The 286,306-nt window shown below is 50.5% G+C and overlaps 2 protein-coding genes across 4 annotated transcripts in view; one reads left to right on the forward strand and one right to left on the reverse strand.

The window, feature by feature from the left end:
* ZCCHC7 (zinc finger CCHC-type containing 7) overlaps nt 1–32,221 on the reverse strand; it is a gene marked incomplete at its 5' end in the record, with an annotated part of 110,860 nt that extends 78,639 nt beyond the window's left edge. The window contains one exon of the mRNA XM_082497928.1: nt 31,534–32,221. Coding sequence (XP_082354054.1) covers nt 31,534–32,221 — 688 coding nt within the window. The remainder of the gene's footprint in view (nt 1–31,533) is intronic.
* A 39,310-nt stretch (nt 32,222–71,531) lies between these two features.
* Nucleotides 71,532–206,801, forward strand: PAX5 (paired box 5). 3 transcript variants are annotated; one of them, XM_082497407.1, is made up of 10 exons: nt 71,532–72,126; nt 78,960–79,125; nt 83,621–83,818; nt 87,705–87,769; nt 89,521–89,649; nt 118,261–118,436; nt 140,120–140,249; nt 174,154–174,255; nt 197,376–197,462; nt 206,669–206,801. In XM_082497407.1, exons 1-10 carry the CDS (start codon nt 72,081–72,083, stop codon nt 206,743–206,745), a joined length of 1,176 nt encoding a protein of 391 aa, XP_082353533.1. In that variant the 5' UTR covers nt 71,532–72,080; the 3' UTR covers nt 206,746–206,801. The 3 variants fall into 3 exon arrangements, with proteins under 3 accessions (XP_082353533.1, XP_082353534.1, XP_082353535.1); XM_082497408.1 differs by lacking the exon at nt 89,521–89,649; XM_082497409.1 differs by lacking the exon at nt 83,621–83,818.
* The last annotated feature ends 79,505 nt before the right edge of the window (nt 206,802–286,306 follow it).

The following is a 286,306-nucleotide window of genomic DNA, read 5'->3' on the forward strand; positions in this document are numbered from 1 at the left end:
AGCTACCTTAATATGACATGAATGTAAATACATCTTGATCTCTCACAGAAATCATTATTTCTTCATAGTTTTAGGACAGGAGGAAGATTGAATTACTGTAGATCTTTCCATAATATCTAATTTCTGCATGGGAAAAAAAAAAACAACCCAAACCTGAAGAAAATGTCTGTTCAGCAGTAGAAACAAAACAACGCGGCACTCACACAGCACACATGCTTTGCAAAGCCGGGCAGCTGCTCTCACATCCCTGTCACGGGTCGGGGAACGGGGAGACGTTTGCCCAGGCTCACAGAGAAATCAGCCTCGCAAGCCAGTGCAAACACAGCTCTCGTGATTCCCCGCACTGTGCCCCTGGTACCGTCTCAGGTAGCTGGGATGGGCGGATGGCGGCCGATACCGGGCGCCGCGGTGCTGCGGCGGGCGGGCAGGACGAGTTGGGCATCCTCGGCCGCCCTCATCAGCACAAGCACACCCAGCACGCGCTCCCGCAGACCAACGGCTCCGTGACAGGCCGCTGGAAACCACCGCCCTCCCAGCCGGCGGGAGCATCCCTGTTTTGTGCTCTGCAGCTTAAACAAGCCGTCACTGCAGGAAAAACAGCCGCAGCATCGCCCCGCTATTTGTCTGACACCCACCTCCCACTACATCCCACCAGGCTCACGCCAAACTCCAGCCTCCCGTCCGCACATCAAAATAAACGCTGGAAGGGAAAAATCCCCCGAAATCTGTTTTCTTCTGCGAGGCACTTATCACTTAGAAGTAAATTTCTCTTCCATGTGCCAAGAAGGAAAACCTTTTTTCTATGTTGCTGGCAAAACTGTCAATCATCTTGATGAGCAGCAAATAAATGAATGCCCAATGATGGGATTCTATATTATCCTTAAAAAAGAAATCCATCAAATAAACATCAACAGGTAAATGTTTATACCCGACAGCCATCAATTTCAGCTATCCATGCAAAGAGACAGGTGAGCTGGACTGGTAAACCTCGAAATTAGAGAGGTATTAATCATCTGCTCCCAGCCAATATAAACAGATGTTATTTTTAAACAGGCAAAATCATCTCTTCCTCTGAAATTTATTTGCAACAGATAATGTTCTGTTACATTTTTAATCAAGCAGATGAAGTTACATTTAAATTGAAAATCTGCTGCACTCAACTAATCAGGCAAGTAAAATTCTGAGATGATTGAATGGCAGTACACAGCACACTGTTACAGCAGGTAAATTGTGAAATTTACCTGTCACACCACACAGCTCATTGTTCAGCCACTGCGCCTGCAAGTTAGGAGCAAAGAACTAAGACAAAAAAAGGAAAGGCGTGTTAAACATATTTATAAATCCATCATATTTTAAGAAAACACCACTACCAGTGACAAGAAAAAAAAAAAAGCTCCACCTCTTTCCTACAAAAAGGCCAATGAAGATTTACATAGATTACTCCTATCTGCTTCATACTAGCCTAAGTTGCATGTCCAGATATGCTGAGATCAAGGCACGACATGAGAAACCTCTTGCATTTCTCCCACAATAAAATAAAAAGAATGACAACCCCCCCAGTCTAAAATATCTTAGGGAAAAAACAGTGTGACTTTCTGTTAATCCATATCCTGGCTCTCCTGCAGACACGTTGGCAAGCTCTGTTCCACCACCTCACTTCTCTGTGCCTCAGCTCACCCAATTTTAAAAATTGATACCAACGTCCTGACTCGGAGGTTCACCAACGATACACGTATTTATGTAAATGCTGCCATGATAGAAGCGGCACTCATCTAAATAGACGAAATACAGAGTTCAGCTACCTACTGTCTACAGAAACACCCTAAAATACCAGAAAAATGCCAGAAACTAGTATCTTTCATCTTAATTTTAAAATGAGATCCATCCAGTCTTATGCATGACATTTATAAATTATGCATAGCTATAATTTTTTTCATGTCAGGATGAATAGAAACTGACAGCAGACATCTGGAAGACTGTCAATTATTCTAGTTTTAAAGCATTCACACCTTTTAGCTGGCTACAGATGCGGAAGTACTGACACTGAAGAGCGGCGCGCAGACCCAAGAGCGCACACGTTGCAAACTCTGCGCCAACCTGTGCAAGTTGCAGGTGACACTTCACCTCCTGCCCGGCACTCAGACCATTCATGCCACATGGTACCCTTCTGCAGATCAGCACTGCTCATGAAAAACAAAACAAACCTTGCCATAAGTCTAATAATCACGTTACTTTGTCCTTGCGAGTATCTGTAATTATTGCACAGTACCAGAGCATGTACACACTGCATCAGTCCTGCAGAACACAGCTCTGCAGCACACTTCCATGTCCTCACTCACACAACGCCAGTACTCCTTCAGACTGCAGCTAAAATTTGCCACTTGCTTTAATATTTTCTTTTAAACCTGAAAATGACACAGAGGTCCTAACAGGCCAGGGTAAACACAGGCTACTTGTAAAAGATTGTCAGAAAGTCAGGTTTAAAAGCAGAACACTTGCAAAGTTGTTTAATTTCTGTTACTATTTACAAAATAGTAGTAAGACTAATTTCTCCCTTTTCTCCTCTAGGAATTTAATAAACTGTTATTTTCATATGTTGTTTTATTTGTTACACAATTGTTCCTACAACAAAAATTTTAACTGTTAGTTTAGCTTAGTGTATTTGGGCAAGGGTTACATCCTCCAGTTTACAGTGTAGATTAGGAAAGCAAAAGTTGTTTTAAAAAAAGAATCAATACAGTAATTTTACATTGGCATATTTAAACACTGCAATAGTTTAGACAATGCAGTAGGTTAAAAACTAAAACCTTACATTAAGAACTTTAAGTTCAAGTTAAAATACTTAATCTTAAATTCTGAAAGTCCTATGGTTAAAACCTGGTTCGCCACCACCCAGTAACACCCTGTAGCACTGCTGCACTTACCCACACCATCTACACGGGGGAGCTCACTGCCCTGCCTGAGAGTTGGGGGGGTTCAGCCTGGAGAAAAGAAGGCTCTGCGGAGACCTTAGAGCCCCTTCCAGTACCTAAAGGGGCTCCAGGAGAGCTGGGGAGGGAGTCTTGATCAGGGAGGGGAGCCACGGGACGAGGGGGAACGGTTTGACACTGGAAGAGGGGAGACTGAGATGAGATATCGGGGAGAAATTCTCTCCTGTGGGGGCGGTGAGCCCCTGGCGCAGGGTGCCCCGAGAAGCTGTGGCTGCCCCATCCCTGGAGGTGTTCAAGGCCGGGTTGGACGGGGCTGGGAGCAACCTGGGCTGGGGGGAGGGGTCCCTGCCCAGGGCAGGGGGGTGGGACTAGATGATCTGTGAAGGTCCCTTCCAACCCAAACCCTTATGTGATTCTGTGATACTCTGGACAGGGCTCGATGGCTCACCTTGATTAGGTCCAGCTACAACTACATGGTGGGACTTGGCTGGAGTTTCTGACAAAGAGGGCTGAGCCAGCGCATATCTGTCTCCTGCACCAGTACCATCACGCTTTCGCATGGGCGCGCGAGATCAGAAAGGCAGCATACGGTGGGGAGCAGCAGAATGAAGGCCCTGCCTTCACCAGTGTGACCAGCTGCATTTACAAAGTAAACGTGTGCGTGCATGTGTTGGATGGGAATTTATACCCTCTTTCCCCAGCTACTGATGTTTTCCACAGCTTCACTCTAAAGTCACAGGATCCCTGACCTGTTCTTCTACCTGCCTCCTGGTGAACTGGCTTATTGATGTTAGAGGAGAGTGTCTTGTAAAGGCTGCGGACGATGCTCACAATCTCTTGTGCACTCTTCACAGCAGTTTGAAATCCGGGACTCACCTCACACGATGTTCAGGCAGCAGTCTAACACAGTCAAAGGAGCAGAGCAGTTAGATTTCCCTCAACTGTTGTTGAAAAGTTGATAAAAATATGATTATTTCTTAAGTGAGGAAGGTATTTCTTCACCTACCAGATGAAAAAGTTGTCCAAATTTTGAAAAGAACCCTGCTTATGTGCCCTAAAAAGATAAGACAATATACATCCACCAGAAGTAGAAATGTTTTGGAAAAAAAGAGAAACATTACACTAGAGTTTCTGATTTCACTAATACCACTCTATACCAAATATATCAAGCAGTGAAAAGAAATATTACCTAGAGTGTACTATGTTCTGGATTTTATTAATATGATTCAGCAAATGTAAAAAAGGAAGTGTACGGCCTTAATGCTGACTGATCAGCTGCACCAGACCGTGGTCCTGTGCTACATGGAACAATTTTTAATAGCCACTGCTAAACAAAACCAGAGCGCATTGCCTTTACCTGTGTGGGGTTTTTTTGCCATTTTATAAAAATAAGTTACTTAGACCCACAAAAAAGCTTTAAATGAACGTTACGGTAGAATTTAAACCAGGACACCAAGGATCAAGGTCCCTGAAAAGCTGAGCCTGCCTGTGTACCCTCCTCGCGCTGCAGTGCACGGAACATGGGGAAATGCCTGTTCCCCGAGGCGGCTGCGCAGGGCAGCGACCGGACCTGGGCAGAACTGCAGGGCTGCAGGGGTTGACAAGTGGAGCAAATAGGCTCTTTCTTAAAAATTGCTGCCCCATGACCATGCCACTCTTTCCCTCCTGTACTGTCACTACGAACCGAGGTATTCCTCGTGGCAGGGACATACCCCCGTCTCGTGCCCTGCAGTCAGACCACAGGAGTGCCAGTTCTGCGCGCCCACAGGCGAGGCTGAAACGCCCTGGTCACCACCTGGAGAACACTCCATCTGTGCTTAGCTTTACATGAGAACGATCCTAAATCTAGAGGACACAGGCACGCATTTGAAGTTAAGCATGTGTTTGAGTGTTTAGCTGAACCAAAGCCTTTGCGTATTTCCGTCTCATTCACTGCATACTGTTCAAATTATTAATTAAATGCCTGGGCAATTTTAACATTGAGGTTTATTGTTCTGAGTACTTCAATTTTTTTCTTCAGTGCTACTTATTTCTGTGATTTTTTCCCAGCATTGAAAAAACATTCTATCACGTTAAAACTGTATAGCAACTATAGAAAGCTACACACTGAGATGGCTCACACAAAAAATTGCCATTTCCTACCTGCCCTTTGATACATCCCATCTTTAAACCAAATTTCAGGTTGAGTTATTATGTGAGACATAAACCCAGACCAAAACAAAGTAGTGTTCAAATTTTAAATATACATAGTAAAGACCAAATCTTTGGATAGCACTGTAGTATCATATTGCAAATTAATATAAAAGTCTGCAACTGTCCAAATTCAGAATTTCATCTGACAAACAGTTAAATTTGATCGTCCTTATTCAGGAAACCGAAATTCTTCCTGAGTTTGAGACCAGAGTTGTCTGTTCCTAAGTGTCCCTGCAGACCTCACCACAGCCAACAAGTAGTTCCAGGCACTGAGGCCCTCGCGGCGTTCAGCTCTTCTCAATTCAGACTAATCTCTAGTCCCTGACTTCAAATTCCAGCATATGCGTTAACCTGTGCAGTATCACAGGTCTCAGCCATTAAAAAAATCTTAAACCACCAAGATCATTTTCTTCACACCAAGATAGCTTTTAGAACTGTGACTTGGAAAGTATCCCAAGTTTGAGACAAGGTATACTATGCAATAACTTTTACTTTTAAGTTTTTTGAGTAACTTGCAACAAAATATTGTGATAAATTATTTAAAACTAATGTAACGTACTACTGAAGATGAGCATTCAACGTTAAAACTGCATGGCTTGACTTCCAAATATTTGATCCTTCAATGTAATATCTACATTGAAGATTATTTTTGCACATAATTTGCCTTTTAAAGCTAGCCAGAATTATTGGCAAAGTCTTTAAATATTATAAAGTTAAAAATTCAGATGACATAAGCCCGCATATTCAAGAAACCTCAAAATTCCTTTCAAATGAGAAGCAATTAATTTCTGATCTTTTGTACATCTGCAGGTGTTGCAATATTACACAAATTAAATTTTGCGTATATATATATAAATTTGCATATATTCTTTGGTATTTAGTGTGTCTTAAAATTGGTTTCTTCCCAAAATCGGGAAATAAATTTTCAAAATAACAGTACAGCATTATAGTGACACATCAACGATGAAATAAAATATAACTTTGATTCACATTAAAGCTAAATGGAAATGGAAGCAACCGACAGCAGATTCTTTTATTTAAAATAAGAACTCTCTTCACAGTGATTCTTCCTCAAATTGGACATTTCACTGAAAGAGACGGCTGCGCAGCAGTTGCTCTGGTTGCTTTGGTTTGTATTTCCAAGCAGCAAACCAGAACCTTGTGCTGCTTTTTAAACTGGGGAGGGGTGGGAAATGTGCCTGTGAGATGTTCAAGCCCAAACTGCAAAAAGCTATAGCTTCAGTTGCCTCAGCTACAGTTCGGAAAATCTCTGCCCGCTCAGACCTACAAAGCTGGTTTGATGTGTTCCTGGAGAACTGGAGAACACCCTGTGCTTGCGGCTTCCACATCTTCAGATTTTCACGTTTTCAGAAATGTAGCACTTGTTTTGAAAACTGCTTTGGACACAAACTAAAAACACCCCACACCCTCTTGTCCTGCGCTTCCCATCAGTCTCAATTACTCAAAAAAGAAGAACGCAAAAAAAAGAGTAAGGTAAGGTACTCGCAGAGAAGCAACGGGCAGACATTTCACTGTTGCTCTGGTTGCGACCTGGAAGTCATATGCTTGGAATAACACCAAGAACAAGAGGCGGCTGTTTCAGTAGTGCAGTTACACTTACTTCTCCGTGCCAAGAACTGGTGTAAATCCAGCAGACCATGTAAGAGTAATTCATGCTACACAGCTTTCTCTTTTTTTTTGCCGTTTTTTTTTAATTAAAGGAAAGCTGACATGCTGAAGACAGGAAACTTTCTGTAATTAAGACTTTTTGCTTCTAGAATCTGTGCTTGATTATCATAATACAGCAGCAAATTATTTTCTAAGATTCTGGAGGACAGTTTTGTATACTATATGGCTACTTTGACTTCACAGTTACAGCCGATGCTCAAAGAGCATCACTTCATGCAAGTGGTTCAGCAAAACCTGTACATTGCCTACTGCAGGGGCCGCTCCTGAGCTCCTCCCACCCTTCACCTGGCAGCATCCTTATTTCTACAGGTGCTTTCTTTCTATAAAGAGCAGCATAGTACTTTTACTTAAATCTAACAGTATTTAGTGGGTTTAAGGAGATCTCTGTGATATAGGATGAAATAATAAGAACTTCACTCACTTCACTGATTTAATAGTCCATGCCCTCATTAAACCCTGCTGTTCCCAGAAGAAACTATTATATTTTTTAATTGTGCATTAGTCACTTACCTATACTGTCACAACAGCCAGGATTTCAGAAATAATAGCAAATATAAGAGAAAAAAGACACTGAAGTTTCTCTCTTGCACTAGATTTTTGTCTTGCAGTAGTAACAGAAGCCAAGAGGAGGCTTCAAATAAACGTTACAGTAAAAACCTGAACCTAACTCTGCTCCTCAGATTACTACCTTTACCCTTACAAGGGCATGTCTGTTTTCAACATTTTTAGTAATGCACTTAAGATTAGAAAGTCAAACCACGCCTTGAGTAAACTGCCTAACTTGAGGAAAGCTCAATTCACCAGGTACTGTAAGTCAACAGTAAAAAAATTACACTTAATATTTACCCTAATAAAAACGGTGAACTTCATAGTTTATGTCCTCTAACTTTCCCCACCCGCCACTTCCATGAGCAGCAGGTGATCGTTTTTTTTAGCCTCGAGCTACAGAATCCTCCATGCCCCGCTGGGATACACTGGGAGGAGGAACACAGATTGTGGAGAGCAGCAGCCCCAGCCTCCAGCACTCCGCTGTTCCCAGACCACCAAGGCTCCGTCCTTGGTCATCAAACACTGAACACGGACATTGTATGAACTCGCTGTAGAGGATATATGAAGCATGAGAAATAAATTTTGGCCTTTGAAATTTCTGCCATTAAAGCCAGTTTATCAAAGAAGACCTACTTACTATTAAAAGCTTTTCAAAGTTTTACTATTATTTTTCTAATTAAAAAAATAATAGCACTAGTGTATTTAGCTCCGTGTGTCACATGTCTTTGCTTGAATTAAGGAAGCCTTCTTATTAAATTAGCAAATTAATTTTTGGAAGCATCAGGTGAGCATGACGAGCAGCAGCCTGAGGAATAACTGAAACTCACCTCAAACTGAGAGGATGAGCTTCTGCCCCACAAATTACAAAGCACACCGAACTACAGACGCCAGCTCCGGCTGGCTTCCAGCGAGGACTTCCCCCCATGCCAGGGCATGAGGCAGGGGTATCGCATGGCCGGACAGACCTGTGCTCCCACAGCACGGGTGCCTGACCCACCTCCGCTGCGGCTCTGCACTGTCACCCTCAGGGCCGGCCTGCGCTGAAAAGACAGTCTGTACTTTATTGCGACTGCCCTGTACTTCCCCGGCAAGGCGATGATGGGATCTGGAATGGAACGGGAGCGGGGAAGGGCTGCCGTGGGATGGGGATGGAAGGGCAGGGGCTGCAGGACCCTTCTCCCACCTGCCCTGAGCCAACGGTGCCCGGGCGGCATGCCACAGCGTGCCTGTGATCCACCACAGTCCAGCACCCACCCTCGGGGCTGGGGGTGACCTGCGCCCGGCGGGACACCCCTCTGGGCTGCCCAGCGCCGAGGCTGGGCCTGGCATGGGCTCTGCCGCCCACGGGGCCAGCTGAGCGCCAGGGAGGAAAGCTGGCAGCCATGCATACTGCTGGTTCCTCTCCCCAGGTGGAGTTCTCATGCCAAAATCCTTTCTTCTGGCTATCGGCTCATGGCTGAAACGCAGCCTGTGTCCTGACGCGCTCCCCTCTCCTGCCATGCTGCCGCTCCGTGGGCTGCAGTTGCTCCATCTCCAGGCTGTGCCCCATTGTCCTCCCTGTGCACCCTTTACACGGTGACCTCTTCCCTCCCGCACAGACAGAGCTGTCCAAACCCTCGGCATTTTGCACCTCCACCAGTCAGACACCTCCTCTCCTGCCCTTGGCACGCACGGCCCATTACCTCCATCGTCCACGGGGCTGCCCAGGTAACTCTCCCAGGCCGTGGCCCTGCACCTCTCCGGCGCCCCTTTGCACCACAGCCAGGGGGTCCCCGAGAAGCCTCTGTGCTCTTTTTCCTACACCTTCCACAGCCTACTCCTGGCAGAGAGCGTGTGGAGTGGGAAGAGGTCGTGCAGAGGATGAGCGAAGTGTGCACAAGTCATGGCAGAGGGTGATGACTCCCCGTGCCATGGGGAGGAAGGCTGGGTGCCACTGCAAAGCCCCTCAGCACCAAGGGGTACGCCAGGGGTTTTGCCGGAGCCACGCAAAACATACCTGTCTTGACTACCGAGCAATTAGAAGTTTCCCAGCTTCGCCCAATGTTGTCAATCTGCGCCTTTTACCACACCATTCACCCCAGTACGCACCGGTTGGCTGCACTGGAGCTGGGACTGCTGCGGTATTTCTTACCAGAAAGGTATGCAGAAGGGTGCAAGTGAGACAGGTACCATCTTAAATAAAGTGACTGCTTATACAGAAGAGAGCTAGAGGGTAAGGCTGCGGCATAACCTTTCTTAAAAATTAAAAAATGGTGGCACGGGTCTCACTAATACCCATGGCGTGCAAACGCTGTGAATACACTGACCTCACCGCGCTAACGGCACAGGTGAGGCTGTTCTATAACGCAGAACAAAACTTAGCAGGTACGCTATGAAAACGCCCCAGCAAATACCCCGAACTCCTATTTGAAATGTAAGATTTGTAGACAGAATGCAATGTCTCAATGTGCACTCGAAGTCCACCCTGTAAAAAAAAAAATCGCGCAAAATAGCACATTCTAACTATCTCCCTCTGAGTTTAGTATAAAATTTGCCTTCTAGGTAGTGCACGTTTTCCTTTCGCAAGTCTTAATGCCACCACAGCTTTTGCGTGAGTCTCCATGCTGCTCCAGTGATGCTCACCACAAATGCACTGAGAAGTTTTGCACTGTAGGATTTTAATTACTGAGGTAATGTAATCCTTGTTTCCTTGAATTACAACCCTGGAGTCTTAAAATCCCACCTGCCCTGCGGGGATTTCCTGCACTGCAGGGTCATCTCCATTTAATAACAAGAGGTCCCAGCCAAATGCTTTTCCTTTTTAAGACGTGAGAGATTACTGATTTGGATTTCTGCTTTTCCAAACATAAACGAATGCAAGAAACTTGATACATTGAAGGCTCCTGGGGTTTAAAATCTGAGTCTGATAACAGGACTTTTGAGCTGCCTTCATTTACTTGATCAAACAATGGAATGGCTGTTGGCAGGAAACTCTGCCATGTATAGTTTTACGAAGGTATTAAATTTAGATGTCTGGATATTTAACCTACTTTTGTTCTTAAGCACAACATATTAGCAACCCATGTATACAATGCACACTAAACACCAAAAAACCCTGGACTAAATTTGCTAATGCTGAAGATAGTCAAGATTCAACTTGAAGTCATAGTGGCTTGTGTCACCCGGGGCTGGGCAAGAGCCCGTCTGTCACCACACGGACACTGACCGTCCGCACAGTGGGACTGACTACACGAGCCTGCAGAAGGCACTGACTGGAGGCGGATAGATATTCCCTGTCCAAGCCCTGCAGGAGGAGAGCCCCATGCAGAGCGAGGCAGCGCAGATGACAACTGCGAGGGTCAGGGCTTGATGACGTTTTGAATCCTGAGCCTAAGTGTGAGTTAGCTGCGGCTTACCACCAAACACCTTCCCTAAGCCAGGAACTAACTCCACCAGAAGCGCGGGTGCACATAGCCGTCAAGCTCAGGATCACCAGGGTGTATTTGGGCTGGGCACAAGATGATGCGAGCACCCCAGCAAGTCCAGCTATTTTGGGCCACGCTGACTGACGCAGAGGTGCTGGGACGCTTCTGCTGCATGCTGGCTGCTGGAGGGCTCCGTCACCACTGGTGCTGAGCTCAGGCACTTCTGCGCGCTTGTTGTCCGTGCCGCAGTGGCCATCCTAAGCCCAGGGCTCAGGGGAGTGCGGTGTGGAGAGACGCAAGCAGCCCAGAGACCAGTTTGGCTCTGGCATGTTTAGCAGACTTCTGCCAGAGCTCCTGAACCCTGCAGGGACTGAGCTACATTTCAGAGGCAGCGGGTCGGCACCCAGTTTCCAAAACATCTTGTGGTGTGTGACCATCAGCCTCTTCTACTGGCTTGGTTACCTCATCTTTCACCTAATGCATCATCGCGCACGCTGGTCCTGTGGTGATATGGGTAAGAAAAGGTACCACTTGTGAAACACCTCCAAACTCTTGGGATTGGTCTGGATTGCCTTGCTTGCCATTCCTGGACATCCTTTGCCTTGGAGCTGCAGCAGGACCTTCTCCTTCCCATGAGGTTATTTCTTCTGCAGCCAGCCGTCGGGCTGCCAAACTGCAGCCGGTCAGCACAGGTTCTCCCCAGAAGATGAAGAAAAGCCTTGCTCGTGGTGTTGGTGCAACTGCCTCCATTCTCCTACCTTTATCCTTGCTTACTTTAATCGCCTGTTGCATGGGGGATTGGAAGAGGCAGAGCAGCAAAGCAAACCCCACTCAGCTGCCACCACGCACAGAAGACCTTAGCCTGAGCTTCTGCCTCCTACCCCAACAACACCTGCAGCTCTGTTCCCACCTCGTCCCCAGAAGGGACCCAGAAGGAGGGTGTCAAAAAATCTGCAGAAAAGGTGACCAGAATTCAGAATTATTTGAACAGCAGTAGCATTTTCTTGGCTGGGGGCCTCTTTAGATCCCGCGTAGTACAGAAGTCACCAGCACTAACACTAAGACAATGGGCTAGACAAAAACACCACTCAGCAAACATCAAGAAACAAGATCAAATGCTGCAGTAGTGTCAACACTAAGACATTTAATACCACCTCATAAATTCACACAATCCAGAAGATTCCTTTTCCCAAGCCACAGAAAATAACCTGTGGCTGCAAAACAGCATTTAGCAGTTTTCCCTTCTTCTTTTCTTGGTGTGATAACTAATATACACTTTAAGGCCACTGAGTCCACTACACAGCTGGTTGCTTTCTAGCCCTCATCATAGTTTTCAAAATGTATGAAAAATTTAAAATGACAACATTGACAGCATTCCAATTAAATAACAATTTGACTGTATCCTTCAAACTATCACATGTGCCATCAAAAATGTTATAATTCCATAGATGAGTTCCTCATTATTTGAAATTATGTCAAGGGATTACTTTGGGTCAGGGAGGTATAGGGCAAAAAGGCCAAGAAAAGTAATCTGAGTGCTTGAAGATGGAAGTGAAGAGCTTTTGGCAAGATAACTAGAGGCCGTTTTCCATACTTCGGATGATATTGTAACTTGCTGGTGGAACTTGGAAGGGGTGAAAAAATTTTTAATCAGAATAAGTAGAGAAAAAAAGAGCACAGTAGAGAAACCAGCAGTAACATTTTGCCTCTTTTAGGATCAAAAATAAGTATTCCACATTTGGGATGGGGCAACAAGACCGATCACATCCTGCTATGTCAGCCAGCAATCCCTACAGCTGTACCGCTCAGTTTCTATTTTGCTGAGCTCTAGCACATGATGGAAGAGGCACCCCTTGTTATAATCAGACAGTTCAATCCAAGACTCGAGTCTAAAGTAATACAACTAAAATAGGACAGCTGTAGGAAGTATTTGTTGGAAAGCCATATTCAGGAAAAATTTTCCTAATGAGCTTTAGCAACCAAAGAGCACGCTGCCTAGAGGGCCTGATACTGGCAGAGGAGCATCCCAAGGAAAGATGCTGTTGGGACAACACTCAGTACAGTGTGCCGATCCTGGCTGGCCCACAGAATACTTCACCAGTGGAAAGCAACTAAACTGAGCAAGCCTGTTACCAACACATTTACTGTAACTGTACAAGGAAGTGCACAAGTCAGATATCAAGGTCGATCCGCGGCCTAGATCACCACTTTGCACCTCTTGCCACACAACAAAATTTACCCCGAGTTCTCTTTAAAGCAGTCTTCGCTTCTCCTTGGGGAGAAGATGATCAGTAATGGAAGTGATAAGAATCCAACCAACTGGTTAAAATGCCATCCTCCCGACACGCATTAAAGCAACAGTAATCTCACCTTAAAGGAAGTCAAAGTTTGTATGCGTGCAGTAAACTGGAAATGAGAACGTGAACTGTGGCAGGAACTCAGTCCAACAGGACGGCGCGTTCACAAACCCACCGCATCCAAGGGACGAGAGCGTACTCGTACAGGACTGCCCCCAAAAGCCTGTCCTTGTTTGTTTGGTGTCAAAAGCAGATTCCTCTCCTCTCCACCACTTAAACATGCCCCTGCCTTACAGCCTCTCATCTGGCAGTGACATTGGGCCTAAAACATTATATTTAGTACATCCTGCTACTGTTAAATGCAAGGTGCAGAAACCTTCAAGAAAAATTAAACCACTTACGGAGCCCAACAACTTTTATTATTCTTTCCTTCCCCTGGATTGTTGATTTATCTTCAAACAAGAGGATAAAACACTGTAGTGTCAAAATGAAGGAAACAGTTATCCTGATACCACACATTAGCACGAAAACATCTTTACAAAGGTAAATCTTGTTACTGCACAAAAAAGACTGAAAAATAAAATTTCCCCCATAGAGAGTAGATATATGAGAAATTTAGTCATTTTTCAGCTTCCAAAATAACTTGTGCCAAAATCTGTGTGAATTATTAATTTATTACTTGTTAAAAGAAAAAAAAAAAAGTCTTCTCTTAAAAGACCGAAGTCACCATTACTGTGGGTTTTTACAACTTCCAGTCAAACAAGGACTTTTTCTGTTTCCTGACAACTTATTTATAGTTTTTAGAAGATCACCATATATTTTAAGGGCTATCTCTCTCTCTTTAAAAAAAAAATAAATAAAAAATTAGTTAAACCAAAGAAGAAATAGAAAATGTTACTTTAAAAGTTATGCTTTAGAAGTTGCCATGCAGTCACACTGCGATTTCTATAAAGCTTTTACAAGGTAACTATCTCATACAGTGTCAAAACAAGCTTTGAAGGAGCAGCTTTCGATAGACAAGTGTTAAAGGTGGAAAAATCCAAAACACGGCTATTCCAGCTGCGAATCACCCCCTAACTGCAGCTGTATTCCCATACACGTCCTGTAACAACATTTCCTACACAAACTCATCTCATCTTTCTGCATCAGAAAATGAGAATGAAACAAAATTAAAATCATATTTCTCCATTTTTGCTGGTTTAAGAAGATTATTTAAATGGAAGCAGCTTATTATTTTGCAAATTCATTTCATCTGGTTTTCTGGCGCATTTCAGCCATTGATATTTGGGTCTAGGTCAGAACGCAGCTGAACTTCCTAGTGCTAATATTTTATTAGCAGTCTCTGGCATCAACAACTTAGCAGAACCATGGGTTGTACAGTTTTATGTAATTGTTATTAGCTATTTTGTGTTTAAATTTCAGAATAACTAATATGTATCTTTTCACAGATACTCTACCCAAAATGTTTTATTTAATGCTTGTCTAATTAGAGACACTACAGATATATAAATGTAAGGGTCTTTGCTGTAAATAAAATACAGGGATGATTTTTGTTAAATAAAATTTGTGTGTACAGAGTTGAAATGCATGCAGTCAGCACAACTGTTTCTGGAAAGACACAATGAAAGTTTATTTTGAAGCTAGATGTTTATACTACATTTTGTATAAATGTTACAGAAATCGCTCTATTAACTATGAACAGGAAAGAAAAAAGAAAGGTCTTCAGAAAATTCAGTGCTAAAACGTGAACGAACAAGTACCACATCTTTCTGGTGGGCTGTAAGATGAGCCGTTCCCCCCTTTTTCCTGATGTCTCTTTCAGACCACTCCCCTCTCAGTTTTACAAGGGGAAAATAACCGCAAGTTCTGAATTAAAAACATATTCTTAAATCACTGATGGTTTCATACTTATTGTCTCCAGACTACCTTGTGCCATTCTGCTCCCCTCTGCGATGCGCGGTGCCTAGGACACAATGCATTCTGCATGAATCACTGAGAGGAGAGCAATGGTAGTGATTTTAATTACTGTGATAACACATAAAATACCACTGGAGACATTGTACTATATGGCTGTACTTGTTCCACTACATATAAAATACACTAGAAAATAGAAGACTAAGTGTACTTTTATCACAAAAATCGTATCCGCTGCTTAGAGCAAAAAGCTGAAAAATCATTGTTTTTTAATCAAGAAGCATATGTGGAGCCAGGACGCCTGTACTATGCAGCTGAATATGGAGGTGCAGCACTGTCACCTGTGTACTAATTTGATTAACCAAGTCATTAGTCAACTGTTTTTAACCCTAAGTATTATTAATATTTACACTCAGATCACTTGTCCTAATTTTTGCTCCCTGAACCACACTGACACTGTTCAATAATTAAAACTTAGAATTTTTAGTGTGGGGACAGGTGAAGACAGTCTGATAATGATTCCTTGATGTCATTTTGATTTTTCTTCCTTTCTCCTCCTGTCCTTTTTCCTTTTCCTTGATGAGAATTGTTTGAGCAGACTCTGATTTTTCATTCATTGCATATAGAATTGTGTCCTATATGGCATTTCATTTTAGTAATAAACGTCAAAATTACAATAATAAAGTTACATTTTGGAAAACAGACTGAAAAGAACTTGCTGTCTAAATTTCACATTCAGACTGGAAGAGCATTTTTTTATTCTTCCCTTCATCCTTGAATTAGCTGACATTAGGAGTCATTTTCCCGTTTTCCTCATTGCTGGTAAGTATACCATTTAAAAATAAAACTAACTAGACACACGAAAACAGCTGTTCACTTCCTCTAAAACAGGACAGCCACTTAGATCTCCATTATCTCCCAGTCTGATTTATCCCGGAAACTTCTGATGAGTCCACTGTGGTCAGTCCCCTCAGAAAGAGATGGCAGAAAGCAGATTCAAATCAGGGTGACCAGAACATTTAATGCTGCCATAGCTAACGCCACAAGTCAGCGATCCCTTCCTGCTGCTCCTTTTAATTTCAAGTGGCACACCCAAAGTTAAAACTGACACAATTATCACAAATAATGGTCGGCTTACTTAAAAACCTAAACCCCCACAATTCTATTCCAGCAAGTTTCCCACTGTTCGCAGCGCGAAAGCACACTGGTTTTGACACCTGCACCATGTTCATGCCTCTGTGTGCAATGAAGTTCTGCACGGGAATACCTACGATGTCCACAGTAAGAACATTTAGGTTTTTGCTGCGTGACTGCAGGGCACCTGCGCAGCTGTACTGTCTGGCAAGGGTGCTGCTGTCACTATCATCCACCTGCGCTGGGAAGCTGTCGTCTTTCCTTCATGCGTTTACATTCTCAGAGAAACTACAGAAAAAGAGCTACATCAGACTTAAAAGTTGTTCTCACAGCTGTACCATTTCTGAACTACGGACAAGGATGTTTTGGTGTATTTTTAATTTATGTCTATTTTATCAGCAGATGTCCTCTCTTTAAGATACAAACTGGAATGGCAACATACAAGCATACTGAGAAATGGTCTCTATTTTACTGATGAAGAAAATCAGGTATTTGCCAAATTAAAAAGAAAGAAAAGCTTAAGTTAAGTTATCCTTAATGACAAATAGATTTACAACATTATAAAGGAAGACTATGAAAAACTTCTTTTGGGAAGAATTCAGTTCCCAAAGAGCCTACTTCCTCCTTCAAAGTCCTACAGGTTCTGAGCTTCACAAAGCAACTCAAGATTAGTTGAGCTTTAAAATAAAATAAAATAAAATAAATAAAATAAAATAAAATAAATGAGTGGGGGGACACAACTTTGAAGGTGCATTCTCTGTGGTGATGAACGTGGGATATTGAACAAACCAACTGACTGGGCTTTAAATTAACTAAATACATTAGATATAAGTAACTTGCAGGCTTAAAAACAGCAGCGTAAGTACCGCTTTCCTAATAATAAAGGCAGTCAATCTAATTTCAAAAGCAGCCCTATCTTTCTACCTGTACAAACACGGTCTCAGGTCCAAGTGACTATTGCTGGGTGCTGGCTGTTTTCCACACTGTGACACGGCATCGGGGGGTCAGCAGAGAGCTGCCAGGCTTTCTCAGACCGTGTTTATTTCCCTTTTCAGTGCTAGGACAAGGGCTGAACAGCAGCTATAGCCACATTTTTTTCCACTTTGATGCAACCATGTTTCATGGCCTCACCCAGTACCGGGAACGTTTTCATGTGCTCCTTCTCATTGTTTGAGCCCCTTGGAGAATGATTTTCAAATGCGTATTTCCATTCAAGGAAAAGTATTTTTCAGCTTTTGTTCTTTAGAGAGTGCACACGTGTGTGCCATCAAAAAATTACATCACTGACATATGTCATAAAACTGTCAGTTGTATTTAAAAACATCCTGCACTTTGAACACGGAGGCTAAGATACATAACTACAGTGCAAACTTCTCACTGAAGACCTCAGGGAAAGAGGCATTAAATAATGCTTGCTAAAAATGATTTTTGCAATTTTACTGTTTTCTGAAGCTGGTAACTCTACGATCATTGTCAACAAAAGGTAGTTTTTAAGGTAAATTGCAAATACTTGGGTTCAGAATTGCCTCTTAGTGACAGTGGTTCTACCCCGGCACTGTAAAAGCAGAAGGAGACACCACCACGCCAGGCCACCGAAGCTGCCCATGACTGCTCCACAGAAGTAGCCAAACGGTGAAAAAATATGACACAGACAGAAAAAAAAATCATAATGAACCCCTCCGACGAGACACTAATTGGCACTAAGCACACAAGGGCTTACACCTGATGCCGTCACTGACCAGGCACATGCCGGCCTCCTCCGGCCGCGGGGCCACCCCGACGCTGACCACTGGCCCGCCGGGCGGCTCGCCAGCCCCGCCCTCGGCCGAGGCCCGGCCCGTCGGGGGGTCGCCCCGGCCACCCCCACCAGCGAGGGGCGCTGCGGGCAGGGCCGGCGGCGAGGGGCCACGGGGGGGAAGGGGGGCTGTGCGGGGCAGGGACGGGCAGGAGAGACGGACGGGGACAGGGGCAGGCAGGGACGGGCAGGGATGGGAACAGGGGCAGGGGTAGAGGCGGGGGCAGGCAGGGGCAGCGCACGGTTCCCCTTCGGGCCGCCCCGGGCAGCGGCGCCGCGGCGCCCCGCCGGGAGCATCGGGCGGAGCGGAGCGGGAGCGGCGCCCCCCCCCGCCGCGCTCGGGCACTCTGCACCCTCCGTAAAAACACACCGAGCAACGCAGGGCCGGCTGCGACTGCGAGCCGCAAGGGAAGCTCTCCGCTTGGAGAGAAACAAGCAAAACGGCACAAGGCTACTGCTCAGAAGGAGGAAAACCCCACAAAATACACAAATGGAATGCCTGCTACCTGGTTTTTAGGCTTCATTTTTGCCAAAAGGATGTCGCGCGAGAACATTTTAAATATTTTTTTCTTCCATCTAGAAAACTAAAAGTTTCCAAAAGATTTTCTAAAAAGAAGAGTAGATCGAAAATTAAATAAGATAAAAACATACAAACTAAATGACTACCACCTTAAAAACAGAGGTCAGCACGGATATATTTCAGAAAAACACAGGGAATAAACTGCCTTCACCATCAACTCACCAAAACCCCACAGAACAACACACAGGGAGGTGTGCAACGTAAGTCATATATATATATATATATGCTACAAATGCCAACTGAATCGTGCCTCTGCTCTGATGGCTGACACTGATTTCTTAAAGGAATCCTCTTTGCTATTTTAAAATTTACGCCAGAACAAAATTATAATTAAAAATCTGATGAGAAAATCCCTCTAGCGCACACCCACTCAGCTTTACTTCTGGAAGTCTCACAAGTACACTTATGGAAACTGTGCATGTCCCAAGGAGCGAGCCTTGGGGAATGGTTTTGTTTTGTGTCAGGTTATGACACACTGAAGCCTATCACACCAACTTCAGCCATCTCAGGAACATACAGAGACTGGAAATGCTGCTGCCCCTCTCAGAGACTACTTCGGAACGTGAGAGAAATCTCTATTCAAAGTTTGCAACTTTTTTCACTTTAGTTTTCTTTGTAAAGCTGCGTGCCACACACCCCACATGAACACAATGCAAACGGAAAAACTGAACCTTCACATACACCTCTCTATAAATACACATACAAATACATACATGTGCGTATGCTTACACGTGCGTGTATGTACGTTCTTATCTGCACTTACAGCCAGTCCCAAAGTGGCCGCCGGAGCCCCCTACGGCTTCGGGGGGCGGGGAAAATCCCCAGACCTCTGTAGCTAAAGTTTTAAAAGTACAAGATGCAGTTACCGACTTGGTGGCTTACCTTCAGGCAGTGTCTAGACTGGGAAGTACGTACAACGTGAATGCAATGACTGCTGCCACAGAGGCAGTACAACACCTCCGCTTGGAAAGGGCAGAGAAAACTCTGGTGTTTCACCATGCACAGAGAGTTTCAAAAAGAGACCGAAAAAAGCATCTGGCAGCCTCCCCCCCGCCCCCGCCCCCTCACTCTCTGGTTGTTGGGGGTTAAAGGAGTTGATGGAGGAAGATGTATCGAGTGCTGCAGATGCCTGGCTGGGACCTCGCTGTTTCTGGCCTTCAGGAGGAAGGGCGAGCGCACCACAACACCCTGCACAACACACTGCAACAGTAAAGCGCAGATAAATCTACCCACTTTGAGCAAATAATGGCTTTGTGGATGTCACCAAAATCTCCTATACCCAAGGGGCCTCCTCAGTGTCTGTGAGCATATCCCCCTCACCTACACCTCAAAAGTAGGCAAATGGAAGAAGAACCACCACCACATACCAAACCTGACACTGTACGAAGAGAGCAAAGGAACTCACAGAATTAGCACCCAATGGGTGACAGAATGCACCTTGGCAGCCAGTGCTGTGTGTACAGTTTTCTGCGGTGCGTGGGTGATGGCTTTGCAGCTCTGTAACACAAGCCATGCGTCACCATGCCCACAGCAAGAAGTCCAGCTGAATAGATGAGCTTTAATTTTCTTATTTTCTCACTTCTAAAGAAGTCATTATCTCCCAAGACATACTCAAGATACTTGGCACTGCTGCATACAGTGCAAAATCAGAGACATTAGCAAGACTATTAGCAAGATATATTAGCAAGACAAACATAACCACCATCACAGAAAGTAGGGAGAGGTTGAGCCTGGCAGACAGGAAACCTTCCTGGTGCTAAAAATTTTCACAGAAAAAGAAACAGCTTAAAGCTAAGTTCCACAACTGCAAAAACTGCCACATTGATGGGAAATGCTGCTGTTAGCTGGAAACCCTCAGCAGAAGTGCTGAGCTGCTCACACAACCTCCTGCGAGGTCCTTGGTGTCACCCTCGCCTCTCCTACCTTCTGGGGGTGATGGGCTCCGGCCGGCTCACCAGCAGTGCGGAGGGGAGCGGTGCTCCGGCGCGGAGAGCCTCCTGGGAGAGCATGGGCGTTGTGAGCACCAGGCAACTGGACAGGTTGTGGTGACAAAAACTTCCCTAATCCAGAGCTCCTCTGGAGATTTGAGGAGTTATTTTGATTTACATGTGAAGACTGGAAACTGTCTCAGCACTTAGAGGGGGAAACAATACAGCCAATTAACAAAGCGGGAACAAGCGCAGGACTGCGCTCAGCCTCGACCACTGGGGTCAGTGGCTGAGGGCTGGGGACAAGGTGAGGTGTGTGCCAACACCAACCTCTCGCCTGCCGATGCCATGGTTCTCACCTGGCAAAGGCCACTGGAGGAGGATCATTACAGGTGAAACACAGTCATGAAAGGCACACAATACTAATCAGTAAGAATACTGGAAATACCAGAGTATAAAGGCAACCGTTATAATCTTCCCAGGACTCATCAGGTTGTGTTACAGATACTGTGTGTATATACCTCATATGCACAGATACTACAATATTAAGGACCTACTTTTCTGTGTCTCCTCCAGATTGGAAAAGAAAAGAGCCAACAGATGACCAACTGTCACAAGATTAACAGTCACTATGATGGTATCACAGCCTAAATTTTCTGTGCTCTTCAGTAAGAAACCTACAAATTACCTAAGGTGCTGCATGTGTGCCTGTTCCGACAACGTAGTACTTGAGCCCACTTGCAGTTCAAACCTTCACAGCGAACCCTGTCTGCACCAGAAGGACACAGAGCCGATTCTCTGCAGCAAAAGGGCCCCGGTTTCTCTAGAAACATGCTAATTGTAGCCGAAGGGCTCACAAAATGAAGTATGTGCCATCCTGCTACGTGCCTCTGTCAGTTTTGCTTACAGCTTCAAAGCCCCAAACCACTTCCACTAGGGGCTACAGTAAACAGGAAAACACATAAAAAAAGATTAACAACAGGCCATTTTATTCCTCCTATCAGTCCATCTCTAGACTTTTATTCTGCTTTAAAATTCATTAATGTAAACTCTTATTTTTCCTGTGCTTACTCCACACACACATCTGCATGACTTATGTCCCTTTGTAGCCCTACTTAAACTTCACTTTTTCCATTTTTAAACCCTTAATTCCTTTGGCTTCAGTATATTCTCTATTGCATTTTTAATTACTTAAAAATCTTGATCTCCTTCAGAAGAATTAAATCAGTTTCCAATCAGTGTTGAAAAATTCAATTGCAATATGACAGTTTTTCCCCACCTGTAAGAAAACCGGAGGAACGGGGACAAGGAAGAAAGATCAAACTGATGACAGAAGTGGAAAAAAAATTCCCCTTATAACAATCAACAGAGCAGCAGAAAAAAGAGAAAAAAAGTGAAAAAGTCACCCAGAATATATGACCATGTAAGCATGGGCACTCTTGCAGAAAACCTAGTCAGCAATCCAAAGCCATGGGAAATTTAAATTAGAGCTAAGGTCCACAATAGCAGATAAATCTGTACAGATAAAAGGGCCTGCTCCGGTTGCAGGTATACTTAGTCTAGATATCTTCAGATTTGCAAAGGAACTTTATTAGTTTTATTATTTTTTTTTTAATAATCAAGAGATTCAAGTGTATCCACATTACACGGTAAAGAAGATTAAGATTTTTTCTTTAATCAAAATATCCATATGCATGTGCTGCATCTTCCAAACGGTAGGTGGATTCCCACTGCTTGTTACTGCTCCGGGGTGCATTCGCTATAGTAACTCATGCACAAAACACTCCTACTACATTTAAGTAACATTAAGGTTCCAGCAAACACAAGCGAGAACAAAACTCCCCAAATCACAGGAAAAGCCCAAGTGTTCAGCAGGGCGCAGTTCTGGGGAAAGCAAGCTGATAAAGGGTTTCAGCAACACATAACACCAACACACAGAAATCGAACTGGGTGACCTCAACCTCCACGTTACAGGCAGCCGGTGTGACCTGGCACCACTCCATCCGTTTGCCCTTCCCAGGGGTAACACACGCGCAGCCCGCAGCCCCCAGCCCTGTGCCGGGCCACGCTCTGGAGGAGGGATGGGACCGGGACCCACAGGCCCGCGGGCTCTGGACAGGGCCCAGCCGGGGCACGGGCACAGCCAAGGCAGGAGAACCATGGACCGCAGGCTCCCACCCTCTTCTGGAAGCTCCACCACCCCTGAGCTTCACAGCCGGTGACGCACAGTGCAGTCCCACGTGCGTGGCATACCAGCCCACGTGAACAGTATGGGCCACTTCTACACAAACGTTCCTTTTACACTGAGACATCTTTCCCACCAGCTTTGGCATGGCAGCTTCACCGGGGCTGAGGTGACCCCTCAGCTGGGGACGCTGAGCCGCCGCTGAGGTGAGATGGCCATTGCCACCAACGTACCGCATCCCACCTGCCGCCCCGGCCCCAAGAAGGGACAGCAGCCGGTGGAGACACAGCAATCCACGTGCCACAGTATGCTGTGAGCCGCTGCGCAGAACTGCCAAGAAATAAACTCTTGCTTCTTTGGATTTTGTTGTTTGTTTTTTTTTTTTTTTCACATTGAAATTTGTACATGGACCACACTAACAAGTCCTGCTGCTTTTAAGAAATGCAGCACTTACCATTAAGTACTACTAATAAAAATATAATTGCTAAACTGATTTTCACCAATAAATCCTTTTTTATATTTGAAAGCAACTTTTGCTGAAATTTAATTCAGTAATTCTACACCTTAGGCATCCAAAAAGTACCAGGAAGTACAGCTCTTTAAATCATTTTTCTATGGCCTAACAAAATGAAAAATTTCTTCTAGACATTTTTGTAGAAAAAGTTAGTTGGTGCTACAACTATCAAGACTGTAGAACAAAAACATACTATATTGTGCAGAGGTCATGTTCAAAACTAGCTGTCAAGGGAAAGAGTAAATTAAAGAGGAAAAGCAAAACTTACTGTACTTTTTTGCCAGTTTAGAAACAAGCTTACACCTTTTCACTGTTTAAAAATACACCGAGGGATTTGAATAACAGCACACAGAGAGAAAAATACAGATGTGGTCAGATTTTTGAATAGTTTCTGTAGTACCACACAGAGTTAAGAGAAAATTAAGTCATACACCTAGAAGAGGCCATTTAAAACACTTGTAGTTAACAAAGCATATTTCCTTTTTAAGCATGGCTGACAGAGATAAAACAGTAAGCTAAATTTATCAGAGACTGATATTTCTATATTGACTCCATAAGCTGTAGTTACTACTGCTGAATAGAAAACTCCTTCCTACATTATTTTTTGCGGAAGGGGCAAAAATAAAATGCCTTCAAATTGATTTTTTTCATTTTAGGCATGTATTTTTTTATAGTTTCATTCACTAAATGTTCACATCCCCCTCCTTTTTCTTTTCGTTTTACAGATGTATTTTTATTATGGTTTCTTTGACTAAATGAGAGGCTTGATTACTAAGGATAAAACTCAGTGCATAGCAAGAACTCTAAACCTGGAAGACAATATGGAAATGGATGCCAAAATGGAAAGCTGAAAAAACTGCCTGGGAAATACTAACTTGCACTTTATTTTATGTTCATTTTTTCTTTTTGTACAGGGCAGTTTTACAGGACAGTAAGAGCAAAAATGGACACAAACCCCCACACCTGAAGTGAAATGATTTCCCCCTTGGACACTGGCTTCCTTTCATAACTACTTTCAACACAGAAGATTAAAAATACTCCTACTTTAACAAATTCCAGAAGTCAATCTGTTAGGAAACAGAAAAATTACTATTCAGACAGCTAGAAGCTCATGTGATAAACAGATTTAAAAATATCTCGTAATACCCCATAAGCCTCAGCTGAGTTTTATGTTTTCTGCTCCAAGTCTTCTGCTCTTCATGTCTCTGAGGTTACCACCAGAGCCAAAGCTACACCAAGTACGGCTTCTATGCAGTCGTGGAACAAGATGCTTAAATAAAAGCACTGTGTCAGCCTTGGTACAGAGCGTCCCCGTGCCCCAGGGCTGGAGCGACCCCAGCGAAACAGGCACTGCGCCCAAACAGAGGCTGCTCCAGGGGCTGCCGCTGCAGACGGATGGACCCCCGGGACCCCCAAGCAGCACACATGGGAATCGCTCCAACTATCGTGTGCTGTGTCACCGTCTGCAAATGTCAAGAAAACACGGCCAGAGCTGCTGAGGAGGCTGCCCCAGGGCTGCTGACGAGGCTCACAGGCTGCGGAGCTGCAACCACGAAGGGCATTTGAACGTGAATGCTCTTTACGAGGGCAGACCGATACCCAGCAGCTGGTACTTTTAAGAGCAACTTCTTGTGCCAGAGTGAATATCTCTGGCGATGTTCTTGTAAAAGCATCGCTACTGTGATAATAAGAAAAAAATCAGAGCAGATAAAAAACCAACCATTCTCTCTCTGGGAACCCAGCAGAGCATGTATGTTGCGGTTTTACAGAAACTTTGGATTAAAAAACAACTGCACACACCGCACTCCACGAACCACTCCACCTGCCAAACCCAGAGCGTGATCATATTAGCCCGTTGTCTCTGAGGACAGTACTGGGTGGGCAAAGGATGAAAGAGGGAGAAGATAAATTGTTTTCTGTACCCCTTAGTGGCCGAACATCAATGCTGCAGCTTTGAGAACTGTCTTTCAAAAGCCGTGAGGGACAAAAAAATGCAGAGATTAGGATTGCAGCTATACATGGAAGAGGAAATATGTTAAAAGGAAGCTTTTAATGAAGAAATGGATGAAAGACTTCCAACTACAGGAGATTAATGTTCTTATCATATATACTCTCGCTGCAAAGTGGAGGAAAGGGGTGGGAGGAAAGAAACCTCCTTTAAAGACCTGGAAACTCTCCGACACTGAAAATGAATTCAGTACATTTAGTAGAATCTGTAACAGTTTTCTTTGCACACTTTCTTCTGGACTCTAAATGTTTAAAAAATCAGGTAAATCACACCAAACACCTAGATTTGCTGAATTACCAATTTTTAAATGCCATGTGAAGCGGGTAAGACCCTCTTTGCAAATTAACAAGCAGCAGCACGCACTTTTCCAAATGCCATGCAAGGAAACCCACAGATGACCAGGTGGGGGCAATTAACACATACAGGTTTGTGGTTGCTGCCTTTCAGCTTGGCCAAACACCTGTAATCCAAACGCTGCCTTCACTTCCAGGCTATGCAGAATCTCACCACAGAAAAACAGAGTAAGGAGGGACAGAGTCAGTACAGACACAGTAAGTGCTTTGCCTGATACTCCTCTGCGTGAAACAAGAAAGTCAGTGGCCATCTTCATATTCCAAATAATGAAAGGTTGCCAATCAGCTGTAGTTGCTGAGAGACCAGCAGACGCACAAAGAAAAGTTGGATTTTACAGAAATAAGGGAACAAACATGGTTTTGCTTAACATGATATTAGACAAGCAAAAATAAAAAGTGAAAGGCATCTAAAGCCATTTGGAAAGAGGGCAGAAAGGGAGGAAAAGTTTTCAGCTGCGTACTGAACAGCAGTGTTTGTGGACCAGCCATAACTTTCAGGATGTCAACTGAAGACAGAAGGGTACAGGTGAATCTTGATTTACCATCAGGAACCAGAGCTCACTTCCCAAGGCAAAGGGACATCTCCTTCCATCACAGCAAACGCTGGTGACTGAAGCTAGAAGGTTGCATGGGGAGAAGACTCTGTGCTGGAGGCATCAAAGAGCATTATTTGTTTACAGAGAATATTAAAAATAATAAGGCCATTAGACAAGAGCAGGGCAGGCAAGGAAGATGTAGAGGAGTTAACAGAATAAGGAGGTATGCCTAAGTCCTTTCCTGTAGGAGTTATTTCTGACTCCAGTGGAACCTCAGCATCCCCATTTCAGGGACTCAGACATAAAAACAGACTCATCAAATGACTGACACAACCAGCTACTCATAGTCAGAGAATTGTTCACGTTTCACTTTCCTTTTTAATGTGAAGCAAACTGGACACTAGACATGCAATGACACTGTCACGGAGTTTCGGGGGATGAGGGAAAGGAAAAGGCTTCACCAATCACTACACTCTATGTCCATTCTTACTGATACTACAAACTCTGAAATAGTAATTTACATATTGTGTAGTCCCCTAAGTACTTATTCTCGTTCTTTAGAAACCCTGAAAACGTAACTGTGCACATCTCAAATTAATTTAAATGATTTAACAGAGAATATCTTTGAGAGAATAATTTGCCAACATGCGTATTTTTTAAATGCATTTCTTCTTTTGGATTTAAAATTTTTATGTTTACATTTCAGCAAAGGAGTCCTTTATAGAACTGAAGTTCTATATGTTGCATAAGCTCAATAAACAAATTATGGTTACTTTACATTAGGAAGATTTATGGCTTTTGTTCCCTAAAACTATTCTGATGCTGTTTTGGCTTTTCATTATATACACATATACCACCAATTTATTTTAAGCCTGTGTCTTTGCATCCCCATCACCATACACATTAGAAACAGAGCAGCTGAACTGAACTTTTGCATGCCGGAACTACCTGAATAACATTAACTGGAATTTGGGATGCAGTTGAGGACCAGGGGTCTGACCAGAGCCCAGCCCTGCGGTACCCCCTCTGCCCCAGGTGCGTGCCTGCATCGGGGCCAGCACCAGGGCATGGCACCCCACTCCGCCTGTTGTGTACAGCAGGGTCAAACAGATCATCATTAACCTGTTTACAGATGGAAAAAATGCACAAAGTTTAAGGCTTTCCACAAAGTCTTGCATACATAGAAAGGCAACAGCTAAACCAGAGATGTGCGTGTACAACTAGCACCTGCTCCCAAACGGCTGCACGTACCTGATGCATGTTCCATACATACCACAGCTCCAGGCACGAGGCCACTGTCAGCAAAACCACTACTGATGTGAGGCAAGGTGCAAGAAGGGGCTTTGAGGAGATTCTGACATAGCTTTGAGAATAAAAATCAGAGTAGGAATCACGGAATCACGGAATTTTCAGAGTTGGAAGGGACCTCTAGAGATCATCTAGTCCAACTCCCCTGCTAAAGCAGGATTGCCCGGAGCACATTACTCAGGACTGCATGCAGGCGGGTCTTGAAAATCTCCAGAGAAGGGGACTCCACCACCTCCCTGGGGCAGCCTGTGCCAGTGCTCTGTCACCCTCACCGTAAAGAAGTTTTTCCGTGTATTTGAACGGAACTTCCTATGTTCTAACTTGTGCCCATTACCCCTCGTCCTGTCACTTGGAACCAATGAAAAGAGCCTGGCTCCATCCTCCTTCAACCCACCCTTTAGAAACTTGTACGCCATAATAAGGTCTCCCCTCAGCCTTCTCTTCTCCAGGCTAAAGAGTCCCAGCTCCCTCAGCCTTTCCTCATAAGGGAGATGCTCCAATCATCTTAGTTGCTCTTCGCTGGACTCACTCCAGCAGTTCCCTGTCTCTCTTGAACTGGGGAGCCCAAAACTGGACACAGTATTCCTGTTGTGGGCTCACCAGTGCAGAGTAGAGGGGGAGAATGACCTCCCTTGACCTACTGGCCACACTCTTCCCTATGCAGCCCAGGATTCCATTGGCCTTTTTGGCAACAAGGGCACATTGCTGGGCCATGGATAATTTACTGTCTACCACGACCCCCAGATCCTTCTCCTCAGAGTTACTTCCCAGCAGGTCCGCCCCTAACCTATACTGGTGCCTAGCATTCTTCCTCCCCAGGTGCAGGACCTTGCACTTGCTTTTGTTGAACCTCATTAGGTTCTTCTCTGCCCAGCTCTCCAGCCTGTCCAGGTCACACTGGATGGCAGCAATGCCCTCTGGGGTGTCAGCCACCGCACCCAGTTTGGTATCATCAGTGAACTTGCTGAGGATACACTCTGTCCCCTCATCCAGGTCATTAATGAATATATTAAACAAGATTGGACCAAGTATTGACCCCTGGGGGACACCACTGGTTACAGGCCTCCAACTAGACTCTGTGCCGCTGATCACAACTCTCTGAGTTCTGTCCCGCAGCCAGCTCTCAATCCACCTCACTGTCACCTCATCTAGCCCATACTTCCTCAGCTTCCTAATGAGGATGTCATGGGAGACAGTGTCAACAGAAAGCCTTGCTAAAGTCAAGGTAGACGACATCTATGACTCTCCCCTCATCCAGCCAACCAGTTATAACATCATAGAAAGCTATCAGATTGGTCAAGCACGATTTACCCTTGGTAAATCCATGTTGACCACTTCCAATAACTTCCTGTTCCTCAACGTGTTTGGAGATGACATCCAGAATGAGTTGCTCCATTACCTTCCCAGGGACAGAGGTGAGACTAACCGGTCTGTTGTTCCCTGGGTCCTCCTTCTTGCCTTTTTTGAAGATCAGAGTGATGTCAGCCTTCCTCCAGTCCTCAGGCACCTCTCCTGTTCTCCATGACCTTTCAAAGACGATGGAGAGTGGTCTAGCAATAACATCCGCCAGCTCTCTCAGCACTCGCGGGTGCATGCCATCAGGGCCCATGGACTTACGAATGTCCAGCTTGGCCAAGTGGTCTCTGACATGGTCCTCCTCAACTGAGGGGAAATCTTCCTCTCTCCAGAGAGGAGAACAGGAGAAGAACAGTTATATTTACGAGCCTCTTGTGTGACTGTCCGTGACGTCTCATTTGAGCATCACAAAAAATGTTTACATTGCCCACATTAAATGAAACACTTGTAGTTCCTAAGAGTATGACAGGTTCATACAGTGCAGGAAAAGTCTGCTCCCGTTACATGCTTTGAATATGGCTTGCTTATTTTCAACATCTATGAATATATCTATATGAATAAGAAACATTACTACACTTGTCACAAAACCATACCATAAGTTAGCAAAACTGTATCCTGATGTTGACCTCCCGTACTGAATTTTAAAAGCCTCTCTCAGTTAGCATTGGCACACCTTCACTAGAATAGCACAAAGAACGAAGACATGAATTTTCACATTACACCTAGTAAGCATAATCACTCCAATAAATTAATTACAGAATGTTTCTCAAAATGTGTATATGTAATTTTGAAACATGCTTAAAATCTCAAGCACTGCTTAAACACTTTTCTATCTGCTGGTTTTTGGGTTACCATCAGCAATTTTGTTACATAAATCCAAGGAAATACACAGAGTAAACCGAACAAAAGAAACCTAATTCCAGGTCATTTGCCTGCCCAGCAGTTATGAGAAAAGTAAACGCTACCCAGAAAATGTATTAACTGTGCTATGGACAAGCTGAATTGCTGTTACAGCAGTCACCACACAGCACCAAACATTTGCTCCCCAACAGGCAGAATAATTTAAGAAAAAGATAAGCTAATTAGCTGTAGTTTCAAAGAAAAGGACAGGATATGAAAATACAAAGAGAAAGATATTAATGAAATTTAGCAACTTCAAGTTATTTCCTAGAAACTGCATTTTAAAAGATTTTTAGGGAGAAAAAAAAAAATCACAGAAATTCCAAATATAATATGGCTCTCTGGGGTTCTGGCATGGCAACGGAATGCTCTGCCACTCTTCTGGTATTATGCTGGAACAGAGAAAGTGTTTCTTAAATCTCCGAGGCTTGGGCAAGCACACCACCTGAGATTGAGCGCACTCTATGGTTTGTTTAGCAATGGACTATGGATAGCTATGCAAAAACATACACAAGAACAACTCTAAGCAAAAAGTTATTGAACATTTATGGGAAAGAAAAAGGTGTTTTACCAGAAAAGAAGGCAAAGACAATTTCTCAGCTTTCCCCTCTCAAACAGCTTAGTAGCAGCATGTGAACAGCTACCTGGCCGCCCTGAGGAAAAACTTTGCTAGAATCAGCCTGCAGATCAGTGCTTGCAGAACATTTAATTTCCCTGCACCCAAACCCACCTCATTTACATGTGTGCCAAGTAAAATTATGGTACACTTCTTTTTTTTTTTTAAATTAAGAAAAAAACCAAAGTCTTGCAAAGGTCACCAGTGCTGCAGCTGACCTGGCTAGCCCTGCCACCAAAGCAGCCTTCTCTCAGACTGGCAGTGGATGCTGTTCCTGGATATGATCTTTGTGCTTCAGGAAACCGGTGGGCAGGAAATAAGCATGGCTGATTGTCTAAGAGAGTTTTTAGATCCTGGTGATATGGGATGTGTTACTATCTAAAAACTATATGTTTTTAGTATGACTATTACAAACACGTATCTAAAATCTGTCGCACTAACCATCATGTTTACTAACTTTCTGCATTGTACCGTGGAAGAATATTTTGCAAAATACCAACATGTTGGATGTTAGTCTTAGTGGTTGGGGATCTTTCTGAATTATTCAGTGAAGAATCCATACAAGAAGTTACAGTAAATTTTAGCCCAACAGCCCAAACTGCTAGACTGCTGAAGGAGTGGTTACAGTACCTGCTTCTGGAAGGAGAACCAGCTCAGAAGGTCTCCCCTCTGTTCCCTGCCCTCTCCTGTCACAGTTCGTCCCTTTCCTGAGCTGTAACTTCTCTGGTCTGGCATACAGCAAAGCCTTAACAAGCACTGGTGTCTGCACCGCTGAGAGGCAATGAGGCAAGGCAGACAGGGCAGGGGGGCAGAAATGTCATCATGCGAGAAGAGGAATGACACTAGTCCCTGCATTATGAGCATTGATTACTTTCCTACCCTGCAGCACTTTACAGAAAACTTTTTATTGTTACACAGTTCCTACCTCTTATTTTCTTTATGGCTTTAGTCCTCAAACTGTTTTTTTCTGCCTGTTTTGTTTACAATAAGAAACCATTGTATTCCCTCTTTATTTTACTGCCCTTCACGCTGCAACTTCTTATATGCTCTTAGGAATACAAAATACACAGAAAGTTATAAAGTTCACAACATGAATCACTCTGATATTACTTCTGAATTTCTACCAGCAAAAATGCTGTCTTTCCATATATGACACTACTGAAATAATGGTATTGAAATGGTATAAATAAACGGCTATTTCCTTCATCAAAGTTTTGCACCCATCATTACACATTCCAATTTACGTTCTGTTTAACTTTCTTTACAAACATTGGCATCAGTATCCTTGCAGACAAATCCTCCCACATACAGAAGAACAAACAAGCAATTAAAATAAGTACTAACCGTCACTGACAGGAGTTGCACAGCCTTCAAGGTTCAACATTATATCTTCATCTCTGTCATCTGCACCGGCTCCCAAAAGCATCCAGCTCTCAACATTATCATTTTCAGATATCAAGCTCTCCTCCTCTGAGCTATCATCTATTACAAACACATCTTGGATGGCATAAGCTCCGGCAGAATTAACTGGGTCACGCTCCCCACTAGTGCTTTTCTTTTGCCCTGAAATGTCAGTGCCTGATCCAGCAGGATACAGAGTATTACATCCAGCAGCTTCAGCACGATTTGGTGTGGAAGATCCTGGATAGATATGTATTTTACGTTGAGCTAAAAAGCTTTTCGACTTCTTTGCTTTGCTTTTGTAAACACTGTCTTCATCTGGTGTATCAGACAAGACGATGATCTCAGGATCATGTGAAAGCTGAGCACCACAATCAATGAATTCAGTGATTTTCTTGTCTTCACACTGTTTCTCAGCTAGAACTGAACTATGACCCGTGCCTCCCGCAACATCATCTTCTTCATCCATTTCCAGTGTGCTCATTTCTCCAAGATTCTGGGAATAGTGGATCTGACTATAGAGATGAAATTCCACCTCGCTATCAACACTCTGCTCACTGGATGACTCCTCATTGTAAAGTTCATCTTCATACACTTCCGTATCCTCATCAACTTCATATCCAACAAACATTCTGGAAAGCGAATAGTCTGTTATCTACAAAAAATACAAAAGGTTATATGAGAATGGTCATGAAAGTATGCCAAAAAGCACCTCTTAGATGATACCTTCAGTCTTTCTGAAATTGCTAAGGTTAGTCATAGAGGTCTGTGTACGGAAGATAAAACTGAGCGGACTTAACAGCTGCAACAATCGATGCTCAAATCCATAATAGCAAAAGCTACTTAAGGGTGCATCTGGTTTAATCTTAATTGCTACTTTAACCTCAACTACTTTGGCTTCTGAAAGTTGCACTTAATGTGCTCTCAGCCTCCACAGCTCCTCTCCATCCTGGGTCCAAAATCAGGGTACCTGCATGGCTCTGGAGGCAAATGAGTGTCTCAATCTGAATTTCAATCATTATGCCAACTAGTACTAATTCTGGGTACTTTGCAACTTGTTTTACTAAGTAACATCTTATATACATACCTGAAAGAGCAAGGAAGGAACATTCAGCAATATTTGACAGAAGTAGCCTGGAGCCTAACTACACCTGGGCTGCAGAGCCACCTGAAGTGGCATTTCAGAATTTAAAGATGATATGCCTGCAGTGTCTGCCCAGCTTAACGTTAGCTACAACATCTCTGTGCTGCTATCAGTTAAACAATAATCATCTACAACCTTTAATGGCCTTTTTGCTGCATCTAGGACTAAAGTCCCAATTTCCCTTGTCATGTACTCAGCAATACAGCTTTTTAAACAAATATGCCATAAGAGCTGGCTGATGGGATAAAGTGCACCCTCAGGAAGTTTGCAGATGATGGAAGACTGGGAGGGGTTGATACACCAGATGGTTATGCTGCCATTCAGAGGTACCTCAAGGGGCTGGAGAAGTGGGCAGAGAGGATCCTCACAGAAGTCAACAAAGGTAAATGACAAGTCCTGCACCTGGGAACGAGACATGCTGGGGGCCCACTGCCTGGATAGCAGTTTTGCAAAAGAGGACCTGGGGATGGGACAAGTTGACCATAAGCCAATACAGTTCTGGGAAAAAAAGCATCCCGGGCTCCTGTGAGGGAGGTTATCCTTCTGCTCTGGTCAGTGCTCACGAGACCTTGTCTGATATAGCTCTGGGCTCTCAAGTGCTAGAAAAGATGGACATACTGGAGTCAGTGCAGCGAAGGGCACTAAAACGATTAAGGGATTGGAGCATCTGTCATACGAGGCCAGGCTGAGACAGCTGGGACTGTTCATCCTTGAGAAGAGGCGGCTCAGGGGGATCTTATGCCTGTACATAAATACCTGATGGAGGGAGGGAGTAAATAAGACAGAGCCAGGCTCTTCCAAGTGGTGTCCAGTAACATGACAAGAGGCAGCAGACACGAAAAATAAAACACAGGAAACGCCACTTAAACATAAGAAAAAAACCTTTTTACTCTGTTGCCCAGAAAGGCTGTGGAGCCTTATCCTTAAAGATGTTCAAAAACCAGATGGACATGGCCCTGAACAAACTGCTCTAGGTCACCCTGCGTTGAGTCAAGGGGGTGGGATGAGACAATTGCCAGAGGTTCCTTCCAACCTCAACTATCCTGTGATCCCAGCCCAAGGGCGAGTGTCTCCAGAGCTCACTGTCTGCTCCCTAGCCAAACAGCAAAACCGGAGACCTTCTCCAGTTACTGTGCCTAATTCATGGGATACATTATTTCATTTACATGGAGGAGGGTAAAGGGAATACTTTCTCTGAAAAGTCTGTCTTTATTTCTGTGTTACAGTTACTCCTAGGGCCAAAAAAAAAAAAAAGCCAACAAGCTTTTTTAGACATGAAAACTGTCAAAGAGAGTTCAGGTTTTTAGGTGTGGAAGGAAGGGGCCCTGTTTTGTTTGAATTCATATACTGACACACAAGTACAAAAATTTAGATTTGGAAGCCTTATACGTAAGTAGTTTCTGCGATTATGATATTTAAAGAACCCAAAGGCTCTTATTATGACATCTTTCTGTGCACACCCTGCAAGAGTCCTTTCCTGATCATGACAGATTTGACCTCATTTGTATTCCTGTTATACCAGAAGTCCAACTAAAGAGGAAAATGTTTTTCCCACAAAAATAAACAAAGCAAAACTACATAAAATATGAGTGCACAAGCAGGAAAATACAATGCTCGGTGACAATCCATGTGCTGTACCCCTTTGTTTTTAGGTTTCCAGTGGATCAGCATACATCATTCAATCTCACCTACACAGCTAAAGACGTCACTTTGGTCATGGCCAGCTGAGATCACGTCCAAAGACCATCACCAGAACCCTACTCACCCACCCATGTGCTCAGCTCCGCTATCTCCTAATGCACTCAAGTCGGTTTCTAACCTACAAATACAGCTCTAAAACTTAACAAGTGGAGGTTATAGAATCCATTTCAAAAGCTCTCCTATCCACACAGTGACTATAACCTCCTGGAAACTTTTATACCTGGCAACACAGAACTCTAGGTAGCAGCACAATGCATGCAGCAATAACCTCAGGATAATGTGGATATATCTGTACCTGCTAGACTCTGCCTCTCTCATCCGGGTGCTTAGGTAAATATAGTATCTATTATGCCAAACAAAATATGAAGGAATGAGGTCAGAATTTGGTGATAATAGACACAATAAACCTATTTTATACCAGTATTTAGGTTTGGATGCCATATACTGGAGAAAAAATGTAAAATGCTCGTCACCTGGACGGTTGTAGGTAGTAAAAAATTAAGACAGAAAAACACCTGACAGACCAAATGAAGCACCCACACTTAAACATTTCTCTGAACTTGATGTGGGGCCATCCTTTCAAACAGGTCTTACTTAGCCTGTTCCCATCCACACGATGAGAATAAAACCAGAGCTGGCTCCAGTCAAGCACATTTTCAGTATTACACTGTGGTTATGGGATGTGTGAAAGAGAGACCTTCAGTAACATTGGAAATGAAAGAATTCCCCTGAAGCATGGTGTAATTTTACTGATACTTACAAAGCCAACTGAATTCAATCACTCTTTCCTACCCGTTCTGCCACCCATAAAGTCACACAAAGTAAGTACATGATCATTGCTGAAAACACGCAGCTAAACAAGACTGCTGGATCTCGAGTGTCAAAAAGCACCCAAGGAGGTGACTCACCGACACTTCATAACAAAGACAAGAGTAAGATGAGGCACAAAACCACACTTACTTTGATGTATCCTCCCCAGAAGCTCAGGTCAAACAACAGCTCCTCCTCTCAGGTCCACACACACGACTGGAATGACAAAGGGCTCTTCCTCTTGCTCAGCATGTGTGGCAGGCCACTGGGAAACAAGAAACATCAAACATCAGCATCACAACACAGTCTGAAGATATCTAGTTCCACTGTTCAGCATCCTCAAGTTCAGGCAACAGCTATGCCCCACGTCTTAACCACAGAGTGAGAAACACCTGTTTCAGGTGTTTGGCATCAAAGCAGACAAAAACATGGCCTCTAGGAAAGGGAAGAGGAGCTCAGCAGACAAAGTTTTCCTGTTTTTCAGATTGTCAGCTCTTCAGGTTGAAGCAGTCTCTTACCATATTGATACTGATAGTCAAACAGAGAAAAACGTATCTGACTGCCAATCTTCAGCAATTCAGGTTTCCTTTCACCAGTGAAAGGGTTTGACTATGGGCAATCATCCTTTTTGCTACTAGCTAGACTATGACAAAGACATCCCTCGTATCTCAGTGTGAAAACTACATTAGAAATAACAGTCCTGCGCAGACTAGCTGATTGGGTAGGTAATACAGGCTGCAAAGAGCATAACACACTAACACATCATACTTTGGAACTGTCCTGCTTTACTTTTAAAAAAAACCCCAAACTTCAAACCCTAGGCCCATCCCTTCATCAAGAGAAATCCTATTCTTACCTGAACCCAGAGCACAACTTTCCTCACAAATACCTGACTGCCTCTCTGGTAGGCCCTAAGTAAGAACAGTTCAGGTAAAGGGCTAATGACGTTACAACAAAATTAAAAAATCACATCTATCTGAATGTCTTTTAACCACTTCCAAACAAAACTCCAGATGGCTATAGTTAGAAATGGCAGGAGATAATTTTCCCAGATCATTTACAAAGTTAGATTGCCAGCATGTTTTGTCCAGTCCATTAAAAAATCCAACATCCCACACTTGATAAAGTAACAGAAGTTGGCAGCAGCACAGCGCAATCAGAAGGGAGGTACTGACGACAACTTGCAGGGAGGAAGAGCACAAACAAGTTAATCAGAACACCCACAGCAACTTTCAAGCTACATGCAGGCAGCTACTTTCTCAGCCAAAATTCCAAAGCCGCTTGGAACACAAGATAAGTGCAGAAGGGGCTTTGCATATGTGGCAGTAAGATGCCCAGGCCATTCCCACTTCATATGCCTTGTTTCTTCCTACCAACTCCTCCTTTCCTCTGCTTAACTCCATTACTTCTGCTGCTTTTACTTTTTCAACCCTTAAAATCTTTCAGAGCTCACACAGTAACCTTTTCCTCTATTCCTCTTGCCATTTGAAATATGCGTTCTGCTTAACTTCAAATATTGAGGTTTCTTAAAAGAAAAAACTATTAAACAACAAATGAATTGCAAAAAAGATTACTTTTTTCATCCTTTGTAAATACGACTTTTCAGATGAGTGTACTATTCCCACCACAAATCAACAGTGAAATCCAAGTATTTCCTTTTTTTTCTTGCTCTCTGCCTGATCTTTGCAGTAACGTCAAATCTAACACTTTATGACGAAGGCTGCATTGAAAATACAGCAACAAATATATTCTTTGCTGTCTTAGGAGATAAAGGCAAGACATAACCCTACCATCAGTCTTTCTGTTACATACAGGAACAACAATAAAAAGGAAAAGAAAGGTCTTTTGAGGAAATTACCAAAAACTTCCTAAAATCACAACTATCTATTAGAACAGAGGTTCAGGCAACAGAGTGGCAGGAGACATCAAGACTTTATAGCTGTGTGCAGATCAGACCTTTTCTCAGTTTTTTATTTACTCACATTTGTGATACACGAACTGCCTGGTACTTTAGACTGTTAAGATACTGCACAGGTACAACCAACATGAAATTGACAAAGAACTTATATGTTCAAATGCAGTTAAATTAAATCTTTCATTTCAGTTGCTGTAACTGCTTTTGTACCCTTCATAGAAGTTGCATTCCTCTTTTGGGGGAAAGATAAGCAATCAAAATTATTAATTGTTATGAAGTGCAGCACCAAAATAAAAATCTTTGTTCTTATTGCAAATGGTATGCAAATGTCAAATCCGTATTTAAAAAAAAAAAAAAAAAAAAAACAAACAACAATATACGGTTATTATCAGAGTGCAATGTCAGGAGACAGTTTTTTTTCTTCACCTGTATTGTGTTTCTGTAACAAACATAATGCAGATCTTATTTTGGCTTAGGGGGATAACCAAGCTGTACTCAAAGCAGATGAGAAAGAAATGATTTTCATTTGCCACCCAAGGTGAGCTGTGCAGCCGTCAGACACCCGGAGTCGCTCCCCACACCAATGCACTCAATCAGCAGTAGAAATGTCCTCACAGTGAAACAGTTAAAAATGTTGTGAGGTAGATTCCAGGGAAACTATCCCCTCAGTTTTCACAAAGCAAAATCTGACAAGTACGTACTGCACCTATCATCTCAGTTTCAAAAAGCCAAGAAAAAGGCCAACAGCACCATAAAGGTGATCTAATGGTGACATTAGTTATTTTTGGCTAAACTTTGCCACTCACTTCTTCCAAGGATAACCCCCGTTGCTCAATGCTGAGATGTAAAACTTGCTGTTATGTTGATCTGCAGTGTTTGAGAAAATGTTTATTTTCTGTACTTTCTTTAAATACAGTGCAAGTAAGTGTAAAGCAGAGAAGAAAAGCTTTAGAGAAGAGGTTAATGTTTTTTCTAGTCACAAGCTATACCTTCAGCAGTTCACAGGAATGTATCTTCCACACCCAAACTCTGGAAAATAACAAAACATTCGAAGTTTACTTCCAGGCTTTTGGAAGTTGGTTTGGTGTTTTTTTCCCCTCAAATGAATAGATTTTGCTTTTCCTTAGATCAAGACTGAACACGGCCGTGCCAGTGCGAAGGAAAAAGAAATGCCGAGTATCTGGAGCAGCAAACGGGAAAACGAGGGGGAAACGGTGCACGGGGTACCGCTCCACACCGCGGCCAGGTGACACCTCAGCGGCACCGGGACGGGCACCCAAGCAGGGCCCGCGGCCGCCCGGCAGCCGGGGCCTTCACGGCGAGGCCGTGGCGGAAGGGCCGGGACAGGCCGGGCCGTCACGGAGGGGGTCGGGGGCGGCGCGGGGGAAGGTGTGCCGGGCGGGGCGGCGGGGACGGCGCGGGGAGAAGGGGGGGGTCGGGCGGCCGGTGCCGGCGCCGCTCCCGTACTCACTGCCGGCCGCGCCGGGACACGCCGAGCAGGAAGTGGAGGCAGACGCGCCCCGCACCACCGGCTGCGTAATTCCGGCCCCGCCCCCCCTCCTCCCCGCGCCAGCCGCGGGGGGAGGCGGGGCCAGCCGCGGGTGGGCGGGGCTGCCGGGAGGTGGCAGCAGGAGACTGAGAGGCTGAATCGGGGTCTCCTCCAGGGCCGGACCGTTTAACCATGTTTGTGCCACAAAAAAAAAAAAAAAATCATCCGAGGGCTGGAGCCCCTCTGCTGTGAGGACAGTTTGGGACAGCTGGGGGTGTTCAGCCTGGAGAAGGGAAGGCTCCGGGGAGACCTCAGAGCCCCTTCCAGTGCCTGAAGGGGCTGCAGGAGAGCTAGGGGGGGGGGGACTCTGGATCAGGGAGGGGAGCCATGGGACGAGGGGAACGGTTTGACACTGAAAAGGGGGAGATTTAGATGAGATACTAGGAAGAAATTCTCTCCTGAGAGGGCGGTGAGCCCCTGGCGCAGGGTGCCCCGAGGAGCTGTGGCTGCCCCATCCCTGGAGGTGTTCAAGGCCGGGTTGGACGGGGCTGGGAGCTACCTGGGCTGGGGGGAGGTGGCCCTGCCCAGGGCAGGGGGGGGGACTGGATGACCTTTAAAGGTCCCTCCCAACTGAAACTATTCTGTGCTTGTATGATTTTTTCAATCCAAAACAGTGGCTGCTTTGGAGAAGGCAGAGGATTTGGCTTGTGACGCTGCAGGGCAGTTCATAGGAGAAAGCATGCTCTGCGTCAGTGATGAATTTGGCAGAGCTGCTGAATCCCCATGGACTAACCTGAGCCAGCCTGCGCCGTACCACGCAGCCCGGCCCTTGTGCTGTGCAGTGCCAGGCACGTCCCTCATCTGCAGGGTGATCTTCCCTGGCTGGCGACAGCCGCGGACGAGCCCACAGGCAGCACCCGCTTGGTCCCAGCAGTTACACCCCATGCCTGGCTCTGCCTTTGTTCAGGAGTGCAGCAAGTTCTCATGCAGAACTCTGTTCTGTCCGATAGTACAAATGATGAGTAGGGCTGTTTTATTGTAAGAAAACCTTGTAACGGCCCAAACGACCGAAGCGGGGTACCCCTTCCATGGATGGGACCTCCCTGGTTGGAAGCTTCTTTGGTGCTGCACAGCTTGCAGTTTACAGCATCTAAAGGGACCCAAAATTACCTATGCTACTCTCTCTTTATGGTGTTAGCTCTAATAATTAGCATTTTCGGTGGTACTTTATGGAGCCTTAGTGCCTTTCTTACTGGGATCGTAATGAACTAGCACCTCCCAGTGCAAAAAACAGCTGCCTCTTCCCTGACTTGCTAATACAGGGGTTTTAGTCATTACTCTGATCTGGCAAGGAGAGCAAGTGATCATGTTTCTTTATTGTGCTGTCTGAATTTTAGAATGAACTTTTTCCACCCTGGAGGGACACAAGCAGCATTGCAGATTTTCAGGAATACGGAATTGTATGAGGATTTGCCTGAAACTGGAATGTTCAGTAAAAGCCCACTTCATATTTTTCATCTATAAATGGGTTTGGATATCATTGTTTCATAGAATCAAACATTCTGTCATTCTGTAAGCTGAATTTCTGCTTTACACTGCTTTACCTCCTGCTGATGGCAGCAGTTCAAAGATTTTCCTATGCAGCTTACTAAAGATGAATAAAAATGAATGTAAATAAGAGACTTTAAGGGAGCTAAAGTCAACATCTGAGGTAAAAGTTCCCTCCATGTAAAAGCATGTTTCAGAAACAAAATCAAAATGATTGATAGAAATTCTCAGTGACACTCTGGTACCCACCTGGAGCGTGTTGGAAACACACTTTCTTTTTATTGTGTTTTGATTTCTAGTTCAAGTACTTACAACCAATAGGAAGAGCAAGCAGTTGTTCACTTAAACAACAGCTAATTCTTTAACACACTGTGGACTCTCAAATAACTATTTGTCCTTTTTCTCTTGAAAGCAAGCCTCTGTGCAAATTTAGTTTTCCAATATTCTGTCATTGTGACAAGAATTCTCAGCGTGCAGCTTTTGGTTGTGTTACTTCCATGGAAATCTCAGTGGTTTTAGCAAGAACTGCTCTTCTTTGCTTGGTGCAACGCTGGAGGAAACGGGCCAAGCAGCCACGTGTCTTGTGGGGCAGCCCCTCTGCAGCAGCCACTGCCCACGGCCTGTGCACGGACGCGGTCCTGCGCTGCTGGGAGCGGGAACACACCGGCTGGGCTCCAGGATCACCTCCAGGATCAGCCTGCTCACCTCTGCTTCTGTGACCGGGCCAGCAAGCAGCGTGGCCAGCAGCGCCAGCCGCCAACACCAGCCCCGCTGCCTCCTGTGCTCATGGCTCAGGCACACAAGACTGCAGAGGACTGTGGTTCAGCACCAGCTGTGGGCATGAAGGAGGCTGTTAATAAGTGACTGCTGCTAATGAAAGTCAGTCTTGTTTTGAAGTTCAAGCTGGCCTGATTTATTCTTCTTCTGAACGCCTCCATCACAGCAATCTCTGATTCCATCATATGCATACCTGTGCATGCGTTTGGTGGCAGCACTGCTCCTCTTGCTTGTGCAAAGGCCATCTGACCCTGCACAGCCCCACGTGGCTGCTCCTTCCTCACACTTGGCACAGACCCCAGCGCAGTCCGATGGTGCGGCAGCACCGCTCCTGTGCCGGCTGTCGGGGATTCCCTGTGGCTGGGGACTGCTGCATCCAGCAGCCAAGCAGAGGAGAGGCTGCTGCTGCACTGTGTCCCCAGGCTGAGCACGTTTCCAATGGGCACACGAGGGGACACACACACACAGAGCACACATAGACGTGGGCATGCAGCTGGCCACGCAGATCAACGGGGACAGACACCACGGCACCCATGCAGACACAAGCAGCACCAGTGGCCTTGTCTTGTTCCCCCCTCTGGCAGCTCAAGATGCAGGTCCATTAGAGGAAAACAGGCATGTATTCACATATGTGTGCATATTTGTTAGGTTAATGATTGGACTAGATGACGGTCTTTTCCAATCTAGGAGATTCTGTGATTTTGTGATTCTGTATGCAGGTCCATACGTACACCACACAGGTCCTGCCAGGAGCTGTGGCTGCCCCGATGTCCCCAGCTGCCACAGAGCAGGTCCAGCCTCGCTGGCTTGCTCTAGTGAGCTCTCAGATGCTCTGGTCTCCCCACTATCTGCCTCTCTGACACTGGGCTACCAAGCCTCCTGCCCTCCTTGCTGGCCAGCACAGCTTTACGTTTGGTAGCAATTGTCCTCACTGGCGTGTGCCCACACGACAGGGACACACCGTGTCTCTCCAGGTGCTGCACCAGCACACATGGCCCCTCCAACCGGTGGTCCAGCTCCTCTGGGTGGCTCTAAGACCTCTGTACAAAGGTGGGCACACAGCCTAGAGAGCCCCTCACTTGTTTTCACAGGAAAACAGTTAGCTGTCCCATTTAATATTGCCAAACAAGGTCATATTAGAGTCTGCATAGTGTGCTTCTGCTTTCACGGGCGCAACAGGCCTGATGGCCTACAGCAGGCAGCAGCGGGGAGTCGTGCAGGGCACCCGAGAAGCGGGGGAGGCGAGCAGGAACGAGTGAGCAGACACAGGGAGCCCTGCGGGAGACTTCAGCTGGATCTGCTGCCTGCTCACCCTGCAGCTCTGGAGCTGCTCCTCGTCCTGCCCTGGGACAGGCGCCTGCCTGGCTGCCGGGAGGAGCAGGGCAGACAGACACGTGTGCGCTGGTGCATCTGCTCAACCCAGAGCTTTCATTTTTCATTTCATTTTTTGTAGGTCTTTCAGACTTCGGGGGTTTCCTTAATGCAGTGCTAGTACTCTATTTTCAACATTACTGGCATGTAATTACAACCTGCGCCTTGCCTCTGGGAACGTTAGCACAGGTGTGTGCATGTTGGCGGCAGAAGTGCCTCTCAAAGGGCAAAATGATCTGATTCTCTGATCCGCTAGGCTTTGGGTCAAGAGAGACGGGAACAAAAAGTGACCCACAAGAATGAGGGTTTTATCTTCTAGCAGAGAGAAAGCAGACCCTGGCAGAAACACAGCCGTGACACCTGGTACTCGCAACAGGTACTCTGATCTAATCATGACACTTTTCAAAACAAAAATGTTTTTACTGCCTCTGGGTATTATGAAACCTTCTCAAATGTACCAGATAATTAATCATTGTAAAACATATGCTGTTAATATGATTAAAGTATGAGCTGGCATTGCAAAACATTGCGCAACTGTGGGGGTCCTGAGGACACCGATGGACTGTGTTGACCCGGGGCTGTGTCTTACCCCCACCAGGCCTGGTCCTATCCCCTACCTGCAGGCTGGCACTCCGGCCAGCCTTGGCCTGTCCCCATCCCCACGGAGGTGCCCAACGCCCGGGGCTGGTGCTGCCCCAGTGCCCCCTGGCTGTCCTGCTCCTGACTGGGGCAGTGGGATGGTCACTGGCCACTGGGCCTTGCCCAGTCAGACCACTCTGGGGCAGCTACTGATGTGGTGTAAAATACAGAGAAAGACCTCATGTCAGGCACCTTTCTTCACAGTATTTCCAGGAAGCAAAATTCCATATTTCTAGAATAAGCAGCAGAAAGATTAGAGGATTTGGGTTTAGCACTGACTACAGTGGTATTTTAAGCTTGCAAGAACTCATTCTTGCCAAATTTGACCGTGAAAGGAAGTTTCTTTTTGGTGGCGTCATTGCGGAAAGTCAGCAGCCGCCTCTGATGCACCCTGCGCACAGTTGCCTGTCCCCACAGCGCCCTGGGGCCACCACTGCTCTGGGGACACAGGGGAGACGACAACAGCCTCTTCAGCTCGCCAGTGACATATTCTCCTCCATGCTGTCAGTTCACCAGCCCAGTCTGGGCCATATGTATATATATATGTGACTACCTTGTGATGGACGCGTGAAGGTCAGTCTTAATATGGTTTGTATTGCTCTGGTTTGCATTGGTGTTGATCATAGAATCAATCATGGAATGGTTTAGTTTGGAAGGGACCTTGGAGATCATCTAGTTCCAACCCTTTTTCAGCTCATTTGATGGGTACAAACAAACCAGCACAAACTGTTCCACCAAATGTGTGCCAGCAGCATTCACTATTAGCCTCACCCAGTGGGACTTAGTGTCTTCTCTGGGTCTTCCAGTGCAGTTTCTCTAGTCCAGCCAGTTCTATCTGCAGATGAGGTAATCAGGAGCCAGGATAACTTTTACTGAGCTCTACTTGAAAGCAGCTACCACTTTGGGAGAGCACTGAAGCACAGTGGTTTAGGTGTGGCGCTGCATTTCTGAATGTCATATGGTGTGGGAAAAGCAAGGCCACATATTTGCCTTATCGTGTTTCCCTCTCCTTGAAGAAACCGCTCTCGTCAGAGCTTTTATGTCACATTGTCCAAGTGCATCCATCCTAGGTGGGGAAGTGCCACAGATCCGTTTTAGATGTGCTGCAGCATACTTTGCTGCTGCAGAGAAGCAGAGGGAGTTGCTTGCGTTCAGTGCAATGGGATTCATGTGTGATCCTCAGGCACTGGCGTTTTCACCCTCGCAACCTTTCACCGTTGGGCAAATTGAGCCCTGCTGCTGCCTTTGCTTCTGAGCATTGTTTCTCAGGAGGAACGATAAACTCCCCCCGAGATGCCCCTGAACCCGTTACAAACTGTTCACCCCCTCCCCTGAACAGCCTGTCTCGTGCCAGTGACTCACTCATGAGAGGAGAGGACATCAGCTCAGAGATTCAGGTTCTGATGCTCATACGCGGCCAGGAGACAAGGAGGTAGCACCTCCTTTCCACCCCATTCCTGGTGCTGTGAGACATATGTGGTTGTGTTCTGCTCGGCTTGTGGAGCTGCAGTCCCTCCCTGGAGAAGGTCCCCTCTTCCTCCACAGCTCACAGCTTTCTAAGCTCTTCAAGGTGGAAGGAGGCATCTTTTTGCAGCCCAGAACTGGGCTTCAAGGCCGCAGGGAGTGGTGGCTGCTCAAGGCATCTCTTGCAAGGGCAGAGCAGCAAGTCCAGGCTGCAGCACAGTGGCATCCTCCACACTGGACTCCAGCCAGTGGATTCCCCTGCAGGCCATCTGGGGAGCAGCCAAACGGCTGCACAACCTCAGCAAGAAGAAACGGGCATGCCAGAGTCTGGCATGGACATCCCTAACAGGGAAATCTGTGTGGGCTGCAGAGAGGGAGACTTTGCAGCATCTCCAACTGCTTGGGAACACTCTAAGTACCCTTGAGTCTTCCAGGTTGCAGGAGTCCAGTGGAGACCATCGTTTTTCGGCCACAACCTTTATGCGATTAAAAGAGACGAGGGAAGAAAGAGGAAGATTTTCCATACATGTAAACTGGCAATTTACAGTCCAAATGCCAGTAGGTGGCACCCAAGAGTGCGCAGCATTGTTGGCAGCCGTTGTGCGAGCCTAGCTCCTCGCTCACTAGAGACATCCTCAGCCTCCACTCCGCTCTCCCCCGAGGACCAGGGAAGCCCTAAGGGCTCTGCCGCTCGGGTGGACAGCTGTCAGAAAGGACCGGCAGGAGAAATTATGATTTTTCCTTCGGTTCTTTTCAAAATCTGTTTGATGCTGTAGGAAACAACATGAAGGAATCCAGAATTAGCCTCAACAGTGTCACTCATCAATAAGGTGCCTGTGACAGGACACTGGTCTCTGTTGCTTGTAACTTTGCTAGATGTCAGCCCTGTGAGGTAAAATGCCTCTGAAAGCTGCTGCTTCACCTGGCACTCCTTTGAGAATATACAGCTGGAAGGACCTGCCCCATCCAGGAGCATCACTGAAGAAAGTCACAGGAGTCCTGGGCATGTTGAAAAGATTGTGTGATGTTTCTTCTGGTCTGGAACACGGTGGGAATGTGGCTGAAGAATGCAGATGTGCAAGGAGGTTGATGAAATGTGCACAGGCAACCATCTTATTTTTAAGGGCTTAATTTTGCAGTCTTGTTGAATGCTGATTTTACCTGAACTTGTTGAATGAGATGGATTGTACTTGTTTCTGAGTACCACAGGCTCTTTCCTGACAATCGCGCTGTTTTCCTCCAGCAGCTGCAACTGGTGGTATGTTTTGTGGTAGGTGCCTGGGCTTGCGAACTCCATTTTTGTCTGTCCTGACCCAGTAAAATGCATAAACTTTGAGGTGATGCACCACTCCTTCTCCTGGAAGTTCAAAGGTGGGTGTGCTGTGCTGTGCCAGGCAGGAGCAGGCAGCACCGCCTGCACTGGCCTCACACAGAACCTTATGGGCTGCAGCTGCAGGGGGGCCAAGATGGTTCAGGAAAGGCTGTGCAAGGAGGCAGGGTAGGTGGGGAAGAGGAGGGAAAATGGAGAGAAGAGGAACAAGTCCGGACAGGCAAGAGGTGACAGATGTCTGCCATTGCGGTTGCCATTTTCCCATCTTTCTGCCCATTTTGGCATCAGAAAGCTGCATTGCCCAGGTCACAGGAACGGCACTTTTACAAGACTTTGCGCAGAAATGGCATGAAAATCACAGGTTCTGAGCCCTGACAGGCCTCAGGGTACTTGGTGGCCTGCCCTGGCAGGGTCCCACTCATGAGACCTTCATTACAGCGTGGACGCTATCCACAGCTCCCAGTGCTGCTAGATCTGGGCGCAGACCAGAGGGACATTTATCTCCACACTGCATTTGGACCCGTGCAACCTCCCGAGCTGCAGCCCATCATCACCCTCTGCCGATGCAGCAGGGACAGGAGCACTCCAGAAGTTAATTAAATTCCCACCCCCGACCCGATCTGCTCCTCCTCTTCCCAACAGTGCATTTTGCTGCTTCAAACGGAGCAGCGGGAGAGGGGAGGGAGTGTAATTATTTAGCTCCTTAGAGCTAGCTCTACGGTGCTTCATAGCTTGTTAATTACAGTTTCAGCTGTGCTAGTCAGTGGAGGACCAGAAGAGCATGTGGGGAGTGGGGGCATGGGCCGAGGGAGGGGAGGGACTCGGTGAAGTTGGGAAGAAGCCACCAGGGCTGACAGTGGGGAGAGGCCAGAGTGCAATGGGGCACTGGCAGCTGGGAACCTGGGCGAGAGCAGCAGGGAAACGGGAAGCAGTGGGGAGGCGGAGGGAGACGGAAAAGAGAGGGGAGAGGACGAGCAGCACAGCAGTAGAAGCGTGGTTTGTCTGTGGAGGGTGACAGAGACACGGGTGAGGCACCAAGGGATGCTGTGCACTGGTGCCACCAAAGCATGTCCTTTGTGCCCACCTGCCTTCTCTGGCAGAGCTGACAAGTGCCCAGGCTCCGAATCCGGGTGCTGCCAGTGACTGTCCTGCAGTGCAGTTGGGTGGGGATTGGTTTCTGGAGAACAGAATGACTTTCACAACCTATTGACCCTTGTCGGATAAAGCATTTCCTTTCCTCAATCATCCTAATTTTCTCCCTAAATTAACAAAATAATCGCAACAGCGTTCTGCCTCTCTCCAAATTCCAACAAGTAAGAAAGAAGCATTTTCAGGGGAAAAAAAAAAAACCAAAATCCTTCATCTGATGAAGAGCTGAAGCCCTCTGAGGGACGCATGAGGAACCCCAGTCTGGTCGGTACATGCACCACCGCAGACCCCTGCCAGCTGCCAAACACCAGAGCTCAGACAGGAACCATGGATAAGCAAGACTGCGGTTTTCCCTCTTGACTGTAGGGTCGGTGTCCAGGTGCCCTCCATGTGGGGTGACCCATGCTGGCTGCGCTGGCAGTGCCCTCGGAGTGGGCAGAGGGGGCTGAGCAGCAGTGGCTGCTCCAGCCTTGGGAAGGCAGGTCCTGCTCCCTCACCCAGCTCTCCCACTTGCTCTGCTGTCTTGGTGGAGGGGACATGGACCAAGCGAGTGAGGAGATAGCTGTCCATGTGCTCCTCTCGCCCCTGGGGCAGCCACCTGCTAGAGAACAGTGTTCCTGTTTCTGCCCCCTGCTCTGTGGGTCCTGGGCTTAAGGGAAGAGGTTGCCCTTCTGGACATCCACAATTTCCAAAAATAGGCTGGTTTTAAAAGAGTGTGGTAGGGGGAAGAATGCACAGGTCCTCTGTGGAAAACCATTTTGGGCTTATCTACAGCTTCTGAAATGAACACGTGCAAATTTCCTCTTTTGACAAAAGTGAAAGGACAATTCAGAGCCAGAAAAGGCTCTGTGCTCACAGACTTGATACTGCACTGCCAGTAGTTTGTAACTCGGACTTCATGATTTCCATTTTCTTTTGGCAGCTCCCAGTCTCTGTTTCTCTCCTTTTTCTGGAAAATTTCCCTTAAGGAACCACCAGTGATGGCCCAGGAGACACTGTGTGAATGCTTTGCATTATGTAATGCTTTGACATTTGGCATTCCCATGGCATTATCCCCCATCAATGCAGAATAAGTTGTCAGAGCATGAAATTGGTATTTTTACATATTCTTAATGTACAGATGTCAGTCTGAAAGCCACGCAGAAGCATTATGATTAAACCCTCTGTTTCTTTCTCTGCCTGTGCACAGATATGTTTGGAAGATTTCTTTCCTTTTGGGGGGTTATAGGGAAAAGACACAAGCTTAAAAACTAATAATTCTACTTAATAGCTCTATCAAAAGGTGAAAACTAAGTTTAAGACATTGTGCACTGAATGCAATATAGACTCATAAATCGAGAGCAATAGTGTTCAATTTCTAGCACCTGTGTTCCTGGCATGGCAGCAGAAAGTGAACAACAAGTACCAGATGCATAGAGGGAATATAATCAGTGACCCAGTTTCTTGTGCCAAATATATCAACATGTTCCAAATCAAATCTGCTCAGAGTTTACAAGTTTGTTATTCTGCGTTAATTACCATGTAAGAATGGCAGACACTTATGGGAGGATTAATATGCCTAAACATAATGTACATGCAGAAAGAAGAGGAAGGCCATGACTAAGGATCCACCCAGGACTCCAAATTGCTCGATTTGATTTGTTTGATCACAAATGCATAAAGGACAGGAGCTCTTGAAAGTGACCTGCTGGGAGGCAAATCAGCTGCTCCACCCTCTGCTGTCGGCCCCTGTCTCCAGGACCTGCACTATAACAGAAGCCAATATTGGTGAAAAATCATAGAATCATAGAATGGTTTAGGTTGGAAGGGACCTTGAAGATCATTGAGTTCCAACCCTCCCGCCGTAGGCAGGGACACCTCCCATTAGACCAGGTTGCCCAGGGCCACGTCCAGCCTGGCCTTGAACACCTCCAGGGATGGGGCCTCCCCAACCTCTCTGGGCAACTTGTTCCAGTGTCTTACCACCCTCAAAGTGAAAAATTTCTTACTAATGTTTAATCTAAACCTGCCCTCTTCCAGTTTAAAGCCATTCCCCCTCATCCTATCACTACGTGCCCCAGTAAAAAGTCCTTCCCCAGCTCTCCTGTAGGCCCCCTTTAGGGACTGGAAGGCCACAATAAGATCTCCTCAGAGCCTTATCTTCTCCAAGCTGAACAGACCCCAACTCTTTCAGCCCCTCCTCATAGGAGTGGAGCTCCAGCCCTTGGATCATCCTCGTGGCTCTTCTCTGGACACGCTCCAGCAGGTCCCTGTCCTTCTTATGTTGGGGACTCCAGAGCTGGCTGCAGTACTCCAGGTGGAGTCTCATGAGAGTGGAGTAGAGGGGCAGAATCACCTCCTTTGACCTGCTGGCCCCACTTCTGATGCAGCCCAGGATACGGTTGGCCTTCTGGGCTGCGATTGCACACTGCTGGCTCATGTTGAGTTTCTCATCAATCAGCACCCCCAGGTCCTTCTCCTCAGGGCTGCCCTCCAGCCATTCCCCGCCCAGCCTGTATTTGTGCTTGGGATTGCCCCGACCCAGATGTAGGACCTTGCACTTGGCCTTGTTGAACTTATACCATCTCCATCATTGGGTGCTTCCAACACCAGGCTGGGTAAAGCCCTGAGCATCCTGCTCTGGTCTCGTAGCTTACCCCGCTGTGAGCAGAGGGTTGGACCAGAGACTTCCCAAGGTGCCTTCCAGCCTGAATTGTGCTGTGACCCTGTAGGCAGAAGGTTACAGCAAGAGGATGTTCAGCTCTTGCAAGACAGGCCTTCTTGCTGGAGTTCTTCTTAGCGTTTGCCCAAAGAGCTCTTAAGGTTGTGCAGATCTGCAGCCTGGAGCTGCTGCTCACCATGCTTCCATGCCTGTCAAGGATCCATGAGTGTCTGCGGGGTTGTAGGAGGAGCCCACCTGCTCAGCCAGGCTTCCAGTTGACAGTGAAATCAGGAGAGAGGGCAAAGGCCTGATTTCTCTCCACATATACCACAAAACAGCCCATGGACTATTTTTAGCTGTGTTTCCCTAAAAAATGAGTTATGCAACTGTTTCATCAGTGATTGCTTGGTCCTCTTCCCTGTCCTGCTCTCCACCCTCCCAGAAGCTTATGCTGTACAGGCCACTAGCTCCAGTCAAACGCACTAGAGTGGTAAGGAACTCGAGAAGAACTGACCTCACAGGTTTTTCATGAAAAACAGAGAGAGGCTGACTAGTGTCCTCACTCATCACAGGGCTCCGGAATGGGGTCATCAAGGGTCTGTGTGGCCTCCTGGCTTGGACATGGCCTAGGAGCAGCCAGACAACAAGCTGCTGGCCGCTCAGTGAGAATGGGTTGGGAGTGCTATTGGAGGATGCTGGGGAAACAGGAGTTGTGAAATGGTAAATGCTGGCGACATGGGAGCAGAGAGGAAGATGAAGTTGCACGGAAAGACAGAGGAGATATGATGAAGGAAATTGGGTTTATTGGGGTGAATGAGGCACATAGAGATACAGGGAAAAAAGTTACAGACTTCATTAGTTCTATTAGTTATTGGAGAAATTGCTAGTTGATGACACTCTTACTAAAAATTCGCTAGCATGAATAAATGATGGCACTTGGGCTTGGTTTTCAGTACAGAATTTAGTCCTGGAGACAGTTCAGGAGCAAATGGATGGACGACTCAATGGATAAAGAATTGGCTGGATGATGCACTCAAAGAGTTGCTGTCAATGGCTTGACATCCAAGTGGTGACCAGTGATGAGTGGCATTCTTCAAGGGTCAGTACTGGGACTGGTGCAGTTTAACATCTTTGTTGGCGACTTGGACAGTAGGATCGAGTGCACCCTCAGCAAGTTTGCTGATGACACCAAGCTGTGTGGAGTGGTCAACACACTGGAGGGGAGGGATGCCATCCAGAGGGACCTGGACAGGCTGGAAAGGTGGGCCTGTGCAAACCTCATGAAGTTCAACAAGGCCAAGTACAAGGTTGTGCACCTGGGCAGGGGCAATCCCAAGCACAAATAGAGGCTGGGCAGAGAATGGATTGAGAACAGCACTGAGGAGAAGGACTTGGGGGTGTTGGTGGATGAGAAGCTCAACATAGCCAATGTGCGCTCACAGCCCAGAAAGCCAACCACATCCCGGGCTGCATCAAAAGAAATGTGGCCAGGAGGGTGAGGGGCATGATTCTGCCCCTCTACTCCACTCTTGTGAGACCCCACCTGCAGCGCTGCCTCCAACTCTGGAGACCCCAACACAAGTGTCTCACGTGCCGGGTCCTGCGCTTGGGTCACACCAACCCCACGCAGCACTACGGGCTTGGGGCAGAGTGGCAGGAGAGCTGCCCGGCAGAGAAGGCCTTGGGAGGGTTGGCTGAGCAATGGCTGAATGCGAGCCAGTGGTGTGCCCCAGTGGCCGAGAAGGCCAACGGCATCCTGGCCTGTATCAGGAATGGTGTGGCCAGCAGGACTGGGGCAGTGATTGTGCCCCTGTGCTGGGCACTGGTGAGGCCCCACCGTGAGTGCTGTGTTCAGTTCTGGGCCCCTCACCACAAGACAGACATGGAGGTGCTGCAGCAAGTTCAGAGAAGGGCAGCAAAGCTGGTGAGGGGTCTGGAGCACAAGTCTCATGAGGAGCGGCTGAGGAAACTAGGGTTGTTCAGCCTGGAGGAAAGGAGGCCAAGGGGAGACCTTCTTGCTCTCTACAGCTCCCTGAATGGAGGGTGTAGTGAGGGGACAGCAGTCTCTTCTCACATGTAACAGGCAATACGACAAGAGGAAGTGCCCTCCAGTTGCACCAGGGGAGGTTTAGGATGGATATTTGGAAAAATTTCTTGCCTGAAAGAGATGTCAAGCATTGGAACAGGCTGTCCAGGGCAGTGGTGGAGTCACCATCCCCGGAGGTATTTAAAAGACAGGTAGATGTGGTGCTGAGGGACAAGGTTTAGCTTGACAGTGTTAGGTTGATGGTTGGACTCGATGATCCTAAAGGTATCTTCCAACCTAAACGATCGTATGATTCTATAAGAAGGACATGGACCTGTTGGAGCATGTCCAGAGGAGGGCCACAAAGATGCTCTGAAGGCTGGAGCACCTCTGCTGAGAGGACAGGCTGAGAGAGTTGGGGGTGTTCAGCCTGGAGAAGAGAAGGCTCCAGGGAGACCTTAGAGCCCCTTCCAGTCCCTAGAGGAGCTACAGGCAAGCTGGAAAGGGACTCAGGGTGTAGTGGTTAGGATGAGGGGTAACAGTTTTAAACTGGGAGAGGGGAGATTTAGATTAGCTATTAGGAAGGAATTTCTTTACTCTGATGGTGGTGAGGCACTGACCCAAGTTGTCCAGAGAAGCTGTGGCTGCCCCATCCCTGGAGGTGTTCAAGGCCAGGTTGGACGGGGCTTTGAGCAGCTTGGGCTGGCGGGACGTGTCCCTGCCCATGGCAGGGGGGGGTGGAACTAGATGATCGTTAAGGTCCCTTCCAACTCTAACCATTCTATGATTCTATTCTATGAATTTTTGAAAGAGTGAATCAAGCCGCAGACACAATACAATGCTAAAAGTTACAAGACTGCTTTACGAAGTGGCCATTTATTATGATGTCAAATTCCCATCTTCACAACCAATAGCTGCTGTGAGGGCCTGCCACGATCAGCACAGAAGCCCTAGTTCATGGGCTCTGAGACTGTCTGCAGCCCCTATCCAAAATCTCTCACAGGCAGCAGAATCTGCTGTTTTCTTTTGTGCAGATGGACACAGACTTTCAGTCTTAGATGTCCACACCTCCCAGGTGTATACCACCTGCTGCAGTTCATCTGTTTATTTTGAAGGTGACAGACCATTTTCCTCTTTCTGTAGGAGATTCTGAAGTTAAGGGTTGAGCAGGGACTTCCAAGGGAAGTACCATGGAAGACTGAAGAGGAGTTGCCCCAGGAAAGCCACTTTTTCCCTCCAGAATGAACTTATTTCTCTGCCTACCTTCTCTGCTCAGCTCCCAGCCGGAACATCAGTCTGACTTGGAAACGCAGCAACTGGGAATTTGGCCAGATAACTACCATCGAGTCATGGAGTGCACCAGGCTGCATCCAGCCACTGAGTCCTTTGAGAAGATGCCGTGGTACCTGCCATCAGAGGTGTCAGGAGCAGAGTAAAATAACCTGTGTGCAGTCCCTCCATGCTATTGCTGAAGCCAGTCTGATATGAAATATCTGAATGAGTCTCTTTTGGGAAATGAACCAAAGCCAAGTAGTTTCGGCAACGCTTAAGCAATGCTCTGTGGCTGCAGCAAGATCACCGTCTTGCATGTTTGGTCCAGGAAGCAATGGGCAAGACAGCCTTTCACTGTAAGCATGAGCTACAGTGACCTACTGTATAACCACAGGTTCCCCTCCAGTGCACTCCACGATGCTGCAGATCTTCAGTTGGCCCAGAAAAAGATGTAAACGTGAGCAAGAATTGTTTTGCCTGAGAAAGAAAGACACACTGGACCTTCTGCATGAAGTGGGCTATCGTTGCAATGACCTCAGCGCCTTGTTACCAATGGGACTGTACATTCAGATATGAATATGTGCCTTATCACCAGGAGCAGGCCAGCAGAGGAGAAAGTAATCCATGCAGTGACTGTAAAAGGCAATCCCGAGCTAGTGCGCAACTTCCATTTACTGAAGAAAATGTTTGTTTTCCCAAACAGAAGTATGAAGTTAATCCTTATCAGGAGAAATCTAAGTCCTGCGCTACTCTCTGCAGGATTTCTCCTACTTCATTAAACTCTGACATCTCAGAGGGCAAATCCGCATTGCCACATGTCACTTGTGCTTGAAAAAAATGTGTGTATCAATGCTCAATACAAGCTTATTTTTCCTTCTTATTTTGCAAGTGTAATTACATAGTAAATTGAACTGTGGGCTTTTATTTACTTGTTAGCATTAAGTGTGTGTCAGGCCATACGTTTAAACAAGGGTTTTAGCACTGATCTGGAGCAGAATTTGTCTGTGCCGGCTGAAGACATCTCTCCCTTTGCCAGGAGGGTTTGAGGGAAAGGCCATCAGGAAGAGCAATGACTTTAGCTCGGGTCAATATGCTGGAAATGCCCTCATTCACAAAGACAGTACTATAATATTCCTGGCTGGTTATTTTACCACTGAGATTTTGGTCTCATCTAATGTGACTTTTCCTGCGAGTGTTTCTGTCTAGGCTGATGAAGTTTTTAATGCTGGTGGGAAAAGAATTTGCAGGCGCTCTGTGAGTGTTCCTCGCTGCTGCGAGACGAGGGGACGCGAGCACAGCAAACCTGGGGAGCACTGGGACCACAGCCTCCAGCAGGGAAGCGGGCTGCTCCTTGGGTCCTGCCCCACAGAACAGGTTTCTGCTCCTGGCTGACTCAGCACTGGCCTGAGATGCCTTCTTCTGTTTCTGGGGGTTCATTATAAGCATTTTTGTATTTAAAAATCTGGGAAGACTCCTCATGAGCAGGAGGTGTGATCCAGACAACACAGACCATGCACCTCCTCCAAATGATTTCCTGGTAGCTCCCATAGCAATTGATGAAAACACCCTCTTTGGAGAAAAATGTAACACAACAAAATCAATCTTCCTTTAAAGTTTTCCAGCACTGAGCAGTAAATCCCCCCGGTGGTGAATTGTCCTCACTGTTCAAAACTGTACAAGTCTGGTTTTATCTGGCATCTGCTCCAGATGTGTCTGCCACACCAAACAGCACCCTCTGTCAAATCTCTTCTTCCCAAGAAGGCACTCACAGGTAGTGCTCACAATCTCCTTGATAACTGAAATAGTCCATGCAGCCTGGGCCCATGAGGCATCTTTGCAATTCTCTCACCTGGTGGGCTCCTCTCTGCACCACTTCCCCCAATCCCTGTCTGGGCTGAGCAAGAGAGGGCAGGACAGGACCCACCGAGGCAGCACAGACCCACTCCGGCACCTCCGCTGCCTCTGGGCTGCCCTTGCTGCCGCCTCCTGCGATGGCAGGTGACATGTCAGTGCGGCGTCACCACAGGACTCCCCTCCACCTGGTTCTCCCCTCTGTCTCTGTGTCATCACTGGCAGGAGCCCATCTGCCTGGAGGGGGGTCCATGCTGCCCGTCCCATGGTGGCTGTGGCTGTGTCACAAGCTTTCTTCCTCGCTATCAGGCAATTCACCCAGCAATCTCTCTGCCTCTCTATCAGAGATTTGTCCTCGTGATTGTTCACCTCATTCCCACTCTGGAAACAGCATCAGCAGAGATTTTACCTGTTCTGTCACAAAACTGGGAGAAATACCATCAATCCGCCTGCATGAATGAGAAGTCATCCTCTTGCGCACACTCCAGGCAGATGCAGGTTTATTTCTTGCAGTGCATCTTACCTTCCTCCTGTGCACGAGGATTTCCAGTTAAACCCAGCAAGTTTTCCATCTTACCCCATAGCTGCTTCTGCAGCAAGGTGAACCCTTCTTCTGTTTTCCGTATCCTGCATCATCCACTGCTTTGGCACTGGTCCCTGGCTAAACCAGGAGGTGCAGCTGTGAAAGGACGGACCATGTCCAGTCCTCCCACCCCTCAGTGGGTATTGAGGCCCCTGCGAGGAGCTGGCAGTAAGAGCAGGGTGGCGATGTAGGGGCCGCAAGTCAGGGGGACCCAGAACAGGCAGACCTCATCAGGCAGCACCTGGGGAGGGAAGCACACTAGCCAGGGGAGTAAGGCACACATCCCACTCCAGAACCTGCTCCCAGCCTCATCTTTACTTCTTGGTGGCCTTCGTGGTGGTTGTTCATGGAAGAAGGATCCCAGCAGAGAACCACTCATCTTGCTCTGAGGATGGGCAGACGAGAAGAGATGATGCTGGGAGTCAGAGAGGGCAGAGCTGGCTCTCAGGTTCTCTTCACTCCTGAGCCCATTCCTGCAGATGTTTAGTATTTAACGCCCCCGGGTGCTCTGTCTCCTCTGCAGCCGAAGATGCCGTAGCAGCCCATGCAGAGTCACATAGGCAAACCAGCTTAACCCCAGTGCATCACAGGACACAGCACGTGAACTGTTGCAGTGTGGATTCAGCAGGACCCTGGTGAAACCCTCGGACTGTGCTGCACTGGTCGCCGAGCTGCAGATCCACGCTGGGAGGTGGTGGGTTATGTGTTTCTCCAGGCGTGTTCCGCAGACTTCCCTGTGTGCAGGGCCTACAGGCAGAGAACGGAGCAGCGCCAGGAGGTGCCCCTGCAACCCGACCCCCTGCAGCACCCTGCAGAGCTCAGCTATCGCTCCCTTGGGCATTTGCGAAGTGACTTTTAATTTGAGTGGCGTCCAGGAGCAGCTGGCTGTTGAGAGAGCCAGACCCCAGGTGTCCCACAGGAGGTGTACAGCAAATAGGGGTAACACAGCCCATGCGACCAGTGGGGAGGCAAAACAAGCCCAAAGTAGTCTGAGTGGTGCTGCATACAAATGTGACAGCCAAGGCACTGCCAGAGCCCACAACTGCTGGTACAGATGCAGCAACTTTAACCGCAAGGTACCTCAGAGCCCACTGCCTCTTCCTTTGTTTTTCATTTCAGGAGGACAAATGGAGCAGGAACCGTGCCGTTAGCAATGTCTAGTCAACATTAGCCCTGCTTCGTTCCTCCTGCCGTGGGCTACAGTGATGACCTTGCCAGAGAGTTCTTGCCCGTCACCACGCAGTCACCAGGAGGGACCCACACCGCCGGAGGGGCAGCCCACACTGGCATTTCCAAACTCCAACACTCAGGTGGAGTCTTTGGCACTCGTGGATGAACATCTCTGGATTCACAGTGTCTGTGCCGGTTATGAACGTGAAGAACTGCTGTGTGATTGTATCTGCATGCATAGAGAAGCTTTCTGTGGTGGTGAAGTGTCCACGTGAGAGCAGCTCAGCGCGGTGCCCTGCTGTGGCTGCCTCGGGGTGTTTGGTCTCTGCTGTAGAGACCATAGAGGCACATCCCCAGGGACACTGCAGGAGCAAAACACCATGTCTCCTGTGAAGGCCAATGGGACATATTAAGCCTAGGCAAAGCAGGCAGTTGCTCAGGGCAGACTGTCTGGGGAGGCACAACGTGCTGCTCTTGGCCGGGGCAGTGGGAACAAGCCAGTGATGGCTGCTGCTCTGGTGGGAGGTGCCAGGAGGCACTGGGCTACAGCCAGCCCTGAGCAGATGGGAAGAGAGGTGGTAACCACATCTGCCAGCACAAGAACATCACGGTCTCAATGATATATGTAGAACTATTTTAAACATTGCAATTTTAGCTAATTCCATTGCTGAAATAAGTAGTACGTACGTAGCTCAACATCCTGTTGAGCATCCTGTTGAGCTCCTACTTATTTCAGCAATGTAATCAACTAAAATTGCTGATCTCTTCAGGGCTGCCAAGCCTGTCCAGATATTGTGTGTCACTGGGAGCAGGATGGTCCAGGATAGCAAACGTAGAAGTGTTTCATGTGTCAGTGCTGGAGTAAGCTGATGGAGAGGAGGTGTCTGTAGGAGCAGCTGGAGGAAGCAAACAGTGGGTCTGTTTAGTCAAATCCTCTGTGTTTAGTAGAGAAGAAGTGTCCCTGAAAACCTCTTTGTCTTGTCTTTCCTGTGCTGGAGAGACAGACTGACTGTTCATCAACGGGCAGAGAGGCCACACTGTGTGTACAGAGCAAGACAGTCCTGATGTCAGGTACCGGCATTTAGGAAAGGACCCAAATTCTGGTGAGCCACTGAACCTCCCTTCTTTCCATTGGAGGACAAAGCCAAGGCAGGAGGGGCACGCTTTCCTGGGATGCCCTGTTCAGACCGGGCTGAAATAGACTACTTATTGACCTTATGAAAGCAACACATGGCTGGGTCAGTGAGAGGAAGGAAGCGGAAGACAGACAAGATGCTGCTCAGCGTAGGTGGAAATTTGTGTGTTTGAGCAGCCAGTTGCCAAATCGCTGCTGACCATACACAAACCAACAATTTGCAGTGTCCTCAAACATGTATGGCTTTCCGCAGGGAAACATAGATGTGCACCCTGCGAAAGTGTCATGTTCTTATGGTAAAAACTGGTCAAAGTAATGCTCCAAAGCAAAATAATTCTGAAAAACAAGTTGTGGTAGGAACACAGCAGTGATTGTTATATTCTTAAGGAACAATTACTTTTTGTCAAAGCTTTTTCAGAAAACAAACACATACGCAAACAAACAAACAAAACAGAAAAATGAAACCATAATCTGAGTCATATATGCGGTTTGGAAAACTTCAGCCCAAACTCTTAAAATCTGGTAAAGGTGTAAGCAACTGAAGGTCTTATGGGAAGTGGTGGCCATGCTCAGTTAAGCAGTGAAGCTTGAATCACCTATAATTAGGCAAGGAAACATGTGTGTATACCGGAAACTATACAAACAAGCTATTAATAGCTGCTTCGTTTTCACCATTCTCCAGCCAGCAGTTAGGGCCAGAGAGGTCTTGAGGCCTTGCTGGCGATGCTTGGGATGGGCTGGCTGCAGTGCCCCCATGGGGAGGCACAGCTGCCCTTGGACCCTGCCCCATGGTACCGGTGCGGGGTCTGGTCCTGCTTCGCCCTTGGCAGGTCCCGCAGCCACGTGGCATTTCTCAGTGCAGCCAACAGCCAGCCACAGTGTTTCCATGGATGACAAAAGAGAAACAGACACAAAGCCTCTGGGCACCACTTCCCATGGTCGAAAGCTGATGTCCGAAGGGGACACACAGGCTATAACCCAGTATATTTCCTAGGTGATACGTCCCTTCCCTCTTGGCCTACCCAGAAGCCCAGGACCATGGCTGGTCTGTGATAATGGATTGAGAGCAGCCCTGAGGAGAAGGACCTGGGGGTGCTGATTGACAAGAAGCTCAACGTGAATCAGCAATGCGCAACCACAGCACAGAAGGCCAACTGTATCCTGGGCCGCATCAGAAGCAGCGTGGCCAGCAGGTCAAAGGAGGCGATTTTGCCCCTCTGCTCAGCTCTTATGAGACCCCACCTGGAGTACTGCAGCCAGCTCTGGACTCCCCAACATAGGACAGACATGGACCTGTTGGAGCAGGTCCAGAGGAGGGCCACAAAGATGATCCAAGGGCTAGAGCACCTCTCCTATGAGGAGAAGCTGAGAGAGTTGGGGTTGTTCAGCCTGGAGAAGAGAAGGCTCTGGGGAGATCTTAGAGCAGCCTTCCAGTACCTAAAAGGGGCCTACAGGAGAGCTGCGGAAGGACTTTTTACAAGGGCATGTAGTGATAGGACTGGGGTAATGGCTTCAAACTGGGTGAAGGTAGGTTTAGAATAGATATTAGGAAGAAGTTTTTCACTTTGAGACTGGTGAGGCACGGGTTGCCCAGAGAGGTTGGGGAGGCCCCATCCCTGGAGGTGTTCAAGGCCAGGCTGGACATGGCCCTGGGCAACCTGGTCTAGTGGGAGGTGTCCCTGCCCATGGCAGGGGGTTGGAACTAGATGATCTTCAAGGTCCCTTCCAACCTAAACCATTCTATGATTCTATGGCCAAGGCAGTACAACGTGCTGTAAAAGGCTTGTTTTGGAAATTTGACCCAGCTGTTCATACCCTGTTACCCTCCTCATCTGTACAGCAAGGCCAGGAGACATTTCTGGTAGCAAATGGCCTTGGTCTGCTTTGCTGTAATGCTCATTGTGGATTCCCCATAGCACCCGTGCAGCTGCTGGCATTCACAAGAGCTGAATGGTGGCAGTTCCTGAGCCATGGAGACTGGAGAGGGAGCTCCCACCTCTTCCTCCCATGTGGTGGACATCAGGCAAGCAGATCATTGACTGGACCTCCTGGCCACCTCCCTGACTAGATCTGATCCATGGGTTAGCATGTGGAGAGCTTTGACAAAAATCTGGTCATCAAATATCAACGCGTCCCCAGGAATAACAGAAGGAAAGGATGCATGTCTGCCATGCTGGAGCTGGAGGGCCACCATCACGCCGTCAGGGCAGGGGACCAACCTGCCTGGGCATGGGGACCAGCACAGCCCCGCAGCAGCAGGGACATTCCCAGGGAGGGGGAAAGTGCGATTGGTGCTGATCGAGCACACGATGGTGGATTCAGTCCCTTGTGTGCAGGGTCTATACCATTGACAGGGTCCAGGGATTCAGGTCATCGTTGCTGGGTGGCATCAGCCCGCTCTGCTCTCTTGCCACTGTCCCAGCCACATCACGCATCCGCAGCTTCTCCAGCAGATCCGTGATCTCCCTCTGGGCAGGGGCTCTCCTGTGCCCGGCTGAGTTGCCCACCTCCAGGATGGCACCACAGCCACGCTCAGGGTGTGGGAAGGAGGAGAGGCTGCAAATGAGGGTGAGAATCAGGAAGGAGAAGGGGGGCATTTGCAGGTCATGCAGGATCTAAAGGATAAGGGACACAACCCCTGCGACTGACAGGGAAAATACCTTCTCCTGCAGTTTGGTGGAGATACCATCAGAGAAACTTCCTGATCAGGACCGCCCAGCTCCCCTTGCTGAGCTGCTCCTGCCCGGGACAATGAGAAGCCTGCAGTTACCTCTTGTAATTCATTTGTGTTCGAGAGATTTACAGGTTATCTCCCGACCTGTATTGCAGCAGGCAGCGCACGGCTTGCCGGGCTATAAAACATGATGGAGACCTGCTGCTCCTTTGGTACCAAACTCCTTCATAGTGGGAAGGCAAATGGATGCCCCGAGTGTTAGTACACAAATGCTCAAGTAAAATTACTCATTCATGTGTTTTGCAGAAATACATTGGTCACCTTGTTACTGCAGCGTCTGAGAGGCACGGGCTTAAGTGGGAGTCCTAGAAAAAGAACTGTCAGGATAAATCCTGGAGGTTTAGGCTCAGACAGTCACTGCAGTGTATCTTAGCACTGGCTCTCCTATGAATATCTATTTCTAGAAAGAACTAGAAATCTCCCTAATCTTTGTCTTGCTTAGTTAGAATTCATTGATTTCTGCTGGCGTTTCAATATTTTCCTTAGAAAAGGCAAATTTTCCAGCCCTATTGACAAAAAGAAGCTTCTTTGATATACGTGTGTTACACGTGTGGATCTTTTAAAATGAAGCATGTAAGAATTATTTGGAAATCAAGCTGTGCCTGATGTCAGCTTTCTCTGTGCAGCGAGTTTGTGCAGTGTCGCCTCATATTTAGTATACTGTATCTGTTGAAGCACCCTATAGTTTCGAGGATGTTTTCTGAGGTATTTAGATTTATTTCAATGTTTACAATGTATTTGTTGTTCATTAAACATATTTACTCAGGCTAACCCAACATGAAAGAAATTATCTTGTTTACAGTGGAATCTTGACAAAAATACATGCCGAAAAGTTAGACAAACACACATAAACCTGGATTGCTGAGTGGAACATTGATTTGCTGCCACTTCCAATTTTTCTCATTAGAACTTATTTTATTTGAACATAACTCAGTACCCCGTGTAAATGTGAAGTTGTTAATCTTATTACTATACAGAAAACAAATTAATTATTATGCATGATATTGGAAATGGGTTGTTAGGTTAGCTTTGGGAAGATTAGGAAAATACACTCATTACTTCAAATGATATCTGATATACATGTACAACTCTGTTTTTAAAATCATTTGCAATATTCAGATAGCAAATACAGCAAGTAGAAAAGCCCTTCTGCTGTGTGGTTTTAAAATTTCAGGCCCATGTTCTGAAGGTTGGATTAAAGACTGTAGTTTGCAGTTAGACTTTTATACTTTAAAAGGCCAGTATTGAAAGGGAGCAAATGAAGTTGTTAGGTTGAACTTCATCCAGCTACAAGGTAGGATTCGCTATGTTGATATAATTAACTAGTATGAGATCCAGGTGGCTTACCTAGACAGGACAACGATCTGCATTTCAGGCCTGCTGTCTCACCATGACTGCTTCCTAAAAACACTTGGATGTAGATGGAGGAAGCCCACTAGTGGTATTTTAAAAAAAAAAAGAATAATAAAATACTAGGAGTAAGAAAAGGAGCGTGTACGTCAGGTGTCTTTAGTGGTGAAGCTTGCATAGCTGCTTGTGTACTGGGGGGCCAAGCTGTGGTCAAGACCTCTAGTTCCTGCGGTAGTAATAATATTTGCTCCTGGTAGCTAGTGGAGGTTTGGGGTGGCGGGAAGCTGTCCTGCTTATACTCTGTCTGTCTGTAGCACGTTGTTTCCTTGCTGGTGAGGCAACGAGTGTGATTGGGGTGGGCGACATCTTCTAATGGTGGTGGGAGTGCCAACCTCTTGGCTGAGGACAGGCATGGATGGGCTGGACTTTCTGTGCCCCTTAGGATGGCTGTGCTCCCTCCTGAAATCTCCAGTCATGGTCGTGACCAAAACATTTGCTGTGTATAAGTGCCACTGCTGTGGATGAGGTGGCACAGACAGCCCCCAGCAGTCAAAGCTGTCAGGTCACCAGCGACAGGATTGTAACACAGCAAATTTTTTTTAATGTGGAGCCTTCTTATTTGCTGGTAGCTTTGTGTGGTCAGGAGATGCCTTATGTAGCTTGTCCTCTGCAGTCTTGCAGATGCTAAATGCCTTTTCCCAGGAGAGCTGACAGACCGATGTTTCATGTTTCACATGGCTCCGAGTGGTGGAGCTTTTAGCAAAAAGTATGTCAAAATTTGAAACAAAAGAGTGAGACAGTTTCCACAGATCTTTGTCTTACTCTATGATTCTATGATTCTATGATTCTATGATTCTACTCATCACCCGGATTCACACTGGGGTCTCTATCCTCTCTGCTGGGCCAGACAGTGACACAAAAAGACAGGGAGATAGCTGCTGATCACCCAGGCCAAGCTGCAAAGCGTAAACCCACCTGGGGTTACCACTCTCCGCCTTTTGCTGTAGGTGCCCGTGCTCTGGCAGGGGAGTTGGACTAGATGATCTCCAGAGGTCCCTTCCAACCCTGACCATTTAGTGATTCTGTGACCAGATCATGACAGCCAGAAAAATAGCTGGTGGCATCTTCCTTCACAGTGGTGACGAGTTCCACCTGCCTTGTGCTACGGGTGAGGTTGGATGAGGGGCCAGGGTGGTGTCTCTGGCTGCTGAAGCTGGGGAGGGGCATGGAGAAAGGCAACTCTGGCAACAAGCAAGACCTTTGTCACACCTCAAGTTTGCAGAGAGGTGTCCCAGCTGGGCAGCTGCCACCCTGCCCTGAGTAAACAAGGGGTTAATGATGTTGTGTGTGCCTCGGTGCAAAACTTCTGAAAAACTCCCCTGAAATAGGTTACTATACTCAAAACAATGCATGTCCTACAGGGCAAGAAATAGAGACAAAACTAAAATAGCAGCATTAATGAGTGAAGTAAATATCAGAGTGGAGCTGTAAAAGCAGTGAGGAAATTCCCCTAAAGAATGTTTTGTTCCACTTTAGTGCCGCTAGATACGAGGGTTCGCCTTCACAGTCATGCCGGAGGCTGCCACCAGCCTTGGTGACAAGACCTCATCCTGCGCCAGCAGGAGGGTCGTCCCCGAAGCCCGAACACACCTGGGCACAGCCGGGCATTCGTCGGACATCGCTTCACCCTCTGAGCCACAGCTCCACCAAAGAACCTGCTACGATCTCCAACCTGAGGAAAGAGAGGGGCTAGATTTTCGTAGAAAATTAGCTTTTTCTTCCCGTTTGAGCTGCTGGGCGGGCCATGATACAGTGGTCCCCAGGGAGCACGGTGGGCAGGCAGGGCTGGTCCTGACTCCCCGGGACACCGGGGGTCCTGCCCACGGCAGAGGCCTCGGTCCCCTCCCGATGGGGAGGGCAGCTCTTCCGCAGCCCTGTCCCCACATGCCGCCGCACTGACGCCAGGCTCTGCTGCACGTGAAGCCCTTTGGCAGGGGGGTTCTTGCTGGCGGGGTGATGGAGAGGCTCTGCCCACCAGCCATGATCGACGGAGTTTTGTCCTCGCATCCTGTATTTCTGCTCACACATGTTGCCCAATCTTGTGCTTAGCTGAAATACTGTATTTTAAAGCAAGCAAGGAAATTCTTCAGTTTTCCTTCCTGCAGAACATATCGCAAGGCGAATGGCTTTTCATGGTGGTTATAGCTATATATTGAGCAAAGGGGGTGTTACCAAACTGCTTTTTTTTTTAATTTTCTTCTTATTGATTTCAAAATTCAACTACAAAAAGGTTTCAGTTACAAGACAACCTTTTTATATTTCACACTTAGTAATTTTCATGCAGCTGTGTAATTGGAGGTAAGCAGTATCTGGAGTTAATGAAATAGATTTCTGTATTGTTCTTAAAGTCTCCAGTTAACTACAATTTGCCGCATGATGATAAAGAGCAGAGCCCTTTGTCATCTGCTCTAAGCACAGCCCCTGCCCTGCAGAATTAAAGTGAATGCAAATAAAGAAAAATTGCACCAAAAATACCTAAGGAGAGGAAAAAACAACCTTGTGTGGTAATTATTCTCAAAGGGATGCAAGGACTGAAAACACCCCCGATGTGTTGCTGTATTTAGTTGCACCAGTGCTAGTTACTGACATCCCGCACGGAGCATCCCTTTGCCACCCACCTGCGGGATGGATGCGCCCAAGCTCACATGTCGCTGTCTGTGGCATTCGGGAGCAGCGACTTTTGGTGCTGCGGGGGAGGTGAAGCGCCCAACTGCAAACAGCAGAGGTGGAAGGATGAGCCATACCTGGGGCCGAGCAGGATTTTGCTCGTGCTGCACAAGACCCACGGCTGGAGGCTGCTTCTGCCTCTTTGAGCGTTATTTGAAGTCTGGTGGTTTGAAATAATGCCCGAGAGGATTTCCAGCGGGAAGAAGTGCTTTGTCTTATTTTATGCCAATGTGTAAATTACTGTGAGGCTAATGGCTTGGGTGCAGGTGAGAGAAACATGGCGACAGCAAAAGGGGATGAGTTGATTCTTGAAATAAGAAGGCAAGAAACCTTCCCGGCCTCTTAAAGTAAAATAACTGATAGTGTACAGACAACAAATGTGGTGAAACTTTCCTTTTTTGTTTTTATTTATTTTTTCCTTGTTTGGCAACAGACTTTTTTTCTTAGCCTGCTGTTTGGCAGAGCAGTACCACACAGTGCAGTGCCGCAGAGCAGTGCAGCCCTGAGGGTGGCAGTGGCACTCTGGATGGGGATAGAGACAGCCGGACACGGACGGGGAGCAGGGGGCTGAGGCAAAACAAAAGAAATGGTCTCCAGGAAAACGTCCATGCTAGGCAGAGGTAGCATTGCAGTGACAGAGAGGATGGCACCTGGGTGACCACACTGTGTGCTGGCCAACCGTCGCGGAGCTGCCTTGATGATGGTGCAATTTGCAGGGTCTGTTCCACTGCCACAGTACGTGTATTTCCAGCTTGTCAGAGACCATTCCAGCTGGATCCCCCGAGGACAAGGTGATGGAAACCCCGAGCAGCAAAACAACAGGAAGAGAGCAGAGCTGGCAAGAGGCATAATTACCTTTTTGAGCATCACAGCCAGCACGTACGACCCTCGCACCAGCCCAGACGATGTCATTGCTCCGACCCGGCGTCAGAGCGAGCCTGGCTGCAGGCTCTGCACAGGAAAGCCCCAGGCTGGCCCTGTGAGCTGCTCTGCTGCAGCCCTACATGACACGTTGCTGCCAACAGGTAAACCTGCACCACCCTCCCCGTGTCCCTTCCCCAGCCACGAGCCCCCACATTTTCCCTTCCAGCAATGTCCATGTTTGTACCATGCAGCATGGGCTGGTTATGGGAGTTACTTCACAGGGTAGCCGCGCCAGGATGGTTATAAATTATTTGTCTTCTGTCAGTTCACCTCCCCAGAGAGAGCCACAGCACGGAGGGGAGGCAGAGAGAAGGGTGCAGGACCTGCCTTTTCGGCTGTGGCTAGTTCCTGGCTGTGACATGCAACTGTCCTGCAGGAACTGCAGAGGCACTGCCAGCAAATCTGCTCTGCCACATAGGGACCTTGGGTTTGGGTGGTAGTGGTTTTGGGTGCACAAGTGAAAAGAGGTAAAAAAACTACTGGAGAGCTTCAGCCTCTCCTGTCAAAAAGATGTCTGCTTGTCCACAGTAATGGGGGGAACTGGTGGTGCTCCGCAGATAATGAAAATCTGGCAAATCGCTGTGGGCAAGTCCTTTGCTCACCCCAGGTGCTGGTCACAGCAGCCCATTGAAGGGGTGAGTCCAGCACCCTGGGACGTGCATCCCACCTTGCTCTGCCCAAACCCTGCCCAGCCCCTGTGTCTAACCAGGGTGTTACCCAGGGCTGCTGTGAATGGAAAAACTTCCCAGCTCGTAACAGCGTGGCTTGGAGCTTCCTAATGTGCAAATGTTTTCATCAGTGCTACTGCACTGCTCCTCCGAGTATCTGCTGTGAATATACAGCCCTTGCTACACAAAGGCTCTGGTGATTACCATGATAAAACACGTATTTAAATGTTCTTGCATGTACCATCATGGTTCCTAAAACTATGGAAGGAAACCTTTCTGCAAGCCATTGAAAGGTGGCAGTTAAAACACCTACCTAAAGCACATGCTGTGATGTATCTAATAAATATTCTAAGCAAAATTAGAAATCTCTTTAGAAGCAAAACATGTTAAGACGAAAAATCCTTTGGCAGATGGGATTTACAGCGGCATCTATTCACATACATGGCCGTGTGTGGACCCAGTGATGTATTTACTTAACAATCAACCAGTCAGCTAAGGAGGAACAGGAGAATGTTGTACCATGTTCTTGTAGGTATTAAACACCTGATCTAGAGAGATTCTGGACAGAGCCGGACCCTGAATGCTGTCCAGTTTCTGATCTTGGCCATTTATTTAATAAGAGTTAATTATGTGTTTGGAAGCTGTAACGCACCACCCTTTTTTTTTCAGTTAATAGGAGAAACTCAGGTTATTAACATGAAACCTAATCTAGGAAAGATAACAGTTAATACCCTGGGTATGTCTCCTTTTGAGCCTGGAGAAAGCTTTAGATTTCTTAACCTCCTGTCTTCTGCTTGCATTTTCTGGACACTTTTATGTCTAGCAAAGGGCTCACTTAATCAACTGTATTTTCCTCTTCGCTGGCAATTGTTGGAAGCAGACTATTCAGTGATTTAACTTCCTATCTTCTAATCTACCTCTTCTCCCAGCAATTCTCAAAGCAAAGGAATCAATTTGACCTTTTTCAGCATTTTAATAGCAGCAAACACAACAGTTACAGCACGGGATGAACTTGGGTTGAAATTTTTGTTCTTGGCTTTTTTGAGAGAGACTGGAAAGGCAAGCATTGTATAGCAGAGTTGATCGCTTTCCAGCTACAGCTCCCATAAAAAAAATCTTCATTCTTGGTTTCTTTACTCTTCAGCAGAGCCAAAACGGGCCCCTCTTTTCAAAATATCCATGGGAGGATGCATTCAGAGAGAGGGAAGCGGGGCTTATAGCCCAGTGAGCTGTTCTTTCAAGCAAAACCGCAGCCCCTCAGCAAACTCCTCCGTTCTGCTTAATGCAGAAGTGAGGTTACAACCTGCCCCTCAGGGCATCTCGTTTGCCAGGTGCCCAGGGGCACCGCTACGGGCCAAGTGCAGTGACAAAGGGTGGACTTTGAGGGCGCTTTTTCATGAGGCCCCTGACCTACAGCTGCAAAGACCTGATTCCTACCCAGACACATGCGCTCCCGGGGAACACCACCGTGCCTCCCTAGGTCTGCAGTGTGGCAAAGGACTCCACTGCCTTTCCCTTCTCCCACCTTCCCCTGGCCCAGCTGTGGCTCCCCTGGCATGGCGGGGGCCACTCTGCACCCCCAGACACTGCAGCATCTGTTCCCTCGACTCTGCACTCTGGTCCCAAAAGCAGTGCTCATCCTGCCACTGCACCCGAAACAAGCACTTTGCCTTTGCCAGGAGCCAGCCAGGACAGCCGGAGTGCTGGGGGACGCCTGCTCTGCTGCTGACGGAGCCGTGTGTCACGCTTTTCTGCTGGGTTCGAATGAGGAGCGATAGTGCAGGGCCGGGGAAGCCCGGGCTCTGCAGTCCAGCCGTGCGGTGCTCCCAGGAGGCCAGGCCCTTGCTCTACCACGTCACTGCAGTAATCTCAGAGGGTACAGTGGGGTTTCTCATACAGCTCTCAGGAAGAGGTAGAAGCCAGCATCTGGTGTGGCTTGGCCTCCCTCGGATGCTGGCTCATTTTCAACTGTGCATGTAAGCGTGTCACCAGGCAGAAAGTTCTGCAAAGCTGACTTTTAAACCCATGTCTTTTTAACTATCAAAATAACCACACTCGAGATCAGTGAAAGTGACTGAGAGAGGGGACCGAAGCATTCACTGTGGCCCTGAACCCTTCCACACCAGACTGATAAGACAGGTTCGAGCAGGGTTTAGGCTATTCATTGCTTTGATAAATTAGGTTGGTCTTCTGCTTTGACACAAACTCATCTCTAAAAATGCAGGCCCTGATGACTGTATGGTTGTGGACTGGAGAAAAGCAGTCCCGGAGACACAAGAAGGGGTGGTGAGGAGCAGCCCTCAGGGTGCGGGACAGCGAAGCTCTTTCAGAGAAGCATTTCACCCCGCCGTGGTGCTCCCTGCTGTGGGACAGCAGCGGCTGTCTCTGTTGAATACAGCCGACGAGGACCGCCGGCGTGCTGCTTGCTGCCCGGTACAACCAGCAGCGCTTCTGAGGCAGCAGTTAGTGGTAGGTGAGGGGAGAGCAAAAGTAATAATGCATATTGACTGAAAAAGAGAAGTCTCTCAGCATTTCCTGCTCTCCTCTCACGCTCTCGAAAATAAAACCCACCGGTTTTGTCAGCTGCACCACCTCGGCTCAGCCCCCTCGCTGGACTGGCCCGACTGGGAAACGGAGGGCTGACCAGACTGCCGACACCTCTCCCGATCAGTCTCAACGGGGGCTGGGGAGGGAGGGGAGGACGACCGCATGGAGCACCGAGCAAACGCCGCCGCTGCTGAGGGGACGCCTCTTCCCCACGCTCCCATCTCTCAGGCCTCATTTCTGAAGGCTTCCCGTGGACAGCCCTCTAAACATCACTAAGGGTATTAGATTATGCTACCAAAGTGCCCTCAACTTTACAGGACTGCCCGTTTAACACCTTTTAAATTACTTCAGTCTAATTAGCATACCCATCTCAGAGTCCGCTTTTATCTCTGGGAGCACACTGGGCCGCGATCACCAATAGATCTCCCGTATTTTCAATTTTAAAAGACAGTCTCAGAGGAAAAAGAAGCCATGGTACCGCAGAGAAGCAGTGGCTATTTCTAAAACAGAGCCGACAGACCCCCCCCACCGCCCCAATCCTGCCTAGACTCGGGGGCAGGTCATCACTTGTAGCAGTGCTCCCCTCTTACACATTCAGTATCGGTGCGTTTTACAGAAACGTGCGAAAACACAAATAACTTCAAAGGTGGTACCGGGCTCTGGATGCTCTCTGCAACCCTCTGCCCCTCCGCTTCCCCAAAATCACGATGAACCACACCTCGGGAACAGGACCGGACCGGTCGGTACCTGGGGAGGCGATGCCAATGCTCTGCTCTGGAGGCTGCAGGTGTTTCGGCTGCGATCGGTTACGCCGAGCCTTGAGCAGTGCCGGGGTTTGCAGCACGCGTGGGGTGGGGGTTATCCTCTCGCTTCCTAACGTTATGCACCAGAGATAAAAGGACAAAAGGTCAGGACGGGTTTACTTCTCGTCACTGGAGAGAGAGCAGGCAAATACAACTGCCCTTTGGAAAACTCCAAAAGCGGGTTTCGGCTGCGCCGCCGTTCTTCCCTCCGCCGCTGCACCACCCGCCTCTTGCGGACACGGAGAGCCCCGCACCGCCGAGCCGCGCTCCGGGACCTGCGGGGCGCCGGGGACCCCCGTGCAGCCGCGGCGTGGCGGAGGGCTCCTCCCGAGCGCCCCTTCCCTGGGGGAGATGTGGGGGTCGGCCACGCTGCGGGGTCGCAGAAATCGCTCCCGGCAGCGCGGGAGGCGTTTTCCAGGGGCCGTTCCCGGCAGCTCCGGTCCGCCCGAGCGGCAGCATCCCGGCTGCGTCCGGCCCCGCCGGCACGCCCGTGCGGGGACAGCGGGGGGCTTTTCCCGGGCGCCCGTGGGGCTCCGGTTTCTCACACCCGGCCCGAAACCCCACCTCGGGGGCACAGGATGGGGCCCGGGCCGCTGGGCGGGGGTCGGCTCCCCGCTGCTGCGGACGCCCCGCGGTGCCGGAGACCCGCTGCTCGGGGGGCACTGAGCGGGTCCCCCCCCCCCGCACGCTGCACCCCGGGGCCGGGGGTGAGGGGAGGGGGCACCGCCGCGCCGCTTTCGTTAACGCGGTGGCGGGGGCTGCCCGAGCAGCGGCGACGCGGACCCCGCACGGCCCCGGGGTGCGGCGGCCCCCGGGGGCGGGCACGGCCCCCGCTCGACAGTACGGCCGCGCATCCTGCGGCGCTGCGGGCCCCGCGGTGCCGACGCGTGTCAGCGCCCCGCGTGTCCCTGCAGCCGCCGATGCGCGGGGGTCGGGCCGGGCCGGGCCCCCGCGGCGGCCCCTCCGCCGCCTCCCAACGCTGCTCCTCAGGCAAGGCCGGGCGGGCGACTCTGCTGCCGGGCCGGGAGAGGAGGCGGGAGCCCCGAGGCCTGTTTTTAGGACAATAAAGTGGTTTTCGTTCGTTTCCCTGAGTGAGGACAGAAAGCGCTACCGGGCTCCTCGCCGCTGCTGCTGTGGCCGGGAGAGGCGAGGAGAGGACAGCATCTGCAGGGGTGGTGGGCGGCGGTGGTGTCTGCTGTTCATTTTGCTGGCTTATTTGGGGCTTATTTCGGGGCTGCCTCCCCCTCTCCCTCTCGCGGGGCAGGGACATCCCGGGGCGGTTGTTCGCATTCGGGGCGAGCCGGCGGAAAGCGGGCTCTGGCCGCCGGTTATTTTTGTGTAAGCAAATGAGAGCGAAGAAACGTTGGTGAAAAGGGAAGCAAAAGGGCGAGGGGCAGGAGCCGGCCTCCCTCCAGCCAGGCGGCCGGGGGTCCCAGTGGGCCCGGCTCCGGCCCAGCGGCGGAGCCGTCCAGGGGCAGCCGGTCCTGGGATGCGACGGCGCCCGAAGGGAAGGGATGGGCGGCAGGGAAAATGCAGGTTTTGGAAACAGAGTCGTGTCCACATCAGCTCCCGGGGGGAGCCGGGGTCGCAGGGGGGGTTGGGGAGCGGGCCTGCGCCAGGAGCCCCTTTTACCGACCTGGCATCCCCAAATCCGGGCAGAACCTACCCTCCTCCCCCCTCCAATGGGCTGTTTATCATCCCTAGGCGGGTTCCGTGGGGTGTGCGCGCGTGGGAGCGGGTCCATGGGGTGCAGGCGCCTGTGGGCCAGGAGGACTCCCTCACCGGGCCCGGTTTTACGGGAGACGCCCCGCGGCTGATGTTTATTGTCCTTTGGGAAGGGGAGCGCCGGCGGAGAGACCCCCAGCGCCCCACATCACCCCCGGCCCTGCCCTTCGGGGCGATGCGGGGTGCAGGGGGGGGGTCTCTCCGCCGGCCCTCAGGCAAATCCCCGTCCCGCCCCCGCGGCGGCCCGTCCCGTCGGGGAGCGCGGCCCCGGGGCTGCGGCGTCACCCCCGGCCCGGGAAGGGGAAGTCGATTCTGCTGAAAAGTTGGTGACGAGGGGAGGCAGAGCGGGTAGGTGCCGCTGCCGGTGCCGGTGCAGGCGCTCTGCATCAGCCAGCGGAGCGCTCGGAGGAGGCGCGGGGAGGGGGGGGGCGGCTGGTTGGGAGCAAAGTTTGATTCCCGCTACAACAGATGTCAGAGTTTTCTTGGGTTTTGGCTGCGTCTGGGGACATCTTGTGATGTTTTAGAGAACAGGACATGATCTCACATGGCGAGGAGCTCTTTAGTTTCTTAATCATTTCACGGTTCCTTCAGAGGCTTTTTTTCCACCTAAAACGTTTAGTTTCAGCTCAGTGATCAGCTGCAAAAGCTCGGCGGGGAGCGGAAGAGTTGAATTATTCCAACCAGCGAGAGTCCTTCAAAAAAAAAAAAAAGAAAAAAAAAAAAGAAAATAAAGAAGAAAAAAAAAAAGAAGAAAACAGAAAAGAAAAAGAAGAAAAGGAAAAAAGGAAAAGAAAGAAAAGAAAGAAGAAAAAAGAAAAAAGAAAAGAGAAAAGAAAATAGAAAGAAAATAGAAGGCAAGACGAAAAGAAGACAAGCAAAGAGAAAACAAAACAAGAAAAGAAGAGAAAAAGAAAAAAATAGAAGGAAAAGGAAGGCGATTACAACGCTACGTGGAAACTTTTCTCCCTGCCCGTTCCCCCAGTCCTGACACGCCGGGATGGAGTTGGAGAAGACCTACGCGACCCCCCGGGCCGGCCGCACAGGTGGGACTCGGGTGGGCGCCGCGGGGGACACCTAGACCCGCCGCCCGTCACGCGTGGGCCGCAGCGCGGGGCAGAGCCGGGTGCGGCGGGGCCGGGCCGGGGGTGGCGGCGGGGGCCCCTCCCCGTGGGGGCTGCCGAGACCCTCGTGCCCCGCCGGGGCCGCCCGGCTGTGCGCCGTCCCAGCGGGCCGGGCCGGCCGGGAGAGGAGACCGGGACCGGGGACCGGCGAGCGGCCGCGGGGAGCCCGGTCCCGGCGTCCCCGCGGGGAGCACGGCGGCGGCGTGGCCGTGGGGCCGGTGGCGGGCGCGGATGTGGGCGCGGAGGCGGCCTCAGGGCCGGGTGGCGGAATGCAATTCCGAAGCGATCGATGGGGCCTTTTATTAGTTAAATCGCCTGAATAATCGTTTAATCGATAAAGCATTTCATGGCGGCGCGCCGCACGCCCCGGGGGCGGGAGGGGCCAGGGCGGCGGGATCGGCAGCACCGGCAGCTCTGCCCGGGCCGGCAGGCGGGCAGCGGCGCGATCCCCGCGGTGTGTCGGGCCGGGGGGGGCTCAGCCGCACTGCCCGCGGGGGAGGAGGGGAGGACCAAGGGACGCCGGCAGTGATGAAGGCCAGCTGGGGGGTGGGGGTGGGGGGGTACCGACTCTGCCCGCCCGCACAGGCCGGCCCCCCTTCCCCCCCCCCCCCGGGTGTCCCCCCGCGCCGAGGTGCCGAACGACGGCGAGGGGCGACCGGCCCGACGGCTGCGGGGCTGCGCGGAAACCGGCCCCCGGCCGGACCCCCCCCGCGTACCGCCTCGGCGGCGCCCCGAGAATTTCGCGTTAACGAAAACTCGCCGCGCGCTCACTCGCCGACGGCGGCGGCGAAACGGGGAGAACGGGGACCGCCCTCCCTTCGGCGGAGCGGCGGCCGGGCGGGAGAGACTCGGCTGGGCTGGGCTCTGCCGCGCCCCCACGCTCACCAGCGGCGGGACGGGCGCGACCCTGGGGGGCCATCCCGGGAGCCCAGGCCCGGGGCCACCCGTGTCTCGGTGGCCGGAGCGGGAACACGTCGGCCCTGGAGCCGCCGAGCTGCGCCGCGACGGCGCCGAGCGCGGGCGGGCGGACACACGGACCCCGGCCCGGGTCCGGCGCGCCCTCATCCACTGCCCGGGCTGCCGGGGCGCGGCGCCGCCGGGGGTCCCACGGCCCCGGACACGGGGTCCGCCGCAGAGGGGCCCACGTCCCAGGGAGGCTCCGTCCGCCCGGCGGGGGGTCCCACGGCCCCGGACGCGGTGTTCGACTTCCCTCCGCGACCCCGGTCTCGCGTGGCTGCGCCCCCGCCCCGCCCGCTGAGGGCGTGCGGCCACGCCCGCCTGTCTCATTGGCCCGCGGCCTGCCAATAGGCGTCGGTACCGCCCGGCGGCCTATGCGGGGCGCCGGGCAAGTTAACTTTTGCGATTGGCCGGGGCGGTGAGTGACGGGCCGGGCCCCGCCTCCGCCGCTGTCCAGCCGCGCGGTGCTGAAGCGCCGCCCGCCGCGCCTCCCCCCCCCCCTCCCTCCTCCACCACGGGCGCGGGATCGGGATCGCTCCCGGGGCGGTGCCCGCTGAGCCCCCGCCCCGCCCCGCCCCGCCCCGCCCCGCCCGCGCGCCCCCGCGCGGCCCGCCCCCGCCCCCGCCCCCGCCGCCCGCCACAACCCCCGCCGCCCGCCGCCGGCCGGCAGCGCGCCGGGCTCACCGCCCGAGCCACCACCCCGCGCCGCCCCGGCACCGGCGGCCGACGGGGAGGGGGCGGCGGCGGCGGCCCCGCGGCCCGGCGGGCGGCGGCGGCGATGGGCGCGCCGCGCCGGCGCCCCATCTCGGACGGCGGCCGCTGACGGGGCGCCCCGGTCCCGCGGGGCCGCGGCGAGGCGAGCCCGGCCCCCCGCCCCGCTCCCCGCCCTCTCGCACACCTTCCCCCGCCGCTCCCGCCGCCGCCGCCCCGCCCGGCTCCGCGAGTTGTTGCCGGCGGCGCGGCGGGGGGCGGCACAGGCGGAGCGCGCCGCTGCCGCCGCCCCGGGACCGAGCCCCGCCGACGGGGCGCCCGCCCCCGCCGCCGCCCGCCCCGGCCGCCGCCGCCGCGCAGCCGCCAGCGCCGCCAGCACAAAGAGCCGTCGGGGCGGGAGCGCCGGGACGCCGGACCGCCACGCCCGCCCCCTCCGCCGCCTCGGAGCCGGGAGGCGGGAGCCGCGGCTCGGCGGCTGCTCGGGGAGCGGCCGGGGGCAGAGGCGCAGCCCCGGGGCGGCCGCTCCTCGCCCCTCACCCCCCCCACTTCCCACGCCCCCCCTCCCCCGACGGAGTCACCGGAGGTTCGAGCGGCGCGGGGAGCCGCGCTCGGCCGGCGCTGTCGGATACCGCCACGCCGTTCGGGGCGGGACTCTTCGGGGTCTTGTGGTTTTTTGCTTTTTCCTTTTTTCTTTTTTTTTTTTTCTTTTGTGGTTTGGGTGTGTTTTTTTGTTGTTGTTGGTTTTTTTTCCTTTTCTTTTTCTTGGTGGGGACTGTTTCCCCGTGCCCCCTGCCCCAGCCCCAAAGCCGAGCGCCGCCGGCGAATCGAGACCTGCTCGGCGAGGCCGCCGCGGCCCGGACCGCTCCGATGGAAATACACTGTAAGCACGACCCGTTTGCAGCAATGCATAGTAAGTAGGCTGCCACTTCAACTTCTCTGACACGGCCGCGACGGGCCCGGCGCGATCGCGGACGGGGACGACTCTCCCCGCCCGCCCCGGGGCTCCGGGGGGTCCGGACGGACGGCGGTCGGGGATGCCGTCTGCTGCCCGCCGTCGCCGTGACTCCCCCCTCCGCCCCGGGAAGGGCGGCCGCGGCGCGGGGATTGTTTTGCCCGTGGACGGACGGCGGCGGGATGCTGAGGGCAGCGGGCTTGTCCGAGGTTTGTTTTCCCATGGAGAAGGCGCCGACGCGAATATGTATTTAAATATACATGTGGATATACACACAACGCCTAACTATATACGTGTGTCTATCTGTATATATGCACGCGCGCTGATGTGCATATATATATCTCCCCCCCCCCCCCCCCCCCTCCCCCCAAATCAAATATCTGGGAAGAAAGCCGCCCGGTATTCCCGACGAACGGAAAAAGTTTGCTGTACGATATTCTTCTATTTCAACATTTTGATATTCGTTAATTAAAAACAACCTAAAAAAAAGAAAACGACAAATAAATACGAAGGGCACGGAGCGGGGCTGGAGGAAGATTTTTCTCTTTTTTAACCATCGGAAGAAAGGCAGCAGCGGTTCCTCGGCGAGCTCGGCGTCGGGCAGCGCGGCAGAGGACGAGCGGGCGGCAGAGCTGGTTAAGTTAACAGGTCGTGCGCGATGGGTTCGGCTGAGATTGTTGTGCTTGAGAGGTCGGGGAAGACTTATCCATTAGCACAGTGTTATGTGAAATGACATCTTCTCTCACGGTGAGTTAAACGCTGCATTAAGGCGAGAGATTGCGAGGAAATTTAAGGTAGAACTAATCTCATTTCCTGGTGTACTGCAGCCCTTTTAGGTAAAAGAAATTTGTTTGCGACATAAACCATCCAGCACCAGGGCTGGAATTCTGCCTCTCTCCGTCGTCCCCTCGTTCGCCGCTCGCCCGCCCGCCCCCTCCCGCTCGGCCCGTGCCGCCGTTTCGGAAGGTGTCCGGAGCGGGGATGGCCGCGGCAACCGTGGAACCGCTGCTGCCGCCCCCGTGAAAACGGGACTTTCCCTCCCGCGACAACACGGCGTTTCAAACCCGTTTTTTTATTCCGCTCCCGTCATTGAACCAAACGGCATTTTTACGAGGAGAACTTTCAGGGCGGAAAGCCGGCGTTGAGGGGGGCGGGGGGACGCGGAGCCCCCCTTCCCCGCCCGCTGCCGGACCCGCAGCCCACGCAGGGCGGACTTCCCGCGGGGCCTGGGACACCGCAGGCGGGAGAAGCCGCGGCGGGTTGCCGCGGCTCCTTCCATCACTCGCAGCCGCGGGAAATCGATACCTTCCGCAGGAATTTTGGGGCAAAACGGAAGGGGAAAAAAAAAAAAAGCCCAACAAAAAACCCAAACAAAACAAAGCGGCGGTGCTTTCGCTCCGGCCCCGGCTGCAGTGTTGGAGCGCTCGGGGTCGTTCGGGGCCAAACGATCCGGGGACCCTGAGGAGGGGCGGGGGGCGGCCCCGGTGAAACGCGGCGGAGGGGGACGGGGCAGTGGCGGGGGGCGGGCGCCGGGGGGGAGCGGGGCCGGAGTGGTCCCGAGCGGGGTTTCGGCCCCTTCTGGGTTCCCCGTCCCGCGTGGGCAGAGCCGGGGCCGCCGCCGTGGCGGGACCTGGGGTGGGCGGGGGGCAGCCGCCCGGAGCGGGGTGGTTTCGGCCCCTTCCCCTGGGTTCCCCGTCCCCGCGTGGGCAGAGCACCGGGGCCGCCGCCGTGGCGGGACCTGGGGTGGGCGGGGGGCAGCCGCGGCGGCCCCGACCCTCGCGGGCGGCTCCCCGGAACCGGCCGCTGTTCGGGCCGGCCCGTTCTCCGCCCGCCCCGGCTTCCCCACCTCCCGCTACCGCGCCGGAGCTTCCCCCAGCCCGAAGGCGCCCCCGAGCCTCGCCCCGGCCCCGCTCCCGGTGGGGGGCTGCGCGCTGCGGAGGCGGGAGCGGAGCAGCGCACCGACCCCGCTCCCCCAGCCCCGCACCGGGCCGGGGTTCGGAGCCGCCTGTCCCTCGCTACCCGCAGTCCCCCGGCCCGACGGGGCCCCCGTCGGCCGTCCGCAGCCGTCCGGGAGCGCGGCAGCCGGCGGAGAGGGACCCCGGGCGGGCAGAGAGCCGGGCTGGGGTCCGGGGCCGCTCCCCGAGGCCGTGGGAGGTTTGGGGAGGGGTCCCTCGGCGCGGCGGGAGGGACGGCGGCCGCCCCAGCCTTTGTTCCCCCGGCGGTTGCAGGGTCGGATGCTCTCGGCCGGGACAGGCCCGCTGCGGGGAAGGGGCTCCGGGGGGAGAATCGGCCTTTCCCTGAAGGAAATGCATGTCTTGATTGCTTTCCTTTCCATTTTTCTCTCATATTTATTTCTCTCATATTTGTTTTCTCTTCATATTTATTTCTGCTTTGCTTTGTGCTTTCCTTTCCTTTGCTCTTTCCTTTCCTTTCCTTTCCTTTCCTTTCCTTTCCTTTCCTTTCCTTTCCTTTCCTTTCCTTTCCTTTCCTTTCCTTTCCTTTCCTTTCCTTTCCTTTCCTTTCCTTTCCTTTCCTCTTCCTTTCCTCTTCCTTTCCTCTTCCTTTCCTCTTCCTTTCCTCTTCCTTTCCTCTTCCTTTCTTCCTTCTCTCCTTCCCTCCTCTTCCCTTCCCTGACCACCACCGCCGCACCTTGCCATTCATACTGCATGTGCTGTGCGGGATTTTGTACAATTAAAGCTGCTAATAGGTGAGAAGCCGGAGGTCTTGCTCGCCGCAGCATTGCGGGATTGCTCCTGTGCATCTCAGCAATCGAGTTTCCCCACTCCGGCCACTGCGTTGTCCCGGTCCCAGCGCGACCCTGGCGCTCCCCGGGCTGGGGCAGCTGAAGGCAGCCCCAACGCCAGGGTCTGCTCCCCGCACCCCGGGGCCACAGGAGGACGGGCCGGCCTGAGGCCAGCTCGGCTGCTGGCAGAGGTCTGGCGAAGGCAGAGCAGACACTTGTCTGCTCGCCACAGGCTTTAGCGATCACATATTTAATGTGGATTCATTATGTGTCCTGACAGTTTTAGAAGGTGTTTGCAAAGTTTGACAGCAGTTTATCAATGGTGAAATGACTGGATTTAAATAAAAATAGCTCTATATAATCTTTTTTTTTTTAAACACTGAAGCTTGTCAGCGTATTCAGTACCTTTCAAGCCTTGTGCAAACAGAGAGATTTTCTGCATTATTTTTGATCCAGAATTGGCATCTGTACTGCCCCTATTGCTTGTTTTCAGTTTCTCCACTCTGTGTAGTCTAAATAGTTCAGATGATTAACAACACAAGGGTTAATTATATTTTCTCACTTGGTACACGGTATTATTACATGTTCATGGGCTTTACATAGTTTTACTACTGTTCACCCAAGTGAGTCCCATTTCCTACCAAATATACAATTCACCTTGCTAAAGGTGAACAGAGCAAATCTGCTGAAAAAGGAATAATATAGTGGGCTTGCCTGAGTGTTCGTGTTTCATTTGTGGGATCATAATACCTGCCAAGACTGCTGTAAATTATAAGAGCAGAAATCATGCTCTGTTGTTTTTTTTTTTTTTTGGTTGGTTGTTTTTTTTTTTTTTCTTGATTAAGTCAAGGCATTTGGGAAAAAAACCCACCCACGACATGTATTTAATTTCAGGTATCCCCTTTGGTGCTTAGACACAAATAGTGGGTCAGCTGAGCGATCACCCTTATTTTCTGTTGACTTCCCTGCCAGAGGCTCAGGAACAGCCTCCTCTCCAGCGGGCAGCACCAGGCCTGCCCCCACAGCTCACGGTTGGGCGAACATGGCCGCTGCTTTTGGCAGGAGGGTGGCCTGTGCCAGGGGAGCCAGGCATCGCTGGGTGGTTTCCCGCGGCTGTTCCCCAGCACGGGGCCCAATCTGCCGTCATGCAGGAGGGTCCTCCCCTCCGGCGAGTGGCATTGCAGCGGCGCAGGCAGCGTGGCCGTGACCACCTCTGTGCTGCAGATCCCGCAGCGCCCAGGGAAAAGCAGCTGGAGGCTGGACCGATGCTGGGGAGGCAATGTGCAGCGCGGGGGACTGCTGGGTTAGGGGGGGTCTGCCCTGCAGAGACGTCCGAAACGCTCACACAGCTCCTCTTCTCCTGCCCCTCTCCCCCTCTCCTGTGTGTTTCAGGACATGGAGGCGTGAATCAGCTGGGGGGTGTTTTCGTGAACGGCCGCCCCCTCCCAGATGTCGTTCGCCAAAGGATCGTGGAGCTCGCCCACCAAGGGGTCCGACCGTGTGACATCTCCCGGCAGCTCCGCGTCAGCCACGGCTGCGTCAGCAAAATACTTGGCAGGTAAAAGGGGGGACGACGAATGCCTCTGTGTCCGTCAAGAGCAAAGCGTCAGTGCCACTATCTTAATTGAAGGCTGCAAACAAATGGGAAATAGTAGAAACCTCAGGAAATGAGTCCAGTGAGGAGAGGGGCTTCCTGACCGCTCATGGTTTTATATGCCTGATGTGGGGGAGCAGTGCCACTGTTCACGTGTCTGGTTTGCCCCTTTCATGGTTTCTTATAGGTGGTTATAACACAAAGTGCAGAATGCCATGTCGGGTGTACTGGCTCTATGTGTGGCATATATCCCACACCTGTCTGTTCTGAACGAGTAGAGCATCTGGGGGTCCTCTTCAGTAAAGTGGAAAGAAAAATAGAAGTTGTGCACGTTACTTGGTTTGCTTAGAAGACTCTCTTTTGGCAGTAATATAATTATATATGGTGTATATACATCAACATCAACATAGCTGTGTGTTCCTTCACAGAGGGTATTTTGCAGTCTTTTCCACTGTTTAGTTCTACATCTTTTTCTGCTCTTGTGCTGGAATACGTTTCTTAATTAGAGCACAGAATAGCATAAGTAACTATTAAGCATCTTAATTTTGGCTATTCTGTGAGTAGCCCTCTGTTCGGGCTGGAGCTGCTTGAACCACTACGGCAGTAAGAAACTTTGACTGCATATAATTTCCTGTTTTCGTTTTAAAGTTTGACGTATATTGAGGTCAAAAATACCATCCTTGCTTCTTTGTATCTTGTGAACAAATCTGAACATAGTTTGTCTAAATTACAGTGTAAAAATAGTTTTGCACTTCAGGTATTCTGAGACAACTCATATTAAGGAAAGCATTTTTTTTTTTGTTAGAATATGTTTTTCTTGATAATCTGGAAGAGTTAATTCCTGAACTATTAACTAAATTTTCACAGTTAACTTAATTGTTTGCAATTTTACTCTTACTATTTTTATTTTTACCATCTTTTTCTTTTCCAATTTTTAACTAGTTTGCTTTCCTGGACCTAGCATAGCTGCAAAGACTGTTAAGGCAATTTTTTTTTTTTTTTTTGTAGTATCACGCAGGGGATCTGCTCAGATTAGCAGCAATTTACACTCTCTCAATGGCTATTTAAGTGCTCAGAGTCAGACTGACTTGGCAAAGTCACAGGCCCCTGGTTTCACAGCTCTTGGCGTTCCTTTTCCCCGTAGACCCCTCGTACCGACCCTCGCCGTAACTGGCGACCATCAGCCCCGCGCGCTGTGGTCTCGGAGAGCCACAGGAGCCAGCGCCCGGGTCACGCTCAGTGTCCCTGCTTTTCCTCTCACACATTCCTTGCAGGGAGATGCATTCCCCTGTGTGCTGCACGCGTTCCTCCTCCTGTAGGTCTGAAGACACCAATGCCTTTACTGCTTTAGAGAGCAAAAGTTTCCATGTGTTCTGTCTGAGACCCACCAGCCCGTCGCGGGCAGTTCTGCTCCGCTGGGGCTCTGCGTCCACCGTGGGCGCAGGCTCCTGCTCCCGGCCCTGCTGGCGCGGTTTGGCCGGCGATGCTCCCGCTGCAGCAGACTTGCCACTGATTCCCATCAGGACCAGCGCACAGATAAGAAAGGGGCCATTTGTTTACCTGCCAGGCACATGTCTGATGGTTTTACTTTTGATAGTTTGAATAGATTTACCATTAGATGTATTTGCACTGAAGAGCTAAGAGCGAGGCTCCAGAGCTTTGTCATTAAAGTTGTCAACAATAAATTGGAATTTCATAGCTCGTTATTTTCATAACTAATAATTACAGTGGGTGAAATGTCACTGTAATTGGAGCTCTGTGCGTGTGCGTTTTTTGTGTGGTGTGTGTGATAAACAGGAATCCTTATGCTAAATCCTTACGTTTGGAATTTTGTGGTCAGAATTTTGCAGTCCCCGGCGCAGCTGTAGGAAGCGCCCAGCGGCAGGGAGCCGGCGGCTGCAGTGCCAGCAAAACACTCACCCCGCGGAGGAGGGTACCGCGGGGGTGCCCACCCTTCACCCGCGGTGGCAGCTTGCTGGGGGCAAAAGGCCCGGACCCTGCGAGCGTGAGGCAATGCTGACTGCAACCCTCCTTCCCTTTGAAATGGAGTCAGAAGCCGAGGGAGCGGGTGCTGCGCAGCGTGCAGGCTCTGCGCTTCACTCAGTGTCCTTCCTGGGGCAAAGAGGAGGGAGGTGGTAGTGGCAGTGCTGTGCGGGAGCAATCCACTGTCACCGGGAGCTCCCCCCGGAAAAGGGTCTGGGCCCAATCCTGCACTTGCCCCAGCCAGGCACGTCGTTCCATGGCAGTGCGCGTGCCTTCGCGGGGTGCGGGGGGTGCGTGCAGGTGGGTAGGCAGCGGTTAGGGGTTTTGGGAGTGGAGGTCTTGCTGTCCAGAGGGCACCAGGGCTTTGTCCCACAGTGAGCTCGAGGCAGCGCCGTGGCGCGAGGGCCTTTGCCGTCACGGCTTACCTACTGTGGCGAGTCAGCTGCGGGAAACACCGTCTTGTCTGCGCCGCGGCGGTTCCCTGAGCTGGTGGCTGACGCTAGGCTCAGCTTGGGCTGTCCTGTGTCGTGGGGTGGTTACCATGGGCACTGTGTCGCGGTGCAGCGAGGCGCTGATGGAGAAAAATGCTAAGGACCGTTTAAAAAACCCATCGCTTTGACTGGAACTAGGAAAATTGCAACTTTTTTGTTTGGTAGCATTTGTGGTATTGTCTGGCTTCCTGCGGCACTCTCCTTGTGGGAGAGGTGCCAGTGGCAAAGGCTTTGAGACTGGGCTGCGAGGTTTTAGTGGGTGTGCGGTCCACGTTTGCCATCGTTTTGTCATGTCCTCAGGAAGCATGGGAGGAGCTGAATGTCACCCCGCTGCCCGAAGGCTCGCTCGTGAGCTGTGTTTAGGGACACCGTGAGGTTAATCCATCTCTGACACTTGACGCTTTCCATTACTAATACTGCTTAAATGTCTCACAGAGACTGGTAGGTCTGAGTCCACATCGGCATCCCGAATGTCTGAAAATGTGTACAAACAACATGGTATCAGGCTCTTTAAAGGAATTTTAGGCCCTGCACACAGAGCTCTCCCAGAAAGATTGAAAACCGGTAGCCTGGCAGGGTTTTGATGAACACGGTTGTGTGTTACAGTGAGATAGACTTCGGCTGTGCAGCCTGTTTGTGTTCTGCTCACGCTGGAAAGATTGGGGAATTAATTTTTTTTCCTATATAATGGGTATGTCAAGTAGCTGCAGAGAAAATATATTAATGAGCAGTCTTATGTTCTTACTTGGGAGTCCTTTCTGAGCTCCCTGCTATAAATACGGGCACCGAGCACCGAGTGGACATGTTTAAGCTGTTTAAGCATGTTTGGCTCGGTGGGCATCTGGTTGAAAGGCTCATGGAGTCGAGGTCTGCTCTGCGTGGCAAGGACATGCCGGGTCGGGGCAGCTGGGGCAGTTGTGGCAGGTCGCCATGGGGTTTATTTTTCATTTGGTGATGAGAAAATTCAGGAGATACATGGAAGCAAGCGGCCGGGAGAGTGCCTCGAGTGTTGTGCGGCACGGAGGAGCACTGTCTCCCTCTGGGTCTCCGTTCCAGCCCTCAGTGGACGGGAGATGACTTCTGCTCTTAGCAGCACAGTCAAGGCTTTGGTTAGTGAAAGGGGGCACTTGTGGGGCCGCGGATCTCAGCTGCGGTGGGTGGTTGCAACGCTACCAAAAGCAGTCGCTCTTGTGTGATGTACACGTGAAGGAATCTCTCAGTTTAGGGATCCAGTCCTCCACCTTTCCTGGTGTGGCACCAGTGGAGCTGCTGGTGTGGGGAAGGATGTTGCGCCTGAGGAGGGGCCACAGGGATGGTCACGGAAACCGACCCCCACATCAGCTGGACCCCTCCAGGGCATGGGCAGCTCCCTTTTTCTTGAAATTTGTGATTGAAATGACTGAAAATGTAACATTTAAAAGAATACATTTTGAAAAATATTAACTGTTAAAAACATAATATGCGTATTAAAATAATAAAATGAGAAAAAAGATGTGCCGGCATATTTATTCTGGAGGTGCAAACAAAATAAAATACCTATCCTTCATTTCACTATGAAATGATAACAAGCCGTAGATATTAATGACTGAGAATTTCTGTGGAAACAGTAATTTACTACAAAAGAGTCCACCGCAAAAAGTGGTCTTTGGTGTGATTTGTTTCTATTATTGCCAGTACCACTGATTAATAACACACATTTTCAGTTAATTTTGGATCCCGGCATGCCCTTTAATCTTGCATTGTTTCTTTTGTCTTGCTATTACAGAAAAATATATATTGTATCCTGAGGCCCGATTCCAATTACTATAAGTTAATCTGTTAGGTGATAAAGCACTACATAGGCAGAAAATGTGTATGTGAAAGTGAAGATGTATCTCAGGATTTGCTGGGGTCTGGTTACCTTGAAATTATGTTCTCTATAAATCTCAAGGCATGTTCTCTGTCCGTTTGTGATAACCAAAGCTTTGTTTTGGATGTTGTCCCAGGTATTACGAAACCGGGAGCATTAAGCCTGGAGTGATTGGAGGATCAAAACCAAAGGTCGCCACACCCAAAGTCGTTGAAAAAATCGCAGAGTACAAACGCCAAAATCCCACCATGTTTGCCTGGGAGATCAGGGATAGACTCCTCGCTGAGCGAGTGTGTGACAACGACACTGTGCCCAGCGTCAGTTCAATTAACAGGTAAAGATCTGCCTGGTCCTGGGGAGGGATGCTCCGTGGAAGCCCTGCCGCTGCATCCTCGTCTGTCAGTAGGACTGGCTGTTGGGGGCTGTTCGTAGGAGACGCAGCTTGCGTGTGTCTCCGTGGTGCCTTCGAGGCGGGGGAGCAGCGGTGGGGTCACGCCGGCGCCCGAAGCATTGCCGGTTGCGAGCAGTTCCGAGGGGCGGGCAGGTTCTGCTGCTGGCCTGTGCTTCCTTGCCGTCCCCTCCCCCGTCCGTGTGTTGCAGTCCTTGCTGGTAACAACCCTCCTCGGTTCCGCTCGGCAGGGTGGGGGCTCAGTGGGATGCGGTTCCCCTGGGGGGAGAAGCTCAGGTGGTTGTCGAGTGGGGCAGCGGTCATCTGGGAAAAGGGGGGCCATGTGCCTGGAGGAGGAGACCCCGGGCGCGGGGCCGAGGTACTACCTCTGTCCTCCTGACTCCTGCTCAGTCTGGCCGAAGTTGGCCCAGAACTGCACTGCCCGCTGCCGACAGTGCAAATGTCACCGGGGGAATTTGGTTGGTGGCTTTCGAGCGCCTCAGCCGTCTGCTTTTACATGGGTGCACTTAAGTGGCCTTGAATTGCTGTTGTACAAATGGAGGAGAATCTCATTTGTAGCCTCAGCCCCACATTTGGGAGTTTTGCCCCGACCCTGCAGGGCAGGACTGGGCTTGCAGCTGGGTCTGGAGTGGTACGAACCTACTGCCATTGCAGTTACGCCTTGTGTACTCGCCCGCTTCCTTCTGCGTTGAAGGATGTCTAAAGCTGGTGTTGAAAAAATCCCGGCGAAATACCCTGTTATGACTCCAGCCCTGCCAGACCTATAATGAGGGATTAATACTTGGAAGGCAGAGTGCCTGGGCAGCCTCACGCACACCCACATCCCTGGCACACAGAGTCCTTTTCCCTTCATTTCGCTCAGGAGCGCGCTCTGTGCTGCGCTTCGGCCTCGCCACACTGGTGAGATGGTTTTCACTTGTGCGATTGCATGCAAATTCTTTGAATGCAGCTCGCTTTAAAGTCCCATCTGTGTCCATGGACGTGAAATAAATTGATGCAATATTCTTTTATTGGCTATCCCAACCTGATTTGCATTCATGGAGTTGCCGCTTGAGTAGCCGGAGTGGCTTCCCTGCGTTAGTGGAGAGAGGTGTCTCTGTCTTGCTGAACTGAACATTGAGTCATATATTGGTGTGTTTAAGAGCAAAAATGGACCGGTTCACGTGCTGCCTTCGCTGCTCCCCACGAGTGCCGGACTAGCTGAGTAAGTAGCCTGACGGACATGGTGTTTTCAGTTTTAAAAAGGATTTGAGAAATGATACAGACACCGGGGAAACTGAAGGAAAATCCCACTCTGGGTGTCCCTGAGTAACTGAGGGCAAACTCAGCTTCCATAAAGTCAGCTCGAGCGCTGCCCTGTGAGCAGCGCTGCTGCTGTGAGCAGCCCGGTGTGTGTCTAGTAGGACTTCAGGCGTCCTCCAAAACCTACCAAAAAGGCACTTATAGCTCCAGAAAAACAAGAGACTAAGTAGCTTCCAGTCATGTTTTGAGCCCATTTCCATATTCTACCTCTTGCTGTGTCCTTGTGCGTTTCCACACTGATGATGTCCGTGCACCCAGTGCCATTGCGTCACAAACCCGTTTCATGATCTGCCACCAAGTTTTTTGGCTGGAAATCTCATTCTTTCCCATCCACTTGTGACTGTGGCTAAGATCTTTCCCTTTCTGTAAAAGTGTAAAATCCCTTTTTTAAAAATGCACGCAATCTTTATTGAGTCAGTCTACTTACCCAGAGACTTGTTTTTGCCAGCCTAGGAGTGCCTCCTGAAAGCCCAGACCAAACTGTCATGACAAGAAACCTGGAATTCACACCAAAACACTTGGCTTTAATGTTAAATCCTCCCAGTTCCACCTGGCAATCCCTGGGATTTATCCTTATATTTAAAATTAGGTGTATACCTGAAGGCTGGGCTGGTTGGGACGTTGCCCGCCGGGGGTGCAGCCCCTGCTCGGGGAGCATGGTGGATGATGTCCTTACGCGCTGCCAAGGGCAGATTGGGGGCTGCCTGGTGGCTGCAGCCCTGAGTCTCCGGGGAACGGCGTGGCACGGTTCCCTCAGTTGGCGTTGCTGCGCAGGGGAGGACGGAGCCACAGCACTGCTTCCGCAGCTGCTGCCTTTGGGGCGGCCATCGCTGCCCTCTGGGATGCACTCAGCACAGCCCCGCTGCCGAGGGCGCCTTTTAGCAGATGAGTTTGAGCTGCTGCCCCCGTATACAAGTGAATAATAACTATTATTATTAATTAATAACATTAATTAATATTAATAATAGGCCACTCTTCCGCAGCAGGAGCAACTCTGTGTGATTAAGGTTTAATTAATCATTGTGATTAGTTTTGCTCAAATAAGCCGAGAGCTGCCCAGCTGCTTCAAAGTGCTCCGTCTCTCCATCCATCCGGAGATGAAGACATTGATGTGTCAGAAGGCGCCGGACACCCTTCCTTCGCTGTGGCAGTGAGGACGCCGTGCGTGGGGGGTTACTCCCACTCTTGCTCACGCAGGGTCCCGGGTCTCTGCCTGCACAGTGCCCCTCCCAAGCTGCTTCCACAGCTCCTTCTGACACCTGCGCCGGGGTGGCTGCTCCGGGGACAGTGCTGCAAGAGCTGTCTGGGCTCTGGGGCAGGCAGCCAAAAGCTGGCTCATGAACGCACCTAGCCCCCGTCAGCCTCCACCAGACAGGACAGGAGGGGACGGGGACAGCAGCGTGTCCTCTTCTGGGATGGGGCGTCACTGGTGATGACTCCTGTACCGGCTCAGGGGGTGACTTTTGGGCAAACAACTGCCGTTTGTTGCCGTGAGTGCATCCCCGTGCCAGCTCTGTATCACGCCTCCCCTCCTCTCCTCTCATCCAAATTCCCATCAGGCAACAAAGGCAGAAGGGTTTGTCAGGTGGAGAAGCGCTTACAGCACCGCTATGGCTGCGTACAGCGGGCATCGGGCATCAGGGAGGTGTGTGGTGGGTGAGCAGCGTGCCTCCTTCCAGCCCTTTCTGATGCCGCGGCAGTCGGCGGCAGAGCTGTGTTACCTCTGGAGGTGTTTCAGACCCCGTCTTTCCTTTTTTTTTCCACAGTGTGCTGGCAGGTGAGGAGTTGGTCGAGCACCTCCCCAGCTCCTCTGAGCAGCCCTCTGTCCTGAGCAGCCCTCTGTCCTGCAACACAACACATGCCTTCCAGTTTTTCTGCGTCTCTGAGTTTTTCCTGATTGACATCGTTATAAATCAGAGCAGAGGCTGTCCCCAGCGGTGACAAAGTAGTTATTCAGCTTTTAAGATTAGCATTTAATCCAACATGTTTTTTGTTTCAGTATTAATTTGCCTAAGCGGTCCTTCTCCGAGGTATCCAAGCTCCTTAGCTGTGTGAGTGCTGTACCCGGGTTGGTCTAGGGACAGCCTTGGGAACATGTCCCGGCACCCAAGGGCGCAGATCACAGCCTGCCAGGACACCTGGCCTCAGAAGTGCCCAGCTCTGCGAGGAGGGGGTGCTGGGCCCAACGGGTGCCCAAATAGCAGGAGATATCTGTGCTGGGTGATGAGGACTGGGTCCTACAAGGGACCGAAGCACCAAACTCTGCAGCATCCCGAGGAGTGTGTAGGGGTCGGTCACCCAAACGTCCCCGACAGCAGGGGCTGGAGGCAAAAGCATGGTCCTGGGACCACCCACCAAACTTGGCTCTTTCGGTGGGTGACGAGGGGGTGATAGGCAGAAAAGCATTTTTGTATTGATATAAGTGTTGTGAACTGAGAAAACAGTCTCTGATGCCCCCTGCAATTGTGTTCTTAATGCTAAGTAGTCATTTCTCTTCAACTATGTACAGGATCATACGGACGAAGGTGCAGCAGCCGCCCAATCAGCAGGTCCCAGCCTCCAGTCACAGCATAGGTAAGGAAAACTTTTTTTTTTTAAATATTTAAAAAAAAATAGCATAATGGATTACAAATATTCTAAAGAACTTTTAATCATTCTTATGGACAGATAATTCTGCATAAAACACTTCGGCACACGTGTTAATGCACCTTCTTTGTCATTCTCCAAGGGCTGAACATAGTAAATGAATTTTATAAATACTGCTAAAAGGTTTTGAATTTTACTGATTATTATGATAAATAGCTTTCACCATGAGACAGAAAATTGAAATCTAAACCAAAAAACCCCCACTAATGGGGGTCTATAGAATGTCAGATAATTAAAGTAATAAATCAAGAAAGGGATACTTATTCATAACATTTTCTGCATCATTAGTCAGTAAGTAGTTTTGAGTGTGTTTTTTTTCATCTATCAACCGTCCCTTCCATAATTCTTTGTGCACTTGCAGTCTTGAGTGAAGAGGTAGTGAAACTTTCTGAAACTTTAATTCAGCTGTGGACCAGCGGTGCTGCGCCCTGAGGCAGGCCGTGTCCCCTGCAGGGGCGTCCCCCTGGTCAGGAAAAACATCCCCTGATTTGTCATGGCGGCTTAAGGGCTGTGTCTCCTTGAGGAAAACAAGAGAGAAGAGAAAAGAGAGAAGAGAAGAGAAGAGAAGAGAAGAGAAGAGAAGAGAAGAGAAGAGAAGAGAAGAGAAGAGAAGAGAAGAGAAGAGAAGAGAAGAGAAGAGAAGAGAAGAGAAGAGAAGAGAAGAGAAGAGAAGAGAAATTTTGTTTCCCAGGGCTTGGGGTTGAAAGAGGCAGCAGGGGTTCCCAATGCCCATTTGCTCCATGTGGGCTGTCTCGGGGGTTCTTTGGTGTGGTCCTGCAGAGGACCCCCGGTGCTGCGGGGCTGCACAGTGCTGTGCGGGCCGCGGGGACCTGCCCACTCTGGCTCAGCCTCTGAGCGGATGAAAGTGATGGTGGTGCTGCCTCCTCTGCCTGCTTCCCTGCGGCCTCGGACTCCCGCAGAATCACGCAGGCGCCGTGTCTGCAGCCCTGGACGGCATCTCTGGGCTTCTCTCAGCTGTCACGAGTGACCCCCCTTTGGCTGGGCACGGCCAGCACCCTTTCCCAAAGCACTCTGTTAAGGCAAAGTGGATGTCATTCATATTTTGGGGAGCCTCAGGGCCTTTCAGCCATGTGGCCTGCAGCTGGCCATCCCTGGGCAACCCCAGCTGTGCGGGGTTCTTCCCTGGCTGGAGGCTGGTGGCTCGGGCCAGCAGACAGAGGCAGCCAGCCAAGCGCAGCGCGTGCTGGCTGCACTGCTGCTGTGAGGTCCCTGTGCCAGTGGGGCGGCAGCCAGCCCCGGTGCCGCGCTGGGGACCCCCTTTGTGGAGGGGGGCTCCTCTTGCTGCATGGCCCCATCCGCCCTGCTGATGACTTGGGCTGGTGTGTCACCCGACAGCGCTGCAGGCCTGAGCTGTGCGCCTTCCCACCACACCTTGCTCAGGACGCGGCGGCCAACCGCTAAAGGATGGGCATCTCCCGTCCCGCAGCGCATGGCTGAGGCCCCTCCTGATGGGGGCGAGGGGTGACTGTGCCTCTGCTCCCGCCCCTGTCCGGGGCTGCCATGTCTGCGCTGGACAGGGATCCTTCCCCAGCCAGAGGGGCCGCGGTGGCTGGCACAGCCCCAGCCCACCTTGGTCATGCTGCGGGGGCCAGTGGCCATTTTGGGTAGGCTGGTGCCTGTGCTGTCCTGCCCGCTGACCGCCTGGCCTTGCCTTGCAGCCTCCACGGGGTCTGTGACACAGGTGTCCTCCGTCAGCACCGACTCTGCTGGCTCGTCCTACTCCATCAGTGGAATCCTGGGAATCGCCTCCCCCGGCACCGAGAGCAACAAGCGCAAGCGGGACGAAGGTAGTGGGATGCGTTTTCTGGTGGGGGGGTGAGCACCAGTGCGCGGCTGGTGAGGGTGGGATGGGGATGGGGCAGATGCTGTGTGCCTGTGACATGATGGAGCTGCGGACATTCCCCCCCATCACCATCTGCTGCGGTGGGGTTTGGTTCAGTTTCGGCAGGTCTTTGCCAAGGTCGCAGCCCAGACGGGGACCCTCGTTGTGACCTGGTGACCAGAGGCAGGACCCCCTCGAGGAGCAGGGGCTTGTCTGGGTGTTTCAGAAAGCACTGGGGCTGTGTCACAGTTTTTAACCAGACCCTCCTCCTGACCGGGGAACGTTTCCCTCCCGCCAGAGGAAAGGGGAAGAGTCGCCATTGTGCTGACTCTATGGCCACCTGAAATAAAAATGTCAGGGAGGTGTCCCTATCCACAAAGAGACAGAAAATTGATGGCAGAACTGTCTGCCGTGCTGCGTCTCTGCAGGTTCCACCCAGCGCCAGGGGCTTTTGTTGGCCCGGGGGGAAACGAGCATGGTCTGGTTTGGGGTTGGACATTGCTGTCACTCCACTGGGTTTGTGGTCCTGTTTCATTCCACATCCGGGCATGCTCCTACTGCAGACACTGCTTTGGAGAGAAGGATGCTGAGGATGGAGTGGAATGGAAAAGGAGAAATTCTGCATTGGTGTCTTATGGAAGTGCCTTTAGTCTGAAGGATCCCTTTTGTGTAGTAAGAGCTTACGGGGAGGAGCTGAGGCCCAGACTGTGGACACACATGAGGTAGCGGATGGGACACCAGAGCCTCAGTGGCAACACTGAGATCCCACTGCAGAGGGCACTTGGAGGAGGGGTGGCCGCCTGGACCCCGTCAACGGGGGTGCTGCCGTCCTGCCTGCCAGGTCAGGCTCCTGCCCCGTGCTGTGGGGTGCCCACGGTCCCTGGCTCCTGTGGCAGTGGTGCGGGTCCAGTGCAGCCAGAATGGGTCCCTGTGCCTCCCGCTGCCCCCCCGGCCCAGACCCACCAGGGTGGAGGCAGGGGTGGGTGGGTGGGTGGGCAGAAGCGTTAACTGAACCTCAGGGGGAACCCAGCTAAAATCAGGCGAGGAGCCTGGCGCCCAAGTGGCACAAACAGGGTTGGGTGTCTGCGGATGTGCTGCTGGAAATGCCTAGTCCACTCGCGGAGCAGCAGTGGGTTCACCACCGTGGGGGGGGAAACTGCAAGAGGGTTATGGGGACAATTTCAGCCACACGGGGATTGGTCCGATGGTGGTAGCATAAAACTCCCCGTGTTCAGGTACTTGCTGACTATGCGTTTGTTAACTCTGTGATTGTCCATCTGATGTTTTTTTTCTAAATCAAGGCCACAACTGCGTGGATAAATATATGCATTAAAGCAAGCATGGTAGAAATTCTGTATTTTGTCAGTCCTGTCAGGAGAGAGGCCGTCTGTGTTGAAACCCCACGGCTCTGTTACAGCCTTGTCCCGCAGCACCGGTTCTTGGGTGCCTGGGATTACAGAAGACTCTCTGGTGTAAGCCGAAGGCTCTTTGGCTGAGAAACAAGAAGCTTCTGAAATCGCAGAGGAAAGAATCAAATATTTCCTTGGAAAGATAATAAGCAGAGCTGAGAAATTCCCCACCTTTTGCCAGTTCATTTTTAGAAGAGAGCACGTGATTTCTAAAACAACCGCTGTTGTTTTGGCAGGATGAGTCATGGTTTTTGAGCCCATGCGCCGGACAGTAATGCTGTCCTCAGCAGAGCGTTTGAACTGCTTTCATAATAGGCTCAGGTCTGTGGATTTGGAGAAGCATAAACGCGTATTTCCATGTCTTTGTTTGAGGGGGACCCTGGGAGCATCCGAACCCTCCCCCTCCCATCCTGCTCAGCACAAGCCCCCTCTGCACGGGTGGTTGCGAGGTGCCCACAGAGACGTCCTAGGGTGCCATGCTGCCGGTGACAGGAAAGTGGACCGTGTATGCTGGCCTCTAATGTGGAGAAGAGAAGCACGTCGTCTTCTAATTATGGCCTGTATCATGATGCAGATGCACAAGGGGGCAGAGTTAACTTTGCCATTTCCCGACTTCGGAGAGCTAGAGAGAGACCACCTCCGTAACCAGCCCCTCGCACCCTGTCCTTTGCCGTGTCACGCCAGAGGTCACTGTGAGGTGCGCGTCTGCTGCTACGCCTGCCTGGGTACGCCTCCGGGAGCCACAGGCTGAGCGGCGCTGGCCCAGCCATGCCGGCTCCCCTTGGCTGGGCAGCGAGGTGCGGGGGACTCGCCCTTCCAGCTGCCGGCTGCATCGAGCACTCGGTGTGATTAATTTCCCGGTTTTGTTCTCCTCACTCTTGACATTTTTTTAGCAGATGTCACCAGTCTTTAACCCAGCGGGGAGCGTGCTGGGTAGCAACAGGGGCAAACCAAATCAGACAGTCTTTATTGGTTTATATAGCTGAAGGTGTCATTTTTTCCTCCTGTTGTAATATGGACTTGGAGCAGATGTGCCTTCGTGGGGGATCGGCTGCTTTCACTTGTGGCTAAAGGACATGCTACTGGAGACTGACACGAGAAGCAGCCTGTTCCGTAAGGAGGCAGACGGAGACCGTCAGTACCGCAGCCCTGAGTGGCGGAGGCTGCTGGGCGGCAGTCTTACTGCTTTGCCTGCAGATCGTCTGCCCTGAGTCCTGCGGCTGCGCGTCCGCCTGGCCTCACGGCTCGGGAAGGGGCTGTGGAGGGCGGGTGGGCAGCAGGGATGTGCGGAATGGTCTCCCTAAGCCGCCTTCTAGTGAACAGGGTGTGTTCTTGGGGAGCCGAGGGTGGGCAGCGAGACCCCGAGTCAGAGGGGGTGGAATACTCCGTCCTGTGCTTGCAGCCCGTGGCAGGGCAGGGACTGGTTTCGCCGTGCTGCTTACCACTGGTTGGGTGGCTGGTGATGGTCCCGTGATGGGGCACCTGACGGGGTTGGCGTTTCTGGGAGGTGCTGAGCATCCCCTGTCTGAAAGTCAAAGGTTTCAATAATCCGTGGTGAGCAGTGAGAGGAGGGCGAAAGGGAGCCGTGTCCCCTGGCAGGCACGTGAGCCCATGCCAGAGGCGGTGCTGTAGGGACAGTCCTGGTGGAAGGGCATCGTTGTACCTCGTGCCCTGTGCTTGCCGTCCTGTGGAGGGCTCGAGCTGCCTGGTCTGAGCCGGCGGTCACTGGTGGGGCTGGGCTGGGGCGGGGGAGAGTCTCGGTTCCTGTTCCCTCCCAGAGGGATGTGGCCAGCTCCCACTGCGCTTGTGAACAGAGGTCGGAAGAATTATGTGAATCTCCATTCTTGTGCCTCTGCCTTGCTTTATGCAAAAGCATTTCCCTGCATGGGAAGGGTGACCTTTGGAGCAGATACTGCAGGTTTTGATGGTGAGCTGCATGCCTGGTCATTAGCCTTCTTCCAGCTGCCTAATTCCACACCCCAAGACATTCACCTGCTTTTAGGAGCTTAGCCCAGTCCCAGACCCACAGCCTGACTGATGCGGAAGTGCTCTGGTGCCCTCACTGCTGATGCCGACACGCACAGAAATCTCTGATACTGGCAGGCGAAGGGGGCAGTTTGCGAAGGCAAGCAGCGGCCACACTGTGCTGAAGTGTGTCTGTGTACAGTAGTTCCTCCATAAGGCCAGAATTGTTGCTGATGCTCCCTCTGTGCTGATAAATTAGGGTCTGTTGCTGCACAGGCACAGGCTTTGGCTGTCCCATCCTGCTATGGTTAGCACCACCCCGGCATGACTTTGACGTGTGCAAGCTGGTGTCCCCTCAGCTAACGCAGGGGTTGGCACAGGGGTCATCGCTCGCCGCTCAGCTCGGGTGCAGTGGGTAAGAGAGTGTCCTCGCAGGCACGCAGGCTGTGCTGGACCGGCCACCCTGTTTTCTTCCCTCCTGTAGATGCAGCCGGTTAGTGCACAATGCTATGTGCCGCAGTGAGTGCAGTGCCGCACGCTGCCGGCCCCGGCCAGGAAACGCCACTGGAAGCAGTGTGGCAGCATCGAGCAGGACACCCTCAGCAAAGCACCGTGCAGGATGGGGGTGTCTGCCTCCCACCCACCCCGTCTTGCTGCAGAAGAGGTTTGGCAGATTTAAATACCTGCACTGAACAGCTGCGTGGACCATATTTCAAATTCACTAGTATAGAGTGTTCTCAGTGGTGGCGGCATTTGGGGAATTGAAACTAGCATAGCAGGAGACCTCCGCTCGTACGAGTTGTTTTGTTTCCATTCCCACCGACCATAACCTTGTGTTGCTGTCAGCATCTGGTGTGAGGATGTAGGTGCCTGTGCTTTGTTTTCTCAACTGAACTCTTTGAAAAATGCCTTTCCTTTAAATTAAGAGTCGATACATTTAAAGACATTTGGGTCACAGCCTTCTGTCTGTGAGGGTAAGCCTCTGAGTGGGGCAGGGCCGCTAACGGGAGTGAGGCGAAATGGGGGTGGGTGCAATCCAGTGCCTTATAAAACCATGCAATGTTGCAATCAGGGCGTTTTCATGCAGGGATGCCCCAGGTTAGGCACGTCTGGGCATCCAAGCAGCGCTGACCCGTGTGGCCGGCTGCAGCTGCTGGGCATGTCTGCGACGGTGGAGTGCGGTGGCGGCAGGAGACACGCGCCTCTCCGAGCGGCTGTCGAGGTGCTTTGCACTGACAAATGCGGACACGAGCTTGCCCAGTCAGTGACACGTCTAGGGGGAGAGAGACCGGGAAAAGCAAAGCAAGCATGACTAAACATGAGCGAGAACTAATAATACAGAGAGTACTTCTGCATTTTGTGTCTTTCCTCTGTACCGGGCCCATGAACTGTGCTTTCCTGGTGAGACAGAAGCACGAAGTTCCACTCCCAGCGAGGCAGAGACCGGCAGGGCTGTGGGTGTGAATGCCTTGGAGGCAGCATGACAGGCGGTCAGTGGCCTTGAAAGGGAGCACAGGGTGGAGGAGGTGCTGCTGGGGTCTTCTGTCATCGCTGCTTATGCCTGAGGGACAGTGTGGCTTCCATGGCATCTACTGTAGGACATTGCTGGGAAGGCTCATAAAGTATTTTTCTCCTTTGGTTTAGCTTCACTTCTGTAAACGCTGAACACCAGAACCATGGCCAGTACCCGTCTCTGCGGCATGCGCTCAGGTGCGATGTCCACAGCTCTGTTCCCATCTGAGCTCTGCCCCACCACCTGCAGCGTATTCATGCGGCACATGAATCGTGTCCAGGGGCATCCCGATGCTTTGTCTTCCTGCGGTGGAGACAGACATCTGCCCGTTCTGCCGTCTGGGTGCCACTGTCCTGCCCATGCCCTCCACCTGTCCTGGCAGCAGGGAGCTCCCACCTTGTCGCTGAGCACCGTGCCACGGGGATGTCCGGGATGGGCATCACTCTGGGAGGTGAGAGCTGCTGCGTCAGCCTGCGGCTCACCTCGGGGGGGTTATAAGGAGAGCGCTGCCAGCCACGGGGTTCATCATGAGCCTGTAAACCCCCCTTTCAGGCCATGGCTTTCCAAGTCTTCATAAACACAAAGTAGATCTCATTGTAGCTTCCTTGGCAATGGAGGATCTTTGTTATTCTGTCATTGAGGGCTGCAATGTGGGGCCACCTTGGCCACCACTGGGCACATCTTCCTGGCAGCCGGTGCTGGCAGAGGACCGGCGTCCTGGCGTTGTGGTGCTCTCAGGGTATGGCTCATCTCGGGACACCTCTGGTGAAATGCTGCTCTGGTGTAAAAGCCTGCTCCTCTCCTGAGCAGGGGTTGGGATCTCCTCCCGCTCCAGACCTACTCCTCAGAGTTCCCTGAATAGGTTTAGGCACTTTTGGCCTGTGGGGTTTGAGCGTCCTTGTCGGGGAGGACTCGCAGAACGAGGGGTCACGGCACCGCCGGGGACCGCAGGGCATTGGACAGTCACTGGCGTGGGAGTGCGGGGGGTGAAGGAGCCCACAGACGTGTTTGTACTCCCTGTCCATGCACCAGGACACGGGCAGGAGGAAAATATGCATTGCAGCCAGCAGGTGATGGAGTTCAGTGCCAAAGATAACCACCACTGAGTTCCTGTGTCGACAGAAATCCCCATAACTCGTCTTGCCCCGGATGAGGACCTGATCTTGACAGTATATGGTGGGGATCAATATTGTCCTCTGCAGCTCTTCCTTTGGGTCTTCTGCACTGTGCAAGCGATGTGCAGAGGAGTGAAGCCTTTGGGGGTCTGAACTGCAGTCAAAAACAGAGACTGTGAGGGGAAAAGAACAAGAGGTTGTGGAGAGAAAAAAATCACCTGCCAATAGAAACTTGAAGTTTGAGATGCCAAAGTGCAGAACTGTAAGTCCGGGCAGTGCTGAGTGGGGAAGGAGTACCCGGAGGGGCTGCAGGGCACATGGGGAGGGGGACTGGCTGTACCTCCGAGCCGTACCGCACCGCGGGGGCGATGCCTGCTGGGAGCACGGGGGGGATGCGGGTGCAGACCTCACTGCCCAGTCAGCGGTGGATGGAAAGAGGCGGTGGAAAAGTGCATAAAATTCTGAACCCAAACTCTCCCTCGTGCAGGCGGTCGGGTGAAGCAGGTGTAGTCACCCAAGTCGGTGCAGAGGTTAAAGAGAAAGAAGCCCTCTCTGGAGTCCCAGGGAAGCGCTGAAGTTTACTTTAGTAATTTCTAGGCCCACTTCAGCAGTGCTTACTCACTGGGGTTGTCTTTTCTCCTGGGGATAACTTCAGTGACTGTAATGAGATGAAGCCTTTGAAGGGAATGAGGTTTCGCAGGGTCAGCAAGTACTGATTTGAATTTCTCCTGCTGATGCAGATTGTCCTCTGCATCCAGGGATCCTTTCCTGGTGTTGCAGAGCGGGGTGAGCTGTTTGTCCCATCGCTTCGTTACCTCCTCAAAAGAGGTAGTTTTCCCTCACGGCACGGACACTGAAATCACCCTTTTAAATAGAGCTTGATCCAGACTGCTAGTTACATTGCAGTGATGGCTTCACCTGTGCTGTACCAATGCAGTCTATGGCTTGGTGGGGTTTTTATTTTTTTTTTAAATTTAATTGAAAGCTTTTTTCCTGAGTCGTTGTGTATAATTTCCCACAACACTGGGGCTTTTGTTTGTTTCACTCTTTGCATTTACCTTTTGTGCATCTTACACAGGGTGTTCTGAATGTGCTGAAGTGGCAGCAGCCTCCGGCCGCACTGGCGGTTTGACACCAGCACTGACGGTGTTACCCATGGGTGGTGATGGTTTGACACACGTAGTGATGGTGTCACCTGTCGATGGTTATGGTTTGACACGAGTAGTGACGGTGTCACCTGTGGATGGTGTTGGGTGTCTGGAGGAGGAGTTTGACTCCCCTGTGGCACGAGCTTAAAACCTCAGATGTTCCCGAGAGCCTCCCTCCATCTGTGTTGGTCATCCTGGACATTACCAAGTGGAGCGCAGCTGACACAGGATCTCTCTTTGAGAGAAAAAGAGAATATTTTGATGTTCTGGATGAAGTTCTAGGGAAAAAAGAATAAATGTGTGTCAGTTCAGGTCTCAGCGTTAAAACAGTATAGTCTTGGCTTCTGACAAAGTTCTGCACGCCTAAATTCATGAAAACAAAACAAAAAGGCCTTTCAGTACCCAGACCAAGATGTTCTGACGTTTGAGGGTGATGCATTCCCATGAGCGCTGTTGAGGCGGGACGGTGTTTCCGGGGTGGGAAGGACCAATCTCTGCCCAGCCAGGTGATGGAGCCTGCGGGCCGAGGTCCTCCACTGCTGGGATGAATCCCTTTGGCTCTGTAGGATAGTGGGAGCACCCCATGCTCTTGCAGGCCTCGGCGCACCTCCCTGTGACACCCTGAGCTGCGAGTGCGTGGAACGCCTGGGGCTGCCCGCATCCCTGTGCTCTGGGGTGCCGCTGCCAGCAGATGAGCTCTTGGGGTCCCTGTGGACATGGGGCACGGCTGGGCGGGTGGCAGCAGCTGGCAGGTAGCCGTCCCCGGGGGCAGACATCCCCGCACCCCCATGCCTGAGGAGTGTGGAGGGACAGGCTGGTTCTGCCCCGGCCGTCGGTGATGCTCGCCCGTGGGTGGTTTTACGCTGTCACAGCTCCATGCAGGAGCACTCCCCGCCGGCACAGCTGCCCTCTCCAAGCGAGCGGGTTACCGGCTGTCTTGTGAGCACGTCAAGCGTGTTTGTCACTTTCCTCCTAATGTGGTCCCCGGGGCCCCTATTTTCAAGAGAGCTCTCCTCCAGCTCTGGGATGAAGCCCTGCCGGTTTGCCACTGGCTTCGGCAGAGCGGGGATTTTCCTGGAGCTGTGTTAATGAAAAGCCCAGACTTCCACCGCTCTGTACAGCCCTGCTGTAGCTCCAGCTGTTCTCATCAGGAGCTGTCGAGTGTGAGATGCTTTTCAACGAATAACCTCTTCATACATGTTTAGCTGAAATCCAGTTTAGGGGTAGATGTCTTGTCAGATTGTCCTGATGGTGCCAGTAGTGGGGCTGGCTAGGATTCTTTTGCGGGAATGCGTTTTCCAAAGAAAAAGCAGCTTTGTGGAAAAGCAGGACTTGTCAAAGTTGATGGATGCTTGTTATAAATGCTAATATAAAATAAAATGGAAAGGTCATGAGCAAGATGAATCATTCTGATTTTATCGAGAAATTGGTAGCATCCAGAGAGGAGGAAATGCTGTGGTGCTGTTAGAGTGCATGTGTGTACGTATGTGTCTGTATAGAACTCCTATGTACATAGCTCTAATGTATGTGTTACCTACAGATACATACAAAGTTTTGTCTTAGGATGGATACATTATATTATTCAAAGAATTTCACAATTAGCTTTCCACATGATGATGACAGTGATCTTTGAGACGACTGAAGAACAAAACCAAGAAGAGAAAAAAATGGTTGTTTGGGTTTTTGTTGGTGTACCCAGTTATTTTTGTGATGTTCTATTCAAACAACGTGCTTGAGCAAGGTGTTTTTGCGAGAGGTGGGTCGCGCGCTTCGTGTTGCCATGTGTGCGTTGGATTTCCCCCTTTTTTCCCCTGTGTGTAGATCCGCGTCACTCAGGTCTGTCAGAATTCTTCCGCACTGTTAAAATAAATGCTTCGGTTTCAAGCAGGTGGGGGGAGCTGTGGGGGGGCTGTGGTGGCTCAGCACGCATTTCCCCTGGGAGAGCGAGATTTGGCCAATTGCAGAGGGTGCATGGAGAGACACGGGGCTGTTCCCACGGGAAAGGTCCAATGCCGAAGCATTAAGTCAATGACTTGGTGCCTCTGTGGCAGCAGGAACTCCCGGAATATGACATATTTCTGTGTCAGGCTTGGAAATGATGATGGGTCTCCCATTACCCTGTGTTCACTCTGCATGAGCAGGGGTGCGGGTCGGCCGGGGTCTCCGTCCCACCTCCCTGGTCTGCTCTTCTTCCTGGGGGAACGGGAACCTGGATTCTCCTGGCAAGTTAGTTGAATTCTCCCTGGCTGCACAAAGCGCGGTGCCGGTACCGGGATTGTCACGTAGGACTGAAATCTGCTTCTGTTGCAGCCGGTGCACGATTTGATTCAAGCTTACTGGGATTTTTAAGTCAGAATTATTTTCTTGGCTGAAGTGACCCACTCCTGAAATCCTGAATGATAGTGGAAAAACCACTTTTTCTGTTGGCCCTTTGGGAAGAGCCAGAGTTGATATTTTGAGCTGTAATTGCTGTTGTTGCCAATGGGGAAGTTCCTGGTAAGCAGACAGCGCAAAATCAGTGAGATGCAGAAAATGGGGGTGTCCTGAGGCTGGAGGTTTTCTCCCGGTTAGGTTTTGTCTGCCGTGGCCTTTGTGTGTACCCCTTGCACCGAGGCTTATTTATTGCTGGAGGTGTTTGCACAGTATTGACTGAATCCTGTCCGATTTGGCCTCTCCTAGCGTTTGCAGAACAGTCCCGTGATTTACAAATCTATGCTGTTACTCAACAAGCGTTGGGTGGAAATGTGACACAGGCTGTGGGATTCTTCGCGCCAGACTCGGTGGCTGCATTGTGCACTGTGTGTGGGTTCTAGCTAATTGCATGAATGGCTGATCACCCTGAGTGTGCAGAAGTGTCTGACTCATACCCGCAGGATGCCTGTGTCGTCTGGATGTGCCTAAGCCAAGAAGAGCGCCTTCACGGATTTGCCCGGAGGCACGGGCAGCCGGTGTGTGCCCAGCGGCCGTCTGCGCTCCCGGGCATCCTGCAGCCCAGGCAAGAGTGGCAGCAGCTGTTGTCCGCGATCAGCAGGAGCTTTGAGCAGATGGCAGGGCTTCCAGATGTGCTGCACAGATAGCCAAATACCTCTTTTTGTTCTTTTTTTTTTTTTGCTTGAGCAGACTTTGCAAATGGAAAAAGAAGACCTACTTGGGAAAATCCAGAGATATACGTCCCTACCTGCCCCAATAATAACACGGATATGTGTCTGATAGATGAAGTATTCCACTGATGATTTTCTGAACTTCTACAAAAAGATAAATTTTGACTTGTTTCCCCATGTTGTATTCAGCTCGGCTTTTTTTCTGTCTGTATCTCTGGACAGTTGCCCCAGGTGGTCTGAGGTTTGATTCCCTGTGCTCCTGTCATGACAGGAGCAAGCACAGCACTTGTGCCGACGCACCCCACCAAGAACTCTGGAGCAACTTTGCAAAAGCTTTTCCTTGGAGTCAGTTTCAGAGCTGTGGCCTTTGCTTTCTCTGTTTTCTTCATGAACCTCAGCTGTGGAGACGGGTGTGTACATGGAGGTGCCAGCACAGCTGCTTCCTCGTTTTTGTATGCTCTCGCTTCTGGGACAGGGACCATACACGTAGATGCCCATGACTTCAGTGATGGGTAGAGCAGTTGAACTGCCTGGAGTTCTGAAAGCACTGACATCTTTTCTTCTGGCGGGTGCCCAGAAAACTTGAGCGTGGAGTTTCTCCATGTTTCATCTCCTCCGAGAGTCTGCTGAGAGGTAGTTGTGGTTAAGGTGTACTTACATTAATTACTTTAAGGTTATGGCTCTAGCACAAGACTGATTTTCTTTTGCTGCTGCAGTTCCACGTTACAGGTGGAGGTTAGAACCCAAGGACCTTTAGCTGAGGTGCCTCCCCAGACCCCGTGGTGGAGGGAAATCCAGTTAAAATCTCCTTCTGGCTGGGCACTGATCTGGCTGATTTGGAGCATGGCAAGAGAGATGTCTACAGCGGAGGTCAGGGTATTGGAAATCTTTTAAAAAATTCAGGTCCTGTGGATGTGGTACTGATTTCTTGATGGTCTGATGTAAGGGCTCAAGGTGTGTGCCTGAACGCAGGCAGCTGGCGCGATATCTAGCCTGTTAACTGGAAACCCCTCAGCGATGCCCACTGGTTTGGGGTTGGACCCCAGTAGTGTGGGGATGGGCACGTTCCTGCTCCCTCTGCTCAGCTGGCAGCGAAGGGAAGCCCCCAAACCAGCAGGTGCATCATCTCCCCGGCTCAGAGACTGTGCTCGCTAGCTCCTGTAGTTGGAGAGAGCTCAGGAGCCTCCCGCCGTGTCAACGGGTCTCCTCTGCATTTCCTCCCATCCGCCTGTAATAGATTTTACACCTGAGCGGTTATTTTTGGTGGTACAATTCCTACCTGTCCCAAATGGGACATTTTGTCTCTTGTTACAACTCACAGAGCTAGACGGGGCTGCTGGTTTCATGCTGTGCGGCATCGACACATGATGCCTTGTAAACATTACTGTCAGCAGTGGCAATTCCATCTCTATTGTCCCAATAAGATTTCATGCTTGACAGTGCCTGACTTTTTTTTCTGTAAGTCGACTAATAAGAAATAGTCATGTAGCGGGTGTTTCCTTCTCTGATTCCTCGGTTTTCCAGTTGTTTCCCCAAGAGCTGGCACACCACCATTCTCGCTCAGGTTTCCTTCCAGGTGGGAGGATGCAGGAGGTGGCATTTCTGGAAGAGTGAGGTTTTGGGACACAGCAGAGCCTGTCTTCTGCCTAGCCCCAGTTGGAGGGACCGAGAACGGTCCCCATCCGTTGTGGCATTGGCTGGCAATGGGGAGAGTAGGCAAGACCTGGCACAGGGGGTCCAGGGTGGGAGGAACATAATTACAGATGTGCCCAAATCCAAGGAAGTGTTTTTTGGAACTGTTTAGGTGTGTGGCTTTGAGTTTTGAATTTGAGTAACTCTTCAGTTTACCCATTTTCCCTCTCTTACACCCACATGGTCCTTGTTGCAGAGGCATTCGGTGACTGATGGTTCGACCACCCCAGCACCTTAGTGTGTCAGTTTACTTTAAAGAGGGAGGTCAAAGCATGGGGTTGCTGAGAAATCTGTCCATGGTTCCCTGGGAAGTTAGTGTCTGGTGAGTGAAATCAGCGTAAACCTCTGGGACCTCTTGGTCTTGCTCCCGTTTGTCAGGTTGCCCTTCCAGAGCCTCCTCTCAGCCAAGGAAAGTTCCTGAGTACGCTCCCTCCCAGGATGCCACGGATGAAAATGGAGCTGTTGAGTTGGTGACTTGGCTCCTGAATATGAAATTGGCACCACTTATCATAGAATCATAGAATAGTTTGGGTTGGAAGGGGCCTTTGAAGGCCATCTAGTCCAACACCCTGCCACAAGCAGGGACATCTTAAATTAGATCAGGTTGCTCAGAGCCCAATCCACCTGACCTGCAATGTTTCTAGGGATGGGGCATCCACCACCTCTCTGGGCACCCTGGGCCAGGGTTTCACCACCCTCATTGTAAAAAAAATCTTCCTCATATCCTGTCTAAGTCTACACATTATGATTGGAAAATTTGTTTGGCAGTGGAGTGTCCATGCATGGTTCCCCTGGTCGCTGCTGGGGTGGGAGCCTGTGGCCCATGGTGGCCACCAAGGACAAGTTCTCTCCATGCATCCCGGGATGCTCATGTCCTCCCTCCTGCCCTCAGGCCCTCTCCTGCAGAGCAGCGCTTCCCCCATCAAAGTGTGGGCTGTGGATGCTGTGGGAGGAGCTGGTGTGGTGGCACTGGTGGGTGGGTGCAGCTGGGCAGACCCGCAGGGGAGTCAGCAGGGGTGGGGGACTGCCCTCCCCACATCGCTGCCATGCAGAGTGGGTCCCTCAGACAGCAGTGGAAGTGGTGGTCACCAGCCAAACCGATTTCACTCCGCTGAATCTCCCAGCACTGTCCTCGCTTCAGGAGAGACACAAATCTTCCTGTGCAAGCAGTGAGCTTCAGCATCGCCTTGCACACCAGCCGTGGCACCATGCCTGCTGTGCACCCCTTCATCACCTTGGAGACGAAAACGACCCCAAATCGTTAATCTCTGTTCTGTCCTGTGGCTCTTCCAGCTGGGAGGCTTTCCTCACCTCTGATATTTAAAAAAAAGTAATGGTGCTGCTTGAATTTGCTTCCTGCCGCCCATGCTGAGTTTGTAAGCTGGTCACATCTAACCAGTTACCACAAAATTGATTCTGGAGCCTTCTGTTTAGAAACCTGCGAGGTACATCCCAGGCAATCACGCTATCTCCATCGGGTGCTGAATGAACCAGTCAATAATCACCATTGCAAAGGGTGCAGAGGTCTTTCTTATTACCCTTGATATTTTTTTATGAGCATCCCTACATAGGGAATAGCTGCAGGGATGGGAAGACGGGATATAGATGGTCACTATGCATGTGTATATGTATGGTATATATGTGTACAGATGTGTATAGATAGATCTAGATACGTATACGTAGACTGGTACGTTCCTCATAGCATGTTCTCTTGCTTTCTGAATGTGTCATTCAAATACACAGGCCCAGATTTTTAAACCAGCCTTAGCTAAACCTGTACAGTTTCTGTCCACAACTGGTGCTGTGGAAGAGCCAAGGCTTGAAGTCAGGTTTGTGGAGATCCAGTTCATGGCCACCCTCACGAGCACGGGGCCGTGCCGGCTCATCCCGGTGTGTCCCAGGAAGCCCGTCCTGCCTTCGGAGGAGACACCGTTGAGGCAGCCATGGTGGGATCACTCGTGCCTGCTCACAGGCAGGGTGTCCTCACCGACAAAAGAGGTGCGGTGTCCTGACAGGCAAAGCTATGTCTGTTTTCAGGTCGACAGGGTCTGTTCTCTTCGGTGGGTATCGTGCTTAGCTGGAGGAATGTGCGTGTGTGGGGATGCGTTTGCTCTCACGTTGTACCTCTTTGCCCCATCCTCCACACCCACTCATGGACCAAGTGTGCGTGCACAGTGCAGGGGGTGATGGAGATACCTGAGTGAGGGCTCCCTCTGCATCCAGAGGGGTTGTAACTGATTTTCTTGGGCTGTTTTGATGGGCTTTTGCTCTCCCCTGCTTTTCTCAGGGTGATCCCACACACTCTGTGGGAAGGCGGCGTGGGCAGCGTGAGGCAGGGGGGTCGGTGCTGTGCCGTGCCCGTGGGCTGGGTGCACTCTGCATCTGAGGGACCTCACCTTGTCATGGCTGATGAGTGCTGCCCTGCTCGTTCTGATCACAGTTCTGCTCTGCTTTACCTTCCCGGTCACCCTCCAGATCCCACCACTGCTGTTGACCTCTGGCTGCTGGGGATACTCGTTTTTATCACTGATGCTCATTTGCCAGCCCTCCAACCTCGATGGTGTGGCTTGCTCCCATTGCGTTTCCCGCTCGCTATGGGCACAGGCAGAGGAGTAGTGAGACTTTGTGATGGGGTGTTGGTTTGCTTGTGAAGTGGGGTAGGTGTTCAGGGGTCTTGTGGCAGTGGTCATCACTGGTTCTGGAAGGCGGAAGCAGCGAGGGGAAGGTGTCTCACACGTTGCTTTGGTACATAAGCACCAGCAGGTGCCATGCCTTGCTTGGACCTTTCTCCGGGTGAGAGGAGACCCGGCGCTGCTGGGGCAGGGAAGGGGAGGTGGGCAGCCCCCATCGTGGTCGTGCAGTGGAGAGAGCTCCCGCTCCCTGTGCCTGCTCGCTGTCTGTCAGAGCCCGCTCATGCAGCTCTGTCACGGGAACCGCTCATAACCTCCAGCAGCTCTGGACACCCCGTCACCTCCTGAAATATGGCTGCTCAGGAGCAGCACCAGCCTAATGAGGGTCTCTGCCCACGGGGCGAGCGGAGATGCTCTCAGCGTCACGGGCGAGGAGGTGGCCATGGCGGGAGGGAATGGGGTGGGTTGGCACACTGTGCGGGAACCGAAACCTGTCTGCCTGGTGGGTACCGGCGGCTATTAAAAACAAATCATAAATGGCAATACCAGGTACAATTGCACTGAGATGGCAGAGGTCCTGAGGAGTCCTGATGGGCTGCCGATAGTCGGTTGAAACAAATTGCCCGGCGCTGTGATACCTCAGCTCCCAATAACAGAGGGCAAATGGCCTTCTAGGGGGAGATATAGATTTTCCTTTGAGATATGGAAAGGGAAATAAATTAAATTATGTTCGAACATAAGGTCCTCTCTGTCTCTCTCTCTCTTTAAGAAAAAGAAAGGGAGAGAGAAGGAGGAAGGGAAATGGGGGGAAGAGAAAGAAAGAGAAAATAAGCTTCAGCAGGCATTTGCAATTTAATTGATATTTGGCGGCAGGAAGCCAATCAGTATAAGTAAATTGACGTTATAAGATAAAAGTAATCGCCTAATGGAATGCCTTCCCCCACGGCTGCGGCAGGCCAAATAAATACGGCGTCGCGTGTCGAAGCAGCGTGGTGGCCGTTCCCGGGCACAGCCTGCTCTGCCATGCCGGCGGGGCTCGGCACGGGCTGCGGATCATTTTTATGGCATCTGTCTCCGCTCCCTGAGAGCAGGCAATGAGGGGTTGCGCATTGATTGCCGCTCCAGCCAACGGCGACTGAGGGAGAGACTGTAATTAATGGCTTTATTTGCTGGAGCACCGCTGAGAACAATCGAGTGTGTTATGGTAACAACCGGTGCCCACGTTTTGGCAGCGCAGGGAGGCGTGGGAGCCTGGTGGGCACCTTCCTGAGGGCCTGGTGGCCAACAGGAGCCGGCAGTGAGCGGGGGGCTCGTCCAGCATGGGCGGGCAGCCGGGGGACGGTGGCAGGTGCAGGGTGTCGGCAGCGTGCTCCTGGTTCATCCCAGTGGCGGTGGTGGAGCAGATCCTGGGTTGTTGGTCCGTCTGTGGCAATGGGCAGAGCTGCTGCGGTGTCTTCGGGGAGAGGGAAATCAGCAGCGGGTGCTGGTGAGCTGGTGGGGACCCCTCATTGCCTACTAGGTGGAGGTAACGGCATCGCTGCTGGACCCCCCCTGCTTTGCACCCACCCGCTGTGCAGTGGTAGTGGAGTGAGCTTCACACTTTACAAGTTTTCTCTCTTTTTTTTTTTTTTTCTAAAAAAAGTCTCTCTGAGGTGTCACCTGGAGGCAGAATGGTGCAAACCAGTCTTTTTTGTGAGTGACGCCTGGTTTCGTGGTGTGGGTGGCAGTGTTGGTGGGGGTGTAGGAAGATGGTCACGGCTCTGCAGAGCGCGCCTAGTGAAGAACCTGTGGCTATGTGTAAATGTTGATGTACATATGTGTGTACGTATGTAAGAAAGAAAAATTTTAGGCAGGACACATCCTGAATGTGCTTCCTTTCTACCTGAAGGTAATAACGTCAAGAGGAGAGTTGGGGAAGTAAAACCGTGAAAAATTATAACGAACCCCTCCTAGAGAACCTGTAAATCTTTGTAAAGGAAAAGTGCTTAACTATTTGTTGTTCATCGCAAAGTTCAAAGTAGAAGATATTTTCAGTTTTCAATTAACTGAAACTAGTTTATCTTAAAAAGCCTTCCAACTCCCCCTAAAAATTTTTAATTTTTCTTTTGCAAAGGATTTTAGACAAAAGCTACAATGAATAATAATCATGCCTCACACAAAGTTGTAGAAAGTAATTTTAAGAGTTTGCTTACACCTAAAACACTGATTGTTTTATATACCTGTTCTGTTGCCCTGGTTGTGCGGAGTGGCAGTTCAGCCTCTGGGATTGGTGCCTTTGTGCTAGAAGCGAGAGGAATGCCTCGGGAAGCATCCTGCGCCCCGTGCGATATGCCGCACCGCCAGCGCGGGCCGCAGTGCACTCAGCTGCAGGAAAGGTGGAGAGCCGGAGGAGAGACCCATCCACGCTGGGGGATGCTCCTGAAATGGCGGGCGAGGAGGGGCTGGCCCCCGGGCTTGGTCCGTCGCAAGGAGCGGAGGTTTATTTACTTTTTAATACTTCTACGTGTATTTACACAGATAAGTATAAGTACATCGGTAGATGATAGGACAAGAGGAAATGGCCTCAAGTTGTGCCAGGGGAGATTTAGGGTGGATATTAGGAAACATTTCTTGCCCAAAAGGGTTGTCAAGCACCGGAACAGGCTGTCCAGGGCAGTGGTGGAGTCACCATCCCTGGAGGTACTTAAAAGTTGTGTAGATGTGGTGCTGAGGGACGTGGGTTAGTGGTGCGATTGGCGGTGTTTGGTTGATGGTTGAACTCGATGATCTTAAAGGTCTTTTCCAACCTCAATGATTCTGTGATTCTGTGATTCTGTAGAAGCTGATTACTTTACATTTAAATGGTTTTGAACTGGAAAGCTAAAATAACTTCCATTTGAAAGTCTCAGGGTGGGGTCTCTTGACATGGTCAGGATTTTCCCTAGTAGGGCTTTGTGTCACCCAGTTCTTCAGAAGCGATCCCTGCTTGCAAACAAGATTCAGTTTCAGTCAATCAACATTTTCCTATAGAAGAAAAAGTCTCAAAAATTTCCCTGTCCCTGCAGGGTCTCAGTGCAGTGTGAGTGTTGTCCCCTGCCCTCGGCTGCTGGGGCACCCCGCAAACCTGCAGAGGCGAGACTGGTGTCTGCCACGCTGCGCGTTCACTCTCAGACCACCGTGACCGGTTCTTAGAAAGTATTGGTTTGCCAACAGCTGGCTGTTGGGGAGAGGGGACATTCACATCCATCAGTCTTCAAAAATTATTTGCCCAGCTCTAGCCATATATATATATATATAAATTTCCTCCCCGGAGGAGTTGTCCCATTAGCTGGGAGGGGAACAAGTGAGCTGAGGCAGACCGGCGCAGAGTCGAGCGGGACGGCTGTCTCAGCTGGTGGGGCAGTTACCGGCATGTTTGTCTCCAGTGAGGCTGCAGGAACAGTCTCACCTGCTTGAGGCATTGTTGGCGGAATTCCCGCAGTGCAGCCCAAAAAGTGACCCGCTCAGCCTCCCTCTGCATGAAAGCGGGTTTTGAAATAATTGAAATACACGCAGTGAGATTGTCCCGTACTTGCTTAATAAGGGCATCCATGTGATAAGCACAGTGTCAAGGGAGTTGTACTGTGGATCGCTGGGTTTACTGCAGGATAAATAATTAATGTTTAGATGACACTAATTAATTACAGTAATTAGCAAAGACCTACACTGTTTTTCCTTAGAAGTAAAATCTTGGCCGATTAATTTTGTTCTGTGTCCAGTGCATCAGAACCTTTACGGCAGAACTAAGATACAGACATATGCAGGGAGATGTTATTTTCTTTGTGTCACCCAACTGCCTTTTTGTCCTCCTCTGTTCTGCAGTTTTAAAAAAGCCAAGAGTGCGGAAGTGTGAATACGTTTAGAAAGCTAAAACAGTGTTAATAAAAACAAACACGACATTCACCTGGTCTGGTGGGAGGTGTCACTGCCCATGGCAGGGGGGTTGGAACTTGATGAACTTCAAGGTCCCTTCCAACCTAAACCATTCTGGGATTCTGGTGGAGGGTGCTGGGGCCAGGGGACACCGAAGGCTTCCCTGCGCAGGGTGAGTTGCCACTGGGAGGACCTCCTGGTGGTGCTGTCCCCCCGGGCACTGATGGGCAATCTCGTGAGCTGTGGGAGCTGCCGGACCACGCCGCGGGCAGCATGGTGCGTCCTGGGCGCTGTGGCAGTGGGTGACCGTGGGGGAACTGCTCACAGGTGCAGATTGGGCATCATCTCACCACCCACGCATGGCACTCCCGTGTCTGGGTAACGGCAGCAGCTGACTTCAGTGGGATGCAGAAACCAGCTCCTTCAGGAGCTGGTCTGATGGACCTTCTCCATCGCCCACCTCTCTGCTCGCAGGAGGACAGAGCGTGGGGAAGCACCGTGCTCTGCTGGTGTTGCTGAGCAGAGTTGATGGATGCTGCGCAGCGGCAGTACCGGCAGTATGCCCAGCAGCACCCGCGCCCTGGCCTCGGTGCCAGGTGCGGTTTAAGTGTGAAAAGGTACGTGGGACCCCGGGCGTGGGGACACCCGTGGCTTGTGGCCGGTGCGGGAGAGCGCACCTACGCTCAGGCAGACAGCAAGTGCGGCCCGAGGGAGATGGATGCACAGGAGCAGCTTACGGGCGTAAGAAGTTAAGGGAAATTTTTGAGGCATAAAAATCAGCGTTACACAGCTATGGAGGATCTTTACAAGTTAATTTTGCCCGAATAATGCACGTGGATAAAATACAGAAACATACTGTTAAATTTGCACTTTGTATGACTTCTAAAAATCTATAGGTGCATATTGCGTTATATTTTATAATGGTGTTATTCCTGTGTTTTGCATGATGTGTGTAAGCCATTCTGCTGAATTCTGTCACAACGTTTCTTTGCTTCATTGTGTGTGAGCGTGCACATTAGCAGGCTTGGGAGCACAGTTCTTTATTTTGTACAAGGAGACTTTATTTCATTTATGCACAAGAAAAGTCCTCAGGTGTTAACAGTTTTTTTGTGAGTGCCCTTTTTGGCCAGGTGGATGGAGAGCGTGGACTGACACCTTCCACTTGTTGGACGGTGCACAGCATCTGTCCGCCACTCGCAGCCACACCGCGGGTGGAGTGAGCTGTGTCCTCTGCAGTCCTTCCCCCTCTCTCCTGTGCGTGTAGTGAACACAGCCTTGTCACAGACTGGTGATGCTGTTTGGGTGTTTTGCTAGGAATTTGCGTTTTAGGAGGAGCAGCATAGATGTTTTGGGAACCTCCGTGTTTCTGAGGAGCTTTGCCACGGTCTGTGGCCGTGCGGAGGAGGAAGGCTTCTCTCTCCTCCCCGGGGAGAGCTTTCTGGGGGTCTGCCGGCCATCCGCCTGCTGGGATGCAGCGCTGCTCTCGGTGTCTCCAAGTTCGGCTCATCGGGTGGGTGGGATGTGGGTGAGCTCTTCACCACTTTCGTTTCCTCCAGGTGAATTTCCCAGGTAGTGCTTTGCTGAAGCATTCAAGATGGAACTTTTGCTTTGTTGTTTTAAGCTTGCATGGAAAGATCAGTTTTTATATATGGTGGTTGAGTAGCCTGCATTTTTGTCATCAAATGTCGGTTCATGGGGAGGGCAGAAGCTCGGTGGTCTTGATCACGTCCCTGCAGGCTGTAGCTGTTGCATGGCATGCAGTACCAGCTGATCTCTGCATGCGGACCTCCCACTGGCTCCCGTGCATCTGTTACCTGCCCCGGTGTCCGCTGCGGTCCGCTGTGCCAGGAGAAGAACTGCCCCAGAGTTGTTGTACTCCATGTCCGCTCCCCTTTGCACAGACCCTGTCGGGCTGTGTTGGCATGTCCCACCACCGCTTTCCCTTCAGCTGTCAGATTTCGGTCTCCCAGAGTTTTTCAAGCTGTAAATCCTCTCCCAGGCGGTCACAACCAGAGGCCAATTTGGCATTTTCCAAAGACACGCAGAGCACAATTTCATCTTCCACCTGCTCTAGTCCATGTCGCCCAAGCATACCTAGAAATTATTTTTTGAAAGAAATGATGAAAGGATGTGTTGTAGCATGGTATGGCAGTAAGTATAAACTATGTTAAAATAGCTTCAAGGATCTTACAACAGCCATTTGAAAATGCACTTTGTGCTGAGAGTACATGAAATAAAGTGCACGTCTCCACAGCCGAATGCAGCTTACAAAGATGGATTAGGAAAAGAATCAGTTTCTTGCAATCATTTGTTAATAAACTTGTCATGACTTATATGTGCAGTTACTGCTGTTATATCTCTCCTTAAATATTACAGAAGTCATAGAAAGGTAAGCCCATTCCTATGTTATGCTGCGGCTGGACGAGGGGTCCTGAGTTCCCCACCGAGGGGGAGGGAGGTCTCACTGACATAATTTTTGCTGCTTTTTAAACATAAAGCCTCACTAGGAGAGCAATCACAAAACCTGCTGAGCCTGCTGCACTCCCTCCAGCTGCCGTCCTGCGCTGCGCTGCGCTGCGCGCTGCCCCGTGATGGGGCTGGTGGCCGTGGACATGACCGTCACTCCACGGGGTCATGTGTGGGGGCTGAGGGCTTGCAACCTGCGCCGCTCATCAGATTGCTGCTGTCTCTTGTGTGCCGAGGCCCGCACTGGGGTGGTCACCTCTGTGCGAAGAGCTTTGCCGCTGCCCCAGGCCGTGGCAGGGGATGGTCTCGAGAGCTGCCGGGCGCCCCTCCGCATCCCTCACTGGGGTCGCTGGGCAAGGCCAGGGCCGACCAAGGGTGCTGTGAGGGGGCTGGAAGCCCTCCAGCCCACAGAGTCCGAGCAGAGTCTGTCCTGCTGACGGAGTCCCTGCGGGCGCGCAAGCCGTCTGGCTCAGTGCAGTGTTTGCACAGGGGTTTTTTGGGTGCGTGGGCTGTCCGCTGCACCAGCGTGAGGGCTGCCCAGCTGCGAGGTCCCACCGTGCCACCACTGACCACTCCAGTGGGACGTGTGGGACAGGGGTGGCCACAGCAGCACTTCCCTAGCACAAACGAGGAGATTTGCAATAAAACTTCCGTGTGGCTGCTGCGGGATTAAAATCTCTGTGGGAGGAGATGAGCTGTAATCCCACAGGAAATCCCTTCTGTCAAAGAAAGCTCCCATTTTTGGTGATGCCCCTAACCAGCTTGGTGGTGTGGCGTCGCAGCCGTGGCGGCACATGCTGGGCACACGGCATCACCGCAGGGCGGCACCTTGTGGGCATGCAGGCACGGCTCTGCCTCGTACATCTTGTGGCGATGCCGTGTGGCTCCGGCCTGTACATCAGGGCAGACTTCCGGCTGTCCGAGGGAGCAGAGACAGACGTCCTTGCGGCGGAGGGGAGCTCCATTGCTTCCCAGCGGAAGACCAGTGGTGGCTGGTTGATGATAAAAGCGCTAATCACTGTGCTGTAAGTGTCTCGGGAAGGGCAGCACTGACAGGCCAGTGGTGCCGCTCAGATACTGCCATCGTACTTCTCCCCGTGGCCGGAGCCGGTGCCAACGCGGCACTGGGTGCGCAGGCACCGGTGCTGCCGCCTGACTGATGGGTGCTGCCGGGGCAGCACGGTGAGTTTTTGCCGAAGGGGGCCAGGAAGGTGCAGACTGGTTTGCAGGACCGTACATGGGGTGAAGGCACCATGTCCAGAGCTGGGACCCCCTGTGATGCCGGCTGGGGTGAGGGCGGATGGCACCAGGGCGGCAGCAGGGCCCGAGCAGCCACTGGCTCCGGAGACTGTGCGGGACTGAGGCGGGTGGGAGATGTCTGAAGACCCCCCACCACCGTCCAGCACTCGCTGTGGGAGTGGAGAACCCCCTGTGGATGTGCCAGGCAGTGTCTGGCCAGGGCCAATCCCTGGGCAGTGGCACGGGTACCGACAGCAGCCGCAGCAACCAGTGTGCCGCTGGTGCGGGACGCGATGGCTGGAGCGCAGACGTGCCGCAAACCCAGTGTTCTCCCTGCTCGTCCAAGGGGGACGGTGTGGGGTGGCTGTGGCAGGGTCTGACCGGAGGGCTTGGGCCGCTTGGGCTCCGTGTGTCCTCACACCCATCCCGACTGCAAAATTGGTGAAATACCCCTAAAAACACAATGCAAAGGTGGGAGTGATCAGCACCCCCCTCCTGAGCTTTTCCAGGGCCAGAGGCAGGACAATGCGCCGCCATCGGCCGACGCTGGTCTGTGTGTCTCCAGGAGGAGCAGAGCTGGTCCAAGTGTATCTAACAGGTCAAGCCTTGAAATGAAGAAGCAATAAGCCACTGAAATGGTACTATCACCGAAACATGATTGATCAATTGAATTCTATCAGAGACAGTGGGCAGTGAGATTAACTCAGGCCTGATGGGTTCAATGAGTTAAAGCATGATGTTCATTTCAGCTTCATTTCACCAGTCTTTGCTTGTGAAATTGGTCAATCAATAGAGGTTGAAGATCATATATATATATATTGGTGACCATCTTATAGGGAATATAATCTAGCGTAGTCAGCTCCTGACTCCGGCTGCCTTCAGTGGGTAATGGAGACAGAGCAGAGACTCTATCAGTGCCATCGAAATGGCCTGATATCTTCTCCAAATGAAAAGTATTTTTGGATCTCTGATGATTTATCTTTTTTTTCCCCTTTCTCACTTTGATCTATGGCAAAACCCATACCCATCTTCGTGAAATATAGTGATTTCTCTTGAAAATATTTGCGCGATGATCAACTATATACGCTTCAAAATATAAAGCTTCTTTTTAGTGATACTGTCCTTTGAAAAAAAAAATAATGGTGCTTAGAAAACTCAAATAGTGTAAATGCAAGGATCTCTCACTGTGTACATGGTTCTGAAAGTAATGCCTCACTGGGAAGAGCGTGAAGCTGCTGACTGTCAAATACACACAGTCCCGAGAAGAAGGTGGCATGAAAATTCAGTTTATGTTTTAAACAAAGCCTTCCAAATGGTAATTAAACAAAGTCTTTATCTTCTCCGGTCTAATTTACAGGCATGCTACAAGGAAACAAATCACCTTTTTGCCTCCTGGTAATATTTCATTTGCTTCATAATGCTTTAAATGTGGTGAATAACGTCCTTCCTAATTAGCCTGCATTTCCCTATAAGGTGGAGTAATTAGGTATGATACCAGGTAATGAAGTTGGACAGTACAAATTAGAGACAGAAACCATGTCCTTTATGAATATGGGCTGTTCTAGCTAGTAAATACTAGCTATTTACTTCCTTGATTAACCCTGTAAAACCACGTGGTTTAAAAAAAAAACGAAACCAACCTGAAAACCGGAAACCAGAAGATTCTCTTTTTTTCTTCAGCAAAGCACCGCATCAGACAGATGTACCACGGAGGTGTGCACTTCACGGTACATCATTATTATTAATTACACGGGAAATACTATTCCAGTAGGATTTGCGGATGGCGCCTGTTTCTCAGCCTCTGTCACCCGGCAGAGGTCCCTCACTGGAGCCCCGGGCAGGGTCTGTCCTGTGACATTCCACAGCGCCGCTTCGCAACGCAGTAATTGAATTGTGCTGCTGTCCCTCTCCGAATAAAAAGAGACAAGGTGGTTTTGATCCTTTTCTTTATTTCAGTGGGTTTTATTGGTACATTTATATTCTGCCTTTTTTTTTATTAATGCTAAGCTTTAGGGCTTTTAAACATGCTCCGGTGCTTTGTGAAGATAGGGTTAAGGGTCGTGTGCTCTCCTTATTTTGGCCCATAGTCTCAGAAACGTATAAGCAAAACAGTATTTTAAATCAAATGAGTAAGTGGTAAGTATCGCTAAAATCTGTTTTAGGCTAATTTAGCAATTTCAAATATTCTGCTGCTGTTTCAGAAAACACGTCATGGACAACGTCCTGGTTTCATCTGGGATACAGTTAATTTTCTTTCTAGTAGCTGCTGTGTTTTGGATTGAGTATGAGAATAATGTTGATAGCACACGTTGTTTTAGTCATTGCTAAGTAAAATTGACATTAGCTGAAGACTTTTTCAGGTTCCCGTAGAAGCTGAGAGGGAGCACAGGCAGAAGGAGTTGGCCAAAGGAGTATTCAGTGACATAGAGTCATGCTCAGTATATAAATGGGGGTTGGCCGGGGGGCAGAGATCATAGAATCATAGAAACATAGAATCGCTGAGGTTGGAAGGGACCTTTAAGATAATCAAGTCCAACCATTACCCCACCCTGACAAAACCACTTCTAAACCATGTCCCCAAGTACCACCTCTACCCTTTTTTAAACACCTCCAGGGATGGTGAATCCACCCCCTCCCTGGACAGCCTATTCCAATGTTTAAGAACCCTTTCAGTGAAAAAATTTTTCCTAATATCTAATCTAAACCTTGCCTGACATAACTTGAACCCATTTCCTCTTGTCCTAAATCCACGGTTGCTGCTTGGGATGGGCTGAAGAACCCATCGTCAGGTGGTGAGAGTGACTTGTGTTGTATCACTTTATTTTGTATATATTTTTTTTTTTCCTCTTCTGTGACTGTTCTTTTAAACTGTTTCTATCTCAAGCCATGATTCCCCCCATCCCTTTTCTCCCTCTTCTCCCTGCCCTGCCAGGGAGGGGGGTCTGGATGGAGAGAGTGGCTGCGTGGCCCTAGTTGCTGGCTGGGGTTAAACCATGACAGACAAGTATCTCACTGTAAAAGCATGTTAAAAAAAATTAAATCACAATTTATCAAATTCTTTAAACTGACCTTCCCATTTACTTAGGTCCCCAGAAAATGACTTGTTCTTAGTTAATGAAGCCACAGTCTTTGTGGATGATAGCCGCACCGTTTAGGCAGCCTTTGGTCAGCAAGGCGGTGTGTGGTGTCTCTTCTCAGAGGTGGGTCTGTTCTGTGCCTGACGCTTCCCAGACTGTTCAGACTCGGGTCAGCCCTAGGAGGTCTTTGCAGGTGCATAATATTAAGGTTATGTTAGCCTTCAGCTCTGTGTGACCTGCTGGAGATAAGGGATGGAACACTCGTCTGAGAAGAATGTTCTCCTCTGTGTTAAGGGGAGTGTTGTATCTGTGCTCTTCATTAGCATTTCTGGAAAGAAGCCATTGGGCTGGGAACTAATTGTTTTGCAGAGTAGGTAGGTACACACATAGTGCTACTGTCAACAAAACATAACCCTCCTAGGTGGATGCATTGATTATATGAAAAATGTTTTTACCACTCCCTGGAGCCTATTTATAACCCAAAGTGTTTCAAACCTGCCAACAGTATTTTAATTATCGAAGATATTCGAGTGTATTCAAACAACGCATAATGCTAATGGTAATTATCTCACATTCATATAATGTCTAACAGCCAAACGCATCCCAAAGACCTACACGAACTTTCAGGTGTCATGTGCAGCGTGTAAAAAGTCCTTTACTTGTCCAGCGAAATGGGGTGCTTACCTGCAATTAGCCCTAGTTTGGGAAGCATTGTGCAAAAGAATGAGCTGTCCCTTCGTTCATGGGGTGCTGAGAGGGAGCGACAATGAGGGTGAGCGAGGTTTGAGCAGTTCCCGGTCTCCTCTCAGGAAGGTGCTGGGTCCTCTGGGCAGTGACAGCCACCCTGGTGGTCACAGCCCTGTCCCGTCTCTGCCGGGTCCCTCCCCGGCAGCAAACCCCGTGTGTGATGCTCCTTCATCTGGGCACAGCCCGGCTGCCATGGGGCGCGTGCCTCAGAGGCTGCGATGGAGGTGGCCGTGCTGGCACAGCGGTACATGGCAGTGTCTCTGTCCCTGACCATCCCCAGCCGCCTCTCTGGAGGTGGTGCCCCTGGATCGGGGCCGGAGCTGCCCCAGCTGCTGCGCCGTCGGCTGGCTCCTCTTCTCCAGCGTATTCACCCCAAAAACATCCAGAGCTGCCCTCCGTAATGTGAGTGCTGCTGGGGAAACGCGGGTCGGCTGCTTGGTATTTAGATAGATATTGTACACCTGATCTCTGGGTGTATAAACAATGCGCAAACCGTACTGGCGTCGCCAAGAACATTTTCCAGGTCATACCACGTCTTGGATCATTTCACTCCCTTTCATCACCCCCTTCAGACCGAAACTGCATAAAGCTTTAACTTTGATGCCAAATTGTGAATAACATTAGTTTAACCTGAAATTTAAAGCCAGCGTTTCCGTGCTCCAGAGACAGGGTCTCCCCGGCCTTTTGCTACCATGCAGCTAGCAACCAGAATTTTAATTTTATAAGCCATGGTTGACTAAACCCAGCACTAGGTCTATTAGATATTATTTGATTTAGAATAGTAAAAAAAAAAAAGAAAAAAAAAAGATTTAAAGATACACTGCTCTCTTATATCCCTTTGTGTTTTTTCACAGCTCTGTACACAGGCTTAGACTTTCCACTCAGAGTACAGGTTCAGGGTTTTTTTCCTGTGTGGAGTAAGCAGATCTTTGCACTTTACCAAAGCCAACGTTGTCTACTCTTGATTTAAGTGGCATGACTTTGTCTAAACAGGTAAATATAAAGCTAAAAATGCCTAACCTGCCAAACTAAAATTTAGAAGGAAGTGTCCAGCAGTAACTGCTGACACCAAATAACCTGTTCAGTGTACACGGTTTGTTACAGAGTGACTTAGGTTGAAAAAGTATTTCAGTGGGTCGGTCCTCCAGTTTGGGAGATCTGTTTTAAAGCAGCCCGGTTTTGTGGACACACTGCATTTTCTGCAAAATCCAGGTGCGCTGAAGGATGATGTCAAATCAATAGTCCTCTGTGAACAGTCTTGTCCACCGGGCATCGCCCGTGTTACTGATGGCCAGCAGATGCCTGGGGACAAAACCGATGTCTGCAGCAGCAGCAGGGTGTCTTTGCGCAGACCGCCTCTGATCCTTGCCGTCAAAAAACTTGATGCAGAATCCACCAGAGGTAGTCTGAGGGATGATACACTTCTGCGGACTATTTGGATAGTAAGCCACTGCAACACTTATGAAAATCTTCTTGCTAAGGATGCATTTGAATTCTGCTCCTCAAAACTGTCTTGGCAGTGAGAGTCTATTTTTAAAACGTTTCCTCCCTCTGTCTGGTGCGGTGTTGCCATCTGGAGAAGAAATCTGATATTTACTGTTGTTCTTGGAGTTCCACCTCCTGGAGTCCTGGGAATACTGCAGACCTCAGCTTTCAGTGCGTAAAAGATATATTTTGAGCACTGACAGGTGAAGGAAAAGTAGAAAAACCACTGTGAATCTGCAAAAAGCAAATTGAAACAAGCATGTTTTTTGAACTGCCAATCTAAACATTTCTCAAACTTGTCTCGTGGCTTTTCAGCCATGGGCAGTCACTTATGACTTCTGCTAAAAAGCTCCGCCAAAGGGGAGAGAGAGGAAATCGTGCCTTGGAGCCTGGGCTTTCATCGTGCCAATAAGCTGCAGAAATGCCAAGTGAAAGTGCAGTGCCGGGAGGGTGTGTGGCGTTGGGCTCTGCTGAGGTGCTGCAGCCCCAGGGACGTCCCGTCGCAGTATGGCATGGGCAATGCCGGTGCCTTGGAGGTTGCCTGGCCAACTGCTGCCAGCGGGAGGTTGTGCTGGATGGAGTCCCTGCTGCCTGACACCAGCACGGCGTAGCTCAGAGCTCGGCACGGGATGGAGCTGGGCGAGACCTGCAGGTCCTGCGGGATGAGGGTGAAGCATATGGACAGTGACTGGGCAAAGGGGATCTGGTGGTGCTGACCTGGGTGGACTGTGACTGTAGCATCAAGTGGTGTACTTATCCTGTCGTGTCCTCCTGCATCCAGACCATGAACCAGACAGGTTCTCAGCTGGTGGTGTAAAAGTGATGCGAGCAAAGACGTGGCCATTATCCTTTGTCCTACTTTTAAATTAAGTGTGAAACCATGGATGGTAAATTGTGTTGAGGGTTGGCTGTGGTGGAAGACTGGTCACATAATCTTCTGGCAATATGCATCTTGCTTACAACCTCCTCTCAGAGAGTCCTCGTGGTGTCACCAAACTGGTACCTGCATTTATTTAGGGAATAAAATGAGACACCCCTCTGTAGGTCTCATCATTGTGATGCCTACTTATCCTGTGTCTTCTTTCTCTTCTTTGAAAGGTATTCAGGAATCTCCAGTACCAAATGGCCATTCTCTCCCAGGCAGAGATTTTCTTCGGAAACAGATGCGAGGAGACCTTTTCACTCAGCAGCAGCTAGAAGTGTTGGATCGAGTCTTCGAGAGGCAACATTATTCTGACATTTTCACAGCAACTGAGCCCATCAAACCAGAGCAGGTACTATTGCAAACATTCAGTGTTTTCCAGATGTGCTTTCTGCTGGCAGAGGTCTGCTTGGTGGACATCACCAAACACTTCTCAGAGTCTCAGTAGGAAAACATGTAGGAAAGGTGTCATATCAAGCCCTTCAGCCAAGTGCACATTAGCCATAAAAGACCTGAGGATTAAAAAATGAAAGAAAACACTTGTTGTGTAAACATTAGCAAGTGTTTGGGTATGAAATTACACCTGATCTGGGCCAGTTACATCAAATGAGTCCTTAAAGAGCATCACAGCTTCTGATGCTTTTGTTAGATCAAAAGCAGGCTACGCTGGTAACAAGGAGAAGACTTGAAAAACTCAGTGCCTAATTTTGGTTCATGGTTAGCATGATTGTGCACACAAATTAGATTTTTGTATCCAGAAATGGCTTATTAGACATGTAATTGGCCGTTTGCTGAGACAAACACCCAATTAGTATGTGAAGGTAAATTAGTTGCACCTACAGATTAGCAGTGTGTTTGAGAAGGACTTGGCACTAAGTTTTTGACAAAGTTCCATTTTTGCAGGCACAACACAGAAGCACATGCAAAAACTGATGAGCTCTGTCTCTCTTTGTGTTTTCTTCGTCTTGGGTGGCAGCCTTTAATTTAGCTGCTGAGAGGGAGGTGGAAATGATATATCGCTGTCAGCACCAATAGTAGCTTGCTACTTAATGATGTATTTGGCCATTAATCTTCAGTGTTCTTAATATTAGACCTGCTTTTTGGTGAGGTGGATGAACTCTCAAACTGCAGACAAACACTGATTTCCCTTGGAAGATTCTATACATTTGAGGGCCACTGGAGATTATCACATGGCAGACAACTACCACCGTGGCTCTAGTTAGGGAATATGTATTGGTATAAATTTTTTGAAAAATTACTTACTTAGGCCGAAAGTCATACGGTAGAGTAGAAATTCCTCACGCCTTTAAGCTCACCTCTGTCATTTGTTATTTCATTCATACAGCCATTTGTTTTTCACCAGTGTCTGCGGGTTTTGTGCTTTCCCTCGTTTGTATTCACTGAGAAACTCTGCAGATCTGAACTCAAGCTGGAAAAAGACGGGGAAGGTGCTGAGGTCAATTTGTTTTTTTTAAAAAAACTCATTAGGAAAGCCAAAGAAGCGATGTCTCTGGAAGGTGAAGTGGCCTTCACGTACCACTAGATGGTGGTTATCCCATCTGAACACGGGTGATACTGGAGAGGACAGGCACTGCGGCCACTCCTGCAGCCAGACTCCCCAGTGTTGGTCACTTAGGAGTTGTGTGGTGTTATCTGTCCCTCTTTAACTTTTACATGCCAAAAAAAGTCGTTACAAAGAGAGCAGTGATGGAAGAGAATTGTTTCTTCGTTTCTGTGTTCTGAAGTCTCTGAGTCCTGTCAGTGTAGCTCAAGGGAGAGAGTCCAGCGGTGAACGTTTATCCAGAGATAAACTTTTGCTGGTTTAATAGGAAGAATGGGAGAGCTGAATGAGGATGTTGCTGAAGTATTATCCTGATTGTCAAATATGGGATATTTGGCTGTTGGTGGAGCAAAGATCTTCCTGCGTCCACGTAAGCAGCTGTGACTAGAATGGCTGTGCCGCCAGAGAGGTGGGATTGAAGATCTGCCCCTGTTAATCTGGTTAACGGGGTATTCTCTGCGTTCCCTAGGAAGTCAGACAGATGCTGAGACACGTGATACTATGATGTACAAAAGGTGCTCTGCAGAACTGCCTTGCCTAGGTGTTTTCAAGTTTAATCACAGGTGGAGTGTGTAGTTTCTTGCTTTCATATGGGTTGGAGCATTGTTGCTTGCTTTTGGAAGGCTGTGCCATGGTTAAGGGCTTGCGGCTGTTTGGGGTTGGCTTCTGCTTTTAGTGGCATGTAAAGCGTAATTTTCAACATGAATGCATGAGATGTGTATGATCAGCTCTGGTTCACAAGGATGCAGTGTGACCTGCACCCCTTACCCAAGCAGCCGCATTCTACCTCTTTGGCGAGTCAAGCAAAGCTGTCGTGATACTTGACCAAAGCGGAAAAGCTGTCTGGATCAATTAGTAAGGCGAAAGAAATCAATGAGAGAGAAAATTCTGAGAGCATTAATGATGTGATTTGGAAATCCAGAGTTGTCTCTGCAATAGGTCGTTGTAGTAAACCAGCACCTGTCTCTGGCGTCTGGCTGTCGGGAGCGTGCGGAGCTTAGAGGCTGTGTGTTAGGAGCTCAGTCAGCGGTGGGTGTACGGAGTCCTGACCTATTTCTGTAGAGGAAAATAAGGAAAAGATGCTTCTCCCCATAGGGACAAGACATGGAGAGAAGTCTACTACTTCTACAGTCTAGCTACTGACCCAGTGCTTATCTATTTTATTAGAAACTTGGTCCAGTAGCAGCCAGCTGAACATCACTAACTGTACGTGGGCACAGAAATTTGTCCCTGTGCTGTTCACTTGAGGAAGGCTCCAGCTATTTTACTGGAAGAATTATCATTCTCTAGACAAGGAAGTTCCTTTTCCTCCCTGTTTTGAAGCTCCTCTCCCAAGTCTTCCTCCTTCCTTGTGCACTGGGAACAGTCCCCTGGCCACAGTGAGCTGCGGCACAGCAAAGCGTTTGCAGCCACGGCATGCTCGGTCCCTGGCTGAAGGCTGGTTTGTGCTGCCCAAAGTCCTCCTGACGCATTTTCTGGACAAAATTTGGATTTGCCTGTTGGAAGGTGTACATTGCCCCTCACATAGGTAGTGTTGTAGATGGGCTGTGTGGGAGCGCTTGCTCACTGCTGCCACAATGCTTCCAGTCTGTTTCCTTTACTTTTACATCTTTAATGTTTCCCTCATTTCACCTGTATAAAACAGAGACTTGTGAGTTATTTCTCACCTCAAAATATGTTGTGCTCTTGACAAGCATCATCTGAGTTTTCACATCTGCTGTGAACTGTGCTTTCCATGGAGGGACCCACAGGGAATGAATACTTGTCTTTGGGGAAGGGCTCAGGCAACCCTGAGAGAGAAGGCAACCGCTGGACAACGACAGGAAAATAAAACAACAGACAGTCCTTTGTTTAGAAACGGTGCCTGTGGCAGGTGCTGGGTGAGGCAGGGGTCCCACCGTGGGCTCCTGTAATTAAAGGCTGTGTCCAACTGTGAGTGTGTGCATTGGGGGACAGAGTTAAGGCATCTCCTATTTTTTGCCTCATTTTGCCACCTGGAGCCCAGTGGTGTGGCCGTGCATGTGGCACGTGTGTGCTGCAGCACAGGTATGTGACACCAATGGATGCGGAGAGTAAGAGGTGCTCAATGGCAGGTGATGTCCCTCAGCTGGGAGTCCCGTGGCTGAGGGGTGGCTGTGCGCGTCCTCTTGTGTCTACGTGTCATGAGGAGTCACCACAGCAAATTCCACTCTCTGGAAGTGCCCTGTCCCGCCTGTCCCGGACGGAAATCTGCCACAAACATGAATCCATGTATAAAATGAATGCTTTTCCCTCATGTTTCTGCCCTTTTGTGCTCATTTTTTTGCAAACAGCCTATGATCAATTTGCACTGGCTGCAAATGTTTGTGGAAAACTGATTTCACGTATTTCTGGGCATGGATTTTGAAGTGCACGTGACAGTGTGTTTGCAGCACCGCCGTTGCGCTGCCATTCTGCTCATGGCTGTGGCCACCAGCACCGTGCAGCTCCTTCATTGGCCAGGACAAAGTCCATGGCTTGAATGTCGCGCCATCCTCGGGTCCCAGCGAAGGAAAGCCTCCATGGCATCGGCTTCCTGGGCTGCAGTGCCTCCTGTTCTCCTCCCCGCACCGCTCGACATGGGTGAGGACGGGCCTCGCTGCTCCCTGGGGTCGGCTCTCTGGTGCAGTTGCACTCCGCGGGGGAGGTTGGTCACGGTGCTTGTCCCCCTCTGAGCAACGCCGTGCTGATGCAAGGAGCGGCTTTTCCCTGCCTGCCCTGGAGTTGTGCTGTACAGCTACATCTGTGGCGGACCATGGTACTCCCACCTGGCACCTGTCATGGAAAAACCTCACCGTTCATGGTCGCTGCACCGCCAATTCGGGTTTTATCCAGAACTGGGGCTTATCCCATGTCCTTCCTGTGCACAGAGCTGCTACATCGGCTGGTGTAATCTGCCAGTGCTTCGTCCAGTAGGAGCCTCCGGCCGGAGGAGCTGGAGGTGCTGCCTGTTCTCAGCGTGGCCATGAGGCCAATCATCCCCTGGTGGCGTCCCATGATTCCAGCCAGAGGGATGGAGGAGCTCTCCCTGGGAGAGCCGTCCCGGGCTGGCCGAGCCCCTGGTGTCACTTGTGTGAACTGTCGACTCAAACGTGTTCTCCAGTTAAAGCAGGAGATGTTCCTGGAGACCAACCGAGACCTGGGAGACAGCCGCCAGCTGGGGCAGGGGGGGGCGGGACGGCGCAGGGGGATGCCCGGGGCTCACAGACTGGTGTGGTTTTGGTGGCTGAGACAGAAGGAGGAACATCTCTGCCAGGGAAGACGGCGGGATAAAGGATGTACAGCAGGGTGGGCTCACCAGGAGAGGCAGTGTGTTAATTTCCTCAGAATAAAGAAGAGAATTATCTATGCTGGTTTTCTGTCCACAACAGAAATGGATTCTCTTGTATTTTCAGCTTCACACATGGGTCCAATCGAATACTCATTGAAGCCAAGAGGAATATTTCTATTGACTTCAATAGACTTCAGATCAGGGCCATAATGAGGCATAACATGATGTGACCAGATTCAACACTATGTAGGTCACCGACTTTGAAGAGAACTGCATGCTCCTAATAGCAGATAATTCCCAGGCCCTTGCTGATTCTTTCCCATTGCTTTTAGCAAGGACTAAAGTGAATATCTGTTCTCATATTCATTTCTGGATAAAATGTAGATATTCTGGGTTTAGGTAGAAACCAGGCAAACGTACTAATAATATATGTATTCATGACATGCAGTGCAGATGAGACTGGATCTGGAGATAAGCACAGGCAGATGAAATTTGGATAAATAATGAACCTGAAAAAATTAATAATAAATTGAAAAAAGTTGGAAAAATTATCATAGAATCCTAGAACAGTTTGGGTTGGAAGGCACCTTTAAAGGTCATCTAGTCCAACATCCCCTGCAATGAGGGGATTTTTGCAGAAAGGTGAAACCCGATTGCCCTCTGTTTCAGAGAGAGTTGCGATGGAGAAGTTCTCTGAACTGACCGAAGAGGGGTGTAAGTCCTTTTGAAAATCTTCAGGTTTTACTTTTATCTGGCCAAGTGTTTGCCATCTTGGAAAGACAAAAGTTTGTTTTTCACTGTATGGAGCTGTGAGATGAGAGTGTGGAGATGTACAGTCCTCCTTACAGTGTTGGAGTTTGATCTTCAGGAGTCACAGGGAAAAGTCAGAAATATGTCAGATACAAGAAAAGTCAGAAAAAGTCAGAAAAAGTCAGTTAAAGCCAGAAAGGGTGACTCCTTTTTCTCTTTATGTGAATAATATGTTTTTTCCTGAGGGACACGACCTTTGGGTGGACAGTGGCTGCTGAGGATCTTCTTAAAATGCCATGAGCCTTGCGATGAGAAATGCAGAGCTAGTATGTGCTTGTATCTTCCTAAAACTTTGTGTTGTCCAGCAACAGTGAAAATTACGGCACTAACTCATGGCTATTTTGAACGTCCAGAGTCAAATCTTTCCTTGACCTGCAGAAGAGATTTGAGCGTGTAGATGCAAGCTCTTGCCCATGGCTTTTGTGGCAGAGTGTGGTAAATGAAGACCGAGTTAAAAAGGGAAACAAGACAACAAGCGGCTCTGTGGTTTTTACATCCGCGCCCTCCTCTGACCCCGTCTGTGGCTTTATTGGTGGGAGGGGAAAAAAAAACAATGCTAAAATCCAGCCTAAGAGAGCACGTCAGGAGAGGAAAAACCTTCCCATATTTATTCTCGGTAGACTATTAAACAACACCAGGCTATTAATTTGGCTTTTGAGTCTTCACTAAAGCCCATAAAAGCGCACAGTTGTCAAATGGAGTTCATTTTAATTTCCTTTCAATCACAGTAAATTATTCAGGTGATAAATCAGCTGGGGCAGCCTCCTGGCTGTAATAGAAACCCTAATTCCTGGCTAATTATCCAGCCCATTGCTGCCAGCAGATCAATACCCCTACCGAATGGAAAGGGCGCGGGGTCCGGGCGGCAGGGTGGCGGAGGGATGGCAGATGGGAGCGCAGCGGGCGCCCGTGACCGCTGCGGGGGGTCAGGCTGCGCAGAGCTCCCTCCTTCCCACACCGTCCGTAGGGGAACCCGTCTCCTCCCAGGCGGCAACGTGGGCTGTGGCAGTCGTGGCTCGGCTGCTCAGCGCCAGCCCGTCTGCCTTCGCCGTGCTGGTGTGGGAGCGGTGTGCCGTGTCCCCACGTGCGGCTGTAGGAGCTGGAGCTGGAGGGGATTTCGGAGGTCTCCCCCTCTGGGGTGACCCTGCTGTACTCGTGCTGCTTGGTGGGATGCGGCGCTGGCCCTTCGCCGCAGTTGTTCTGCCGATTCTCCAAAAGTGGGACTTTGCTGCCGATGCACGAGATGAGCCATGACAGGGTGCTGCGGGTGCGGGGTGCTGCAGGAGCGGGGTGCTGCGTCCTGAGCAGCACGTGTGTGCCACAGAGATGCGCTCGCTGCTGGTGCCGCCTGGCTCTGCTGGCTGGTGGTGAACGCAGGCAGAGATGGGGAGAACATCCTTTGAGGGGCTACTCAGAAAGAGATCTCAGGCTGGTAATATTTTTTCTTGCTGAGTAGTACCTTTAAATAACAGCAAAATTTAAAGAGATTAAGAAAGAGTGGAGAGGACCACTGGTCAGCTGTAACACAGGGCGCTTCACTGGGAAGGAGCAGCAGCTCTCTGGAGATGACAGTTGCACTTACCCTATCTCCTTGCATGAGAGGCTGTTCAAGGGCTGCTCCATGCACAAAGCCCTTTGAGCCCCGAGACAATGCTCCTAACCACGGCCTCTGTTTCATGGGCAGCCGTCATCCCGGTGAAATAACAGGGTTATTCTGCAGAGGTGCTGGGTAGAGCTGCTCCGTCCGCTGGCATTCCCTGGGTGCTCAGGGGAGCTCAGAGCTCTGCACTGCCCTTGGCTTCTGGAGGATGAGCCTCCAGAACACCCATTCCTGGTCACCCGTCACCGTGGTTGGTTGCTTATTCACATTACGGTGGTGCCGGGGGGCCCAAGAGGCAGCACAGGGCTAAGAGCTCTGTGCACTGGCTGTCTAGGGAAAGGGAGCGTCCCCGGAGGTCTTGCTGTCTGGAAGGGGAAGACGAGTGATGGCTGCGGAGGGGGAAGCAGTTTCACAGAATCAGAGAGTCACAGACTGGTGGGGGTCGGAAGGGCCCTCTGGAGCTCGTCCAGTGCCACCCCCCGCCAGAGCAGGGGCACCTCCAGCAGTGGCACAGGACACGTCCAGGCGGGTTTGGAATGGCTCCAGAGGGGGATACTCCCCCCCTCTCTGGGCAGCTGTGCCAGTGGTCTGCCGCCCGCACAGGAGAGAAGTCCCTCCTCAGGTTGAGATGGAACCGCCTATGGTCCAGTTTGTGCCCGTTCCCTCTTGTCCTGTCACTGGGCACCACTGAAAAAAGCCTGTTCCCATCCCCCCGGCACCCTCCCTTTAAGTATTGATAAGGTCCCCACTCAGTCTTCTTTTCACCTGCAGTGCAGATGGAGAGAGCAGCCCGATGCCTCGACTCGGCTGCGGTGCTGCAGAGAAGCCTCCTTGGGACAGTCTCTCCCCTGAGCCCTCCGTCCTTCCATGGCGCGGCTGGGGTCAGAGGGGTGCACTGCCTTTTCCTGCAGCTCTGCTCTGTTGTAGGGTCAAGAAGGAGAAAAGAAACCTGCCATGGTGTTTCTTCCTGCTGGAAACCAACTTTTATGAGTAGAAAGCCCTTTCTTTTAGAACAGCAGCAGAAAGCGCAGCTCCTTGGGCCAACACCTCCCATTCGCATCCTTGCCGCTCTGCCCTCCCTTACAAGTGGCTTTTTTGTGCACGAGCTTCGGAAGACTGCACAGAATTCCCCATGTGTGCCGCCTTGTTGTGACATGTTGTGTTGGGTGGTGACAGGCTGTGTTGTGTGACAGCGGGTATTTTGTGTGACAGTGGGGCTATGGTGGCGGGGAATTTCCCAGGGACGCAGCATGATGGGAGCTGTGTGCGCTGCGAACACCTCTCTGCATCGGCACCGTCTTTGCCAGGAGCACCCTGCGGCTCTGTGTCTGTGTGAGCCGGGGCTGGAATGGAAACCTCAGGTCTTTGAGTAAGCAAAAGAGGTGGGAAGAAGCCCTGGTGGGGTAACGTGAGGGATGCCTGCTCTCTGGTCCAGGCGGAGAGCCGGAGCACTGGGATTTCAGGGTGTGTTTGAGAGACTAGAGCTCTCCTGGTGCCTGTTAGTTTGTTGGAGGGGCCCCAGCGATGGACGGGGTTTGTGCCGATGTCACGTCCCTCTGAGTCTGCCGTGTTGGGTCGATTCCCGGGGCTTGTCCTCCACTCATGGGGCTTCACCCAGGGACCACGGCTGGCTCCGGCAGGGCAGAGCGTGGGTCTGTCTCCTACCCAGAGGAGTCCTTGTCGCCTCCTCCCCTGGCCCCAGCAGGGATGGGGAATCTCAAAACACCAAGACAGACAATGCCTTCAGGAATTACAGTGCGTTCCTCCTTCTTACCACCCCCTCTTTTCCTCCTGACTGCTCTCAGACATGACCATATATGAAAACAGAGATTCCCGAGTGGAAGGAACAGCCCACCTGGCTGTGTCTGGAGCTCCGACATCTCCTTTGTCCTCGTCTCTTTTCTCTGTGCTCTGTACAAAGGCAGTGGAGGATGTTTTTACCCTGGGCACGCTCTCCGGGTTGTGCGGAGGGGGGTGTCAGTGACGTGCGGTGCGGCTGGCAGCACCGAGGGCACCATGGCCTGTGTGTCTCCAGCTGCTGCCCCCGGAATCCCGGTGATGTGCCCCAGCGCAGATGTGCAGCTGATCCTGGTCCAGCAGCTGCGAGGAGGGACCAGCTCCCCGGAGTCCAGGCATGGCTCCAGGCTCCTCAGGGACTGAAATGCTGTCGAGGAGGAGTGTGGTGTGCTCTGTCCTGAGGGTCTGGGGGAAAGGTGTTTGGAAATTGCAACCGTGGCACCGTTTCTGGTGGTTGACACCGGTGGTGGCTGCTTTGCCAGGCACCAAATTTCATCTCAACACTTTGCACGAGCTTTACACCCAGGGCTCAGTGACAGCAGCGTAACACAAAGTGCTGCAAAGGCAGCTGGTGGTCTCCTCCACGAGACTCAGCACGGCTTCTGTCAGTGTGGTACAGAGCTAGGAAATTTAAGAAAAACTTTCCCCTCCTGTTGTCTTGCCAGAAGTGTCCACATCTCAAAACTTGGTCACAACTTGGGACATGGCTTTGTGTAACTATATCTCTTTGTTCACCGTGTGTTTTGTGATAAATAGCTATGTTTTTTTTTTTTCAGTTTAGAAAGATAAACAAGGTCTATCACATCATCACGTTTTAAATAAAAACTCACACCTTTGTCCTTAGTGGAGTCTTCCTTCCAAGGTGTCATGTCACCAGCAGACAGATAATGGGGAGTCTGTCATTACAGAAGAAGTCACAGACATTCGCCAGTCAAACAGTGGACTCTGCCTGAGAGCTGAAGGAGAGCAGTGATTTACTGACCACACATCAGATTTTCAATATCACATCAAAGCGTAATATATGAGTAAGATGAGTAGAACTGTAATTGCTCATGTAGTCTTTGTCCCTTTGAAAAACAATAGGGGAGTCATCTGTGCGCTTTGTGGAACGTATGTGTGATGCTCCACCTGTATGGGAAAATAAGTGTGGAATTGTCCCGAAGCTGATTTTCTCTGTGGGAAAAGACAACGTCATGTAATGGCAGGAGTTGGCCAAGATTATGTCACAGCAAAATTGACCGACCTCCTTATGTCTGTGTTAGCCCTGCCAGAGAGGGAGAGACAAATCTGAGTAAACACACTTGCCTGTTTATTTATTTAATGGCTGGCCCGCTCTCATTGTTTGAGGGGAAGGGTTTGCACCAGCATTTGAAGAATGGAACGAGACTTCTCTTCTTAGTCCCTGGTAAATATCTGGATTTTGCAGGGTTTGAATAGCTTCACATGCAATTTCCACCCTTTGGTTTGGAAATTGCTGCTGTTTCACACTTGTTCTGTAGGCTTTCTCTAAATCTGTCTATCACTTTAATCAACAAAGTTTCTCAAAGTATGCTCCCTACACAGCGGTTGAACACCTGGAGATCTGGATGTGCTATGGCATTGTAGAAGGAGCCATGGCAGTGGGAGTACAAGAGATGGGGGCGTGAGCTGATGCAGGAGACGCTCTGCAGGGTCCAAGGGAGCGCTTCTTCCCCCTGAGGACAGTCAAGCGGGGCACAGATTGCCCACAAAAGTTGTGCAGTCTCCATCCGTGGTGGTCTTCAAGACATAGCTGGATAAAGCCCTGAGTGACCTGGCCTGTTCCCGTTGCTGGCGCTACTTTGAGGGACATCTGGAGACTCCTTCCAGCCTGGATTATCCCACAACCTCCATGTCCAGCTGCCTGCCCTTCATTCCAGCTGTTATGGTGTGACTTTGTATGGTTGCAAGAGAAAATGTGAAAGGCGTGGTTGGGGTGGGAGAGGAGCAATTGGTTCTGACGGTGTGCAGGGGAGATGGAGATCTCTCTGGGATGAGGCGCCCAGCAGCCTAAGCAGCCTGCTCGGTGTGTTTGCTGGGTTTTCAGGAGAATGCCATCGGTTTGGGTTGCCCTTTGTTTAGGAAGGCGTTGAATGGCACAACCTACAGAAGTGGCCGCATGATGACAAAAAGCAATAGTGGAGCTGAGCCTCTTCCAGAAAATAGGGTTTGTTTCAAAATTCCTCTCTGCTCATATGAATAACGGTTTCTTGAAAATCTGGTGGCAGCAGAATTCGCTGGAATGAAAAAAAAAAAATCTGAAAGGACAGAAACTCTGTCATTAGGAGAGCAGCTTAACGTGTAGGGGGATGGTTCCAGCCCTGCTCCTCTCACCTTGAAAATATAATTGAATAAGGGCAACCCCAGACAGGCGGGGTTTCCTCTGCTCATTCTCCGTCCATCAAAGGTCCCCTCCGGGTTCAGGGCTGACCTCAGGTCTGGGTCGGTCCGGACAAGCCATACCCAGAGTGCTGTGGGGAGCGAGGGGCTGGAGGCAGCAGGTGCCTTTCCAAAACGGGAACTGTAGAGTGGAGCCGGGCAGAAAAACTGCGCTTTTTAAGTGCTGCGTTTGGCTAAGAGCCTTTGACCAGTTATTGAGACCTGACTAAACAATTAAACCACACAATTAAATAATGGACAAAATTAAAGTAGACAAGATATTGTCACCAGATTATGTGGCTGACGAGTGGTTTTCCAAGCCTTACCAAGTTGTGAGGCTTTGCACGAGCAGGAGTTTTTGTTGAAGGCACAGACCCCGCGTCCGTGTTTTCCTTCAGGCAAGTGGTCGCTCTCTGGCTCTTGGGACTGCAGAGGAAAGTTTGAAAATGTGACCCCAGATACACTTTGGGCAGAAAAATCAGGGCGGCTGTCGGGGTGGGAGAGACTGGGGTCATACTGGCAGAGGCTTCCCACCCAGCGGATGCTGTGTCCTCGCTGTGATGTTTTGCTGCACGCGCAGCGCTCGGGATGTCTCAGTGCAGTGGACGTGTGAGCCACAAAATGATGATTATGGCAACAGCAGTGCGTCTGGCTGAACCTGTCTTTCCCACAGAGAATGTTTTGATAAAAACTGAAATGTTTCACCGAAAGCTGTCATCTTTGATGATTTTTCTGCGTAGGAAGTCCCTCACTGGGGCCTTTCAGGGTAGTGAGGAGGTGCAGAGCCTCCAGCAGCGGCAGGCTGTGGGTGTCATCAGACGCTCTTTACCCAGAACCAGCACCCTATAGGTGTCCCATAGGTACCCTATAGGTACCACGCTCTTTGGTCAGCCTGCCTCTGTTTTGCTTTGTTTTCTATACCCATGTGCAGACAATCTCTGATGTTCCTGGGTGTTCTTTCTGAAGCTGAGGAGCCGGTTTCCCCGTCCCGTGAGCAGGCAGGATGGATGGGGTGTTGAAGTGCAGAAGCGGGTGTCTCGGGGATGGGCGACACTGTCCTGTCCCTGAGGGGAGACACTCCTTCTCCGCTAGCACCTTGTCCCAAAGTCTCTGGACCTCCTGCTGGTTGGGTTGGTTGTCAGCAGGTCTCTGCTAAATAGCAAAGGGGACAAACAGCTCAAGGTTTACCCCACGAGATCGGTAGGGTTCGGTGCCCGTCAATCCTCACTGAACGTCTCAGCAGAGCACCGCATCGTCCCCCAGGTTTCCCCCTTCCCAGCGTTTCCGTTCCCATGGACCGTGCCTGCAGCACCCGTGACAGGGATGGAGTGCCTCTGTCCTCTGCGTCCCCCAAAGCCTTCCCTGGCACGTCCCCTTTGCTGCACGTAACGCTCTGGTCCAGGGATCAGCGCTGGGGCCATCGCATCGCCCACTGCACAGGTTGTCCCCCGGGGAGTTCAGTTCCCGCTGCCTCTCTAACCCCCCACCCCCTAGGACTTGTGACAAGAAAGTGCCTCGTAAATCTTCAGAAAACAAATTTTGTCCTTATATTTCTGGCTTTTCCATAAACATGCTGTAATGAAAACTGGCTTGTAATATTGTGGCCCTTCTTAGTCCAGTGTTGGGCACAGGTGAAGAAATGAAAGAAAAACCACAGAAAATGATGTTTGTGGTTTTTTTTTTTATTTGGGATTTTTTTTTTTTTAATGAGGTCAGTTCTGTGTTGGTGATTTGATGGGGAATTCAGGATTGTAGAGAAAGTTGCCACCCCCATAATGGAAAACAGAAGACTCCTGACCCCCGTAGGGTCACCAGGCTCCCGGGGACACCAACAGGAAAAGCGAAAGTCTTTGGAAAACAAAGAAGGTGTGTTTGCATCCAGCTTTGAGAGTGGCCGGAAATTTGGGAGTTCATGGGTTGATAGGGGTTTGTTCAGAATGGACTTTGTAACACACCACAAAACGCAGCAAACTCCATGGCTTTCCCTGTCGGCCTCTGCCTGGGCAGAGGTGGTGTGAAAGGATTCTGAGATGGTGTTTGTGAAGTACCTTCAGATGGTTTATCTGAAAGCGTTACCGAAACGCAAATGGTGTTCTTGCAGATTTGCACAAAGACTTCTCGAGTGTCAGGAGCCGTTGGTTGGATGGATCGAAGATGTGGCAATATTGATTTGAACTTCACGCACATTCCGAGTGCACCATCATACTTCTGCTTTGTATTTCTCTGTAGGGAAATACTCGACTGTGCTGCTGGCTGTGTTCCCTTCCCTGCTCACCCATGCCAGGCGCTATGGTGGAAGCAGTGGAGCCACCATGACAGAGGGTCGTGCATTTTTCCTCCTCCTGTGGCTAAAATTGTTATTGTTGGGGGTGAAAGTGTCAGGTTGAGGTCCTGAGAAGCAGTGGGTTTGAGCAGTATCTCGTGGTCATGAGTGGCCTAAAGGGATGATGTGTTGGGTCTGCAAAAATCAAACTGCTTTTTCCGGCAGGATGGGGTGCGTCACGCTTTATTTTGACTCTGTGTGTTACACTTTATTTCAGTTTTTCAGCACTGTGCGTAGGATGGCGGCGGCTGCTGGCAGAGCACGGGTTGGTCGGTGCTGGGGTGAGGGGACCATGGGGAGGAGGGTCGGGGAGGAACACCCTGCGTGGGTCTGGGGGAGAGGATGGAGAGGAGCTTCCCGGGGAGGAGGAGGGGGAGGAAGAGGAGGGATGGCAGAGGAGAGGTTGGAGGGGGCACGGGGAGATGCGGTGTCGGGGAGGGGACAGGTGCGCAGTGCCGGCGCCGGGAGAAGGCTCCTGCAAAATCTGTTGTGCAGTTTGTGCGTTGCTCGGTGAACCGAACTGGGAGGTTCTGGCATGGAAACGGTGGGGAAGAGCTGGTGTGGGGGCTGTGGGGACGGGAGGCTGGGGGGGGCTGGAGCCAGGGCGGCGCTGGGCAGCAAGTGTGGGAGATGGAGCCCGTCACGGCTTCGTGTGCCATGAGAGAACAACCGTGAGAGAACAGGAGGCCAAGCAGCGTTTGCACTGTGAGGGGAAGGAGCTGCTGAGGAAGAGTGTGTGAAACCGGCAAATCCTGGCAAAAGCAGAGGTCCGTGCGGTGGTGCCGCTGCTCTCCCAGCTCTTGTGCCACCCTGGGGAGGCTGATGCCACTGGGGTGGTCTTCTCCTGGTGGTCTGGGGGGGCTCCTGCTTGTGGACCAGCAGGGTGGTCCACTGGCTGCCCGTGCTGGGCCACCCGGGTTGGGGTTGCCGGAGCCGGGGCCGGGCTTGTCCGGGAGCGCCCACAGGGCTCCGCTTTGTCCCCACCAGACCTCCCAGGGCAGGTTTGGGGATGGCGGGGGCAAGGGGCAGCCGGGATGGGCATTTGGTGGATGTAGGGGTCCGTCATCCCCCTGTACTTGTGCCCGGACACTGCAGGCAGTGTTCGGACCTTGCTTGTATTTAGTCTGCCAGCTCTGCCTGGGAAATAATGATGATAATAATAAAAAAAATAGAAAGGGGGATGCTTTCAGCAGCAAGTGCGGGCTGTTTTCTGCACTGCTGTTCCGTGGGGTTTTGTTGCTCGCTGTGGGCAGCCGTGGTGCACGTGTGAGTGTGTGTGTGTGTGTGCACGCGGGTGTGATTTACTGGCCTGTGCAATGCCACATGTCTTTAAAATTACAGTGCCCATTTCCTGCTGAAATAATTCCTACAAAGAGAGGCTCCTATTACGGCAAGAGGAGCGTGGACGTCATGATTTATTATTATTTATGGTCCCGGGGCCTTGTTTATGCACGATGGGTTAGGTGCTCAGGATAGAAATGCCATTATGCAAATGACATTGAATGTCCTTACTGAGCCTAAATAATTTTTGTGTTGGACGATTAAACCTCATCTGTTATTGATATGGGCTGCAGTCGGGCTATTAAAGAGTCCCAACAGTACTTACTCCCAGTAATGGGAAAATTGAGAGGAAGAGGCTAAACAATTGCCTCAAGTGTGCCGTGATTGTCTGGTAGGAGTGGAACATAACGAACCCCCTGAATGGAAATCGTGTTTACTACTTAGGGATAAATAAAAAGGGAGAACATGCAATAAATTATGCTTTGTGATGTGAATCGGCGCACCAGAGAATTTGCGTACTTTCAATTTATTTATTTGAATTTTATTTTTTTTTATTTCTTTTTTTTTGGTGGTGTGGTGGTGAGGGTGGGATGTGGATGCCGGGAGCAGCCCAGGGAGGATTCCCACAGCGCGTGCCCCCGGCCGGGCGGCTGGGGAGAGCCGTCCTCCTCGGCAGCCGCGCCGCCACCACGCCGTCCGCTTTGACACAGCTGTGCGGTCACATTTTGATCAGTGTTGATAGCTTATGAATTCCAAAATTGACAAAATTTACAGAAAAATGAGGATAATCCATCTTCCTTAGCAGCCTGTCAGGAGCTGGCTATACTTCATAATCTTCAATTACAGATGCTATTTTCAGACATTTACATGCAGATATTAGAACAAAATGAAAATGAGAAACAAAGAGCGAATGGAAATGCAGCTATTTATATGTATAAAAGAAAAACAACAGGTAAATTCTAGGCATTTAGATTGGATTTGGGGGTCCCTTTGGAAAATCTGAGAACGGCCGCGTCCGCTTATGTATTGCACTGTGGAAATGTAAAACGTAGCGTGTTGTTTCCCACATGCCGATAATCTGAAGATTGGGTCAAAAACAGGTCAGTTATTCTGAAGTATGAGGGTAAACGTGTTCATGGCGCGGTGCACCAGCTAATTCCCGTTGTCTTCCGAGGAATCTCTGGGGCTGTACACAATTCTGGTTGGATTTGGGCTAAAACAAAGCGCAGCTGTTAATTTTTTTAAAAACATGTATGTTTTGTGAAAGGGTGATTCAGAAATACTCCATTTAAACCCGAGGAAAAAGATGGTACCACTGAAATCAAACTTTCATGCCCTGTGAGACAGTGAAGAGCCCGATGTTGCTGAAAACAAAGAGAAATGGGGGTTCGGCCCCCATTAGCTGTGTAAATAGCTTTTACCCCAAAGCAGGATGATCTCGGTGGCCGCAGTGGGCAGCGCAGGGAGTGTGATGTGAATTATGGATCAGAGGGGTGGCAGGCGCGCGGCAGTGGCCAGGCTGTGATATATGGGTTTTTGGGTGCCTTCCCCATCCACATCCGAGGCGGCTGAGGAGGAGGGCGGTCGGATGGATTTTCCATTCCCATAAAATTTGAGGCAGAGCAGCACTAGTGCCCGTGCAGCTGCAAGTGGCTCTGGGTCTCTGAAAGCCTGGGGAGATTAATTAGGGCTGCTTTGGATTAAGCTCTCCGAACCATATCTAATGTTACAAATTTTTTCACTTTGTCAGGCTGAGGTGGGGGTTTCCGTGGGCAGCCTGCCTGGTGTCCGCCACTTCTGCCTTTTTTTATTAATTTTAAAGTATTACGATGTGATGACTTGGAGATGCAAGGTATGGATGAGGTCTGGCTTGCTGCTGCTGTGCGGGGCAAGACGGGGGTTTGGCGGTCGCGACCTGGGAGACAGCACTGCGCTTTTTGGAGACCTCAAATTAACGTCTGTCTGGTGTAAAAGAAGAGAAGCGCTGTTTCTGGCAGCGGCGGCCCTCCGTGTGCTGTGCCGGTCCTGCTGCCGAGGGCAGGGCAAGGCGGCACGAGCTGCAGGAGCGCTACCGTGTCCCGGAGCCCCCAAGTCGGTGCAGAGATCCGAGGGTCCAAACCCATCGTGCTGCTGCTGCTGCTGCGTCCTGAGCATCCCCTGCAACGGGAGACGTTGCGTCACACCTGCCGGGTGTTTTGTAGGTGTGATTTGGAAAACTGAGCAGATGCAAAAAGCAACACGTGTGAGTCCCGGCGAGTCCTTCCGATAGCCGCTTGCCCTGTGCAGCAGACACCCTGTTTCTGCCTTTGCTTGGTGTGGTCTCTGGAGGGGGGAGCGTGGTCTGCGCCCCCCAGAAGGGATGGGGCAGGAGGGGTTGCATTTGTCTCATGCAGCCCGGGTCGCAGCAGGGCTCGTCCCAGCCCATGGACCTCCCTGAGTTTCCCACGCCGGCACCCCCAGACCAGGCTGTTTTAGGCAGTCTTGTTCTCCACTGTGCGTTCAGGTTTGCCGGCCACTTTGGGATAACATTCCAGGTACATCTCAGAGAGAAAATTGCTGTACATGTAGGGTGGGTTGACCTTTCGGTGGGCATCCTCTCTAGGAAAAGCACAGGGTGAAGCTGGTGATGGGGTGTATTGCCATGTCACTGTAGTGCAGCAGGCGACGACAGAGCCTGCCTCCGGCACGCTCCGTAAATTGTTTGAAAATGGTACCAAAACACTCCTGCACCCCTCTTTCCTCCGTCTGCCCATCACCTCCCCTGCCCAGGGGGGTCATATTTAGAATTAAAGCTTTGTCAGTGGAGCTGGACGTGAAGCTTCTCCCAGTGCAGAAACCTTCCCGTTGGTGCTCTGCAGCGTGGGGAAGGACCGTGCAGACCCCGCTGCTGTGCTGGGGGGTGAGATGCTGCCCATGGGCGGCCGGAGACCACCCAGCTCCTCCTCACCCTGGCTGGGTGCTGTGCCTGCGGGGGGGGACCAGCCCTAGCCCCCTGCCAGGCACCCCGTCCCCGTGCGGCCGAGCCCAGCACGATAGGGCAGGGGGAGAACACGAGACCCTGTCTTGTCCCGTCTTTTCGGTTTGTCCTTCTTGGTCTCCCCTTTTATATATTCCTCGTTTCACGTGTCTGTGTTTTCTCTCCTCCATGCTATGGCAGTGGTGCTCCATGCTGATGAGACAGTGCGTGGTACAACCGCAGGCAGTCATTTTTCAGGTAATTTCCAGGGTACTGAACACCCGACTCTTGCATTTTCACCTACCGAGCAGCAGGTCGGGCTTCCCGCTGCGCGGGGAAGGACCCTGGCCATGCCCGGGCATCCTGGGCTGTTCCTTGCTGGTGGCGATGCCAGCTCACCTGTGGAGGACCCAAATCTGAGACCCCTTCTGCTGCCCTGCGAGGGACTGGGGAAGGTCTCCATGGGGCGGCAAGGTGAGCGGATGCTCTGCCGGTGCTGCCTCCCTGCAGGGGGTTTCTCCTCTCCGGACGGGGCATCTGGCAGGACAGGCTCTGCCGGGGGGAGCAGGAAGAGGGGACACTGCTGTGCCCCTCACTGGCAGGTGAGCGCCAGGCGCAGCAAACACTCCGTGTGCCAGCCAGGTGTGCAGTGATCGCCCGGCCCCTGCCCGGGGGCGAGGAGGGGCTGTGGGCAGCGTGGTGGGCTTCAGGGTGGAGGCTCTTCTGCTCTGCACCCATGGCTCCCCGCTCCTTGGGGGCCAGGAGCTGCCTTCTTCTGACTCCTGCGGCATCTCGCAGTATGGCTGTGATGGCCACCATTGGTGGTGGTGTCACTTCCTTCTCTGTCCACAGCTCTCGGCTGCGCTGCGCCGGCCCTGGCTGCATCGCTGCTGCTCGGCGATGGGAGCTGTGACCGCAGAGGTGGGAGCAAGACAGGAGCTCACTGCTGCACCAGGACCGTGCAAGGAGTTGGGGGGGTCAGCAGCCTCTGAGGCTGCCCCTTGGCCCGGGCTCGCACTGCTGGGAGCAGCGGTGGTGGTCAGAGTGTGGTCGGTGTGGCTGCTGGCAGCCAATTGCCAGTGGCTCTGAGGAGGGACGTGGGCAGTTTTGCCATGGGAACAGGGAAGCGTCATGAAAATCCCTGAAAATCCCACTATTCTTATCTCTGGGAAAAGTTGCTGGGCCATTGCAGAAGTGGCGCAGGTCCTGCCTGCAGCAAGCTGCTGGGGCTGAAAGCTGGGAGGGACTCCCAGTCCACGTTTCCCACACCTCCGGGGTGCTGCCCGGCCGTGGGCTCTCCCTCCGCGCCGTGACGGGCAGCCGTGACGCATCCAGTCCCACTGGTCTGCCGTGCAGTGGTTTGAGGTTGCGCTGCTGATGGCAGGTGAGACGGGACATCCACCCATCTCCCTGCGGTGGAGTGACGTGGATGAGCACAGGGTACCACCGTCCCGGCCCCTGGCGGCTGTGCTGCACCCAATAGCGGTTTGATTCTGGCACGGAAACTGGTCAATCCCTCTTGGAGGGCCAAGCTCACGGTTCGGTGACGTGGTCCTTCCAGATGATTAGAGTTGAGGGGTGAGATGTGGTCCTGCCTCCCTCAGGCCAGTTCCTCCCACCCCTGGAGGGAAGTGCACTGTGGTGTTTCGGTATCTCCAGCCTGCTCTGGACTCACGTGTCGGGGGCTTGCAGTCAGCAGGGGCCTGGACTGGTCCTGCTTGGGTTTGTGTGAGGAGTGGCGACCCCAAAAGCCACTTTTGGCTCTGGGGTTTGGCCATGCCACCCCTGGCTCCAGCCCTGTATGTCACCCAGTCCGTGGCACAGCCGGATGCTCGCCCTGCCTGCGCTGGTGGCCACGTTCACCTGCTGCCCATGGGGAGCGGAGGGTTGGCGTGCTGCCGGAAGATACAAAGAGGCCGTCTAGTCTGGATGGATGCGGTTATGGCTTTCTTAGAGCAGCAGGGGTGAAATGCAGTGTCCTTACCCAGGGACTGGTGTGTGCTCTTCCCCAGACGTCAGAAACACCACACAGCAGCGCACAGGGACAGCTTTTTCCTCTGCTGCGCTGCCGCCCCGTCCCACGCCTCTGGTGCATCGCCCCCCGCTCAGGTGCCTCTGCAGCGCTCTGGCCCTGCTCCTGTTCCCCCGGTGTCTCGTCGGATCAGGGCTTTGGGGAGACAAAAAACCCAGTGGTGCCGCCACACGTGCACGTACCCAGCGCAGGGGGAAGGTGGGGTTGTGGACATAGGGCAGCGTGGAGTGGTGTGGGAAGGCTGAAGAACGCTCTGTGGTAGGACGTGGAATGAGAAGAAGGTGCTTTGGTGGCACTCGTAGGAAGGAGGAAGGCTGGGAGCATCGCTGGCGTCCTCCACGGAGGAGCGGTGCTCGGGGGCTGTCCTCCCCAAGGCGCAGAAGTGGGGCTGAAGCAGAGCTGTGGGTCTGAGCATCTTTGAGGCGGTGGTGGTAGAAGAAGGGGGCTGGGAGCGCGAAGGCAAGAGAAACGCGAGGGCACGGAGGGTGTTGAAGGAGGAATAAGCTGAGAGGGCTGAGGAGCAGAGTGAGTTTAATGCAAAGGTTGGGGAGGAATACAGGAGACGGGTCCGCGCTGAGAATCCTTTGGTCCAGAGGACCCCGTAGTGCTGATCGGTGGCCAGGGGAAGGGACAAGGTGGCCAGCAGATGGTCACTGGCAGAAAGTGTATGACACACTCATCTGCAAGAGGTTTGTATGGGGGATCCTTCATGCTGACAGGGTGTACTCGTGCCTCATGCAGATTGCGTTCTCAGAAGAAATGTGTTAACGCAGACCTGCTAATATGGAGTTTTCCATGTAAATTAACTCCTCTTTGAGTGAGAACTGAGCAACAGACACAGATATATCTGACCTGAAGTGTTGAGCTCATGGCAAATACCAGATTGTGTGCTGGGTTCTCGGACACTTCACGGGGTCCTGGGTTCCCCTACGTTGCTTCAGCTCCACACAGCTTCTGCATTGACTTAATCAGCAGAAACAGCAGGGATCGGCCTTGGGGTGGTTGTTCTTCAGTTTGTCCGTTCCTATTGCTGTTCTTCACTTGAAGTTGTCATCCTCTAGTTGATACAGGCGTGATTACGATCTCACAAATAAGGGATTAAAACTTGAAGTGCAAATAGCAACGGGGAAGGGAAAACTCTGAAAGTAAACTTCACAGTTTTGGGCGAATGATCCTGCCATAAGAAATCATGGAAAAGGGCAAATGAAGATAAGCTTTCTGCCACATACATGGAGGTCTTTCTGGATGTATGGATTAACCTCGCCTGCTGTAGATTGCCTTAGTTATATGGACTTCTGCACGGTTATAGGACAGAAGAAGTCTGATTTCTGAGGACCTGTGCTCATTTACCATAGCTTCGACTAATCAGATTAAAAAATGCACATGAGATGAGAGAGCATCCTTACACCAGTCAGGTGATTTGTTTTTAAATAATTTGGATTTAGAAACAGTTGGTTACAAATCCATCCATTAAGCAAACACTTTTGTTTATATACACTTTATTTCTGGTGAGACAATGAGGAAATGCAGCATTCCCAAGAAAAGGGGGGAAGTGGGACACCCTGTTCCCACCTGCTTATTAGTGCGTGTCTCTTCAAGCGCCACCATTGAAATAAGGAGAGCTCAGGTTAACTGGCACAAATATTTTTTCTGTAACAAGCAAGTAACTTGCACTCAGCAGTTACAGCCCCCAGTTACTCTAAAAAATCTCCTCTTTAAGGAGAACCTTCTTACACATTGATGAGTTTGGCTTTGGTTTTATAAAGCAAGCCCATTCGGATGTTCTCTGAGAACATCAGTGATAAGCACAGACCCATTTATTGGGCGTTTTGAATGCTTAACAGCCCTGTGTAAGTGGGCATTGCCTTCAAAACTGACTGAACAAAGGATTTTTTGAGTTCTGTATTGTACCTACTTTTTGTCATACAGGCAGAAGCACTTGTATAGTAAATTTATTGTCACTAAAATGCCTTTTGTTTCTTTTTCCAGGCAACTGAATATTCAGCCATGGCATCGTTAGCTGGTGGATTAGATGACATGAAGGCCAATATAACCAGCCCTACTTCTGCAGATTTGGGAGCGAGCGTTCCCGGGCCTCAGTCATATCCTATTGTCACAGGTAAGCAGTGGTCCAACGCCGATAAGTGGTGTGCGCTGTGTGTGTGCGCACATGGCAGAGTGATGCCATTTATGGAGGAGTAGTGTCAGATGTGGAGTCATTTGCTCAAAAAGTCTCTTTTTAAGTGTGATTTCATAGCAGCTCTGTTGAAAGACAGGTGCATGGCTTGCATAAATCAGTAGTGCTCGCTTGGAGCCAACAGATGAAGCATCCGTCCCTCTTGTCCAGGACGGGGTATGGCCCTCCACCCAAACTTGCATCCTGCCCATCAACATGTAACCCAAAAGCAGAATGCTTCCCTCTGCTTTTGGGCTTTGTTGCTCATTTTTCATGAAGGCATTTGGTGTGTTTGACTGGATGGGGATTTTATGACAGTTCAAACTAGCCTGAATTTTGGATGCTTTTGATTCCCACAAATGCACGTGTTTTATACCATTTCTGGATTTGGAGTTGTGCACCGGGGCTGAGCGTTTAAATGAAAAGCAAAGGTTGTTTTTGCAAGGAATGCAGCATCATCTGCGTTTATTTAGCAGGCACAGGGTGAGAGATAAGGAACAGCTGGAAATTGATAAATGCTTTGATCACTTAGTTATTTGGGACTGACCACATTGCATGGAAGGAGATTGCCCAAATGGTAAAAAAAGGATGAAATTGTTTCCCGAAGGAATTATGCGAATCAGAAAAAAGGGATGTTAACATTTAAGGCTCTAAGTTTCATATGCATGTTACCTCTGTGTGTTACTTCTGTCCTTGTGTCTAACCTGTGCAGATTTTGTCATCAATTTTTCTCTGTTTTGCCAAAGATGATCAGATTTTACTTGTTTATTTTGTTGCTAAAGGGGAAAGTGATGATGTTTTTAGTATAGTACTACTGTGTCTTGAAAGCGCTACAATCTCATCTAGCAGGAGAGCAATTTTGAAAATGAGTGTTGTTATAAAATTGTTTTAACCCCATGTGGTGTCAGTCTTTCGTTATTATTGCCAAAAGTTTGGGAGTATTCAAAAGAAATGATGAGGTGCTTAGGGACATGGTTTAGGAGTGGTGGTGTTTTTATCAGGGTAGGTTAATGGTTGGACTTGATGATCTTAAAGGTCCCTTCCAACCTCACTGATTCTATGATTCTATGATTCTATGAAATTGTAGAGTTACATGAAATGTAAGGAAATCCAGAAATCCATGTTTACCTTGAAGTGGGAAGGGAGACACTTCTCGAAATAACTGCCTGGTACTGGGTGGGTGGTTCAAGCCGTAGACTCATAGGTAAGAAAGGTGTCCAGGGTTGGATGGATGGACAGAAAGAGGGACTTCTGGACATGCGTGGCTTATAACATGTAGGGAGATAGAGCATAGATATAGATATATTTGTAGAATCACAGAATCATAGAATAGAAGGGATCTAAAAGGAATATAAAAGAAGGAACATGAACCATGGTGTTTGGGGTTTTAAGCCACCCATACAGCCTATGAAAGTTAAAGAGAAATGCTTCCTGAGGCAAATTATTCTGTAATTGTTTGCTACAGAACTCCTTGCATCTTTCTTTGAAGCCTGAAGTGCTGCTTGTTGCAAAAGACCCCGTCTGCCTTGGCATATCACAGGGCTCCTGTTGCCCTTTGTTCATTTGCTGGTTGTTTGCCTCTTGCTCGTCCGAGCCCGTGCCCCCATGAGAAGCTTGATGCCCTGTTAGAGGCACATGTGCTCTGCTGATGAGCGCAGCCCAGCAGCATGTCGGACCACGCGAGCGGGTGCTGTGGGCATGGCTCTATGGGGCTTTCCCACCACGACCACCTGCAGCTTCCAGCACGGGATGGGACCTGATGGGAGCCATGCCCTATGGGGGAAGCAAACAGCAAGAAATAACTGAGCTGCATTATCAAGGAGTGAAAGTTAGGAAGGCAAGGTGGTAGACAAGCTGAGTCTGTCTTCTAAGGAACTGCCCATCCAGGATCTGCAGCTGGCCAAAATCAGGCTCAGCCAAAAGCTGTTACTTGATTTGATACTTCAGCTGCGCTTCTTCTCCTGCGCTGGTTTAAGCACTTCTCATGCTTCTTGGGTTACTAATTCCTAAGAGTTTAGTGAGCTGATTGGTCACGTTTGTTAGAGCAGAACAGGCTACAGACATGATACGGCAGAGCTTGTTACAGATTTCGTGTGGGATCTCCCTGTGACATTACCTACACCTGAGCAAAAGTTCCAAATGTTAAATTTAGTAGTTCTCATCAAAAACATGGAGCAGGCTTTATGAGTAGCAAGCCTAGAAAAAACCTGCCTTGGTCTTAAATGTGACAGGGTGAGAGCTATAACAGAACATGTTTTACAAGGCAGTAGGTATTTATATCTTTAATTTGATATTGCTGTAGAGTTTCTAACACCTGCATTCATAAAACTTAGATTTACACGAGCATATCAAAACCCTTTAAAAACCTATGCCTTCTGATACATTTTCGGAGAGGACTGTCTGATCATTTTCCTCCCTTTTTCTTTCGTAACAGCCGTAGCAACTGTCTGGTGCTGCTCATGCTCTGGGAGTGCCCAGATGCCCCCGGCACGATCGGGGCCCTGTAGTGATGGGCATGTATCGTATGCCCACGTCATGCTCTCTGCCCTGAGGCTTCCTGCAGGAGCTGAGGGGACCTGCAGACTGTCAGGGGCAGGAGGGTTTAAGCAGCAAGCCATGCTTTGTAATGTGCAAGGCACACTAAGTTATGGCGCACTTGGTGATGTATTTCTTACCATAGCTCTGGACAGACCTCCATTTTCTCCCAAGAATTAAGTCACTTTTTCAGTCACGCCTCTTTTCCCACCCAGTTTCCTTGGTGAGTCAGGGAATTCGGAAGAGGAAATGCATTTATTCACACTTAGTCACTTGTAACCGAAGGCTGCGTATTGCTGCTGGCCTTTCATCTGTAGTAGATATCACTGAAAAGTAGAAGGAACTGGGCAAAGATACACCATGGTGGTTATGAGTGCGAGGTCCAACAAACATTTGCTAACACATCATGTACTCTGCCTTCTGGGAACTTTTTTGTTGTCGGTGATCTGACCAAAGCTATGGTAAAATTCAGTGGTTTCGTGTTCCTAGGTTGGGGCTGGGGTGGGTGGTTGGGTTTACATGGTGGATAAGGCAGGCAACACCTGGAAGAAGGTTGGCTTTATATCAGCCCTGCTTTGGTGGTCAGGAGCTGACTCACAAGAGAAGCCCTGGCAGAGCCAGGTCCTGGACCTCGGCAGGCCAGAGCTGGAGCCTCGCAGATCCTGATGGCATTTCTCCTGCAAACTGCTCCTCATTGGAGGAGGAATGGCCAACCTGAACGCCAGTCTTTTCTTGAGATTCAGAAGGTTGAGTTGCTTTTAGTTTCTTCACCCTTTTTTGTGTGTTTCCATGCTTCCTCATTCCAGACAGGCTGTCCTGTGATGTGTCCAGGCAAACTGAGAGCAGGAGACTGAAAGCCTTGGGGGACAACCTGTTTTGGTCACAAGCGCGTTTTCAGTTAGCTAGTGTGTTTTCAGCTGTAAAAGTGAGGGGTGGATGGATGAAACTCCACAAAATGTCCCAAGTCTGTGTTTGGTGGTGCTAATGGCTTGGGAAGTTGACCTCACTTCTCAGTTGACATTTCAGGTTATAAACACTGTGTTACAGCTTCACTGTCATGAGACCAAGCACTGCTTCAAGGACTGGCAAGTGGGTTGTAATATCCAGAAGAGCCTGTTGGTGGGAAACATTGTTTGTATCAGGAACCCTTCTGGTGTGTGTGAAGCAGAGTGGCGAACGTGTGATTGCATGGTGCTTCAACAGAGAGTGGGCCTATCGGTGGGAGTGGGGCTGAAAAGCCGCATTTCTGGGAGCAAAGAACGTGAAATATGACATACAGGGGTTTTGACTAATAACACTAATGTCCTTTTGATAGCTGCTATCTGCCGTTCAAGCTTAATCAGTTTTTATGAGAAAGTCTGGAGACTTTCTGGGCTGCCATTGTGAAGAGACCTAAGTAGTTCCTTTTGTCAGTCTGAAGTCTGTGAGACAGAGTGTAAAAGAATTTAATGCAAATAAAGCTGATAACGGAGGTCCTAAGTGAATTATGATCACAGTCCTTCATTGTTCTTGTTGCCAGGATGTGGTGTGGGCAGCAAAGCAGTATTGAGGCTGGAGATGCAAAAGATCCTCTGTGATCTGTTGGTAGAATATGTAAGATTTCTGTTTCTTAGCAAGCTGGTAGATCAAAACTTTTGGGACACTTTTTGAAGATGAAAGGGTTGCTTAAACACTGGCAGTCATGCAGCACTTGCTGCTAGAATATGTCTAAGGAAAAATCTAGCGACAGTTCTCAGTACTGCTTCATCTGCCAACTCCATTGTGTTATGGACCACCAGCCAAACCTCTGATTAGAGAACCACTCGATTTCTCTCCGTCGTTTTTATGCCACATTAAATATTAAGTTTAAAAAAACCCCACACCTTCCCTTGCTGCTTGCTGCCACGGTCCGTAAGTGCTCTCTCCATTTACAAGCCAATGACATGTGCCCAGCTCATTACTGCTGTAGTCAGCAGTTTCCAAGCAGCCCGTGATTGTTACTAATTACCTGCAGATGCATTTTCCCTGCTCTGGCTTGCTGATTTCAGCGTGGTTGGTATCACTTTGAGAGGACAAAGTCGTGCTAAGCTGACACCTTCGCGCGTCTCTCCGGCACGGCGTGGAGGGCAGATCGACAGACCCGCGGGCAGCCCGGGCTGCACAGTCAGTTTGCATTAGCGGATCCTGGTGCAGCTGTCGGCCAGTCTCACCCCGGGACAGAGGACCACATTTCCCTGCGGTGGGTTTTGATGCGAACTCTGTATTGCTCCACTGAAAGCAGCAGCGCAGAGCAAAGCGTTGGCAGTGGGCTTTGGTTTTGTTCCTCTGGCAGATGTTGGAGCAGTGGAGCCTAGTCTTAGGGTCATAGAATAATAGAATGGTTTTGGTTGGAAGAGACCCTTAAGATCATCAAGTTCAATCATTAACCCAACACTGCCAATTGCACCACTAAGCCATGTCCCTCAGCACCACATCTACACGTCTTTTAAATACCTCCAGGGATGGCGACTCCACCACTTCCCTGGGCAGCCTGTGCCAGTGCTTGACAACCCTTTCAGGCAAGAAATTTTTCCTAATATCCATCCTAAACCTGCCCTGGTTGAGGCCATTTCCTCTTGTCCTATCGCCTGTTCCTTGGGAGAAGAGTGTGACCCCCCTCACTACACCCTCCTTTCAGGGAGCTGTAGAGAGCGAGAAGGTCTGTCCTGAGCCTTCTCCTGCCCCAGGACATCTCCATCACCTTTTGCTCGCCTGCCCCTCCTGGTTGCTGCCAGGGCCCTCTCCAATGCGCTGGCTCCCATCCTGGTGACTGCATCCTGTGGGAGCTGTGCTGATGCGCAGGCTGCAGTGCATTTCACGGCTTACGCACCCCTGCAGGAGGACCGAGACTCGGCCGCATACGGACAGGGCATTCCTTATCCTCTGCACTCAGCCTTCGAACCACACCACAGAAGGAGCGTTACCTTATGTGCAGCTTCATGGGGTCAGCCTTGGAGGCAGTGGTCCTGTAGAGCCACATGTGTTGGCTTTCCTGCGCACTTTGTATGCACATCAGAGAGAGGCGAGAAGAAACAGAACAAAAGCAGGAGCAGAGTCCATTCGCCTCTTGGAGGGATGGGGAGGGAGAGACATTCTCAAGGGCAGTCAGTTTACAGTATCTGCTCTGGCTTGTGTTGGTGGACTCAGCCACCAGACATGATTGATCCCCAACTTCAGGCTGAGCTGAACATAGAGCAAGTGGGGTAGATGCATCTGGCTGAACGGACTCCTCCACTCATGGGAAGATCAACTTGACTTTTTCGTCAGCATCCAGTGCCTTACTTGTAGTGTATTATGCCAGGTAGTTATTTATTCATAGGTGACACAGGCCTGTGGCTAATGCAGGTGACAGGGATATGTTTAACCGTCCATATTCCTGCATATTTTCTCAAATTTTTGTAGTTAGGAAACAAAAACACTGAAATGGGATAAATGCATGTCAAAAGACAAGTTGTTTCTTGCTACTGTTCCGCTTTAATGTCCAGTCCTCAGCTGGCCTCTCTCAGTGTGTTTTTCCTCAGGAGCACTCAGTCTTGTAGAAGTCCATTGCCTGACTCTTCATCCTGCTTTGTCCATCCCATCATGCTGTGACTGCGATTTATAAGCCACAGTTTTGCCGTGTTTTGTTGAATGTCAGACATTGCTGGTCACTTCTGAAGCTAGGCATGAGACGGGGACAAGGCAGTTGGACTAGAAACCTTGCCAAAAATGGATCGTCCCTGAGCAGTTCAGTGTTTGCAGCCAGTGTGGATTCTGATGCCTTCAACAGTAAGGAGGGAAAGAGCCACTCCTCTACAGTCTCAGGCTGAGTTCTTGCCAGGATTAAACACTGATAATGTTTAGCATTTAGTTCAATGCAATCTGAAAGAATTTATCATAGAATCATAGAAGGATTTAGGTTGGAAGGGATCTTAAAGATCTAGTTCCAATCCCCCTACCATGGGCAGGGACACCTCCCACCAGACCAAACTTCTAGTAGAACCAAACTTGGTTTTTAATAAGAAAACAAATGGCATGTAGGATGCAGATCACCTCCAGAAGAATGGCAACAGATCCTTCTCAGCCTCTGGATGGAGGATTCATCTGAACAACCCTAGACACCAGCCTTTGGGTGAAGGAGTCTGGAGATACCTTTCTGTCTCAGCAGACTAGAGCTTAGGCATTCAGTTATGACTAGACATCTACTTTTTGCATAACCTCAGTTTGGGGGTCTTATAACACACTTGGATGATTGTGATTCTCCTAATTAAAGGGTGCTTGGATCTTCAGTCTCCAGCTGACTCCTGATTAGGGAGGGTCAAGCACTTTTTGAGCTGGTGCCAAGGAGGGCTCCAGCACAAGCGACAGGACCAGCAGATGCAGCGCTTTGTGCAGAAGGATGCAGGGAAGGTGGCCAGAAACTCCGTATGCAAGCTTGGAAGTGGTGATGGCATGCCCTGCTAGAGCAAATGCAAGCAGACTCTTCTCGGTGGTGCGCAGACAGGAGGCCACGGGCACAAACTGAAACACAGGAAACTCCTCTTGCACATGAGAAGAAACCTTTCTGCCATGAGAGTGGTCAAATGCTGGCACAGGTTACTCCGAGGGGCTGTGGAGTGTCTGTCCTTGGAGGTGCTCAAAACACGATTTGACATGGTCCTGGGCAACCTGCTTTGGGTGACCCTGCTCTGAGCAAAAGCTGGACTTGATGGACTCCTGAGTTGCTTTCTAACCTCAGCTACTCTGTGCTTCTGTGGTAGGCACAGTGCTCCCGTGTTGCTGGGTAGGAGCTGTGTGTCATTGTCTCTTTGGAGGGATTGTGCCCATGCAGTTCATGGAGGGTGAAGGTACCACTGGTAGTTCTCAGGGTCTGCCTGTACTGGGATGTGCTGCAAGGTGGAGTAGGTGGGTGCAGAAGCTTTCTCATCTGTTTATTTTGCTCTGTCTGTACATGTGTTTAAAGGAACATTCTTTAGATACAACAAAACATGGAAGAAAATACAGATGTTTTGCTTTTCCTTTTTTTGTTTTGTATGGGTTTGTGGTGTTTTTGGTTTTGTTTTTTTTTTAACTTTTTTTCTGTCCTTCCTCATCCCTGGCTCTCCACCCACCCAACAAAGATACCAACCCTCAGAAGCTTTCCCTGGGATTCTTAACCTGACCTAAGCCCTCCAATGAACACTGTAAGGGCTGTGTCCCTCTGGAGGAGAGGGGACACAGGGGTTGTCTAAGCAACTTGGAATCTGGCCTATTTTTTTTTACGGCTTTGGAAATCAGGTATCTTATGGGTACAGCACAGAAATCAATTCAGTCTTACAAGCTGCAGGAGTGGTGTGTGGTGAGGTGTGTAAGTCTGAGTGGGGTATTTAATCAACGAGGATAGGTAGGATGGGTGACGGTCATGGGCTGAACTCTTTGGTGAAGGTCTGGGTGGACCCCGAAGGAAACGCTGTCTTTCTTCACCATGTCTTGGCTGGACTCTGAGTGCTCGTCCCACATCAGAACTGAGTCACCGCCTTGTTCCAAGGTTTCCTTCACTTTACTATTGCCAATGAAGACAGAAGTTTAACTGATAAACTGCTCTTCTTTCTTCAGCACCGGTGTGCTCTCTGGGACCGGCGCTGAAAAGTGCCAAGAAAGGGCCTATTTGACGTGCCCTTTATTACCCATTTTTGATGATAATCTGAGACAACTAAGTACTTTCTGTGTCAAATGGAAACAATAATGTGAAGCTTAGAAACAAAAATCAAGCTCCCAGTACATGCCTCAGAGGAATAGGTAGTGAAACAGGATTTTTCTCTCTTTCTTGCACTCCTGGTTTTCACAGTGAAGACAACTGTTATTTTAGAGATGCAAGGGTGTACAGGGTCAGTATTTCATTAATGTAAAGTGCAAAAGTCCCTTACTAATGTTGGGAAATGCATTGTAAAATCTGCTGGTGGTGATTCCTGGGAGGGAACGAGGACATTTATTTTAATTTGTATATTGCTGTATAAAAAAAGAAAAAAAATCAACCCAAACCCCTTGTTTGTAGTTGATTCTGCAGCTGTCGTTTTCTTATTGTTGTGAATTTAGGTCTAGCCCCAGGTCTTGCTGACCACAATGGTAGAGCCTGGCTTCGTTAAGAAACGTTGTTTGACCCTTAAATGAATTTGCTATGTTGCATTTTGAGGATGAGCTAGCAGTGGAACGCTCTTACCTCATTTCTCACCATTGAGGATGTGAGAGTCTGCTCATCCCTGTAGCAAGATCTCCAGGTGGAAAGGAGAAAACACCTGGAGAAGGTGACTTACCCCATGAATTTTTGGATGTAAAGTTGGGGAGCATCATCAGAGGGTGCCTGTTTCTTTCCGGTGACTGTTGAGGGAATGAGGAGCGCTTAGCTTAAGCCAGAGCTGCATGAGGGGCATGGACCTGCCCAGGGAGGGGGGAGAAGGACAGTCACATGAAGGTCCTGGGGGGAATTGTTTTCCAGCTGATGTTTGCTGAAATATTGGTAAGCGATGGTTTTACAGCTCTGTTTTCACTAGTTGAATGGCAGGATTTAAATTCTTTTGATTTCAAGTGAAAAAAAAAATGCAGTTTTTTAATGAAAAGTAGTTTCAAAGAGGACAATTGCTACTTCCCGTTCCAATTCTCTGAAATAAGAGTAATGAAACATTTTCACAATTCCTCCTGCCCCCCCCCCCCCCCCCCCGGTCAACACGGTTTTGAAGAAAGCAGAGAAAAAGGCTTAGTTTTGTTGAGATTGCCTTTTCTACTGGAAAAATGTTTTGTTAATTTTTCTGCTGACCCATTGTAACAGCAATAATAAAAAGTTGTCTTCTCAGGCCATTTTATTTTGGTCATATAATCTGTCTCTGTGTAGAAATGTTGATCAGTGTTTAAACATTATCACCAAATTATACTTTAATTTCTGTGGGACTGTTTTGAAGTACAAATCGGTGTGGGTAGATGTTTTCTAGTGCAGCATAATGCTAGATTTACAGCTTAGTCTGTACATTTAATAGATAAAAGTGCAGATGCATTTTCCAATAATCTATTCGTCACTCCCAATAGGGCCTGTCATGTTAAAGACTTGAAAAAAGGCCACATAAACTCCTGTGGAAAGGCAGCCAATCTGAAAAACAAAAGTGTCATTTTTAATGACAGGACAGAGTCTAACTGAAACACTGTTGAATTTTTCCATTTTTATGAATTCTTATCTTGCCATTAAAAAAGAACAAGCGCATTTGAGAAAGCAAACGAGGCCACTTGTACCCCACTAAGACCCAGGCTATTAACTGCCTCTTTTGATGATGTACAGCCTGACTCTGCTGGGAGTTTGGCTGTGGATTTAAATGTTGAATTTAACTATGGTAAACATGTTTTGGTGCAAAGCATGTATAATAACAATTTGCATTTACATAGCATCTTTTACTTAAGGATTTTGCAATCTCTAATTAATTAAATCTGTTTCCCCCCCTGCCCCCAATACCGCTGTGGTGTGGATAATAAATACAATTTTAAATGGAACAGCCATGGCAGGAGGATTAAGACAAGAGGGTTCTGGTGCGCCTGCGCAGGTCCTGATTGTGGTGGGGCTGGGGCTTGTTCTGCGAATGCGCCGGGGAGCCTCATCTCCTGCTTACCTCCGTCCAAAACGCCCTGAAAAAAGCTGGGCATCCAGCCGGGTGGAAAAAGCCCGGCCAGCTCTGGCCGCAGTGTCTCCTGCCGGTGTTGGGGTCCTGGGGACGCTGGCCCATGCCGCGCCACCGCCGTGGCAGCTGGTGCTTGGGACGTGCAGAGCTGGCAGGACGGCTCGCTGCCTCGCTGCTTGAGGGCATCAGCGGCCCATTCGGCCTGCTGCCAGAGAAATGCTGTAAATCTGTCCTAGATCTCCAAATTGGAAATTAAAAAAAAAGGAAAGAAAAACACTCCAGTTAGCATAAATGCTTCTTAAATTGCTTTTTTTGGCCTGCAACACCAGCAAAACATCTGAGAGCCACCAAAATGGTATTTCCAGGTGGGCAGGGGGACACATTGGCATCGGTGTGTGTGCACGGCACAGAAATGAAATCTAGTGATAGTCTGAGCCGGGCTACAGATGTTGTTTCTAGGACAAGGTAATTGTCCTGATGACAGTGGTTGAAGACACCTCCAAAGTTGTTACACCACTGATGGTAGGTGGCCTTAGTTGACCAAATATGAGTTAATTCTCATCTGATACTTGGCCATTCAGGAGCTTCTGCCTATTTACACAGGGGACAATGAGTTATCAGACTGGCAGTTTTGGAAGTGAGTGGAAGGAGTGGTAGAACGGAGACAATTTGAGGGCTGTGTGCACTGCTGGGCGATGGAGAGTGTGCCACCAGGACACTGGTGGTCTGCCGTCAGCTGGCACTGTCATACCATCACCTAGAAATGGCAGTGTGCCTTTGCTTTTTTAAATCCAGCAGAAACGTGGGAGGACTGACGAAAGAAAAGCTGCACAGTGTGAAGCGTTCCACGCTGGATGGGCACAAAGCGTGGTGGGTGATGCTGCCTCCGGGTGCTTCCTGAAAGGCTCCCGAGGAGGCCCGCGCAGCTCAAGGGGACAGTCCCCCAGCTTCATGTCGCGGTCACTGAGCGGCCGGCAGAGACGGCTTCAGCGCAGGGCCGTCAGCGGGTGGGAGCGGGTGCTGGAGGAGCTCCCACAGCTCCATGCTGCCGATGGTGCCTCGCTGTTCCCAGCCAGGATCTGACAAAAGTGCCCATTGCTGCGCCAGGGGGGAGAAAGCCAAAGGACCCAGATGTCTTGGGAGAAGGGGAACATCTTGTCTCCAGAGTAGGAAGGAAAGCTCCTGCTTCTTTTCGCTACTATCTTCTTTGAAAGAACTCTTCCTGTAGTTCTCACCCTGTAAAACACTATGTTATCTATGAATAGAGATTTTTGTAAACCCATTTGGGGCATTTTTTTTTAATGGACCGTTGTTTCTTTTGACTTTGTGTCCCATCAGGCCAAAAATGTGTGAATTTCAGGTTTTGTTGTAATGTCTCATAAAAACCTTGAACTGTAATGAAAAAAAAAAAAGAAAAGAAAATGCAAAAAGCAAAATGCAGTGGAACAAAGAAAATGTTGATGGCAATTCTTCAAAATACAAGTTGACTGGTTTCGAGCTGCTTGATGAAACTGGCACATCTACCGACAGTGAGGAATATCACTTGTGGAAATCCCGTGAGAATCAGCAGGGACAGGGACGGCCGGTGCTGCCATGGATTTGACACCTGACTTGGGATTTTCACATAGATGTGGCTGAAAAGTGAATTCAGTGAGGGCAGGAAAGGAGTATCAGGGTCTCACTGGAGTTTTCCTTCTTTTCGTCGAACATTCTTGGCAACAATCTATACTCTTTGAGCTCAGCCCTGTGATGACGCTGTACCTTTTTTGAGCACTAACTCCTAAAAAAAGGTGTGTGCATCAACCCCTCTAATGAGGGGACATATGTGGGCTGTCCCCTCCCCAGCAGGTTTCGTTCCTGGCAGTTGTGGGTCCAGACTGGAGATGAGCATCCTCTGTGGGAAGGCTGGTGCTGGACCGTTGGGGCTTGAGGATCTGCAGGAGGGGAGAAGGTTTGGAAGAGCGTGGTGGGAAGCAAGGAGAAGCTGCTGGAGTTGCAATAATTGCCAAGTGAATAAGAGGTGTGGGTTATTGGAGGATGTGGATGAGACTCCCTTTGTCAGCAAATCTGTTTTTTGGTGCTAAACAGAGGGCTTGGTTTTGCTCCTTCTGTCCTTGTTAATATTGTGCTAAATGTGGAATATGGACATAAACTGTTCCCAGGCACTGATGTAGCCTTGAACAGGTCTGGTAGGTGTTTGCTGCCGAGTAGAATTGTGTCCCATGCTGCCTACACCAGCCAGTATGGACAGACCCAAACATCTCCTGGTCCGGCTTCGTCCCATGCTGGTGCAGAGACAGCCAGGCTGGCAGGGTAGGTGCTGCATCTGACCAAAATGTGACCTGATGTTGCCAAGTCAGGGCTGGCAGGGTGGCAGCGCTGCGTGGGACCGTGGACTGGCTGGGGAGCGCTTCCCCAGTCGCCCTGCCCATCTCTTCCTGCGGAGCTGTACTGGCTGTCATGCAGACGAGGGGGCACTGGCAATAAACGGTGTGATAGGGGCACACGGGACAAGCGTCACATGTGTTGCACACCGTACATGCACACGCATGTGGTGTGTGGAGCTGCGCCTCTGCTTTGGCTGCAGTGCTTGGGCCACACCAGGAGGGCTCCACCCCCTTCCTGCATCCTGCCCCACAGCATCCCCGCAGCTTCGCCCACCCCGGGGTAACCAGTGTTCCCTCTGCACTCAAACACTGGTGCAGCGACCTTGGCGTCGCTGAGCCCGGCAGCCCTCCCCAGCCCAGGAGGGGTGCAGGCCACTGTGGTGGCCTCACACTGGGAGGATGCGCAGGGCTGCAGGAGGTGCACCAGGGCTTGGGGGGCCGTGCAGATGTGGGAACACCACCTCATGGCCTTGCGCACACTTCTCCCTTGTATAAGGGTTCACCGCTGCTTAACAGTCTTGGGGATGCGCTGCCGCAGGCTGCTTTGGGTGGCTCACAGCTCCGCAGACAATTTTTGTCCCTACTCTGTCCATTCACCACCTGCAAGTCTCGTCAGCCCATGTTTTACTGGGGGAAGCCCTTAAGTTCTAAAGTTTACAGTTGGGCTCGATGATCTTCAAGGTCTTTTCCAACCTAAATGGTTCTGTGATATGAGTGGAATATTGTTGGGCCCTTCTGTGACATGGACAAAGCAGGTCTGTGACTCTCCATGGGTGTATCGCAGAGGGTGCCTTTGGTGGGGAAACAGTGATGAAGTGGTGCCTTTGAGTGTGCTGTGGACTCAGTAAAACCTCAGCTTATTGAGGTGGTGGTGGCTGAGGAGCAGGAGGTGGCCCTGTGCACCCTGGTGGGGACTCCTGCGCTGTGCCCTCCACTACTTGTCACCCTGGGGTGCACCAGCCATGCTGGGCTCATCCCCCGAGTCCTGTCTCCCTTTGCCTGTAGCTCGTGGAAATGGACCCATCAGCCATTCCCCGGTAGAGCTGCCTCCCCAGCCGCTCCCGTCCCCACCCCGTCCCTGTGCTTGGCCCCTTGGAGCGATGCAAAGCCGATGCTCTGCTGCACCGTGTCACCCAGGGGTCCATAAGACAGCAGGGTTACCTCTGTGCTCTTCTGCCTGCAGACCCTCATCGAAGCTCTCCCCTTCTGCAGTGGCCGCTCTGAGGCTCCCCAGCTGCGGCAGACCTCTGGGGGAGGGGCTGTGCACCAACCCCCTCCCTGGGGGGATGCACGATGCTCCTGCAGCCCCTGCAGCAGGGAAGGCGCTGTCATTGCTGCGGAGATGGTGCCACATCCCCCGGGCTCACCCCTGCCCTCCGGCTCTGGACCTGGCGCCTCAGCAGCACCAGGGCGTCGTGGGCAGCGGGGACGCGGCGCTGGCATCTGGCACAGAGGGACGCCAGGCTGGGCAGGGGTGGGGAGGCAGGGTGCGATTCTGTCCCCCCTCCAGGACACGGTCCTGGCCTCTCCTTCCCCCGTGGACCCCTCAGGCTGGCAGGGATGCCCCAAAGCTTTGTGCAGCATCACCCCCCTCCCCGCAGAGAGAGGGGCACCTTTGCCCCTGTCTTCAAAAGCGCTGTCCTGAAGGGACTCCTTCCTCTGACCTTTGTAATTATTCCTGTCCAATCTTTCTTCATGTTTTCTTTTAATTATTTTTCCTTTCTTCTCTCCCTCTCTTTTTTCCCCCTTAAAACTCCACCACTCCTCTCCAGTGTATTAAGGATGTGAGTGAAATTGATGGCTGGAATGTCTCAAGTCTTTATGATGATGAATGACTTTCACTGCCAAAGCTTTTATTGTCTGTGATTTGGGAAGAAGGGGAGCTGATTTATCGTGGCCGACTGTCATGCCATTTAATACAGTTATAAATCCTGACGCCATGATGGGCACCGTGGGCTGGGGACCTCCTCTGGCTACTCTCCTGACCCCTTTTTTTCCTCCCCACTTGCCGCCCTCAGCCGTGCTCCTTGGAGGGCAGCGGGGAGTTTGGACCAGCAGCTCCCAGGCTGAAGGTGACGGCCGAGGCCTGGGTGAGCCGCCTGCCTGAAGGTGTCAAAAGGGGAATCTCCCACCGCGGCTGGGGACCAAAATCCCAACATCTGCTTTTTACGTGCAGAAGCCCTCAAAAAGACATATTGGTTAATGTCTAGACGTCCTAATTGCATTTTTTAGTGTGTTGTAGTGATCCTAGTGTAACAAGACAGGGCACCCATAGTTTTTGCAGGCAGCAGTAATGTGGTGCCGCCTCCTATGGCTGATGCTGCCATTGTTTGGCAAAGCTTTCCTTTCCCTGGGTGTCAGGGAGGGATGACCGGCCAGTACCAGAGTCCAGCCCATGGACCCCAGACAAACCGGCATTGGCACAAGTGGCGTGCATTGGCACTGGGGGGAGGGCGGCCACCCTCTTTGGCCAGAAGAAGCAGCTGAGGTGGTTCCTGCCAGGGCGCTGGGAAGCTATGTTTGGTGCTGGACCTCACCGTGCTGGGGAAGCTGCCAACAGCCAAACCCATGAAACACTGCCAGAACCGTGTGGCTGCTTGACTTGCGTGCGTTGGGCTCCACATGCGCTGGGGCTGAGGCACGGCCACACCGCAGAGGAGGGGAAGGGTGGTGGAGGGGCTGCGCCAGCCCGTGGGGAGGACAGTTTTTTTGGATGGAAAAGTCCCTTTGAAACATTTTTAGTCAACCTGGTATTTTCCTGGGCAGAGATGAAGTATGTTCAGTGCAATATTAAAGCTTTTCTTGTGTTTCGTGCTATATGGGAGTTGTAGTTCCACGTCTCATTCTGTCCTCTGGTCTGAACTCACTGGAGGACACTTTCCACAAGGTAATCCATACCTTTGCTGTTTTCTGTACGACCTAGTGCATGGGTTGAGACATACATCTCACCGCATTGTGGGAGATGCTGTCTGCCTGCCGGGCAGCTGGGAAGGAGACGGGACCTGGAAATGGGAACTTGGTCCTGCTGCTTCACAGGGCAGGTGAAAAATGCAATTTTGTCTTCAGGTGATTTCCAACAAGGTGTTTCAGGTTCTTTCAACCAAAGAGAATAAAACATTTCAGTCTTGACAATTAAAACTATTATGATAGAAAAATACTGAAACCCAAGTATCTCAGCATTTCCAAAGCTTCGCTTTTTCCATCATGCAGAATCCAGGTAAAATACCTGTTTTCAGCTTTTCATCTTATTCTGGGATAAAAAGAGCATTATTGAAATACAGGAAAAATCACACTCGGGTTGTCTATCTGGACTTTGTTGAGCCCTAATTAAGATGTTAAAATCTAGGGTGTAAATATTTTTCCTGTGAGGAGTAGAAAACTGCTGATGACATCAGCAATGATCCTTAGTTTGGAAATGTCTCCATCTCAGATTAATTCCAGATGCAGATCATAAATATTGATTCTTGTGAGATGGAAGATTTCACCATGGACTTAACATCTCCACAAAACAGATAGGTGGAAGCTGTTGGCTTTATTTTTTTCCCTCTCTGTGCTTATCTATCGAGCTGAACATCTGATTGCCAGTATCCTCCCACCTTCCCATTCCTGGATGCGCTGGTGGGACGCAGGGTTGTGCCCACCTGTATCAGTGCTCCTGGGGCTCACCTGTGCTGGGAGGTGTCTGTCTGCATGGGAGCAAGTGGGATGGTGAAGTCCTGGGTCGTTGGGCATCTTACCGAGCTTTGGCAGCCCCCAGTGCACCACCGCCATTAGGTGCTGCCGGCTGCAGCATGCCCTGCACCGTGGCTGGCGATGTGACCCTCCAGTGCATCATCAGCCTTTGGGATGGGACTTGGTGAAGGGTTTTGAGGGTCCGGCTCGGGATTCACACCCAGGCAGGTTTGTATGGCTCACGGGCTTCTCCTGCTCTCACTGCTCCCAAAAGCCCTCTGGATGTCACTGCTGTCCTTTGCAAGGTGACTGGAAACCCATGTCTTCCTCTTTTCCCGCTCCCTCTGGCCGTTGCCAGGCCACCCCCTGGCTCTCGCCCACCCAGCTCCCAGGGGAGCACGGAGCCCCTTTCCCACCAGTGCAGCCCCAGCTCAGCGCATTGCCGCAAGGACCCAGGGCTCGGTGGACCCCCAGCATAAGCTCGCTCAGCTTCTGGGACCCCTCCCAGGCCCCCACATGCAGCCCCTGGACGTGGGGGCAGTGTGGAGGGGAGGAGGAGGTGGGCTGCCCTGGTCACTGCTCCTCGCCCACCACTAGTGAGGCTCCGGAGCGACGCCTGTACCTGCAAGGCCTTTTGGGCAGGCAGCCCATGTCACAGCCTGGCGTCCCCCAGGTAGTTGCAGCCCCACTCCTGGCAGGAGTGGTGCCAGGTGGTGGCAGGCAGCAGTGGCCACCGCCATCCTTGGATGCTCTTCGGGGAGCTCCATGGTGGTGGAGGCTGATGGAGGGACTGTCACCACACCTTTCCTTGAGCCCTGCCGTGGTGCAGGGAAAGGTGCTGGAGGGTCTGCCAGCTGCAATGCCCACCCCGGTGTTGTGACGTCTGAACTGCCCATGGACCGCGGGGTCTTCTCGCCAGGTCTCCAGAGCAGATTTTGCAGGTCTATTGAAGGATGCTCTCTGTTGTTAGCAGCTTCTCCATCCTCAGGGCAGCCCACGGACCCGAGCAAAGACTTTCGACCCTTTTCGAGGAGGTAGTTGGAGAACAGGGATGTGTGGGCCACCCACCCTCCTCAGGCCTGGCTTTGAGATGTACCTTTTATTAACTGCTAAATATTTGCCAAACAGGCGTGAGGCTGCAGCATGGGGTTGAAGAGGTTCTGGATTTTAACTTGAGGAGGGAGAAGTTAGAGGCCTCTCTCCATGCACTTCCATGAGCAGCTTTCAGGAGCACCCATGGCTCCACGGTAAAATGCTGCCAATGCTGTTGTTTTCATCCCATAGCTCACAGCGGTTTTTGTCTTGTCGCTCCAGTGTTTGGGGTCCTGTTGCAGCGAGAGGAGTTTGTAAATCTTCACAAATGAGCTTTCCAGTCCTCTTGCTTGCAAAGAGAGGCTGAAAAGTAGCTTCTGGGTGTATCCAAAAATTCAGACACTGGAAAAGAAACAATAGGAAAAAATATTTTATTTAAACATCTTGTGATAACTCTGTCAATCTCGTGATTTTTGCAGCGCACTGAGCAGCTAGCTCTGTGTGTGCAAGGACAGGGATTCCATCGGACCACAAACTTTCCAGGCTGCCGATCCTCTTGGTCATCTTGCAGCTTTCCGGCAGCATGGTGATTACTGTGGAGAGAGTCTCACAGAGCCTGCTGTGCTGCTTTTATTAGAAGTATTGCTGTGCAGCAGAAAGGAAACAACAATAAAGGGAATATGTTGCTTCTGCATGCGTTAAGAGCACTGATCAAACCACATGAGATCCCATTTCAGACATAATGTGCATTGGAGGGCAAAATTAGATTGAGAAGTAAATGGAGCCTAAAATTTCCATAGCTTTATTCGTCAGAAAGCTGTTTCATTGCGTGGTTTAATTCTCCTAGTTTCTTCATTCATTGCATGTAGCGTGCTGGCTGGAGTACATTTTAGAAATAATGGAATGAAAAAACTCCATCTTTAATTTGGAAGTGGTTGTGAGGTGTGTAAGGGCTGTTCAGACCTGAGATGTGAGGGGATATGAAATGCAGAGGCATGTTACACAGCAGCAGAAAAACAGCCAGACTCACACTTTCTGCATTTTTCCAACAGGAAGAGGTGTTTTGTTTTGGGATTACTGGGGTCTTTTTTTGACTTTTGGTTTTAGTTTGGTTTCTGGTGCATTTATTTAAGTTCTGAACTATTTGAAGTCGTTTTTATTATTTCTGTTTTAAAGTAAAGTTTAATTTCATTACTGCTTGTGAAATACACTGCACAATGAACTGCACTTGTCCGAAAAATAGTATTTCCTAGGCTAAGATCTGCCATGGTGGTATGCCCATTATTTTTATGTGAGATTTCTTTTCTCTCCCCTTTTAACATGTCTATTTGACAGGAGGAGGCTAACTGGTCTCTCAGATAAGTAGACACATGGGGTTTTTTGCCTTTGAAGGCAGCACTTGATGTCATTTCCAAGCTAACGCAGATTGCCGAGCAGAGCACTTGATGTGCGGCGAATCCCTTTTGAAACAGTGAAAACTGCAGATCGGTATAATTGGCAGCAGTGGAAGGAGTCCCAGGAAGGCAGACGTCTGTGCCGTCTCTGTCCCGTCTTCACCTCAGCACGTCCGTCCTTCCAGGCTGCCCTTCCCTGGTCTGGCGGAAGCTGGCTTGGCGTCCCTCACGCTGCTTCATCAGTGCCCACACTCTAATTTCTGCAATTTTGCCTCTTCCCTCTTGCATTACAAGGCGTGGAAATGCAAATAGGGAAACGTGCCCATTTCAGGCTGTTTTCAGCAAAGTCTCTGTCCCCTCCTTGCTGTGATGGGGGGTGGGGGGTGCCAGTTCTCACTTTTACACTTCATCTCTGTCTGAAGAGAAGGTGTAACCAGACCCGAAACTTGTATATCTCCAGGAATTTCAGTGTTCAGTATGTGCTGGTCTCGTTTTTGAGATGGCATTTTGCCCATCAGCAGACCCCATCCTGTTGGGACCAGGACCACCTGCCTTCCCCTGCTCCTGGAGCCAGGGGTCCAGGGAGATGCTTCTGCCCCACTCTGGGCAAGCCCCAGACCAGGGGCCAGCAGGGCCTTAGCCAAACTCAGGCTGTTGGGTCCTTGTAGCCCTTTTTGAGGTCCTCAGGAGGACTTGGGCTGAGCAGCCGTGTGGTCCAGCCTCCCTTGGCTGTGGCAGAGCCCTGCAGACCCTGTGGCTGCCGGCGTATGCTGAGACTCAAAACTAAGACTGGCAGGAAGAGGTTTTCCTCCTCTGAAAATATTCAATGTTTTGACTTTTTTCGGGTCTGTTTCCTAGTAAAAAAACCCAACCCAAATCTGAGGAATGTTTAACTGCTGAAAGTAGTAAAACAAGGTAAAAACAGCCCAGAGCAGTGTGCACCTCTTGTTTTCATTTGGACCACATTCTGTATCTATTCTCAGTAGCTCACATTTTACATAGCAAAGTCATTCCAAACTTGAAAATGAGTTTTGTTTTGTTTTTTGAAGGAAAATGATCTGTTCTAACACCTTCAAAGCTTTTCCCAGAAGCTTTTGGAGTTAAAACGCCCAAATGAACAGCCTTTCTGCTTGCATAAACTCCAGCTTTCCACAGTTCGGGTTTTGTGGGACGTTTCTGTCTCTTAATGAAAAGCTTTCATTAAGAGCTGGCTCTGGCATAAAGGCAAACCTGATGGCCACGGTCTGCCGTGTCCTCCTCACTGTGTGCTGGAGAATGCCCCAGCGCCTGCCTGGTGCACCCCAGTCCTGAGACGGCTCCTCTGCCTGGCTGCACTTGCTTTGCTTTCCCCTTCTTTTTTCTTCCCCTAATTTTATTTAATAAGCCAATGTTGCTGATGCTGAATCAAGAGAGCTGGAAGCACTGGCTAAAGCCCACATTGACTTTCAGCAAGGGGCCACGACACCATCGGTGGTGGGGAAGGGCGAGACACCCCAGTCAGGACGCCGCTTTGGGCAGCACTCGGCTCCTGCAGCGGTCCCACCACGCAGGTGGCAGTCCCTTCAACCTGGAGATCATGCCTTGGCGACCTACGGAAGCCATGTGCTTGCCCAGAGCTGCTGAACCCTGTTTTTCTGCACTGATGCTGTGTCAGAGCATGTTTTTCCTGTGCATCACCATGCTTGAGCAAACACTGGGTGCATCGGTGCTGGCAGCGGGGCAACCCTGGCTGTGGACGGGGTTTGCCAGTGGCTGACGGTTTGTACCCTCCTTTGGGGGTGACTGTGGTCCTCAGGAACAGTGGTTTTCACAGGTTTTGAGCATGCAGGAACCACGTGTGGGACCTGCCAGCTGCACAGGGCACACTGCAGCCTCCCCCGGAGGACCCACTCCTGTGCGGTGCTGCTGTGGCTGCAGCAGGAAGCCCCTCTGCTGCTTCTGCCCTGCTGCTCCTCTGCTTTGTAGGGTGTAGGAGGGGAAAGACCCTTCAGAAGGCATTTAATGGATGTATTGATAAAATACCTCTGGACCACTGTGTGTCCTCCCACAAGGTCTTGTCCTTCTCGTGCTCGCCTCCATCTGCCCTCTGTTCCTTTCAGTGCCCTCTTGATTGATGAAGCACTGATGGTGGAGAGTTGTCCTCTCTGGAGCTGGTGGTGTTGTGTACCTGGAGTGTGGTGGGACCCTCTCCAGGTCTCTCTGCCATGCTTCCCCACATCCTCCCCATGTCCCTCTGTGCACACAACTGGGTACCTGAGACCTTGACCATGCTGTGCCTCGCTGTGCCTGGACCGCTGGTGTGCCTGCTGTCCCCGTGCGTGCAGAGCGCATGCCCCGAGCTGGATGAAGGGAGAGCTTGTGAGGTGTGACGGTTTCACTTACCGGGAGCCATGGAGAGGTTAAATTGTGCCGACACGTTTTAGTACATGGCTACTTGTTGGCCACACAAGAATTGGGGTAGGGATGGGTTCTTGCAGAGCCGTTGTCCACCCAGGGTATGTTTCCCTAGTCTCCCTACAGATGTCCCCTCTCACACTTCATGTGTGTGTGCGTTAAATGCGGGATCAACCTGGGGAATTCTAACTTTGCATGTGTTACGGGAGGGGACAGAGGCCCAGGTAGGCTTTGAATAATCAAGGTGGCTGACAGGGTGCAGCTCAGCTCAAGTCTGCAGACAAAGCCTTCTTGTACTAGCAACCCTAAAAAAATATGTGAAAAGCTGGACTGTTGGCTTGCTCGTAGGGTGCAACAGCTCCATGGCTGTGAGGAAGAAGGGACAGGAGTTTTATGCAGCAGCAGCAAAAAGAGATTGTCCAGAAGAGACGCGGCCGAGGGCGGAGCGCTCTGCAGCTCCAGGACTCTTGCTTAGAAATTGCAGAGGAAACAGACTGGAGTATTGGTCTGTACTTCTCCACTGCGTTTTTGCTCTACCAGAAAGTGCTGTTCTTCCTTCCTTTTTTCTTTTTTTTTTTTCCCCTGCTCTGCCTCTTTTTTAAAAGCGTACTTGTGTCAAGGGGAAGAGTAGGAAAGACACCTGCTACAAAGGGCAGCTCTGGACTCCTTCAAACATTTGCTGCTGCCTTGCAGGTGAGGAGAAAAATAGGCCCACATCAGCAACCCCTGTTTGAGCGCAGTGTGCTTAATCTGAATTTTATGGCTTTGATAGCAGATTACGGTGCCGCTGTCACAAGCCCTTGCAGCCCCAGTCACGGTGGACACTGTGCATTTCAATACCTCTGCCACTAATCTTTCCCCCACTGCTCCCATTCCCGGGCTGCTAATTTCACGCAGGCACTTAAACATGATGGATAATTGTGTTCTGCTTATCAATGTTTAATTTAAGGGCTGTTCCATCTGACCTGGATGCCCTCTGCAAGAGCTATGCCTCATTATTGATTTCATGGTCACACCTGTGACATTACCTGCTTTGTAGGAAGTAGACTTTGACATTCCTGTGAGGCTTTGGCAGCCAGAGCTAATTGTCAGAAGAATAATCGAGTCAGCAAAATCATTACAGGTGATCTGTGTGTTACCACTGTTTTATCTGCCTCTAATTAGGTGCAGGAGAGGTAACTCATCGCGGTAAGCATGCCGCACTAGCTTTGATATCCACAAATAGAGCTAGATGAGCGCAGGAGGGAAGTTATTCATTAACAGCGGCGTTTCGGTGTGTCGGGGTCCTGTGCCAGCAGTGTCTCCTTTCCTGGTGTAACGGGGCGAGACGCGATCCCGTGGGCATCAATGGGATGCGAAGTCTGAGAAGTGTTCAGGCTGGACCTAAAGCGGGGACATGTGCGCAGCAGCTCTGGACTGAGGTGGTGACGATGGAGGTGCCGCGCTGCTGTTGTGCCACGCGCAGAGCAGTGTTTTGTATGTGATAAAAGCAACTCAGGGAAAAAAGGAGAATTTATGGCCTTCGGAAGGAGGGGCAGGCCACTCATGAGAACTACAAAGATGTAGTGAGGCTATGCAGGGAGAAAATTAGAAGGGCTAAACCCAACTAGAACTTAATCTGGCTACTGCTGTTAAGGACAACAAAAAAGTGTTTCTATAAATACTTTGACGACAATAAAAGGAGATCTAAGGATAATCTCTGTCCTTTAGTCAATGAGGGCAGAAACATAGTGACAAAGCATGAGGAAAAGGCTGAGGTACTTAATGCCTTCTTTGCCTCAGTCTTTAACAGTAAGACCAGTTGTTCCCTGAGTACCCAGCCCCCTGTGCTAGTAGACATGGACAGGGAGCAGAATGAAGCCCTCTAATCCACAGGAAAATAGTGTGTGACCTGCTTCAGCACCTAGACATACACAAGTCTATGGGGCCAGATGGGATTCACCCAAGAGTACTGAGGAAGCTGGCAAAGGTGCTCACCAAGCCACTCTCCATCATTTCTGAGCAGTCCTGGCTAACAGGGAGGTCCCAGTTGGCTGAAGGTTAGCAAATGTGACATTCATCCACAAGGAGGGCCAGAAGAAGGACCCGGGGAACTACAGGCCTGTCAGTGTGACCTCGGTGCTGGGGAAGGTTATAGATCAGATCATCTTGAGTGCCATCATGCAGCACATGCAGGACAAGCAGGCGATCAGGCCCAGTCAGCACGGGTTCCTGAAAGGCAGATCCTACTTGACCAACCTGATCTCCTTCTGTCACAAGGTGACTCACTTAGTGGATGAGGGAAAGGCAGTGGATGTTGTCTACCCAGACTTTTTACTATAGTAAAGCCTTTCCCACCGTTTCTCCATTCTCCTGGAGAAACTGGCTGCTCGTGGCTTGGATGGGCATACGCTTGGCTGAGTGAAGAACTGGCTGCATTGTCGGCCCCAAAGAGTGCTGGTGACTGGAGTTAACTCCATTTGGGGGCCGGTCACAAGTGGTGTCCCCCAGGGCTCGGTGCCGGGGCCGGTTGTGTTTAATATCTTTATCAAGGACCCAGACGAGGGCATCGAGCGCACCCTCAGTAAGTTCGCAGACGACACCGAGTTGGGCAGGAGCGTTGTTCTGCGGGAGGGTACGAAGGCTCTACAGAGGGGTCTGGACAGGCTGCATCGATGGGCGGAGGGCAGAGGTGTGCGGTTCAACAAGGCCAAGGGCCGGGTCCTGCGCTTGGGTCACACCAACCCCACGCAGCGCTGTGGGCTTGGGGCGGAGTGGCGGGAGAGCTGCCCGGCGGAGAAGGCCCTGGGGGTGTTGGTCGAGTGCCGGCTGAATGCGAGCCAGCAGTGTGCCCCAGTGGCCAAGAAGGCCAACGGCATCCTGGCCTGTATCAGGAATGGTGTGGCCAGCAGGACTGGGGCATTGATCGTGCCCCTGCGCTGGGCACTGGTGAGGCCCCACCTCAAATTCTGTGTTCGGTTTCGGCCCCTTACGACAAGACAGACAAGAGGTGCTGCAGCGAGTCCAGAGAAGGGCAGCAAAGCTGGTGAGGGGTCTGGAGCACAAGTCTCATGAGAGGTGGCTGAGGGACCTGGGGGTGTTCAACCTGGAGGAAAGGAGGCCAAGGGGAGACCTTCTCGCTCTCTACAGCTCCCTGAAAGGAGGGTGTAATGAGGGGGGTCGCACTCTTCTCCCAAGGAACAGGCGATAGGACAAGAGGAAATGGCCTCCAGTTACACCAGGGGAGGTTTAGGATGAATATTACAAAAATTTTCTTGCCCGAAAGAGTTGTCACGCACCGGCACAGGCTGCCCAGGGAAGTGGTGGAGTCGCCATCCCTGGAGGTATTTAAAAGACGGGCAAACCTGGTGCTGAGGGACACGGTTCAGTGGTGGGTTTGGCAGTGTTAGGTTGATGGTTGGACTTGATGATCTTAAAGGTCCCTTCCAACCTAGACGATTTTATGTTTCTATGATAATTTTCCCAAGACATGCTGGTCTCTGGTTTGGGGTGCTTCACTGCCCTGGGCAGACCATGGGTGTGACAGACGTGTCCCCAGGCCCCAGGGAGAGCAGGAGCTGGTGATGGGGCTTGTCAGGTGCTTTTCCTGCTAACAGGATTGTGCATTTGGCCAAAATGTTTTCTTTAGCATAATGATTGAAACAACAGGGTTAGCATTATCAAAACCTTCACTGGGCTAAGGAAGAGCTGTTCTTAGCGGGAGCTGGATTTTTCAAAATAAAAGTCAGTTCTGGTAACAAGTTTGACTGAAATAGGCTGGAAATTTGGGTTTGCTTCCAGAGCTGAAGCAGCTCCCAAAACACCATCTCTGCCCACCACTTATTTTCATTTTCTCCAGTATTACGCAGATGCATCCCCAGCCGTGAGGCACTGCTCCCTCACTGCTGGGGTGGCCAGTGCTTGGCGTGGTGGGAGGGCTGCCAAAGCCCATTGATAGAAAGAGCGATGCATGCTGGGGGTAGCAGGACAGTCCCCAAGGGTCCTGGCGGCCGAGCAGCACCAGTGCCGGTGGCTTCCTCTGCTGCTGACGTTTGCGGGCACTTGACAAAGCCGGTGCCACATGCCAGGGCCAGGAACCAGACCTTGGTACAGGTCACAGTGAGCTCGTGTGGTGTCATCTCTTCATCTCCACTTAGCTTAGCATAAACCTGCTTTTTTTAACATTGTTTTCTGGAAGGACACGAGGAGTGAGGTGAGGCAGCAGCCTCTGCATGGAGCCGGGGGGAGGTGTCTCTGCTCTGTGCAGGTGGACAGGTCTGGGGGGGACCTGCATTGGGCAGGGGTGGAGAGGGTGCAGACGTGTGAAATGGACGCCGGGGAGATGCTGGTCTGTGCTGGTGGAGCACCCTGGTGCTGTGCGTGATGTGGGCACGCGCTGCCTTGGGTGGCTGTTTTGCCTTGTGGTGGCGCCTGCGGTGAGAGTGAACATGCATGGGGATGTGCCTGCACCGGCACCGGCTGGTTTTCCCAGCACTGCCGACCTGTTGGTGTCCAAGCGTTGTCTCCAGAGAGGTGGGATTACCCCGTTAACCCAATGCACCACCTAATCATTGACCACGCTCCCAAGCTGATGGCAATTTTATGCCGGCAGTAAGCACAGGGCGGTGGGCGAAGGCTTGGAGTCCCTTGGTGCAGCATGCTCGAGCACAGCTTGGAGGGCAAGACCACTGTCCAGGCTATTGCGGAGCATGGTTCTGGGGCAGCGGCAAAGGTGCTCTGTAAGCCCCACCACCACCACCTGAACACCCTGCATTTTCTAATGTATCCTTTGCAGTAATTAATTACCTCTCCAGTGGGTTCATTTCTTTCATACTGTTACTGGCAATCAGTTAGATAAAGGGGAAAAAAACATGTTAGTGCCCTGTGGTATTGAAAGTGAAGGGTTTTCACACTGTCAGGGTAATGAATTCTGCAAGGGTTTGAAGCACCTGAGCTTGGGGAAGTCCTCGTGTCATGTGTCTGGGAGTGACAACCCCCAGTGGTTAATTACTGCCATGGATGAGAGCTGAGCTGATCGCAAAATGAGATAATTTCATTAGTAGTTAAATTTGAAGTTAATTGGATTCACATTTACACACGGTAGTATACAAAGACACACTTGGAAATACTCTTTGCCGCCTTTTGATTTTTTTTTTAAAAAGGTAGATGAATTGAGGAATTTTTCTAAACTGCTCCCTCTTTTTTTTTTTTTCACTGCGGTTTGGAGACAGGAGAGCACTTTGCTGCTCTTTGCCCCATCCAGCCTCGGGCAGCGCGTCCTGAAGCAGGGATGTTTGCTGATGCACGAGCGCTGCTCACCACATCTGCTCAGAGGAGTGTTGCTGACCTCTCCTGCCACTGGCTGCAGAATAATTTCTTTCATGGAAGAAAATTACTTATTTGCACTTTTTTTGAGAAATCATAATTTGCTTTCAGCACGAGCATGCTGCTGGCTCCTGGTGAATGGAGGGATGGACGTTTACCACGTATCTTCTGTGCGCAGAGCCAAGTGCTTTGACACATGGCTGCACCCTCCAGTCCCACAGTGCCAACTGATATTGTTACTCAGCATCATCATATTTTGGGGTTTTCGAGTGATGCAGGATGGATTCTGTCAGGGATATGCTTAAAGCTGGAAATGGTGTGACTCTGTCCCTGTAGCGAGCTTGAGATGGCCATGTATGCACAGGAGCATCTGTGACAGAGGGGTTTGCTCCGCTCCCCTCAGCGCCCCAGTGCTCCCTGTGCCCTGGCTGCCTGCATGGCACAGCCGCGCAGTCCCCAGTCCCTGCCAGACTGAGCGCTTTTCTGGGAGCAGGAGAACTGGGTTGGCCAACCCTTCAGGGTGTCAGCACCCGTGGAGGAACGGGGGTGCAGACAAAGCACTTCAGCTGCTCAGACCCCTTGGGGAGCCCTGACCCCACGGCGTGGCTGGTGGAGAGCCCCCAGGGGGAAGTGTGGTGCCCATCCCCGCATCTGCGCCTGTGCCATCCTCTCCTGCACGGGTCCACGCCGTCACCACGCATTGCTGCCTGCCCTTCTGAGGGGCTGCTTGGACAGTCTGTCCTTGTGTGTAGCACACCTGGGTGGGAAAAGTGTTGGAAATGTTGTCGTGTTCAGCGTACTGCAGCACTTTCAATCCCTCAGACCCACAGCAGCTCACTGAAGAAGTGGGGAACTTCTTTCTCTGGTGGAGAGGTGGAGAGGCTGAGACTTGGAGAGGGACAGCAGCTTGTCAGTAGCACTACTTAAAACTGAAAATGAGTCCCTCGCCTGCATCTCTAGGATGGAGGCTTCTCCAGTCATCTTGAGCTCAAGTCTTTTCTGCTCTGCATGTTTGCTTTTCAAAGAGAGGTTATTTGCCTGTGTCTGTGTGATACTGTGGCAAGGGTTGTGGAGCACAGATAATTCCATACTCACATTTTTGATCCAAGCACCACATCTGGTCTCACTACTGTTTTTATCCTGTCTCCATCAACCTACTTCAAATCCGTCTCTGTCTTAGTTGCAGTCCTGGTGGATGGTGGCACTTTGCTCTCTGGCTTGTAGAATCCCAGAATCCCAGACTGGTCAGGGTCAGAAGGGACCTCTGGGGCTCACCCAGTCCACCCCCTGCCAGAGCAGGGGCACCTCCAGCAGTTGCACAGGAACACGTTCAGGTGGGTTTGGAATGGCTCCAGAGTGGGAGACTCCCCCACCTCTCTGGGCAGCTGTGCCAGTGCTCTGCCACGCTCACAGGAAAGAAGTCCCTCCTCATGTTGAGATGGAACTTCCTATGTTCAAGTTTGTGCCCGTTCCCTCTTGTCCTGTCACTGGGCACCACTGAAGACAGACTGTTCCCATCCCCCGGCACCCTCCCTGTGAGTATTTATAAGCGTTGATAAGATCCTCCCTCAGTCTTCTCTCCTCCAGACTAAAAAGACCCAATTCCCTTACCCTTTCCTCGTAAGAAGGATGTTCCAGTCCCCTAATCCAGTCCCCTGGAAACAGGGTGTTGCAAGACCATATGGCAGCAGCGGCATGCCACGCTCATGTGGTGGCAGCCCAGCTCCTCAGCATCACACCTGGCCGCTGGATGCTCTCCTGAGTCTCCAGAATATGTTGACTCCAGCTGAAGGCTCCAAATCCTGACGTGCTGGCCTTGGCAGCCTGGGCCTTGGGTATCCCAGGTGCTGCTGAAGGTGAAGGGATGCAGCATCACTCCTCTGGTGTGTTGGGAAGCATCTGGGGCAAGGTCACCTATGGAGGAGACAGAGCTTTATTGGGACCTGTCTGTGATGGGGGAAAGAACATGCTTCCCGTCCTGTAAAGGACTCACCACATCCCACTCAAAGAACATGGACCTATTCTGGCTTCAGTAACACAAGCAGGGTGTATTGTGCGCATTGTGAATGCAACCCCACCTTGCACAGGTTGTCTAGATTCCCTCCCCTAAGACATTTCTCTTTTGACTGCTGGCTGAGCGATGGATCCAAGCTGCCTTGCTGGTGGACCCCTTGGAGATGCTCTCCAGTGATGTGGAGGAGGTCAGCAAGGTGGCTGGGAGGAGGCAGTGGGGGGCATGAGAAGGCAAGGTCCTCCAGAGGAGCACGAGAAGGGGCATGAGAGCTGCCATGTGCTCCCTCCATCACGGATGCGTGCCAGCTGCAGACCAGCAGCTACCACTGAAGGTACCAGTGCTGCTGGGGCTGCCGGCCTCTCCATGGGGAGACCACTCCTGGCAAGACTTAGCAAAGTATTTCAGTACCTGCACATTTAGGTGGTGGCCTCACAGTGTTGGCAGAAGTTGTTCTTGGGAAATCCTGCTAGGCTCTGCTCTGGTCATGCTTCTCTGTAGGCTGGAGCTGGCAGCTGAGCTGCTCTGTCCTGCACAACGCCAGCCCAGCAAGGCAGAGGGGGAGGCAGCTCAGCCAACAGCCACCTGTGCCCCGTCTCCAACTTTAGGCATCTACAATACCCTTAAAAAAGCCCAAATGAAAATTACTTAGGAGTAAGTGTGTCTTGAAGGATATTGGTCTCTATGTCTCTGTGGCCCACTGCTAAGCTGCAGATGTTCATTTCCTCTTGGCTGCTTTGCTCATGTAGGGTGGGAACATGCTGGGGTGGAGGCTGCTTCTTGTCCTCTCTTTGTGCCAGGGTTATTAATGTGAATTCTGAAATAAATTGTTCCAATGCAATTGAAACTTGCCGATAGTGGGGAAAGATCTCATGGAAGATAGAGATGCTCCACTCCTTTTTTTGGGGGGGGTGGAGGGGGGAGGCACATCAGATGCCATCAAGAGAATGAGGTGGGGTTGCAGCACTTGCAGCTGTGCCCTTGTTCTTCACCAGCCCCCATTTGCCACCTCCCAGCCCCTGCCCAAGGCCTGGCTGCAGCCACCTTGCCATAAACATTTGTCAGCAGAAGCCAGAACTTTTGATTTGAAAGTGGGATGTGATGGAAACCAGGCCAGACCTGTAGAACAGACCATGAGTGATGTTGTGATATATGGAGGAGCTGAGACGCTGCTTTCCCTGGTGTCTGCAGTGGTGACTCTGTTCCTCAGTGCCCTTGACAATGATCCTCACCGTGGTGAGTGTGATGGTGGCTTTGGAGAAAGTGAAAAATGTTGTAATATTTCAACATAATGAGATAAAATGTAGGGCAATGCTTTTTTTTTTATTATTTTAAATAGCTATTGTAAAGTGAGGTGTGGGGAGTGGTCGGTGTGGGACAGGTGGGGAAGGGGAAATCCCCCCCAGACCTGGGAGATGAGGCATTGGGCCATTCTCCAGTGGCACCACGCAGCCAAGGAAGGGAAGAGCTGTGGTGGTCCTTCATGGGTGGACGGAGGGCTCCTGGGTGGCAGTACCCATGTGGAGGTCAGGCTGTGAGATGCTTTTTCTGTTAGGGACAGCCCTTAGTCAAGGGCTGCCAGCGCTGGGGGCGAAGTTCTCTTCTGTGACCAAATTTAAGTAGATCGCAGATACTTTTGCCTTCCCCAGGCCATAGAGATGACAGAATCAGAGTTTAATTTTGTGTGGGAGAGCAGGAAGCGGGGCAGTGACGAGGGGAGAACATTTAATCTAAAAGAGCCATTTTCTGCCTGCATTGAATAATTAGAATTCATGATGCCCTTCCGTGAGGGACCTGCCTTCTACCTAGAACTGGAGAGCAAATTAATCAATTGTTTTGAATCTTAAATTCTTTCAGGATGTGGATGCACCATAAATATTCTGTAGGAAGGGCCTGAGAGGAACAGCACGCATCCCGATTTGTGGATGCAGAGCGCCGAGGAAAGTGGGGCATGTGCTGAGAGATCGCTGCAGTGATGCCGGGTGCCAGGCACTGCTGGAGGGTTTCGGCATGGACCCCTTCGTCTGCAGGGGGCAGTGGGGGAAGCGGGCTTCGTGGCCGTGACCCAGGGGTGGTGAGCAGCAATTCGCAGTAGTTCGCATTCCTGTCTCTCATCTTATCAGATGAGGTCTCATTTCTCTGATGGCAACAAAAAAAGAAAGATTTAAAAATTTTATTTTTAGATCAGCTTGAAATGAAATCGGGGCTCAAAATCTCTGCCAACCAAAAAAGTTAAGAAATGGTTTTGGCTCATGGGAAAATGTTTAGTTTCAACCTCTCTAAGCTCTGGAGGCTTGAAAAAAATCCCCATGATAAAATCAAATGCCTATGTAAAATAGTTTGAGTCCAAGGATCTCTGCATTCCTCCTGATCAGTGGTGCTAAAATCAACAAAGTCTGCTAACTTTTTCTGGTGATCTGACATGCCATGTTGTGGCAAAGGAGCCTGCGCTCTTGGGGAGTTTTGGCAGCTGATGGGCTGGTTTGGGCCAAAAGCATCTCTCAGAAGGCGGTAGCCCCAGCGGTCCCTGCCCTGCAGGGGTTGGAGGAGGATCTGGAACAAGAGGTAACGGGCATAAACTTGACCAAAAGAAGTTCCATCTTAACATGAAAACTGGAACACTGGAAAAGGGGAAACATAACCTGTATTTTCAAAAAGGGAAACAGGGAAGACCCGGGGAACTACAGGCCAGTCAGTCGCACCTCTGTGCCTGGCAAGATCATGGAGCAGGTCCTCTTGGAAACTCTGCTGAGGCACGTAGAAAACAAGGAGGTAATTGGTGACAGCCAGCATGGCTTCACCAAGGGCAAGTCATGCCTGACAAATTTGGTGGCATTCTATGAAGGGGTTACAGTGGCAGTGGACAAGGGAAGACCAACTGATGTCATCATGGTTTGTACAAAGCATTTGACACTGTCCCACACGATATCCTGGTCTCTAAATTGGAGAGACATGGATTTGACAAATGGACCACTCGGTGGATAAAGAACTGGCTGGACGGTCGCACTCAAAGAGTTGCAGTCAACGGCTCGATGTTCAAGTGGAGAGCAGTGACGAGTGGCATTCCTCAGGGGTCGGTACTGGGACCTGTACTGTTCAACATCTTTGTCAGTGACATGGACAGTGGGGTTGAGTGCACCCTCAGCACATTTGCCGATGATACCAAGCTGTGTGGCGAGGTAGACATGCTGGAGGGGAGGGATGCCATCCAGAGGGACCTGGACAGGCTGGAGAGGTGGGCCCAAGCCAACCTCATGCAGTTCAACAAGGCCAAGCACAAGGTCTTACATCTGGGTTGGGGAAATCCCAAGAACAAATGCAGGCTGGGTGGGGAATGGCTGGAGAGCAGCCCTGAGGAGAAGGACCTGGGGGCGCTGACTGACGAGAAACTCAACGTGAGCCAGCAGTGTGTGATCGCAGCCAAGACGGCCAACTGTATCCTGGGCTGCATCAGAAGTGTGGCCAGCAGGTCAAAGGAGGTGATTCTGCCCCTCTACTCCACTGTTGTGAGACCCCACCTGGAGTACTGCAGCCAGCTCTGGAGTCCCCAACATAAGAAGGACATGGACCTGCTGGAGCATGTCCAGAGGAGAGCCACAAGGATGATCCAAGGGCTGGAGCACCTCTCCTATGAGGAGAGGCTGAAAGAGTTGGGGCTGTTCAGCCTGGAGAAGAGAAGGCTCCAGGGAGATCTTATTGCGGCCTTCCAGTCCCTAAAGGGGGCCTAGAGGAGAGCTGGGGAAGGACTTTTTACTGGGGCATGTAGCGATAGGATGAGGGGGAATGGCTTTAAGCAGGAAGAGGGCAGGTTTAGATTGAACATTAGGAAGAAGTTTTTCACTTTGAAGGTGGTAAGGCACTGGAACAGGTTGCCCAGAGAGGTGGTTGAGGCCCCATCCCTGGAGGTGTTCAAGGCCAGGCTGGACGTGGCCTTGGGCAACCTGGTCTAGTGGGAGGTGTCCCTGCCTGTGGCAGGGGGGTTGGAACTTGATGATCTTCAAGGTCCTTTCCAACCTAAACCATTCTATGATTCTATGAGGAGGACCTTCTCTCCTGTGCGGGCGGCAGAGCACTGGCACAGCTGCCCAGAGAGGTGGGGGAGTCTCCCACTCTGGAGCCATTCCAGAGCACGTGGAGCGCGTGGTCCCTTTCTCTTACCTGAGGTGTGTGCTCAGCCGTTCAGAGCTTGATGCCTGCGCTGTGTTGCTGCCGGCGGGTCGGCCAGGGGGGCTGCGGGGGTCCCCTCGCTCCTGCCCACCTCTGAGGAGCCGCTTGGCAGGAGGGCGGAGGGATGGGGCGGGGGATGGGGCAGGTCCCCTCAGCAGAGCAGTGGCCTGAGCAGCCCGTGATACTCAACGGGACAGGACAGCAGCGCCACGTCCAGCCGCAGACCTGGCCGTGGTGTCCCAGAGTGGACGCTGCCATGCCCCTGCACACTCTTTGAAGGTGACTTGTCCTCAGATAAGCGATCTGCCTGAGGGTGCTGTGGGAGTTCCAGGAGACCACAGGTGGGCTCCAGGGTTCCCTCTGTGGAGAGGGGTGGATCCTCCCCGCTGGGGTCATGGGAGCATCCCTGTCTCCTGAGGCCACAGCAGATAGCAATTTCCCTGAATTCCTGCTGTATACGACAGCCTGCGGGGATGGCGTCCATCGCCATGTGGGAGGCAGTGTCTGGGCAGGTCCGGGACATCTCGCCCGCAGCACTGTGTGAGCTGCACTCTCTGCACATCCCGCCTTCGCTCCCTGTAGTGAGGTGTCCCGGAGGCACTGGGGATGGACAGGTGGGACACCAGACCCCTGCTGCAGGGGCAGAGGGAGGGGACACACACCCCACTGCCGGCTTTCTGCGGGGTTATTTCCATGGAAGACCTGTGGGTATTTGGATAAAAAAACAAACTTGTTTCTGCAGTCTGAGAGTGGTACATCAGGCCATGTCTGCGAATCTGAGCTGCCTTTTGGCACCACGGCAAACTATATTTTAAACTGTCTCCACATCTCAATGTCTTGTGTTTGTTCTTTTTGTTTAACTGGCTTTAATAAGAGATAAAAACAATGTCTGGCTTTGTATTTAGCTCCCTGCAAACTGTCAGCCTGCGCGCTGTGATTTTCTGAAGGGTTTTCTGGGAAAATGTCATTAAGATGAGTGTTATTTCACAATTCACTGTTTCTGACTTTACAAATCTGAAGCTTTGGAGGGACTTGGGAATAGAGGCAAGCAGCCGGAGTTCAGGCGGGTGCTTTCCTCTCCCTGCAGAGCTCTGCTCTTCCCTTTCCCATCTCTCACTTCGCCGGAGCTTTGTGGCAGCTTATAGCGAAAGCAGAGCTGTGCCTGCCCTCCCTGCCCGGCTGGAAATCCCACGCTGGTCCTCGCAGAGCAGCGATGACAAATGCATGGCTGTGTTCGGGGCGCTCGGGGAGATGTAAAAACCGTGTCCGCTCGTCGCGATGCTCACGTGGTGATTTGTTGGTTTGATTCCTCAGGTCGCGAGCTGGCAAGCACAACCCTCCCAGGATACCCTCCGCACGTCCCGCCTGCCGGACAGGGCAGCTACTCCGCTCCGGCGCTGACAGGAATGGTGCCTGGTGAGTCTTCAAATGAGGAGGGAAAAAAAAACAAACACAAGAAAGGAAAAAGACAGCATTTCAGGGGGAAAGCATGGTGCTCCGTGGATGCTCTGTGCCAAGGCGAGCGCGAGGCAGAGGCAGTGGCGCTGGAGGGGAAGGGGAGGTGAGACCGGTCCTGGGCAGTGGGAGAGCGGTTTCCCAGCATGGACCGTTTGCACTGGGGGGGCAGAAAGAGCCCTCTGACTCCTGTCTGTGGATCCTGGGGGTCGCTCTGTTTTGGACCATGCTGGGCTGTTCCAGCTTGACAGAGGCTTTGCTCTAACCTGCCTGTTTTCCCCGAACATGCTGCATCCCCTCTGTGCTGTGTCCCAGAGGTCGCTGGACATGCCCTGACCTCAGCAAAGCTGTGCTCATCCAGCTGACCCTGAGGAACACAGATGTCTTCAGAACGCTGTATTTCTGTAATTTCCTTCCCCTTTTGGGCCCTCGCAGTGAGAAATGGCATGTGGCATGAACCGGCCGGTGGCCAGCCCTTGCTTGTGTGGCTAATGGGAGGGGAAGGTGCGCATGCGCCCGGGGCGGGCAGAGCAGGGTCTACAGGCACGGAATGTCATTGGTGCCACCCTCCGTCACTGCTGGCTGTGGATCTATGTGTGGCGCTTGGCAGGACGGCGATATGGGGGTGCTGGCAGCAAGCAGTGGTGTATGTGCGGCGGTGGGAGTAGCGAGCCTGGCTCGCTCCTGCCCGAGCACCGGAGGTGGGATTAATGCTGGAAATCAGTGCGCTTATTTCAGCTTGGAAGAACTGCTGAGGTTTGTCCCCAGGCTCTGCTGCCGTTGATCTGCATGTGGCAGACACTGCAGGCTACAAGGGAAAGCAGCGTTCTGAGGCCCAAATACATATGTTAAAAGTCATGAATCTGCCCCCTAAGTACCATATGATTTGAAAAGTGGTGATAACTTGGAGATTCTCTTTCTTTCCCCTATTGCTTTTCAAGCCTGCAGGGTCATTTGAGCCAGCTCTTTGGAGTCAGCAGGGTCAGGAAGTTACTGAGGAAAAACCTCCAAAGTGGGATTTCATGTCTAATCACATGGCTCTGGGAGGTGGTGATTTAGAAAAAAATACTTGTAATAGGAGAGTGGGAGTTGGTGACAGTGATTTGATATCCGAATGTTTTTGGAGATAGTCTTTGTTAGCAGCTTTGATTATGTCCTGAAAATTGCGTTCTACCAGATGTCTTAAGGAGTTAAGAAAAAATCAGCCATTTTATGTGCGTATTAGAGTTTGAAACTGGCTACGGAAGTTAGGCCATAGGTTGCATGGAAACCAATTTTTTACGCATAAAATGTAATCTCTGAAAGAGCTGCTGTGAGAGTACCAGGTGTGGTTTGTGAGGAGCGCGGGTAAAAAGTCAACACCTGAGAGCAAGTCTTGTTTGAAAAGTGTGAGCTTTGGTCCTTGTTTCACACCAGTTCTCATGGATACACACACATACGGACACTGTTATCAGTTCATTTCTTGTGATGGCGCAGCCGACTGCTCACATCAGGTGAAGATTTGAACTTGTATCAACTCTTTAGCTCGACCACAAGCTGTAATCACGCCTTAAAGCGTGGGAAGCAGCAGGCTCGGTTGGTGATGTCTGTGCTGGGGGGGGCAGAGGTCCTGCCCCACCGGTCCCGTCCTCTCCTGCCCGGTCCCTCCACGGCCGGCTCTTTACTGATGCCCTGAGCCCCTCTTCACTCCAGGGGCATCCTCCTGCTGAGGGTGGACATCTGAAAGCCTGGTGTGTGTTGGATACATCATTCCTGGTGAATGCAGCAATTTAGAGACTTTCAGAAATCTTGTGGGAGTCTACCACCTTCTTTCAGAGCACCTTTCTCTGAAAACATGACTGTGAGCCCCGGTTCCAAGGGGAACACTTGCTCTCCCGTCTTTTTTGGGGTGCTGGGGAATCAATATGTCAGGCATTACTGGCTGTTTGGGAGGAGCTGACAGGGTGAGATGGCAAAACTGCAGGATGTGGGGCTTGGCGTCGCTCAGCCAGAGGAGGTGCAGGGAGGGTTCAGTGATCTGAGCTGATTTTCCGGGGTAATAGATTTTATTTTTAACTACACATAGGCTTGTGTGACCTATTATATTGAATAACTGCACTGTTCCTCTCACTGGTTCCTTTAATAACAACCTTCTGCTCCAGCTAGTGTGAAGGTCAGCTACAATTCCTGTCGGTTCTCCTTCTCATTTAAGTAAGAATTTGCTAACTAGCATCCAAAATACCTTCTCAGTCCTTCTTTGACTCCTGTCCTTTGCAGGACCAGTTTCAGAGCCTTGCTGGGGAGACACCACAGTCCCCCAGGGCCTGACCCAGAACCGGGTGATGGGTCTGGTCTGGTGCTGTTGGCACATCCCGGCTTCTTCTGAGGTGGCTGACTTGCTGTGACGGAGCATGTTAGTCATACCAGGTCTCAGGGATTCTTTTCACGACCCGCTGCTGTCTCAGCATAGTTTTTGGAGCCTCTGTTAGAAATGTGCTTCCTTGATAAGATTTTTAATCACTAGCCATGAATTTCTGCTTGTAATTAAGTAATTGTGTGAGTTAAGTGCTTAGAGACACAGGAGAAATGTATACATGATGAGACATAGGCGGTGTTTTGTTGCAGGCTTGTTGCTGCTGACATTGCTTGTACTGCTGCCAGTAAACTTGTCCCTTGCCACGCTGCCGGAGTTGGTCCCGTGTCTGCCGGGACCCGTGTCGCGCCAGTGGGGCAGGGGGACCTCCGGCTCCCTGGCATTCCTAAGCTGGAAGCTGGAAATGGGAGCTGTGTGGGTTCAGCTGCTTGCTCCATTCTTATCTCTCCTCCAGGTTCTCATGTTCATCTGAGCAGGAGATGCTTCTTCCCCTGCTGGTCCTGGGTCCTTCCCTGCCTCTCCCACAGGGACCTGTCCCCATGGCGTCTCTGTGTCCAGCACAAAAACCTGTTCCAGCTCTCCTCTCTTTCCTCCCTGCAAAAGCAGGGACTTGCGTGTCATTGGGGAATTCCCTTTTTTATGTGGCTCATGGACATCTGCTGTGGCCCAGAGAATGAATTAATCAAATACTTTTCTCTAAAGGAACAAAACAAACAAAAACATGGCTTCGGTTTCAGTCCAGAGCTTTATGAACTGAGATCTGGCATCGCTTGAGGCTCCCGTGAACGTGGTCCCTCTGCGGGTGATGGGCCCATCATGCTTCTCCTGCTTTGTGGTAGCTGGGCCCATCATGCTTCTCCTGCTTTATGGTGGCTGTCACCCCATTGAGGTGATGGGAGAGGGGCCCTCCAAGAGGCACTGCGGCTCCAGCAGACCACAGTGCTCCGACGGCACAAGGCACAGTGAAATGCTGTGGTGTGGACGGGCGGACAGACAGATGGGACAATTGCTGGGTAGTGAAGCCACCGCTGTTGGGTTAACGCCACGCTCCAGCTGGGTGGTGGCAGCACGCGTGGCACTGCAGGGTACAGCCAGGGGTCTCCTGGTTATCGTCTTTGTCCACAAATGGTAACGAGCACACCCTATCAGGTTTTCAGACAATGCCAAACCGAGGAGCGCCGTCGGTGTGGTCCAGGGTAGGCCTGTGACATGGAGGCACGGGGGCAGGCAGGGAGAGGAATGTTAAATCCAACCAGGGCAAACATAAAATCCCACACCAGGGAAGGGAGCACTTTGCAACAAACAGGCTGTGGACTGGCTGGCTGCTGGAGGGTCTCGGGGGATGCGCTCCGGGGGTAGAAGCGTGCTGGCCAGCAGATGGAGGGAAGGGATGTTGCACCTCTCCTGACACTCAGGGATTCGCAATGGGAATAGTGCAGTTTTGGGGCCCCAGCATAAAGAGGCAATGGGCATAAGTTGAAACAAGAAAGATGCAAACTGGGTACGAGGAAAAACTTTTCCCTCATGAGGAGGGTGCAGCAGTGGAAGAGGTCACTCAGGGAGGCTGTGCAGTCTCTGTTCTTGAGGGGTTTCAAGGCCAGGCTGGATGATGCTCTGAGCATCCTGGTTTGGCCTCGTTGCTGACCCTGCTGTGAGCAGTGTCTAGAGACCTCCTGAAGTCCCTTCCATCCTGAAATGCCCCATCACCCTGGGACTCAATGTTTTGGTTACAGCACCGCTGAAGATACTCTGTGGAATCAGGAATTCATATGCTTCTGCCTGGTACTGTGAGCAGAGGTGGAGTCAATAAGCAGCTTGCCCAAAGTGGATACTTCTCTTCAATCCTCATTGTCTAGTGGTGTATGCCTTGGACCGTGAGAGTTTATATCCCTTGTAAATGTCTATTGAGTCCAGTGTATCTCTGCGTATGTTCTCGTTACCTACTTAGAGGTTTCATCCAGTATTGATTCCTACTAGATTCGTGGTCTCAGCACCACCTCAGGGCACAGGAACCCAAAGGTTAATGAGATGCTATAGGCAGAGATTATCTCCAATAATTTGGTATTATTGCTATTATTTGTTCACACTGTGATTGTGCCCCTAATGTGCTGTCACTTTAGGAGCACGGCGTAGTGTTTTCCCAGCAGCTTTCCCTCTGTCTCCTGGGGAAAGTGGGCAGGAGGAAACTGCATCTTCTCCATCCCATCCAGACCTTAGTGCCACCCGGCCTCACGTACGCCTTTCCCAAGAGGCAGTCCCGGGACTGTTTGGCTTTTCTGATGGAGGTGGTGCTGTCTTCTGCTTGTGACTTCTGCTCTCTTTGCTCCCTTTTCTACCTCGCGTTTGCAGATTTAGGAGTGTGGCAGCAGCTAGTTGGGAGCACATCGCTGGGAAATGCAGTGTTCGCGGGGATTTTACTCCGTGACCTGTGTGGGTGACCCAGAGCCTTTTTCGAGGTGAAGTGTTTGAAAGGGAGCACAGCTGCTAGAGTGATGGTCTGCTGGCCACAGATAGCACATGGTTGCCGTATTTCCCTCACCTATGGGAGTCTGGATCTGCTCTCCAGCACTGCTCCTCCTCCTGCCTGGGCTCTGGTGCACTGCTGGCTGTGGCTGGCGCAGTGACCGGGACTGGCGTGGTGACAGCGATCAGCGCTGCTTGACTGGGGTCTTCTCTTGGTCCTCTGTTGCTCCATCCACCACCAGCTTGTTTCCAGCATCGGGCCAGGTCGTTCTCCACAAATCAGTACTGGTGTCCATGGGACTGCTCGTGGGATGTGTCTGAAGGTCTCTGTCCTCCCATGTTTAGGGAAGACGGTGGCCATCGGCAAGGAGAGAGGGGGGCAGACAGGAGGAGGGATGCCGTTCCTGCAGCTGGCATACCTGCTGTGAGGACCACCATCCCAGGAGCTGTGTCCCATTCGGGTCCCTGCCAGGCCAGGCAGGGGCCTGACGGCGGTTTCCACAGCCGGGACAGCAAGGGCCAGGCAGGGGCTTGGGTGAAGCGTGCCTGTGTCCAGCCTCAGCACGTGCTTGTCCTCACCATCAGCTTTGTGGTGCCACGGCTGAGCTGAAAAAGGTTATGCTCAAGTAGCCATGATGGTTCACTGTGATACTTACTCCAGTGCTTGTGTCAGAAGCGCTGGGACAGCAGCCCTTGCCGCCCACTGGGTTCTCTCTCCCCCCTCTTCCCCTCTCCTCATCTCCAAGGAGGAACCCCCCACCCTGACACCACTTCTCCCCAGGGACGGTCATTCACCCCGCCTCCTCCTCTCCTGGTGGACCCTGTGCACCGGGTGACAGGAAAGGGTAGACTGTCCGGAATAGTGATGCTGAAAATATAGTCATTAATGGGACTCTCGAAACCCAGATGTCCTTTCTGAACACTGGTAATTTGTTTTTAATGAAAAACCATGCGGTGACCCTGAACAAATGAATTTCCTTTATATGGAGTCTATGTGCAATTACCCGACCTGAAAACAGTGACATTCAAAACTGGACTTTGAAAAGAAAAGCATAAAAAATAGCAATGGTGTCATTAACAATCTTTTATCCAGGAGAAGACACTCGTTCTAACGTGCAAAGCAGAAGGAGATGGTGTTGGGAAACAAGGCGCGTGGTTTTCAGACGTGTTTCTTCCTTGTGGTGAGCAGATACTAACACGGCAGTGAAGTGAGATTGCGTGACCTCTCCCTGCAGGGGGTTTCCTCCAGTGGAGCTGCGAGGGATGGTGCCATCCCTCTGCCCGCGGGCACCCAGCCTGCTGCAGGGGGTGCAGGCAGCGGGAACGCGCTGGGGTCGGGACACCGCCGTTGGGATGTGGGGGCTCTGGAAGAAAGCCTGTAGGGATTAGTGGGGTTTGGTGTCCCCACCCCAGCACACTGAAGGCTTTATTCATCGTTATTCTCATGAGTCTGTGTTATTTGTGCTGGTGTTGCCTTCGCCAGAGTTTTGCGATAGCGTTTTGTGATCTGACATGCAGCTGTAAATATTCAAAAGTGAGCTGGCATAAAAACGGGCGCAGAAAAAGTGAATTACAGTGCCTGGGATGACAGAGGGCATCGGTGGCAGAGCCTGGTTCGAGTCCTCCTCTGAGGTACAGCATAAGGCTGGAAGAACTGGGTTACCTGGGCAGTGACAGTGTTGTGGCCTGTGAAAGGAAAATCGGGCTCTTTATCCTAGGAAGACCTAAAGCAAATGAGGAATAAACTTTAACATTTCTTTGGTGAAGGGGAATGTTTGCAGGTTGCCTCCTCGGAGCCTGGAGGTGACTCCTGAGTCCATTTACTGTCTGCTCCACACTGCTGTTACAGCCGGGTTGTGTATCTCTGCTTGCATTATGGGCGCTTATGTTGTTGGGGTTTTTTTGTGCCAGTACCACCACTTTTTGCAGCTCATGTAACTCAAACCAAACCATCACCCAGAGCACCCCAGAAACACCTTCACCCCTCAGTCATGCACAGAAGCACCCACAGCTTCCACCGCCAGAGGCAGAAGACCTGCTGCCAAAGGACAGAAGTGTCCACATTTGGTCTTTTCTGGTTAAGCGAATTCACTGTTTTTCCCCCAGTCTAGGGCTGCTCCACAAAGGTGCCTCCCCACTCTCCTGTAATCCTGGAAGACAAATCCCAGAGAAGTTTCATCACGTATGATGGAGCAAGTGATGTGCCGTCACAAATATCTTGGGGCAATACCAGATTGCAAATCAACTGACAAATGATTCCCTTAATTAATAACAAAGCAGTTAAGTATGCATTTATCCATGGCTCCTGTACATTTTGAATGAGGGGCTGCCAGGATCTTGGAAGCCTGGAGAAACATTTTGGTGTTCATCTCTCGGGGATGTAATTACCTCAGCTTGCAGAAGAATATAGACAAAATTTATATTGTTTTCAATATGATGTTGTCAGATATTATTTCATTAAATTGATTTAGAAATTATGCTGGAGAGGGCACGAAGGTGAAGCACTGGGAAGCCGACAGCTTCTGGATCTGCTCTTCCCAAACCCGCCTTCCTCTTACAGACCTGGTCCTCAACTGGGGTCAATTAGTCCCAACCCGCGACCGCTGCGGCTCTCTGTGGCTCAGTGCCAGCTGAGGATGCAGTCCCAAGTGTCCCACGCGCGGTGGAGCTGGTCCCGTCTGCGCGGCGGGCTCCCTCTGCCCCTGCTGTAATTTCTGCCTCCTCCCGTCGCGCCGAGACGCTGTGCATATCTAAACATAAGTAAGCAAGGCGAAGTGTGTATAAACAAAAGGGTCTGTATTTAGGAGTGAGGAGGAGGAGAGAAAACATATTGTATTGCTCCACTCTTTGGAAATTTCTATGCATTTGTAATAACAAAATTACCATAATTTGCTCGTTAACGCAGCTAGATCAGTCAAGCATTGTTCCAAACATGCAGAGGCTGCTTCTCGCTCTAGGTCTGCCAGTGAGTTAAGCACAGTGGAAATTAGCATGCAAATAGCCCTAATTCGGTGGCCGAGCTGTCAGATCCGCACTCAGCCGCTTGTTCCCTTTGAAATCCCTGACAGGAGCAGCTCAGGCAATCCCACCCTCAAGTAGATCCAGCCAGAAGAGGTACCAAGGGGGCACCTCCTGAGTGACAGTTTGGCTACCTTCAGTCAAATCAATCAGTTGCGTCAGCCGGCAGTGGCGCACGGCGATGCCGGGGGCCATGGGGCGGGGGGGGATGACCGTTTCCAGCCAGATCTTGATTCCGAAACCGCCCCCTCCTCACCTCGGGACAGCGTCGGGGCTTGGGGCTCCAGCAGCCGAGCGATGCTGCCCGTGGGATGGGGGAGTGCTCTGTTCAGATAGTGATTTTCAAGTTAAGCCGCTGTTCGCGGCAAAAAGCGTCACTGCTGGGGGTGTCCAGCGCAGAGGGGTGGACGCCAGGGTGTGGGGTCATTTCTTCTGAAGCCCTTCCCGGGGGTTCTGGCTTGGCTGCAGCTGCGGAGCTCACGGGGTGCCGTGGTGGAGGATGCTGCGCAGGGCAAAGCAGCGAGGGGTTGGCGTCAGCAGGATGCTGCTGCAGCACCGCGGCTGCTCCTGCGAGCCGGGCGGAGAGGGCTGGAGGCACCTGGCGGACAGCGCGGGGGCTCTGTCCAGCATCTCAGGGGGAACTGCGGGACCCCTCCAGCTCCCATCTTTGCAGTGTGTGGGGTGCACACAGGGAGACACTGGCGGGAGCTGAAAGCAGTGGCTGTTCTCTGGTGGTTGTTCTTCTAGTGTTACAGGTCTGACATGCTGCCGCCTTTAAGCAATACCTCTGATAAGAAAAGCAGCAATTTAAAACACCTTTGGTTGCTGTGGTTGGATTTTTATGTTACTAAACATTTTCCATCCCCTGCAAGCCACTTGTTTTTGGGCTCCATCATGCCGGCAGCTACGACAAACACCAGTCTCTGCCCCAAAATAACCAGAGCCAGAAATTTAAAGATGAAGTGCTTGCAGATGAAATGTGTTAGAAGCTTGCCCTCTGCTCATTAATTGCATTAGCCCTGTAGGAACCTGTCACTGAGTCAGAGCCGGCCCTGCACCGGGTCCGTTTACCCCCGGGCACTGGGGACGTCCCCTGCGTGGGGGCTGCACGGTGCACCACCATACTCCTCCACCTCCTTGTCCTCCTCCAGGAAGGCAGGAACAGCTTTAAAAGGGCTTCCTAACAGATCCCCGTTTGCAGGCTCTCAGCACCAGTGGTGACTGCGGCTCCCTGGCTGCTATGCCCCTGACGCGCCGGCGGTGAGAGCTCGGCATCCAGCCGACATGTGGCATGCCGCAGGCGAGGGGTGCTGCTGCTGCACCCTCTGCGCGTCCCCTCCTCTTGGCTCTGCTTTTGTCATTATTGATGGATGGCTGTTGGTGGAAATGCGATAAGAAAAAGCAAACTGTAATTAGGAATCCGTGAGGTCTAAATGAGTTCTGATTTTGGAAAGTTGTGGTCTGGATTGGTGAAGCAGACAGAGCGTGGCAAAGCTGGTTAAGGTGTCCGGTGTGCCGAGCTGTGCACAGGCGTTGCCTCCAAGGAGGGAAAGCGTGGCTGGAGCTGACCCCGAGCGTCTTGTGCTTGCAGGGCTGAACTCAGCCCTCTCGGTTGGGATGAGGTTCCTCGGACCAGAGTAACAGCCACGTGAGAGCACACAAAATACTTTATCCTTTCAGAGAATTCAGCTTTTTTATGGTTGTGACTCCTTGTGTTATGTCAGTACCCATAGTTTAAAAAAAATGGACATTACAAAAGCATCACAGTTCAGAATAGCTTATCGCTGGTGCTTTGGGCACTGTGGTGTGCCCAGCGTCTGTCACGATGGCCAGTGGCCACAGGATGGCCCATGCAGAGGTTTTGAGGAGATTTGCAGCCATTGTCCTGCAGGGCATTACTTCTGAATTCAGCATTTTTACCGCTTGCTGGACTTGTTTTCTGAGGCACTGGCTTTGATTTCTGTGTGACAGTTGATGGAGGGAGTTTTCTTGCAGTTAGGACTGTTTGAACATAGAACATCTGCCCTGTGGCAAACTCTGACACTCAGAACTGATGTCTGTGGCACAAATTGAAATTAAATGTTTTGAGAATTAAATGTTCTCTTTCCAGGAGTTTCAGGATACACTGAGGCTTTATCAAAGCCAGTGAAAATGCAAGACACTACAGTAGATTCCAATGTGGTATGATGGAATGCAATACAATCAGTGCAAAAGAAACAAAATGGGGTAATGGAAAGAAAACCAAACACAGTGAAAAAGGGGAGGAAAGGGACAGCCCCGACAGGGAAGTGAGAAGCCTTCAGAAAGAAGGATGCATTTGCTTATTCCTGGCAGGAAACGTGGCACTGGGGTACTTAGATTGCAAATAATTCCTCTGTCCCCTATGACTGCAGCAGATTTGGGATCGACCTCTGCACTGACTGCAGAGTAAGCTGGGAAATTTAAATGTAACCCCCTTAATTCCTACATAAAAAGACTAAACCCATCACTCTGGTCCAGACTCAATGTCCGTTTAGCAGCAGATGCACCAAATGCTGTCAGTCTTGGGTAGCAGCAGCAAAGGCTGCTTTGCCACGCAGAAGCTTTGCCACAGAGTGAATGACTTCCACGCACGCGCAGATGCTTCACAGACATGGAGAGGCACGCGTGCTGCCGTCCCTGGTGGGAAAAACAGTGCCCGCATGGGAGCAGGGCTGTGTCGCGGGGGGCGCTGAGCGCAGGGTGACGATGCTGCCCCATCTTCTCCTCCTCCCCCTGCCATTCTTCTTCAGCATGAAGGAGCCGCCTCAGCCCGAGCTCTCTGGTCTTCGATCTTGCACATTTGCTGAAGTCAGGAAAGGTAATGCCAGCCCTTGGCGTGGTCCTGTGGAGGTTTGCCCCGGGCTGTCGGGACATGTGGGGAGCTGCAGGTGCTGCCAGGGGGACGTGCCATAGCAGCCATGGTGGCCTCGAGCATCATCCCGCTACGCCTGGGACAAGGTGCCACGTCTGTCCTCCCTTCCCCTCGTCCTCAGCACCATTTCTGTCTGGCTCAGCTGGATCAGGCCGGGTTCGGCGCCCTCAGACATTGCTTGGGAATGGCTTTGGCTACAAAACATTTGCCGGCAGAGCGGCCGGCCGGAGGACCGAGCTGCCGCGCACTCGGAGGTTGACCTGAGGTTGGCTGACATGTTTTTTCTCTGCATTAAAAGGATGACTGTAACGTGGATGTGGTGTAAAACCAAAGCAGTGCCGTGAAAATCAAGTGAGAAATTATCTGTCTTCTGTCACTCAGGTGTTCATTTGCATTGTGTTTGGTGTCAGAAAGAAAAACTGACATCTCTGCTGGGGCTGTGTCTCTGTATTTCAGAGCTTGCACGAGCTCCCAGCGATGACAGAAGGAACCAGAGGGGGAAAGCAGACCCTGCTGATGTGGTAGAGCTGTGGTCCAGGGGTGGCCGAAGCCAGCAGCCCGGCTGAAAACCCTGCAGGCAGAAGGGCTGAGATGCTGAGGGTTTGAGCAGCTCAGCTGGGAGCCCTCATCCACGCGTGGGGGTTTACATGGGGCTTTTCTGTCCGTCAAAGGTGCTGCTGGGGGCAGGAGGCGGCTGTCACCTGGCAGTTGCCGAGGATGGGGATGCCTGAGGAGACGCCGGTGTGGGAAGATGCTCTCTGCGCTGTGCAGACGCTCTCCTGCCCCCATTCACACGTGTGTTTGCAGAGGACTGCTGCCGTCCCAGCAGGAAGGTACCTTCATCAAGCTACCAAAACACCTAATTTCCAGACTTCACAGTTTCCACACTGTAGCTACGTTATTATGGCTCGTAACATTATATCTGCTTCTGCTACTAGCTGAATTACTTGTGTAATTCCTGCAAGTAACTACACATTACATTATCATTATGAAGGCTGAAGTTATAAAACCAAAGCTAAAGTCAGGACGAAGCATGGAGTGGCGTGTTTTCATCTGAACCAAACGCAACATTTCCATTAGGTAGTTTGGAGGATTTTATCCCACAAGATACTTCTTGGCACTTTTTGCCCCAGTTTGGGATGAAACCATATTGTAAAGGTTGACATTTTGTGCGAGATGGAAGTTCCTTTTCATCCCGTCCACGCTACCATCCGGTCAGTCTGGAGCAGAGAAGGTGATGTGGGTCCTGCCCCTGCATGCCGCCATGCTGTGGACCCTGGGTGCAAGGGCAGGGATGCCCTGTGTGGACGGAAGGCGCTTGGTGCCCCTCATCCTCTCCTGCCCCTCGCCTTGGCTGGTGGCGGGATGGGACGGGGCTTTGCGGAGGTCGCAGGCAGCCCCACAGACCAGCCTTGGCCAGAGCCGTGAGCTGGTCCGGGGTGAGTGGCAGCAGCGACCGGCACAGAGCGGCACCACGTTCCCGGTACCGTGTCCAGCAGCACTGGCGCTGAGGCACCGCGCATGGCTCGCATGGCTTGCGTGGCTCGGTACGGTTGGCGGTGCAGCCTGTGGGTGCTGGGTCTACCCGGCATGCCAAGGGGCTGTGCACCGGGGGCTGGTAGACAACTGTGCAGGGAGGGGGGTGCCGGGAGAGGGAAGGGGCAAATTCCTCATCATCATTAATTGCAATGCCATCTTCCATGCAGGTGAGTTGGGCAGTTGTCCTCCTGGTACAGGGAGATAAATCTCTCCTAATGCAGTTCCAATATGGTTGCTCTGTGGCACCACCTACCTTTGTTGTATTAAAGTTAAACACCTTTGTGTACAGAAGTTTAAAGTGCATAGCTAAAACCTGTGTGCTTGCAGTAATTGCAGGTGTAAATCTTTCTGTCATCCTGCAAAGACTTGGTGAGGTATTTCATAAATATGTCAGAAGCGGCATTAAAATTTTATGGCAGGCAGCACGGGTCGAGAATAGTACAGTGACTTCACAGCAAGGTACGTCCACCTTAACCCACAACTCATTAGTCATTGATGGGATTTCTGTGCCTCGTAGCTTCTTGGAAATGAGGTAGTGTTACACAAACCTGTGTGTTACTGTTTTCTTAAAATATGACAACCTACTCAGGACCATTAAAAATAACCTTTGAGCAGGTGCTAGTTAACATGAAGATAAAATAAGGGGGAAATACTGTCCAATCTGTATGATCGTAAAATTATATACAGCCTTCATTAGAAGTTAATTGGCAGTCTTGATAGGACTGGGAACTTTGGAGACATGTTGTCTGGATGTGACGAAGTGCCTCCCAGCCATACCTGCCATGGACTTCTGCCTGGCTGACATGCAGGAAAAATTATCCGGCGTGCAGGACAGTTTCATTTTGAAATCACACGCGTGAAGGTTCGGTTGATGGTTGCAGCTAGACCGTTCATTGAAGGGTTAGTCAATGACTACAGGACACAACAGACAGGAGCGGGATGTGCTTTTGGCGAGTGTAAGTGTAGCATTGGAAGGGGTCATCGGTGATGATGACCAATCTGTTGATCCACTCGATTCTTACAAGGGATTTACTGGTGGATGCACAAGCCTGTTTTTCCCTACATGTGCAAAGAGCATGCACAGTCCTGTGTCTGCGCGCTAGCAGGTCTCTCTGTCGGTGCGTGTCTGTGCACACGGGCTGTCTTTCTTTCTGCACATGCACCCTGGCTGCTGGCGGCACTACAGTCCCCGACATCCCAGGAACACATGTCCCGAGCTCCCCGCTATACTCGCTGCAGGGTCCCTGCGCGCGCCCCCAGCTGCCGAGGGAGCAGACCTCCTGGCCCTGCTCGAGGATGGGTTGTGTCCCCAGCATCACGCTGCCCGTCCCGGCGGGTTGCTGTGGTGGTGGCTGTAGGTCACAGAACACGAAGGGTGCAGTCAGCGTTTTGGGGTTCCAGCCAGCAGACTGTTCCTCACACTTTTAGGAGAGAAACGAGCTTGAACAAGCAAAAGGGGTTTCAGTGTTGGTTCGGGTTTGTTTGAGGAGGGTGTTCTGAGTGCTGCTCACACTGCTGGCCACGGTAATTAATGGTTACCGCCACATTTCCTGGCTGTTCTTTCAACAAGCGGTACAGGTGCTGTCTAATTAATTGTATGGTATTAACAGCGCTACCTGGGATCCTGCGAGTGCCTGTGTGCTCGTGGTCAGGCAGGCTGTTGCAGTACGCCGCAGCTCCAAGGGCTCTGTCTTGGCATGAGCGGGACGGAATTTTTGACATAGTTTTATCGTATTGTGTTTGAGCGACACTGGCAGAGGGCTTAGGGCTCTAAGAACTTGCTGTTTGTCAGGGTTTCTTTTAATTTAAAATCAAGAAGTGGAGATTTTGTTCTGTGTAAGGAAAGTTTTACTTGAAAATCGTTTGTGAGGGCTGCTCTTTTGCTGAAATCTATCGTTGTAATTCCATCCTCAAAAAAAAGGGGGGGGGGGGATATTAATTGTACAGAAAGCATTTTCCCTTTTCCATTTATTAATGCTTTATTCACTTCTTTCCTGTGGGAACAGATAATTTGCTGCTTACAACGGCAGGTAAGCCAGGGTCCGCAGACCAGGAGCAGCTTCCCATTTTGATGCAGAGGATCTCAGGCGTTTTTTTTTTTTTCTTTTTTTCCAAAACTGCTCATTGCAGAGGTTTTCCAAAACGGCATTTTTCAGTCCCCTTGGGAAACATTTCTTTTTCACTAAAGCTCCTTCCAACCACAAACCATGCCTGCGCTGTGCGAGCTCGGGGAGGTGCGTGATGCTGTGCCCCCTCCCGCCCTGCCAGCATCCCCCAGCAGGACACTGGGCTCTATGCTGGAGCGAACTCCCCAGGGACTCCTGCCGGCCTCGGGGGCTTGGCCACTGTCCTGGAGGCTGGCAGCGAGCTCCAGCTGCAGGTAGGTGTTACAGTTTGAGGAACCCACAACAATTTATTGTCATTTAGACAGTTGTTCTATCACCCGATGACCCCTCCCCACCCAGGAAGGGTTATTGGGAAAAAACAAGGAAACACTGGGGTTGAAATATAAACAGATTTAATAGAATAAGACTAAATAATTAACATTAACAACACTAAAGAACCAATATAAAATACACAAGGATTACCCTCAGCCCATTCCATCCGCAGAAGCTGTCCACTCCCAGCAGTGACAGCAGATGTGGGACCCTGCAAGCGCTGTGGCTTCAGGAGGAAGAGAAGGGCTCAGGAGTCCGGCACTGGGGCAAGGAGTTCTCGGGATGGCAGCCGTCATGGGAGAGAACGAACTCCTCAGCAAACTTTCTACTTTATATTGAATGTGAAGTTCATATCACAAAATAACCCTGTTGGCCAGCTTGGGTCAAGTGCCCGGGTCTCGCTCCTTCTCATCCCTGCACCTGGTGAGCTCAGAAACACTTGAGACCTTGAAACCCACACACCATTACTGGCTAGAAAGTAAATATTTTCACAAATTGAGATGCTAGAGTCTTCTAAAAGTGCAGTTTCCCAAGCATTAGAGGAGAAATTAGTCCTGTGTCGCTCAAACCAGGACAGCAGGTCTTGGGGGAGCAGCAAGAGTGTGGTGCCTGCTCCCTGCCTGGTCCCGGCTCTGCTCGCTGCCATTTGTCTCTTTGGGGCAGCGCAGACGTCACTCGCGGGAGCTGGGCACGAGGGCGGCATCGTGTATGGCCCCCACCCCAGCTGCTGGGCCCTTCCGGAGGGGTCTCATTGCGGCAGCCATCACCCTCACATCTTGGACTCATGGCACAGTTTCTGATAGCCCAATCTTGAGAAAATCTGCCACGGCCACCCTTCAAAGACTAGCCAAGGAATCCTGGTTGCTTGTCCTGGGCTTTTTAGCTGGTTATCACACAGGATATTTCCACTGAGATAAATTGGGTAGAACATGATGTATTTTTCCCGCTTGGCTTCTTCCCAGGAGGAACGTTGTTTCTGAAATACATGTTTTTGTTTCAGTAGGGCTGTACTTTGGTAATTTTTCCCTTTTTTGCGGTTCTGTTTTTTGTAGCACCTGGACTGCCCGGTCTAGAGCAGACAGATTAATGGCCAAGTGTGCTTGGTCAGCGCAGCAGAAGGAAGAGTTATCAACGTCCTTCCTCCTGTGGGACTTCTGTTGACAAAGAAGACATGGGGAATCAGGAAAAGGCCTGGCAGATTACTGGTGGTCAACCCACGGCACGCCCTGGGTTCCTAGTCCCCCAGGTTAAATGCTGCTGATATTTAGCGATTAGAGCCATATAAACCATAGAATTGTAGAATCACAGAACGGTTTAGGTTGGAGGGGACCTTAAAGACCATCGAGTTCCAACTCCCCTGTCATGGGCAGGGACACCTCCCACCAGACCAGCTTAATCACTGCTCCTGTTGTTTGCTAATGAATGTTACAATTGGAAGAAAGTCCAAGGCTCAATCACAACAAAAAATGACAACAAAAAATTATTTTGGACTTCACTTCAAAGGTACAGTTTGTTTTCCAGTTGATATTTTTTTAATTATTTTTTTTTAACCTCACTGAACTCACTTCAAAAACTTCAATTCTCTCTGAATTAAAAAAAAAAAAAAAAAGATTTGTTTGGAAAACATCTGATTTAAAAAAAATAAATAAATAAAATCCAGGGCTCTACCTGAAGGGGTTTGTCAAAATTGTCACAAATTTGCAAAAATGTGTTGGTGATGCAAAACTACTTTTTTGTGTGAAAGCACGTTTTAACTGAAAGGTGTTTCTCAGCTCTCCCATACATGAAGAAGAGTTCTAAGAGGGCGAGTTTTGTGAGTCATGGGGGCTGCAGCTTTCCAGGTGGGGCTGTGGATCTCTTGCCCTGAGCCATGACGGCGGCTTGGTGCACAGAGGTGGATTTGCATTACCAAGGGGAAAATACGCCGTTGTTCTCCGCAGAGAGGCCAGACCCTTTTCACTTCTTTTCTAAGGTCTCTTGCACTTGTTTGTCGCGATGGCTTTGTGTGGGATACTGCCCGGTGCTGCTGGGTCATGAAGCAATCTCTCGGGCGGCGTTGGCATGTGGTGGGAAGTGACTTCTCCTGCTGTCCCTTGTTTTATTTCCACCTCCAGCCCAGGTGTTGCCTCGACCTATTGCACGCGTGACTTCTGTGTAATAGATTTCATTTGGATAGCCATCATTTTGCAGTGTCAGCCAGCGATATGCAGCGGTCTGGGTGCATTTGCGTGGCTCCGTGCAGTGTTTAGCCCTGCTCCCCATGCAGTCAAGCATGTCTTAGCTACCAGGATAATGATTGTTATTGGAATTCGCTGCAGAAATTTATGATCCATGTGATTACTTCCACAAAAGACAACAATAGAAAACAAATAAAAGTCATAGAATCATAGAATCATAGAATTAGTGAGGTTGGAAGGGACCTTTAAGATCATCAAGTCCAACCATTAACCTACCGTGATAAAAACACCACCACTTCTGAACTGTGTCCCTAAGCACCTCATCTACCCTTTTCTTAAACACCTCCAGGGATGGTGAATCCACCACCTCTCTGGGCAGCCTATTCCAATGTTTAATAACCCTTTCAGTGAAAAAATGCTTCCTAACATCCAATCTAAACCTGCCCTGACATAACTTGAACCCATTTCCTCTTGTCCTAAAGTCATGAGAATGTTAATTTTTAAAAGTTACAGTAAGGTCTTTTGCCATAAGGGAAAGATAGAGACACCTGTAGCCCCTGTAGGAGGTCGGGCTGGAGGGGGAGAGGGGTTCACCCGCAGAGCCCAACTTAGGGACAAGTAAACAGGTTATATTTCAATTTACCAGGACCACAGTGAGGAATGGTCAAGGTGTTGCTGTGATAGGACGAGGGGTAAGGGCTTCAAACTAGAAGAGGGTAGATTTAGACAGGATATCAGAAAGAAATTCTTCCCCATGAGAGTGGTGAGCCCCTGGCGCAGGTTGCCCCGAGAAGCTGTGGCTGCCCCATCCCTGGAGGTCTTCAAGGCCGGGTTGGACGGGGCTTGGAGCAACCTGGGCTGGTGGGAGGTGTCCCTGCTCAGAGCAGGGAGCTGGAATGAGATGATCTTTAAGGTCTCTTCCAACCCAAACCATTCTATGATTTTATGGTTCTTGGCCAGGATTCTCATTTTTGTCCCACAACATCCTGTGCCTGTCCCTCATGCCATTGCATTTACTGAACACCATGGTTTGTTTTAATTTTCTGCCAAAGGGAGGGGCTAGATGAGACACTGTCCTAAACCTGGAGCTTGGATGACAAAAGGAACCAGCTAAAGGGTACTGGTGGAGAAACCCCGCGGCTGGAATGAGTCTGGCAGGACAGATGGCACAGCCGTGGAGTTGTGGTCACTCTCCCTGTTGGCTCCAGCCAGTATTTGCCAGGCGCTGACACGGGATTGTTGCAGGAAGGAAGGCATGTTCTATCACCTGTGTGTTCTATCACCTGCGTGTTGTATTACCTGCAGCCATCATACGGACACAACTGCTCGTCCCCGTGGTCCTAATGGCTTCTTCCCATCCTAAACACAAGTGCAAAAACCTGGTATCTGAGAAAATGCAGTGAAAAGTGTACAAACATATGTCCACCTACACTTAACTGGCTCTGGTTGAGCTCTGCTGCCTCTGGAGCTTCTGATTCATGGGGTCTTCTGAGACCCTGGAGCACAGAGCAACATGTTGAACTTAGAAGTGACGTATAAAACTTCTCTGTTGAGTATTTGTTCCTATTTTGCATTTCAGTCCAAAGGTGCCAGCAGCTGGGTAACAAGCATGTTCCATTTTTGACTAGGCTGCTGGTTTCTGCTGGTGTTAAGCGCCACACGGTCTTTAGAAAACAAGGCTAAAGGACACGCTCATCACCACTGTGCTGCGTAGTGGGACTGCAGCCGGGTGCTCTGCACGGTGAGCCAGTCACTGAGCAGCAACAGTGGCCAGGCTTTGGAGCAGGGGCCCAAGGATGATGTGAAATCTCCGTCCTGGGAGATTCCCACACCTTCGCTGGACATGGACAATGTCAAAGCTGGCCCTGCTCTGAGCAGGGGTTTGGAGCAGGTAACCTGCAAAGGCCCTATCCAATTTACATTACTCTGCGGTTACAGCATCCATGTTTGAAAAAAAGAAAATAGATGGCGAATAATGTGCATCCCCCTCCCACCTCCCAAGATCCAAAGCTGACTGAGATGGACCCTGGGTCTGTCCCACTGTGCAGCCAGCAGTCTGACAGCGCCTGCTGCCCCTCTGCCCCATCCTTCTGCCTTCTGGCAGGAGAGGAGGGTTTCCAGCACCCTCCTGCCCCGAGTCCATCACCGGCACACAGCGGTGCCTGCATCCTCTCCTGTCCCCTGCAGGGGCAGTTCTCCAAGCTATGGCAAGGTGAAGGACACCATGAAATCCTTTCTTCATCTCTTCGTTCTCGAGATTTTTTTTAAGCTCACACTTTTCAGTTTTTCTGCACATCACAAAGGAAACTTGCAGGGAGCTTACCTTGAAATTGATCAGACTGGTAAACATGAGTTGATAATCCCCAGGGAAAACGCTGCAGAACGGATAACACTGTTGTGGCTGCAGCCATGGGTCCATCCACGACCTCCCGACACCGTTCGTGGCTGCCCCTGGGGCTCACCCCGTGGGAAGGGGGCTGTGCCTCTCCTCCACCATCTCAGGGTGGAGAGCATCTCCCAGGGCTTGCCGCTGCCTTGTAGCAGCAACAGAATCGTTCCACCCTCCTTCCCTCCACCTCTGCCTCTGGTGGCTATGGTGGTCTCACTCCTGTTGGGCTACAGCTGCGCAAAGCACCGTGGGGTCAGGTCTGCGGCGAGCGGTGAGCAGGAGCCCTTGGTGTGGTGTCTTTGTGTCTCGGTGATGCCAGAGTTACCGAGGAAGGGGCTCAGCGCTTCACCCCTTCCTCGTGGGGCACGGGCAGGTGCCCTGCACATGTGTGCGCCGCGCTGCGCGTGTGCACATCCCTGGGTGGCTGATTCGTTGCACTTTCGAGTGAGTTGAGGGCTGGCTGCTGAGCAGCATTGTCAAGAAGTGTAGCTGATGGACTCGGAATACATGGTGGAAATCACGAGGCACTGGTGCAGCGCTCGTTCGTCTGGCTTGGTTTCACCCATGGCCGTGCCATTTGTCTGCCGAGGTGCTGCGATGGTGGTGGCCTCAGGGCTTGAGGCTTTCTCTCCCGCTTCTCCTTTTTCCCTTCCCCTCTCCCGTATGTCTTTTCTCTCATTTTCCTTCCTGCCCCCCCTTTTCTCTCTCTCTTTTTTTTTTTTTCCTTTCCTGCACGGCTGATGGATATGCAGAGTATGTTAAGAAGCAAGCAATACTGTCACTGAGCTGATGGTGCTCAGTGACTCCTCGAGCTCCTGGCTGGTCTGTACTGCAGGAGCTTGACACCCTGACCACTGAGGCATAAAAAACAGAGAATTGGAAGCCTCAGCCTGACAGGCACCAGAGCATCCCCCAGAGAGGGTCCACGATGTGTGTCTGCATGTGAGTGTGGGGAGGAGGGCAGTGGGGGCGGTGGGGGAGGAGAGCACGGCAAGGAGAAGATGGAACAATGAAATGTCAGCCCGTTTCCCCCCGCAGCCCTGCCGCAGCGCTGGTGAGCCGTTAGGAAGCGTGGCCACCGTACCAGTGGCGTACACAGCGTCAAGCATGGGACACACCGGGTCCGTGTGGCCTCGGGTGTGAAGGAGAGGGAGGGAGAGTGGTGGGAGAGCTGAAGTGAGGGGTTGTCCTATTCTCAGATGGGTGTGCGTGCCCTCCCTCGGGCTGCGGCAGCTCGCCAAGGGGAAGGCTGCAGTGCTGCTGCTGCATGCAGGAGCTGGGCAGTCCTCTGCGTGCCCCGTGCAAGCAGCCTGCCTCGGGGATGGGGGTCCGTCCTGCTGTCCTGCCATCCTGCCCGCCCTGTCCCTCTGTCCGTGCACCCCACACCCCCGGAGAGGACACGACAGGCAGCAGGACATGTTCCCACTGGCTTACATGTGTTGTGTTGCTCAGGCAGCGCAGCTGTGTCCTGCCACTAAAACAGGGTTAAATCTCCGCATTTCTGGCTAGCCTGTGAAAAGGAAGAAGCGGAGCCCCAGGGGGAGGTGGTGTCCCAGCCCCTCCCTGTAGAAGAGGCGCCCACGGGGTGCAGGGCTTTTTTGCACAGCGCAGATGGGAAGGAGGACCTGGCCATGAGCCTCCAAGGGCTGGGAAAGGCCATGTCACTCGCTCATGAAGTTATCGGCCAGTTTGCCACCCGCGCGCTTTGCACGTTTGGGCAAACACCAGTCGTGCAGAGCTGGGTCAGAGAGTTGGTGGAAGCTGAGTGGGTTTGGGAACAGGGAGTGAGCGGGGAGGGCTCTGGCTGAACAGAGAGCCTCAGGCGCAGCAGTGGGGAGGCAGAAGAAGGGACCAAAGAGGAGCCACCGTGTCCGGCTGGAGGGAGCTTGCTCCCTGGCTGGTGGAAGGCAATGGGACATGTTTGTCAGTGGCCCTGGTGCCGCAGGTGGCTCCTGACATTGCTTATGGCTTCGCTCTTCTAGAGTGGGCACTTTGACGGAGGTAACCTTCAGGCTCTGAAGTCATCTTGTCGTCCAGGACAGGGAACAGAGAAGTGTAGATAGGATGTACTTCTCCAGGAAGAAAGCTTGGCAAATGGCTCTGGTTACCATGGGGCATGGTGAATTAGTGCCATTCCCTAGAAGGGGTAATGAAAACCTGCCCTGAGCTTGTGTAGAGATGTGGCCAAAGCAGCAATGCATGCTGAGCATGCATGGGCTTGCTGCTGCAGGCTTCAGACCTCATCTTATGGCCTTGTCTATGGGCACTCGGTCAGGGGGGAGAGAGCAGGTCGAGGCTGGTGGGTTCAGTCCTGCGGGTCTGAAGGGCTGTGGGGAACAGAGAGGGGCTGTTAAGGGAGACCGCCTGCAGTGAACCACTGATGGGTGACTCTGGCCATCAGCACAATTTAGCAGGTTTACCATTGTTCTTCAGTGTAGGCTCAGAGGCAGCTCATTTTTACTGAAGCAGCATCATGTGGGGACCAAACTACCCTGGACCTGATGCTATATTTTGATGCCAGCCTGTGTCACTTCTGTATTGGCAGAAAATACTTGTGCAGGCAGCTGCAGTGGCTGCCAGGACTGCACAGCAATCGCAGCCCACTGCGCAGCTGAGCCGAGAGCTCCCCGTGGCGGGCAGCATGACCCCACCGCCCACCAGAGCATCATGCCCTCTCTCATGGGGCCAGCGACTCACCTAAGCCGTGTCCCGAGCAAGGATGCTACTCGTGGGCCCGGGAACCCAGACGTGGTCCCCATGGTGGTTTGTGGGTCGTGCGGGATGGAGAAATGTGGCGAAGCTGGGGACATGGTGGCGGGGGTAAAGGCAGCCCCTGTGTCAGCCCCAGGGACCAGAATGGGCGAAGGTTGCAGTGAACATCTTCTGCTGCAGCCTGGCAGCCCTCTCCCCCTCTTGCCGTAGGAAACCTGCTCTTTCTTCCGCCGTGCTGTGTTGAGTGTGTGCATATTTGTGTAGGACAGAGGGAAAGGAGAGGAGGAAGAAAGAGAGGAGAAGAGCAGGAAACTGTCATTTGTGGAAGATTTCCTCATAAATCATCTGCAGTGTTGGTATTTGCATGGTGGTGGAGTCGGGTGCCCTGCCCAGGGTCAGAGCCCCATGGTGCAAGGCTCTGTCCTGAAGAGCTTGCAGCTGAAGTATGAAACAGGAGGTGACATGTGAAGAGAACAAACAGATGGGGAGAGCAGGAGCTGGTGAGGAGATAAATAGCAAAGACTCTTTGAATCTTTTCTGTGCCTTTGTCTGGAGGGTTTCAAAGCCATCTAAAACTGATGCGAGCATCCCTCTCCTTGGGTTAAAGTGATGGACAGCTGTCTGGGACCAAGACCATGTTCTCCTGGAGAGCCTGGAAGGGTACCCGGTATCTAGAAGACAAGCTGGTTCATCTCCTGCCAGCAGAGACCCTGTCTGAGCAGCCCTCTCCTCGTGTTGTGTTTCTTGCCCTGAGTGCTGTAGGACCATGGAGGCAAGGGCCAGCCCCACCAGTGTGTCCCCAACTCTTCTCCATCTCTCCTCCCCATCTCACTCCTGCAGCGCTGTCTGCCCGAGAAAATCACACCAGCTCAGCAGTCCTTGGCTGCAGCACAAAAAGGGTGCATGGAAGATGGGTGCACCCATTAATTTAATAATTCACCCACTCATATGGCCCTTCCTCAAAGAGGGTGGCCAGCATTGCGTTCACTCAGGCGGTCACTGGAGCACAGCACACACTGAAGAGCTCCTGTGCCCCACAATGGTAACAGTGGTCTCAAACCAAATGATCTTTTGTTTTGTCTTTTTCTCTTTAACTTAGGGAGCGAGTTTTCTGGGAGCCCATACAGCCACCCACAATACTCGACGTACAATGACTCCTGGAGGTTTCCCAACCCTGGACTACTGGGTAAGTTGTCGTCCTCGCCTTGAGGGCTCAGTGCAAGCTGTGTCCCCTTTGCAACCCGATGGTGATTGCCCCCTGCTGGGGTGGTGAGAAGCGTATCCTGGTGCAGTCCTGAGTCCCCATGCTCAGCCCCTGTGCGGGACTGCAGGTCTCCATTGGGGTGCACAAATGTTCTTGGTGCCCTTTGCCAGCAAGAAGCCCAAACCTCTCGTCTTCCTCTTTCTGCCCACTTAAAATCCTTCCAGAGGTACAAAGTGTTGCTGGAAGGCAGGATCCCCTTTTTTTTTTGAGGGTGAGGAATCCATTTCAGACAAAACTTGGGGTGCTTTATGGGGAGTGCCAGCTTCAGGGAGGCACTGGGTTGCTCACAGCCAAGCACCAGCCCCGTTGCTCCCCACACTGTCGTTTCTCACTCATTCAAGCACTTTGTGTTCCTCCCTGACCTCGCGTTGCATTGGCTCCCCAGTTGTGTGTGTGTGCCCAATCCATTCCTCCTCTGCACGGGACTGCTGTGCCCGCGCAGCATTCCTGGTGCTGACACGGTCTCTACGAGCGGTGGGGGGCAGGAGCCCCGTGGCTTATGCAGGATCATGGCCCTCATGTGAAGGATAAACATAATCCATTTTACACCACTGTCAAAAGCTGGCCCACTTTGACCTTATATACATGTAGCATGCAGTAATTAGAATTTTTCCCTGCATAATTTGCATGGATGAGGTAAGTAAAATACCAATTAATTGTCATCTCTCAACACGGGAGTAGCATGCCTTAGAGATTTCCAGATTTATGGATGACAGGGCTGTTATATGTGACCTCCAGCAGCGAAATAATTTTGAATTTTTGTCATACTTTTTTTATCCAGTTTCTTTGTTTTAAGTAATTGAGTCCCCATGTAATTGAGCCACCCAGGCTGTATTCATCATGGTTCTTGTCCTTAAACAAATCCTTGGGGAGCAATAGACAGCCTCTGCCTCCCGTGCCATGGTGCTGGTATAATGCTGCTATTTGCTGTGCCACATTTAAGGGTTTGTTAGCGCTTCCATCATAAATCAGCGGGCAGATCTCCAGCTAATATCGATGGGCATAGCTGCACAAAGCCAGGGGAGCCCCTGCGTGGAGACCCGCAGTTTCCATGGCCACAGCCGGCAGCGCCTGCGGGATTTTGGCTTGGCCACATGGGGAAGATGCTTTAGCCAGGGGGGAGAGCGTGCGCTGCACATTCTTCATTTCTCGTGTTGTAGCTCCTTCGGAGGCAGGAGAGGTGCTTTAGCAAAGCTCTGCTGTGTGGACAGGCCTGGGAAGCCAGGTTTTTGGGTGGCTTTTTAAATTTTACTTGCAAACCAGTAAAGAAACTGGCATGATATGAAAAATAAATGAAAACACATCCCCACTCTTGCCTTTCCTCATGGAGAGAGCTTTTGGCCAGGCCCCCAGACTGTACACGGTGCTCCCACCTGTGAGTTCACTGGAGCCATCCCGGAGCCATCCTGAAGCCCTCCTGGAGCCCCTCGCCGCCCTGCAGCAGGGGGCCACTAGTGGCCGTTCAACTCTGGCAGCAACAGGTTGTGCCCACAACCTGCTCGGCTCCTCATTTGGGATGATGGGCTCGCATAAGCTGTGAGCGTACTGGCCAGGGCACCACACAGGGGACATCCCTTGTGCTGCCCTGAAGCCGGTGGAGATGAGCAGGTCTGGATCAGGAGAAGACTTTGAAGCAGAGGCTGGTCAGGAGCCAGTACACCTTTTGCCTGTGCTATTCCCTTTTTTCCTGGTTCTTCCTCTTTTTCTCACTTCCTTTTCTAATGATACGTTTTGGGGGCAAATTCTACCTTGTCTTCAACTGTGCGGATGCACGCAGATGGAGGGATGGCGTGTTCCCGAGGCAAGGCTGGCATCGCAGTCTGGCAAGGATTTCTACAGCAGTATTTACTCAGCAGCATGCTGTGAAGGTGTATTTAAATGAGGGAAGGGCAAAAAGATTTGGATGCTACCTTTTTCCTTCAGAAACCGCAACTTCATTGAAATTGAAAAGTTTCACAGTATAATGACAACAATACTGGCATTTTTTGCCAGTGGGAGTTGTTAAAATGTTATGATCTTGGCTTTCTTGTTGTCGTGGTTTAGGCCAAAATCCACTACTGGGGACCTGAGGGACCCCAGATGGGACCGACCGATGCTCCCCTCTACCCCTCTTCAAAGAGAGAGGCAGAGGAGGAAGAAGAGACTTAAGAGTTTAGAAGGAACTAAACTACTTTAATGAAATATTAATAATAAAATAAAAAGAAATAATGAAAAATATATACAAAACCGTATCAAGCTCCCGAGATGACAATCACGTCACCGGCTGGCACTGGGGCAGTCCCAGGCTGGACTCAGTGACGGACGGGAACTGGATTCCAGATCTGGATTCAGGATCGGGATCGGGATCACAGGCAGACAAACAGAGTCCTCCTCAGACGTCGGCCATTGAAGGAAGAGCCCGTGACCCTTTGATCCCTCAGCTTTTATACTGAGCGTGAGGCAGATGGGATGGAATACCCTGTTGTTCAGTTTTGGGTCACCTGTCCTGTCCGCTCCTCCCTCCAGGTGGGACCCCACTATGCTTTTCCGCTTCCGACCCTCCAACGTGGCAAATAACAAAGTTGGTTGGCCTTGGCTGTTATGGCAATAAGTATAAGCAAGAGCCTCTCTGCATCCCATGCCTGGGCATCAGCTATAAACAATTGGCCTTATCACTCTGAGAGAGTGAACACTGTTTGCACAATATGCAGTTAATTTCAGTAGTCAGAAGAGGCCCAGCTAAGAAGCGAAGTTACTGAACAAAATTGGTTCTGTTTTACCTCAAACAAGGACACTTGTTTTTACCCTCTTCAAAATACTTTGTTCCAATATTTTTGAAATCTTATGTTTCGGTGAACACAGAGTCAGTCACTGCACAGATGACATTACCTTGCTTTGAGTGTGCAATGGCACGCTGGTTTGAAGTTACAAGACTGGAAATTTTGATGCATCAAAAAGAAAAAGAAATAGGAATGTTTGTTCTGCAGCAAGTCCTAAGGCAGCAAGTACCATTCCAGTTCAGCCTGGTCACACAAACGGGAGTGCTGGAGTCCCCTGGAGGGGGACTCCCCATGTCTGACCACTGGTCGTGTGTCCTGCACCTCCCTGTGCTGCTTGAGCTGGGCAGCGAGGTCTTGGTGAGCTGAGCCTTGGGGTTCCCATCACGTCAAGCCTCTGTCAGAAAAGCACTGGAAGTGAAATGGTGGTCAGTTTGGAAGGGCGTTTATTCAAAGTCAACATTGTACCACACAGAGCACTACAAAGGTCCGTGGCCTAGCTCCTCGGTGGGGAAGCCCACCCTGCTTGCCTGTGGCACACAGCACTGGAGGGGAAAGGCAGCAAGAGCGCTCTGAGGGATGCTGCAAGGCCCGGGTACAGCTGTAGGACCACAGCCAGAGCATCTCCTGGTTCGGCTGTAGGGTTGGACACGTCTATTGTGCCCCACAGCGGTCCGCTTACCCGCAGCTCCATGTCCTCCCTGGGAGCCTGGTCCTGCGCTCCACCTCCCCAGGCGCCCACCAGCCCCACCGGTCATTCAGGGCAGGTAGGAACCTGTGGCAGAGCCTTAAAATCCTGCTCCAAGTCCCCTTGCACACCCAGAAGGCTCCATGTGATAAGCCCGAGCACCCACAGTGGAGAGGAGGTTAATTTAAGCTGTATCCAGGATGCTTCCACTCTTCTCAGGAGTATACGTGAGAGCGTTCAGTAATTCTCTCCGGAGAGCGAGCTCTGGCAGTATCAGCCTCAAAGCAGAAACCTTGACAAAATTAATCAGGACTGGTACATGGACTGACACAGTTTGTTTTACTAAGTCCCGCTCCCTTCACCGAGATGAGAGTGTAATACTGCAGGCACTTAACAGCACCTACATTCAATTAATTCCCTGTGCTGGCGAGGAAGAATTGCACTGCAGCCATCACACCAGGCTGAAAGAGGAGCTAAAAGGAGAGATGCTGTGATTTGCGAGTGGCAGGAAGAAAGGGTACTTGGGTGAAAGATGGTTTTGGGGGGAAAATAAAGAGAACAGGGGCAGAGGGAGATGAGAATAATGAAACAACTTTGGTCGTGAGTCTTCGTCCCGGGGTGTGGAGCAGCAGTGAGAGGCATGAGCCAGTGTCTCCATGAGAAGGCAGCACCATGCTCTCGACGTGCAGGCGGTGGGGAGCATCTGCCTGGCCCTGGTGGAGCACCGGCTGCTCCCCGTTGCCCCATGCCTGCTCTGCCCTTGCTCTGCTGCTCTCCACTCTTGCACACTGGGCAGCCCAAGTTCCACCCTGTACTGGGAACCAACGCAAACGGGTGACCGTGGTCCCTCCCCCCTGAATGTGCCCTGTAGCTCTTGTGGAAGGGGAGATGACCAAGCTGTAGTCCTCCGGGGTGGTCAACAGAAGCATGGGAAGAAGAAGAAGAAATCTGTTCTGCAGCCCTTCCTGCTCCTCCCCCCGATCGCCGGCCCTGGCGGCACCTGCACTCAGCTCTGCGGCACGGCACAGCACGGCACGGCACGGCAGCCTCTGCTGCATGGGGTGGCCACGGCCAGGGGCAGGACAGACCCCGAGTTTCCAGAGGGGTGTGCTGGGAAGAGGATGCAAACCCTGTCCACTTGTGTGGCATCTGGCTCGGTGGCTGCAGCAGGCATCCCCATCTCAGAGCCAGAAGAGGCAGTGGACCGAGGGGCATATTTTTTTTCTTTTTTTTCCCCCCATACTGTGCTGTGGATGAGCTGGATGGGGGATGGTACAGGGATGCACGTGGAGGCGCATACACAAGCGCACAGGAAGCAAGCACATGCATGCCCGGGGCTCAGTCCGGCACTGTCAGCACGTCCTGGTGCACGTGCCGGCATAGGGTCAGCTCAACGCGCAGGCACCAAGAGCGGGTAACAGCAACGCAGTCTAATGAAGAAGAATGATTCAATTTCGTGCTGGCTTGTTGCAGTAACTTCTTTGCCATTTTTGCTCGTTGCATTCGGCTTATGCTGCTCGCAGCCGGGTTCCGTTTGCTGCAACGTCCCTGCTCCCGCCCGGACGTGGTCCCTGTGCTGTTGCGGTGCCGCAGTTGCCAGTGCCGGCATTGTGCAAGGGCTGGGCTTGGAGCCCGTCAATTAGGATTACATTCAGTTCTTCCGTGGGCTTCTGTGAAAAGATTAGAGAACAAGTAGGTGCCAGAAATGACTGTGTCAAGAAATAAATTGATGGCAGTATGAATTAGAAAGGAAAAACGACAGAAGGATGGACAAGTCTGTTCTGGATGGGGGCATGGTGACAGGGAGGAAGAGTGAATGCTTTGTGATGTGATGTTTTAATTTTTCACCTTAAATGCAAGCTTTTTTGATTCCAGTGCTGAATGGCAAACTGGAAAAATCAAACTTGAGAGAAGTGTAAGGCCTTTGGAAAGTGTGAGAGAAATACTGGCTTTGGTAGCCACACTGAGTCAGAACAGCGGAAGAGGACAAGGGAGGGGGAAAGCGAAGGCCCTGACCCCCAGAAAGACCCCCTTTACCCCAAAACCTCGGGAAGCGCTGCATCCTGCTCTGGTGGGACCCACATATCGCTCCGTGGGTCAGGCTGAAAGTTTTTGGTGCTGCTGGATCCCTTCCCTACATTTGCCGCCCTTCTGCCTGAGCTGAGCTGCCATGGCCGGTGCCGGTGCTGGTGCCAGCGGGGACCTGGGGTCTCTCCTGGTGGTCACACCTGGGAGCTGGTCACCACCACCTACTGCTCCCCATCGACCTCCTGGTGCTGCAGTGCGTGAGGACAGCTGTTCCACCCAGCTCTTTGGGGCCCTGTGAGGTGTTTTACCCCAAGGTGCTGCCTGCCCCACAGCAGGAGATGATCCGCAAGGACTCCTGGGCAGCAGGAGTGGACATGAGGGGACACGGAATGACAGACTGGGCACCCCTGAGAGTGCAGCCCACAGTTCACTGGCTGCAGAGGACATCCCCAAAACCCCAGCTAGACAGGACATGGACATTTCAAAGTCCGGTGAGCTGTTCAGTTTGCCTTTGCTCATTCAAGACTACCTGATTTGGCCAAGGAAGGCTTCCATGTTTTCAATTGTCTGAGTTTGGCTGGGATACAAAATTTACAGCAGTTTATTTTAGGCTACCCATGAGAACAGTGTTCATTGTTCTTGTGAAGCTTTCCAGTATTCTCCTTCACAAAATACGTCTCCTGAGGCTGGGGCTTCTTAACTTGATATCATTTATCTGGAAGAGGAGTGTCCACCCAGCTCTGGATAGCAGTTGAGGTGCCCTCAGCAGATAATGCAAGGCTGTCAGCTCTGCTCTTCTGCACGTGTAAATGGCATGATAACCCTGTGAAGGGATCTGCTTTGTCTCTGTTGTTTATGGCTTAAAATATTTACCTTTTAGTTACTACACCTAGGCGAGATGGGCTTCTGCCTAAATGTTCTGCCAACATCTTTGCAAAAGCTTAACCTGGCCAGTGATTTCACGGACTGTTCTGAATTACTCTTGTGTACGGTAAGGCTAACCTTCTAGACAACTAGAACCACGGTCTTGAAGCTTTGTCTACCTTCTTTAAACCCAGCCCTTTGCAGAAGGTTTGCATGATATTTAAGGTGGGAATTTTGGGGCTCTGAGGATGGTGTTGAGGACAACACAAGCTGCACTGTGTACAAGCTCCCGTTCTGCTGCAGCACTGAGTGATGGAGAAGCCGCGTTCCTGTAGCCGAACCCCGTCATGTCTGACCCATCGGGGTTGTGGCAGCTGAGTATCACATGCTGTGGTAGGACTTTGATCACAAGAAAGAAGTTTCTTCTCCACGGCTGTGCCGAGGAGCTCATTGCACGTACTGTGCAATAGCAGATGTTGGCTGAGCTCTGTTTTTTGGATGTGTTGGCTTGTGCTCCTTTGGAAATAAGCAGCAGGAGGCTGGCGGTGAGGCCTGAGAGGATTTCCTGCAGTGGCATTCAGGACGAAAGCAGCCTAGAAGAAACGGGAGGGCTTGCCTGTGAGATGGATCCTGGTGGATCCAGAAGAGTGAGGTAGGGTGGAAAAGTCCATCCTTTCAGGAGGTGTTTCAGTTGGTAGGTCTGTCTCCTCGGGATGTCCTCTAGGGCAGCATGGCTTATTTCACCAGCTGTAGAAACCCCTTCAGGCAGCTCACCGAGGCCAGTCTGGGGAGAAGGTGGGGAAGGCCCTGCCTGTTGCAATTGTACCACCCTCTTGAGGTGACGGTGAACAGTAAATGTCTGTGGGCTTCCTCTGAGAGGCTGGCGACCCGATTCTCACTCTGTACTTGGGCTTTTGAATCAGCAGCCCTCAAGTAATCATTCAGGTCATTTTGGGGTGAACAGCAAAGCCTTCATCTGGAGACTGTGCAAGAGGAGGGGAGGCCACGAGCTACTCCACCCTCCCAGGTGGAGGTTCCTTGGCTCAGCGGAGAGTAGGCAACCAGCAGCACAGGGAATGCCATCTGGGTTCTCCTTCCCTCTCCAGAGGGTGTGCAGGGGCCATGGTGGTGGAACAGCCGGGGCAATGCCAAGCTCAGCCCACGCCCAGGTGCCAGGCAACCATCAGACCTACTGGAGCAGTGTTTGCTAGAGGTTGGGGTGGGGAGCAAACAGCTGAAAATACACCTTTGGCTTCACTGCCACTGATGCTTTGCTGAGGGGTCCAAAGGCCCCATGAAGCTCTGGTGGCGCCACCTTCTCCTGGAGGAGCCCACTCCTCTGCCTCGCTGAAGCTGCAGAAGTTAACCCCTCTGTGACAAGTCACATCCCTGGTTGTGAAGACTCTCGACAATGTGTGCCAGGCTGCTGTCCCAAGTGGGGTAGACACGGGGAGTTTGGGGTTGTCAGTAGCTCTTGGAGGTGTCACTCGTGAGACTAGACCCTACAGCCCAGCCTGCTCCAGAGCTGTTCCTCGCATTTGTTGCTCATCCAGAGCTGCCTGGGGGACTCAGACACATGTGTCTGAGTGCAAGTCCTTGCAAGGGGCTTCTTCCACACTGTAGCATGTCTTGCATCTCAGGAATGTGAAATGGTGGTGACTTGGAGACTGAACTGGTAGCGCCTTAAAAAATTTTTTGCCCAACTCTTTTTGTACACCGAATCTGAGTTGGTTCCCTCTCCGGTGCACTTGGAAGGTATTGAATAGCTGGTGTTGTCTGAAGAGATTGGTACCTCTCCAGATATGTCTGAAGTCAAAGACTCTTCCTCATCCAAGCAAATGATCTAGGTTCCAGGTGATCCTTTGGTGATCCCCAATCTACCAGCACTTACCCCTGCGAGGCAGAAACATCATTGCCCATATTTTTCATGCCTTGTCTTGGTGGACGAGTGCCTCAGCATTCATCAGTCTGCAAAGCTTTAAGCCTTGCCTGCATAGTTCATTCAGGTGTGTAACACATACTCAATCAAAAAATAGAGCATAAATTTGATCAGTTTGAGGCCTAAGTGTTCCTTTCAAAAGCTGTGATATGGAGTATCAGATACTTTGTTGGATGAGGTGTTATTTGCTGGAGGTAGTTGTAAACTACTTTCTCAGTTCAAATTTGTTACCAAGTGAAAGTTGCCAATATTTTCTGAAGACAATTCCTCTGTTCAACAAATGTGTTGGATGCCGAAGGACTTTCCCTGGCCAGGCAGGAGCCAGTGCAGTGTTGTGATTCCAAAGTGCATCTGGTAGCACCAACTTGGTGTTTCCTTCTGGAGCTCCAAGGTCACTGACAGAGCTAAGCAAAATCTGGGAGCTTATTCCCTGACAGAATTAGTTTTAGAAAAGGGGGAACTGTTGTTGAGTGAAATATGTTGAATGCTTTGGGGTTCAACCTCCTCCTCCTCCTCCCAAAAGGAGGGGGGAAAAAAATCAGAGAAGTCAAAGCGTGGTAATGTGTTGGGGCTGGAACGTTTTTGACCTGCCATTCTGAAAAGTAATTCACTTTTTCAGCGAAGTAAATGAAACTAATGTTTTGAGCAGAGGAAGGGAGCCAGGTACCCTACAGCCAGCAGAAATGCCAAGCGACGGTTGCGCTGTTCTCGTGCAGAATGCGTGAATGTGGTTTTTAGTCTAGTACGTGGCCCTCAGGGCGGTGAGTCTGAGCTCTCTGCTGCCCATGTTGGCAGGCTGCATGCTGGCACCTCTCCACCTTTGTCTTTCTCACACCCGTCCCTTCTCTTGCAGGCTCTCCGTACTACTACAGCGCTGCAGCCCGCGGGGCAGCCCCACCGGCCGCCGCTGCCGCCTACGACCGCCACTGACGCCGGGGCGCCGGCACTGACCGCATGCACCGCCTGGGACACCGCCACGAGCCGCCTTGCTGCAACCATGCCAGCCGGGCTGCAAGGGAAGGAGAAAGTACCTAGTAGGAACATGCTAATTGAAATTTTGCTCTTTAAACTTGGTGAACTGATTATTGTTGTATTCCTGAACCTGGTCGTGTTTGATCTGGGTCTCAAATCAGACAAAGAAACAGGAGGAAGCGGTTCTCCTGACGCTCTGTGTGATGGAAAACGCGCGGTAGCTTCATGTCTTTCGCAGCCGGCTGGCTACTGCTTTAACCGCCTGTGGGTGCCACGGCTGTATCTGGGGATAAGGAAGAGGCGTGAGCGGCTCCTCTTGGGGTGGCTTCCTCTTGCTGCACACTGAAACAGGCTGTGAGGCTCAAGGCAATTTTATTTTTTCTTTTTTTTTTTTCTGTTTGTTTTTTTTTTTTTTTGGTGGCAAAGAACAAAATCAGTCTGCTCAATTTTACACAAGCACCACTGTAAATACTTGCTTGTTTGTATTACTATGAGTGGCTTAAGCATAAGCAGCAACATTGTACAAATACAAACTCAAAATGCATCTGAAAATGCGTTTTGAAACTGGTGCACTGATTCAAAGAATTCAGTAAGCTTTAAGCAACTTTGAACCAGGTTAACACTCATTGTGGCTATATTTTGGGCTGATGTTATTTCTGTGTAGAGCATCCTATCTGACAGCCGTGTGTGATCATGCTATATGCTGGTATCAAACACATGGGCCACAAGAAATGGGCAGCTTTGTGACATTTTACTGCTTAATATTCATTTATGTTAATTTGTAATCATAATGAGTACTGAAACAAATTCTCTGGTTTCAATTTAAGCAGCATCCAAGAAGGAATTCCTAAATAATAGTTGACACCTTATGTACATCTCAATAGGCTGTGTGCTAAAACCCAGTTGTGAACACCCTGAGAGGAAGGGGGAGAAATACCACAGTAATGATTTTTGTTAAACGGACATATTGAGCGGGGCATACTGAGCGATTTCCGAGGCAAATTGGAGAGGAAGGCGCTCGTTTTGGGGGTCTGTGCTTTGCAGTGAAGGCGTATCAAATTCGAGCCACCGTAGTCCAGACGTGCACCAGGGAGGATTTTGCCCCGTTAATTCCACGTTTCTTCCCTCCCGCTGGGAGAGGGAGTGCTAATAGTGACATGTCCTTCGATGTGCGGCTTCCTGGGGCTAATGAAGAGAGGAGAGCAGCTACAAACGACCCACCAAGCAGCTACACCAATCACTGCCACTTCATGGAGCCAGAACTGCTGATTTCCCCTGCAGCCTCCCTGCCCCAGGCTGAGGGGCAGCCAACATGTATGGATGACACACATGACCCCCATCCCCTCCTGCTGAGGTCAGTGGAGAAGCTCCCCGGCCCTGGTGAGATGGACATCTGGCCGTAGCCTCCTTATTCCCCACCAGACCATCCTTATCTGCCCAGAGCAGTGCGGGCACTGCAGGGGGGACCTGTTGGTGCTTGGCTGTGTGTGTCCTACAGCTGAAGATGGGTTGTTGGTGTTGAACCTGAAATGCATTCCCGTGGATGAACATTCAACAGCTTACTTCCACCTGAACAATCATTTCTCTGAAATGGCAGCTCCTGAGTTAACACTCTTCTCTCTCCTCCTCCCTCCCCCCCTCATTGCTTGTTCTGCATGTCTGGTGTCCTTAGTGGCCACTAACCCGTTGAGAAGCTCCCTCTCCAACTCCAGTGGCATCTTCTCACACTATGGAAATGCAGCCATCACTTCCAAGTTCCCAGGGCAGATGTGTTTGGGTCCTCAAAAGCCACGGAAGCACCCAGGTCCTACCAGCTTAACGTTTCAGTGAGACATTCACAGATCCCATCAGGGATCTTGGCCGGAGTCCTTCAAACTGTGTCCCTAACCCAGAAGTAAGTTTTGTGACAAACTTAACAGTGAGAAAAGTTCTACTTTTCATCTTTCAGCAATTAATAGCTGATACACACCCGTTTTTAACTGAAGACAAATGACAGCATGGACAGTTTACAGAGAGAACCTTCTGAAGCATTGTTGTGGTGTCATCCCTTTCTGAGCACCCCATGGTCACTGGCACCCTGGTGACAAAGCTGCAAAGGGTGTTTCTGTTCCTGGATGCTGGTGGCATGGGGACTCCCCATGAGCCCCTGGAAAGGGCTGTGCGCTGTTTGCACCCAGAGGACACGCACCTTCTCTACGAGCTTGGGAAAGGACAAGGCTGTCCAGTGCCTTGGCCAAAGAGAAGAGAAACAAGGCTTTGACTGCGGGCTGTGAGGGTGCGGGTGATGGCTTCAGAGTAGAGGTGGGCTGACTTACACCAGCTACAGAGACACCACCTGCTAGGTGACCAGGCTGGTCTAAAATGAGTCTTTTTGTCCGTCCAGCGAGGGAGCAGCAGCTCCTGTTGATGGTGCATGGGTCCTTCACCCACTCTGCAAACAGCCCAGTGAACACGTGTTCTTTGCGTGTTTCCTCAGTGGCATGGCTTGTGTGACATACGCTAATTCAGATGACATTGAGGAGACCAAGCACAAGACTTTGGGAGATGTTGGCAAGCTCAGGATGGAGGCTCTCATAGCTGGGCTGGGGACCTAGGAAAGGCACGGTGGGCGTATTTCCCCTGAAGGATGCATAGATGCTGCTGGTTGAAGTGATCCAAGGTGCTCAGACCTGGCTGGCCCTGTGGTTTCATCAGGACTCCCTGAGGGTGGTCCTTGGCCAGACCATGGTGGTGGGCTCCATCCTGCCGGCAGGGTCTGCAGGCAGGGATGGTGTGGGTGCACGGGCAGCGTACAGGTCCTGGTCAGGGCTGTGGAAGGGAAACCCCAAACTCCCGCTGTTGCACGTGCGAGGCGGGTGCCTGCGCGCCCAGCCCAGCTCCCAAAACACGGCAGCCAGGCTTGCTCATATCTGCTGGGACTGCTTCCCAGCAAGAAAGGCCAGTAAGAGCTGGTCCATTAAGTATGCATGCCGTACTTCTGGAAAAGACACTTCTTGACAGTACTTACTGATTTTGAGAATATTTCGCCTGGGGTTTACACACTGCTTCCCTCAGGAGGCCGGGACTTAGCGTCTGTAGTCTTCATCGCGGGGATGCTCCTCCTGGAGGAGCATGTTTGAAAGGCACCGCTGGCAGAAGGTGGTCTTCCGGGGATGACGGAGAGCCGCCGGCTGCCGCCCCCTCCTCTGCATCCCTCCGTGTCCTGGGAGGTGACAGGGGAGCTGGGGGCAGGAAGCAAATGACCCCTTGGGGCTGCAAGGAGGCGAGAGAGCAGGACCAGCAGCGGGACCTGGGGCGCGCTGCCTGCCCCTCGCTCAGGTGGGTGCCCCGTAGCGCAGCGCATTGTTACTAGACCCCTGCAGACGTCAGCCCCATAAAGTGCCTTCAGGCAGTTTCAGCACCAAACTCTGTAACACGCTCAGTTGCGGGGGGGTCCAGTAGTCTGCGCTCCAGCAATAAATTTATCAAGTACATTGCTGACACAGACGGGCTGAGAGATGAAATCTGAGAGATGGAGAATGCTGCCGTGAGACTAAATCAACAGAGGCCACAAGCCGGAATTGCATGAACTGACTTGTTGAGGAATCCCTCAGTCAAACGCTGTGAGAGTGTGACTGCAAAGATGACATAAAATGCTGTGAGCACTGAGTTTGCTTAGCATTTGTGTGAAGGTTCAGTTACGGAGGCGTTGTCGTTAGGCAGCTCCACTGACTGCAGAGCTCAGGATGTCTCAGGACCAGATCCACAGACCGAAAGCTTTGTTTGTTCGCCGTCAAGTCAGAAAAATGCTCCGGGCTGTGGGAGCACGGGGCCGGAGAGCGCGTGCTGATTCAGAGACACAGAGACGTCCGAGGAGGGCTCTGACCGCCAGCGTCGGGGCACTTGGGAAGGAGACAACAAGGAAAGAAACGGCACCAGGAAAAGAAAAAAAAGGAAAAAAAGAGGAAAAAGAAGGAGGCTGAGAGGTGGTTTTCAGAAGAAAGCCTTCCTGACCAGGGAGTCGCAGCAGCGGAGTGCCCGTCACCCCTCCTCGGCTCCCTGTGGCCGTGTCCTGCCAGCGCTGCATGGGAGGGCGGCGTGGTGGGCTCCCTGTGCTGGGCGATGGCAGCTGCCGGCTGTGGATAAATGCTCTGCCGTGCCTGGTATTCCTTTTCTTATTTTCTTTAATTTACCTATTCTACATGTCCTTCAGCATGGAGGGGAGAGGAAGCCATGTCCCAGTGTCGCTTATTCCAACCACGAGTACCCATAGCTTTGAAGAGCCGTGGCCTGCAGTGGAGTTGACTTGTGTGGCTGCCGCTGGCAGATGTGTGGCTGCAACTGAGTGTCCTCCCTGGTGCTGTGCTCTGTCCTGTACGCGTGTGCCCGTGCATGTGCCACCAGGACACACGAGGCCACAGCCACCATGGGCAGCACGGCACTAAGCTGACCCACCCTGTGACTCTGTCCCAGCAAATGCTGGGAAGAAACTGCTTTTTCTTCTGGATTCACTGAGAAAATGACATTAAAGGGGCAGCGGCTCTTGGGTATCATGCCCTGCCGACTCTCGCCGAGCTCACAGGGACGGTCCTGTACGGGCGTTATCAGGCAGAGCCGGCTTGCACCAACGCGGGTGCTGGGTGCGCGTCCTGAGCCACGGCCACGGCAGCTCCGTGGCAGAGGCAGAGCGCTGGGTGGCAGCGCAAGGCTGGGGGCGCCCCGTTGTGCCCCTCAGACCGAAACCTACTCCTGTCGCAGGTACGCGCTATGGCAGCGTGCAAAACTGAGCGATCCAGCCGGATCTAGACTGATTAGCGCGGCTTTCCTGGTGGAGCTGATGAGATGCGGTGTGCCAACACCGAGCGAAAGGCATGACGAAGAGGCGCCCGGTGCCAGGGCTGCTGGCTGCAGCGTGGCGGGCGCCTGGGGACGACATGCCCACGCCTGTCTGTGCGGGCACGCTTTAGTCTCCCAGAGCCCGGGGGGCGGCGGAGGGGGGCACCCCAGCCCCACAGCAGCCCTGGCCGCCAGCCAGCCGGAGCCCTGTGCCCAGGGTCTCCTGCTCTGCCCCGTCGCATTGGGGGGAAGTGGCCGGCGGGCATTTAGACCTGCCCTTCGCCTCACTCAGCCTCGCGCGGGAAGAAACCTTGTCCTGGTTTTTCACTTTCTAGTGGCCTTTGTACATTCTGAAATTACAGAAACTCATTTCATTACAAATGGAATTCCTTTCCAAGAAAAAAAAAAAAGAACAGGCTTTTTTTTTTTTTCTTAGAGACAAACTACTTTGTACTAGGGACTTCTAGCATCAAAGAAATACATATCTATTGTATCCACCAAAGTCTGCAATGCCTGCATTGAAGCTTACTTCTTAAAAAAAGAGAGGGAAAAGAAAAGAGAGGGAGACAAATAAAAGCCCCCTCCCCTTGAAAAATACATACAAACAACAAAAAAAATAACTTACAAAAAAACTCGTAAAAATAACTGTTGAATTGCCTTTGAAAGTAGGGGATAACATCTGTTGCAAAACAGATGAAAAAATGCTTCTTAAAATGTGTATGTTTTGTATTCTTTTTTTCTAGTAGGAAAAGAACAGACTTGAAATCTTGGTGTTTTTTCCTTAGTGCTGTGTGTTGCTTTTGTGTGTTATAATATTTGAATGTAATTACAGCAGTGCCAATTTGCCAAAGATGTCGAACATTATTTTGGGGTTTTTGTTTTGGGGTTTGTTTTGGGGAACGAAAGGGGAGGTGGGCTGGGGAGCGGGGGTGCTAAGGCATGGGTCAAAAGGGAGGGGACGTTTGGAGGTTTTTCTTTTCATTTATTTGTTTTTTTTTTTCAATTCTTTTTCTCGTCAAAACTGAAATTTGTGATTTTATTCTAAGTTAAATGGTTGACTGCAACACTTTTTATTTTTAGATTAGTTGAAGAAACATGCAATAAGATTGGCGTAGTTCAATATCTGTGTGTCTTTTCATGAGAGTGACTGTTACTTGTGGACATTTGGTTTTATGTAACCTTTATGTGAGATAATTATTTGTAAATATTTACCATAATTTTATTGGTTCCTAAAATAAAAGTAATTTTTTTAAGTTCAAAAAGCCTCCTCTCACTCTTGCTTTCACCGTGTGCCCTGGATCCCTTAGAAGAAATTTCAGGTGGCTGCATTAGAAATGGAATTTTGGGGGCCCCCGTTAAAAGGCATCTGTCATGTGGGGATGGGCGCTGCAGCAGCGTTGGACCCAGCAGAGCCCGAGTCACCACGCGAAGGGTAAGGTTTGTGTTGGTGAGGAAAGTCCAGGTCCTCAGAGTGCCTTGGTGGTGCAGGCGGGTTGGTCTCCTGATGGGGCAGAGAAAACCTCCAAGCCAACCCAAATGCCCCCTGGAACGGGTTCGCTGGGACCAGAGTCAGCAGCCGCTCAGGGGAGCCTGAAGAGCAGCTCTCGGTCTCTGAAGACCACAGTGGTTTCACTGAGTCTTCCCCTACTTTAGAGCAGGTCTCGGCGGTCCTGCCCTGCTGTCCAGCTCTGGCACCGTGGGAGAGGGTCTCCTCCAACCCCACAGGAAGGCGATTCCCAGGAATGGGGATTTTCACCCCAGCTGCCGCCTTCTTCCAAGCAAAAATAACAGGTTCAGTGGGAGACAGATGGGGAGAGCCCAAACTTGTTCCCGTTTCACTGCTGGCCACCAGCAGAGAAAGATCTGCAGCCAGGCAGGACGGCACGAGGCACTGGAGAGCAGGTGAGCTCTCCTTCCCCTGCCCCGGTGTCTGTCCTGCCTGTGCCTTGAGATGCTTGTACCCACGTGTAAGTGACACAAGCGGCAGGATTAGTCATGCTAACTACTGCTACCGTACAAAAACCCCTCTTATTGAAAAGAGCTATAGCTAATGGCTGATGAACTATGTATTCTCAATGAGTTGCCTGTAAATGCATCTACATTTGGATGCGTGGCATACGTGGGGGTTTATTTGTGGCGCGTGTTTCCACAAGCTCACCGTTGTTGGCGTCTGCCATGTCACAGCAGCAGCTCTCTGCTCCTCCAAGTGCCTGCGGGTGCTTGGGACTGCTGTCCAGTCTGCGGGACCAGAGTCACAGCTCTTGTAGCCTCGAGTTACGAGACGTTTACTTGGATCATCATCACATGTGTCACGCTTGCGCTGGCAGTGCTGCCACAGTACCCCAAACACCCAAGCATCAGGTTTGTGAAGCGATGGTAAGGTATGTTCATTTGATTTGACGTGAGCATGTGTTTGGACTGAGCTCCGGTATTCTTTGTCTCAATTTTAGCAGTGCCCTAGCAACTGAGGTACTGAAAATTTTCAGTTTACATTACACAAATAATGGTGAATGTGTCTGGAACTTCTGCCCTCACCCTTTCTGAATTCCTGGTGTTTTACTAGTGATGTTTGTACCAGGTCTGGCTGGGATGGAATTAATTTTCTTCAAGGCAGCTGGTGTGGTGCTGTGCTTTGGGTTTGTGGTGGGAGGAGTGCTGGTAGCACGCCGATGACATTGAGCTCTGGCTGAGCAGGCTCGCATGGTGTCACGGCGTTCCCTGCCTCTCTCCTGACCCCAGCGAGTGGGCTGGGGGTGGGCACGAGGCTGGTGGGGGATGCAGCCGGATGGCTGACCCCAGCTGACCTGAGGGATACCTGTACCCTGTGGTGGTCTTGTGCTCAGCAGTAAAACGGGGGTGGGTGGAGGTTTTCCAAAGCAGTCGTTGCTCAGGGGCTGTTTGGGCACCACCAGTCTACTTCTGGGAGGTGGTGAGTGGTTGCCTTCGCATCACTTAGGTTTGGTTTTGTTTTGCTCTTTCTTTCACTTAGTAAACTGTCTTTATCTCAACCCATGAGTTTTCCTGCTTTTGCTCTTCCTATTCTCTTCCCCGTCCCTTTGAGGGGGAGTGAGTGAGCAGCCGGGTGGATGCTGAGCTGCCGGTCATGTTAAACCCACCACAGCAATGTACTCCTTATAATAAACATTAACGTCAATTCTGACAGTTGAAGTCCCCCAGGGAGCTCAGGAGAATGGGTGCAACGCTGCTTTATTTCTGTGTCCCAGTACCACACACTTAAACTTGAGAAACAAAACTCATGCAACTTTCCACAGCTCACCAAATAATTGTGGCTAAATAAAATCAGGGTCTGATCACAGACAATAGTCAGAGAGAGGCAGAATTTAATCCACCAGCAGCTTGCATCCAGCCTTTACTCGACCCCCCGCAGGCCCTGCTCTGGGGAGACTCCTGTGCACTCTGTGCCGGCAGCACGAAGCGGGGATGTTCTCATGCCGTGGTACTTCAGAGTGGAGCGGGTGCTCTTGCGCTTGAGCGTGTAGTGTCGTGGAGCGGACTTCAGAAGAATATGTGGTCTAAAATCAGGTTTCTGGCATTGCTGGATTCATCCAGCAGCCCTTGTGCAGCCAGGCTGTGTGTCCCCTGTGACGCAGTGTGTCCCCATCGCCCCCACGCTCCGCTCCCACTGTCAGTCACCACCACACTCACCTTGCCGCTCTCAGGAAAGTGCGGCTTCTGGGAACAGCGCTTCGCCTCCTGCGCCCTGTGGGGACGCCAGTGACACCTTCCAGTGCCACTGCCCACCTCATTGCTGTAGGCGGGTGTTTGCCATCAAGAGATGGGTTCCATGCCTGTGCCAGTGTCACTGGAGGGGGCAGGAATCCTCTGTGCTGCCCTCTGAGCTCTGGGAGGCTCAACTTCTCATGGGCAATGTCCGCTGGTGGTAACACCTCCTGGGGAGGAAGGAAATCCCCCCCAGGCCTTCAGACCCCCCTGCATCAAAATGGATGGCTCACCTGCCAGGCAGCAAAAACCCAGGAGGGGTCTTGTGCTGAGACACCACGATCATCGGACATCCTACAGCAGGGTATGGTCACGTGCAGCTCCTAGCACTCTGTGAAGAGGGCAGGGGGTGGATAAGCCCAACCACTTTTCCCTCCCAGAGCCCAGGCGTTGTGCGGGTGGCCTTTCGGGGAGATCCACAGCACTGCAGCCAAGGGACTTTGCGGGTGGACTGTCAGCTGGTGACACCAGGAGCCGCATTGTTTTTCACTTTGAGGGTGGTGAGGCACTGGAACAGGTTGCCCAGAGAGGCTGTTGAGGCCCCATCCATGGAGGTGTTCAAGGTCAGGCTGGATGTGGCCTTGGGCAACCTGGTCTTGTGGGAGGTGTCCCTGCCTATGGCAGGGGGTTTGGAACTCGATCATCTTCAAGGTCCCTTCCAACCTAAACCATTCTATGATTCTATGATTGTGGCTGTTGTCTCCTTGCAATGAGGTGCTGGTGGCAGGGATTGCCATTCCTGGCTCTGTTTTTTGTACTTTTTGTACTTCTGCTGTCTTTCAGCCGCGCTAGGTTAAGAGAGGAGCAAATCGCCTGTCCCGCAGCAGGCAGGCAGTGCCCATTCCTCATTAAGCCCTCCCATGTCTGGATGTGAAATGCCACGTCAGCCCGCTGGCAGCAGAACAGTGGGATTAGACCTGACACAACTGCGGTGAGAGGCGCGGGATCTTCCTGTCTCTCCAGGCGTGAGGCCCCATACTGCTTCCTTCAGTGAGAATGCCCTTCAAGGATGCAAATACGGTTTTAGCTCGAGCCTCCATACAAATGGCCATTGTTTAAGATGCCCGGGAATTGTCATTTAAACTTTTAATGAATAGGAAATGAAGACCCTTGGTTAAGCAAAGGAACGTCTCTGTATTGTAATAGATTTTGCAGACAAGGGCAATATGCAGTCCAGCCAGGAAAGTCAGGTGCAGAGATGGCGGGTACACAGGAGCTGGTGCAAAGAGATCAAAGTGACAGCCCCTTTGCTAGGATTCCTGCCGTGGGCCATGATGGCTATGAGCAGGAACATCTGGAAATAATGTCACAGACAGCTGGTGAGAACTTGCAGCTTCTGTCTCAGAATTTCATGACCTATTTTCATTCTCAAAAAAAAAAAAAACCAACCCCAAAGACTTGAAATGCCCTCGGGGAGGTGGGAAAAAAATTCCTTTCTGTGTGTGCACTCTCTCGGAGCCATTAGGGAGCATCCCTCAGGGCAGCGTTTCCAAAGCGATGGGGCTACTGACTATACCCAAACGGTGAATCGAAAAGCGTGCTCCAGCGGCCATCCAGTTGGATGGACTTCTCTCTGCCTGAAAACACGTGGTGATGCTCACTCATTCACCCCTCCAAAGGCTCTGCTGGACAGGAGGCTTTGGGCACACATGAAACTGGATCCCATGCCCTTGCTTCAAACTGAGCACTAGGCATTGAAAGCGTTGCCAAAACTGCAGAGTCAAAGCTTGTCACCACACGCACAAGAAACTGGCCCACACACAGCAAAAACAGTAAGATTTGTCAGGCAGCAGCAACATCAAACTCAAATAAAGGCTAGAAGCATGAATTAGCAATGGGACATATTTTGCAGAATCATCGAAAGAATTTGAAGAAATGGATTCACCAGAGAACTTCCAAAAGTATCTATGCATCACACAGCATAATCTCATCTCTGTGTGCAAGCAAACTGGCAGAGCTGCTCTGAAAGGGCAAGAGCCTGGTGGAAGGATTTGGAAGAAACCTTCCTTTCAGGGTGATTTTCTTATATGGAAAGGTTTTCAAATCCGAGCCATTTACACAATGCTTCCAGCCACAAAAGTAGAGGCACTCCCAGTGTAGGGCCACAGAGGGTTTGTAGAGTGGACCCTGCCCTCCTCCCAAGGCTGCTCCATCTCAGTCATGCACTGTGGGGCAATGCCAGTGCACAGAGTGAGAACCCACCACGTCCCTTCCCTCCACCACCTGGGTCTGAATCCCCTCAAAGAAAAAGGAGAAATCCCCCACTGAGTGAAACAGGGTTGAGGGGAGATAAAGATCATTTCTCCTGGGACATTTGTAGGGGGTCCACAGGGTCAGAGCATGGTGAGGGAACGAGGTCCTCAAAAGTAAAGCAGTAGAAAATACTTCTGTTTGAATCAACGGGACCTTAGTTTGAGGAAGATACTGGAAAGTTGAGAGGGGCCAAAAGAAGGTTTTGCCAACACTCGGCAGCAGTATAGTGGCTGCTCCAAGAATCACCCCCCAATGGAGCTGAGCTGGGAGCAGGTGGGAGAAGACCACAGGTGGGTACAGACCGCTTGGATTCTGGTACCACCAACGGAGTTCACGTGTGTGAGCCTGCTCTCTGGCCACAGCCCCAGATGTTGTGCCTGGTGTGGTGAGCTGACCCCGCCAACAGCTAAGCGCCCACCCAGCCGCTTGCTCACGACTCCTGCAGCGGGATGGAGGAGGGAATCAGAAGGGGAAAAGTGAGAAAAACTTGTGAGTTGTGGTGATGACAGTCTAATAAGAGAAACAAAGCTGTGCGCACAAACAAAGCAAAACAAGGGGTTCAGGCCCTGTTCGCCATCGGCATGCAGATGTCCGGCAACTTCTGGAAAGCAAAGCCTCTGCACGCATAGCCATGCTTGGGAAGACCAGCACCATAACCCTGAACGTACCCCCTTCCTCCTTCTTTCCCCAAGCTTTCGTTGCTGAGCACATCATATGGTGTGGGATATCCCCTCGGTCAGCTGTCCCCTGCCAGCCCCTTTCCACACCAGTCCCCTCGCTGGTGGGGCAGAGTGGGAGAAGGAGAAGCCGCTGATGCTGCGCAAGTGCTGCTCAGGCACAACTGAACATCAGCAACCCAAAACACAGCCCCACGCAGGCCGTTATGAAGAGAAGTAACCCCGTCCCAGCGAGAGCTGGTGCAGCGGGTAACACACCTGGGTCGGGCTGAGAGGGATGCTCCAGCCACCCCCGCCACGCGGTGTCCCTGGTGAGCCTCTGCCACCTCACAGCCCTGGGGAAGTCACACCTGATAGGAGACTGCTGAATTCCAGCTCCTAACTCTGTTAAACCCATTGTAAACAGTCCCTGATAACACTTTAAAATAATGGTCCATTACGGCAGCAATGCTTAATTAGAGTGGAACTGACAAATGGAGTCATCATGATTAATGTTATTATAATGAATACATCTGCAATTTGGTATAGCACACAGAAATGTCTGGCTTCCCAGGAAACCCTCAGATACAGAGGGTGTCTTTTATATTCATAGGGATGTAATAATTCCTCTGAAGGAATCTCATCGTAATTTAGCATGAATTAATGTCCATTTATCACACTGTGTTACCCAGTGCAGCAATTTATCTAAATCCTATATATGCAATGTAGACTCTTGTCTAAGAACACCCGATAATGGAGAAATCCTTTGAAGAAATACATTTACTGTAGGTCATTAATGCTCAGTGTGCTAAGTGGCCTTTAAATTAAACTAAGTTAAATAAACTCTTCTTTAATATACCAGTGTAACTTTTTCATTAACAAACACATTAAGGCCTTTTTCATTTACATACAGCTGATGCAAGCATATGATACTAAACCGCTCAATTAGCGGAGCAAAATGTAATTCAGAGTGTCTATAAGGTAAGTAGGCAGTGGTTTGTCACGCCAACCTCGTGTCTTTGAATAACTGCACTCTGGTCCTGCAGAACTTGTGGTCGGTTTGTCTGTATAGCCGGGCTGCGGGGTTTGCCATAAAGGCTGTTCCTTGTAGAAGGACAATAGCTGCCAGGAAGGGGCAAAACCCCGCAGAGGAGGTTGCAGGCTGTCCTGGGGACACAGCATTTTCTGCATGGGCAGAGGCTGTCCAAGCCCCTGCGCTCGCCTCCCTCCACATACCTCCTGGGATGGACGTGACCCACTGTGGGTATTTCTCATCAAGGCACCGTCTGTGCCCACATTTGTGCTCCAGTTCATTTTGCAAACTGGTTTTGATGTGGTTCCACTCCCTTCCTGGGGAGGGGAACTGGAGCTGCATGCCCAGCAGGCTCCAGCCCTGGTGGGGATGTGGGCACTGTGGCAGAGCAGGTCTGTGGCCATATGTGGGGCAGTCCCACCACCAGCCGTCTCTGCTCCCAGTGAGGAGTGCTTACGTTGGCATGGGCGTTCCTGCTTGTGTGCCAGCCCTGTTCCTTGCACAAGGACTGTGGGGAACCCTGAGAGCAGAGCCCTGCGGGTCATGGCTGGAGGGGTCTCCTCCACCCAAGTAGCAAATCCCCACAGCAGAGCATTGCTGGTGTCCCTGTAGCAAACCTCTGAGCCTTGGCTTGCAAGATGCTCTTGAAACAGATTGAAAAAACTTCTATGATGGTGTTTGCCTTGATCCTCATGTTCAAAATGTATTTACACAAGACAAGAGTCTGTCTACAAGGTTTCTGATGTGACTGCAGTACTAGGCGTTTTTAAGCAACAATAAGAAAACTTCTCATACAGATGGAGGAGTAATCAGCCTTCATTCCTGCCACATGCTCTCCATTTCCCTGCGTGCAATCGAGAGAGAGAGAAGCTGTGGCTGCTCTTGGCCGGAGGAGAAATCCCGGCTAGTTAGTGATCTTCTACTGAGACTCACTGGCAACTCACTGACTGGCTGGTGCACCAACGCAAAACAGAGTAAGGCATGGAAGGACGGTCAGCACAGTGAGGGGGAAAAAGGGCCACATCCCGACAGTTAGAGCTGTATGGCTATTACGGGTTAGGCTGGAAAAATATCTAGTCTGAAAGAAGCACAGCAGCCTGTTCTGTCTGAATTCTGGTGGGCAAGCTGGAGGGTGGAAGAAGAGCTCCGTGAACGTTTAATTGGCTCCTGTGAAAACGGCACTGCACATATATCCCTGTTTGCCTTGTAAAAGCACAATTTAATACCTTACCTTCTTTATGCAAAATTCTCCTAAAGTTCTTTCATCTTGCTTGTGTCAACATGCTCTGCATGTCCTAATTTGAGAGGCTGTTAAATAAAGCAGAAGGCACAGGCTTGTTTGCCTCAGCAACTGACTTCAGAACCATGAGTTTAGATTCACTGACTAAAAAAATTGCATTGATTACCAGGCTATAAAAGGTGCAAAATGACGTGTGTTTAGTGTGCCTGCTCAGGGGTATGGGGAGGTGCAAAAGCTCATGAATGGCGATCAGAGAAACCAATATACAAATAAGGGGGAGAAAGAAAATGAGGAAAAAGGAGTATGCGGAGCAGAAAAAAAAAAGGAGTAAAACTTCTATACCTGAGTTTCTCTAGAGAAAACAATGACAGTAGTGGGAGCTGTCCTCTGCGAAGACCAATCTGAAATGCCCGTATAAAGAGTGTTCGCCCCTGCTTCTCCCTTGGCTTTTGTATTACAGATACTACAGGGCAAACCTTTGCCAGCCGCATGCCGCTGCTGCTCCCACTGGCAACAGAGGAAAACACCCGGCACCCACGGCAGCCTCCCGCTTCTCAGGGCAGCTTCCCTCCGTCCCTCCAGGCCTCTGGTTTGCCACCAGCCAGAGTGTGGAGCAGAAGGAGGAGGAGAAGGAGGAGAAGGAGGAGGGGGAGGAGGAGGAGGAGGAGGAGGAGGAGGAGGAGGAGGAGGAGGAGGAGGAGGAGGAGGAAAAAGGAGAAGGAGGAAGGGGAAGAGGAGAAGGAGGAGGAGGAGAGTTCCTCGTGGCAGAGCTGCTTTGGTCAGTGACTGTGAAGGGTCTCGCCTGCCAGATCCCGCTCTGCGCTGGGCTCTGAGACAAGGCTACAAAATGAGCTGCTTCTCCTGCAAGAAGTTCAGGATTTGGGTCCCTTGGTATTTTGGGAGGAATTTGGTCCCTTGGTGGTTTTTGGGGGGAATGGCAGGTTGTCTGGCTGGTTAGCTGGTTGGTTGATGGGTTCATATTTTTTGCAACATATTGGCTCTCATAGCTGAGTTTCAGCAGTTAGGGAAGTGAGGTGGCGTATCTTAGTATGTGTGTTAAACACAACCATATAAAGCTTTGTAAGCAATATCAGAGTTACCTAAAACCCACCAGCTCCCAGAAACTGCAAAGATGCATGGCTGAAGGATTGCTCTAAACTACCCCTTTCTCTTTCGGTCCTTCTGAAAGGAACAGGTATAACCCCGTACAGCTCTTTACTCAGTACGGCACTGTTAACCCTGTGCAATCATCCACTTCATACCCCTCGTACGGCATTAACAGCTGTCGGAATTCATGGGTCGTGTTCACCCTCCTCTGGAAAAAAGTGCCTGTATGTACCTAATCCAGAAAAGATCACCCTGGAATTAAACTTCAGGCAGAGGACATGGCATTTCCCAGGGGGATAAAGGGAAACAGCAAGCAGGTTTAAGCTTTCACGCTCACTCCATCACTCCTGCAAGCACATGACAGAAAAAGAGCTGCGCAGTGGAAACAAAACAAGTTGTGTGCAAACTTTGCATTCTGGGAGAGGATCAAGGGATGCAGGGAGACACTGTGATGGATCACCCCCAGATTGTCATCATGCAACAGATTCAGTCCGAAACCGAAGCACCTCTGATGGATGGAGGTAATATTGACCCACAGTCCCAAAGACACTGAAAGCCCAGTGGAGATTTATCATTTTCTTCTAGGCAACATTTGAGTAAGCATAGCCTGGACGGGAAAATACCTCCTCAGTCATCCAATATATTTCATATATCCAATACATATCTCAGATATGAGCAGATGTCTGGTTCGGGTCATTCCTCCTCTTGTTGATGTCAAGAAAGGGCTCCCATGGGGCAGCAGCTGTAGAGTGGAGCAGGGAAGTGGAGTCAGGAGCTTGGCCCTTGGGCATCAGCAAACCAAAGCAACTTGTCTGCAGGTCAATGCCTTCATCTCTAACTGCAGTGATGCTACCGCCATCGACATACAGCAGACAAGAACTTGGTCTATGTTAGCCAGTCCTGGCTGCTGGCTGGAAGATGAAGTTTTGCAAGTGGGAAGAACAAGAGAAGATTAATATAAAAACTAATGTAATGCTGAGGGAAAATTCTAAAGAAGATTTTTTTTCCTTTTTCTTTTTTTTTGTTCTCCTTTTCCTCATCATTAGACAGACACTGTAGGGGTCAGACTGGCAGCCCACTACTAAAGTTCACGAGCCATATAGTATTGGAAACAGGAGAGCACAGGTGGAAAGAAAGGGAAATTCCTTAGGGTTCGCAAAATAGCTACAGCTAGAAGATGTAGAAGGACTTGAGCTTTGGGGTTATATCCTTCTCTTCCTCATCTACCTCCAGAAAGCAGAGGCAACCAGGTCAGATGTGAAGGATGCATGAGAAGCAGGGGAAAGTATGAGTTTGGCATGAGACTGCTCTGTATGGAGAACAACCTGAGAGTTTTGGGGTCCTAGATGAAAGTCTCCAATACAGCTGACCTTTCATTTCCTTCAAGCAGAGGAGATGCTACCATATACCCGGAGCCACGGTCTGAAATGGAGCAGGGGCAGCAATATTTGGTACTAGAAACTCTATTAGGCAAACAACTGCTCGATTTCATTTGGATGCTGGAGACTCCAGGACCTGTGTGACATCTTACAGAGGGGTGGGAAGGAGCAGGAGTCACAGCATCAGCACATCTTCACACCTCCACTTCTGCTTATACTCTGTGTCCAACCTGAAGACTGTCAGCAGGGCATGTGTCTGTTTCTTTTCATCCTACAACAGGGTCTTCACCCTTGCTGAGCTTCCAGAGCTCCTGAAACACAGCAGAGCAGATAGCAGGAAATTCTGGTTTTAGAGCTGGTTTGGCATGGCAGTGTGCCAAAACCATCATGTTACCATCTTGTTTAATTTTCTGTCCTTTGATTTTCTTCATTGCGATTTTGTTTTGGCTAACAAAATCATGAAAACCAGGAGGTATCCATTTTGTTGCTGTGTTAACGAACAGCAGTGATTCAATGGTAGTTAAAGACACACATATGTTAAATACTACGAGGTCTCAGTACAGAGAGGGTACTGCGTTGCTCCAGCGGTGACCATCACAACTTGCATCTCATAGGTTCTGCATGGAGGAACTGGGCTAGCTGACACATGCCAAAACCAAAGTCACCAAGCCAAAGCCATGTTGACAAATACCTGCTCACTTGCCTAGATCCAGACAGGACCAGAGCACCCGAGCAGCTCAGCGATGTGACACATCTTCATTTTATACTGATCCTTTTCTTACTATTAGGAGAACTGAGGTCAAGAAGGACCTACTGAATTCAATGACAGCTATATTCAGTATGGCAGCAAACAGTCCAGACTCCCTGCTGTCCAGGACAGCTGGCTTGTGGCTACTTACATGGCCAAAGACAAAAAGAGAATGACAAAGAAGTAGCCGAGAGGTGCTCCAGCAGATGGTTCCAGGGCTTTGGAAGCACACAGATGATGCTCTGAGACACTCTAACCTACAGATCAGCACCACTACAGCAACATTAAGATAAGAACCTCTCATAGATGGGCTGAACATGGCTCTTGTGTCTGTCCTGTGGCTGTGCAGACCCATGGCATCCACAGACTCAACTAACTCTCTTGAACATCAGTATCAGATGAAGTGCCAGGAGAAGGTCTGAAAATAGCTGAGGGATTCACAGAATCATGGAGTGGTTGAGGTTGGAAGGGAGCCCCGAAGGTCATCTGGTCTAACCTCTCTGCTCAAGGAGGGCCACCTAGATCAGGTTGTCCACGACCACATCCAGACAGCTTTTGAATATCTCCAAGGAGGGAGACTCCACAACCTGTGCCAGTGCTTGGTCACCCTCACAGTGAAAAAGTGTTTAGTGATGTTCAGAGGGAGCCGCCTGTGGTTCAATGTGTGCGCATTGCCTCTGGTCCTGTCACCAGGCACCACTGGAAAGAGCCTGGCTCCCTCATCTTCATTCCCATGAGACATTTGTACCCATTGATGAGATCCCCGTGAGCCCTCTCTGCTCCAGGCTGAGCAGTCACAGCTCTCCCACCCTTTCCTCTTGAGAGAGATGCTCCAGTTCTCTTCAGCATCTTAGTTGCACTTTGTGGACTCTCTCCAGGATGCCTGTGCCTGTCTCATACTCATACTGGGGAGGCCAAACTGGACATGGAGGAAGTCACTACAGAATCCAGATGTCCAGACCCAGCCTGGACACCACCACTCCCTCACATGAAATCTCTGCTGACTGGTTTTGCTGTATTTCTCCCCCTGCAGTTATTTAGCTGTGAGCAGATGCTGATGTGTGGGTGATTTTTCAATATATTATCACCTCTTTGTACAATCAATAAAAATTTAAATGAGCAGACCTTGGATGGTTCTTTAAATTCTATTATACCCAGACACCAATATTTACAACCCTCTACAGAATTAAGCATTTTAGGACACAACCACAGCATAATAGCATTTGCAAGACACTTTCTAATTTTTTGTTGGTGTGATTTGTGTTTAAACACTCTGTTTGCAGTTTTCTGTATCTTGCCATGCATTTCGTAAATAGCATGCATGCTGTACAAGGTTGTACATCCTTCCTTGCTGCATTACAGCCAGTTCTGCCTGGCTCGTACCACTGCTTTGGGCTGTGAGCATTGTAGTTGCAGCTAACAAAATCATTCTTTACTGTATTCACCTATTTCACAATTATAAAAGGAAGTCTCAAACCTGCTGCGTGTGTTGCTTACTAATCAAGAACTAATGCAACCAATACGAAATTCTGACTTTGTATATCCATGTCCTGTCATTGGAAGAGTAGCAATGTGCATGCAGTGGAAGTTTTCACAGTGTATGGGAAAAAATATGTAAATATAACAATCAACTCCAATGTAACAACTAAAATAACTTTTAATTGTTTTCCCTTCACTTATATTTTCTGCTTGGCTGACTCTGCTTATGGCTCCTGGAAAGGCCAGCTCATCAGTTTTTGTTGTTAATCAAGAACAGTAATTGTGTAAGTTATAAAGACACAAGATGATGCTTTGCTGAATAGGATAACAACTTCCAGAAAATGCAAAGTAGTTTTTTTAATGTTTTTTGATTAGTAATTTGTAAGACTGCTATCTAAGTAAACAAGGTCCCCAGGAGATGCTGGGAATCCAGACTCAGGGAAAGGTTTGCCCCCACGTTCCTGGTGCGGCAGATGCTCTTTCAGAAGAAGGGCTCTCATGGGGCACTGTGGCTAGTCTGGTTCTGCCTCTGCTCAGGATCAGGAAAAGCCACACCACCAGGGAAAATGGGGGGAAAATGTCCTCCCTACCCCTGATACCAAGACAATCAACACGACAAACACCATGAGAGTAGCACAGACACCCCTTGGAAGGTTCTGTTGGTCCTCGGACACTGGGGTAGGAAGCGGGGGCCCATCACAAGTCCAGCCAATGTGAAACATTAATTCTTGGCTTGGCCTCCAGCATGTGGCCCACAGCCCACCCGGTCACCCTCCTTGGGCACAGCCCTGCCAGCCCACATCAGTGACAGCACACACTTTGCCTGCCATCACTGTCATCCTCCAGGATCCACCCCTGTGAGCTGCTCCAGCCCCATCTCCCCTAGGCGTTTCCACCTGGTGGGGAAGCATTTGCATGTTTGTGGGTTTTTCTTGTCTAGGTGGAGCAGAAAAGGGCCCTGAAGAGGAGAAGGCTGGGAGCAGCATGAAGAGGGGAGAGAAGCTGGTGATGGAGAGGAGAGGAGGAAGCACCCTACCACGGTGCCAAGAGCTGGGCTGCGGTGCAGTCCAGGAGAGATGACACCAAGGTGGGACATGGGCAAAGTCTGACTGCTGAAACAACTGCTTTCCCTGCCAATTTGCACTTAAAGCCTTCCTATTGTGAGTTCGGTCTGCAGCACCCATCACAGCATACTTTTGCAATACATTTTGTCAAGGAAATGACATTCAAAAAACAGTGGCTGACAGCAAGACAACCAGCATTTGACAAGGAACTTATAACAGAAAACTCTGGAGGACCTTTGGGCAGGGTAACCCCCGCTACACTGCAAAACAAAGCCATTTTCTAACAAGAAGTGGGAATATTCAAAACAAATTGAGGAAAGATTTGGAATGGGATGGTTTACCTCACTCTAAATATAAAGTCTGATTTCAATTTGATTGTTAGCAGTGATTTTATTTCTAACCAGAAAATTTTGAGGGAGAAAATGGCTGGATTTTTTTAATACAGCCAGTTAAGCACCACTGTGTCCTGAAATCCTTTTGTTGTATATCTACTGAGTTATGAAATAGATTTAAGTGGATGAACTCTGGTGCAGCCTGCTCAGCAATGCATGAAGAAAAGAGTTGGAGGTGTAAAAAATGTCAAATAGCTTTCTCATATGCATTAAACTATTAATAAAGATAAAGTGATCTTTATGTTTTCAGTTTATAATGTCTCTTTTATGAAAGTAAGAAGTGGCATTGATTCACGATTCGTTGGTTTCACTGCTTTGTGTCATTACTGGAACACGTCAAGAATCACATGCAGAGCAGGCACTAAGTTGAGAAGAAAAGGAGGCAAGCGGAAGATAGAAGTTTCTGGTTTTTGAAGCCAGAGCATTGCTTCTGTGGGGATGTCCTCTCTGCAACACAGGCGACCCAGCACACAGGACAGGGGTCCAGTGCAAGGAGAGGGGAAAACCACTTGATGGAAATTCCCAGAGCCAAAGTGAAGAGAAGCTCACGGTGTTCCCGGGCTGGGTCACACCCCAGCCCTGATGGCGTTTGTGCACTTTGGAAGCAGTCTTGAAAAAACTCATTAAACACCAAAGAGATTATTACAGTTTCTTCATATCCATTTCTGACTTATAATTAAGGTATCCCGAAGTGTCAGATGAATGGGAACCAGGATGCCAAAACATTGTGCCCCAGGTCTCATGCCATCCACGAGCCCCAGTGAGTGGCCCGATTCCTGTAAATATGAGCACTTGGAATAACTCATGGAGCAAAATTTCATTAGGGCAAACAATAACATCAACCACAAACACTGTGCGTTCTCTGAATCCAAAAAAGAAACCTAAATTTGGGAAAGTCTGAGGACCCAGCCCAGAGTGTCAGGCACAGAAAAAACCCATCCCTGAAGAAAGTGTGCAAGCCCCCTCTTCTGGCTTTGCTCTTGATGCAGTTGCCAGTGCTGGACAGGCAGTAGGAGCTGTGGGCTGGTGCATGGTGCCCATCAGAGGCCCACCTCCACACGCACAGAGTAGCACAGAAGCACAAAAGCAATTGTGAACACAAATTAGGGACTCAGAGGAAGGGACATCCCACCAAGGACCCTCCCAGGGGTGTCCCAGGAAGGGCTCATGGACCCTGGGGCAGCTACTGGGCAGAGAGAGCTTGTGCCCAGCTGCCGGAGGGAGGTATAGATGTTCCTGAAGGAATGTATACAAATTCCCACTGGTGGGTCTCTGTCCCACTCCACAAGATAAGGAGCAGGATGAGCCCACTGGTGCTCTCAATGTTCATGTCCCTGTGTCAATCTGTGCGGCTGGCCGTGCTCACACGTGGTGTTTACGTGTGTGTGGGCGTGCGTGGGCTGGGAGTGCACGCTCAGCCATGCTGCTGGCTGGGACCAGGCCATGGGCCTCTCTTGGGCTGCACCTCACACCACCCTCCTTCGCCACCTGCCAACTTGTGAGCCACGTCCCATATTTCACTGAAATGGTGCTTCATACCCAAAACCATGTGACCCTTCCGCAGCAACACTTGCCTTGAATATGCAAGTGTGCAAAATTTGTCTTCCCTGTGCATCATTTGTCTTGCCTGATGCTAAAGCCACACTATGGACAATTTTTCCATTGCTGGCAGCAACCTGGACCAGCTCAAACATGGGCAGCTCTTGCGGGGGAAATTACTTGGTCTTTTTTTTCCCAGAGGTGTACCTCAGACCACGCAGACACTGTGCCCTTTTCCCGGGCTGATAACAGCTGAGCAAAACTTTCCAATAAGGAGTGGAGGAATGAGGGTCGCCTGCCCGGCGTGGGTGAGCCCCATCCCCTCTCCCGCACCTCTGCGGAGCACAGCACAACATCGCAGAGCATCCTCCCGCCACAGCGCACAGGGCTGCGGCACGGGCACGCCGCTCTGCTCTCCCTCACCACAGAGTTTAATGGATTTCACTTTAAAATATTCATCTGCCCCTCTCTTTTGCAGACCCGGGGTTTCTGTCTGTCATGCAGCGATTTTCAGAGCTTTGTTTGGAAGGCAGTGCTCCTCAGAAATACCTGACCTACAGCTGTGTTAGGTACATTAAATACACTTACATACTTGCATAGGAATTCGTCCCTGCTGCAATGTGAGGTGGTGGTTGTCCTCTCTTCTCCACCAGGAGAGGAGGACCCCAGGATGTGGCCAAGCTTGCGAGGAACACCCTCCGCAGGGTGAGGACTTCACATGACGCTTTCCAAGTCCTACATTAACGCTGCGATTACCACATCCTCAAGTGCTGCGCAGTGCTGGCAGTTCTTTCTCTGCCTGCTGTGCAGAACCACAAATAATTACAAAGTTAAACCTATTCTAGCTTTAACTTATTAACTAAGTTAAATTAGTTACAGAGTTAAAATAACAAATGCTGTGGGTCACAGTTGCTGGGCAGAGATAGAAGTGACCAAGTAAATTTTCTAAGCTGTGCAGAAAAGTTGCGGTAATTCAGTGTTGGTATTTAAAACACTTCCACTGTTCCAATGAATTTTACCCTCCTGTACACGCGTGTCTGGCAAGGGAAAGGGGGCTGGGGGAGAACAAACATCTGCCGCACTCAGAATCAGACTCCTCATAGGGCTGGGAGTCAGGGTCACCAATTCACCCTGCTAATCTCGGGTCTAACCAAGGAGATCTGACATCCCGCTGGACAGAGGGCAGTAGCTGCTCGCTGAAACCTCTCCCACTGCATAACATGAATGGCTTGTTTTCAGGCTATCAAATCCATTTAACAGGGAGGTGAAATATGCAATTAGTATCATAGAAACGAGCTTCAGTTCATGATACATCTTAATTAGCGATGTAATTTTATTTATGTTCCATTTGTAAAGTCCAGTCTTGTAATTACTGCTTGAATGTTGAGTGAAGGGTTTTTTTTCAGCTTTGAAGCATAAAGAAAAGAAAAATGTTTGGCAACCAGTGAGGGATGTTGCCTGAGGTTAAATGAGGTTTCAGCAGACACACACTCCTCCGCTTCTCAAGTGGCTGTGGATTATGCGTTGGCTTTTGGGCCTCAAATCTAACAGTCAAATGAACTGAAAATCACAGCCATTCTGGTGGGATCTACTCACCTTTCGTCATTTCTGGTGGGAGCTATTCACATTTCATCTCAGGGAAAAGGGAGGCGTCAGACACCAGCTTGTTTTGCTCCTGTACCAGTCCTGCTTCCTGGGGTCAGGATTATTGTTTGCAGGAAAATCTGTTTCCCAAGATGGGAAATGACTCTTTTTTATGCGCAGTCCTTGCGGGAAGCACGATGCTTGAAACACTGCTGTTTGGCAAGAAAAAGTCTTCTTTCCAGATGCACGTATTTCTCTAACATTTTCCTGCTTAGAATAAATATCCATTGCTGAACGACTGGTAAATGAACCACTCTTGCTGGAACATCCCCGTGGTTGATCATGGCTTTTTTGGATCAGATTGGACAGCAGCAACATGTTCTCCTCAGCAGACCTCAGACACCCTTAAAATGAGATCCCCAAATACCCCCAATGGGACCTACATGGCAGTGCCGGGTGCTGTAGAGTGTGCGTGGCAAAGGGTGAGCAGAGGCAAACCCGGGGGCAAATACCAAACTCTGGGGAAAATACTGTATTTCAAAGCAGAGGAGGAAGGGTCCTACCTCCAGACAAGGCGGGTCCCAATACCGCTGGCAGATCAAGCAAAATCGCTGTTTCACAAGAAGCACTCAGGAGCAGTGCTCAGCTCACTCCCTACAATCCATCTGTCTCTTAGCTTGGGGAGAAGCAAAGAAGCTTTGTAGGAACTGGGGTATGCAAGTTCGAGGTGTTCTTGGTATTTGACGGGCTAGAAAACTTCCACAGAGTTAGAGAATCATAGAACCGTACAATAGTTTGGGTTGGAAGGGATCTTAAAGACCATCCAGTCCCACCCCCTGGGCAGGGACACCTCCCACCAGCCCAGGTTGCTCAGAGCCCCACCCAACCTGACCTTGAATGCTTCCAGGGATGGGACATCTACCACATCTCTGGGCAACCTGTGCCAGTGCCTCACCACGCTCAGTGTAAAATATTTCTTCCTTATATCTAGTCTAAATCTCCCCTTTCTCATTGTGAAACTGTTCCCCCTCTTCCCATCGCTCCCCTCCCTGATCAGGAGTCCCTCCCCAGCTCTCCTGGAGCCACTTTAGACACTGGAAGGGGCTCTGAGGTCTCCCTGGAGCCTTCTCTTCTCCAGGCTGAAGCCCCCAACTCTCCCAGCCTGTCCTCCCAGCAGAGGGGCTCCAGCCCTCACAGCATCTCGGTGGCCTCCTCTGGCCCCGCTCCACTAGGTCCATGTCTCTCCTGTGCTGAGGCCCCTGAGCTGGTGGCAGCACTGCAGGGGGGTCTACCCAGAGCGGAATCCCCTCCCCAGCAGCCCTGAGCCCTTCTCCTTGGGGCTGCTCTCCATCCCTCCACCCCCAGCCTGTGCTGGGACCGGGGGCTGCCCCCACCTGGGTGCAGGACCCTGCGCTTGGCCTGGCTCAGCCCCATGAGCTTCACATGGGGCCACTTCTCGAGTGTGTCCAGGTCCCCCTGGTTGGCATCCTGGTCATGTCCTTAAACTGGTCCCCCAAAAATATGAAATGCTTCACAAATCTGCACGTCTCGAATTTGGGAACTGTGGACAGGTCATAGAAAACTGGTACATTATAATTCAGTAAGGTGTTTTTAAAGAAAAAAAAGTCGCCAAAGGGAGTCAGCATGTTACCTTGGGACTCATTCCCCGGCTTTGCACGGCATGTGTCACTTTGCTGCTTTTATTCAGAGCGGCATTTCATTAGACTGTAGAAAATGCTTTCATTTGAAAGAACTGCCTGCAAAATCAGTGACCATGTAAGGCCTTCTAAAGCTACTCATGGTTACTTAATAGCTAATTAATAATTAACTAATAGCTTGTAATTAATTACAGCAAGGACAACAATTCCTAGTTCTTCTGTGATGCAGAAGGGCCAGACTCGGCCAGGCGAGTGACTGCAAAACCAGCACCAAATCATGATTCCTCTGATCAAACTCCTCAGTTCTGCACTTGATCTGCAGATACCCCTCTCCTGGAGCACACGCATGTCCTGGAAATGCAGCAGAAAATTGCTGGGGATGGGAGCTCCAAGAGCTTCAGACTTGTCAGATGGGTGGCGGGGAGCCGGATGACTGCCAGAAAAATAACTCCCATGCTGGGGTATCAGCTGGATATCCTTTAGCAAAGCAGACTTTTTTCCAGGAGTGCAGTCACTGTAACCAAGACTCCCTGGGCATGCCTGGGATTTGTCGGAGCCCGGGAGCTTGTTGCTTCCTGACAGACAGGACTGGGAAACAGTCCTCCGCTGAACCTTCCTGAAAAGAAGAGACCACCATGCTGACAACAGCACCAGCACCTTGGGGGGTCTGTTTCACCCCACTCCGGTCACAGGCGTCCCAGCGAAGGTGGGGTCCAGAAGAGTCTGACTATGAAACCACCTCATTAAAACTGTCTTGTGGCCAAAACAGTGCTGCAGAAAGTAGGAGATGGGCGATTCCTCCCCGACACCCCACCAGACGTTCTTGGGTACAGGCTGGGAGGATGGTGGCGTGGTCAGAAACTGTTGGAGCTCAGGTGTGTTCACCAATTGCTTGCTGCAACCATCCCCGTCTCGTGCAATGCTGCTTCAGATCAGTTATTCTTTTCCGTGTGTTTAGCAATGATGGGATGAAGCCACCGGTGATGGCCCAGACTGAGAGCAGAGAGACGCCAGCTGCGCTGCTGGGGGAGCAGCTGAAGGGAGCAACTCTGTACGGGGAGGGAAAAGCAGGATCAGTCTGCCTTGGCCAGAGGGTCTTATAACCACATATCTGCTCCTGCTCTCTGAAGAGCAGAGCCCTGAGCGCTGTGGACAGCGTGGGACTGACCCGTCCCAGTGGGGCAGGAGCCTGCAGCTGGCTGGGGACTCTCTTTGGGCTCCATCTCAGACAGGAAGTGCAGGTGTGTCCCCACTATTGCAGAGTGTGATTTTCCAAGCTCAGATAGGGAGAGGAGCACCCATTAATCACTCCCATTGCCCGCATCCCCCCCCTTCTCATTCCCCCCCCTCGTTTCTCCCCTTCTAGCTTTTTCCCCTGGAATAATTCCCCATCCCACTGACCCCGCATCTCCTGAAGCATCCCATGTGTTGCAGGAAGATCTGGTCTCCTGCTGCTGCATCCCCCGAGCTCTACGGGGGTGGGATAGGACAGAGATGAGGAGAAATCCTTGAGGGGACTTCAGATCCAGCCCCGTACCAGAGTCGAGCCAGGACTTTCCTCTTTGTCCCGGCCGTGGCAGTGGGGGCACGGGAAGGTGTCTGGGTGCTTCGCCAGCTGCTCAGCGCCCCGGCTTGTTGCTGACGGAAGAAAATCAGCTGCCTTTGATCTGATCTGCCACTAGGCTTGACACGGACCTGTGAGCTGTTTTCATTAGGGGAAGACACCAGCTGCTGAGGCCCTCAGGAGAGTCCCAGAGCTGCAGAGGAGGGAGGGATAAATGAATTGTGTCACTTTGCAGCGGCTTGGAAAGGGATAACAACATATCACAAGCCGCACCTTGGAGATCTTACTGTGCAAATAGGGGAAGAGACGGGAGATGAATAGAGTGAACCACGGCGATGCCAGCGATCACATCCAAAACCAGAGCTGCCAGCGCATTTCTTGCAAGAGGGACACCACTGTAATTGCAATTCCAGAGACAAACAGCACACCCATCTCTTGCTCCGGGGAATTTAGGCAACTTTCATTTAGGGAGGTTTGACTATTTTCTCATTACATGTTTCAGTCTCTTCAAATGGGTTAGAACATGGAAAATAATCTGAAGAATTTCCTTGAATTTTAATGCCTCATCAGTGTGGACAGGAGTGCTGAAAGAATGGAATGCCCCAGATTAGAATTTCTAAATTCCACTGAGCTCTGTCAGGGAGCAGAAAGAAAATCCCAAGCCCATACTGGTGAAGTCTGCAGATACCACAGGTTAGTGGAGTGTCTGGCTTGGTAGATCACTTGAATCTCCAACGTGTGCTCGTTTTACTTGAACAACACATTGTCCACATGATGAAATGCAAGGTCTGGGAGGTGCGAGTATGGAATGTTGTCAGATTTGTAGGAAGGAAGCACACATCTCTGGGAAGGAATGACAGAGAAAAGGACATGGCGAGGGTCGAGGTGCAAAACCAACTGACCAAGAGCTCCCTGAGCCTGGCTGTGGCTGACAGATCAGGGAAAGACCAGGGAGTAGAGGCAGCAGGATAGGCAGGAATGCTGTTCCTGAGTATGGCACTAGCGGTACTGCAGCAAAGCATCTCTGAGTCAGAAAAGATGTAGGGAAACTTGATGTGGCTCAAGGGAATTCTCCTCAGGCCTGGAAACCTTACTTATATTGAGAGCCTGAAGAAGGAGCAAATTCTTTGGTTGGTCCAAGGGTCAGTTAAAGAGCAGCTTGACCCACCTGGTCTACTGGCAGGAGCTTTGAGCACAAGGTTGCAATCTGACAGAGGAGAGCTCCTACACTGAGCAGAGAGAGTCAGAACAGGAGTCAAGAACCAGGTTGAATGAACGCAGAATATAGCATGCACATTAAATTTGGGGAGATAACTATGCACTGGACCATGTTCCTTTGCAATAAAATGGGTTTGTCACTGTTGACACCTCCAGATGTAGTTTCAAAAGATAAACTTGGTGCAGCTCTTGGACTTGCTGGGAAAGGCTAACGGTATCAAACCCTCTCATACTGTGAGCCAGGGAAGCTGACGTTGTGCTCCCTTCTGACCTCCCCACATCTGCCTCTACGCATAGGCTTTCAACAAGAGCATAACAAGCTGTGAAGGTTTGGGGGTGGAGGGCATATGCCAACACCTTCAGTTCTGGGTCACAAGTGGCAGAATACACTTTTATCTGAACACTGGAGACATTAGTCTGCTTTGACTCCTACAGTGCAGAACCAACGTAGTGGGTAGGAGCCTTTAAAATGGAGGCTGTGAGACTGATTAAACTTACCACATTGTCCTACCTCAACACCTCAGACATCTTCCATGGTGGGGAATGGACAAGTGCTGGGAAGGTCCAGGTTCAGAGTCCACAGGCGTATCTGGCTGGAAGAGAGTGACCTCCAGCAGCTCCTAGGGAGAGGGCTGGGTGTGCACAGACCTCGGACCCCTGGGCACCTGTGTAATTGCTTTAAACCTCTTCTGTGGGTCAATAAATCCCTACCAACTATTTTCTAGAAAGGGGTGTACACAGGTGACAAACTGCTTACAATAGAAATAATGTGAATATTAAGTTAATCAAAGCGTTCACATTGGAAAGGATTAAAAGAGGGGAGGGAAAAAAAAAAACAGCTCATAACAAGCAATCCATGTCACTTTTTTTCCCTCCTGTGTACTCTTGCTCTGTCCCATTTGTCTAGCAGTAATCTACATTTCAAATGATTACATGGGAAGCTGAAGTGGTAGTGACAGGGATAAACGAAGCTTGTTAAACTAATAGCTGCACTAATGCCCAAATATGTGAACTTCCAGAGTCAGGCAGCATCCAAGGCTGCCGGAGCTGTCAGCCCTGCTCCCCCTGGGCTCGTCCGCCAGCCGCTGCCACATGATGAATGGCCCTGTCGAGTAAATTCATCCGGGGCCCAATTAAATAGGCAGAAATGAACTAGAGCCGTCAACCAGGGAGAGAGAGAGGGAGAGGGAGGAAGAAAGAGAGAAGATTTAGAAAAAAAAAAAAAAAGGGTGGGAGGAGGGGAGAAATATTCCTCACAAAGTCAAGGAAGCTCCGGCGCAGTGAAGTCATTCTGTCAGAAAATGGCCATTTAATGCTTTGCCGAGCCCACGACAGATAAGTCATCTGAGGAAGCTTTAGTGGAGTCCCAGGGCATTTCATTTATTAATTATCAGCTTTGAGCGGGGATTGCAGCCCGCCTCTCCCTCTTTCCCATCCCTTTCTCTCCGCCGAGCGCTGTCAGCGCCTCGCCTCCTCCCTGTCAGGCTGGAGGGCGGCCGTGTGGCAGCGGGCAAGTTGGGCACATGGTGGCAGAGATGGTGGAGAGAAGGAGCTGAGAACTCTTTGTGCATCCTCCTTCCTCATCTTCCTCAAAAAATGCCGGCCATGGCATTTTGCCCCCAGCCATCCCCTCTCCCTCCTCCCGTTGTGCCCCAAAGTCCCCCATCTCCCTGGGAGATAGTGGGCAGACCCCACCATGTCCCCCCTGGACCCCCATTCCCTCGGCTCACAGTGAGCCAGGACACAGAGGAGAGGTCCCCCCTGACGCAGGTAGTGCGGGGACTGGCCCAGGGGGTAAAGCAGTCCTTGGAACCATGTTCTTTTCTGGGGAAGTGAAAAGGCGGGTTGGGCGACTTTGGATGAGCCTCCTATGTGCAGAACCTCGCATCATCCAGGTCCTTAATTTATCCCACCCGTACCTGCTGGCTCTTCGCTGTTCCCAACGCCTGATGAGGTGCATGGCTGTGTGGCCGTGCCCATGGCAGGCAGGGCTGGGGTGGGCAAAGGCAGGCAAGATGGAGATGCTGAGTCGGGTGATCCTGCAGCCTCTTGCCTCTGGCGGGCTTCAGCACAGCCAGGACAGCCAGTGGTGGGTGCAGCCCATGTCTACAAGAACTGGAAGATGCTGTTGGAGGAGGACAGACCCCCTCCTTACCTTGTTTGCGCTGCGCAGGTATGTCTGCTTTCCTTGGTTCAGAAATGTCAGCAAGCAGTAAGTGGTTGCTGATGGGAGGGAGAAGAGGAGGAGAAGAGATGGCAGTTCCAACACTCATGGCAGAAGAGCCCACGGACTCCAACAGAGTGAAGAGGAGGCTGCAAGTGGAACCAGTTACAAAGAAAAGGAGCAGACTGTGTCTTGTGGTTTAACCCCAGCTGGCAGCTAGGACCATGCAGCTGCTTGCTCCCCATCCCCCTTCCCTTCCCTTCCCTTCCCTTCCCTTCCCTTCCCTTCCCTTCCCTTCCCTTCCCTTCCCTTCCCTTCCCTTCCCTTCCCTTCCCTTCCCTTCCCTTCCCTTCCCTTCCCTTCCCTTCCCTTCCCTTCCCTTCCCTTCCCTTCCCTTCCCTTCCCTTCCCTTCCCTTCCCTTCCCTTCCCTTCCCTTCCCTTCCCTTCCCTTCCCTTCCCTTCCCTTCCCTTCCCTTCCCTTCCCTTCCCTTCCCTTCCCTTCCCTTCCCTTCCCTTCCCTTCCCTTCCCTTCCCTTCCCTTCCCTTCCCTTCCCTTCCCTTCCCTTCCCTTCCCTTCCCTTCCCTTCCCTTCCCTTCCCTTCCCTTCCCTTCCCTTCCCCTCCCTTCCCCTCCCTTCCCCTCCCTTCCCTGGCTTTCTGCCTGTAACTAGTAATAGCTCGTCTCCTCTGAACTTCTTGGGCAGTTTTCTGAAGGTTTTGTGAGAGAGGTTGTCAAATAATCCTTGAAAGCCTCAAGAAGTAGTACCAACTCATCATTGTCTCCACTGTTGTGTTAATGAGATTTCTCCATTCTTTAGGGATTCTGCACAGAAATTCCTCCGCGTTTCCTCATCATGTCTCCTATAGTCTACATATGTGACTCTCCAGCTTGAAATGGCCAAAGCTTTCCCTGCAGAAGTTGCCCTGGTGTGTACTTCCCAGTAGTGCCCTTAATTAGAGGTCCCATTTGCTCTGCTCTTCTCTACCAATGCAGCAGCCGTCGTTAACAGGCAGCAGTGCAACAGCATCGGCACAGCACAGCTGCTCTGAGGTCCACGAGAATGCTAGGTGTGTTGTCCATACTGGGAACCCACCCTCTGCCTCGCCGCTGTGAATGGCAGAAGACATATCCCACAGTGTAGTAATATATAAGCGACAATACAACATTTCGGTGTAGCAGCAGCACTTGTTGCCACAGCACCATACTCCCTTGCTGGGGATCATTCAGGACTCACTGCGGCACCCAGTGCCCGGAGGATAGCTAAAGGAATAATTAAAAGAGAAGCTCTGTTTGCACTAAAATGTCAGGATTTTTTTTTTTTTTTCCACAGGGCAAAGATTTTTCTTATCAAAAATCTATTCACTAAAATGCTAATGATAGTCAGTGATTAGAAACTGCTGCTCAAGTTTTGAAAGTTCCCAGTGGGTTTCGTAGACATGGCGTGTAGCTTGTCAGTTCAAGAAATGCTTTCAACAAATCAAACTTCAGGGTATGCATTTTTTAAAAATATTTCATTTCCTTAATGCTTCACTGTGCTAAAGCCAACGGGGACTTTTGAGTTAAGTGACAAAGACCACATTATTAGTTTCAAAGTCAGTTCTGATAGGAGTCTCTCATGGCAAGATGTTCTCAGATAGGCATAGAGGAACTGCTAGCAAATGTGTCTAATACATATCTTAATTAAAAAGAATAATTGTTTTATTAAAATGAATTATGAACTTCTCTTTATTTATTCGTGTGGGAAAAGTTGTCTGCCAACCAGAAGAAGGTTTTCCAACAAGAAACACAGACCTTCAAGAAAGGCAGGGCTCAGCTTCCTCCAACTCTAGTAGGAGTCAAGCAAACAAATTTGGTTGCAGGCAATACCATATTAATCCTTATTAATAAGGGCAGAATCATTAAGGTCTGGCTGTGGAGCCTTTGGAACTTTCCAACGTACTGTTCCTACTGCTGCTATGGGTTTAGAGAATACGCGACATAAGTCTGTGGTTGGGATCCTGTACCCCAGCACACACCTTCTCATGGAGTGTCCTGTTGCCACAAGAGGACGCCTCCTCCAGGCACTGGTTTACCATCCCTCTTCTGGAAGAAAGAGGTTTAAGCTTGTAGCCCAATTTTCATGGAAAATGTGTAGTTAGACAAGGTGGTTCCCCACGTCCCTGGGGAACCTTGGGCTCACAGGTTATTGTTTCCCAGTGGAACTGGGGTCTAGATAAAAACACCACACCATGGCCTCTGTCAGGTAAGCCCTGTGCAAAGTGGATGAACACATTTGTGTCCTATGGCAGGACTATTTGACGTCGCATTGAATGAAGTCTGTTGAGCAATGTCAGCATCTGAACCAAAGCAGCTCTGCGTGTGCACACTTGCTTTTCAGGGTGGCTGTTGTGTAGCACAAAGCTCTGCAAAGGACTGGTCTCTACATGACGCACTCCAGCTCTGTAAGTCCAGCCCTCATGAGAAGACAAGTAAGACCAAGATGGTCTCCTTCATGGCTTGCCAATGGAAGGAGGGAAGCACCATACATACATTTAAATCTGATGACAGGGCAGGAGCGCATAGACCAACAAACGGCTGGGGAAGGTGAGTGGTGGTCAGCTGATGAAGAGCAAGAGAATGTCTCTTTCTGCACAGAGCTTGCAGGTTAGGGGACACTGGCCAACTCTTGGTGGAGCTCAAAGTCTGGAAATGAAGTAAATGAACTGTTTTGATGGCTTTTAGGTTTCTTAAGTCTGCTCCAGCTCCTTCTCTGAAGTAAGCAAGGGGGATGGTTCAAAATCACAGGGAAAAAAGGGCAAGCAGTTACTCTGCAGATTACGGGGGACTAAACCCAACATATTTTGTAAGAAATTGATTATATTGCTTATTAAATGTCCCAGATTTTGTTCAAATCCAAACTATTGTAGAAATAAGACAATTAGTGGGGAGGTGTGAGTAGAAGGCTTTCTCTGCCATTGTAAAGCAGTAACGAGAAGCAGCAGAGAATTTAGGTGATAAGATAGTGTGTCTGGAGGTGTACGTATACCTGCGTACGCACACACCTCCACAGGTGAACCCACCCACAGGATGAAGAGGTCCAACGCTTTCTAGGGTTGCCCCAGAAGATGTGCCCTCACCCCAAAGTCCCAACCTCCACCCTCCTGTTGGCCCCAGCATGGCCAGGTCCTCACCCACCCAGCAGCACCCTGCCCCCCTGGCTTCCGTCCCCTGCTCGCCCCTACAGCGTCCATCTCCCTTGTAGGGCGGACAAGCTTTCCTCCAGTAAGGACTGTACACTGCACTGTAAACATCTCAGCTGATGTCTGAGCGGGAGGACAATCCATCATTTTTAGTGCCTTGCCTGTCCCTGGGGGCGGGGGAGGAGAGGAGGAGCGTCAGCATGAGACCCTTCCCGAACAGGCACTTTGATTGAATGGTCGATGGCCCTCACAGAAAAGGAAAATAAATAAATAAATAAACAGACCGAAAAGCATTTCTCTGCCTTCCTTACCCTGCACGTGTCATTAGGAGATAAGATGCCCTCTGAAATTCATAGTCCTGGTCGGGACCAAAAGAAATGTCCGAAATCAGGAGGAAGGAGCGATGTGTAACCGCGGGGAGGGTGAAGGGGAGCTGTGGCCTCCTCGCGTCCCCACAGAGCCCGCCGGCCGGACCGCCATTTGCATCTGCCCATCACTGCTCAGCAACTGCACGGTCCTACCAGCCCTGCCAGAGCCTCCGCACGCCGTCCCCACAGAAATACAAAAAATGTAGGATGACAACACTTGAAAAGATATCAAAGGAAGAAGAGAGGGACAGACTGGTTACAGCCAGTGTTCCCTCTGACCCAACACCCTCCAGTAACAGTCAGCAAAGGGGCTTCCAACACTGGAACACATTTTCTGGGTTAGTCAAAAAATCTTAGCTCTAAAATGGACTAGCTTTAGCTCAAATTAAAGGTGCAACACTACAGATCAAGTAAAAAATAATCATAATAATGTAAATATTTTTTTGTAAATATTAAAATGCTTAATGAAAAAAATGTTTTTTGCAGGAAGAACTGTAGAATACTTTATCTATAAGGCATAAATGAATCTACTGTTTTGAGGTAACTTTTCTTTTATTATTTGATATGGGGCCAATAAAAGGTCTTCAGAAATTTAAAACTGAAACTGAAACTGAAACAGAAAGGCTAAAATCAGACAGAATTCTTTCTCTTTGCTTAGTTTCTCCCAGATGGTTTTGCAGACCATCCCATATCTTCTGGGAAATCCACTTTAAAATAAAGCCAAAGCCTGACGTTTCACAGGGAGTTGGGATCCAGAGTTTCCCTGCTTTGCTGGGGAAGCCAATCCACACGTAGGGCCATTAGAAGTGCTGCAGAGGAAAGGAAAGACCCGTGTGTGAATCACACCTGGGCTGAACTTCAATGTATCACCTTGATTATTCTGTTTTAAATTTTCAGCAAAAGGAATAACAGAGATCACCCAACCCAGCGACAAGGCAGAAGCACGACAGCACTCTCATTGATCAGAGGAAGGATGGTGAGAATTTGGGCGGACAGACAGGGTCACATCTTGTGTCAGGAGATGGGTAACGTGCCTCAGCTGCGCTGCCTTGGTCCCACTGCAGGTTTGCTGATGAGGAGGGACTTGGAAGCCCCAGACATGCCCGGTGCGAGACATCTTAGAAGGTGGCTACTCCCTCCTGTGCATATGAACTAGAGGATGAAGGGAGGTTTTGCCCTGGCCCTGGCCAGGAGCTGCCCATGACTGGCCAAACCCAGGACAGCCGGAGCAGGTGGAGGATCGGTCCCTGTCTGCCATTTCAACTCGCCAGTCCTCCGCAGCGACCACCCCTGCATCCCATTTTCCTTTGCAACCTCCCCGGCACAGATCTTCTTCCTGTGCTGTTGAAACTGGCAAATTTAAGCAAATGCCAATAATTCCCTCTCGTCCCTAAATTTCTTTTGTCATCGTCATTGAACTTGGCTTACTAATGATTTCTTAGAGTTTCAGCTTGAATGGGCATCCATAGATTTTCCTTCTTTTTGGGTTAAACCTGGAGTTATCATCAGGCGTGTTTCTGTCAGCTCTTAAACGTTCCTTTTGCTTGTCTGTGGCCAAGCCGCTGCATAAATCTGAGGATGCAGAAGGGATCTAGTGGGGAAGGGAAAGGGCTTTATACCAAGGCCACATCGTTGCATGTATTATGCTGTGGCATTGCAGCACTTCATCAAGTTCTAATTACGCCTGGTTGACAAATTCCTAGCCCTTTCAACTGGAGATAGAGCATCTTTGACTGAGTCCATTAGGGCTCGTAATTTTTGATAGTTAAGTTTGCCAGTTGTCTGCTTATACTGATTTTTTTCCCCCTACTAAAATCAACTTTTATATAACTGCGAGTCTGGGTTCATTTACTTTATGTACAGGTCCCCTAAGAGGCAGAGAAGTGAATTATATTCTCCCTCTTGGTCTCGTGCAGTTACTAAATTACATTTTTAGCACCTGAAATTAATGGCTAACTGGAGGTAGGCAAGGGAGAGAGTAAAGTTAATGAATTGACTAAATACGATAGCGGAGGAAAGCAAAGAGCTGTGTTTCTTCTACCTGTTTTTCCAAATTTTACTGAAGCAAGAAACCAGCAATTACACATCGGCCCTGGGGTGTCCGTGAACCAAACAAGCCACAGTGCCCGTGGTGGGTGTCGATGCTCCCGTCACCAAGCAGCTGGCATTATTTTGCGAAGGCAGACCCCTGGGAGCCGGGCAGCCCTCGCCCCGCTGGCAGAGCAGGCACTGCGCACCTCTGGACAGGCAGCAGCATCTCTCCTTGCTCCTGTGCCTTCCCTGACACCGATCGGGAGTAGGACAACAGCACTGGTCTGGGGAGAAGGGAGGTTACACAGCATGAACACAAGGCTGCAGGTCGAGCTCAGACAGGTTTTGCTTCTCCACTCCACGAGCCCGGCAGGTCGGAGTTACCAGCTGCGCTGAAGGCACCCTCTTGGGCTTCGAGCGGAAAGCACAAGAGAGTTGTACTGACACGTTTCGTTTCAGCCTCCTAGAGGGATGCACAACCGTTTGCTCAGCTGACTGAAAGATGTCTCTTTTTTATCTTTTGTCCCCTTCTCTCTGTTTTTTCCTCCACCATGCACAGGCCTCTGCCTCAGTGGGAGCCCCATGGCTGCGCTCTGCAGCTCACTCTCAGCCAGGTCTCATCAACGCTCCTGCCCCGCTCGCCCCCATGCTGCTGCTGCCCCGTGTCCTGCTGCGGCTTGTCTCTCCCCGTGCCCAGACATCCCCGTCCTCGGGGCTGCAGACCCCGGCACTGCCTGTGGGTGCCAGATGCCCCCCAGAGGACGGGGCTACCCACCAGAGAAGGATGGCCACGGAAGAAGGATGCCCACCGGAGAGGGGTGCCCACTGGAGAGGGGTGCTTTCTGCCAGGGCTGCAAGAGCGGCGGACCCAGGGACGGGCAGATTTGCGGGTCCCTGCCTGCAGCCCGGCACAGGAGGACAGAGCTGGGCTTTGGCTGCGAGCATCGGCACCCCAGTGCATCTCACAGCTGTTAACCCAGCTGAAAGCACAACAATTGGCTAACAGGGACAGGGAACTGCTGGAGTGAGTCCAGCGAAGGGCAACTAAGATGATTGAGGGATTGGAGCATCTCCCGTATGAGGAAAGGCTGAGAGCGCTGGGACTCTTTAGCCTGGAGAAGAGAAGGTTGAGGGGAGACCTTATTATGGCATACAAGTATCTAAAGGGTGGGTTGAAGGAGGATGGAGCCAGGCTCTTTTCAATGGTTCCAAGTGACAGGACGAGGGGTAATGGGCACAAGTTAGAACACAGGAAGTTCCGTTCAAATACACGGAAAAACTTCTTTACAGTGAGGGTGACAGAGCACTGGCACAGGCTGCCCAGGGAGGTGGTGGAGTCCCCTTCTCTGGAGGTTTTCAAGACCCGCCTGGATGCAGTCCTGAGTAATGTGCTTTGGGCAATCCTGCTTTGGCAGGGGAGTTGGACTAGATGATCTCTAGAGGTCCCTTCCAACTCTGAAACTCCGTGATTCCATGATTCCGTGATTCCGTGAACAGCCGGAGCAGGAAAACAAAAACATGGTACAGCAAGGGGTTCTCATTAAAGCTAAGAGTTAATCAACGTCCACATTCCTGGACGGAGATCTATCAATTAGCAGCATTGAGAAATAACCCTAAAGCCAGGGGGGGAGGGGTCCCTGACCATTCACATCTATGGAAAGGCTACAGACAATGGATTTTGTTAAAAATATTTACTTGGGTAAAACTGAGAAACTTCTGTTGTGGGAGACACCACAAGTCTTGAGAGCAATTCAAAGCCTCGAGAGCAACGCAGTGCCTCAGACACTGGCAAAGCAAAGCCTTGGACACCGCCTCCCACCTTGGCCAGACTCTTCTGAAGGAGTTACCTGAAGGAGCTGAAAATTGTCCCCATGTCCCTGCACCTACGGCTGGAAACAGATGCACCACATTTCTCTGGGGGTTTTGAGATTTATGTCTGTGTGTGTGCTTTTTCCTCTGCAGGACGAGTGGTGCTGTGGTGGAGCCTGGTCCCCTGCCCAGCCCTGCGGTGCTGACCACCAGGAGCCGTGGGGGTGCTGCCAGAGCCACCAGCTTCCCCCGCGGAGCTCATCCCCATCCCAGGAGGAGACATGGCTACGTCACACAGGATGGTTCCCACTACCCCTCGCTATGGCCGCTGCTCCTGCTCTGGCTACAGCGTGTCCACATCGGTTCCTCACATATGGCATTAACTTGCTTGAGATGCACTGTGGTCCCCGAATTTCCATCCACCCGCCTCCTTTTCATAAAGAAAACCCCAAGCACACATGGACTCCAAACCTCAAAACAGCTTTGGCTGAGCACTCCTGGTCACCCTACGTGTGCCGGGCAGCTTTGACACACAGGTTTGAACGAAATGGGAACTGACAGTGTCGAGGCACTGCAAGCGCTCGGATACAAAGGATCTATGCAATTATCTTTTGTCGGAATTCATCTTGTCAGCCCTGCACAGTGCTAATATCTTTAGAAACTCTGAAGATGAAAAACTGAGAGAAAACCACTCACCAGTCAGAGCGGTCGCTGGTCACAACAGCATTTTTGGGGTAGGAGAAATGACAGCCAGGCAAACCGGCGGTCCCAGGAACAAGCACAGGGCTGGGAAATTGGCCTCTCGAGCCATGGGCTGTGGGTGCAACCATGGGCCTCCAGGAGTTAACGGCTGTCAGCAGCCCACCGCTTCCGAGGTTTGCCAGTGGGTGAAACCTCTCCAGCTGGACAGCTGGCTCAGGTAGGGTGTGTGAAAGGTTTACCAAAAATGGTTCAACCATCACTAGTTGCATGGTAGGGAAAGGGGAATTCGGTTAACTGCGTGCATTCTCGTTTGCTGCTGACCCCTGGGAGACTCGCTGGCTCCATGCCATGCGGCGCTCACAGGGATGTTGCTGCTAGAACGACTCCGGGGCCAAACTCCCTGAAAATCTCTTGAAACCTTGTTATGAGTAGATTCCTCTAAAAACTATTGACCCAGATGTGCACAGACATTGTCAGAGACATGTCCTGCAATTCTGGAGGGAAGTGTGCTTTCACACTTTTGCATAATTTGCTAGATTTCACAGACAGCTTAATTTGGTATTTCTTGCAAACAGTTGTGCTTTGGGGACAAAAAATTACCTTTCGTGTCCATCAATTTTTGGTAAATTAATTCCATTTTTCATGTGCTTTTTCTTTCAAGATTTCAAAACTATTTATTTCAGCAGTTTTCTTTTTTTTTTTTGCAGTAGGGTGCAAAAAGTTTGTTTCCTACTGTATCTCTAAAAATATTGTTTAGCTGGTCCAATCAAACAAAGAAAAATTATTATTTTTCACTTTGGCAATAAAATTCTCACTCTCTGAAAGAGCAGCATTCCCTTATTCAACAGTCCTTTATTAATTCTGTCCCAAATATTCCCTGCTGCAGCGCAGGCGAAGGCAGAGGTGGTGTCTGGCCAGGGGTTAGTGTCGTCTCCACAGTAGAGAGCTGGGCACTTGGTCCGGTCCCCGATGGTCAGCCAGGCTTGGACGCAGCGCCGGGCTCCATGGGAATGAACACACTGACATCTGTTGACTGGACACAATTTCTCCATCCTGCTAACGGAGCTCTTCATGCAGCTGAAGCGATTAAGGCATGGGAATTGAAACACAAAGGATCGCCGCTCTTATTTGTCATCAGGAAGGGCCTTATTAGGGAACACGCGTATCTTTCTCGTGCTCAGGTTGTGCTCACAAAGCCTATTAAAAGGACATTAATGAGCTGCTTGTAACTTGGAGAGATCTCTTGCTTTTGAATATGTAGGGTTACTTTTTTGCTGGCGACAAAATTTATTTCAGAATTGCTCAATTAGATTAAAACCTTACTGTGCAAGGCTTTAAAAAACAATTTAAAATACCTTTTGTTTCAAAACATTTGCGGAATCTGAGATTTTGTTGACTCTCCCAACCCTCGGACAATGCCACAGTCCATGATAGAAGAAAACATTACATTTACCTCCTATGAAGGCAGAGGCAGTTTCCAAAACCAAGAGCAGTAAAACGCCCCATAATTCAGCTTTATTCAGATGCAGGGAAGCTGAAGTGCGGAGCTGGGAGATGGCCCCGGGCCTGCCTGCCCTTGGTGCTTTTCTGGAGGGGTTCCTCTCCTGGCCTTGCTGAGAGAGAAACCCACTGGGCATGGAGAGGTGCTTGAACATCAGGGAGAGAGACAGGCTTGGGGAGAGAGCGCCCTGTGGGGAAACCAGCATCTTCTGCCCTTGGAGCATCAGAGCAGAGAGTTACAGAAAAAACACAGGTGTCCTTCGTGCTGTTTGGCCTGAGCTTCTGCAGGGTCAGGGTCTCACCACGAGTCTCCAAAGTCAATGAGGACGGGCCTGGGACACACAGTGGCCACAGCTCTTTGCTGGAAAAAACACTTCATCTCTCAGGGGGTGGGTGCTGCAAAACCAGCACTGACTTGGGATTTGAGGAAGTGACACTTCAGATCCCAAAAGGAAAAGTAAGATGTTAAAAAAGAAAAAGACATTTGGAGAAAAGCTGGAGCAAGAGGAATTGGGAAAGGGGGCCAAGACGTACTGCTGTTGGCTTGGGATTTCTGACCCCGCACATCTTCCTCGAGTGACAGCTTCTCTGGCATGAGGGCCTGTGCATCTGCAGACGCAGAAGCAATCCTTCAATCTGAAAAAATTGAAGTTCTTTGATCTGGCCTTTGCTTCCAGGGAATTTCTTACAGGCTGACATCCCATCATTTTTTCTGCAGGTAGTAATGAGTGCGGCATGGAAAGCTAGAACATTTGTTGGAAAACAGAGATTTAAAAAAAAAAGCAACAATGACACGACCTTATTGTAATTAGAACTGAACAGTTCAGTTTTCATCACAAAGAGCTTTCACTTGTCTACAATGTTTAAACCCAGAGCTATATTCAAAAAGAAGGACTGACAAATATGTATATGTCTCTACCAGCTCCTGCAAGACCTGACTCATCTGTAGCCCTCGGAGCGTTAGTAAGTCCATCGAGGCACCCAGCTAGCATCAAACTATCACTGTTTAAGTAACATTTTAGAAGCCAAAGGTTGGTATTGTAAAGGAAAGGAAAGATAGAAATTCATCTTACTTACCATGACCTCCCTCAGGGTAGGTTTGAATTACATTCCAGGTGGGCTATGGAAATCTTTCATGTCTCTCGCTCCATTAGTTGGTACACTTAGCGAAGGCTGGGTAATAACCAGACATACTCTTCTCGTCATGAACAAGACATGGCTACACGTTCGCTCTGGTAATTTCTGCAATATCCCCTTCTTTGGGCCACCAGCATCGCCCCGTTTGGTCCTGGCTGGTGCAGCCGAGGCAGCCTGGCTGTAGCCCCGAGGTCCGGCAGTGCTGCACGGGCTTCCAGCTCCCCCATCACTTCCAGTGGCACGAAATAGACCCTCTTCGGGAGAGTGCCCCACCGTCACCTCCGAGGGCAAAGCAGGACGTCCGTAACAGCCAGAAGTAGGAACTGATAGACCTGAGGAGGGCGCTCAGGCAGCAGTTGTAGAGTCACTAGAACACGTTGCTTCCTATGGAGCATTAGCTTGCTCTTGCAATAAAAGGACCAGAAAATGCGCTGCTTAAAGGGCATCAGCAATACTGGTATTGCTTTTAGTGCTTTGCTTAAATGTGTATGTTAGTGCTTTTTTTAAACTTGTATGTCCTAGAATAACAAAGAAAAATGAAAATGTCAGTTTTCACTTAGAGGTTAAGGGAGAAACTCTTCCCCCTGGCAGCAAAGAGCATTTCAAGAACTAAAAGGCAAATCAAGAGAACCCAGTGAGTTTATTGTGTTTCACAAAGCCCCGAGTACAGGGTGCAGTGCCCCAGTGACAGAATGGCGATCAGAAACAGGCACAGGCAGCTGCCGATGGATCTTTGGTTTCTAATCACTGCAGAGCTCGGCAGAAAGAGGGAGAAAAGCAGAAACCTCCCTATGGGACAGTCCCGGTTCAGACACTTCGGAAGAAAACATGAGGCCGGTACCTACAGCAGCAGGGCCCTGGGAGTCCTGTTCAGAGCCCCACCTTTCCTTAACGACTTTGACCTGCGGTCCTACCCCCTCATTACAGAGTCCTCCTCCTTTGGCAATGATAGACATCCACATAGGTCTGGTGGCTCTGCTGGACAAGGACTCCTCTGGTGCACAACCAGCCCTGGCGTCAGGGCTCTGCTCTGCCGTAAGTCATTGCACGCCCAACAAAGGTCCTCTGAAAGTGCCCCTTTGGGCACCTTCTCACAGGGAAACAGAGTGCAGCGGATGGCATCATCAAAACTTGCATTTCAGTTTGCTGCGTTACCATCTCCCCTGAGCAGAGTCAGGTATGGCATCAAAAGGACGGTCCCTTTGCACGGCCTCCTGCCACTCACCACAGAGCAGGATCCCAGTTCAGGAATAACTGGTTTTGCCTGAGCAGCATGTTTTTAGGCAGCTGACCACTGGCGAGGTGCAACCCCTTCCTAGTGTGCATTGCCTCCAGCATTTGATTTATGCATAATTTTTTTTCTTAGAAGTTGTGAAAATGCCTGGAGTAAAGGCCAGCACATGCTTGTAAAGCATCTTCACAGTGAAGCAAGGATGACTTTTCTTAAACTTTGTCATTTCAGCCTAATTGTTGTAACATTTAAACTAAATGAACTCCACAGACCAGAGTGGACCTGCTCTTGTAAGAGCGACCTGCTCACCATGTGCGGGAATGGCAGCATCTGACCCTAAACCAGCAAAAAATTAAAGAAAGGATGAAGAAGATAAGTAAAGCCAAATAATTCAAGGAGAGCAATTTAAACTCATATTGGCAATAATAATGTGCACTGGTCCACATCTGATCTTCAGCTATTTCTAAATTACACAGAGATAATAAAAAAGAAAGGATCTGCTACACATTCATGTGCAGAACAAGACTTCGCAATTAGTAAGCCAAGGTCTATGGTTGATCAATAGTGACCCTCCCTGGTAGCTCTGGGTGTTTTTACAAGAAAAAGGTCATTTCTGCTCTTCCAGCTGTACGGGGAAGAGGGCTTCCCCTAGATGAGAAAGGGTTTACCCTGTCAGTGCTGACCATTTCTGGTCCAGGATTATGCCTACGAGGATTTTTTTCTGAAGTTCCCATTTTGTGGCACTGTCGTCAGCAGGACATAGGGTTCCAGGATTTGGTCTTGTGTCAGCTGTTTCTCAGGCAGATCCCAGGATCACAGCATGGCTAATGTTGGTGGGGTCCTCTGGAGGTCATTGTGTCCAGCCTCCTTGGATCAATCAAGTCACCTACAGCAGGTTGCTCAGGACCATGCCCACTCAGGTTTTGAGTATCTCCAACGACAAAGAATCCATGACCTCTCTGAGCAACCTGTTCCGGTGTTTGACCACACTCATAGTAAAAAGTTTTTTCTTATGTTTAAATGAAATTTCTTTTCATTCAACTTCTTATTGCCTCTCATCTGTTCACTGGGCACCACTGAGAAAAGCCTGGCTCTGGCTGCTTTACTCCTCCCCATCAGATACTTATACATGTTGACAAGATCCCCTCTGAACCTCCCTTTCCCTAGGCTGGACAGTCCCAGCTCTCTCAGCCTTTTCCCATATGCCTATATGGTCCAATGCCTTCATCATCTTACTGGCCCCACACTGGACTTCCTCCAGTAAGTCCATGTCTTTCATACTGGGGAGCCCAGAGCTGTACCTGGCATTCCAGATGTGTCTCACCAGTGCTGGGCAGAGGGCAGGATCACGTCCCTTGACTTGCTGGTGACATGTCTCTTAATGTAGACCAGGACTGTCAGCCTGCTGCTGGGTCATGCTCAACTTCTGCCCAGCTCGTGGTCTGAAAAGCTGCTTTCCAACCCACTGGTACCTAGCCTGTCCTAGTTGGGGTTACTCCTCTCCAGATGGTGGGCTTCATATTTCTTGTTGTTGAACTTCATGAGATACCTCTCTGCCCAGTTCTCCAGCCTGTCCAGATCCCTCTAAAAGGTAGCACACTCACCTGCTCTATCACCCACCTCTCCCACTTTTGTATCACCTGTGAACTTGCTGGGGATGGACTCTGGCCCATGATCCAGGCCATTAACAAAGATGTTAAATGGTATTGGCCCTGTTATTCACCCCTGGGGTACACCACTGGTCACTGAACACCAGCAGGACTTCTTGTCACTCAGCACAACCCCCTGGGCCCGGTTGTTCAGTCAGCTCGCAGTCCACCTCCCTGTCCATTTATCCACTTCATCAGTTTGTCAATGAGTGTTTTGTGGGAGGCAATGTTGAAAGCATTGCTAAAGTCAAGACAAACACCCAGTTCTCTCCCCTTTTCCACTGAGATAGCCTTTTCATCGTAGAAGCTATCAGGTTCGTCAGGCATGACTTTCCCTTTGTAAATCTATGCTGATTACTGCCAGTCACCTTTGTCTTCATGTGTTTGGAAATGGCTTCCTGGATTATTTGCTCCAACACCTTCCCACAGATCACTGTGAGGCTAGCAGGCCTGTAGTTCCCAGATCTTCCTTCTTGCTCTTCTTGAAAATAAGAGTGACAAAAATAAGATTTGCTTTCTTCTAGTCCTCAGAAACCTCCTCCTATGACCCCAGCCTTTCAAAGATAGTCAGGAGGGGTACTGCAATGACACCAGCCAGCTCCCTTAGCTCTCACAGATGCATTCCATCAGGGCCCATGGACCTGAGGTGGTAGATGCCCCATCCCTGGTAACATTCCAGGCCAGGTTGGACGGGACTCTGAGCAACCTGATCTATTTGAAGATGTCCCTGCTTATGGCAGAGGGGTTGGACTAGATGGCCTTTAAAGGTCCCTTCCAACCCAAACCATTCTGAGATTCTATGATTCTATGACTTATGTATGTATCCAGACTGTTTAATTCCCTAACCTGATCCTCCTCTACCAAGGATAAGTGTACTCTGCCCTGGCTTTCCCATTGGTCCCATCACCCATCTCGAGACAGTGCTCTCACATCTCCTCCTCCTTGCCTTCCCACCTTGTCCTTCCTAAAGAGCCTGTACCCACCCTGTGCAGCATGCCAGTCATGTGAGCTATCCCACCACCTTTCTGTGGTCCCAATGACATCGTAATCCTGCAATGGCACACGGACCCCTCATTCCTCCTGCTCATGCCCCATGTGGTATGCGTTTGTGTACGGGTGTTTCAGAGAGGAACCCTGCACACTGCTTTCTCAGAAAGGGTATGAGAGCTTTCCTCATAACTCTGGTAAGGCCTTCCTCCTTTATCTGGATACCCTTGGGGAAGACCCTCTGTAGCCCTGTTTTGTTGATTGCAAGCTCCCTCCTGTTCACTTTATCCCATGTTCTTTGTTTGCCATGCTGGTCTAACACTTCCTCATCTGGCTTTGGTGGTCCTCTCCCCACCCCACGGATCCTAGTTTAAAGCTCCCTGCACCAGGCTGGCCAGCCTGTTGTCAAAGATCCTTTTGCCATACTTGGTCAGGTGGATCCCTTCTCTCCCAAGCAACCCTCAGTCCTCTAACAGTGTCTCATGGTCATAAACACCAAAATCCTGTTGCCAACATCAGGGGTATAAACAATTGTCGACCTGCAAGATCTACTTACTCCTCCTCCAGCCCTTCCCCCTCACTGACAGGATCAAGAAGAAAACCACCTGGGTCTCCATTGGCCATCAAACCAGAGCCTCCCTTGATACTTTCCTGGTCACTCTGGCAGTAACTTTGGTGCCAGTTCCATGTCAGGGCTGGAGCAGGTGGATGGAGGACAAGAGTAGAACTGCTCACAGAGATGAGCTGGGACAGAAGAGCTCCCAAGGGGCTGAGGAGCACTCACACACAGCAGCGTGTCCAGGGGACTTTGTGGCAGTCCGCTCAGCAGCACTAGACCTCCTGCACACCACTGTGGCAACAGACTGCTCTTTCAGAGGACTTTTGCAATCCAAACATTTTCTAAAGGTTCTTAATATATTTTCTTCTACTTAGAAGCACAGGAAAGGGGGTTTTCCAACAGTTTCAGGAGTCTGGATAGGAGGTCTCAACCAGAGAATGTAGTTGTTCCAGTATCAAAATATATTATAGAGCCAATCCATTAAAAAAAAAAAAAAGTTATCAAAAAGCAAGAGAGTTGAATTGACTCAATTGGATTTATGTAATTCAAAAGAGGTAAAAATGATTTGTTTTCACTTCCTCGGTTTTATTCAAGTTGTTCAGGTTTTCTTCTTCTGTTAAGCCCTTGATAATGTTGTACTGCAACTTTCTGATAGAATCACAGAATGGTCTGGGTTGGAAGGGACCACTGGACTTTCCCAGGGTTTGAAATTGATTTTTTTTTCCTGTCAAACTTGTAGCTTGTATTTCGCTCTTTGGAAAGAAAAATAAATAAATTTAAAAAAATTGCAGCAAACCAGAAATCCTCATCCCAGTTTGCTCCACCATGTGCTTCTCCAAGCTTTCAGAATCCCTGCTGGCACAGGAACACATGGACACTGACAGGGAGTTTGTAAGCACAAGTAGTCCATGGGTCTGTCCCAGGTTAGCAGTGGTAGAGCTAAACCTCATTTACACCCCTGGAGCGAGGCTGCTCTTTTGGCTTCATGGCAACAAATGTCAAGCAGTAATGACTTGACTAGATTTGACGTGGCTCAGCTGTCAGCATCCGTGGCGGGAGCATGGGATGGACACACGAAGCGTTTGCAGCAGAGAGGGAGCTTGGAGGTGTGAATCAGCGTAGACCTGCCCGGCTGTAAAACCCGGAGTGCAACGTGTTGCAACGGCAGGAAATGAGAGAAGGTGCTACGGTAAGTATTTAAAGAGACTTGAGCAGTTTTTCAGATTAAAATTGAAAAAAACTTGCCAAATTACCGACAAAATACCCGAGAAAGCAGACTGCAAAGCAGAGCGCTTGTGAGCGGTCAGTAAGGTGCTGGTAAAACCGGCACAAAGCAACCAACCCCGCAGCCTCGCCAGCCGGTTTGAACCGCTGTGGCCGCGAGGTCTGGGCAGCCCACCCAGGGAACCTCAGTCCTCCTGCTCAAAAACCTCAATTTTGGCTTTTGCAGCAGAGAACAGGCGCAGGGTGCCGGCGCAGCCCCTCTGGCCAACACGGGGGCTGGCAGACAGCTGCAGGGACTGGTCAGCAGCGGTGCAGCCCCGACCGCCGAGCTCGGATAGAGTTTGAAGCCAAAGCTTTCAAACCCACAGCGGGAAGCCTTGCCGCTACATGAGGGTAATAAACCGGTGTGAACGTGCGCCGCCTCCGACACAGCCATGTGCACCAGCCGCGTCCGCAGCGAGCCCTCTGCTCCGCGTGACGGTTCCGTCACATTAACTCATCCCACGTAGCCATGGCAACACATGTGAAAAACACACTGCTGGTGGGTTGGGATCCTGCGCCCGCAGACCCCGGCACTGCCGAGCTTGGCCCCGGCGAGCGTGTCGCCCGGGGAGCAAACCGCTAATCTGGCCCCTTAATTTTGTTTATCGAGAACAGCTCTGCTCACAGACTGTCAATCTGAGACATCTTGAAGAAAATTCCCAGAACCAAGGGGAACAGAAGGAAAAAGAAGCCAGTGCATTCAGCTGAATAGCAAGACTTTGGGTGAGCACCAAACTGCTTCGCTATCTGCAAGGAGGGGGCACTGATGCTGTGCGGCTGACGAGTTTGTAGCTCATGAGCATCCCACACTTGTGTTTGTGACCAGCAAAATCCCCCTCCCTGGGCAGGGACCCACGGCCACGGCTCTCCAGCAGCACCCATCCCCTCTGGAGCCTGAGGGTGCCGGAGACTTCATAGGGCTACAGGCGAGGCTCTCCGGGGAGCCAGGGATGGAGGAAGGAGAATGATCTGACAGGAGGCATGACTTAAAATAAAAAAGGCAACGCTGGTTGCAGCAAGAGCGTGGGAATGGGGGGGGGGAGTGGAAGAAAAGCATGAAATCCATCAAACCCGTATTTGTCTCATTAAAAGTATTTTTAATTTGTAATGTCCTGGAATGTAGTTGTCACCCAGCTGCATGGCCATCACCATGTTGCCTCTCACTTCTTTTTTTTCCAGCTCCTCTCTCCCATCTCACTGGGACTGCCATCAATTTCTTCCCATCAGCAGCAGTTACAGTAAATGGATTCATTTGTGGGCAATGGGAGCTGAGAGACAAAGGTGACAATATAATTAAGGTTTTTAATTCTATGCCTGAACAGTTAAGTCCAGAACTCGTGATAATTAGCTGGCTGCAATGAAAGATCTTTAGTCGTTATTTTCCCTTTGTTTCGTATAATTGTTCACTTTGGCCAGCTACATTTGTCCTTTAATCTGAATCCTTGCTCAACGAGGCTCTGCCTTTCCGCCTATTCCCTGGCACTGCAGGAAGCACATTAGTAGTGCCAGCACATACGAATGGTGGACACGGCACCGGCAGCATCCCCGGTCGCACGCCGCGGCTGGTGCTTCTTGCACAGGTCCCGGGGAGGGGAGTGCTGGCAGAGGAATGCGGTCGCATCGCTAGACCAGCTGAGGAGCAAGTGGATGGAGAAACAGATGAAAATGAAGATGAGAAGGCTCCTCACATCACAACACCTGAAACAGAGCAAGTGCTGTTTTCAACATTGTGGACCTGCGTACCCCTAGCACATGACCCTCGGCTGCTGCTGAAACCCATAGAGAAATGGTGATCACAAAGTATCAGAAATGCATCCTCACACCTTTTTTTCCTTTAAAAAAATGAACAGAAGTGGTAATTGCCTGGTTAGACTGCTAACTTTTTTACAGTTTTGCATTCCATAACCTACACAACATCTGTAGCTAAGCCATCACACTACATGAACTGAGCAGCCTCATCAATGGTGATGCCACCAGAAGGCTGTTTTTTCAAGGCAAGGAGGCAAAAACTTCTTCAAGAACATCTCCATTAGAAGGAAAAAAGAGGAAATGTCAAAACATTGGCTTTTATTACTGGGTAATAAAGACACCTCGGGGCCTGCCTCCACCCCACTGGTTACACCACAAAGACCTAGCTCTGCCAGCAGAAAACCTTCTTGTCTGTCTTTGACCTTGCAGTATCAGACCATGAGGGCTGCCAGCACACACCGCCTTGACCTTCCTTCAGGATAAACCAGCCCACAGCTCCCCAGCATGGTCCTCCCAAACACATGGGGCTGTCCAATATTCTTCAACACCACAGTTAGTCTTGGCTTTTTGGTGTACGGGAGCAGGACCTGTGGCACACCTTACCCTATCCCTCCAGTCTAGGCCCAAGCACGTGCCCTCCATCAAGACCTCCACAGAAGGCTCCTTCAGGCTATAGAGTTTTAGGCCTATTCGTTAGGTAACTATTAGTCAACATACCTCACCCTTTTTAGGGGTTTCAGAGTGACTTTTCTGTGATCCAAAGACCTAAAGAGCCAGAAATTCAGTGAGCGTAAACAGGACACCCTTCAATTGAACCTGCATTTAGTCATGACTCGGAAGACTATGATCAAGTGAAAGCAGGCGTGTGTTTGGCACAAAGGCAGGAACAAGAAGTGGGAATCAGTGAACGATGAGCTAACAAGTGCATCTGAAAAGTTTCAGCAGGAATACAACGGCAGCAGCATGGCAGAAAGTGAATCACCCTGTGTACGGCAAAAACGGTTACAAGAAGTACTGGGAGAATGTTATGCAACGCTAACTTTGACTTATCACATAACTTAGCACATAACACCAATAAGACCCTGCAGAGAGACTATTTTGGCAAGTAATTTGCCCTCGCTGACCTGCCTGTAATCCGTGATAGCACTCTCATTGCTTCTATGCTGAGTGGACTGGAAAAGAGACAGAAAAAAATGTCTTTTGAAAAGAATAAGAAGGGAAAAGTCAGTCCTACAAAGGAAAAGCAAACACTGATAAGTCACACAATGAGTAAGTAGAAATGTTTCTGTCTAACTGCTCCTTTGGTATCTCTGGGTCTGGCACTCCCCTCCCCGACCCCCCATGCACCAATTCCTTTGCTTTAGGATAAAATTTCAGCCAGGGCTGTAGGGCCCTGTTTCAGAAGAACCCTGTTTTGGTTACCTCCTCCTCCTCAGGGCCGTGCAAAGGTTTTCCCGGAGCTCAGAAAGCATGCGGCATCCGGCACGAGATGGACAAAACCCGACAAGCACGGGAGGAGGTGGCATTGGGGGGGCTGATTCCACACAGGGAATAAACCGGTTCAGCCCCAGGCTGATGATGGAGAAAGCGAGCTGCCTAGGAATAACAGTGTCATCTTCTGTGAGAAGCATTTAAATCTGGATAACTAGCTACTAATTAGCATAGGCATCAGCACCCATGCCAGCAACTGACCTGGCCACCTCCGCAGCTGTGCCTGGCACCTGGGGGCTGGCTGTGAAGGAGCAGGGGGAAACGTGAGGAACTCCAGCTTTCCACACCAAAATAACCCTTAAAATCTGTGCATGTCAGTCTCAACGTGGCAGAAATGCTATTTTAGTCCTTGGCTCCCTCCTGCCCCTTCCCCAGTAGTATTTTTAGGGATGCGAGCATCTCCTGGGAAAGCATGCACTCTCGTTGAGAGGAATTTGGTTTGATTCAGGGGCTCAGCTCAGCTCTTGTTACAGATCTCACTTCACATCAGTACAACTTATTCTCCTAAGCCGGGACGGCACATCTGCCAGGGGAGCCCTCAGACCTACTGTGCTGCGTTGCTCGGTCCGGCAGTCTCTTTCCCGTTAAGGGTTCATCAGGGGAACCTCACAAGCTGTCCCCGCAGGACCACGGGGCAGCAGAGGCAACCGCCCCGTTAAGGCCACCAGCAGCTGTCCCAGGCGGTGGCTGGGGAATTACGTGGAAGGCACGCGCTGTACCACTAGCTGCAGGGTTCACGGCGTACAACGTCACTTTCACAGCTGAGTGCGGTACCTACATCTGCACCCGCGCACGGTGGGCAAACCCACTGCTGTCTGCACTTCCCAGCGCAAGCAAAGTCTCTGACCGCCCCACCTCTGCCTCCCTTGGTGCTCTATGGGGACAGCGTTCTGCTGAGGCACGGAACCGCGAGCTGAAGGCTTCGATCAATGAAAGGGAGGGTGACGTGAGATGAAGTGCAGAAGGCTTTACCCCCTGCACCTCAAAAACCAGCAAGACCAGCTGCACCAACGAAACCCCCGGCACATGGCTTGGGCTGGCAGCCCACCTCGCTGCTTGCGGAGAGGGTTCTCATTCCCTGTATGGCACTGCATCAGCAAAGGCAAGGTTTCTAATGCACCATGAGTTGGCAATGCCTTGCCCGTGGCTTGGACACCTACCGAGCAATAGCGCAGAAAGCACGCTGCATGCTCTCTTTCTGGAGGAACTCCCTTAGTTTTGTTATTGCCTCTGGCAAAGCCAATCTGCTCGTGTCCTTCCCCCCCGGCCCGGTTTGGGGCCTGCTGAGCATCCCTCTGCACGAACGGCTGCATGTCGGTGCCTGCAGGGCTGGGAGACGTTCCCAGACCAGTATTTGGAAATCCCGTTATTCAGCAGATGTGGGCACTCACACAGTCTCTCCCCAAAGCTTTCACCCTGAATGCTCACTTACGCCTTCGCTTTTTCCCCGGCTCCTGGGCACGTTATTGAAACCTGCAGTAGGAGCTCATGTACGTGTTCCTGTGCCCTTGAATCCATTAACTGTAGCAAAGTGATTAATTATTTTAGCCTCTTTATGGCATCACTGTTAACTTACTGCACATTCATACTTCCAGTCATATAAATGATAGTCTTAAAATAAGGAGGATGTGTGTTATTGAACTATTTATAATCAGCAGTGTCTGGAGCAGAAAAAGATCCAAATGGGCATAAGAAAGCAACAAAAGTTAATGATTCAAAGATAAAATACTATGTTTTAATCTACAGGGTGTGTGACAAATCCGAGAAATTAGACGTTAAAAGGGTACATGACCAAGGCGAGAGCCTCAGGACATGTCTTCAGCTGGTGTAAAATTAGCACCGTCTCAGAGGGAGCAGCGCTGCGGCTAAAACACACAGAAAGCGCAGAGGCTTGCCGTGCCCACGGTGTTTATCCTCACAGCAGCTTCACGGGGGGACCAGGAGGATGAAAAATGTGCCTGCCCCCCCCGGCCAAGAAGGGGGATTCCTGTGCAGGGGTCCTCAGAGCCAGGGGTGTCCCGTGAGGGCGCAACACCACGGAGGAAGCGCTGATGGATCCATGCCCGGGGGTCTGCCTGGTCCAGGTGCTTTCGTCCTGGTCCTGCGGACTGTCAGGTTGACCTGTGGGGGTTTTCTTCCCCCATTCTATCCCCACCTGTCCACGCTGAACTGCCAGTCTGGATGGCAATGGAAATCTCACATCCAAAAGAATTATCCTCTGTGCACATTTCCACTGGCACGTCCTCCTCCCACATGCTGTTACTGAACACTCATACCATGGACGAGGACACAGACCTGGTGGGTCTATTCCTGGAGGTCTCCTGGAAACCCCCACATCCTCTTCTGACCCACAAACACGTCTGCTGCTCTCCACAGGTTACCCAGACCAGGAGCTCCTATGCCACATCGGCAGACAGGCGTGGTGGGACACTGCTGCATGGAGATGCCAGGACCAGGGGCAGTACGTGAGATCCTCCCCTCCTGCTGCCACCACATCCCCTCCCCACATCCTGAGCACCAGAACCATCGGCATCCAGGGCACCATCCGGCTGCTCTGCTCTTTATCGCCCACAGCCAGGTGGGGATCAGCGAGCTTTGTGCTGGGGACCCACAATGGCACAACACAAAAGTCAGGCAAACATGGGTGTGTTTAGAAAAGCTGACCCAGAGGCTTTCACACTATGATTCGTTCAGCCTTATTCAGCTTATTTCCCTTTAGAAATGATAGGAAAACATAAGTGAGGACAAAACCCATTTAGTTTAGAAGCCTGAGCAGCTCTAAAGTGTTACACAAAGAGCAAGATATCTGCTTTTTTCAGTGATGAATTTCTAATGGAATAAAAAATGTCGATACCACTAAAATGAATAGAGTAGAGTAAAGTAGAGCAGAGCAGAACAGAGTAGAGCAGAGTAGGATAGGATAGGATAGGATAGGATAGGATAGGATAGGATAGGATAGGATAGGATAGGATAGGATAGGATAGGATAGGATAGGATAGGATAGTTCATCTGGAAGGAACCTAGAACAACCATCTAGTCCAACTGCCTGACCACTTCAGGGATGAAGCTTCTTCCTCCCCACCATTTTCTTCTTCACTCTCCATCATTCCTGCATGCAGAAATCCAGACAGAAGTCTGAGTGAAATTTTCAGTTTGATTCAGAAGTCCTTTGCACTGGTTGTTGCTGTTTGGTGCGCAGACGTCAGCCTGTTGGAGGCAGAGCCACAGGGTGGGGGTGGCAGGTGCTGAGGGACACAGACATGGATGCACGTGGGGAAGTGTTTCACCAACATTGTCTATGCACATCCAAGATTTACTGCATGAAAGTGACCAACCATGCACCTTTCTGCAAGTAAATATACCTTAGTGAAGCTATTTTCTATTAATTTTCACTATATAGACCACTGCCATGTACTCACCACTGCAGCCTTAGAGGTCATTTGGATGACAATACTGCAAGAGTTTGGGAGTCTTCCCATGTACAAGTTATGGAATCTGATTGGGGATAACTTTGTATTGTGTAGAATAATAAATATAGAAGAAAGGGGAATTCTTTGGCTAAAACAGAGAACAAAGGGAGGGTAATTCAAAAAGAGCATTTCCCCAGGCCAGAGGAAAAATGCGCTGACCACCAGACCGGGACAAGAAAAAGAAAGCTCTCCTTAAGGGCACAGGCAGAAACCCCCGAAGCTGAGCACAGCATCAGGAGCAGGTTGGGTCGGTCCAGGGGAAGAGGCAGCACCCAGAGGGCAAAGCATCAAATCCAGCCCTGGATGGAGCAGGGGCAAAGTCGCAATCCCGGCCAGTGCGCAGTGTGACACATGCAGCAGCCCCCGCTCTGCAAACGGGACTCCAAAAAGAGAAGGTGTTTCTAAATCTGAGCAGAGGCGCCCCAAAACCAGTCACTCTCAAAGTGGGGGACAGTGGTTTTGCACATAGATTTTGCTTAATTTCCATTAATCACCTTTCAGGAGTCATGCCTTCCCTGGGAACACAGCCTCTGCAAACAGATGCCGCAAAGCTTCCAGGTCACATCCTGTCCCTGGGCAAATTTTCAGGAAAGAGGGTCTTAACAACGGAAACTGGGCTGGGTGCACCCCAGTAAGAAACGCTCTCCTTAAAGGAGGGGCTGCCCTCCAGATTCCACCTGGCAGGCGGGATAAACGGTGCCTGGACTCTGATCGGGACAGGGGCATGGGATTCGACAGGCTCTAACGAGGGTTTCCACCTGCGGAGGTCTGCAAGGAGTAATTTTGTAGACCATAAAGCCATGGGGTCCTGGGTTGCCATGTGCTACAGGCTTGTGGAGCACCTCAACATACGAAATCTTGTTCCCCATGGGGTTACTGCAGCACGCGACCGCCCACAACAATATTGACAGCTGCTGATTGAGAGCTCTCCCATTACTGAATTGTTGACAAACAGATCGTTTGCATTGCACAATAATGGGAATGCCAGAAGTCCTGGGTCCTTTTCTGAGATGATCTCACATGCACTGCCCAATAAGAAAAACCATGAGCTAAAAACTTTCGGGAATAGCCTACTGAGGCTTTGTGATGAAAAATGTTTTGAATTTTTGCTCAAAAATTTTTGCTCTGTCAGACTAGGGAGTTTGCAGGGCAAAAAGCAGCACAGCCCCATCTTGGAGCAACTGCTCAGATGTTAGTTTGCCACTGCAGAGTGTCTGGCACCGAGCCCCAGCCTTCCCTCCAGCCAGACTGAATCTGGAATTATCCACAGATCTTCTCGCCCAAATAGATTACAAAATTTGCAGTGAAATTCAAACTGATTTTAAAGTAGGTCATTTGCTCTTTTTGTACCCCTCTAGCACTCCAGTTCTCCTAGTAGTCATTGAAAAGAATCTACAAAAAGTTAAAAAACCCAAAATATTTAACACATCCTCAATTTTCTGTTTGTTTCAATAAACTATCATTAACTTTTCATAAGTAACGAATGTAAAATTGGCTCTGCCTCCTCCTGCAAAATACTCGAACGAAGTGCAACAAGGCACAAATGGGTTCGCGTTAGTGATGGAGACCAGTTTTCCAGATCTCTACATGAGAGATCTGTTGAAAGGAGATTTTAAATCCCCCTGCCATGCCATGACTTTGGGCTACATGCTTCTCTGTGTGGCGCCCACGCCCTGCATGGTCTGGGACCCAAGACCATCTGCCAATGACTGAAGAAAACACAAGGGAAGGGATGCATAGTGCTGCAAGCCTGGTCCCTCAACAGAGATTTCACCTTTTCTTACAGCAAATAACCCGACTTGCATCACATCAATGACCCGATTGCTGAGGAGGGGTCCATGCAAGGGTTGGAAGAGACAGGGATTCATAAGGTAGACTTGTTTTTTTCCTCATTATGCATTTTTTGCTTAGTTTTCTGATGTATCAAAGTCCAGTGCAGTTCCAAATATAAAGAAGTTGTAAAGGGAACTAGGGGTGTTTTCATTTCTTCTTTTTTTCCCCTGAATACCACTTAAACAAAACTGAAGTTCTGTAATACCATCCTCAAATCCAGGTGGGCAATAAGAAATGGGTTGTGCTTTATATGTACTGCATGCTGCAACCAGGGAGAAATTAATTGTTGGAGTAAAACTGTTGAGTGTTCCTTTACAAAAAGCACAAGTCTCAGGCTGCACAGAGAAAGGCGCTGCTGATTAAGGTCCTCCGAGGCCATACGAGGTCTTCAGAGGTGGGGTCCGGCAGCGTGGAGGGGTGGGTTCATCCCAAAGGAGGGTGGTGGGCACTGGGAGCGTGGGCACCGGTGGGGCTCGTACTCATGCCACGCAGTGAGGATGCTTGCCGCCAAGCTCCTGAAACGCCAGCAGTGCCTCCCCACGAGGAGCTGGTGGAAGGAGTAAACGTTCTGCGAGGAAAAAGGAAGGAATGAGGAAGAGGAGGGAAAGGACCACAGAGACTGTCCATGCGCCAAAACCCCTCTGGCACCGGCCAGCGGGGCAGGCTGCTGGGCAAATCTCCCTAGATTTTGTGAGAAGTCTAACGCTGCCTTTTGGTGAGAACCTGGCAGGAAAATCTGGGAAAAGACGCTGTCGGTGGGGCTCTGGAGAGCCTGGCTGTTTGTTTTGGCCATTCTCACATCATACCTGTTTCTCCCATCATCAATTCATGAGGGTGTCAAACCCAACGTCAAATGCAGCAGAATTCGGTCTACGATTACTGGTTATGAATAGAGGCACTGCCTGCCTCAAGCCAGAAGACAGGAATAAAGTGGGCCTATGCCTTGTCAAGCATTACGTTTTGTGAATGTTTTGCTGCACAGTTCACAAAGTTTGGGAGCCACATTCTCTTCTGTGAAGGTTTTTATTTCTTAAAAGCCTACCATCTTTATCTGCTTCATATAAGCCTGAAAGCAGAATTGTACTAATATAATTCTAATTTATTATTATTGTTATTATTATTATTTTCTAATATAATTAAATAAAGTACCCCAAAACAGTAGAATGTACAAACATGTTATTTTCTGTTTGGTTTGCGGCAGGAGGGGATATTAGGGGAAGGGGAGACATTGCTGATTGATTAGGGAGCTGATGGTCTTAATTTGTACAATGGCACAAACCCATAAAATCAAATGGACAATGCTAGGTGAACAGAAGTGATGAGAAGTGTTTCCTGTCCATGGTCTTCCACCTCCACTTGGGAAAGGTTTTGTCAATGCACAAGTGAAAATGAGGAAACTGATAGGATGGTGGAACATGAGATGATGAGCAATTAACACAGAAGACAGAAGACACATCCATATCATAAAAAGTGTGTGTGAGTCTACTGACATCCTCACCTGTGTATAGCAAAGTAATGTTTCCTTAATTGTCTTCAAATGTGAGCTCCTTAATTAGAGCGGAGGAACAACATGGGCAACAGAAAAGTACTAACATGTAGGTGTTCAGGCTTTGATTACAAATGCCCAGCCCAGAGAAACCAGGTCTAGCAACTACCCTGAGGGTTACGCCAGGTCCCGCTGACTCTCCGAGAAGCAGCCCTGTGGTTATTGTTTACGCGGCATTAGCTGCTACACGCTTCCTTGGTGCTACTGCTTTGGCTTATTTTCCTGCCTTTGTGGACGGCAAGAAAGTGATTCCTTTCCAAATTTGGTGAGCAACCCTGCCACCTCCAAGAGCAAGCATGACCCCATCTGCCTGGAAACACCAGGTTCCCATTCTTCAGCATGAAGACTATTTTGGGGCAAGGGGTAGGTTATTTGGTTTCCTTTTGGCCTGTAAATACTGCAACTTTTTGAATGTCAGAGTTTTAGCAGCTTCTTAGATTTATCTCTGCATCATAGTGAACACAATATTTCTCAGCACCGAGTCCTTCACAAAGAGCCCGTGTTCTAAATCCACACCCAGACTTGATCCAGATTAATTTCCAACAGAGGGATGCTGCTTCCAGAAGATGAGCCCTTTCTCCACCCCTGAGCTCTCCTCTCTGCCCTGCCATGAAGATGGTCCCCGTATCCCTGTGACCCTGATGGGCTGTGGCGCTGGCACCACTCCCCTCCTTCCCCTGCTGGTCCCCGGGGGAGCCGCAGCAGGACAAGCTTTGGGAGGGCGCCGTGGCTTGCTAGAGGCATGTGCAGTGGACACAGTAGCATCGTGCCAGTGGGCACGGTTGGAAAAATGATGGGCTTCTGTGCACAAAATCCCTGTTGGAGGTGAGCAATAGACATGGCACACACCTGCTCCAGACACTGCAGACCCACTTACCCTGGCGCTCTCTGCGAGGGGCAAGCACAAATAGACAGAAAATGGGGATATCTTCAGGAGCAGAGGCAGAAGCTGTCCTTTGCGGGTCTATGCTCTCTAAAGCTTCGAATAATGAAAACAGCCCTCCTGCGTTTCTGCTGCAAATTACGGGGTTTATAGTCATCTAGCACCATTCATGATTAAATTTTCACTCAATTTCAGCTGAGCGTCCCATAAAGTCAGTCTGCCTGTACATTGGATTTCACCGCTTGTAGCGCTGGAGAGTTTGTTGTTGTCACTTTATTTAGTCAGAAATACCTCTTAATTCGAGGCATATTATTGTTTTCCCAGATTTATATTGCTACATTGGCCATTACTTGAACCTGTACTTGAACAACCACACAGTGCTAGCGCGAGGCTCACCCTTGGATGAGAATACAGGGGCTCAGAACAGGAACATACCCCAAGAGGGTGATCTCTATTCTTGCAGAGACCATGACAAGGTTCTTTATAACCATCAGATGTAAACTAAAGGCAAACCGTGTTCTTGTCATCAGCATGCTGCGTTGCTTCACAAGCTTTTGAAAAAGCCCAGTGGCATTGATTTCAAGAACAGTTCAAAGAGAAAAGTGGAAATATTAGTCCAGTCATATTAAAAAATGTCTCCTTGATCAAAAGATGGCAGTGGCCGCTAGAAGGAAAAAGAGCAATACCCCTGCATGTTCCTGGCAGGTTCTCTAGCAGATGGAGCAAAGACAGTCATTAATCCTGTTTAAATTTGAAGGAGTCATAAACGCAATTAAAATATAACCACTTGCGTTCGTCTTTAAAGGATCAGGAAGCAAAACATGGGAAATGATCATTCGCAGGTAACAGAGCAACCGCTATTTGCATATATTGGGCTTCTGATGTTTCAGACATAAATTCACACATTCAGTTCATGATTATTGAACAGAAACTATGTAGAATAATGGAGGCTTTGGATTTATTTTGGGAAAAATTTGTTTTTATTCTAAGGAAAATGACTTTATTTCTTCTGAGCCATACAGTATTTTTCTAGGCAGAGGTTATATTCTAAATAATTTGTGCCCCAGAATGATCTGTTGGACCCAGTAAAACTATGTATGTGTTGTTGAGTCTACCGAGACATAGCTAATAAAAGACCCTCTTTAAATATTCAATAGATACAAAGGCCGACAGAGCAAGACTGCTCCCGATTTTCAGGTTACGGCAGAAGAAGCGCTGAGCCCAGGGTCACCCGAGCTTGCGGTGGGGACAGACACCAGGATTCCCACATCCCCTGCTCACAGTCTCTGTGTCCGGCCTCCTCCTCTTGCACGGGCACTGCCAGCTTGTGCGTCTTCGGTCACTGAAAGATGCTGTGAAAACTTAAAAGGGTAAAACAGGTTTACAGTAAAAATGTGGGGAAAATAAGAAATCAGGCGGGTTTTAGTTTGTTTGCTTTAACTGTGCTGTTGCCTCTGCAGCTCTCAGGATGGTCAAGGGTCGCCTCTTCCTGCTCACAGCCCCCAAGTCTCCCCGATGCTGCCTGCCCTGCCCGCACTGCCTGCGCTCCCCAGGCTGCCTGCACTGCCTGTTCTCCATCACACTAACTGCCCTGCCAGACTTGCCTGCTCTGCCTTCCCTGCCTGTGCTGCTTGTCCTCCTTGCTCTGCCCACACTGCCAACCCTGCCAGCCCGGGGGTCTGCGGGACGGCGGGGCGGCGGGTGGTTCTGGGGCATCCAGCAAGGTCAGAGCAGCCGCAGCAGTTGGTGGTGGGGGGACAGGAGGAGGCCCGGGCTGGGTGTCCCCATCTCGGGGCAGAGCTCTTCCATCTCAGGGCTCGCCTGTGCCTGGCGCGCTCCAGCGCCACCAGTAAATTCTCCCAGGAGGGTGCTCGGCTCCTGCCAGCTCCAGAGCGTCCACGCTGCTGTCGGGGTGCTTCCAGCCAGCTGGGCAGGCTGGGCCTGCCCAAGTCACAGAATCACAGAATCACAGAATGGCAGGGGTTGGAAGGGACCTCTGGAGCTCATCTAGTGCAACCCCCCTGCCAGAGCAGGGTCACCTACAGCAAGTAAAGTCCTGCCTACCTGGGCACTGCACACAAAACACAGGGGTCAGCATTCCTGAAAACCCCACCACAAGTGTGATCACCCCTGCCAGCGTGTCTCACCACCAACTTCAAAACTAGCTGAGCAATGAGGACCTTCCAGACCCTCCATCCAGCACCTCGTCTTTGGGTTATTCAAGCATGAGAGAGCGAATTCTTGCCCTTGCAGTGCCCCTTGTCAGCTGTGAGTGCTTTGAGCTTCCAGACCTCACCAGAGGCAGGGCTGAGGTTGTCTGACACCGTGCCCGTGCAGTGCAGAGAGGCTGGACAGTGTGGAGAGCTGCTGGTCCAGCACACCCTGCTTCAGGAATTTGCTGAAGCTGACGACAACTGGCCTGTACTGGTGGGAGGCAAAGCCCATGGAGAGACCGTCATAAAAAGTCGGGGCTGGAGCCACACAGGTAGAGTACATTGTAATAGGAAACATCCTCCGAGCTCAAATTGATGTGCTCCGCCTCCATGGACCTCCTCACGGCCAAAGTGGAAGGATGGAGAAGAGAAGGGGGAGCAGATTTGCAGTCAATACTGTCTCATGCTCTTCACCTGGAAGGCAGAAGAGTGGCCGTGGGACAGAGCCCCTGCATGCCTGAGCAGTGGTCACAAAGGGGCAGGGACCTGTCACCTGCCCGCTCCATGACACAGGCTGCATCCCCAAGTAATTTTCTTGTTTCCCAGAATGAGGTGGATTTAGCAAGCGCAGCTAGCAAAACCCTAAAACACACAAACGAAGCTCAGGCACAAACCACCACCGTCAGTGCTGCTGCTGCATTTCCCCTTCATCTCCCTGGCTCCCGCAAGGCTGACGGCAGGTTTGGTGGTACCTTGCTCCCACTGCTGTCCCTGCATCTCTCCCAGCTCTGAGGAAGCACAGGTTCTCAGCCTTGCATGGCTAGCCATGTTATTTGTGAAGGTTTCCAGGAGACACTTCATTTCTGCACAAAACATTTCCGTAGGTATGTGGAAGAAACCCAACACTTCCCATTACAAACTGCTACTGTGGCTGCTTTAGTGTTTTGGGGTTGGTTTTTGTTGTTGTTTGCTTGTTTTATGGCACAGATAGCTCTATGTCTTGTATCTTTCAGCTTTTCAGTGTTTAGATATGCAAATTAAGTATCTTTCTCTTAATACCTTTTTGCTTTCATTTAACATCGCTATTATTGTATCTGGAAGAAGATAAAAGGGGACCACATAGATCAAGAAGGAAAGCATCCAAGGTAGCAGCCCTTGCAGCTACAAACACTTCAGTATTTCGCGTTTCAACATCTGTTTTGAAAGCCTCATACTAATAAGGGCCTGGAAATACACGTATATATGTGCACACTCACATTTTTACCCTCTAATGACTGTAATTAAGGTTATTCATAGGGCTTGCAAGCCTGAGGAGTTCTTATTTCAATTCAAACTTGTTTGCCATTGGAGTCTTCCCAGCCTTCCTTGGGAAAACCCTCCCAATGCTTGGATGGTTCAACATCTGGACTGTGCAGACAGACTTACTCTGTCCTGGAAAGTCCGAGTGAAGCCGTGTATTCTGCTGGCCCTGGCAGGAGGACCGGTGCGGTGGACTTGGCTCTGCAGCTGTTTCCATCTGTCCCAGCTCTCAGGGCTTTTGGCAGCAGCGGCTGAGCGCGGGGCTGGGCTTCCAGCAGCACTGTGGGATAAGAAGCTTCTACCCCATTCGGGGACAGAAGGATCTTGAACTCCTCATATTTCCCAGTCAGACAGTGGGCTATCAGGCAGCTCTGCTGTTGTGAGAATGCTCTTTGTCCTCCTCAAGCAAAAGTCATAAAACCTCAGCCTTTTCTGTAAAGCAGAACCGTTGATTTCTGGTCAGCATTGATAGTAAGAGCCTGAAGCAGCTGTCACTGAAATTAAAACAATTTTCTACTACGTTTAAGGAATCTGGATGTCTGAGCAGCTCTTCTTGGCAGTGTTGTGCAAAAATGTCAGCAATAAAAAATGTGCTTATAGGATTAATTTATTTGCAAAAAGCTTCAACAGACCCCAGGGGAGGCAATCCAGGTCGTTGGCACTGAATACACTACTGCTATTTTGGACGTATTCATGAGCCCCTCCAGTTCATCGCCTAGGTGAAAAGGTGCAAGAAAAATCACCTAAAAGGGTTAGAGGGTAAGGTCCAGTCCAACCTACACCGTTCTGTGATTCCTGATTTACAAGATCTTCCCAGGTGGGCTATGACCCATACACGAAATCGGTGCCTTTCATGGGAGAAAGGCTCCGAGTGTGGCATCAACCATGCCCCCTCCTCTGCCGGACGGGGACCTCCGGGGACCCCTGCGCAGGGCAGCACTGGGGGCGGCCGTCCTGTGGGGCCCTGGTGCGGTGCTGCCCAGAGGTGCTGGAGTGGGGCTGCAGACCGGTCCCCTCGGTGGGTGACTGATTGGATGGAGAGTCCTGTCTGACAGCATGTCTGCTGGGCCATGCGGGCTCATCAACCTCCCCGTCCTGCCTGCTAATAAATCCGGCACCGGGGACCATTCCGCTTGATGATCTCTCCTTGGGGAGTTTTTAAGGCTTCGCTCTGCGAAAACTCCTTGGAGTCTATTAAAATTGCAGCTCTGCTGTTGTCATGTTGTCCCGGAGAGTCACGGGAGGTGCCTGTCACCCAGGTGGAGGCAGCTATTACATATTCAGTGAAAAAATAGCCCCCGTGTTGGGAAGACAGGCATCCCTGCCAGCAAACGGGATGGGAGGACCCTTGCTCATCTCCCGGCCTGTCATGTTAAGGGATGAGCCCGAGGAAAAGACACGCAACGCCGTATGGCCGGCGCTGTGCCGTGGCTCCGCCACTGAAAACACGTGCGGCGCCTTTGCTGAAAGGATTAAGCAGAAGGGTAATTATCATCCCTGGGCGCTCTCTCGGTCGTCAGCCCAGCTCTGCTGCTTCTGCTCCTCAGAGAGCGTGCTGCCAGCGGCTCTCCGGGCTGCAGGAACCCAGCGGCATCCCCCCCCGCAGCTACGCACGCCGCTTGGGCTGCAGCTCCATCGCTCAGCCGTGCCAGCGCTGGTGCGGCTCTGCTTGCGGGACGGGCTTCTGCTGTAATACATCTCCTTGCAATCAGCCTGTAAAGGACACTGCCTGCATAAATTAGAAGACAGCAGTTGTGGGATCTAAAATATCTGTGCAGAAGATGTATAAATAAATTACAGTTTTAATTGTTTTCTTGGATTCGCCTTTGGAGAGCGAAGGGGGGGCAGCCTGACAAGGGCTGAATGCAGCAAGACAATGAAGAATCTTCCAGGTTCTTCAGCTGCTGTGGCTTTTGACTCCGCCACCACATGAAAAGACCATAAAAACCCAATATCCTTTGTTGTTTAAGGTAAAAAGTTAATGAATGCAAACTCGCAGGCCCAGTTGCTGCAAAATATTACGGTGATGCTTTAGCTTTTGTTTTCACTGGGCAGCCTGCGGAGGCAAAGTCTGAACCCGTGTGAGGCGTGGGAGAACCTTCCAGCATCCCAGTACTGCCAACACACAAGACACATTTAGGAAGTTCAAATGTCTGACACATTCATAACACACTTGTAAATGACTCAGAAGGAAGGACATGCATGTCTGATTAACCAGATTAGATTATATAAATACCAAAAAATTTAAAACGATGGACAAGCAGTCTCAGCGGCTAGAGAGATCTGTTCTTCCCTGAGCAAAGATCCCTCTACTTCTTCCCAGTACTGAGCCACCCTAACAGGGGTTTCCCCAAACGCAGGATGCTCTCTGGAGATTGAGGCTGGTACCTGGATGCTGTCCCCATGTGCGTGCTCTCTCGCACACACCTTGCAGTTTGTCGTCCCCTTGAAGGGAGGCTTCTAAGATGGGGCTCTGGGAGGTGCTAAGCATCGGGCAGTGACCCACCAAGCACGGGAGATTTGGCTTTCTGTACACCTTGACACGCGTGAGTTGTGTCTATAGCTAGGAGGAAGCGAAAAAAGGGAAGCAGTGGAGAGGTTTTCTGTATCTCCAGTGGTTCTCCCCATGCTGTCGGCTTGGGACAGCCAGGTTCCTTCCACGGGTGGGCTTGCTGCAACTCCACTGTAGGTTGTTTCCTACCTGTTTCATTTATGGCGGGTGGGAAGCGCAAGCCCTTTTATTTAGCAAGATGCCAATAACAGCCCTGCACACTGCAATTTGAAATCCTGTGGGTGCCCATGGCAACCATTTGCTCCACAACGGAGGTATCCGCACTGCAGAGTGCTTGGTGTGCTACGTGAAATCCCACTTCCTCTTAGTTTATCACAGCGGCAGAGAGGTAAATCCCAGAAAGTCTGGATGCTGTTGGGTTTTAGCCATTCTGGAATAGCAAGAGAGAACAACAAATCTACCATAAGTTTTCTGATTACCACTTTGCAATCTTCCTCTTCAAATCCTTCAGATACTTAGAGCAGGAATCCAAATGCCCAGCACTGTCTGGCGTTGCATTATTTCAAGTTTTCATCAGTTTGGCTGGGAGGAGCGTGCTGAGCTCAGCCCCCTCGAGGCGCAGGTGAAGGGCTTCTGTGCAGGCTGTGCACAGCTGGCCTGGGTTTAAAATGCAGGTCCCTTTACATGTCAGACCCTCTAGTGGCATTGTCATTGTGGCACTTGTGAATACTAAGAGGAGGTACTCATCACTAAGGTTATTTGAACCTTAAAATTAACACCTATTCATAACCATTGTATAATTTTGTAGGCATCCCTTATACACAGCATTACCAAGGTAAATGCCAAGGGGGGAAAAAACCAATTCTTTCATTAATTCCCATGTGTCTTATTTTTTTACTGATTTCCAGAAATGGAAAACATAATCATTGAAGATATCACACTGATTCAAAACCTTAACTGAGACATAGATAAGCTGGCCACAGCTTGGGTGCTGCCTGTTTTCCCCATTTACTTTATGTTCAATGTGTAAAATACATCAAAAAATGAATATGGATTTCTATATCCTGGGGTATGGAAAATGGTGGGATCCCAGGTCCCTTGGTGGTGATGGAGGCTGCATGTTGTAGTGGTTTGGGAACTTGGGTGAGTGAGCCCTACTTACAAAGCATGAGTTGACTGAGGTGGTAAGTGTGTACTGGTCAGTGGAGCAGAGATGGCCACAGACCCATCAGCAGTATGTTCAAGAGCGAACTGCACCTCCCTCATGTCTCTCACTACGTGTAGGGACAACAGCTTCAGTGTCCATTAAAATGGTGGCATGTGCAAATTAATCACAGTATTTAGAAGACAGCATTCAGCTAATCAATCACAGCCTTTTGGTTTTGCATTCTGTAATTGCCTTCTGAGAAGAGTTAGAGCAACTGCAAAATCAAATTGCTGCATGACTGCAGCATTGGCTGTAGCTGAACTGTCTGGTGTTTTGATAATTCTTTCAAGGGAATTCTGTCTCGGAGATTTTTGTTGTGCTCTTGGATGGGACATTAACATATACCACCCCAGTTATTTGATAGAAGATCAATCCAGCCAGTATTCCACACCCAGATCACCTCTGAACTTTGGTAACAAAGCATAGCAAGTTCCCAATGTCTTTTCTTACTTTCCAGTAAGAGTTTGGTGCTTCGGAAGGGTAACCTGGCGGCAACTAAGCTTGCAACAAAGACTGAGGTTTACTCATGGCCCAAGCCCTGTTTAGGGACCAAAATCTATGTTAGCATAACTGCCATCCTGGCACTGGCAGTGCAAACTCATATAATGTCTAGAAGGTCATTACACAGACAACTGTCTGCTAGCAGTCACTTTTAAGGACACTAATTCCTCTCATAAATTAGTAAATTAGAGACAGTAATAACTTTAAGGGATTAGTGCCTGAGGCTGGACTTAAGCAAGCAATGCAGGGGTTAAAGGGTTTGTTTCCTACTACTGCTCCCCAGGACCACTCAGCCCCAAGTTCTTGAGAATAATTAAACAGGGAGTCAACATCAAGCGTGCCCTGTGAACATAAACTCCAGGTGCCCATCTTCCCTCCCATGACACGTGTGTGAGCTTCTGCCACTGAGCTGTGAGAGCTTCACACATCTGCGGTATTTTTTCTCCCTCTCCTCCCATTGCAGCAGAAGGTGTCTTGGTGTGGCAACCAGAAATGGTCTGTGAAATGCCCAACACTGCATGGAAGGCATGGGGCTTTGCAAGGGGATTTCCAGGATATTCTGGTGCCTTCGGTCCAAGGCAGCTCTTCTGTTACATTGCTTTGCACATGCAAGGATGCTTCTTCTTACAGGTACGTCATAGCATAGCCCCACAAACTGTGGGCTGGAGAGGAGGAAGTGTAATTGGACGGACTGCTGCCAGTCCCATTTCTGCAGGCGGTTAGTCCCAGCAGATCTGCTGTGGGAGTTGATGTGCCAGGCTCTGCGTAAGGGTGAGGTCTGCGAATTGTCGAAGCTCACCTCCAATTACACGAGGCCTTGAGTTTGCTGATGTTGTTCATTATACAGTTAAACCAAATCTCAGCCCTATCAGATCATTAGTTCCATAAGAACTTGTCCTCCTCTCTGTGGTCTCCTGAATGATCAAATGAGTGTCCTCAAGCTCTCCAAAGCTCTCTGCATGCCAGCAGCTAATGGAGGCAGCAGTTGTGCAGCAGTCTCTGGGCTCTGCTCTTGGAGCTCCTGGACCTCCTGGGGACAAGGTCCAGGATCTTTGAGGCATGCTTGGGAACCACCTGTCAGGCAAGGATGAGCTAAGGGGAGCCACAGGGTTGCAAGCCTGAGAAAGGTCTAGCAGCTTCTAAGGAGCTGCCCTTGACCCAGGGTGCCTGGAGCCTGAGTTGCAGCTGCCCCTGATTAGGGAAGGTCCATCACCCTTCTGCTGGTGCTCAGCAGAGCCCTGTGTAAGAGCCAGACCCAGGGCACAGCTCTGAGAGGCAGTGCTTTGTGCAGAGGGCTGTAAAGAAGGGGTCCTCAGCTGAATTCATAGCAGCATAACCAGTTTCAGATATGGTGATGATGCACCACAGGGCAGTTTCCCTGATGTTGGCCCTGTTGCCCCAGCCAGGGCAGGGGTTTTGATGCAGGTGGAACTTTGGGTGCTGGATGCAGCCCTCCAGGTCACAGACTGCAGGGAGCACCTGGGGCTTGCTCTGGGGCTGGGAGCAATGTCCCCCTGTCCTGCAGGAAGTTTGCTGTCTTGGTGGAGCTGTGCTGCCAAGTGGTGGAGCTATGGGAGCTATGAGCAGGTTGCACAGCGTGAGAGGGAGATAAATAACATCTGCTCTAAGAAAAACAGCTTGGAGACCCTTGGTCCCAACCTAGAACAGAAAAGCAGACAGTGTCTACCCCCACTACCAGGGGAAGTGAAACCTCCGGACAAGGGAAGGATGGATGCTGGTGACTTCTGGGACCAAGAGGAAGGTTTGTGCCTCACCTAACAGCATACAGCTGAAAAATAGGTTCACGGCCCTCAAAGTTGAAGAGAAGCCAGGTGTGCTTTTAACCAAAAGATTTGGGCCACCTAACCCTAAACCATGTAAGACCACTAGGAAGAAGCAGTGAGTGACAGTAGTGGGTGAGCCCATGCTGTGTAGGACAGAAACTGAGCTGATCTATCATTTAGAGTTTTTCTGCCTGCCATGGGGCCTGGATCCAACATGTTGTGGAGGGATTGCCAAAGCTTGTCTGACCCTCTGGCTATCACCCCATGAGGTTCTTCCATGTGGCCACCTATGACACAGCCACGAGCAACCTAGACGGTATCAAAAATAACTATGTAGCTCTGGTGGAGCAGTCAGGGGCACGAGGGCTCAGGTGGTGACATCATCAACCCTACCAGTGAGTGGAAAGGGTGTGAGAAGAGCACTAATAGGACAAGTCAATAATTGGCTGTGGAACTGGTGCTGGTGGACCATGGGACCTTATTTACAGGTCAGCATCTATTGGGGAGTGATGAGATCCACCTCACCAAATAAGCAAAGGTACCTTTGCCAGCAGGATGGCTGACCTGGTAAAGAGGGCTTGAAACTAGAAATGATGGGGGAGAGAGAGAGTAACCAGCAGCCCTGTGAGGGAGTGATGGGCTGGGTTGATGAGCCAAGGGCATGGGGTGATGTGACAGGAACAGGTCACAAACCAAATGGGCTTTAAGCAGTGTCATCTCCAGCACTTACATATAAGCAATGTAGTGCCTACAAGGCACAATTATGGAGAAATACCCCAAAACCCCTTCTGGGAAATCGGCATGCTGGGGTCCCTCTCTAAAGTACATGTACACTAATGCATGAGGTGTGGGGAATAAACCTGATAAGCGGGAGATCTGCGTGCAGCTGCAGGGTTATGATCTTTTGGGGATCATGGAGACAGGGTGGGATGGCTCCCATGACCTGGGTGTTTCAATGGAGGAATGCAGGCTCTTCAAAAAGGACAGGCCGGGAAGACAAGGAGGGAGCGTTGCCATTTATGTGAGAGAGCCGCTGGAGCTCTGCCTGGGGATAGGAGCATGCTGAGAGCTTATAGGTTAGGATTAAAGAGAGGACAAGTACAGGAGACATTATAGGGGATGTCTGCTACAGGCCATCTGACCAGGAAGAACAAGCTGATGAGGCCCTCTACAGACAGATAGGAACAGTCCTGCATTTGTTTGAGGGCCCTGGTCCTCGTGGGGACTTCAGCCACTCCAATATGTGTTGGAAGGACACACAGAAGGACATAAGCAATCCAAAAGCTTCCTGGACTGCCTTGACAATAACTTTCTCCTCCAGATGACAGAGGAGCCAACGAGGAGCTCTGCTGGGCCTCATACTAGCCAATAATGAAGGGCTTGTTGGAGGCAAGGGGGAAGGTCTGGAGAGAGGAAGATTTTCCTTCAGTTGAGGAGGACCGGGTCAGAGACCACTTAGCCAAGCTGGACATTCATAAGTCCATGGGCCCTGACGGGATGCAACCGTGAGTGCCGAGAGAGCTGGCAGATGTTATTGCTAGACCACTCTCCATCGTCTTTGAAAGGTCATGGAGAACAGGAGAGGTGCCTGAGGACTGGAGGAAGGCTGACATTATTCCAGTCTTCAAAAAAGGCAAGAAGGAGGACCCAGGGAACTACAGACCGGTTAGTCTCACCTCTGTCCCTGGGAAGGTAATGGAGCAACTCATTCTGGATGTCATCTCCAAACACGTTGAGGAACAGGAAGTTATTGGAAGTGGTCAACATGGATTTACCAAGGGTAAATCGTGCTTGACCAATCTGATAGCTTTCTATGATGTTATAACTGGTTGGCTGGATGAGGGGAGAGTCATAGATGTCACCTACCTTGACTTTAGCAAGGCTTTTGACACTGTCTCCCATAACATCCTCATTAGGAAGCTGAGGAAGTATGGGCTAGATGAGGTGACAGCGAGGTGGACTGAGAGCTGGCTGAGGGACAGAACTCAGAGAGTTGTGATCAGCGGCACAGAGTCTAGTTGGAGGCCTGTAACCAGTGGTGTCCCCCAGGGGTCAATACTTGGTCCAATCTCGTTTAATATATTCATTAATGACCTGGATGAGGGGACAGAGTGCATCCTCAGCAAGTTCACTGATGATACCAAACTGGGTGCGGTGGCTGACACCCCAGAGGGCCGTGCTGCCATCCAGCGTGACCTGGACAGGCTGGAGAGCTGGGCAGAGAAGAACCTAATGAGGTTCAACAAAAGCAAGTGCAAGGTCCTGCACCTGGGGAGGAAGAATGCCAGGCACCAGTACAGGTTAGGGGCAGACCTGTAGGGAAGTAGCTCTGAGGAGAAGGATCTGGGGGTCGTGGTAGACAGTAAATTATCCGTGGCCCAGCAATGTGCCCTTGTTGCCAAAAAGGCCAATGGAATCCTGGGCTGCATAGGGAAGAGTGTGGCGAGTAGGTCCAAGGAGGTCATTCTCCCCCTCTACTCTGCACTGGTGAGGTCACAACAGGAATACTGTGTCCAGTTTTGGGCTCCCCAGTTCCAGAGGGACAGGGAACTGCTGGAGCGAGTCCAGCGAAGGGCAAGTAAGATGATTAAGGGATTGGAGCATCTCCCGTATGAGGAAAGGCTGAGGGAGCTGGGACTCTTTAGCCTGGAGAAGAGAAGGCTGAGGGGAGACCTTATTATGGCGTACAAGTATCTAAAGGGTGGGTTGAAAGAGGATGGAGCCAGGCTCTTTCCAATGGTTCCCAGTGACAGGACGAGGGGCAATGGGCACAAGTTTAAACACAGGAAGTTCCGTTCAAATACACGGAAAAACTTCTTTACGGTGAGGGTGACAGAGCACTGGCACAGGCTGCCCAGGGAGGTTGTGGAGTCCCCTTCTCTGGAGGTTTTCAAGACGCGCCTGGATGCAGTCCTGAGTAATGTGCTCTGGGCAATCCTGCTTTAGCAGGGGAGTTGGACTGGATGATCTCTAGAGGTCCCTTCCAACTCTGAAAATTATGTGATTCCATGAATGTGTAGGTCAAAGGCAGCCTTGGCCGCAGTGACCATAAGATGGTGGACTTTGGGATCCTGAAGGCAGGGAGGAGGTTGAAAGGCAAGCTCTCAACCCTGGGCTTCAAGAGAACAGACTTTGACCTCTTCAAAGATCTGCCTGGAAGATCCCTGTGGGTTAAGGCCCTAGAGGGAAGAAGAACCCAAGAAAACTGCTGCAAGGATCAGCACCTCCAAGGTCAAAAGTGGTCCACCCTAACAAGATAAAAGATGGGCAAAAATGCCAGGAGGCCTGTGTGGCTGAACAAAGAGCTCCTAGCCAAACTCAAACACAAAAAGGAAGCATACAAAGGGTGAGAGCAGGGACAGGTAACATGGGAGGAATATAGACACATTGTCTGAGCATCCAGGGAGAAAGTCAGGAAAGCTAAAGCCTGAATGCTACTGAATCTGGGCAGGGACGTCAAAGACAACAAGAAGGACTTCTATAAGTACATAGGAAACAAAAGGCAGACTAGGGAAAATGTAGGCCCATTGCTCAGTGGGATGAATGACATGGTTACACGGGTCAAGGAAAAGGCTGAGATACGGAATGCCTAATTGCCTCAGTCTTTACTGGCAAGACCAGCCTTCAGGAATCCCAAGTCCCAGAGACCAGGGGAAAGGCTGAAGCAAGGAAGATGCACCCTTGGTGGAAGAGGAATACTTAAACAAACTGAACACAGGTCCAGTGCTGTCTGGAGCTGATGCTGAGGGAGCTGGCAGATGTCATTGGAAGGCCACTTTCAATAATCTTTGATCAATCATGGTGATGGGGAGAAGTGCTACGAAGACTGGAGGAGTGTAAATATATTTCCTATCTTCAAGAAGGAGGACTCAGGGAATCACAGGCTGGTCAGCCTCACCTGAATCCCTGCAAAAGTGATGGACCAGCTAATCTTGGAAACCATTTCCAGTCACATTACAGGCAAAAAAAAAATGCATCAGGAGTAGCCAGTATGGCTTCACCAAGGGGAAGTCATGCTTGACCAACTTATTAAACTTCTGTGAAGAAGTGACTGGCCTGGTCACATGAGGGGAGAACACTAGATATTGTCTACCTGGACTTCAGTAAGGCCTTTGACACTGTTTTCCATAAGATCTTCTTAGACAAGCTTTTCAAGGAATCACATAATTTTCAGAGTTGGAAGGGACCTCTAGAGATCATCTAGTCCAACTCCCCTGCTAAAGCAGGATTGCCCAGAGCACATTACTCAGGACTGCATCCAGGCGAATCTTGAAAATGTCCAGAGAAGGGGACTCCACCACCTCCCTGGACAGCCTGTTCCAGTGCTCTGGCACCCTAATCATAAAGTTTTTCTGTGTATTTGAACAGAACTTCCTATGTTTTGAAGCATGAGCTGGATGAGCAGACAGTGAGTTGGGTTGAAAATTGGCTGAATGGCCAGCCCCTGAGGATGGCAATCAATGGCACAAAGTCTAGTTGGAGACTATTAAGTAGCAGTCTACCCAAGTGTCAATACTGGGCCTAGTCCTGTTTAACAACCTCCTTAATGGTCTGGAAGAGGGAGCAGAGTGTACCCTTAGCAAGTTTGCAGCTGACACCAAACTGTGAGGACTGGCTGATTCGGCAGAGGGTCATGCTGCCATCCAGAGGGACCTCAACAGGGCGGAGAAATGGGCACGCAAAAAGCTCATGAAATTCAACTAGGGGAAGTGCGTCCCAGAAGAATCACCCTGGGCACCAATGTATATTGAGACCCAGCTGGAACGCAGCTTTGTAGAAATATCCCTGGTGGACACCAAGTTGACTATGAGCCAGCAATGTGCAAAGATGATTAGTATCCAGGGCTGCATTAGGCAAAGCATTGCCATCAGGTCGAGGGAGGTGATCCTTCCCCTCTACTCAGCAGTGATGAGGCCACACCTGGAGTACTGTGTCTAGTTCTGGGCTACTCAGCAAGAAACATGGACATGCTGGAGACTGTCCCACCAAAGCCTGTGAAGATGATTAAGGGACTGGAGCACCTTGCAAATGAGGAAAGGCTGACTCCAGGCTGTGACTGTTCAGCCTGGAGAAGAGAAGGCTCAGAGGGATCTTATCAGTGTATATAAATACCTCATGGGAGGAATGAAGGTGAGGGAGCCAGGAAGATGAGATCTGACAGGAGTAAGTTTAAAGAAGAGGTTCCGTCCTCATGTGGACAGGGGAGAGAAAATAAGATGAAAGGTCAAGATAAGGATGAGACGAGATCACTCAACAATTACTGTCTTGGCCAAAACAGACTGGACTTGGGGAAATTAATTAAATTTATTGCCAATCTAAATCAGAGCAGGATAATGGGAAGTAAGAACAACCCTAAAACACATTCCACCTGCCCCTCCCTTCTTCCCAGGCTCAGCTTCACTCCTGACTTCTCCACATCCTTCCCCTGAGTGGCGCAGGGAGACAGGGAATGGAGGTTTTGGTCACTTCATCACACACTGTCTTTGCTGCTCCTTCCTCCTCAAGCTCTTCCTCTGCTCCAGAGTGAGATCCTTCCACGGGAGACAATCCTTCATGAACCTCTCCACCGTGGGTCCTTCACATAGGCTGCAGTTCCTCATGAACTGCTCCAGCCTGTGTCCTTTCCACAAGCTGCAGTCCTTCAGTTGCACAGCAATTTTTAGTCTTTCTTAAATATGTTACCATAGAGGTGCTACCAACATCACTGACAGACTCAGCCAGCAGCAGGTCCATCTTGGAGCTGGCTGGAGTGGGCTCTGTCAGACATGGGGGATGCTTCTGGCATCTTCCAGAAGCCACCCTAGTAGCACCTTCCCTACCGAAGCCTTGACATGTAAACCCAATTCAAGTAGAAACCTTCTGAGGTCCCTTCTGACCTGAACTTGGTGGGAAATAGATCATTTCTGAAGAATCTTCCACAGGAACATGGGCATATTGACAGCCATCATGCTACTTGGCTAAACCCGCAGGCAGGACTAACACTGATGTTACTGAGGGATGCTTCTTACCAGACTAAGTGAAGGACTACCTCCCCACAGGAGCATTAACCTGAAGCCATGCAAAGACCTTGAGTCTCCAGTGGGGTGAGGACACTGGTGCAAGCTACAGCCTGGTCCTCGGCACCGCTCCCGTCTCCCACTGCTTCAGCTGCACTTCTGCAGAAACAGACCACACTGCCACAAGGCAGGCACAGGGACACGCAAGTTTCAAAGCTGACGTGTTCCAGCTGCAGGAAGGAGAGGAGAAGGATTAAACTGCATCCATAGCTTGTCTCCCTTTCAGGAGAAAGCACAGGGAAGCCAGTGCATGGAATTTTCCTTCCTTACCTCTTGGTATCAGAGCAGCACTTCTGTCACCCAGAGGTAGACTCCACTCAGGGTATGGCCGTGGACAGTTTGTGACCTGCCTTCAGCTTTCAAGCAATTATCTTTGCCTCCATGAAGACCTTTCGGAAAGGCATGGTTCTGACACAGCATGAGCCCTGGGAACACTGGGCAAGAGCGTGTCCCACTTCACCCACCGTTCCACAAGGACCCCCTTCCCTCTTGCACAGCCCTTTGGCGACTTTGGCAAGCTGCACATGTAGCAGATGGTTCCAGTGGCCTTGTCCTACGCTGAGCTCCAAGTCCAACTGTGTCCCATGCACTCCTGACTTCTTATTTTATATCAAATGACTTCTTTATATCTCTCCACTATCATGGCAGTTTTACAGCTGGTGTCTGTATTAGCCTCCTATTATATCTCATAATGATTTTTATAAATATTTATGTATGTCCTGTTTATTAATTAATATTAATACAGATGCTATAAAGCATCACCACTGACATTTTGATGTAATCCATTAAGTGCATTCTCCCTCCTGATGGTCTGAGAGTGCATCAAGGCACAGAGGGCATCCGTAAATCTCTCCCACAGCATGGAGGGATGCAGCATTGGGAGTGTGCCAGTGTTGGTTTTTATCTTTCCTCCCCAGGCACCCTCTGTGGTCAGATCATCCTTTGGCCAAGCAGGGACGTTGAAATCCATGGATATCATGGTTTGCCTTTTGTGAGCCAGGCCTTTCAGCAAGAAAGACTCTTCAAGGAGTCAGATGCCCAAATAACAAGAGAAATGGAGCAGCACAGTTATCATTTTCCCCTGTAGGAGAACCGTTTGAGCTGTCCCATGGGTCAATTGAGGCCTGCATAGGCATCTCTCACTCTGTCCTGGAAGAGTCACGTAACACACAAGTCCATGGGGTCCTTCTGTGTCCACTCTCAGATTAACTGTCCCTGTCTGCTGCACTTGCAGCAAAAATGGTGGGCATCTGCCCAGCAGTGATCCAGCAGATGATCCACCGTGTATGCAGATATGTCACTTTTCAAGATTTGCAGACTAAAGTGAAGCTCACATTAGGCTGGAAAAGCCCAGCAACTGCAAGAGGAAAACCATTTTATGAGAGCTGCTGTGTGCAGGTCCCAGGGAAGAAGCCTGTCACTGTGTTGGGTTGCCGGTTTTGCTGAAAATGGACATTAAATTTTGCAAGAGTTTCAACTTCCTTCAAACCCATTGGCACAGCTGGCATTTTAATAGAAGAGCATGTAGTGACCCAAGCCAAGATATGAATGGTAGATGTCATGCTAGATGGAAGCTTCAGAGGAAAACAGAAATACCCCTTCATGCTTGGCCCATCCAAGCCAGCTGAGGAGACAATGCTGGTGTTTGCTGTTGATGGCTGTGCGCCTTTACCGCAGCTCCGTCAGGGGAGGTGATGGAGTTGCTCACACAGAGGATGCACAGATGGACCTCATGAGCCAAGGTGTCGTCCAGCCCCCCTAACTCATGGGAGCAGGAAAGAAAAGGTGTTTCAATTTCATACCATTTCCCTCCCTGGAGTAACGAATTCCATCACTATATGGAAACCTGAGTAGTATCAACTGAACCTGAGACCTGGAACAAGGAAGACCCTGCCTCTGCCTATTGCTTCTCTGGGCTCTGGACCAGAGGCAGGGGAGATCCAGCACCAGCCTAGGACACGCAGCGAAACGGGGAGATGTGTGTCCCAAATACATCGGCACATGATGCTCGTGCTGGCCTGCTTGCGGCCCAGGGTCCCTCTCCTGCGGAACAAAGCATGTCCAGGTGCCGCAGAGGCAGAACAAAGTGAAAAATTTCTACTCTCGGCTATTAGAGATGTCTTTTTCCTCTCTGCAGCCGGCAAGCCTGGGCTGGAGCAGGGTAGAGGAGAGGGGAAGGCTGGGAGGGGAAGGGGGTCTCCTGGATATGCTGGACCCTCCGTCATGCGCTGGAAACAGCTTGGGGTATTTAGCGTCAGGCTGCAGGTCCCAGCCTTTGGCACTGAGGTTACGCAGGCGGCTCAGTGCTCTGCTCACAGTGCTGGGCAAACAGCTTCTGAGATTCGTATCTGAAAAGGAATAAGCATGTGTTTCCTCCCTTGCAATAACATTGATGAGGAACAAACCCTTTTGTTTCCTCACCTATGCTGAAATTTAAACTGTAGCTGGAATAAAGCTAATGGATCTTCTTTGCAAAGTCCCTTGGGAATGAAAGTGGTCTCTCCCATGTCTTTTTCAGTGTGTGTGTCAGTGGGTCGTTCCCTCGAAGAAGACTTTGGAACTCTGTCCTGTCAATGCCACCAGTGATGCAGATGGGTACCCGCAGACCTCATGGCTGCCAGCTTGGCCTCGCATCCTTCCCCTCCATCCTCCCTCTTCTGGTAGGGTGCTCAGGGCTCACCTCCTGCCCCGGGGACTGCTCAGGCACAGGACCCCGCTGGCTCTCCCTCCGTGGGCTGCACTGTGCCGGGATGCTCGGCAGGGTGGCCCCGGCTGTGTGCTTCGCTGCGTCTTGTACAACCTTTCTGCCCCCCTCCCAAATAAACAACTTGTCCCCATCTACTCTTTCCACACTGGACCCTGTTTTGCTGATTTTACAGCCTAATTTGTTCATCCTGGCCCAAATGGCTCTGGCATGCCACAAGTCCCTTTTGGTCTGTTTGCCTGGGGTGGGGGGAGATCAACCCACTGCCTTTGCACCCTCCATCATGCCTGCTGGTTTCTCCTGGTTTTTCCTTGCTACTTTAGCCCCTGGCTGGAGCAGGCCAGCCTTTCCCTTCCCATTGCCGGCAAGGTCCAGTGGTTTCTTGCAGCATTACCCAGTTCAGTCTCGGGCAGACACTGGCAATTTGCCCATGTGCTTTCATACTTCCACCCTCTTTTCAATGAGGTTGGTGCTGAGCTTTACATTTTAGCTGGGATGGGGGTGGTGGTGATGGTGGTGTGTGTTCAAAACCAAGTTCCCTAGGTGCGTTGACAGGGTGCTCACGCATTTGTGTGCCTGTACCATCGTCCGCAGCGGGGAAATTCACACACTGTCCCCAAAACTTGCAGAGATGGGTGTGTGGCAGCTCAGGTTGCTTGTGAAAATGGGCACATGGGAGAAAGTTACAAGACTCCTAACCAGGTTTTTGTTATTTAACATAAATATTCATGTTTTATAAATATATAAATATGATATTATAATAGCAAATATGTAGATATTTATTTATAAATACATTTGTGTGTTCATATTTGATTGTGTGTGTGTTTTCCAACACACAGACAAAACACATTCTCCTTTTGTTAATATTATTTTGATGCTCAATAGCCTATGCTGTTCTTGTTTCATACAACAAAATTTTCTAATGCTCTTCCTGCTGGCTAAGACTCCCTGGAGCCGGCAGAGCATGCTGTCCATCCCACCCACACCTCCCGTCCCTCGGTCTGCCTCAGGCAGCGAAGTCACCCCCAGAGCAGCTCTCAGAGGGGCTCCCCCGCGTCCTCCAGGCAGCTCCGGAGCGAGCCCAGAGCTGTGCTACAGCTGGGAAAAAGGTTCCTTGGTGCTCGGACCTGACTGTGTGCTCTGCTCATCCACGGTGACAAATCCTGGTCCAGCCACAGCTCCGGCATGGGGCTAAACCCGATGGGGAAGGGCAGCCTGGACAGCCTGGAGCCGGGGAGAGGAGAGGGAAGGGCTGGGAGGGGAAGGGGGTCCTTCTGTCAGAAGTGTCAGATGTGTCGGATCCTCTGTTGTGCACTGGAGACACGACAGTTGCCCAGGCTGTTCCTGCGGGATGCTGATGGGAGAAGAGATCTCGCAGCAGACAGCGTCACTGGGCAAATTCCTTCTGGAGGATGAAACCTGGGGTCACCGCGAACAGCCTCCAGCACCCTGGACCCTCTCTCTGTCCCTTTTCCCAAGCCACCTCCATTCCCTGCCTCCCTCCCGGTCCGTCTCCAGACTGGTGGCAGTGATCCTCTCTCCTTCCAACACCCCTGCACCAGGAGCAGTACATGGCTCCAGAGCCACGCAGGGGTCCCGAGCGCCCGAGGCACATGCCGAGGTTCCCAGGATCCGGCCGCACCGCAGAGCCCGTGCCCAGTGGTCCGTCACAGACCCTCCGTGCTGGGAAGCTGCCGGCCTCCGGGGAGCTACCTACCGCCTGCAGGTCTGGCGCTTTTATCATGCACACTAAGAGGAGACATAATCAATTCCCCAGTTGGCACTTTGCACTGAATACCCACTTTTTCAGTCTGATAGCAGGACTAAATTAGTTATTTAGCAATGAGACCCTAATTTAAAGTGAGCAACTGCCCTGACAAGGACCATTGTTCAAGGCCGTTCCCCCTTTGCTTTCAGATGAGAGGCCCACCAATCCCTGGAAGGTGATAAATAGACAATTAGAAAATAGATATATTTTGTTAGTTCTACAAAGCTCCCTGGTGCTGTCAGGCTCACAATAAAGGGGGCTCCGGTAAATTGGTGGGCAATGAAAGCCAGCTGTACGGTCATCACTCCTACAGACACAAAGCCATATGTGGCCATTTACAGGACATCCCTGAGAATAGATGGAGCCAATAAGACCAGAGGGAACTAAAAATACTTGACAAAGTTGGCTGCTCTTCATTTAACAAGAATAAAATATCTAATGGAGTGTAATGGAAGCCATCAATCACCCCTGCGTAAAGCACAGCTTTAATACTCTACTTTTAACTATTAATGCAAGTTTTTATTCATCTGTAATAAGTCAGAAATGAGTATCTCCTGTGTGCAGCACAGTGGTGGTGTGCACGGGCTAACAAATGGGGTGGGCCCAGCACCACTGCCGGTAAACAAACCCAGACTTGAAAACTGGGGGGGGAGAATGCAAACAAAGAGGACTGAAGGCGAGAGCAACCACCTCTTCAAAGATAATGAGAGATCTGCGAGCCCTGCCTAGGAAATATTCCATTTAGGCTTGCGAGCAAGCTGCCGTTTCTTCTTTTTACTTATCAGGCTCTTTCTAGGCAATGAGATAGGAGTAGGTGTCAGGGGAAGTCCTTCAATTATCTGCTTATTAGGGAAAAATAACTGAAGTGCTTCTCCTGGAGGTGAGAATCAGAAAGTCGGAAGCTCCTGTCACGTCCTCAGTTCTGCAAAGAGGGATTTCAGTGTGGAGCTTCACACCAGACCTGTCGAACCTCAGGTGGATGCTGGGCATGAAATGGAGCCAGGTCATGGAATCACGGAATCACGGAGGTTCAGAGTTGGAGGGGACCTCTAGAGATCATCTAGCCCAACTCCCCTGCCAAAGCAGGATTGCCCAGAGCACATTACTCAGGACTGCATCCAGGCGGGTCTTGAAAATCTCCAGAGAAGGGGACTCCACAACCTCCCTGGGCAGCCTGTGCCAGTGCTCTGTCACCCTCACCGTAAAGAAGTTTTTCCGTGTATTTGAACGGAACTTCCTGTGTTTAAACTTGTGCCCATTGCCCCTCGTCCTGTCACTGGGAGCCATTGGAAAGAGCCTGGCTCCATCCTCTTTCAACCCACCCTTTAGATACTTGTACGCCATAATAAGGTCTCCCCTCAGCCTTCTCTTCTCCAGGCTAAAGAGTCCCAGCTCCCTCAGCCTTTCCTCATACGGGAGATGCTCCAATCCCTTAATCATCTTACTTGCCCTTCGCTGGACTCGCTCCAGCAGTTCCCTGTCCCTCTGGAACTGGGGAGCCCAAAACTGGACACAGTATTCCTGTTGTGACCTCACCAGTGCAGAGTAGAGGGGGAGAATGACCTCCTTGGACCTACTCGCCACACTCTTCCCTATGCAGCCCAGGATTCCATTGGCCTTTTTGGCAACAAGGGCACATTGCTGGGCCATGGATAATTTACTGTCTACCACGACCCCCAGATCCTTCTCCTCAGAGCTACTTCCCTACAGGTCAGCCCCTAACCTGTACTGGTGCCTAGCATTCTTCCTCCCCAGGTGCAGGACCTTGCACTTGCTTTTGTTGAACCTCATTAGGTTCTTCTCTGCCCAGCTCTCCAGCCTGTCCAGGTCACGCTGGATGGCAGCACGGCCCTCTGGGGTGTCAGCCACCCCACCCAGTTTGGTATCATCAGTGAACTTGCTAAGGATGCACTCTGTCCCCTCATCCAGGTCATTAATGAATATATTGAACAAACTTGGACTGAGTATTGACCCCTGGGGGACACCCAGGGGGTGTCACGCCACAGCATTTGCCTTCAAGACATTCAGGGCATGGGCATGGCATTATTTTGTAATCACAGCAGTTTTAGGAAGCTACTTCTTAAACAACCAGCCAACCAAATGCCAAATTTCATCAAAATAGAACCAAAATATTTTGCCTTGTGTTACCACTGCTTTAAAACAGGACTGATCACTCCACCTCTCATTTATGTGCAGGAGGCAGTCAGACAAAGCTGCCACGACGTGCGGAAATGGGTATTTATTAACCCCAGAGCCATGGCACTGTCACGAGCTAAAACCATGCATCAGCAACTCAAAGAGCGCCGGCTGTACACATGAGTGTTGAGACTCCCACCCCCATAAAGTCGTGGTCTTTGCCGGCATTTAGAGATGGCATATGCTGCAATGTAACTGCCTGCTCTCTCTAGCCTATTTTTAGCTGCTCTCACAGGACAAGAATCGTAATTTATTTTGCAGAACACCAAATGTCACATCCTATGAGTACTTTGTTGTACAAAATGCAATATAGA

The sequence above is a fragment of the Vanellus vanellus genome (genome assembly GCF_965231255.1).
Source record: "Vanellus vanellus genome assembly, chromosome: Z".
Taxonomy (NCBI): domain Eukaryota; kingdom Metazoa; phylum Chordata; class Aves; order Charadriiformes; family Charadriidae; genus Vanellus; species Vanellus vanellus.

What these genes read in the sequence shown, in the direction of transcription:
- PAX5 (XM_082497407.1), top strand. Translation starts at nt 72,081, where the DNA reads ATGGAGTTGGAGAAGACCTACGCGACCCCCCGGGCCGGCCGCACAG. An exon ending in GTCAGCAAAATACTTGGCAG is followed by an intron (nt 79,126 to 83,620) that starts GTAAAAGGGGGG and finishes ATGTTGTCCCAG; the next exon opens with GTATTACGAAACCGGGAGCA. An exon ending in AGCGTCAGTTCAATTAACAG is followed by an intron (nt 83,819 to 87,704) that starts GTAAAGATCTGC and finishes AACTATGTACAG; the next exon opens with GATCATACGGACGAAGGTGC.